This window comes from Onychomys torridus, chromosome 8 (genome assembly GCF_903995425.1).
Source record: "Onychomys torridus chromosome 8, mOncTor1.1, whole genome shotgun sequence".
NCBI classification, from domain to species: Eukaryota; Metazoa; Chordata; class Mammalia; order Rodentia; family Cricetidae; genus Onychomys; species Onychomys torridus.
This window is the reverse complement of record NC_050450.1, coordinates 109,112,843-109,399,343: the sequence shown is the minus strand read 5'-3', so window position 1 is coordinate 109,399,343 and position 286,501 is coordinate 109,112,843. Positions and strand designations below refer to the sequence as shown.

The 286,501-nt window shown below is 44.4% G+C and overlaps 9 protein-coding genes across 22 annotated transcripts; 4 read left to right on the top strand and 5 right to left on the bottom strand.

Moving 5' to 3' along the window:
- Window positions 1-19,411: 19,411 nt before the first annotated feature.
- On the top strand, window positions 19,412-53,865 carry Rab40b (RAB40B, member RAS oncogene family). The gene is made up of 6 exons (XM_036196626.1): window positions 19,412-19,658; window positions 47,115-47,175; window positions 50,063-50,123; window positions 50,740-50,817; window positions 51,595-51,817; window positions 52,663-53,865. Exons 1-6 carry the CDS (start codon window positions 19,514-19,516, stop codon window positions 52,932-52,934), a joined length of 840 nt encoding a protein of 279 aa, XP_036052519.1. The 5' UTR covers window positions 19,412-19,513; the 3' UTR covers window positions 52,935-53,865.
- A 3,204-nt stretch (window positions 53,866-57,069) lies between these two features.
- Wdr45b (WD repeat domain 45B) lies at window positions 57,070-76,950 on the top strand. Of its 2 annotated transcripts, XM_036197506.1 has the most exons (10): window positions 57,072-57,290; window positions 61,467-61,541; window positions 63,599-63,700; window positions 65,890-65,977; window positions 67,537-67,631; window positions 68,590-68,780; window positions 73,744-73,829; window positions 74,671-74,772; window positions 75,476-75,597; window positions 76,124-76,950. In XM_036197506.1, the coding sequence occupies exons 1-10, from the start codon at window positions 57,224-57,226 to the stop codon at window positions 76,228-76,230; spliced, it is 1,035 nt and encodes a 344-aa protein (XP_036053399.1). In that variant the 5' UTR covers window positions 57,072-57,223; the 3' UTR covers window positions 76,231-76,950. The 2 variants fall into 2 exon arrangements, with proteins under 2 accessions (XP_036053400.1, XP_036053399.1); XM_036197507.1 differs by lacking the exon at window positions 63,599-63,700 and having other exon boundaries at window positions 57,070-57,290.
- A 15,586-nt stretch (window positions 76,951-92,536) lies between these two features.
- Window positions 92,537-144,663, bottom strand: Foxk2 (forkhead box K2). 2 transcript variants are annotated; one of them, XM_036195949.1, is made up of 9 exons: window positions 144,130-144,663; window positions 120,027-120,221; window positions 117,283-117,430; window positions 114,022-114,168; window positions 107,411-107,604; window positions 106,588-106,763; window positions 104,852-105,148; window positions 103,850-104,059; window positions 92,537-94,146 (listed from the first exon to the last, which is right to left on the bottom strand). In XM_036195949.1, exons 1-9 carry the CDS (start codon window positions 144,519-144,521, stop codon window positions 93,950-93,952), a joined length of 1,956 nt encoding a protein of 651 aa, XP_036051842.1. In that variant the 5' UTR covers window positions 144,522-144,663; the 3' UTR covers window positions 92,537-93,949. The 2 variants fall into 2 exon arrangements, with proteins under 2 accessions (XP_036051842.1, XP_036051843.1); XM_036195950.1 differs by having other exon boundaries at window positions 92,537-94,143.
- A 7,777-nt stretch (window positions 144,664-152,440) lies between these two features.
- Narf (nuclear prelamin A recognition factor) lies at window positions 152,441-169,735 on the bottom strand. The gene is made up of 11 exons (XM_036198176.1): window positions 169,569-169,735; window positions 168,305-168,385; window positions 164,724-164,867; window positions 162,169-162,301; window positions 160,810-160,944; window positions 160,443-160,561; window positions 159,440-159,569; window positions 157,122-157,185; window positions 155,488-155,625; window positions 154,940-155,097; window positions 152,441-152,970 (listed from the first exon to the last, which is right to left on the bottom strand). Exons 1-11 carry the CDS (start codon window positions 169,593-169,595, stop codon window positions 152,729-152,731), a joined length of 1,371 nt encoding a protein of 456 aa, XP_036054069.1. The 5' UTR covers window positions 169,596-169,735; the 3' UTR covers window positions 152,441-152,728.
- A 6,926-nt stretch (window positions 169,736-176,661) lies between these two features.
- LOC118589194 (cytochrome b-245 chaperone 1) lies at window positions 176,662-183,850 on the top strand. 2 transcript variants are annotated; one of them, XM_036196265.1, is made up of 8 exons: window positions 176,662-176,725; window positions 176,836-176,920; window positions 177,399-177,548; window positions 178,924-178,965; window positions 179,403-179,476; window positions 180,385-180,481; window positions 181,627-181,771; window positions 182,102-183,850. In XM_036196265.1, exons 3-8 carry the CDS (start codon window positions 177,464-177,466, stop codon window positions 182,220-182,222), a joined length of 564 nt encoding a protein of 187 aa, XP_036052158.1. In that variant the 5' UTR covers window positions 176,662-176,725; window positions 176,836-176,920; window positions 177,399-177,463; the 3' UTR covers window positions 182,223-183,850. The 2 variants fall into 2 exon arrangements, with proteins under 2 accessions (XP_036052158.1, XP_036052157.1); XM_036196264.1 differs by having other exon boundaries at window positions 176,663-176,920.
- Hexd (hexosaminidase D) lies at window positions 180,857-200,902 on the bottom strand. 5 transcript variants are annotated; one of them, XM_036196250.1, is made up of 13 exons: window positions 200,534-200,902; window positions 199,417-199,553; window positions 194,044-194,153; window positions 191,504-191,591; window positions 190,092-190,256; window positions 188,371-188,554; window positions 187,458-187,529; window positions 186,856-187,051; window positions 186,446-186,528; window positions 185,246-185,324; window positions 185,067-185,168; window positions 184,833-184,922; window positions 180,857-184,216 (listed from the first exon to the last, which is right to left on the bottom strand). In XM_036196250.1, the coding sequence occupies exons 2-13, from the start codon at window positions 199,498-199,500 to the stop codon at window positions 184,009-184,011; spliced, it is 1,461 nt and encodes a 486-aa protein (XP_036052143.1). In that variant the 5' UTR covers window positions 199,501-199,553; window positions 200,534-200,902; the 3' UTR covers window positions 180,857-184,008. The 5 variants fall into 5 exon arrangements, with proteins under 5 accessions (XP_036052143.1, XP_036052146.1, XP_036052147.1 ...); XM_036196253.1 differs by having other exon boundaries at window positions 185,067-185,141; XM_036196254.1 differs by having other exon boundaries at window positions 188,371-188,464.
- Window positions 200,604-267,802, top strand: Ogfod3 (2-oxoglutarate and iron dependent oxygenase domain containing 3). Of its 7 annotated transcripts, none has more exons than XM_036196257.1 (10): window positions 200,615-200,866; window positions 202,182-202,399; window positions 206,858-206,933; window positions 207,861-207,903; window positions 209,940-210,004; window positions 210,491-210,547; window positions 212,787-212,940; window positions 225,472-225,595; window positions 235,004-235,148; window positions 267,423-267,480. In XM_036196257.1, the coding sequence occupies exons 1-9, from the start codon at window positions 200,793-200,795 to the stop codon at window positions 235,138-235,140; spliced, it is 948 nt and encodes a 315-aa protein (XP_036052150.1). In that variant the 5' UTR covers window positions 200,615-200,792; the 3' UTR covers window positions 235,141-235,148; window positions 267,423-267,480. The 7 variants fall into 7 exon arrangements, with proteins under 7 accessions (XP_036052154.1, XP_036052156.1, XP_036052155.1 ...); XM_036196259.1 differs by lacking the exon at window positions 267,423-267,480 and adding an exon at window positions 251,624-251,645; XM_036196260.1 differs by lacking the exon at window positions 267,423-267,480 and adding an exon at window positions 241,333-241,350.
- Window positions 249,035-256,078, bottom strand: Uts2r (urotensin 2 receptor). Its single transcript, XM_036196255.1, has 2 exons — window positions 255,858-256,078; window positions 249,035-250,784 (listed from the first exon to the last, which is right to left on the bottom strand). Exon 2 carries the CDS (start codon window positions 250,712-250,714, stop codon window positions 249,554-249,556), a length of 1,161 nt encoding a protein of 386 aa, XP_036052148.1. The 5' UTR covers window positions 250,715-250,784; window positions 255,858-256,078; the 3' UTR covers window positions 249,035-249,553.
- A 10,433-nt stretch (window positions 267,803-278,235) lies between the features above and the next one.
- Window positions 278,236-279,201, bottom strand: LOC118588803 (testis-expressed protein 19.2-like). The gene has a single exon (XM_036195342.1). It carries the CDS (start codon window positions 279,199-279,201, stop codon window positions 278,236-278,238), a length of 966 nt encoding a protein of 321 aa, XP_036051235.1.
- Window positions 279,202-286,501: the final 7,300 nt, after the last annotated feature.

The following is a 286,501-nucleotide window of genomic DNA, read 5'->3' as shown; positions in this document are numbered from 1 at the left end:
AAGCTGAGGTGGGCCGGAGTGGCATTTCAGTCTTACAAAGATGGATATTACACAGAGAATCTGGTTAATGTTGTCTTTGGGATTTTTAACTACAAAAAAAGATTTGATCATAAAAGCTATTGAGTTAAACAAATATTTAAATTTTAAAGGTACCTTGACTTCAAAATTTGGATATAAGGATATGTTGCTTTGGAAAAGAGTCTCTGCTTTTGTTTCCACAGAAAGCCAGAGGCTATGGATTTGTTCCAGATTAAGATACATCAGTTTTGATCAGCCAAGACCACCTGAAAGGTCTCCGATGACACCATGGCCCAGATGATCCAACATCCAGAATGGTTTCAAGGCAACTGGCTCAGAGGTTCACCCTAATGGACTACTCCATAATCCTAAAATTTTCTTTGTGTCCCCATAAGATACAGTGCCCCCCTCCAGCAGGAAGTAGCAAGAGAAACTACGCCCAAATTCCCAAAATTATCAAGCTGGCTTTAGAGATGGAACTGGCTCACTCCTTCTCTAAACCCAGGCATATTGCTAAAAGAAAAGGTTAAGAGATTCTTGTGTCCCAAATCAGAAGAGCCCTCTGGTGTGGGACAGAGAAAAATCAATATTTTTGGTTAAATCAGGTTGATTATAAATGTGATCTCTTTCTAAAGAAAAAAAGGGCATATGATACAGATATAATAGGATGAAAGGGAAGATTAATGAACTTACTTTTAAAGAACAACTTGTTTAAAATGTCTTATATTGGTATAGATTTTAGTCTGTTGATACAAACTTAAAGTTAATTTTGTTATACTGTATATATATTTCTACTCTCATCTGAGGTATCATGTTTATGCAACTCATTTAGATTGTAATGGATAATTAAGAAATACAGATCAATAAGTCTTCTATGATAGTCAAACTTATAGTCATGTTAAGTTTTCTAGGTATACACAGAGATATTTCAGATAGACAGGTAATCTTCAAACACTTCAAAGGTCTACAGAATATGGCATTTAAAATATTTTTAAAATTTAGACTTTCTGGACAATGAGACATGTCTGCTCCTGGCAGCACTGATTACTTCAGAGAGGAAGATGGGCATTGAAGACACTTCATATGGAGTTTATCTTTACCTTGGCAAAAATAGCCATTTGGGCAAGAAACTGTACTTGCCTGGACTGCTTGATCGACTGGACATGCAGGACCCATAGAAAGGTGACCACTGAACTTTGCTTGACAAAATGGTTCTTCAGGTTCCTACTTCACAGAGGAAACTGCCAGACATTCTACAGGACACTGAAAAAAGTGACCAAGAGACTAGCCCTGTGGGCTGAAGACAAATGCCCCAACTTTACAAAGGAACATTAGGTGATTGTCCAGGCTGCCAGCTGTCTCTGTCTACCCTACAAGACTCCCAAAAGTTGCTTGCATCCTTCTCCTGGTTCTCAGGTAATATTATATCCTTCTGAGGTCTTTGATGTGGTTGAAGACTAGATAGTTATAATTTCCTCAGTTATGATAAAAGATAAGTTAGATATAAAACTTTAGACTCACAAATATAAGATAGATTGGATATCTTCTTTAGTATTGTAACTGTAATTCTTGCTTGATAATTGTTTTGTTATCTGAAATTTTACTATATAAAAGTTAAAACCTTGCTTTTTGAAAAAAAGAAAAGGGGAAGTGGTGTGGGATGTTCTGCATGTCAAATGTGTTGATCTGATTGGTTAAAATAAATAAAGTGCTGATTGGCCAGTAGCCAGACAGGAAGGATAGGGTAGGCAAAACAAGGAGGAGGAGAATTCTGGAAAGTGAAGGCTGGGGCAGAGAGAGGCTGCCAGCCACCGCTGTGACAAGAAAGAGATAAGGTAATGGTAAGCCACCAGCCACATGGCAAAGTATAGATTAATAGAAATGGTCTAAATATAAGAGTAAGAGCTAGACAATGGTAGGCCTGAGCTAATGGCTAAGCAGTTTAAATAATATGAATGTCTGTGTGTTTATTTCATAAGTGGGTTGTTGGACTAACAGGGCTTGGCAAGGGCTGGAGAGAAGCTCTCCAACTACAGAGGAAGAACAACTTTCCCTTAAATTTAGGACTCCAAAAGGCTACATGAGCAACAAGAAGGTACAGGCACACAAGTCTGGACCTGGCAACTATGAGTCCTTACCCTTGAACAAAGTGGTGGTGGTATTGGTAGAAGTCATTCTTGTCTGATCTTTATTAGATTTGAACCCAAATTCATATTACTTAGATTATTCTATTAAAACACAAGTTTTAAGCAAATGGGGAATGTAGGCATTGAGAGAATGAAACTAGATCTCTCCTGAGTAATACACCTTTCCTTTGCCATCATGGAAATCCTTTACATAATTCAAGGATAATAGAGTCAAAAGTGATGGGGTGACTGGGCATGGTGGTACACTCCTTTAATCTCAATATTTAGGATCTGAAGCAGGGGAATTACAGTAAGTTGAAGGCCAGCTCAAGCCACATAGAAAGAATCTGTCTTATATATATGATCCTCCTGTCCCTCCCTCCCAAGTGCTGGATTACAAGAGAGTGCCAACATGCCCAAATTGGAGTGTTTGTTAGTATTAAGCAGAATATTATATGCTGGTTGCCAGTCCCAGAAGAGGACACTAAACACTTCTGCTCCTTTTTCTTGATATCAGAGTCACGAGGGGCAAGACATCATGGTTGAGCACTAGATGAAACAATGTTTCACCTACACAGAAAACGGAGAGACTTCAACTTCAGGAGCTTGTGTTTGTGCCTGTTAGCCAGCAGGTCCCACCAAAGCAGCAAACTCAGGGCAACTGGCTATATACACCATTCTTGTCCTGCTTTGGTAAACTTGCTCTGTCCCCAGTTTGTAGAAGACAGATGTAAGATTTATGCAAGTGTCATGGAATAAACATGTATAAGCAGAACAAAGGAGCTAACCCTGGGCTTTCCAAAGAGATATTCTGGCACAAAGTGATAAACCCAGAATTATCCCTGTATTCCAGGCCCAGGGTCCATTCCTGCTATGGGATGTCTTTCTGTACGCTGTAAATACTATGTGTTGTTCCCACTGGCTAATAAATAAAGCAGCTTTGGCCTATGGCAAGGCAGCTTAGAGGCAGAGATACAGAGAGAAGGGTGGAGTTGGGGTTGGGGGAGACGTCAACCCACTGTCCAAGGAGCAACATGTAATGGGACACAGGTAAAGCTATGGAACATGTGGTGATACATAGATTAATAGTAATGAATTGAGTTAAGTTATATGAGCTAGCTAGCAAGAAGCCATAGGCCATACAGTTTGTAATTAATAGTAAGCCTCTGAATGATTATTTTATAAGTGGCTCCAGGACCTTGGGGCCAGATGGGATTGGAGAAACTTCCGGCTAAACATTCCTTTTTTATTTTTTCATTTTATGTGTATGGGTGTCTTGTCTACATATATATCTGTGCACTGTGTGCATGCCTGGTGCCCATGGAGGTCAGAAGAGGGTAAGCGCTCCTGGAACTGGAGTTACAGACAGTTGTTAGTCACCATGTGGGTAATAGGAAATAAACTTGGGTCCTCTGGAAGAGTAACCAGTGCTCTTAATCTCTGAGCCATTTCTTCATACCTCCCCCAAAGCCCATTCTTAAATGGCCACGTAGGGGTTGAAAAATCACTCATGGGACTGCCTTGCCCAAGAGCTGTAGACTGAATGCTTTGTGTTCCCTCAGAATTCATAGATAGAGTCACTAACCCTAGCATCACTAGTTTAGGGATGGTGCTTTAAGGATATAATTAAAGTTAAAATAAATCCATGGAGTGGGGCCATAATCCAAGAGGACAACTGAGTGACTCCATAAATAGAGACAAAAGCTTACTCTCACTGTGTCTCAGCATACGTTAGGAACAAGCCATGCAAGACATCAAGAAGTCAGTTCTCTTTGGACCAGAAACAGGACAGCCCTTACCAACACTACTGTCACTCAAACATCCAACCTCAAGAATTATGAAGATAAACTTTCTGTTGTTTAAACCTAGCAGTAGTATGGCATCCCAAGTCAACTAAGACACCAAAGAAGCAAAGATCAAGTGTGTCTTGAGTGTACTAGAAGCAACAGCAGGTGATGGATAAAGACAGGTGCTAGCATTATCAGATGTACATAATGGGACAGTTATGCCTTTAATGTTAAAAAAGGAAAAATCATGGGCTTAAGAGATTGCTCAATTGTTAAGAGCACATATTGTTCTTTCAGAGAACTCAGGTTCAGTTCCCAATACCCATATGACAACTCATAAATGCCTGTAACCCTAATTCCAAGGGATCGACCCCTCTTCTGGCCTCCATGCATGTGGTTCATATACATTCATTAAAGAAAACACTCATACACATAAAATAAATATTTTTAAAGTCAGACTTGAAAATGTCTATAGGGAAGAAGAAAGTGCCAAAGACTTGGAACAAATGATGAAAAAGAAATTTTTTCAGTTAAAAACAATATTTGCCCCAGCCCTCGGGAGGCAGAGGCAGGCAGATCTCTGTGAATTCGAGGCCAGCCTGGGCTACAGAGTGAGGTCCAGGACAAGCTCTAAAGCTACACAAAGAAACCCTGTCTCGAAAAAACAAACAAAAAAAATATTTGCATCAGAAAATATTGAGGTGGGGGCAGACTGTTTAACATTGGGTGGCCTGGAACTCTCCGTGTAGACTAAGCTGGCCTCAAACTCACAGAGATCCACCTGCCTCTGCTTCTGAGTGCTGACATTAAAGGCATGTGCTACCATGCCCAGCTCCAGAGTGAAATCTGTTTGTTTTGATTTTTGGTCTTTTGGGGGTTTTGTTGTTGTTGTTGTTGTTTTTCAATACAAGGTTTCTCTGTATAGCTATCCTCGAATTCATTCTGTAGACCTGGCTGGCCTCAAACTGAGAGATCCTCCTGCCTCTGCCTCCTGAGTGCTAGGATTAAAAGTATAAGCCACCAAGCCGGGCAGTGGTGGTGCACGCCTTTAATCCCAGCACTTGGGAGGCAGAGCCAGGTGGATCTCTGAGTTCCAGGAAAGGCACAAAGCTACACAGAGAAACCCTGTCTTGAAAAACGCCCCCCTAAAAAAGTATATGTCACCACTGCCTAGCTCAAAGTGAATATTAGACCTATATGTAGATTAAACACAGAATGAGGAGAGAATCACTAAATAAGAGGCCAGAAAAATTACTGATACTGTGGCATAGAGAAACTAAAAGGGAATTTGTGGGAGAGGTTAAGAGACATGAAGAACAAGGCCAGAATGGTCTACAGAGCGAGATCCAGGACAGGCACCAAAACTAAACGGAGAAACCCTGTCTCGGAAAACAACAACAACAACAACAACAACAACAACAACAACAACAAAAGAGACATGAAGAACAGAGCAAGAAGTTTTAGTAAAAATTTAAGTGGACTTCCAGAAAAGGGAAGGAAGACACTAAGTGAAAATGACTGACATGGAATGGGAAGTGGGTCAGGCATGTGGAGCCGAGGAAACAGCCCCAAGGCCACGTGTACACCGTTGCCTTAATAACAGGTTAGATGGGTCTGTTTGGAGACGGCCTCAAATGTAACATGACATCCAGTGGCCAGAGAAAAATAATGAGTCCTAAGCCTGAACTTACTAAAGAACAGAAACGGGAAATTGGGAAGCTTTTGGTCTCTTTGATTCTGATGGAACTGGAACTATAGACATCAAGGCTTTAAATCCAAGAAAGAAGAAATCAAGAAAATGACCAGTGAAATTGATAAGGAAGGGACAGGAAAAGTGAACTCTGGTGACTTTTTGACAGTGATGGCTCAGAAAATGTCCCAGGAAGACACAAAAGAAGAAATTTTGAAAGCTCTCAAGTTCTTCAGTGATGATGGAACTGGGAAAATATCATTTAAAAATCTGAAGTGTGTGGCCAAGGAGGTAGGCGAGAACTTACCGATGAGGACCTGCAGGAGATAATTGATGGAGTTGTTGAGGTCAGTGAATGAGAGATCCTGTGCATCAGTAAGAACCCGCCTCTATTGATCAGGGTTTCTTTTTCTACTACTGTAAGCACATGTGACTACATTAGTGTCTGCTATTGTGTGAAATCCAGTTTTGAGAACACCCACCACTACATCCCAGACCTCTGGGGTAACTTTAGCCATGACCTTGAATCTATTTTTGACCTATGGAAATATTCTCTAATATTAAATTCCTTGTGCATTTTCCTGCTGATTAACTCAGGAGGGAGACCAAGAGCACACAGAGTGGGGCAAGGAGTCTGAAGGGACTACTGAGGCCACTCCACCTTCTATTACTTCACACTGCATTTCCACACAGCTGCAAACACACAATGGCTTCTTAAATGTCCATGTAGCCAGGTCACCATAAGCAGTGGGCTTTTCTAAAATGGTTATGTTTTTTAGCTGACACCTGAGTGCAGTTTTTCTTTTATAAAATCCAATGAGCCAGGCAGTGAGTGGCACACACCTTTAACCCCAGCACCTGGGAGGCAGAGGCAGACGGATCTCTGAATTTAAGGCCATCCTGGTCTACAATGGCAGTTTCAGGATAGCCAGGACTGTTACATAGAGAAACTCTGTCTCAAAAAAACAAACAACACTCAATGGATGCTTGCAGTGGTGTTTGCATCTGTGTTAATGCATTTATTTTGTTTTAAAAATAAAATCCCTCTTAGTTTAAGCTCTCAAAAAATAAAAATACTGATATGTTCTAGAACTGATAAAATACACCATCCCTCTAGCGTAAGATCCCAGAAACATTACTGTTGTTTTGACACTGAGTCTTTAAGCAAGGCTGGCCTCCAATTCTTGATCCTCCTTGCCTCAGCCTCCTAGGTGCTGAGATGGTAGACATATGTCAGTATCTGCTGCTGATCTTTTACTCTTTTAAGATGTATTCTCAGCTGGGTGGTGGTGGCACAAGCCTTTAATCCCAGCACCTTTAATCAGGAGGCAGAACCAGGCAGATCTCTGTGAGTTCGAGGCCAGCCTGGTCTATAGAATGAGATTCAGGAAAGGCACAAAGCTACACAGAGAAATCCTGTTTTGAAAAACAAACAAATAAACAACAAAAAAAAACCGATTTATTCTCTTTCTCTCCCTCTCTCTCCACTCTGTGGGTATCTGCATGGGGGTATGTGTACAAGAGTGCCTGTGCCTTTAGAAGCCAGAGGATCTGGACACTCCTGGAGCTAGAATTACAAACCTTCATACACCTTCAGAAGTGGGTACTGAGAAATGAATTGGACTAACTGCTGAGCCCTCTCTCTAGCCCCATAGAAATATTGTAAAGTAAATAAACTAAAAGACGTTCATTCTTAGACAAATAGCAGTGAAGTAATAAAATACCAAAAGCAAAGGAATTCTGTAATATGAATAGCAAAGATGTCAAAAAGGATTAACATCTGTTTTCCCTGGGAGCCAAAAGATAGTGGAATGATTGACTATAGTCGAAAGAAAATAAATTTCCCAGGGAAAATATGTTTCCAAGAATGAAAATGAAATAAAAACATTTTTTTAAGTGGAGAGCTATTTGCCATCATGAAGTTAACTGCTTTTACTTTTAGTAATGTTTCCTACCACGTTAAAGGAAAACATGAAGAATTAGTACTCCCCTTCTGACCCACGGATCCCAGGTCACGAGGCTCAGTGGCAGGTGTCTTTACCCACTGAACCATTTAGCCAGCCCTGGCTTCATATTTATTGGCCTGGAACAATGATTTATAACTCAGTGAGTTTGAGGCCAGCCTGGTTATACAGAGTGAGTTCCAGGACAGCCAAGGCTACACAGAGAGAGACCCTGTCTCAAAACAAAACAAAAAGACATTTCTGTTGTTGTTTTGGTTTTCTTTTCTCTGGAATTAAAAAAAAATTCCCTGTGAACAGCCAGCCTCAAACCTTTGATAGGTTTGGTAGACCCCAAGTGGGACCCCAGAACATTCTCAAATCCTGAGTTGCATGACTTTTCCCAGGAGATGTAAACAAATGTCTGTTCACTCAAGATTAGGCATTAACTTAAAACCAAATAAGTGGTTCCTCACAAGTCTTGCTTAGTGAACCAGAGTTTGTTGCTATTACTAGCAACATGAAGCTAGTGGATGGATGAATGGGAGGCTCAGAGACAGCTGCCTCACTGAAAAGCCCACACCAACTTAGATGTGGCTATGAAACTACATCACTGAAGTTCCCTGCACAGCAGGCAGACAGCACTGCTGAAAAGTCTCTTCTAACCCTAGAAATTGCTAACCACTTAGATAACTTTGGTGAATCTTACCAATTTCGTGAGCTTCCTTACTCTTACAAATCTCTTGAACTTCATGAATCATAGGATCCACCTTCTTTCCTTCCAGGAAGGAATGTTTCAATTAACAATAGCTACACAACACTCTACTGCTTCTTCTGACTCTTAAATTCTGTTTCTTATTCTGTGATGTTCCCTGAACCTTGGAGAATATGGTCTGAAATGGATGATTAATTATTTTTTGCTACTATGCCACAGCAACAGTCAATTTTTCTTAATAGTTTGGCTGGTTATAAGTCTCTACCATACCCACCTCTTGCTAAATAAAAAGAAGTTACTTTAATGACCAAGACTAACAAAAACAGTAATTTATAGACATAAACACAAATGTTCAAAAGACAATTTGACAGGCAATGTATCACATCCATTTAACAAAGCAATAGTAATGGCTTTCCAGTTAGAGCTTATGTATCTCCTGCCACAGGTTTTCTTGCCACAATAGCAAACATATGTTTGTACCAGTGTTGGTGGCTTTAAATACAGTGGGAAAGTGATTGGTTGAATGTGTAACGGTTGTGCTACTATTGCACCAGTTAACACTTCCTGCCTGTCATGGTAATCCAAAACTAAGCAGGAGCCAGGCAGGGGTGGCAAATGTCTTTAATCCCAGCACTCAAGAGGCAGAGAGAGGCAGGTGGATCTCCATGAGTTCAAGGCCAGCCTGGTCTACAAAGTGAGTTCCAGGACAGGGCTACACAGAAAAACCTTGTCTTGAAAAACAAAACAAAACAAGCAATCAAACAAAAGCAGGATTGTTGAAAACAGTTCTTCCCCAGTAGTCTACACAGTGCCTTCCAGTATAATGACAGATGACAAATAGAGAGGATGCTGCTAGTTCAGTCAAGCTTGATTTCTTCATGTCCTGTAACCGAAAGGAAGGAAGGAAGGAAGGAAGGAAGGAAGGAAGGAAGGAAGGAAGGAAGGAAGGAAAGAAGGAAAGAAGGAAAGAAGGAAAGAAGGAAAGAAGGAAAGAAGGAAGGAAAGAGAAAGAGAAAGAAAATGCAGTGTTCTACAGTGTCCTATAACCAAAAATGCATTTAGTTCTAGCGTGCAGCCAAAAGCACTGGAAGTAGCCACTATGATTCTAGGTGACTCAGAAGCCTCCCTGGCCAACAACAATAAGGAAGTAGCCCACATCTGGCACTGGAACTTCCACTCAATCTTATAGCTTTTGGGGAGTGGGATTTGTCTCTCACCCACATAGGAAGACTTCATTCAGACCCTTAAACTATGGTTCCTACTTTCCTTCCAGATGGTCTTCCAAATCTGTAAGGCAATCAAGGGTTGGCGTCATGAAAAAGCAGCTTTTATAGAGGGTAGGTAGGATCTCTGACAGTTCATGTCTATCTGTTCCAAGCAAGTGTCTCTGAGTGGGTCTGTAAGTGGGTTTTATATTTATTTATCTATTGTGGATGTGGGTGAGTGGGTAAGCATGTGTGCCAGTCAGAGGACAATTTTCTGGAATCAGTCCTCTTCTGCCACATGGGTTCTGAGGGTTATCAGCTTGGCAGCAAGCTCCTTTACCATTGTGATGTCTTGCTGGTCCCCTACATGTACTTGCAAGAGAAAACTATCCACTGTATCTGCTTCAGTTAGATTTCAGTGAACTACTGGAGAACACTTGACCAGGATATATAATGGTGTCTGGGGGCAGAGGGTTGCCTGTACTGCAAGTTTCACTTTACATACACACTTGAAGCAGCTTCTTCCCTGCCCATGCAAATCGATAGTTGAGAGAGCTCATCCAGTGTCAGCCTCATTACCATTACTCTGGCCATCTGGGGACATCATGGTGGCTGTAGGGATCCTATAACAGTTCTCTGCTGGGGCTCCAGCCAGTCCTTTACTCATCCCCAAAGTGTCCACAGCAAATGTCAGCAACATTGGGATAGGCGACAGAGGGGCAGCCCCTGAACATGGGGCTGCGATGTCAGTCAGTGGTACATTGGGGCATGAGAGAAGCTTTCAGAGCACTAGGCAATTTTAGCAGGCTCTGGACCCACCTGAGCTGATCTAGTTGGAAGGAGCATGGGTAGAGTGGAGTGAACTGTGGGCAGAAATTGTGTAGGAAAGGCTTAAAGGTAAGTTTTCCAAATGAAGCTGTGGTGTCGTGGTGAGGCAGTGGTTTGGGTGGGCTGCCTAGCAGTCTATGAGGGAAAATGTTGGCAGGGGCAGGCCGGGGATCAGGCGGCAGAGCTCTGATAGCAGCTTCACATTAAAATGGGTTCTGGTACTTCTGAGACATCCACAGGTTAGTTTTGCCTAAAATAGACTTTCTTTCTTTAGCAAGAGAGCAACTGGAATATGGTGATGAATTTCAGTGAGTCACCAGCCAACACACACCCATTCTGTGCTCAGCTGTTAATTTCTATTTACTTCTCCACAGAAGGGAAGAGAAAATAGAGTTAGTTTATTCATACAAGCCCTTGGTTTGAGATAAATACGGTCAATCATGCCTACAGTTCTTCGATCTATTTTTATTTGGGCACCAGAGAAAGTTACAAAAGGGATGCTCTTTTATAGTTGGTAAAGATAAAATCTTGTTTTATGAAAAGGTATTTCTTGCATATGGCCTGGGATTTCCTCTCCACCTTCTACAATAAGGGACCTCTTGCCTGAAATTGTACTCTAGGCCAGAGGAGGGAAATGGAGCAACACACTATTTGCTCTGAAAATTACAGAGCACATTTTCTTCAGAAATACAACCTGTGTCTTGAAGGTCTTCAAACAGCTAAAGAGTTACTGTATGAACTAGAATTCCACCCCTTCCTATACACCCCATGGCAAAAACACATCCATGCAGAAACTTATACAAGATATTCCTAGTAGCTGTATGCATGATAAATGAACAAACATGGTATATTTACATAAGGCAACTCTAACATGTGCATAAACCCTGAGGACATCGTGCTGAGTAAAAAAATATGCCAGATACAGGTCCCTAGAGTGAGCAAACTTGTAAAGGTGAAAAGTTGAATGGGGGCTACCAGAGCTGGAGGAGGAAGATAGTTCAGTTAGTGTCTAGTGGGCAAAAGTTTCGGCTTGGAGATGGACAAGTTCTGGAAACTGGTGATAGTAATGGTCACATAATAGCATGATGTGCTTAGCATAACTAAACAGTGGTTAAATGGGCTGAGGATGTAACTCAGTGGTGAAGCACTTGCCTAGACTATGCAAATTCTTGGGATAGAATCCCCAGCACAGAAAAAATAAGGTTAAGTGGTAAAGTTCAATGTGCATATACAAAGCTACAGTTACCTGGCCATTTATTTAGGCAGTGTTGCACCATATGGCCCTGGCTGGCTGTGAACTTGCTATGTACATCAGGCTGGCCTCAATAAAGTTCTGTCTGCATTTGTCTCCTGAGTGCTGGGGTTAATGTTGTGCATCATCATGTAAGGCAAGGATAATTTGTTATACTGACCAGCTCTAGGGATGGAACCCTGGCAGAACCTCTATCCATGTGGCTTCTCTGAACCATTGTGTCCTCCTGTGTGTCAGTAGGAATTGTCTTTGTAATATTTTGTTTGGTTTTTCAAGACAAGATTTTTTGTTAGCCCTGGCTATCCTGGAATTCACTCTGAAGACCAGGCTGGCCTCGAACTCAGAGATCCTCCCACCTCTGCCTCCCAAGTGCTGGGACTGAAGGCGTGGACCACCACTGCCCAGCAGTCAGTGGGAATTGTTATCTGCCCCTACCCTGAGGGCTGTTTAGAGGTACAAAGGGTGAAACGAGCACACTGAGGTGGACGTCCTGTCCATTAGCCACCTTTATTTTCCACCTCAATCAGCCACTACCACCAACCCTCCAACCCAATATAAACCAAAACAGGAGGTGCCACCAGAATCCCAGCTTTGTTTGATTTTTATCAAACTTGTGCCAAATGTATATAACAGAAAATTTGAGTTTATAATTTTCATGTATGCTTTTCAATAATTTTTAAGTGCATTCACATTCTTTTTCTTTTTGGGGGAGGTTGTTGGTTTTGTTTTGTTTTGAGATAGGGTTTCACTGCATAGTCTTTGCTGTCCTGGAACTCACTCTGTAGACCAGGCTGGCCTCGGACTCACAGAGATCCACCTGCCTCTGCCTCCCAAATGCTGAGATTATAGGTGTTAGACACCACATGCCTGGCAAATTCACATTCTTGAGCAACTATTACCACCATCCAGAACTTTCCCATCTTCCCAAACTGAAACTGTCACCATGAAACATTACCCTCAGGCCAGCAAGAGAGCACAATGGATAAAATGCTTGTTGCACATGCCTAGCAACCTGACTTCCATTCCTGGACTTCATGTAACAGTGGAAGGAGAGACTTGTTATTCAAAATTGTCCTCTGACTTCCACACATACAACATGGTAAGTAAGAGTGTTTCCCAGCCTGTATACATATACACACAATAAAAGAAAAAGAGTAAATATCACTCCTCCCCAGGGTAAAGGCCTACACTTGGAACAAGCCCTGTGCTATGAGGCTAGAATGACCTCTAAAATAAGAGGTAGTCACAAGCAAATCAAACTGCACTCAACCAGTGGTCTTCAACTGCAGCTGCTGCTTGTGGTGCTTTCACTCAACACCTGACCCTTCTACAGATGTTTTTGGTGGTTACCACAGAAGAGAGGGGAGATATGAGCCTCTAATATATGGAGGCCAGGATCAGCTACACAGGATCAGCTCTCCTACCCAGCTAGGATCATCTGCCCCTGTTGTCAATAGGCTAGGATAGAGATAGATGTCCTCTAATCGTCCCAAAGGCCAAAGAAGTGCCCTTGTAAAAGGCTAGCTGAGGGGGCAATGGCACATTCCTCCCAGCCCAGGGTCTCTGGTAGGTTAAACTTCCTACTCCATAACTTTTCTTGATCTCAGTGGAGTTCAGAGTTCCTTACCACCATCCTGATGGACTAAACATCTATGCCTCTTAATCATGTTGAAGCAGCTAGGCGGTGGTGGCACACGCCTTTAATCCCAGCACTCAAAAGAAAGAGGTAGGCAGATCTCTGTGAATTCTAAGACAGTTTGGTCTATAGAGAATTCCAGGCCAGCCAGCACTACATAGAGAGAACCTGTCTCCAAAAAAATCATGTTGAAGCTGTAACCCCAATTCAATAGTATTTGGAGAGAGAGTCTCGGTTGAATTTGGTTATGATAGTGGAGATTTAGCCTATGGGGCTTGACAAGAGGAGGAAGAGAAACTAGGCATGGAGGCAGAATCCTGTGATCCCAGCATTTAGCAAACCAAGTTAGAAGGTTGAGTTTCATGCCAATTTTGACTACATTGTAAGACTGTCTCAAAAACTCTAAACAAGAAAAAGAACAGGAAGTGACAAAGGGGAAAGAGAAGAGGGGAGGGGAAAGAGAGGCCATGTAAAGCAGAAGGACCTCATCTAAAAGACAGGAGGACAGTCTTCAACAGAAACCAAACCTACCTTCATCTTGGCTTCTAGCCTGCAGAACTGTGAGAAATGACAGCTTGCTGTGTGTAGGCCACCCGGCCTGTGTTGTTTAGTCGACAGCCTGAGTTGCTTAAGACAGACTCCTTTCACACCAGGAGTGGCTCTAACAGGCTTCTGGTTCATGTTTTACTCTCAAGTTTGCAAAAGTTGTATATTTACCACAGTTTCATAGGAGCATCGTTGCTTTCCACTGACTTCTGTGGAGCTGTTTTCTCCTCTTGATGGGGAAGCATTGGCATTCTGACTTTGGTATCTGACTTTGGGAGGTTGATGCATTTTATAGGGGTTGGGGTTGGGTTCTCAGTAGCTTGTGGTAGCAGGAGTCTCGACCTTCCCTGGACTGGCTTTAGGGACACCCACTGTGGCTGTGCCAAAACTGGCTAGGGTTGTCCCTAAGAAGACATGCCCTAGGGACTCAGCTCTGGAACTGTGTCAGAAGCAAGGCCTCTAATACAGGAAGTGGCTATGGAAAATTCTTCCAGTCATGTGGAGACAAACTCTTGAGGACATGACCCTCTTTAGCATTTATGAACAGAACTCACTCCTCCATTACAAGTTGCTTACACAGGACATGGTTCCATAAACACCTTTCATCACAAGTAAAAATCCTGCACTTTGCTGGGTGGTGGTGGGGCATGCCTTTAATAACCATCTCCGTGAGTTCGAGGCCAGCTTGGTCTACAGAGTGAGATCCAGGACAGGCACCAAAACTACACAGAGAAATCCTGTCTCAAAAAAACAAAGAAGAAGAAAGGAGGAGGAGGAGGAGGAGGAGGAGGAGGAGGAGGAGGAGGAGGAGGAGAGAGAAAAGATATCCTGAACTTTGAACTTTCTGGGAATGACTGGGTCCGTGGGCCATGCATCTCAATCTGGTGGAATTCGTCTGGGACCTGATACTCTACATTCTGATAGAATCTATCCATTTCAGGAAACATCAACATGAACAATGTTGTGGAATATTGGTACACTGTGTGAAGATGTATTGCCGTGATTGGTGTAATAAAAAACTGAATGGCCAATACCTAGACAGGAGGTATAGGCAGGACTTTTGGGCAGAGAGAGAACTCTGGGAAGGAGAAAAGCGTAGTTGCCAGCCAGACACAGAGAGGAAACAGGAGGTGAAAGATGGAAGAGAGGTAACACCATATGACAGAATGTAAATTAATATAAATTGGTTAATTTAAGGTATAAGAGCTAGTTGAGACAAGCCTAAGATAAAGGCCAAACTTTCATAATTAATAATAAGTCTCTGTGTAATTATTTAGGGAGCTGGTAGTTCCACAAAAGATAGCCTGACAAGAAAGCTGGCTACACAACAACAACAAGTTTGATAAAAATTTCTCTTGGCTTTCCAGAAAATAATGCAAAATTTTCACTCAAAGAGTCAATCACCAGCTATGCAAACAAAACAGACGTAGCACATATTATTGTTACCCCAGCCTAAGGATTGACAGAATGGACAATCACACATTGGAGCAGTGTCAGGGAGTCAGGATAAGATGAATAAATAGTCTTCAGACCCTGTTGGACCCTTTCTATTCTTCAGCTAGGAAAATTCAAGATATCTTCTACCTTCTCCCGGATCTCTAGAGAGACTGAGGCCCAGCTACCCACAGCTGTCTCTAGTCTTGAAAATAAAGGCAAATATACATATTATAGAGGTACCATGGCTAACAGCAAGCAGATGTGTGTGAGCCCCGAGAGAAGACATAGTCCAGTATTCATGACTCCATCCAACTCCCCCAACCCCTTTGCATATTAACCTCCACCCTGCCAGATAATCTCCAACAGGACTGGAGAGCTGCATTCAATGGCAAATAAAACAAAAAGCTGATGCATAACGACAGCTCCCAAGCCAGATGATTCAAGTGGTGTTCTGATATCCCCCTGTGGGATGGTTCCTATGAGAAGGAAAGAGGGATGTCTAAAGAGAAAAAAGACAGTTGCATTGAGGCATGAGCCCACAGAGGTGTGTGTGTGTGTGTGTGTGTGTGTGTGTGTGTGTGTGTGTGTGTATAAAGGGGTGTGATAGGGAAACAGACTCACTAATACAAAGCAAAGTAGATGTGGTGCGGATCCACGGCTGATCCTGCTTCTGTTCTCCTCAAGGCCTATGGGGACCAACTGCAAGCCGCTTTCTATGGCCTGACCCGGTCTCCTCACCCTAAGAGAGAGCTCGACCCACTTTCTCTCTCCTCTTAAGCAGTCAAGTATACAGACAAGAAGCCATGCCCCAAGGCTTATATCCCAAAGCTATTGGCAGAATGAATTCCTACAACATTGCATAAAAAAGGAAGTTTTTGTTTTTGTTTTTTAATTATTTTTTTGTTTTGTTTTGAGACAGGGTTTCTCTGTGTAGTTTTGTGCCTTTCCTGGATCTCACTCTGTAGACCAGGCTGGCCTCGAACTCACAGAGATCTGCCTGCCTCTGCCTCCTGAGTGCTGGGATTAAAGGCATGTGCCAACACCACCTGGCTGCTTTTTAACTTTTCTTGCAAGTATTCCATAGTCTGGGGTCCAATAAATAGAAGCTTAATTATAAAATTTGGGATGTGGGTTGGAGATTTAGCTCAGTGGTAGAACACTTGCCTAGCAAGTGCAAGGCCCTCGGTTGAGTTCTCAGCTCCAGAAGGAAAAAAAATTTTTTTGGGATGTTCTGTGCAGTACTTCTAATGTTTGGGTTCTGATTAGCCTGGGACAATGCTGCTCCCACTTCTCAGAGCCCTTCTGGTTGCATGTTTTTTACCATTACCCAGGAACTCATAACTACAACATAATCCTGTTCCTGGAGTCTTACATAAATAGAAGCCAATACATACTTCATTCAGCTCATGAAGGGTCCAAGAAAGATGAAAGAGCTGGCTTGAAAAGCATCTGAGACCCTGGCTGGATTCATGAGGTATGTGGAGTTTTATACAATTATTAAAATTATGAGGTGGAGAGGGCATCCTTCAGGAAACTCTGAGATTCCTGGGTGGGAACTCTTGCTTTGTGAAATAAGCATCCTTGTTGGATGGGTGTGCTATTTGATGGGCTTCATACTAATTTCAGGGCAGAAAATGGTCATCTATATGTGGTGACAGTGGATGTATGTATGATATTGCCATCCCCCACTGCCATCATACTCTAGCTTCAAACATGAATTGAATACTGGTGGCTCTCTAGGAATCTTCCAGGTCTTCAGCATTAGACTAGGACTGCTGAGGCATCTTGCTTCCTGGGCTGATTAGCTTCTAGGTTCTCAGCCTCTCCATCATGAAGGCTCTATTGTGTAAGTCAATCTAATAAATCACTTTTTGTTACATAAACACATATATACTTTATTGGCTTTGTTTCTTTAGAGAATCCTGCCTAATACAAATCCCAGCACTAAGAAGGCTGAGGCAAGAGGACTGTGCATTTGAGGCTAGCCTGGACTACATAGTGCTTTTGAGGCCAACCATACATACATACACTCAGGACGAAATGAAGGTTGTCAAGTGACATTGCTTTTTCCTTATGTAAGATGCCAGCTACTCAATCTTTGTGTTCCTCCTTCAATCCTCTCTGAAAACACACTCACAGACAGGCCAAGAAGTATGCTTCTTAGTGAAAGAGACCCCCACACAGCCTGGCTTCCTTCCCAAACACCTGTTTTCACAGAGAGATCCTTTATTAAGTGGGAAAGAAAAGTAGTTCCTTTCTGACTCAGGCAGAAAACAGCAGCAAATGGCCTTGCAGGTGTAACTTTTAAGAGGAGGAAAGGGGAGGTCTGTGTTAGAAAGGACTAGGACGCTGTGGTGAAGGAGATAAGGACAAGGGAGAAGGGGAAGGTGACAAGAGAAAGGGGGAGGGGCATTTCCCCCCAGAGGGACAAAGGACTGCCTCTGGATAGAGAGGAGACAGAAGTGGCCCATAGGTAGATGGTGGTTTATAAAGATAAATTGGGCATATTAATTGGCGAACCAAAGGGGGTTTTGGTTGCTGGACTTCAGTAGTCAGCCTCAGGAGGAGGAAGTGGTCAAATAAGGTACTAGACCTTGGTGGCTAGCTTTAGGTATGTAATCTAATGGTTTTTAGCAAGGCAGAGGGAATGGGAGAGAAGGCCAAGGCCTGTCACATGCTCAAATGGGCTAGTGTCCCTTCACTTAGGTGACTTTAGATCCTACCAAGTTGACAAGATTAGCAATCACAGAATTACAAGCAAGCTATCAATCACACCGGCTAAAAATCTGAACTCAAATCTGTCATCTCACAGGAATGACACTGACAGGCTGGTGAGATATGAGTTATGACAGAAGAGGGCAAGGTAGAATTTTTTTGATGCACTGTGATACAAGTTCAGCTGGCAAACAGTGCTGTCTGGGCACAGGCACTCAAACTGGCTCCTTAGGAAGGTTTTTCTGTGTACATAGTCAGACAATGTTGCAATATCATGGTGCTTTGAAATAAGTGCAGCTAGAGTTTACCTTGGTTAACAACAGTGTGGCCTTGAGTCAAAGATAGTCTTGTTCTTAGTCAGAAATGGCTCATCAAGATCATCCATTCTAGCCCTGGGTGTGGTGGCAGTACGTGCCTTAAATACCAGAACTCAGGAGGCAGAGGCAGGCAGATCTTGAGGCCACCCTGGTCTACAGAGCAATTTTTGGACAGCCAGGGCTTCACAGGGAAACCCTGTCTCAAAAAACCCTGTCTCAATTAATTACCCATTCTAAACTGGCAACCATATTTTGTAACTAGGGCTTATTATGATCAACTCTTTTTTAAAGGATAATTAATGGTCCTGCATTCCTCTTAGAATAATGTCCACAAACATTTTCATAATTTTCTTCCACCGCTTTTCTTTTCCACCTGCTCCTGGGAACTGAATGGAAACACCAGTACAATATGCTCCTTAATAAAGCAGAGGGCGGAGTGTAAGAGGCACTTCTGCTTCAGGTTGTATGAAGATGTGCCAGAAATGCTAAACTACAACTACTCTAAGTAACTTTGTGCCTGCTGGTAAGAAGCTCGAGGGCAGGGAGCAGGCTTTGTCCAAAGGTCTACTGCTCCCTAGGGGGTAAGAGAAAGTCAAAGAAGTTGCTGGCAGAGCTCCTCTCTCTGCCAGCATCTTCACAGGCACACGATGCACACACGAGTAGACACACTGACATGCATGGACAGAAACCCACGGAGACCTAGAGGCACTCATGCGCAGACACCTTTAGAGGTGCAAGTGTCCATATGTCCAGTTGTGAACTCACAACTGCCTGTAACTTTTAGTTCCATCTGATGCCCACATGGACACGTGCACATGTACCTAAGCTCTTACCCTAGCATTCGAGGATCTGTGGAGCTGCGGGGTAAATCCTTATTACCAGACGCTTCCCACACTAATCTGGAGCCGGCTCTGTGGAGTAACATTGGCCACGACCCCCCGCCCCCCGCCCTCCATGCCTCTCTTCCATTGGCTGTGGAAGCAGACCTCCCGCCTCCTGTTGCTTCTGGCACGGCCCATTACCGCCTCAGGATCTCCATTGGCTGAGGCAACAAGTCTTCCCAAGAGAGGCGGTGGGCGAGGTGCAGAGGCGTTAAGAACTAGATGGACGAACTTGCTAGCCAATGAGCGTGTGTATCCACCTCAGCAACTGAGGCTCCCCAATGACGAGGTAGGGTGGGCGGGCGCTGCGGCTGTCAAGAGCCCCGGCCGAAAAGCGTTTGCCTTGCCCGCAGGCACTCAGGGACCCGCCGCCGCCTGTGCTCAGCTTGGGGCCGGCATGGGAAGGGTGGCCAGGCCGGCATGATGAGCGCCCTGGGCAGCCCCGTGCGGGCCTACGATTTTTTACTTAAGTTCCTGCTGGTGGGCGACAGCGACGTGGGCAAGGGCGAGATCCTGGCCAGCTTGCAGGACGGAGCAGCCGAGTCTCTTTATGGCCACCCGGCGGGTGAGCGCGGCGGCGGGAGCGCGACCGCAGCACCCGGAGGCGCAGCGCTGGGGTCTCGGTGCGAGCGGTCGCTCCAGAGTGGGTCTAGCCCATGTAGCGGCTGGGCAGGGCTAGGTCCCGCATGCTGGGGTAGACTACACGCTGTGGGCAGAGTCCGCAAAGCAGCTCAGGGTGGGCGTCGTATTTGGGAGAAGTGAGTGGGATTGCGGGAGGCGTGGGCAGAGAGGCAGCAGAGTAGGGAACAGGAGAGACCACAGGCTCCCGGTCCGTGACCTTTTGGTGAGTGGGACTGCAAGCATAGAGTAACAAGACTAGGCTTGAACCTCGGGTTCCAAGCACCTTGCACTGGGGCTCCCTGTCCTAGTGGACAGGACTTCTAGGAGGAGGAGCCTCAGTGACGCTGTGGAGTTGGTTGGGGTGTAGAAAGATGCCCAACTAAGAGGTTCAGGAGACTGGGTGCAGATGAGACCAGAGAGCAGGCTTGAGGGCAGTGAGCAGTGTGTCCTAGTAGAAGCTTGAGGTTTGAGACCCTGCACCCCAGAGGAAGGAAACATTGGGGCAGAAACCTGTGCGGGACATACAAGAATAGTTATGTAGTGACCCCTCTCTCATACTGAGGCTGTGCAAAGACGACTGCCTTTTCGTATAGTTGTGGGGGCTTCAACTCACCTTTCCAGTACAGACCCTGTCCCGAGGCCTGCCACCCTCTGGGCTTGCAGGCTGCTTCCTGCATCTCCAGACCTCTGGCAATGCCACATGGATTAGCAGTGCTCTAAAACTGTGTGATCCAGGGCCAGTAACTGACAGCCTGACAGCACAGATTTAGACCTTTGGGGCAAAGTTCTGTTGGACAGCACTACCCCAAGAGCAGGATGTGTCCACAGTCCTGTCTTCAGGTCTGAATGCTCACTGAAGCACTGGCCTCAGCAGCAGGAAAGAGTAGAACATTTAACAAGCCCCCAAAGGGATATGAGTCCTACAGTAGATGACTGATGTGGGCAGTGAGAAAGATGTTGATGACATATGAGCAGCCTGGTTGGCGTGAGCCAGGCCCACTGAGCTTCTGTTGTATTTTATTGTCAACATGGTCGGAGAAACTTCGAAGAACTGATGCCATAGTTGTAGCCTTTGTGAACTTTTGATTTACTACATATTTTTTCTAGGGATAAGAACAGATTAGGAAGAACAGCCAGGATAGTGGCCCCCACCTGTAATCCCAGCATTCAAGAAATGGGGGTGGGGGAACTGCCATGAATTTGAGACCCTGTGGTGGGGGTGTAAAAAACAGAATGGGCGAGGGAAAAAGAGTGAAGGGAGAAAAAAGGAAACAAGTGAGGGAGAAACAAACGTTAAGATGCTAGGCCATTATTTTGTTATAAGGATGACATTTCACTGTGAGAGTTTGGCAGTGGAAGGGGAATGTTTGCAGCATCACACTCCTCTCTACCCACCCATGTCCTGGTTTTCTAGCACCCTTTGCAATTCTCATACTGCAGAGGTTCATAACACTCAATTCTGTATTGTAGCTATAATGCCAAAGAGTGCTTGGTGTTTGTGCAGTACTTACATGGATTCAACACTGGCCAACTCTTAAGCATAGCTACTCCAGAGTTCTTCATGGTACTGCTTAACCTTGTAACTAGCTGCTTTTCATTACCAGTTATCCAGGACTAAGAGCTTTCTTGAGATGCTTGCACTCAGAACACCATTGTCTGTCTCTGGATGATGCCTTGGCTGTACACAGTGTTCTTAGATGATACTGCTTTTCCCTCAACACCCTGCTAACCTGTTCTTTTGTATTTGATGTTGTCATGGTGAAAGCCTCAAGTCAACTGATTTCTAGATGGGTAATTTGCCTTTTCTTCAGGGATTTTTGAAGGCTGTTTTCTTTGCCTTACAGTTCCTTACTTAACCAATCCATGACTCAGAAGTTTTGACATATTGTATATTCTGAGTTCCTATATAAAAAATATTTTCTTAATTTCAGAGGAATTTGCTTTATGTCCATAAAATATCTTTTATTGGTTTTGTATTTGTTTCTTGTATGTTGTTTCTTATGAAAATGAGTACAAGCTGGCTTAAAACAAGAGAAGTTTATTCTCTCAGTTTCTGGGTCCTGTAATCTACACAGTTTGGCTGAGCTAAAGGCAAGGCGTAAGTAGGGCATTGTTTCTACATGGAGCTCTAGGAGAGACTCTTCTTTCATAACTTCTAGAACCTTCCTACACCACAGGGCTCTGAGCCCCTTTCTTGGTAGCTTTCCCTTGGCTCTGTTTGAATTCTCCTGCCTTGTTTTCTCACTTCAAAGTACATGGTGATAACTTTTTATCCACCTACACTGTCTGGGACAATATCTCTATCCCAATACTCTATTATCAACTTTAATTCCATTTGCACTTTAGCTGCTCTTCACATGTGCCCTGACATATTCACGGGTGAGGCTTGAACAGGCTCATTGATGAGAGGGCTGTTGTTCTGCCCTGCACTTCTATGCTGGGCATCTGTGTGTATTTTCCAAATGTATTCACCTCTTTCCACTTGCTTTAGGTTATTTTTTTGTCTCTTTCATCTGAATTTCTGTGACTATCTTGTCTTTCTTTATTGAGTGTTTGACTTTAGTAAATTGTTCAGGAATGACGTCATTTCAAAATTTTCTTTACTTTTGCTATTTTCCTTTTTTTCAATTCAAACAGTTTTTACATTTCATTAAAAATCTCTTTAGGGGTTGGGGATTTAGCTCAGTGGTAGAGCGCTTGCCTAGCAAGCACAAGGCCCGGGGTTCGCTCCTCAGCTCCAAAAAAAAAAAAAAAAAAAAAATCTCTTTAATGGGCTGTAGAGATAGTTCAGTTAACAGCACTCACTGTTCTTTCAGAGGACCTGAGTTCCATTTCCAACACCCACTTGGTGCTGGAACTCACAACGGCCTGCAACTTTAGTTCCCATGGATCTGATGCCTTCTTCTGGCCTCTGCAGGCACTAGGCATGTACATGCTGTACACACATGCATGCAGGCAAATCATTCATACACAGAAAGTAAAAATAAATGAATCTTACAAAGAAAAACTGTTGCAAAACATCTATTTGAATTCATAGTTTACCTGATTTGCAGTTTTGGTAGCTTGCTGTGTTGTTGAAGCAATAAGAATGGACTTCCTTTTGTCCCTTGGGTCCTTTGCATGTTTTCATTACTCTTAACTTTCTGAAGTGAAATATACGTATAGAATGGTACACATTCTAACATTACATAGCTCAGGGAACTTCCACAAAACTAACGTGCGGTATCACCAGCATCCAGATTAAGACATGATACTGCCAGGCTCCTGAAGCCCACAATTCCCTCTGCCAGTCACAGCATGCCCCTCATCATAACCACAGTCCTGGATTTGACAGAATAGTTCACTCTTGCCTGAATTTACACTGTGGAAAAGAGAACCATGCAGTATTTGCTTCTCTGCGAGTGCTTCTCTTGCTCTTTTATGCATGTGAGGTTCTTGTTTATAAATCCACACTATGGCTGGCTGATCCTGCTGGTTATGGGAATTTGTGTGGTTTCCGGTTACTGATTATAATGGTTTTCTTTTTTTTTTTTTTGTTTTTTGTTTTTTGTTTTTCGAGACAGGGTTTCTCCAAGTAGTTTTGGTGCCTGTCCTGGAACTCACTTGGTAGCCCAGGCTGGCCTCGAACTCACAGAGATCCACCTGGCTCTGCCTCCCGAGTGCTGGGATTAAAGGCGTGCGCCACCACTGCCCAGCTATAATGGTTTTCTTTGCTGTGCACATGTGTAGTACATGTCTTTTTCATTTCTGCTAGCAATGCTGAGTTTGGGACACGTATATGAGTCTGAGTGTGTAGCTTAGTCATACAGCATGTGCTTATCATATGTGTGGCCATGGTTTCAGTTCCCATAACCACACACACAGACACAGACACAGACACAGACACACACACACACACACACACACACACACACACACACACACACACACACACACTAACAGATGTGAATACTTACACATAAATTTAACTTTGGTACATACTCCTAAATGCTTTCTAATTTACATTTCAAACAATAAATTATAAGAGCTGTAGTGGCTCATAATCTCACCAACTCTTATTACTTTCCTTTTACAATTTAACTCTTCTCTTTTGTTTATTTTATTTTATATATTTTTTAATTTTTATGAGTATTTTGCCTTCATGCATATAGGTACACCACATACATGCCTGGTGTCCATGAATATCAGAAGATGTTGGGTCCCCTGGGACTGGAATTATAGAAGGCTGTGAGCTACAAGCGGGTGCTGGGAACCAAACCTAGGTTCTTCGAAAGAGCATCATGTGCTCTTACCTGCTGAGACATCTCTCCAGCCCCTTTTATTGTTTATTTTAATATAAGGGCGGGGAATGCAGCTCATTTGGCAGAGTACTTTTCTAGCATGCATAAAGACCTAGATTTGCTCCTCAACTCCACATTAAAAACAAAACAAAAGAAAAAACTAGATGTAGTGGCATATAGTGGTAATCTCAGTATTTGAGAGGTCAGGTTAAAGAAAGAAAATTAGGAGTTCAAGATCATCCTTGGATATATAGCAAGTTCAAGGCCAGCCTGGGCTACATGACATCTGGCCTCAAAAAACACACAAGAATATTTTAAGCATCTGTTTAGGATTTTTATTTTCTCTGATGGCTAATGAGATTAAACACATTTTTATTTTTATTTCTTCTTTTATAAAATATGCAAATCTTTGTCTTTTTTCGTTTAGTTTGATTATTTTTAGTGATTGGTAGGAGTGTCTAAAAATATATTGTCTATGAGTTTTGTGTCAGGTACTTGCACTGTGCATAGTGACTCTCTTTACATCATTTTGTCAGTCCTTTAGTAGTGATTTTGAACAAACAGAAGACTCAAATTTTTTTGTTGTTGTTTTGTTTTGTTTTTCGAGACAGGGTTTCTCTGTAGGTTTGGAGCCTGTCCTGGACTAGCTCTGTAGATCAGGCTGGCCTTGAACTCACAGAGATCCACCTGCCTCTGCCTCCTGAGTGCTGGGATTACAGGCGTGCACCACCACCACCAGAGACGCCTCTAATTTTAATACAACCAAAATAACCAATGTCTCATGGTAGGGGCTGAGTTTTGTGTAGTAAGTCTTTTCCTATTGGTAGTGAAAAGGTTCCCCTCTAAAAGCTCTGTTGGTCTACCTTTGATGCTGATGGTTGTCTTCCAGTTGAAATATGGTATGAGGAATTGTCTTGTGTTTTTTTTTCCTATTGCCGTGATAAACATCATGACCAAAAGCAATTTAGGAAAGGTTTTACTTCATCTTACAGCTTACAGTCCATCATGAAGCAAAGTCAGGGCAGGAACTCAAAGCAGGAACTAAGGCAGCCACCATAAGGAGTGCTGCTGATTGGCTTGCTCAGTTTACTTTCTATATATAAAGAGGGCCACCTGCAACAGAATGGTACTACCCACAGTGGGCTGGACCCTTCCACATCAATCACCAATCAAGAAAATGCCCCACGGGCTTGCCTACAGGCCAATGTAATGGAAATAATTCTTTCAATTGAGGTTCTCTCTTCTCAATGACTCTAGCTTGTGGTAAGATGACCAACAAACAAACAAACAAATCCAAAAATAATGAACACAGGAATCAACATACGTTTTTAAATTTTTTGACAGTTAACTACCCAGTTGGAGAAATGTCTTCCTTTCTCTGTGCTACATCTTTGACAATGGTGCTTGGGATACCTGTGGGTCTGAGCAGTTGGTCTGTCTGTATGATTGCCAGCTTCCTGTAACAAATATCTGAGGTATTCACTTCATAAAGAAAAAAGGGTTTGTTTAGCTCATAGTTTTGGAGATTTAATCCATGATCAGCTGGCCCTGATGCTTTGGGCCTGGTGCAAGGCAGTAAGTACATTGTGGGGAGAGGAAAGCAAAGAGGCAGCTGAGGTTCCACTGTGACCCAAGACTTCACATCAGCCCCTCAAAGGTTCTACCTTTCCCTAAAGTGTCACTCTAAGAGCAAACCTTAACCATGTAGGTCACTGGGAACATTCATCCTAACCATGGCAGTTGATTTGTCCCCTCTGAGCATGCATCATTCATGCAAGCTCTTCCTGTCTTGTTGCAGGAGGTGTGTTCTCCTTAGCCTAACCATGTGTAGATAAACCTTCCCACGTGTCATCTTGGTCATTTTACTACCCTTTGTCCTGCAGCTGGGCAGAGTCTTGGGTTCTGGGTCCTGCAGCTTATGAGGACCCTTGCTATGGAGCCTGTTTCCTAGGGAGCTGTCTTCTATTCCTGTGGTGACTATGGTGATTCTTCTCCTGCACTGGTCTTTCCAGGGTTCTCACTCCTGTCCAGCAAGCAGGTTTCCAGTTCAACCCTTCTGGAATGTTCTGTTTATTTTTTTTTCCAAGCAGGCACTGAAGAGGGTTGGTAGCCACGCCACCTTTCTTCCCCTGCACACCCCACATCCCCTTTGCCTCAGTGGCCAGTACGTCCCACACCAGCTCTTGACCTTCCTTTCCCTGACTGAGGATGTTTCTGCATTTTGTGAATTTCATTAATGGTAAGGAATGGAAGTGGATTAAACAGTCCTGAAATACCACATTGTTGCTCCCAAATGTCCCCAGCAGAGCAGGCACGCTGTGTTCTCTGACTGCTTCCCTTTTTGGCTATGTCTCCAGCTCCTTTTTATGATTTATTAATTTTTATTTTACGCACATTGGTGTTTGCCTGCATGTATATCCATGTGAGGATGTCAAATCACTTGGAACTGGAATTACAGACAGTTGTTAACTGCCATGTGAGTGCTGGGAATTGAACCCAGTCCTCTGGAAGAGCAGCCAGTGCTATTAACCACTGAACTATCTCTCCAGCCCTTCCAGCTCCTTTTTCTCAGGAAAATCTTTCTATTTTTTTTTTTTTGTTTCATCTTCACCCAGAGGTAATAATAATAATTCCCATGTATTGAGAGTGTGCAAGAATCATTTAGTGGGACAAGTTATATTGTCAGGCCCTGAGAGGGTGAATAATGCCCTTAAGATTGTTTAGTGTGTAGAGGAGCCAGGATGTAGACAGGTAGGCTGGCTCAAGGGACTGCACTAGATCCCCACCACCCTCAGAAGTCTATCTCTAAGAAATAATGCTCAGGGAAGTCCCTGTTTTTAATGTTCCTTCCATACAAGGAGCACTAAGGCTTCTTTATCCAGTGACCCAGTTGTAATCTTTTCTCCTTTCTTTTTGGTTCTGACAAATGTTCCTCCCAGAGCTGTTGTTTCCTCCTCTTTCTGTTCTGCAGGCAACCGTACATTTGCTCCTTTACATAGCTACCCTGCAGGTTTCCCATGGCAACCTCTTTAAGACTTAAAACATGATGTATGAAGTCATTGCTTCCCAATGTGAACTCAAGAGTTCTAACCTGAACCCATGCCCTCTGGGGAAGCACTCTAAAGAGGGTCTGATTTCCTACTGTGTTACAGACCATGGTACCACTTGTGAGCATACAGTCAATTTTTTAAGTGAAATTTTTTTTAACGTTCAGAAATGCTTCTGTGTGCTTGAAAATAAATAAAGCAGCATTTGCATCTATGTGTGTGGTACTGGTATTGAACCTAGGGCGATGCTCAAACATAGCCCTCTTTTTTCATTTGTTTGTTTTTGTTGTTGCTGTTGGTTTTTTGTCTTGTTTGTTTGCTTTTTAATATGAGGTTTTACTATGTACCTCTAGCTGGCCTGGAATCCACAGAGATCTGACTTGCCTCTGCCTCTTAAGTATAAAAGTATTAAAAATATTAAAGGTATGTGCCACGAAGCCTTGCCTTCTTTTGTTACTTTCTGTTTTTGAGATGGGTTCTTACTAGGTTGTTGAGCCTAGCCTTGAATTCACTCTGTAGTCCTGATGAGTCTTGAACTTGCAATCCTTCTGCCTTCAGTGTGAGGACTGCAACTTTGGGCATCTAGAGCAATGGGCCATATCAGCCCACTTGCAGCTGTGGATGCTTTTTGCAGTATAAGATTTTTTAAAACTATGTTTCAAACTTTATTCCCAGATTCAGTATCTAGCTGAATTTAAGTGTGTGTGTGTGTGTGTGTGTGTGTGTGTGTGTGTGTGTGTGCGTGCGTGTGTGTGTGTGTGTGTGTGTGTGTGTGTATACTACAGCTCACATGTTGAGGACAACTTGCAGGAGGCAGTTCTCTCCTTTCACTATGTGAATCCTGGGATGGACTTCAGGTTTTGCAGCAGATTCCTTTACTTGCTGAACCATGACTCCAGCCTCAAAATAATTTTCAGAAGTGTTTATATGGGACTTGGGATGTGGACTGGGTATGTAGATAGAGTGCTTGTCTAACATGCATGAAGTTCTGATTTACACACCTATCATCCTACACTCAGGTGGTAGAGGTGGTTCAGAAGTTCCAGGTCATTGTTGGCTATATGAAGCTCAAAACTAGCCTGAGATTTTTTTTTAATCTCATTTTTAAAAATTAAAAAAAAGTCTCATTTTTTTAATGTTTATGACTTAAAAGCAAAGCTCCTAGGAATTTCTTCACATGTTATGTTGTCTCAAAGTTGGTTCAGTCCAAGGTGGGTAGTGGCAGCCTTTAATCTCAGCACTCTAGGAGGCAGAGGCAGGCAGATCTCTGTGAGGCCAGCCTGGGCTACAGAGCAAGTTTCAGGACAATGAGGGCTGTTACCCAGAGAAACCCTGTCTCAAAACAAACAAACAAACAAACAAACAAACATTGGCTCAGTCCAGTTGGTCTCACCCTTTTTAAATCTTTTTAGAATTTGTGATAAGTTTTGGGCTTCGCCATCAGCCCTTTATTACTTGGAGATGGTGTGGGTGAAGCATCAGCATAGAATATCCAAGAAACAGTCCTCATCTGTCTCCACCTGGCCTACACTGTGGATTGTGTCCATTGTCCATGCTGGTGGATTGTGGGGTTGTTATAGTGAAGCCGTTGCTCATTGGTTTGTAAGCAGCTATGTCTCTCGTACCTGGTATACTATTGACCTCTGTGAAGTGGACACAGGGTTTCTCTTCTTTAAAAAAAAAAATATGAGTGTTTTGCCTGCAGGTATGTCTGTGTACCACATCCATGCAGTGCCCACAGAGATCACAAGAGAACACTGGATGCCCTGGAACTGGGTTTATAGAGAGTCTTTAGCCACCATGTGGGTTCTGGGAACCGAATCTGGGGCCTCTGGGAGAATGACAACTACTCTCTTCAGCCCACCTCGCACTCTTCTTTAAGTTTTGTTGGTGTGTACTGAGGTCCAGAGGTCTGGAACTATTTGTATGATCTTTGGGTAATTTAGATGGTTTTAGTTTTATTTTTCCACAGCATTATTTTTCTTCTTTTAATATTTTATTTATTTATTATGTATGCTATGTATTTAATTAAATGTATGCCATGGCATATGGTTTGGGACAACAGACACATTATGGGAATTGACTCTCTCCCTTCTACCATGTGTATCCCAGGGATGGAATTCAGGTCATCAGATGATGACAAGTATCCTTTCTCCCTGAACCCTTCTTCTCATCATCTCACAGTCCACAGCATTATTTTCTTTTATGAATGAATGTGGCTATACACTTTGCTTTTTCATAAGTGGACTTGGCATTCCGTGATACTAAACTCTTCACAGGGTTAGTTGTTCCTGTTGTTTTAGTTTTGAGACAGAGTTTCACTATGTATTTCTGGTGAGAACTCACTCTGTAGACCAGGCTGGCCTTGAACTCAGATCTGCCTGCCTCTGCCTCCTGAGTGCTGGGATTAAAGGCATGGGCCACCATGGTTGGCATAGGTCTTAAATTCACTGTCTTACCCCACGACTAAAACTTTATTGAAAACTGACACCAAAGCAGGAAACTATTATTGTATACATTATAAAATGAAACATAATTACACTGTCTTGGAAGAGTAACTGAACTTAGGGTAGGATTTTTCTGTGAGAATACACCAATTCAGCAAGTTGCGTGTGTCATTAGTTTCTTTCTTCTAAACGAACAGCTTCCTGTGAATCTGGCTTTTCCTCCTATATGCCGGAACAATTTACACAAAGAACCATTGTTTGAACGTGGCTGAAATGGTATGAATCTTGTGTCATTTTAAACATTTTACATCCATGAAATAAGAATTTGGACTTCGGGGCTGGCTAGATGGCTCAGTGCAGTAAAGGTGCTTGACATCAAATGTATGTCTGTACACCACATGCATACAGTACTTGCTGAGGCCAGAAGGGGGCGTTGAGTCCCCTGAATCTGGAATTACAGATGGTTGTGAGTTGCCATATGGGGATTGAACCCAGGTTGTCTGCAAGAGCAGCCAGTGCTCTTAACCACAGAGCCACATCTCTCCAGTCCACTGATTTTTAAACTCTTAACATATTGTATAGAATTTAGAAACACTGTTGTATAGAATTCCACCAGGTACACAGTCTTGGACCCTTCGCTAATGGGGAAACTGCCATATAATTTTTGTTCCCTAGCCTCAGCTGAGAGAGTGTCAGCAGTACACTTGTACCATCAGGAGCCCCTGTAGGGAGATGCTCCCTTTGTGTGTCAGTGTTAGGGCTTGACAGCCAGGCCAAAGTCCGGGTGCTGTGGTCTCAGCAGGGTCTATCTGGTACTAGATGCTGATGGTCATGTCTTAGAAAGACTCCTATAATGTGGTAAAGAATCACATAGGCCCTCACAAATGCTCCTCAAGTTTTGGGCCTGAGGTAAAATGGGCCTCAAACTGTTGCTATATTGTTTGGGTTGTGTATCCCAACCTCCTGCAATTAATGGTTAATTGTCCTCCTCCAAACATGACATTTGAATTGATGGTGTGTTATTAATATTGTGGCTTGTGGCAGGATTGGTTTGATTGGTTTAATTAAAAATAAAAGCAAAGCAGGTTTATAGAGGAAGAATCATAAATATCCATATTAAACAGCAATTGGCCTTGACATGTAGACTATTAATTATTAATACAAAAGGCTATTATCTTTTTTTTTTTTTTTTGTTTTTTTGAGACAGGGTTTCTCGTTGTAGCTTTGGAGCCTGTCCTAGAACTCACTCTGTAGCCCAGGCTGGCCTCAAACTCACAGAGATCTGCCCGCCTCTGCCTCCTGAGTGCTGGGATTAAAGGCCTGCGCCACCACCACCCGGCAAAAGGTTATTATCTTAACAGGAAAACATGCATTGACTACTGTGAAGAGTATACAGTTCTCTCTTAGATTAATAATACCTATCCATAGATGAAATTGGTTTCTTCCAGTCAGAATGCTATGTGTGTTGGGAGGTCACTGACTATCCGTGGGGCTTAGGTAGAGTCAGTTCGGCATGGTGCTGAAACCAGTCCCATCAAACTTGTCCCTCGGGCTGTTCAAGAGTGGTGCAGTGGGAGAGGGGCTTATCACATGTTTCTAGTGGAGGAAGGCTTCCTGAGCTGCTGTGACAATTGACATAAATGAGGCCTTACAATAGCAGCAATGATTCTTTCATAGAGAGAAAGGTAGCTCCCAGATCAAGGTGTCAGCTGCCCTTGCTCCCTCTGACAACCTGAGACAAGGGCCCTTCCTTGCCACCCCACTTCTTGGTATCATTTATCCTTGGTTCTTTGGCATAAAGCAGGCTGGCTCTAGTCTCTGACTGTGTTGTACATCTCTACATCTCCTTATCCTTATAAGCATATCAGGCACTGGATTTAGGACCAAATTAATTCATTATGGCGCCATCTTGTTTCCATATGAAAAAACCCTATTTTCTATTTCTAAATAAGGTTACATTCTGGGATTCCAGGAAGATATAAAATTTAGAGTAACACTATTCAATCCAACACAGATGGCAATACCCCCCCATTTTAAAGACGATTTTGTAAGGCAGGCCAAGAGCTTGCTATGTAGCCAAGGATGGCCTTGGACTCTTTTGAGAAAAGCCTTACTACATAGCCCTGGCTGGCTTGGAACTCTGCAGATCAGGTTGGCTTTGAACTCATAGATCTGCCCTACTTCTGTCTCCTGAGTGCTGGGATTAAAGTGTGTGGCACCACACCTGCCAACCCTGAACTTCTAACCTTCCTATATCCACTCCATGTGTGCTGGGTCATAGACATATACCACCATGACTGGTTATGCAGGACTGAGCATCAAACCCAAAGCTTTGTGCATGCTAGGACAAGCACGTACTCTACAAGCTGAGTTACAGCCTCAACCTGGTGTTACCCTTCTCATGAAGGCAGTACCAAGAACTTGAGATCCCCCAAAGGACCTCTTCTCCTTGTGACTGAGACCTCTTGCCCATGTTGGTCTCTGTTGGCTAGGACCTTATCAAGGGACCTCCTTCCCCCAGGACCTCCCTCAAAGTAGACCTCATGCTTAGAATCCTCACCACAGGAGTGTTCTTGTTAGGCTTTCATGGTCCCATAGTGACTAGGCCATCCCAGCCCTACAAACTGGCAGGTAGCACAGAGGCGTTGCCCTGGTCATCTGTTTTAGTATCTCCAGTAACATTTTCTGAATCACAAAGGAGAAAAGAAAGTAAATGTCAAAGTAACTTTTAAAAGATTTATTTATTTTTATTTTATGTGAATGGGTGTTTTGCCTGCACATATGTCTATATACTATGTTCACCCAGTGTCCATAGAAATGAGAAGAGGGCATTGGGCCTTCGGAACTGGAGTTATAGTCATTGGTTAGCACTGTGTGTGCTGGGAACTAGACCCAGGTCCTCTGCAAGAGCAGCCAGTGCTCACTGAGTTATTTCTCCAACCTCACTTGAAAGTAATGTTTACCTACTATCTCTAGTAGCCTTTTATTTCTAATTGACATTACTACCCATTTACTATCCTTCACTACATTAGAGGAAATTCAAATTATATATAGAGGAGCTGGAAAGGTGGTTCAGAAATTAAGAGCACTGGATATTCTGTTCTTCTAGAGGTCCTGAGTTCAATTCCAAACAACCACATGGTGACTCACAAACTTCTATAATGGAATCTGATGCCCTCTGCTGGTGGGCATGCATACATGCAGACAAAGCACTCAAAAAAAAGAAACCTTTAAGAAAAGAAAAATAAAACAAAATACAATACATGTAGCACTGAATACACAATCATACATATACATATAAACACATATTGTTAATTAGATTAGAAAGTTTTCCTTGACTTGAAAAATTGAAGAGCCATAAGAACATATATTTTAAGCTAAGTGATGGTGGCCAACATCTTTAATCCCTGCCTTTGGGAGGCAGAAGTAGGTGGCTCTCTGTGAGTTTGAGGCCAGCCTGGTCTACAGAGTGAGTTCCAGGACAGCTAGGGATACCCAGAAAAACCCTATCTCAAATTAAAAAAATAAAATAAAATAAAACAAAAAAGAAAGTATGTTTTAGAACTATATATTATATCAGTTTCATACTAATAATGTTAAAAATTCTATCTATGATAGTATTACTATGTGACAGGGAGACCATGTAGAGAGGTAATGGACTGGAAGTGCAAGAAAGGCCTAGCATGTCACATGGGTTGGTCAGTGAGAAGTGAGATTGTGGGTGGTTTTACTAAGTTTTCAAATATTACTTTGTTTTAAAGTATATATATATATATACTTGGGATCCCCAAAGGACCTCTTCTTGCAGCTGGGACCCCTTGCCCATGTTGGCCTTGGAATATATATACTGGAGACTGAACCAAGGGCTTTATTAATGTTAGGCAAGCATTCTACCACTGAGCTATATCCTCAGCTCTTGGTTTTGTTTTGTTTTGAGACAGGGTCTCACTATATAGACCAGGCTAACCTCAAACTCAAGATCCTTCTGCTTAATCCTCCTAATTACTGTGGTAACAGGTGTGCACCATCATGTTAGTATCCATATTCATATGTTCACCTCCAGAAGATGGCTGTGTGGCTTGAAGTAGCTGCTGGGACTCTCCCCGGCTCCAGTGTCTGGTCAGCTCTGCTTACTGGACAGTCATTTGTAGACATATACAATGAATTGGAGTAAGGGTTGAGCTTAAGTCTGGTCTCCCACATGACCAAACCCTCAGAGCCCATCCCTGAGAAGATAACAGTCAGTGGAAATGAAGTTGCTACTGGATATGGGAGCTAGGGGCCTAGCAGGGACGTGATTATACAGGATCATTTTGCCTTGTCTAGAGGGTGTTTCCCTGATTGTGGTGTACCCTGCAAGAGAATTAGACATAGAGTCTGAGGCCATTGAGGTCCTCATGAGCAGTTAGTCACCCTAGCTCTATAAACTGATTCCTAGATGGCAGAGATGGTGGTCAAGGCTGAGCTCAGATCCTTGTTAAGATTTAGTTGTATGTCCTATAAAGGCCATGTGATAAAGGCTTGTTTGCCAGTTGGTGGACTTTTGGGCGGTGAATGGATTATGAGGGATTGGACTTCATTAATTGATTGACTAATCCATTGATGGGTTCATAATTTGATGGCATTATTAGGAGTTGGTAGAGACTATGGGACCTAGTTGAAGAGAGTAGGTACTTGGGGACATGCTCTTGGGGACTACACATTGCCCTTGGCCCCTTCCTCTCTCTGCTTTCTGGATGCCATAAGGTAAGCAGCCCTGTTCCACCACCTCCGAGTATTGTCTCACTTCAGGGCCAAAGCAAAGGAGTCAGCTGACTGTGGACTGAAACTTCTCAAACTGTGAGGGAAAACAAATCTTTTCTCCTTTATTTTTTTAGGTGTTTCAACAATGGTAGAAAAATTGACCAACTTGAGCTGTGCCAGGCCCTGAGCAGGATAATTCAGCCCATGCCTTTTCTTAGTTCCAGGGAATTGTGGCCACAGAATGTCCATCTCAGCACCCAGACTCAGGATATGCACTGAGCCAGTGTGCCCTAAGGGGCCCACAGAGTACCAGGGAAGGAGGTGGCTCTATGCTCTGTAGAAAACCCTCTTCCCAATAGGATGTCTTTTCCTAGGCTTCTCATGCTAATGTTTGTTCTCTGGACCACACAGCTCTTAGCCCATTAGGGTCAATAGCTCACATACACCAGGACAATGCTTCTATGGGAGCCCAGTTCCTTCATTTTTGCTATTTAGATGCAAGGTAACAGGCCCTCATACTTCCAGTCGCCTGCCCTTCCTAATCCCAGGATAGTTTTGAAGTTTGGTGTCTTGACATCATGAGTCTCTAAAGTCAGGTCCTGGCATCTTCTAGGTTAATGGGGAAGGTGGCTCCCTGTTGAGGCCATTCTAACCTGTCTCCTAGAACAGACAAGTGACTTACTATCCTTGAGCTGAGTGTAGTCACAACCACCACAGCCTCTCTCACATCCTCTGAGCTAGGTTCCAATGAGGCCCTTCCCATTGTACACACATGGTGTGTGTTCTATACAGTGTCTGCTATACCAAAAATGGACCCAAAGAAGGACACAGGATTCCTTCTAAGATGTGCAATAACCACAGTGGTGCTCTCTGTGCATATTTAGAACAGGATACTGCTAAAAATAGAAGTTGGCTTTCCTTACCACACTTGCCCAGATGAGTAAACTAATAAGGTAAATGGTGTGTCCTGGAGAGGAGGTAAAAGGCCAGGCTCTTTCTGATCTGGTAAAAATCATACATTTAAGATCAGAGTGAACCATTTTAGACTGACTTTATTAAAGTAACATTGAGCACATTCAGTGTTGTGCAACCACTACCACTGTCTACTTACAGAACATTCTCCTCACTCCCAAGTCCCCTCCATCCCCAGCAACTAATCTGATAGCTTATATTTCATTCAACCTGATACATTACTCAAAAGTGGGTGCTCAGAAATAAACATGTTATAAATTACATTTAATCAGTATTTGCACCATAAGTGATCTTCCTGTATAAAGGGGCACATTCCTGTCAGCTCACTCCCAGAAATAGAAAGAAGCAGCTGGTGGAGGAATCAAAATAGATTACTAAATCACTTATTCATCTAAGTGTTTGGAGAATAGCTTAGTGTTTGATTTTTTTTTGTGTGTGTGGGGGGGTTAATGTTGAAATTATCTTTCTCTTAATAACCCTGTCATTCTGACTTATTCAATGACCATTCTGATAGGCTTTGTTTTAGAAGCTTCTTCTATTTGAATCATATTCTTTCTCGGTATTTATTGTGTGTGTGTACATACATATTATTGTGTGCCATGTCACACATGTTGAGTCAGAGGAAAACTTTCAGGAGTCAGTTTTCTTCCTCCACCAACTGTGTCCCAGGGATCAAATACGGGTTTGAGCACTTTTACCCACAGGGCCATCTCACTGCCCATCACATCTCATAGGCAGAATGAGTTAGTCACGTTCAATAAACTTTAATTTTTTGTTTTGTTTTGTTTTTTTGAGACAGGGTTTCTCTGTGTAGCTTTGTGCCTTTCCTGGAACTCGCTTTGGAGACCAGGCTGGCTTCTAACTCACGGAGATCCGCCTGCCTCTGCCTCCCGAGTGCCTCCCGAGTGCTGGGATTAAAGGTGTGCTTTAATTGTATTTTTTATGCTAACACTGACAGCATTAGTGTCATATCTTGTGGATCAGAATATAACAAAAAAAATAAATATGATAAGGCAACAAATGAGGAGCTGATATCAAGAAAACATGGGACAGAATAAAGCAAAATATCTCAGAAACTAAGTTTATGAAAGATTCTTGTGTTGTGTGAACTTAAATCCAGCTGTCCGTGCCTTTAACTTCTCTGTGTGCTATGTGGCCATATTAGATAATGGATGGATGGATGGATGGATAGATGGATGGATGGATGGATGGATGGATGGATGGATGGATGAGAGAGAGAGAGAGAGAGAGAGAGAGAGAGAGAGAGAGAGAGAGAGATTTAACAGAGGACTAGTAGCTTCTCCCAGGACCTGACATCCAGACTCTGTGGAAGTGCTGGAGGAGGTGGGCCATAGACCCTGGTCAAGTGCCAGGATCTAAGCAGGCATAGCACCACAGCAAGGCAAAGACCTCATCCAAGCATCTGGAGTCCTGAAAGAGGCAGGTATGTCCAAAACAAAGGGGTTTTTAGTCTCTTTCAGGGACCAGACCTCTGACCCTAGAAGTCTAGAATGCATGTGTGATTGACTCAGGTAATGGATGATTGGACACTTGAAGGCTGGGTTTCCTCTGCCTCTCCCCTGCATGTGAATGAGGCCCAGGGTAGAGGGCTATGGAATGCTGATGGAATCCTCCCAAGCCAGGCCCCAGAGTGCCACAGGTCTACAACATGATAGAGGATCAGGGAAGTTCCAGAGTAGACTAGTTGACCACAGATGGCAGCACCTGAACAGCCCCCATTGGATGCCACAGCTACCTCCAAGGCCTTGGTTAAAGGCCTTTTGCCTTCCAGTTAGTTGGAGTATAACTGGTTTGGGCTCTTTTTGTGAAAAATCTCATCATAATCAACTCAAAAGAGTTAGGTCTATTAACCAAGGCTGGGGCCAAATGCAGAGTCCACTTCACTCCAGGTATTAATTCAAAGACAGTTGGATGTTATTTTTTCCTTTAAAAAAAAAGAAAAGGAAAGGAAAATAGATTCCACAAAGGTTAAAAAAGCATGCCAGAAGACATAGGTGCCAAAATTGGCTATATAAACAATAGGAAGGCAACTTCTGTGTTCAAAATTAAAGTTGTGAATCATTCCTAATGACTTTGCCTTTTAGCACTTCCTAGTCAGAAAAAAAGTTAACTGACATTAATTTTTTAAATTAGAGTGCTTTCAGAGCATTGTAGTGACAAGCCCACAGAGATGATGAGTGAGAACCCCACAGAGCAACCTGGAAGAGACATGGATGCACATAGGATGGCATATTGAAGCCCAAAGGCTGGGTATCCTTATTAGGTGGGACCCAAGGTGCTGAAAAGACATGGCTATACCCACCACAGGCAAGGACCATTGAGTTGTGTCAGGTGTATCCTTACTTCCAGCCAGGAAAACTGAGACCCAGGGGAAGGTGAAGAAGCTGCTGGTGTCAGGGTCTGTGCACATCTGTGCTTTGATCATGAAGGTACTCCAACAGGACCTGCAGACCCCAGTGGGTTGTGCTTACCACTTGCCTGGCTTGAGTGACTACCCTATCCAGTAGATGTGGAGTGAAAGCTCTGTCTCCCCACCCCACATTCGACAAACTGAATGTGTTCCTTCATCCAAATTTATATGTTGATGTGGGGAGATTAGATGATGGTGTGGTGTCTCATTGATGAGTTACAACAGAGCTGAGAAAGCTCCCTGGCCTCCTGTGCTGAGAGACAGCACTATTGGGAACCAGGAAGCCACACTTCCCAGATGTGAATCTGCTGGTGCTTGATTTTATACTCCCTTCTCCAGAGTTGTAGGGAATGGATTTCAGTTGTTTAGAATCAACATTATTTATGGCATTTTTGTTAAGAATAACTTCAATAGTCTGAGAAAGCACCCTACCTAGCCCTGTCCTAAATCCTCATTTACAGGGCTACAAAGAGGTGCTGGGGTAAACAGATAGCACCCAGATTGGAGGCAGAGTGGTCTATGAAGAAAGGTCAAATCACTCACTGCCTTAAAGGAAGTGAAGGCCCCATAGGGACATAGCACAAATGCTGGGAAAGTCGCTCACAGTCCTCAGTGCTCTGGGGCCAAGCCTTCTGGTTCCCACCTTTTGGAACTGGTCATTTGGGAGCAGCTAAACCACTTTAATAATGGAAGTCTAAGTCTAATTAATTAGTAGTTGCTGTTCTAGGTTTTTTCTTTATTTTTTTTAAATTTATTTATTTATTTTTATTTATGTGTATTTTTTTATGTTTATGTTTGTGAGTGCCCACAGAGACCCGAAGAGGTTGTCAGAAACCTGGTGTGGTGATATACTTCTTTAATCACAGCACTCAGGAGTCAGAGACAGGTGGATCATTGTGAGTTCAAGGCCAGCCTTGTCTGCAAGCTCTAGGCCAGACAGAACTACACAGTGTGACCCTGTTTCAAAACCAAACCAAGCCGGGCAGTAGTGGCACATGCCTTTAATCCCAGCACTCGGGAGGCAGAGCCAGGCGGATCTCTGTGAGTTCGAGGCCAGCCTGGTCTCCAAAGCGAGTTCTAGGAAAGGCGCAAAGCTACACAGAGAAACCCTGTCTCAAAAAACAAACAAAAAAACAAAACAAAAAAAAAAACAAACCAAACAACACAAAACAGCCAGGAGATGGTGCCTCACGTCTTTAATCCCAGCACTAGGGAGACAGAGGCAGGTGGATCCCTGTGAGTTCAAGGTCAGCCTTGCCTACAGAGCGAGTTCCAGGACAGGCTTCTGGAACTGCCACTCTCTTCCCCTTCTTTCTCTCTCTGCATATTTTCCTCTTTCTTTTCCTTCCTCCAGGCATTATGCCTTGAACATTTTTGGTGAACAAAAAGATTAACTCAATCGTAGTTTAAGCAGAAAAGATATTCCCACATCATGTGTCTGGCCAGTTAGGGCAGGTCTTATTTCAAGAATGACTGGATCTCAGTGCTGTCCACAGATGACCTCCATGTTCAAGCCTCTGTGTTGGGCTGCTTCTCGGGTTTGCTGTTTTTCACCTTGGGAGGAAGCTAGCATAGGACGTCTAAACTGGGTGAATGTTGTCAGTAATCATGCTACATAGAGCACATAGTGAGCAGTCTGTCCCTCTGTGAAGCCATGTTCCAGCACTCTTAGGTTGCTGGTTTTTCTACGGGGCCCATATTGTTTGCAGGATAGCTGGTCCATGCCAGAGCAGAATCTCAGAAAGGACTAATTCAAGACAGATCTTGGAAACTGAAAATATAGTAGTAACAAAAATGAAGATCTATCTCAAAGAAGGAGTAGAAGATAAAATAGAATTTGAAAAAGACTGAGAGCAAGAGAGAAAAAATAAAAATGAAAAATAAGAAAAGAAAGTTATGGGACAAATTCAGTGTTTAGCATCTTATTGACAATGTTTCAGAAGGAGGAAACATACACAGTTCAATCAAACACAGCACAAACCAGTACTTGGGAGGTAGAGGCAGGAGTATCTGGAGTTCAAGACTATCCTGACTACATTTTGAGTTTGAGTCTATCCAAAGAGACATTAGATCCTGTCTCAAAAAACAATGACTCAAATACAGAATGTTTCTGAGGCAGTGAAGAAAACTGGCTGCTTTCCCAGAGGACATGGGTTATATCCCCAGCACTCACATGGCTGCTCATAACTATCTGGAACTTCAGTTCCAGAGGATCTAATGCCCTCTTCTGGCCTTCATTATGTACTGTGCACACATGCAGGCAAAACACACATATAGAATAAAATAAAATAAAATAAAATAAAATAAAATAAATAAAATAAAATAAATAAAATGATAAAATAAAATAAAATAACCACAATGCTTCTCAAAATGGAAAGATTTGTGGCCTGAGATTAAAAGGGTCCAGAGAACAGTCTGTATGACAAACTTCCATCTAAGCACAAGCATGGAGTTACCAAGTGCTAGAGGAGGAAATAGCTCTGCGCACAGGCTAAGAGGAAATCCAATTGTGTTTGAAGGATGGAGGACCAGTTTGACATCTGTCATCAGAAGAAACATGCTTTTGAAAGAAAAGTATTCCCTACCTAGTTTAAATGCCTACCAAAATCAAAGATGAGTAAGGACAAACTAAGGACACTCCTAACATCTCCACATCTACCTTCCGTGCATCCTTCTCAAGAAAGAACCAAGGAAATTATAAAGACTGGAGGAACTCCATACTGAGGGATGTTCCTGGCCCAGAACAAGCAGGAAGATTCTGAAGGTAGATTTAGATAAACAGGAAGTTGAGTGTGTGTGTGTGTGTGTGTGTGTGTGTGTGTGTGTTCACGGTGCCTACTTTGAGATCAGAGAACAACTTTCAGGATTTCTCTTATCTCTTAAACATGGGGTCCAGAAATCAAACTCAGGGCCTGTGTGACAATCCCTTGCCCAATGAGCCATCTCACTGGTCCAGAGGCAGTGTTTAACAAAAGTTTATGGCTGAGGAGATGACACAGTTAAGAACACTTGGTGTACTTCTGGAAGACTTTTAAAGTACCCATGTTCAGTTCCTACACCCACATTAGTCTGCTCTCAACTGCTTACTTCTTTCTGGCCTCTGCGGGCAACCAGTCACTCATATACACACACACATATAAATTTGAAAAAAGTCAAAAGTTTATCCATGAAGAATATCACAGTATAGTGTGGACTGTTTACCTGGTCATAACAACATTAAAACTGGCCTAGTTAAAATAGCAACATGACTATTCTAGGGGGGACTATTCTGTTTGTCCATGTACAAATGCATGGGAAGAGACAGAATTATAACTGGAGGCATGGAGAGAATTACATTTTTACTTTTTGCGGCGGGAAGTCAGTTAATTCTGCAAACTGAAAACTCAGAAATCAAGAACATATTACTAAAAAATTGGAGAAATATAGCAAAATAATGATTAATAAAGGTTAAAATGTGGGTAGGTATGGTAGCACATGTTTATAATCACAGGAAGAGGGGGCAAGAGTTGCCATAAATTTGAGGCCAGCCTAGGCTACACACTAAGACTCTGTCTCAAAAAAGACAAATGAACAAAAGCCAAAACAATTTTATAGATGTGGTGGGGCACATCTATAATCTCAACACTTGGGAGGCAAAATCGGGAGTTCAAGGCCAGCTAAGGTACTTATCAAGTTCAAGGCTAGTCTGGACTACATGAGATCTTGTCTCAAAAAGCCAAAAAAAAAAAAAAAAGACAAAATAATGACTACTGAAGGGAGCAAAAAACATTAAATAGAGAATGGGACATGGTAGAGCAGGATGGCTTGCAATGTTTCTACTGGATCTCAGAATAATTTGGGAAAGCCAGAGACTCATGACTTCGATGAAAACAAAAGCCAAATCTAGTTCTTTTTTACAAAGCTAGTAAGGTGTGAAGGCTGTAGGTAGGCCAGTGAGATGGCTCAGTGGGTACAGAGGATTGCCACAAAGCTGATGACCTCAGTTCATTTCCAGGACCCACATGGTGGAAGGAAAAAATGGACTGCTGCAAGCTTTTTTTTCCCTGACCCCTACACAGGCTGTGACATATGTGTGTGACCGATACACTGTCTCTCACAAATAATGTAATAAAACTTGCAAGTGCTTAAAAACTTCATCCCATATTGTTATATTTGTCACAGGACAGCCTAGTGCCATGGAGAAGTAATCTTGTGGGTTTTTTTTTTTTTTGTTGTTGTTTTTTTTTTTTCAAGTCAGGGTTTCCCTGTGTAGCTTTGCGCTTTTTCCTGGAGCTCACTTGGTAGCTCAGGCTGGCCTTGAACTCAGAGATCTGCCTGGCTCTGCCTCCCGAGTGCTGGGATTAAAGGCGTGTGCCACCACTGCCTGGCGAGGAGAAGTAATCTTATGGGACCTCCACCATATGTACAGTCAGTCCTTATGATCAAACGTGATTGTAAGTATGATTGAGCAAAAAGATGTTCCAGGGCTGGAAGGGCCAGCCTGCCTAGGCAGAGGTTAGTTTTCTCAAAAACCAAAATGAAATGTCCTCTAGCCTGTGAAGGGTGGGTACTCTGCTTGTGAGATCAAAATTATTATTTCCTCATTCAAAATAGATTTCCAAATGTTTTTATTCATTGCTTCGTGGAAAGAGTGAAAAGTCTTTAGCATTCCAGGAGAAAGAAACATTTTCAAAGTAAACCCTGACAACATTCTATTTGTTGTATGTATGTCAAGTTTTGTATGCCTCAGTGCTGATCACTGCAGAACACCTATGCATTCCATGGATTTGAAGGTCTGTAAGGAGGCTACCGTGCTGGGATGACAGCATGAGTTCCTCCTGGAAAAGAGAGGACTTTTCTTTCTCCTGAAGGGATTCTCTCCTGTTATCACATGAGGAAGCCACCTCGAGAGTCCTCATTTGAGAGAAATAGAGACATGCAATAGCTGTAGCCATTCATTGTGGAAATGAAGTCAGCATATGATGCTGAAAATGTCCCCCACCATCCTTCAGACTAGGAAATAGATAAAGACAAGAGAACACAAAAGTGGAGAGATGGGGGAGGGGGCTGTCAGGGGTGAGACAAGCCAGGTCAAGGAAAGGCCAAAGTCACAGACATGCCAGCATCTTTGCGCGCTCTCACTAATGGGCTAGGAGGTTCCATGCTTCGGACTCCACGTTTCTTAAAAAGAACAGCAGAGGCATTCCTCTCTAAGGACTGGGATTTCATTCTTCCACTGATTTACCTGTCCACTGGCCTGATGGGCTCTCTCCTATGGATAGAATGTCAGCTTAACAGGAGACAGATGGGGATTCAGAACCTTACTCTGAGACATGGACTGTTAGAGAACCAAGAATGCAGGAGTCAGACCAGAAACAGGAGGGAGTGTGTTACAAGACTAGGGAAATGTATGGTGGGGTAGAGGGGACTGACAGGTGAGTTCAGAAAGAGTTCCAGCCCCATGGTGCTGTGTGATCAGGACTGGTTCAATCACTGTTCTGTCCACGTGGAGCCAGAGTATAGAGACCTCAACTGCTGAGGCATCTTCTCTCCCTGCAGACCTGGGGAGGAGCTACCTAGTAGAATGCATATATGGGCTTCTTCCTGCTTTCCTGTGCCCTACACTCTGGAGATGGAGTTGTACCACTTCTCCTGGGAATGGTAACTTGTAGTTGAAACCCAGAACTCTAGATTCTTCCAGGTAACTGAACTGAGCTCCAAGGCTGTTCTTTCAGTGTTGAAGATCAAAAGAAGCATGGCCAAGTTGTACACCTGACTCCTACAAGATCTACTTTTCCGACTGGGCACCGACTGGGCACACTAGGGAGGCAGAAGCAGGCTGATCTCTGTGAGTTTGTGCTCAGCCTGGTGTATATAGCAAGTTCTAGACTAACCAAGGTTACATCGTGAGACTCTATCTTGAAAGAAAGAAAGAAAGAAAGAAAGAAAGAAAGAAGGAAGGAAGGAAGGAAGGAAGGAAGGAAGAAAGAAAGAAAGAAAGAAAGAAAGAAAGAAAGAAAGAAAGAAAGAAAGCCAGGCAGTGGTGTTGAACACCTTTAATCCCAGCACTCCTCTCTGAGTTTGAGACCAGTCTGGTCTACAGAATGAGTTCTAGGATAGCCAGGGCTACACAGAGAAACCCTGTCTCAAAAAAACAAAACAAAAACAAAAACAAACAGACAAAAAACTAGTGTGTCTCACTAGTTGGCAGTTTGGATTCTTTTTTGGTTTTTCGAGACAGGGTTTTTCTGTGTAGCTTTGTGCCTTTCCTGGGTCTCGCTCTGTAGACCAGGCTGGCCTCGAACTCACAGAGATCCACCTGGCTCTGCCTCCCTAGTGCTGGAATTAAAGGCGTGTGCCACCACCACCCGTCAGCAGTTTGGATTCTTAGGGTAACAAAAGTTGTGGCATTTGTGACACAAAGAGTGTGCCCCTTTCAGGTGCCCCTTGCTGGTGTCCTTTACTGGGCTCAGTTTCTGGGTCCTATTCTCATCAGCTCCTAGCACGTTCTAGTATCCAGATGTGGCTATCATCCAGGGGCACCAGAAGTGAATGCACATAGTTTCATTCATTTCATTTTTCATTTTCTTTTTTTTTAATTTATTTATTTATTATGTATACAGTGTTCTGCCTGCATGCCAGAAGAGGGCACCAGATCTCATTACAGAAGGTTGTGAGCCACCATGTGGTTGATGGGAATTGAACTCAGGGCCTCTGGAAGAATAGCCAGTGCTCTGAACCATCTCCCCAGCCCTCATTTTTCATTTTCATTTTTTTTCTTTCTTTACCTTTTTCTTTCTTTCAAAAGAGTATCAGGTAACCCAAGCTAGCATCAAATTTGCTATGTAGGTAAGAATAATCTTGAATTCCTGATCCTCCTGCTTCTACCTCCCTAGTGTTGAGATTATAGGCATGAATCACCACAACACCAGGCTCAGGAGATGTTTTTTTTCTTTTAAAGATTATTTTATTTTATATATATCTGAGTGTTTTGCCTGTATGTGTATCATGTATGTGTCTTGTGCCTACAGAGGCCAGCAGAGGACATAGGATCCCCAGGAACTACAATGACAGATGGTTGTGAACTGCCATGCAGGTCTGAGAGCTGAACTTGGGTACCCTAAAAGAACAGCCAGTGTTTTTAACTACTGAGCCATCTCTCCAGCTTCAGATGGTTCTTATTTATTTTTATTGTATTAGTGTTTTGCCTGAATGTGTATCTGCACCACATGTATGCAGTGTCCATGGAGGCCAGAAGAGAACATCGAGTAGATGGTTGTGATCTGCCAACTGGGTGCTAGGAACTGAAGCTAGGTTTTCTAGAACAGCCAGTGTTCTTGATCCCCGAGTCATCCCTCCAGCCCCACTAAATGGTTTTAATGGTTTAATTAAAAAGCAGAAAAATAAGCCAGGCGGTGGTGGTGCACACCTTTAATCCCAGCACTCAGTGAGTTTGAGGCCAGCCTGGGCTACCAAGTAAGATCCAGGAAAAGGCGCAAAGCTACACAGAGAAACCCTGTCTCGGAAAAGATAAAGAAAAAAAAAAAAAAGCAGAAAAATGGTTTCTGGTGGCATAAAGAAGGATATTATTTGTTTTCAAAAATAGTTTTTGGAGGCTGGGCATGATAGTACATGCCTGTCATCCCAATACATGGGAAGTGGGAAACAAGGAAGGGGAAGGTCTTCTTTAGCTATATAGATAGTTTGAGATCAGCCTAGTCTACATGAGACCTGTCTCAAAAACTAAAACGAAACAAAACTTTGGGGGAATCTGGGATGCAGCCCTTTGGTAGGACACTTACCTAGCATTTGTGAGGCCTTGAGTTCCATCCCCAGCAAAACACACACACACACACACACACACACACACACACACACGTGTGTATGTGTGTGTGTGTGTTCTAGGGGGCTAGTGAGATGGGACAGTGGGTAAAAGCTCTTGCCACTAGGCATAAGAACCTGAACTCAGCTGGGTTTTGGTGGCCAATGCCTTTAACCCCAGCACTCAAGAGGCATGGGCAGACAAATCTCTTTGAGTTTGAGGCCAGCATGGTCTATAGAACGAGTTCCAGGACAGCCAAGCTGCACAGAGAAACCCTGTCTCAAAACGCAACAACAACAAACCTGAATTCAACCCCTGGGACCCACAAGGTGGAAGGAGAGGTTGTGTTCTAAACCTCATAAAGTGCATAAGTGTGTGGCACCTACCCAGGTGCCCATGAATGTAATAAAAATTAAAACACAAGACCTGAGGGGCTGGTGAGATGGCTGTGCTAGGAAGTGCTTGCCATGAGAGCATGATGATCTTAGATCAGACACTACCCCTGACCCTTGGCATCCACATTAGAGCCCAATTCAGAGGCATGTCAGGAACCTTGGAGGGGACAGCTGGTGACAGTGACAACCTGGGTTTGATCCTTGGTACTCATACTAAGGTAAAAGTAGAGAATTGACTCCTGGAAGTTGTCCTCTAACCTCCATGTATACCACAACATATAATGTGTCTGTCTGTCTGTCTGTCTGTCTCTCTCTCTCTCTCTCTCTCTCTCACACACACACACACACACACACACACACACACACACACACACAGACATAATTAAAAATAAAATCTTAAGGTGGAGAGACTGACCCAAGGTTAACCTCTGACCTTCATACATGCTGGGCACACATGTATTCACATCCTCATGTGCACAAACATACACCACACATATGCACACACACATGAACTTGAAAAGAAAGAAAAGCTTAGAAAACTGCCCATAATGTATAGTCTAGAGGTCTTTTAGCTTGAGGCTGTTCCCCCAAGCCTACCTTTCTGTGCATACACAAACTCAGTTGGCATCTTCCTTTCTGATCCCAGACTGCACTGCCTTCAATTCCTAGTGTAATACTCAGGGGACACACTCCTACTGCCAGGCCTGCTATTTTAACTCTGTTCCCTTGGAAACAGCTGGGATTGGCTTTCATGTGCAGTACAGGGTGGCTAGAGCAAAGGGCAGAGGTAAGAAGGGACAGATAAGTGATGGAGAACTCAGCTGGCTATGGTACTACAGCAAATCCACCAGCCACTAGGTCATACATAGCTCTGTGAAGACTTAAGAGTGAGTGGTTCTTGAGAGTAGAAGGTCCAAGTAAGCATCACGGGGTCACTCATCCCCCCCACCCCCAGCTCAGTGCCCATCCTGAAGACAGTGTGTGTGTGTGGGGGGTGACCAAGGCCCAATATATCCAGTTGGGAAGCACCCAGGCACTGAGCTGATGTCAGCCAACATGGATGCCAGAGTGCTTGAATCTGAGTGGCTGTCCATTGGGGGGTCAGTCTGGGGTCTACAGGAATCTTCAGAGATCTCACACCTGCCTGTGAACTTGAAGCTATATGATGAGAAACCTTTTTCTCTTTCAATGCAAGAGTTTCACATACTTCATAGTTCTGTTACTGGTGATGGCTGAGAAAATACATACAGCCCCAGACCTAATATGCCCTCAACCCTTTTTCAGGAATTGATCACAAGACGACCACCATCCTGCTAGATGGCCGAAGGGTGAAACTGCAGCTTTGGTGAGTTCAGGGCTATGCTGGTCAGAATGTTCTGGTCCTGGAACCATGCCCTTTAGTCCTAGCTTGAGCTAGTGGCTCTTCTCAAAAGGTGTTGACCCAGTTGTCTGAGCCCATTGAAGTCTACTACCCCATTATTTAAGGGGCTGTGCTCCTAGGCCTAAACTATGTCCAAAAAGAGCCCTTGTTGGTACACGACAACTTGTCACCTGTTTCCTGTTTCACTTCACCTGGTGCTGCCAGGCGTGGAAGTAGAGTGACCAGGACAGCCCAGTTCTCCCATCCCCAATTCTGAGTGTACAGAACAGAGTGCAGGGTGTCCTGGTTCCAAGGGCAGAAGCCTTGTTGACCACCTGGGCTACAGCTCCCTCTGTCTCCCCTATAGGTACCACACAAGTCTTGAGTTAAGCCAAACAGCCTCTGTCCTCCTCATTCTTCTGACCTAAGCCTGGGAATTTGGGGTTCATTCTCTCTTCTGAGCTCCCGTGGCCTTGGGGAAATACATCTGAGGTTGCACTTCTAGCTCCACTGACTCTGCCTAAAAATGCCAAGTCTATAGAACTGAGCATGGCCTAACTTCACAGTGGAATTGGTCTCTCCTGACTCTCCAGCTCTTGCTGACATTTTTCAGGAAGCCAAACCTCTACTGCACTCCTCCAGAGGCCTCAGGCTCTCACTCTCACCATGCTCAAAAACAATCCCAGTTATTGGAGAGATAGCCCAGTTGTTAAGAGCATTGACTACTCTTACAGAAGACCTGGGTTTGATTTCCAGAACCTACATGGTGGCTCACAACTATCCATAACTTGGGTTTCAAAGGATCTGACACCTTTTTTTGGCCTCCGTGGGCACTATACATGTGTGGTGCACAGACACAACTGCAGGCAAAGTACCCATACACATAAAGTAAAAATAAATAAAATCTCGAACAAAAAATAAAAACTAACCCCAGCCCCTGTACAACCTGAGGCCTCTTTCAGGTGGTGTCAGTTGCTGTGTCCACACTGCCCCCTCTACACAGTCACACAGTTTCCTGATTTCTAAGGCCAGCATATTTCTCCTCCCATGTCTAAAGAGGGGGCTGTGGTTATGTACAGGGCTCTCACCATGGGCCTATGTGATTAACAGCATCACACAAGGCCAGCAGATACAACTCAATCTTACTGTCTTCTTGCTACAGACTTTCTAGTGGCTTTCATGTAAGTTTTGTTGAGGCTGGCCCTTAAATCTTCAGTTACTTTAGATAGTCCTTCCCATGTCTTTGACAAAAGTCAATGCCTCCAGCTCACGCCTTTCCTGAGCACCAGCACTCCTCTCAGGTATTGGGATATTCACCAGTTACAGATGATGTACAGCAAAAACATACCTGTTCCATGGGCATTGTGAAGACACACTTTATGGACATGGCCTTTGGAAAATCTTCATTCCCAAGAGTAATGTTGAAGTGGGTATGTTAACTGAATGTGTAGATGTGTATCTACATAGCTTTTAAAAAGACTAAAGAAGCAGTGCACCCTTTCTGGAGAGTTACCACAGTAAGTGCACAATACCAGGAACTCACCCTGGGAACATCTTCCTCTGTCCTGGTAGTTTCTTGGCATGCTGACCTAGCCTTCTGAGTACCACACTCCTGGTGTGTGTCATCATCTGCAGAGCAGAAGTTCTGTCAGTCCCTTATGTTGATCAACTTGGGGACATATCTGGATGTCAGGGAAGGATCTTGCCTAAACACGGAAAAAAATATTCTGTGTTAGGAATGGAACCCAGTGTCTTGCTTGCGGGAATGAAATATACTGTCACCAAGCTATATCTCCAACTTTAAAATAACTTTTAAAATTATATTAGGTTTACTTAAATGTCTGAGAATAATGCTAAAACCCACTGTTAGGTTTCTAGTCTGACTTTTGTTTTGTTTTGTTGAGATAGAGTTTCCCTATGTAGCCCTGGGTGGTGGGAACTTGCTATATAGAGCAGGCTGGTCTTGAACTCAGAGAGATCAACTCTGTCTCCAAAGTACAGGGATTAAAGGCATGTGCCCCATGCCTGGTTCTGTTTGACTTTTAAAGTACATATTCGGGGCTGGGCAGATATATCAGTATTAAGAGCACTTGCTGCTCTTCCAGAGGACCTGTGTTTGGTCCCTATTACTACACATGGCTCAGGGTTACCAAGTAACTCCAGTTCCAGAGAATCTGACACACTCTTCTGGCCTCTGCAGCATTCACCCAGTGCACAAAATCTCACACAGACACATAGGTACACATTAATGAAAACAAACAATTTTTTTGTAAAACAAATATTAAGGATAGGTTTGGTACCATATGTCCATTATCTCAGCCCTAGTGGTATAAGTTTGAGTCAAGGCTGAGTTACATAAGAAACCCTGTCTCAGAACAACCAGTCAGGTGTGGTGGTGTCCACTTTTAATCTTGGCGCTCAGGAGGCTGAGGCTACAGAGTAATAAGATGGCTCAATGGGTGATGGTGCTTACCACCAAGTCTGATAACCTGGGTTTGATCCTCAGTACTCACAAAGTGGAAGGATAGGTTCCCACAAATTGTCCTCTAACTTTCACATGTGTATCATGGCTTGTGCATGTGCTTGTGCACAGACACAAACTCTTGAATACACACACACACACACACACACACACACACACACACATGCTATAAAAACAACAATGAAAACAAGAATGAGCCCAAAGGGTATGTTGCTGCCAAGATCATTCCAGAAAATTCAGGATGGCTTTGTGTCTTTGTCTTGGATTGGCAGGTAATGGCCACCAACACAAGGACTGTAAAAGGTACTTGGTGTGGCTTCCGAAGTTTGAGAAGTGGTTATCAAGAAGAAACACCACTTTCCTCTTAACAGTCTCCAACATCTTTTCCAGGGACACCTCAGGGCAGGGGAGATTTTGTACCATATTCCGCTCATATTCCAGAGGAGCACAGGTAAACAGCATTCCAAGCCTGGAGATCAAATTGGTTTTGAGAAATGACATTTACAAATTCTTACTTAGCCATCTCTTTTATGGCTAAATTGGAAAACAAAGCAGCTAAGCTTATATATAAACTAATGCAGGTCAGGTGCTATAATCTAGTGGCTTATGTTTTTTCAGCATCGCAGATGCCATGTGTGGGCATGCATTCTCATGAGTGCCTGAATGTGTGTGTACATGCATGTGCATATCTGTATTTGAGCTTCTTATCTATGTGAAAGCATGTCTATGTGTGCACTATATGTTGGGGAGGGACTTGCTTTGCATTAGGTGGCAATGCTGCCACATCGTATGCCCCAGACAAGTTTATGGTTATGAGTTCCAGACTCTAGCTCAACTTTTTATTTAAGCATCTGTCAGTGAGTGCATGAAACATCATTGGAAATAATAATATAACTCTTACAAGAAATAGATTAATCAAAATTATATGCTCTTGTCAAAGTATGTAAGATGATTAGTTAGGGACCAGGCATAGTGGTGTATAACTTATCTCAGCACTTGGCAAGTTTCTGGACCAAGCTTGCCTCTTGTGTTCTTCTCTGTGTTGACCTTTGTGACTTCTCTCCTAGGGTGTGATTCTGGTCTATGACATTGCCAACCGATGGTCATTTGATGGCATCAATCGATGGATTAAAGAGATTGATGAGGTATGATAAATGACATTGGCCAAGGATTGACACATGTGGCTATTGGCCAGAGGTTCAACAACAAGGAGAGTGCTTCACCTCACAGCTGGACCCAACAGTGTGACCAAAGGACCTCAAGGCTCAGGAAACTGGGCTCTGCTGTGCCTCTGCTCAGACATGCAGGTTCTGCTTGCCCCACTCCCAGTTAGTGGGATGAATGGGTGGACAGTGTAGTGGTATTTGCTCCACCCATGACCCGAAGGAGGCGGTGCTTCCTGCCATTGTGCAGCTGGGCGGAGCAAATACCACTACAGGACAGTGATGGGGCTGCTGCTTGTCCAGCTGCTGGTTGAGACCTAGTGGGTGAGCACCAAACTTGCTGTTTAGGATCTTGTGAGTTTCCTAATAAAGGACCATCGGTTGAGTGTTTTAAAACAACATTAATTTTCTCCAAGTTCTGGAGGACATACATTGGTAGGGCCAAGTTCTTCTAAAAGATCCAGGACAAGATTCTTCCTGCCTATCCCAGCTTCTGGTGGTTGCAGCTACTCTTGGTAGTCACTCCGCTTTTATTGTCACAGCATTTCCCTGTGCCCCTCTGTTCTTCTCCTCCCCTTATGAGGACAGCAGTCATTAGAATAGCCCCTGACCCCTGCAATTCAGTAAGACTTCATCTTAAGTTATTACATAAACAAAGACCATATTTCCAAATAAGGCACCATTCTGAGGTTCTGGGTGGATGTGAATCTGTAGGGGCACACCACTCAACCCATTTTCCTTGCCTTTCTCATGCTCTAGCATGCCCCTGGGGTTCCTAAGATCTTGGTGGGAAACCGGCTGCACCTGGCATTCAAGCGGCAGGTGCCCACGGAGCAGGCCCAGGCCTACGCCGAGCGCCTCGGTGTGACCTTCTTTGAGGTCAGCCCTCTGTGCGACTTCAACATCACAGAGTCCTTCACAGAGCTGGCTAGGACCGTGCTGCTGCGGCATGGGATGGACCGCCTCTGGAGGCCGAGCAAGGGTATGCCGAGGGCCCATCTCCTTTAGCCTAGTCAGATGTGAGGTGATTTCATAACCCCTGCACAATTGTCTGCCTCCTAGGACTTATCTCAAGGCTTCTGTGGCCATTCTCAAAAATCAAATTCATTTAGGGACTATGAGATGGCTGAGTGGGTAAAGGTATTTTGCTCCCTGGAACCTTTATGGAAGGCTTTTGGCCTCCACATGTAGGTTGGGTCTTGCACACACATATGCAATATACTCACATACAATAGATAGATAGATAGATAGATAGATAGATAGATAGATAGATAGATAGATAGATATAGATAAATGTTCATTTTTTTAAGGATTTATTTATTGTGTATTATGCATACAGTGTTCTGCCCTCGTGCCAGATCTCATTACAGATGGTTGTGAGCCACCATGTGGTTGCTGGGAATTGAACTCAGGACCTTTGGAAGAGCAGCCAGTGCTCTTAACTGCCGAGCCATCTCTCCAGCCCAAATGTTCATTTTTTTTTTTTTTTCCAGAGCTGAGGACCAAACCCAGGGCCTTGCGTTTGCTAGGCAAGCGCTCTACCACTGAGCTAAATCCCAACCCCCCAAATGTTCATTTTTTAAGCAAATGTATTTGAAAGAAGTAATTATTGCAGCTGTAGAAGAAAGCTCATGAGAAGACTTTTGTGTGGTCTGTACATGAGCAGAGGTAGAGGCAGAACAGAGTATGCTACATTCACCAGTGACACAGCCTCACAGTAGAGGTTCTCAGTTCCCAGAGGGAGGCAATCAGATGTGGGACTTCCTCTTGTAAATATCCCTAACCATGGAAAACATAATGTAAGTGGTTCTCTTTTCTTTTTACAAGTACTGAGTCTGCAAGACCTCTGCTGCCGTGCTGTGGTGTCCTGCACACCTGTGCACCTAGTAGACAAGCTCCCTCTTCCTGTTGCCTTAAGAAGCCATCTTAAGTCATTCTCTATGGCCAATGGCCTGAACACCAGGATGATGCATGGCCGCTCCTACTCCCTAACTGCCAACTCCAGCCACAAGAAGAGCAGCTTCTGCAAAGCCAGGACCAGCCGCCCACCCCAGAGCCCACCCAGAAACTGTACCAGGAATAGTTGCAAAATTTCTTAGGAACTAGAATTGGTGGCACAGGCCTATCATCCCAGCTACTCAAGAGGCTGAAGCAGGATGATCACATGCTCAAGGCTCACCTGGGCTACAGAATGAGTTCAAGCCCAGCCCGGGCAACTAGTGAGAACCTGCCTCAAAATTAAAAAGTAAAAAGAGGGCTGGATCTCTAGGAGAGTCTGGAGGAAAGAGACCATTCTAGACTCAAGAAACATATTCTCCATCTCTTACAGTAATGATGCTACTTCATTTGGAATGCCTATGCCACTGATGTAGTACAAATGCCCAGTGCGCTGTGACTGACACTTCTGTGTGGATGTGTATGAAGCTCTTGTTCTGGACTTGTGTGTACAAAGGGAAAAATTAATACTCTGCACTTTTCTTGATAATATGAAATTATGGATGTTGCTTTTATCATGATTGTGTGCAACTTTTTCTATAACTGCTTTTATATGGCTGATAAAATGTGTGTAGTGAATACATATTCAAGGAAATTTCAGAAACAATGATAATCAGATAGGCTAGCATCACTGATATTACAAGAGGGGCCTTTTGTATACCTCTTTTTAATGTCAAAGTTCCAATTTATAAAAAAAAATGCTGCAGTTGCACATAGAGATTGTGTACAACAGATTTGTCCCATTTGGGTAGGACATGGATTTGGTAAAGTTTTTGCTATGTCATTTACTACATTTTGGGATTAATAAGTAATCTATATTCATATTTTTCTGTAAACTTACATTTTTTTGTACAAAGCATCCTACAAGTTATGAAGCTACAGGAAGAAAATGCCAAAGATATCTCCAATTATGTTGAACATAACCAGCATTGTTTCAACAGATTAGCAAGGAGAGAGATATTTCAGTAAAGAATGAAGTAAAAACAGTATTATTTAGGGAAATATTTCTCAATAAAGTAGATACTTGTTCCTCTCTTTACAGAGTCATGATATCTCTTTCTAGAGCTAGATAAGTAGCAGCCCTTTTCTCCACTTGTCTCCTTGCTTGGTATAGCCAGCAAAGGGTAGTTTTGGTTCATGATGCTTACCACAAAGCTTAGTTTTTGTCCTTTATAACCTTTGGGAAAGATTTCCTTCCCAGATAAGAAATGCAGAGAAAGAAAGTAGTGCTGGGTGTAGTGGCTAATGTCTGTTACCCCAATTCTTGGGAGGTTGAAGCAATATTGCTGTGATGTTTAGAGCAACCTGGAACTACATAGTGAGTTGCAAGGTTAGAGAGTCAGACGATTTCTCAACAAAATAAAGTAAAAGTACTAAAAGACAACACTTATGTGTCTCCTGGCAAATGTCAGAGGTTTATTGTCCCTTATTGGGAGCAGAGAGCTGTGACTAGGCATTTCTCTAGAGATGAAACCCTTGTCATTCTCTTTGCCAAAAACCTACTGGCTCTTCAGAGGCTCAAGTATTGGTCTCTTTTCTGGTCCTGCTGCTTAGGAAGCAGGATGTAATTAGGGATTAAATAACAGGAAAAGTGAACCAAGATAAAGCTCAGATATTCTAAGTTTTTTGTTAGTGATTTACAGATTTAACAACTTACAGGACTCTAGATGCATAGCAATGATGTCCTTAGAAGGTGGAGCATAGCTATCTGTGCCACTGAAGGCTGGAAGCTGCAGAATGGGGTCCAGCTATGTAGAACTGAAATGAACAGATATCCACAGAGAAACAGGTGAGTGTATATAGCCAGTGAAACTTGAAAGAACAAGGCCTTCTTGACAGTGGCCAACCTGTGAGGACATCCTGCCAGGGCCTTTTTTTTTTTTTTTTTTGCTATGCCACTGATGGAGAGAACATCTAGGGCATGGACAGCCATGACTTAGCATCTCTTTCTCAGGTTCTTAACCAGGGAGATGAAAGTACAGGTCAATTAAAGAAAGTTCCTTAAATGTCTTTCCCTCTTCTCTTCAGTGCTGCTGGGATGGATGGTGGGATGTGCAGGATGGATCCCTGGCTAAGCTAGGCCACACAGGTTCTTCTGCCTCAGCTTCCTGAGTACATCAGAAGCATAAAACACCATGTCCAAAACCGTTTTTTCTAAGTTCCTGTGACCTGAAGCCTTTTGGAAATGTGATATTTATGGACTATACAGGCTACCCAGAAGTCTTGGCCTTCCGAAGGAAGTCAATGTTAACTGGAAGAGGCAGAAAGAATTCTTCCCTAGCACCTTTGAGAGTGAATACAGCCCTCCTTGCACTTTGATTTTGGACCTCTGCCTTCCAGGAATGTTGTAGAATAGATACCTTCATTTTTTATAGCAAGTGTCTAACAGTTTATTAAAGCAACCTGATAAAGTAATAGAACCAGCAAGTGCTACAGCAAATCAAATTACATTTCTGTAGAATGAAAGTTACCAAACAGAGCATATTAAGTAAAAGTATTCATGCTTTGGTGGTGAATACACAGAGAGTATAACTGAGGCAGGGCAATGGTGGTGCACGCCTTTAATCCCAGCACTCAGGAGGCAGAGGCAGGTGCATCTCTGTGAGATCAAGGCCAGTGTAGTCTACAGCATGAGTTCCAGGACAGCCAAGACTATATAGAGAAACCCTGTCTCAAAAAAACCAAAAAGAAAAAAACAAAAAAAGAAAGTATACTTGAAATATATTTAAACCCAATGAACCTTTGTCATTTTCTCCTGTGGCACTCATTGGAAAATCTGAGCATGGGTACACACTTTAAGATTTGTGAGCTTCTCTTCAAACATTGAGATTCAAAATATATCACACAAAATTATGTCTTCAGATGCTCCATGAAAATGACTGTTATGTAGAAAATTTCCTACCCTGAAAGCTTTGTGTTTTTTACCTGATATTATTTAGGCACTTGGGCTAGAGAGATTGCTCAATAGTTAAGAGCACCTGCTACTCTTCCAGAGTGCCTGAATTTGGTTCTCAGCATCCACATCTGGTGGCTTATAACCACCTGTAACTCCAGCTCCAGGGGATCCAACTTCCTCTTCTGGCTTCTGAGGTTACCCTCACCCATATGTCATACACTCACATAGACACACACACACACACACACACACACACACACACACACACAATTGAAAAAATAAATCTTTAAAAATTATGTAGACAAAATAAGGGCATCATAGGTGCCATGATGTTTGTTTTGTTTTTGCAAACATTTGTAGATGCCAGGTTTACTTTGCTGGAAAAAAGCTTTATCAAATTAAATGTGGGTTTCATAAGCAAAATCAAAGCTGCTTGTAGTGAGGTAACTGAAATCAGGCTGCAAGGTGGGAAGTGGGCTCACAAGCTCTCCCTGTGCAACTCACTTCCTTCCCAGGTTGTTGGGTGGGGCAGAGAGGAGGATGCGAATACCTTGGGTCATTTGAAAAACTGCCACAAAAATTACCAAGACGGGGTAGTTAAATAATAGAAGTATGATTCTCATAGTTCTGAAGTTCTGGAGGCCAGAATTTCAAGGACAGGACTCCCGCATGATGGCTCTCTGCTTCCAAGATGCTATATGTCTTCACTTGGAAGAAAGAATAGTAAAGTTAGGGAGGGGCCGGTGAGGAAAGAAGGGCTTCCATAGCCATTCAGTTTGACTCTGGTCTAACGAGTCCAAACCTCTATAACCAGGCACCCCAACTAACAGTCCCCCTAGGTTAAGTGCCGGTGGGGACGACTTTCCTATGGGGTCGTGTCCTATGAGGCTCTTGGAGTTAGGGAGATGTCTCTTGGGGAATTTGTGTCAGTGGGAAGACGTGTCAGACTGTTGGAGAGCCCAGAAAGACACAGAGGAAAGTCTGTTTCTTGGGGGGGGGGGGGGGGTTGTCCGCTGAAAAAAGCAGGCGCCATTACAAGGAGGCTGCTTCTGGTGGGACGTGTGTTCCGTGGAAACGTGGCTACGGTTACGGGAGACTGTGGGTTGTGCGCAGGCGTGTCCGACGCGGTCTGCTCGGGAGCAAGTCCTCCACCCGGTCAGTCCTGCCTTGCTGTGAGTGCCTAAGCGCCTCCCTCCCTCCGCAGCAGCTCCTCCGACCTGTCCGCCCCCCCCCCCCCCGTTGTGGACGAGCCTGGCGTTCCCCCGCCAACAACTTCCCTGGGTTGGATGTCTTAGGCACTCGCGCTTGCAGGTTGTGCGCACGCGCATCAACAGGTCCGCGCGCACTGACGACGCATGCACTGACGACACACGCACGACGCAAGCTCCTAGGACACTCGCTTCCGGCCGCGGCGGCCCTAGCGCCGCGCGACTGGATAGATCGTCTGGTTTTGAGCGGTATGCGGTGCTGAGGAACGACGGACCCCGCAACGGCGCCATGAACCTCCTGCCGTGTAACCCCCACGGCAACGGGCTGCTGTATGCCGGCTTCAACCAGGACCATGGTGAGACTCCAGGCCCAGTTCTGTGGCAAAACCCCAGCCCTTCCGGGAGACCCCGACCCGACGCTGTCGCTACTGCAGGGCCCCAGACCTGTCGCGAGTGACCCCCGTACCCTAATGGGAGACCTCGGTTACACCCTGCGACATCAGACTTACTTTGTGGCAAGAGCCCTCCGAACCTTGTAAGGAGACACCCCCACCCCCTGCTTCTCCAGCCAGAGCAACCATAGCCTGGCGAGTTCCCCCCGCGGGCGCGCTGCCGCTGTTTGCGAGCAGCCTCACTTTTTACTGGGTGTCTAGACCACGCAGGCTTACTGCCCGGTGTAAGGGTCTTAAGCGCCTACGTTGCCATCGGTGTGGTCACGGAGAGGCAGTTTGTTATGGTTCTTGTGCTCTGGTACCTTCGCCAAGTGTAGGTTCTCGTCTTGATGCGGATCCCAGCAAGACACCTCGCCCTCCCCTTTAGTATTTTCTTCTGTTCAGTAGAATCAAAGGACTTACGTGATTTGCCTTTCCGGGAACTGCCCTTTGAGTTTGGGATCTTGGGGAAGATGTTCTTGCCTCTGCGTGCTGTGCTCCAAGATGTGGGCGGGAACCCCTCTTGGTGGAGATTGTATCCCCTGCTTCCGATGCCAAGTTCCCCTTTCTTTCTATATATATATATATGTATATGTATATATGTATATATTTTATATGTATATATGTATATATTTTTTTTTCTTGTTTTTTCAAGACATAGTTTCTCTGTGTAACCCTGCCTGTCCTGGTACTCACAGAGATCCGCCTCCCTATACCTCCTTAAAGATGTTCACCACCACACCCGGCTGTTTTTTTCTTTTTTTTTTTTTTCTTCTCTGTGTAGCTTTGCGCCTTTCCTGGAACTCACTTGGTAGACCAGGCTGGCCTTGAACTCACAGAGATCCTCCTGGCTCTGCCTCCCGAGTGCTGGGATTAAAGGCGAGCGCCACCAACACCCGGCTGTTTGTTTCTTGAGAGGGAGTCTCACTAGGTAGACAGTGGCTGGCCTTAAACTATGCTGATACTCCTATTTCATACACCATATTCACACCATCCCTCTCAAGATAATTTTAAATAATTTATTTTGAGGTTCTGGGGTACAAAAAATAAATAATTTTAAGCAGATAGTACTATTGTGTATCTCATCTGTATATATTTACTTGGAGTTCATGTACTAGGCATTTCAGGAGGGTTGAAGGATGCATTCAATATAATCCAAATCTGTAGGATAGCTATAACATTTCTAAAGTAAAACCAAGCTAGGGCATAAAAAATGTGTACATCCTGTGACAGGTGTAGAAAGCTTTCCTTTAAATTGGAGATGGACAAAATTAATATTGACCTTTGAAGGCACTGGCAGTTCTTGGAAGAGAGCAGTTAGACTCAAGTGTGGTGGCCTTGAGCAACATGGGATTCCTGACCTGATGATTGCAGTGTTAGTCCCCTAATTGTGAAGGAGCACAGTTAGCATTAACATGTTAGGGGTGAAATGTACAGTGAGCATCATCTGGCTGAACATTCTGAATTTTTAACAGCAAGAAAAGATTGGCAATTTTTTGAATAAATTTTGGTAATCAAACCTTTTACAGAATTAATATTTATACAGTTCCTTAAGAAATTAGCTTTTAGCCAGGTGTGGTGGTGCATGCCTTTGACCCTAGCACTTGGGAGCAGAAGTAGGCAGATCTCTTGAGTTTCAAGCTTGCTTGGTCTATAGAGTGAGTTCCAAGACAGCTGGGGCTATACAGAGAAACCCTGTCTCCAAAAACCAAAGAAAAGAAGAAAATAGCTTTTGAGCTGGCAAATTGTCTTAGTTACTTTTCTGTTACCCTGATGAGTCACCATAACCAAAGCAACTTATATAAGAGTTTATTGGGAGCTTACTGTTTCAGAGGGTTGGAGTCCATGACCATCATGGCAGGAAACTTGATAGTGGGCAGGCAGGCATGGCACTAGAGCAGTAGCTAAGAGCTTACATCTGATCCACAAGCAAAAAGCAGACAGACTGGGATTGGTATGAGCTTTTGGAACCTCAAAGCCTGCCCCAGTGACACACTTGTCCAACAAGGCCATATCTCCAAATCCTTCCCAAACAGTTTCACCAACTAGGTAACAAGCATTCAAATATATGAACTAATGGGGGCCAACCTTTTTTTTTTTTTTTTTTAATTTTTTTTTATTAAGCATACAGTATTCTGCCTGCATGTATGCCTGCAGGCCAGAAGAGGGGGCCAGATCTCATTACAGATGGTTATTAGCCACCATGTCGTTGCTGGGAATTGAACTCAGGACCTCTGGAAGAACAGTCAGTGCTCTTAACCTCTGAGCCATCTCTCCAGCCCCGGAAGGACATTCTTTTTGTTTGTTTTTCGAGATGGTTTCTCTGCATAGTTTTGGAACCTGTCTTGGAACTCTCTGTAGACCAGGCTGGCCTCAAATTTACAGAAATCTGCCTGCCTCTGCCTCCCAAGTGCTGGGATCAAAGGCATGCACCACCACCGCCTGGCATGGGGGCCATTCTTATTCAGATCTTTCACAGGAATGTAGCTCAGTTAATGGAGTGAATACCTAGCTTTCATGAGGTCATGGGTTTATATTAAACTAGTACTTCCCTTAACTGGGAATAGTGGTACATTCCTGTTATCTCAGCATGGGGGAAGTGGAGGCAAGAGGATCGGGAGTTCCAAGGTTATCTTGGGCTATCTGAGACTGTCTGAAAAAGAAATAGACTTTAATAACAAAGTTTCTGGCTAGAGTTTTAAGCCTTACAGTATGAACTCACATCAAGCAGTTGAGTCAGTCATAATTTGGTTTGGTTTATAGATTTACTTTTTTTTTTCTTCGAGACAGGGTTTCTCTGTGTAGTTTTGGTGCCTATCCTAGATCTTGCTCTGTAGACAAGGCTGGCCTCAAACTCACAGAGATCCACCTGGCTCTGCCTCCTGAGTGCTGGGATTAAAGGTATGCGCCACCACCACCTAGCCTACTTTTGGTATTTGCTGCCCTTTTTTTTTTTTCTTTTTGTCATTATTGTTTTGGGTTTGTGTTAGGTTGGGCTTTTTTTGCTTTTTGTTTTGTTGTTTTTTGAGACAGGGTTTATTTGTGTAACCCTGGCTGTCCTGGAACTCTATAGACCAGGCTGGCCTCAAATTCAGAGATCCTCCTGCCTCTGCCTCCCAAGTGTTGGGAATAAAAGGCGTGTACCATCACTGACTGGCTGTTCTTGCTGGGTTTACAAATCACTTTGTGTGGGGGAGTGGGGGGATGGGGGTAGGTGCCCATGTAAACACATTTATGTGGAGACCAGAGGCAGGCAGCAGGTGTCTTTTTCGGTCTCTAAAGGTGAAGAGGTGAACCAGAGCTGGTAGGATGGCACTCAGAGGACTTTTGTATTCCTTTAGACTCATTACACATTGTACAGCTGCTGCAAGGAACCAGCCTTGCAACATTAAATTGAAAAAAAAAATTGGAGGGTTTGGTTTTCCTTCTCTTAGCTGAAGCTTGATTTGAATAATCGTTGAGCATCATGTTTGAAGTTAATCAATATAGTTCTATGTTGCCATGATTATAGGAATCGCCATATCATCTTGAGACCTGGGTGCTTTTTCAGTTCCTAGCAGTACCTTTTATTTGGACCTTGACAATCTTGAGTATGTGATTTGGAAACAGTGACTGAGATGTCCTAAGTCAGTCACTGCTTGTGGCTGTGACAGGAGTTTGAGGAGTCTGAACAATTCATGGGTAAGAATGAAGTCTTGGGAGACCTCAGTACTGCCTTCTAGGAGGTCTCTCTGGAGGTGGAAAAGAGCAGCTTCCATGACCCCCATCCTGTCTCCTAATACACTGCACAATCCCCTAAGAGTATACCTGATACAAAACTCAAGCACTGTGTTCTAGAAGGGGAGTTGGTGAGAGTTTGACATTAGTGAGAGGTAGTATGCCCAATGTTTAAGCAGAATCCTGGTCCACAGGAAGGGCCCCACAGTGGGGAAACCGCATGTTAAATGGCAACCCAAAGTACATCCCAGGAAATGATACTTCTGAAGAAGCTGTGGCTTAGTACACAGCATATATGATTTGAACATGTAATAGAGGCTTCCTTGGACCCCTTCTGCTGGCAACAGTCATGGGGATTAATATGTCTCATGTTTCTTGCTTTAGGATGTTTTGCATGTGGGATGGAAAATGGATTCCGAGTCTATAATACCGATCCACTCAAAGAAAAAGAGAAACAAGGTAAGGGAATGATGGTCATTTCCTGGGTTTCCCCATTATTAGCCCTCACCTCAGTCTGGAGAAAGGGCCTTAACTGAGAAACAAGCAAGGAGAGTTTGGCCCTTGTAAACTGGGGCAGACGTGTGTCTTTACAAGCGTTACTTGTGCTGGCTGTATTAGGGGACAAGTGTGGCCAAGCTGCATTCTTTAATGAATTATCATGCTTCTCTTCCTCTATACATCTTCAGCCTCTGCTACCTCTGCTTGGGAGAACAAAGTGTATTTAATGTAGGGCACTTTCACACTTTTCTTGATGAATGTAAAACTAGAGGAATCAGATCATGGATTTAATTCCGGTGTATGGGACTCTTAAACTCTTCATATGTCCAATACTTACAAAGTATTTTAATAGTTGGGTATAATGGCATATATCTGTAACCCTGACTTAGCACTCAGGAAGCTGAGGTAGGATTGTGAGTACATTTCAAGGCCAAACAGAACTTTGTAATGAAACAGTGTGGAAAAAGAATTTTGTTTATTATGATAAATTATAATTCTTCTTGCTTATTTCAGTATCTTTTGTTTTGTTTTTGAGACAGGGTTTCTTTGTGTAGTCCTGGCTGTCATGGAACTTGTTGTGTAGACCAGGCTGGCCTCGAACTCACAGAGATCGACATGCCTCTGCCTCCCTAGTGCTGAGATTAAAGGCATGCGCCACCACCAAAGCTATTTCAATGTCTTGATCCATGTTTTGTTTGTTTGGTTTTTAATTTAAAGTTTTTTCTGTGTAATGAGTGTTTTGCCTGCGTGTGTATATGTCTGTGTACATAATGCATGTCTGGTTTACAAGAGGCCAGAAGAGGGCATTGGGTCTCCTGAAACTGGAATTATAGGCACTTATGAACTACATGTGCTAGCAATGAAAGCCGTGGAAGAGCAGCCAGTATTCTTAACTGCTAAGCTTCTTAATCTGTGCTTTCATACAATCAAAATTTTCAAAAGCCGCAACCAGAAATTGTACAGATAAATATTTCATATTTATGATTAGCTTTTATAAATAGAGGGTTTTTCAGCTTAGTTTCTCTTCCTATATATTTTCTTAAACATTTGATAGTTCCTGGTCCTTACCTGCTGGCATAGAAAAGCACTAGCAATAAATGAACAAATTTCAGAAAAACCATTGAAAATGAACAATAATATCCATTTCTCCCCAAAGTTGGGTTTTAAATTTTCTGATTCTAGTAGAACTATCTTAGCTCTGTAAAAAGAAGTTATCATCCAGCTGAAGTCACACATATCTGTAATTCCAGTGCTCTGGAGGCTGAGGCAGAAGAATTTTGAGTTCCAGCTATAAAGTGAGGCCCTGTCTAATAAATTACCAAGCTGGGTATGGTGGTACAAGCTTTTAATCTCAGCACTCTGGAGGCAGAAGCAGGCAGATCTGAGTTTGAGGCAAGCCTGGTCTACATAGTGAGATTCTGTCTCAAATTAAAAAAAAAACAAGCAAACAAAAAACAGACAAACAGACACTGTCTTCTATTCTTTTTTGTTTGTTTTGTTTTTTCCTGAGACAAGGTTTTTCTGTGTAGTTTTGGTGCCTGTCCTGGATCTTGTTCTATAGACCAGGCTGACCTTGAACTCACAGAGATCCACCTGGCTCTACCTCCCAAGTGCTGGGATTAAAGGCATAAAGGCATGTGCCACCACTGCCTGGCTTTTTTTTTTTTTTTTTTTTTTAATTAATTAATTAATTTTTCCTGTCTTCTATTCTTATGATGAAACACCATAACCAGAACAACTTGGAGAGGAAAGGGTTTATTCCACTTACATATCCAAGTCACCTTTCATTGAGAGAAGCCAAGGCAAGAACTCAACAGGCCAGGAACCTAGAGGCAGGAGCTGATACAGAGGCCATGGAGGGTGCTGCTTACTGGATTAATCCCAATGGTTTGCTCAGCCTGCTTTCTTAGAGAACTAAGAATTAAATAGTGGAATGCTGAGTATTGTAGGTTTTCACTTCTTTCCATTTGTTAAATATTTTAACTTACTAAATTATCTTTTTTAAATTATCATTTCAGAATTTTTAGAAGGAGGAGTTGGTCATGTGGAAATGTTATTTCGCTGTAACTATTTAGCTTTAGTTGGTGGTGGAAAAAAGCCGAAATATCCTCCCAACAAAGGTACAGTAGTCCTATCTTTAAAAACTTTGTCACGTATATAGTGGTATCCTGAACTTTGTAGAACATCCTATGTCTGTAACCACATGGGAGACTCTCTAGTAGTCCTCTGAGGTGTTGAAAACCACTGGGAAAGAAATTTCCACAAAGTAGAAGGATAGGAAGGCTGGATATCAACTGTTGATGGGTGGGGTGTACTTCACCTGTAGGTTGGTATAGTGTAAGTCAAGATTCAGGGTAAAGCAAAGTCTAGGGAAGGTTTTTCCCCTGCTGAAAGCCGTGGCCTCAGAGACATTAACTCATTGTACATATAGAACAAGGAGCCAGGTTGGCTGTGGGTGCATAGGTTACAGTATTGGTGTGGACATGTTATTATATATGTTGGAGGATACAGATAAGAGGTATGGCCCTCCGAAAATGAGGGGTGGAGGGCTTTTCTTTTAACTGTAGATAGATATCACACCCTTAGTTGAGCTTAATTTAGCTTTTGTTAGAAGGAGGAAGTAAACATAACTGATCTCACCTGAAGGAAGAAAGCTTGAGAAAAAGACCTAGAAAGAAGGGAAAGCATGGGAAAGATGGAAGGTTGCTTGAAATGGGAGCAGGACTTACCTTGGAGATGGTGGAGACAAAGTGTCCAAAGTTGAGCATGTACTGGGAGGGTAGCTAGTGTCTGGTAGAGAATTGGAATAGCTCAGGTATGAGGCAGGAAAAAAAGGAAAGAATTGTGAGGGTAATAGGGTATCTCAGGGATGTCTTGAGGCCTGGGTTCTATTATCAAGTACCCAGAAAGAAAAGAAATGGGACCATGTACAAAGGCAGAGGTGACTCTGGGTCCCAGGCTTACCATTCCAGTAGAGCTCTGTGAACTTGGGAAATAAGAGTCAGCACTCAGGTCAGCCCTGTGGTTATGCCTTTTTTTTTTTTTTTTTTTTTGTTGTTGTTTGTTTGTTTGTTTGTTTTAATATATTTATTAAATTTTTTTCCATTTTACATACCAACCCCAGTTCCTCCTCCCTCTCCTTCTCCCGCCTCCTCACCTCCCTCCCACTCTACCCCCATCCACTCCTCCCATGGTAGTCAACAAAGTCTGGGTTATGCCTTTGTTTTAGAATCAGGAGCAGAGAAAAGTAGTGTAGTTATGTTGGAAATCTTGTCCTCCCTTTCCTTTGTGCTACTGTGAATTGAACCTAAGTCCTGTATTACCAGCTACCAGCTACCTATCTTTTTTTTTTTTCCAAGACAGGGTTTCTGTGTAGCTTTGCGCCTTTCCTGGAACTCACTCTAGCCCAGACTGGCCTCAAACTCACAGAGATCCGCTTGCCTCTCCCTCCTGAGTGCTGAGATTAAAGGCGTGGGCCATCATCACCTGGCCTATCGTTATTTTTTAAATTATTGTTTATTTATGCATAGGGTGGGGAAGACAGAAGTTTCAGAAATCGGTTCTCTTTCCACCATGTGGATCTCAGATATTGAACTCAGGTTACCAGACTTGGTGCAAAAACCTTTACCAACTGAGCCTTCTCTTTGCCTCCTGTTCTTCCTTCTCCCACTTGGTCCTCTACTCTCCCCTTTTCTTTATGGTGGTAGGAACTGGACCTAGGGCCTCAAAAGGCATGCTAGACAATATTCAACAGTAAGCTATAGTCCCAGCCCATTTTTAAAAATCTATCATGTGCGTTTGAGTGTACACCACATGTTTGTGGGTGCCAGAGGAGGCCAGAAGAAGACATTGGATTCCCTGGAACTGGAGTTGTGATTGTGAACCGCCAAACATGGGTGCTCAGAAGTGAACCCGAGTCCACTGGAAGAGCAGAAAGCACTCCTAACCAACAAGCCATCTCTTCAGCCCATGTTCATTTTTGAAACAAGCTTTTCTCAGCATTTAAACACGGAGTAACTATAGTCAGACTCGCTTTTTAGCTCAAAGAGGTGACACTGTGCTTGAGTGTAAGACAGATTGGTTTCCTGTGGTCTTGGTTGTGCTTGTGACGGTTGCATAGGGATGGGGTGCGAGTGAGTAGAAAGGTGCTGGGGGTTAGCTCCACTTAGCCTTACAAGCCTGGTTGTACCCCACCATTGCCAGGTACAGAGAAGACTCTGGGCATGTTTGGCCTCATGGGTTAGGTGCTATCTACAGTTTGGCACTGTGGGCTACCTGTGACACCACATGCACTCTTCTGGTGTTTCAGTGATGATCTGGGATGACCTGAAGAAGAAGACAGTCATCGAGATAGAGTTCTCCACAGAGGTCAAGGCTGTCAAGTTGCGGAGAGATAGGTGGGTTTGGTGTTACTCTTCTAAGTGAAGTTTGATTTCTTTAAGACCAGATGCAATGATTTTCTGTGGAACAATGTATTAAAATGTCAGTAACTGTAGCTTGTGATCCATAGCAGAAGAGGTTTTTTGTTTTTTGTTTTTCTGCCCTGAGGAAGACTGGAAATTTGATTGGCTTCTAGATTCTTCAGAGGGATGTTCTGGGTAGGCATGGAAATGTTTCCAGGTCTGCATGTCAAGCCACCACCTCAGTGTCAGACAGGTCTTGTCAATTGCTACTTTTACTGGTTGTTCCCATGTTGAAAGTAGAGGAGAATTTGGAAGCTGATCTTGCCATTGACTCTCATTGCTGAAATTAGCAGGCCCTGCCCAGCATTGCCTTACAGAGTTCTCCCTGTTAGCTTGTTGACCAAGAGAAAGAAGAGCTTCATTACTTGGGTTTTAATTTGATGTGATTTATGTATCATCATATTCTTAAGATTTCTCTGTGTAGCCGGGTGGTGATGGTGCACACCTTTAATCCCAGCACTCGGGAGGCAGAGCCAGGTGGATCTCTGAGTTCGAGGCCAGCCTGGTCTACAGAGCAAGATCCAGGACAGGCACCAGAACTACACAGAGAAACCCTGTCTTGAAAAACCAAGGGGGAGGGAAAGATTTCCCTGTATGTCAGTTGCAGAGAAAAAAATTACTGTTCCTGCATCATTCTTAGGTTTGTTACAGCAGTGCTTAGAGGCCTTAATAATGCAAATACTTGACCCAAACTAATAATCTTCTACTTGAAAACTTTTTAGGTGGTGTTTTATTCTGTTTTTGTTTTAGTTTGTTGAAACAGGGTTTTACTAGGTAGCCCAAACTGGCCCTAAAGTCTTGCTATTCTGCCTCAGCTTCCTAAGTGACAGGAAGGACTTTCTCAGGCATGTGCCACTACTCCTGGCACAATTTCCTTAATTATAGAAGTGTTTTAAAAGTATGAGAGTGTAATTCTGTGATACGTCTCATTGCGCTAATGCTCTACTTGAGATGTCTGGTCGTGATGTTTGTCTAAGCGCACAAGTTTCTTTGAGACTGATCTCTGAAAAGTGATGGGCCCACTCAGCTGTGCTCAGCCCTTATGCTTTTGTCTTCTTGGCCACATTGGGACCTGTCTCTAACTGGAGTGTTGGTACACACCTATAATCCCAACATTTGGGAAATGAAGGCAAGAGGATAATGAGTTCAAGGCCACCCTCCAATACATAACAAGGTCAAGGCCAGTTTGGGCTATGTGAGACCCTATCTCAAAAAAACAAAACAAAGCAGGTGTGTTGGTATACATTCACAGTCCCAGCACTCAGGAATCAGAGGCAAGAGGACTACTGCAAATTTGAAGCTGAAGCTAGCTGAGCTACAAAGTGAGACCCTGATCAAAAAACAAAACAAAACAAAACAAAAAAACAATAAAAGTCTAGTCCTTTTTGTATGAGGTACTTCCTGTGTTTCTGAGTTTCAAAATGGGAACAGAAATCACAAAATGCTTATTTTACTTTTGAGAAGAGGAACTCTGATTGCATTTTTCTTTCCAGAATTGTGGTGGTTTTGGACTCCATGATTAAGGTGTTTACATTCACACACAATCCCCATCAGTTGCACGTCTTTGAAACCTGCTATAACCCTAAAGGTGAGAGCTGGAGAGGAAGAGCAGCAATGGGAAGTTGGTCCATGTGGGGATAAAGATGAGGCCTGGGTGCCCTGACCCCAAGTGGGTCCTTATCTGAGTAGTGAAACTGTGGTGGGTCTGACTTGTGCACACTCAGACACTCTGAAGGAGTGTTAGCCTTTGCCTCCCTGCCAGCCTGAGCTCCCTTAGCATCTTGGGTGAAAATTCTGAAGCTACACCCTTACCACAGTCTGGGGGATTCTTTCTCTGCTACCTGCCTCCCCAGCAGTTTTGAGCCACCAGCTCTGGCCTTTTCTTCTTTTCTTTGGAGTAGACTATTTATGACTGACTTGTGTATTCGATTGTCACCCTCATACTGTCACAAAAATTGTAATTTTTTTCCCTTCAATTATGTTGTGCTATAAATTACATTACTCACCTCCCCATATTTCCCTTCATTTTTCTCTTTTCTTTCCTTTTTTCTCTCTTTCTTTTTTCCCTTTTTCCTTTGAATGAAGTATTGCTTGGTTGCTCAGGCCAGTCTTGAACTTTCAGGTTTTCCAATGATCCATATGCCAGTACCATTCTGCCATTATTGCTGGAACTTTAAAGTTAATCTTAAAATTATGTAAGATGAATCTTCCAGTCTTACGTTATACAGTTTTTGGTCATTTAGGACCTTTCTTATACCTCATAACTCTCCCTATCAGCTTGTGTGCTGAGGTTTTAGCTGTGTCTTTTGAAGGCTGTGGATGAGTTATAGTACGTTGTTCAGCAAATGTTCCCTGTTATAAAGCAGGTGTCATGGGCAGCAACTTTGTCAACCCTGATATTCTTTCCAGTGACTATGATTCTGAGGTAAATACACAAATAGTTAACTTGTGACTGCAGACTTGATGGCAGGAAGTAGGTTTGGGTTGTGAAGAAACAGGCTTCAGCCAGTGTCATCTCCCAACCAGTTTTCTCTGTCTCTGCATAGGCCTCTGTGTCCTGTGTCCCAACAGTAACAACTCTCTTCTCGCCTTCCCTGGCACTCACACTGGCCATGTACAGCTTGTGGACCTGGCCAGCACAGAGAAGCCACCAGTGGACATTCCTGCACATGAGGGTGTCCTGAGCTGTATTGCTCTCAACCTGCAGGGAACAAGAATTGCAACCGCATCTGAAAAAGTGAGTACAGGCCATTCATGCCAGTCTGGTCTAGTTATGGAAAGGGATCTAGGCCAGGCCCACACATTGCTTTGTTTCCTGTTCATTACAAACCTAATCTGTTGTTGAAATATGATAAAGATAGAATGCTGACCTGGGTGTGGTGGCACATGTCTGTAATACCAGCCCTCAGAAGGCTGAGACAGAGAGGCTATTAAACTCAAGGCCACTTAGGGCTGCAGAGCGATACCTTATGTCTTGGTTGTCTGATGACACTTCAGAGTGTCTTTCGAACCTGCCTAAGAATATCTCCTCAGTGAACTGCAGTATCTTAAAATTTGGCATATCGACCATTGTATTAGTTATTTGTTGCTGTGATAAAACACCATGGCCAGAAGCAACCATGGAAGAGTTTATTTTGACTCAACACTTCCAGAGGGGGAATCCATAACAACAGGAGAAGCATGGCAGCAGACAGCTAGATTAAGAAGCTGAGAGATCACAGAAAGAACAAACTGTAAATGAGGGTAGGCAATGAATTTCCTTTTTTTTTTTTTTTTTTTGGTTTTTTGGGACGGGGTTTCTCTGTGTAGCTTTGCACCTTTCCTGGAACTTGCTTTGTAAACCAGGTTGACCTCACAAAAGATCTGCCTGCCTCTGCCTCCCGAGTGCTGGGATTAAAGACGTGTGCCACCACTGCCCGGTAGGCGGCAGGCGATGAATTTTCAAAGGCTACCCCCAGTGCTGGACTTTCTCCAACAAGGTTCTATCTCCTAGAGATTCTATAGTCTTCTCAAACAGTAACAATAACTAGTGGCTATATATTGAAATATTTGAGCCTATGGGGGAGCATTGCTTATTCAAAACCCCATAACCATGTTATCCTTTATTTTGTCTTAAGTGAAAACCAAAAATTTATACCTACTTTTAGAGTATTTGAGTATGTGTGGCATGGAGGGATTGGGGGTAGCTTTGTGGAGTTGGTTCTCTTTCTATATTTGTGTGGGTCCCAGGAATTGAACTCTGGTTGCCAGGTTTGTACTGCAAGTACCTTTATCTGCTGACCATTGCACGGGCCTCTGAAAATTCATATCTTTTTACTATGGTTTCTACTTAGGACAGTGAGCTCAGTATCATTAATTAGAGTGAGCCCACAAGCCAGTGGTGTATCAGTTAGTGGATTCAGCCTCCTGGGAGAACAGGTCACAGCTGTGTTCTACCCTGCCTAGTTGTTGCCTGAGCTGTTGGTGAAAGACAGCAGTGGTCAGTATGTATGTGGACATATAGCAGAGAGTAAGCAAGTCCTGTTTCTTCCTGTCCTGGTTACCAGGAGGCCTAGGTATCTGCAATTATTGCTGTTTAGAGTGAAGTTCAGAAACTATAGATAGCCCATGGTGGTTCAGAATTTGTGATTCTTCTGCCTCAGCCTCCTAAATGCTGGGATTACAGGCTGACTAGACAAGTACAGTTTTATGTAAATTTAAAAATAGGATTTTCTCAGCTGAGGATGTAGCTCATTTGATAGAATGCTTGCCTAATCATATACAAATCCCTGAATATGCTCTCCAGAACTACATTAGCCATGAGGCACATGGATTTTAAGAAGCTGAAGGTTGCCAGGCAGTGGTGGTGTACACCTTTAATCCCAGCATTTGGGAGGCAGAGGACAGCCAGGGCTACACAGAGGGACCCTGTCTCAAAAAACAAACGATAACAACAACAACAAAGATGAAGCAGCAGCTTAAGGTCAGCCTGGTCTATGTAGCAAGCTTCAGGCCAGTCAGGGTTACATAGTAAGACCCATGTCTCAAAACAAACAAATAATAAAGGAGACAGAAGAAAAATGCCAAGCATGTCAGTTTACAAACACCATTATTTCTCATCACTCATTTGAAAGGCTGAACCAGTAAGATTATCAAACGTTCTAAGCTAGCCTGGGCTACATAGTGAGATGTCATCTCATAAAAAAAAAAAAAGTCTGGTAGGGTGGTAACACATGCCTTAATCTCAGCACTTGGTGAATCTCTGTGAGTTTGAGGCTAGTCTGGTCTACATAGTGAGTTCCAGGCTAGCCAGTAAGAACTACATAGTGAGACCCTGTTTCAAAACAAAAAAGGTGACACATAATGATGCATACCTGTAATTCCAGTACTTAGGAGGTAGAGGTAAGAGAATGTATTCTTGGCCAGTCTGGTATGTATAAGAGCCTGTCTTTAAAAAATAAATTAATTAATTAAAGCTGGTGTAGGTAGGATGGACTCATCTGGCAAAGGATTTTTTTCAAATCCTTTTACCCTTAGATTCTCCATCTTCAACTTCCTGCACCTTATTCGTGTATATGCAGGTGATTGTGTGCACATGCATGTGTGGAGGAGACTAGAGGTCAACTTTAGGTGTTCTTTAGATAACCTTGTACTGGCCTGGAACTTACCAAGTAAGCTATGCTGACCAGCCAGTGAACACTAGTGATCCCTCTGTCTCTACCTCCCCCCTTTTCTGTATCCTCCCCCCCTTTTCTTTCTTTTTGAGCCAGGGTTTCTCTATGTAACAACCCTGAGTGACCTGGAACTCATTCTATAGACCAGACTGGCCTTGAACCCACAGAAATCCTCCTGCCTCTGCCTCCCAAGTGCTGGGATTAAAGGTGTGCACCTTACACCTGGCAAAATTTTGGTTTAATTATTTGTTTGCTTGCTTGTTTGTTTTAATTTGATTTTTTAAGACAGGCTTGGTTTTTTTGTTGTTTGTTTGTTTTTTGAAACAGGGTTTTTCTGTGTAGCCCTGGCTATCCTGGAACTTACTCTGTAGACCAGGCTAGCCCCACAAAGATCTGCCTGCTCTGCTTCCTAATTTAAGTCATAGAGTATCTTTCTTGTAATGGTGGGTGACAGACAGTAGCAAGCTACCTACCAGGAAAAACAACAGATATTCCACACTAAACCATGCTGCCAATGTTGTTAAGACACGGTGTCACTGTATTCCACACTTTTCTGGAACTCACTATGTAGCCTAAACTTACCTAGGACTCAGTAGTTTGGGGGAGTGTTTTGTTTTATTTTGATTTTGAGAAAGAATCTTATTAAGTACAATGCTGGCAAGCTATGAACTTGATGTCCACTATGTCATCATTCCTTGCTCCAACCTTTTTATGGATACAAATATTCAGTAAGTACAACGCGGTTGTGGTGGTGCACACCTTTAATTCGAGCACTTGAGAGACAGGCTGTAAGCATTCTGTGTGTCATCAGCAGGCGACTGTGTCCCAGCCTAAAAAAACGTACATGCACTCCCATGCACTCTCCCCCCCACGCGGTGTCTCTGTCTGTCTGTCTGTCTATTTCTCTCTCCCTTAATAAAGCTCTAAAAGGTATCACTGGGTCCTGTGGTGACTGTGACCTTTCCACGTGGTAGTTGCGGCCAGCTACAAGCGCCGCTGTATACCCTTACATAGGCAAGTGGATTTCTGTGAGTTTGAGGTAGGCCTGGTCTACAAAGTGAGTTTGGGGACAGCCAGAACTGTTACACCTTGTCTCAAAAAACAAAACAAAACAAAAACTCTAGTATTCAGTAAATGCATGAGATATTCACCTGTTTGTTATAAAATATGCTCTTATGTAAAAGCAATTTTACCCAATGTTAGGCTGTTTCATTTTGTCAATTACAAATCTTTTCATATTCCATCCTGTCACTCATTTAATGTAATATTTATAAAACTATTAACGATAGCCAGGCTTAATGGCTTGCATCTGTAATGCTGGTGTTTGGAAGCTGAAGCAGGAAAGTTGAAGCAGGAGCATGGCCTCAGGGCTATCTGGGGCCATCCTTTGCAGTGTGAGACTCTATCCAAAAAAAAAAAAAAAAGACAAGACAAACAACTACAAGAGTTTTGTTGTTGCTCTGGATTCTGGGTAAGGGTGTGTGTGTGTGGTGGGGGTTGTTGTTTGAGGTTTTTGTTTTGAGGCAAGGGCTCCCTATATAAACCAGGCTGGCCTCAAACTCATAGAAATCTACCTGCCTCTGCCTTCCAAGTATTGCTATTAAAAGCAGTGCACTACCACACCTGGTTTTGTTTGTTTATTTTAACAAGCTAATTTTAATGAATACTGTTATGACACTGGATTCTTCAATAATTAATATTTTCTTCCCCAGAACTTGCTTCAACTTCATCTTGTTAGAATTGGTTCTTACAGCCTTGCCATTGGTTTTTTGTTTTTTCCAAGATAAGGTTTTTATGTGTAGTTTTGGTGCCTGTCCTTGATCTCTCTCTGTAAACCAGTCTGCTGAACTCAGAGATCCACCTGCCTCTGCCTCCTGAGTGCTGAGATTACAGGTGTGCGCCACCGCCTGGCCAGCCTTGCCATTGTTAGGACTGAGCAGTGTTTGGTTGGTTTGATGGATCAAATGCATTTCAGGTTTGTTTAGGACACTATCTGGCAGTTCAGTCAGCTGAGAGCAGGGGTCTTCCTCCCTGTTCTGCACAGGGACCTGCTGCATCTCCAAGAATGGGGCTGGAGATGGGTTTACTATAATACAGAGTTGCCAGGTCATTGTCCACAAAAACTGACCGTTCACCTTTTACTTTTAAGGAAACATTTGTTTGGAGTCTGAGCACAATTCTTCCTCAGGGAGGTTAATGTAGATGGTGTTGATGTTCTCCTTTTATTCTCTGCTGCCTCACTTCCTGAGAGGAGGAATATCTGATCCTCTTGTTGATGCCTGTCGGAGGTGACACTGCTCTAGCAAGTAACAGGTCTTTGAGTGAGGAACTGCAGAGGCAGAGATCAGTCTAGGCCACCCCACAAGGAAATGGTCTTCTGACTCCTCCCATGCTGTGCCTGAGTTAGCAGACAAGAGACATGCTGAATTTTAGGTGATGTGGGTGAGTCAAAAAAGGGGTTTGGGAGCCAGTGGGTGTTAATATAAATCGTTTCAGACTAATGAGTTATAAATTGTTGATAATGAAACACTTCACTGTTTTTCAAAGGGGACCCTTATAAGAATATTTGATACTTCATCAGGGCATTTAATCCAGGAGCTACGAAGAGGATCTCAAGCAGCTAATATCTATTGGTAAGGACTTCATCTTGGGAGTAGTAAAACCAGGGTAGTAGCACAGGTGGGAGGGTATGGCTGAGCTGTTAGGTTCTTGGGTTTCAGCTCTTTTTATTACGGATTTTACGTTTTATTATGAGAAATGTCCACGAAGATGGAACATTGTGGGCCTTCCCTCTCCTGTTGCAGCACGGATATGTTTGTCAGACTCCCTCCATCTCCCCTCTAGTCCAGCTTAATTCCCTGTGGTACTTACTTCCCATTTTATGATCAATAATTATTATAGTTGGTTTTGAGAGTGAATAGTTCATCTGTAAGGTCCCACAATGTATGTATTGCTAAAGCCCAGCCAGGCAGGATTTCATACCATGGCTACAAGAGCCTGGCCACCCTGGCTACCCCTGGCCTTTGGGTATTTGAGCCAAATTTGGGAGATTAACCTGTGTACCCTGGCCCTTGGGTACAGCACACTTTACTGCATGTCTACTGTCTGTATAGAATGCATGTAGCCATTTTGTGCTGCAGCATACTTAGTAGTCACCTCCTCAGGGCAATGTATGCCTTTCTCACCTGAACCTCCTGAAACTGGCATGGAGGTCATCTGAGGAAACCCCACACCCTTCACTGGCACACAGGCATCAGCAGTTGTACCTACTGGGCACTGGTGGACAGATTGTTCCCTGGACTTTTGACTTGGATCCTGGTTCCATGGGGGATGCTTAAAGTCGCTGCTTTTGACTCAGCAATGCTGAGAGATGGGGTGTGGGCTAGTGCATTGTGTGTGTCGAGGGCAAGAGAGTTGGATCTCCCTGGTCCTCTGTATCTGCATAGACCCAAGCCCTGTCTGATTTCTCTGCAGCATCAACTTCAATCAGGACGCTTCTCTCATCTGTGTGTCCAGTGATCATGGCACTGTGCACATTTTTGCAGCTGAAGATCCAAAAAGGAATAAACAGTCTAGGTGGGTTTTAGAAGTGTTGTGGTAGGGAACAGCCCAAAATTAGAGGATCCTCTACAATGTGTTTCCTACAAGGACAAATCCAATGTCAATTTAGATTGAACTCTTTCACATCTCATTAATTTGCTGTTTGTGGGATTTGAAACTGAATGTAGATTGATTCTGCACCGACTATCCCACTCAAGGCCCCATTATTGTCAAGTTCTTTGACACTTGGTTCTGGACAGGTTGGCTCCTGAATGTTGCCATTCTCTTAGCAGGTTAATCTGATGGCAAGAGAGTCCTGTGCCCCTTCCTGTGCTGAGAGCTGTGCTATCTTAATACAAAATCATGAATTTTTATGTAGGAAATGAGATCACTCAGTCCAGGGCTGGAGATGTGGTTCCTCAGTTAGGAGCACTGGCTGCTCCTTCAGGGTGCTCTAGTTCAACTCTCAGCACCCACACGGCAGTTTACAACTCTCTGTAACTCCAGGCCCAGGCCATCTGATGCCCCTTCTGGCCTCTGGGCACCAGGCATCCATGTGGTGTACAGACATGTGTGCAGGCAAAGCACCCATACACATAAAATAAAATTAATTAAAAATAAAGGCAGTCCTAAACTGTAAAAAGATTTTAGAATTTTCAGCAGCTCTCTGGGATTAAGCCTATAACTGTGTCATTATCTTAGTGAATATAAAGCCTCTCTTTTCCTTTTGTCCTTACAGTCTGGCATCAGCCAGTTTCCTTCCAAAGTACTTCAGCTCCAAGTGGAGCTTCTCCAAGTTTCAGGTTCCATCAGGCTCTCCATGCATCTGTGCCTTTGGAACAGAGCCCAACGCAGTCATTGGTAAGTGGTCTGTGTGGGAGGCCTCAGCATGTGGTCTGGGCTGGACCAACTCTCAAAGTTCCCTTCCCTCCTCCTGTGGCTGGGGTGGGTCCTACTCAAAGCCTTTAGCTTTCAGGGTGCTATTAGTACCTTTCCAGGTCCCCATGAATGCTTTGGGGGCAGATCTGAAGATGACCTCAGACTACTTTACTGTAGCCAACCCTCATTGGATGGGTATGTACCTGGCAGGCTATAACTCTTGGCTAGCTGTACTCAGGATTCTTTTTTTTTTAAGATTTATTTATTATGTATACAGTGTTCTGCCTGCATGTGTGCCTGCAGGCCAGAAGAGGGAGCCAGATCTCATTACAGATGGTTGTGAGCCACCATGTGGGTGCTGGGAATCGAACTCAGGACCTCTGAAAGAACAGCTAGTGCTCTTAACGGCTAAGCCATCTCTCCAGCCCTGTACTCAGGATTCTTGAGGCTTATTTGATTTTGATTGTAGGAGGTAACAGTCATGTATTGATGTGGTCTCCTCTCCCAGCTATTTGTGCAGATGGCAGCTACTACAAGTTCCTGTTCAGTCCCAAGGGCGAGTGTGTCCGGGACGTGTGTGCACAGTTCCTGGAGATGACTGATGACAAGCTGTGACTGTCTATGAGTGCAGCTGATGCCACCACCCAACGCCCTGTGGATTCCTGGGGCTGGTGCCAGTGCCCCAGGTCTGTGGGTGAGGGGCTCAAGGATTCCCTCAAGGACCTTGGTCTCGAAGCCATACATGGTTGTCTGCCTTCCTGAGCAAGGCTTCTCATTCCCATATCAAAAGGAATCATCCTCATGGTTCTGCAGACACTCTGTGGCTCTGGGCATCTTGTGCCCTTGCTGGCCACTACCCTTTAGTTCAACTATGCTGTTAGCATTAGTGGCACCACCATACCTTCATGCCAGTAGGCTCCCTGCAGTCCCTGGGGACTGTCCAAGCATGAGTCAGTGGAAGCTTGTAGGAATGAGTGTGTCAGGGCTCACATCCTAGATAATTCCAATAGGGTAATACTAGCAGCTTATCCGGTAGAGTACCTCCTACCACACATGAGGAGCACTGTTCAGAGTACACACTATGGAGTGTTCTGACATTGTTGGGTCATTAGAGTGAGTCACATCCCAGACCTGCCAGAGAACAGAATGCTTGTGGCACCCACTTGAGGCACAGTCCTTAGGCTGCAAGGGAGGCAGGGTTCTCCTGGTTTAGTTTGGGTTAAAACAGAACTTCCCATTACCTTTAGGGAATGAAGTAACACATAGACTTTAAAAATCACTCCCAGAGCCGGGCGGTGGTGGCACACGCCTGTAATCCCAGCACTCGGGAGGCAGAGGCAGGTGGATCTCTGTGAGTTCGAGGCCAGCCTGGTCTACAAATCGAGTTCCAGGACAGGCTCCAAAGCTAGAGAAACCCTGTCTTGAAAGACCAAAAAAAAGAAAAAAAGAAAAAAAAAAGAAAAAAATCACTCCCAGAAGAAAGCATTACTTAACTTAGGGGCCTTCTCAGTGCAGTGTCCATGTGCCTGTAGCAAACCAGTTGTGTGGAGGGAATTGCCTTGGCCTGTGGTGTCTACCCTGTCTCATCTCTCCCAACATCCACAGGAACACACACTAACATTGGGGGTGGCAGGCACATCCTGGTACTGACACAGGTAACAGGTTCCATGTTTCTGTGCCACTTGAGGTATATGTTTAATTTTTTTTACATATCTTCTAAGCAGCTCAGTTTTGCGGTTTTGATTTCAGGTTGCAAACATTTAAATTGTGCTCAGCAGCAGGTTCTCAGTTCTGCCAGTTCCTTCACCACTCCTGTAATCAGCTAACTGTGGATTTGATGTCAAGTATGCATGTTACCTTATGTGTATTTAATCATGAAACTTAATTTTGCACACTTGTTTGTACTGTTTCTTTGAAATAAAAGTGACTAATTTTGTTGTACTCTATCTGTAAAGAGCAAAGCCATGTGTAATGAAACCAAATGTTCTCATCCTGAGTATATAATGGGATTGGGGGTCCTGCCCGACTTGTAGGCTGTTGAGCTGGGAGTGGAGTTCCCTGTTATATGGACACCTACCTCACCAGCACAGCCACTGAAAAGAGAAACTGAGTTTGTATGGTTTAGGGCCAGCCAGAGAGCAGGTACAGAGGGAACAGTTCATAAAAAAACTTTTTGGTATCATTGTCCTGTGCTATACCAGTGTTGACTCCCTGGTTTCAGAGCTGTCAACGTGCTGCCCTATGGGAAGATACTGTGAGAGACCAGTCATCTATATACTTTGAGTAGGTCTTCCCACAGTGTGAATTGGTTCGTCAGAACTGGGGAGGCAAGGAGGTGACAGCAGATGGCACACCAGGATTTGAGGCAGTGTTATGTTTTAGTACCGTGGTATTGGCATGAGACATAATGAGGTGGCACAAAAGGTCCTGCCGTCTACAGTCACCAGGCTGAGGCTGTACCTCATTGGGCACAGTCTTCTTGTGAGTGGCCTCCCTAGTCAGCTTCCCAGCCCACACCATCCTTGGGACTCCCTCAGCATCTGAAGTTGGTGTCAGCTTTGGCACACCATGCAAGGAGTACTCCAGGCTCCTACTTGTTTTGTAGGGACAGTGAGTGCACATGGGCTCCCTGTGGTGGCAGAGCAAGGGTTAGGAGGGGACTCCTAGCACTGTCTGCTCCCCAGATTTTGCTTGCCTCTGGATAAAGACCAAATTGATGGATTGCTAGGCAAAGCTCTGTAGGTTTACAGGGATCAGCAGACCTTTCAAACATCCAGTGCTTTGTCAGTGCCATTTTGGGCCTTGACCCAAAAGGGGATCTGTGAATGCGCACTTCCAGGGATTCCAGAAGCTCCTGGTTGGCTGTTTTTCCTAAGTGTAGCCTTAGCATCTGAGGTCATCCAGGACATGGATATGAAAAACTGCACTTTGTTTCTGCTTTGCCTAGTCTTCTCAGCAAGCTAAATGTTACCTTTTCCTTGCAGCAAGCTAAATGTTACCTTTTGCTTGCGGCAAGAGCTGCCAGGTCCCTACCTTCCTTCACGTTTCTCAAAAACCACACAGGCTTAAATGGTTGAGTGAAACTCTCCATGTGTGAAATAGCCCTGGGTGGACCCTTGGCCATTCCTTCTGGCCTTTTGGCAAACATCACTGTAGGACCACATCTTTGTTTAATGTTTTCTTTCTTCAGGCAAACTATGCCTCTGGGTGCAAGCATGGTCTGTCAATAGCCTAGGGGTCATGGTCCATACCCTCTCTGCAGTTGGCTGTAAGAGGCATTTGATTGACTTTCACATTTTGGAAAGTACTTACGATTTAAAAAAAAAAAAAAAAAATGTCGCTTTTTGTTGTTGTTTTTCCGAGACAGGGTCATCTCAGTGTAGCCTCTGGCTGTCCTGGAATTCACTATGTAGACCATGCTAGTTCCAAACTCAAAGACAATCCACTAGCCTTTGCCTCCCAAGTGCTGGGATTAAAGGTGTACACCACCATTCCTGGCTATATGTCGTTCTTACAAATGAGAAAGGAACATACAGAGAACTACAGTGTTGTGAAATTGTCCCACAAGTCTACCACCAGAAAAGAAAGACCCAAGCCCTTGATGAAAAAATTTTAATTTCAAACAGCATTAGGTGCTGAGTTTTGTTTTGTTTTGTTTTTGAGACAAGGTTTCTCTGTTTAACAGCCCTAGCTGGCCTGGAACTCACTTTGTAGACCAGGCTGGCCACCATGCCTGGCCTTAGGTGCTAATTTTTAGTTTTTCTAAAAATGTTTGTTTAGTTAGTTGGTTTTTTGAGAACAGAGTCTTCTGTGGCCCAGGTTGGGCTTAAACGCTTATGTGACTGAAGATGGCCTTGAATTCCTGGAGCATCCATATTACAAGTGCTGCTTTAAAAAAGAAAACAAGTTCTAACGTTAGAAATACTGTGATTGCCCAAAGATATTTGCACTTTTTGCTAGCACAATCAATGTTAAAATGGAAATAATTGTGCACAAAGATTTGCAAGCTTGGCTATGTCTTTTTGTAATAAAGGAGCTGTAATTGCTGGGTCTGAAGGTTTTCAATTTTTATTTACTTGTTTATTTGAGACAGGCTGTCCTGGAACTTGCTGTGTAGACAGGCTGGCATCCAACTCAGAACCTGCTGCCTCTGCCTCTGGAGTGTTGGGATTAATAGGATGAAAGGTCTGGATACCACAGAGGGCTCCAGAGAGTTCTCAGTTTTGATGTTCATTCACTTGTTTGTTTAAACCTCAACGCTAGGACCAGACTGGGCCCATTCTTTTCAAATTTATTTATTGAAACAGTCCTGTTATGTTTCCAGCCTCAACCAATATCCCCTCTTGCCTCTCCTGGGAACACAAGCTCTGCCCTTAGCCCTGCCCATTACGAGTCGTTGAAGAATAAGATCTTCATATGTAGATAGGTTGGATCGTCTGAACATGGATGACAGTCATCTATGAATTTTTCTTGTGTGTTCCTGGTCTCTTGCATGTTAGGTAAGTGCTCTCACATGAGCCAAGCCCTAACTGCTTTTCTTTTGTAAGAGCTTATTGCCATCTGTCCCTAATTATGAGACTTTGCACTGACTCTCTCTGATACACTCTGCTCTGTGTTAAATAGATTTGGATGTCTTTTCTTAACTGTACAGCTTTTAATTTTTACGGTTCTGCTTTATTGTTTGTCTCATATATAGCCCAGGCTGTTGTACAGCAGAGGATGACCTTGAATTCCTGATTTCTTGCCTCCAACTCCCAAGTGCTGGAATTACAGGCATGCACCATGCCCACTTTCCTCTCCTCCAGTTTTTTTTTTTTTTTTAAATCTCCAGTTCAAACTGGCCTTGGACTTTCAGCTATCCTGCCTAAGTTTCCAGAATACTGAGATCACAAAAGTACACTACTACTGGGCTCACTTCCTTAACTCTTAAAAGTTCTGGTATGAGGGCTGGAGAGATGGCTCAGAGGTTAATGGCACTGGTTGTTCTAAGTTCAATTCCTGGCAACTACCATGATGTCTCAACAACCATCCTTAATGAGATCCGGTACCCTCTTCTGGCGTGCAAGCAGAACACTGCTGCATAAATGGTTTGGGAGTACCCTGGATTACAGGCATATTACACCTGTGTAATCGTGGAGAATAAAAGAGAATCAGAAGTTCAAGGCCAGGCTAGGCCATGAAACCCTGTCTGAAAAAAAAAAATCAAAATACGGGCCTGGAATGATAAGTGTGCAGTTGCCGTTCATCATCTCACTTTCCTGCTGACCTGAAACAGAGAACAACCGATGCTGAATTTTCACCTGTGTGAATCCAGGCTGGCCTCAAACTCACAGAGATCCGCCTGCCTCTGCCTCCCAAGTGCTGGGATTAACTGCTACCACTGCCAGGCTCATCTGTATGAATTTTAATATGGACTAATAGCTTAAAATGATGAGAGTAGAATTTGAAACAACCATCATTGGCTCTGGGCAGCAGCACTGTAAGAGGCGCCAGCCTGGCTGGTTGGTATGTTATGTATGACAGGAACATTAAAACGAGCTCTGGGGCTAGAGAGATGGCTCAGTGGTTAAGAGCACTGGCTGCTCTTCCAGAGGTCCTGAGTTCAATTCCCAGCAACCACATGGTGGCTCACAACCATCTGCAATGAGATCTGGTGCCTTCTCTGGTATACAGTCATACTATATATGTGGTAAATAAATAAATCTTTAAAAAACAAACAAACAAAAAACAGGGAGCTCTGTAGCTCATGTAGCATGAAGTCACAGCTTAGTATGCTTCCCAGGTTCTTGTTTTTTCAAAACTATTTCACAAAGTTACAATTTGGAAAGCTGATAAGATAAGGTCTTTGTATTTCTGATGTGGGGTTTCCTGATTGGGAATTTAAAATTGATAGGTTTTATTTGCTTTTTTTTTTTTCGAGACAGGGTTTTTCTGTGTAGCTTTGCGCCTTTCCTGGATCTCCCTCTGTAGCCCAGGCTGGCCTCGAACTCACAGAGATCCACCTGCCTCTGCCTCCCGAGTGCTGGGATTGAAGGTGTGCGCCACCACCGCCCGGCATTGATAGGTTTTATTGAGTCTGAAAATTTAGTTGTTTTTCAGCCAGTTCTTTTAGGAAGTCAAATTCATAAAATAACACTTTTTTTCCCCCACAGAGCTGAGGACTGAACCCAGGGCCTTGTGCTTGCTAGGCAAGCACTCTACCACTGAGCTAAATCCCCAACCTCAAATATTTTGGTTTTTTGTTGTTGTTGTTTGTTTGGGTGTTTTTGTTTTGTTTTGTTTTTTTGATACAGGGTTTCTCTGTGTAGCTTTTCCTGGAACTCACTCTGTAGACCAGGCTAGCCTCGAACTCACAGAGATCTGCCTGCCTCTGCCTCCTGAGTGCTGGGATTAAAGGTGTGCACCACCACTGCCCAAATAACACTTTTTATATTGTCCTACTGTTCATTGAAGCAAGTCATATGTTAAAATATTTTCTGCCTCTTTCAAGGTATGTACTTTGCATTGGTCATTGTCTCAGAGATGTCACTAGTGTGGTTTAGTCAATGTCCTGCCCATTCTGTGCAAGCACATCTGTCACTCTTTTTTTGTTTTTTCTTCTTTCCTTTTTTTTTTTTTTTTGTAATTCAGAGTTTTGCTGTGGCCTGGGTGCCCTCAAAACTCACTGTACAATACAACTCACTGTACAATACAGGCTATCCTTGAAATTGGAATCTTCTGCCAGTTTCCCAGATGCTGGGATTACAGGGATATCTGACTTGTGGCATATATTTATAACTTCAGGTGGGTTTATCAGTTCCAAGTTAGTTTCTTGTTCTTAACTAATGAGTTTAATTTGCTCATTCAAATATTTCTTTATTTCTTGTGCTTATTACTAGTACACATATTAAAGCTGTTACCTGCTAGTTTCCACATCTGAGGCTTGGAGTAAATCCAGCTAGTTCTCTTCTGCTCTGAGGGAGGCTCACATTTGCTGTCCCTAGCATCTGTATTAGATTGTAGACACTGCAGATGGCCCATTGTGAACGTTACAAATTCTGTTACAGTCACTGTTTGAACTCACACTGTGGTGGGATCAGGTAGCATGGAAGAAAACTGAGATATACTTGGCTGTGAGCTCAAAGGATTTAGAGGCCTCAAGGGCACATGCATGACACTAGGAGTTTAGTTTTGTCAAATAGTATTTTGCATTTATAGAAAGATCACAACTATCTTTTCCTCTTTTTAAAAGATTTATTTAAAATTATGTGTTTTGTCTTCATACATGTATGTACATTTGTGTACAGTGTTTGCAGAGTCCAGAAGGCACTGGATCCCCTGGAACTGGAGTTACAGGTGGTTGTTAGCCACCATGTAGGTACTGAGAATTGAACCTGGGTCCTCTGGAAGAATAGCAAGTGCTCTTAACTGCTAATAAACTGTCGTTCCAGCCCCTTCCCTGTAGCTAGAGTTTTCCTGTCTGGCCCAGTCAGAATAAATCTCTCTCACCCGCCAGACCCATAGACGCTCAGACCCAACCAAATAAACACACAGAAACTTATATTGTTTACAAACTGTATGGTCATGGCAGGCTTCTTGTTATGTACTTCTATCTTAAATTAACCCATTTCTTTTAGTCTATAAGTTGCCACATGGCTCGTGGCTTACCGGTAGCTCACATCTCCCTTGTCATGGCAGCTGGCAGTGTCTCACCTCCCCAGCCTTCACTTCCCAGAATTCTCTTCTCTGCTTGTCCCGCCTATACTTCCTGCCTTGCTACTGGCCAATCAGCATTTTATTTATACAGAGCGATATCCACAGCACTTCCCCCCCCCCCCTTTTTTTTTTTAAAGGAAGGTTTTAACTTTTAAGATTCTTTTTTTTTTAAACTGAGGATTGAACCCAGGGCTTTGCGCTTGCTAGGCAAGTGCTCTACCACTGAGCTAAATCCCCAACCCTTAACTTTTACATAGAAAAATTACATTTAACAAAGCAATTATCAAGCAAGAGTTACAGTTATAATATCTAGTCTATTTGTTTTGGCAAAATTAAACAAAATATTCTATCTATCCTATATTTATGAGTCTAAAGGTTTTATATCTAACTTATCTTTGGCAAAATTAAACAAAATATTCTATCTATCCTATATTTATGAGTCTAAAGGTTTTATATCTAACTTATCTTTTATCATAACTAAGGAAAATTATACCTATCTAGTCTTCAACTACATCAAAGACCGCAGAAGGATATAATATTACCTGAGAAACAGGAGGAGGATGCAAGCAACTCCCGGGAGTCTTGTGACAATAGACAGAGACAGCTGGCAACCTGGATAGTCATCCAATGTTCCTTTGTAAAGTTGGGGCATTTGTCTTCAGCCCACAGGGCTAGAGTCTCTCAGTCATTTCTCTCTGTGTCCTGTAGAATGTCTGGCAGTTTCCTCTGCGAAGCAGGAACCTAAAAGACCATTTTGTCAAGCAAAGTTCAGCAGTCACCTTTCTATGGGTCCTGCATGTCCAGTTGACCAAGCAGTCCAGGCAAGAACAGTTTCTTGCCCAAATGGCTATTTTTGCCAAAGTGAAGATAAACTCCATATGAAGTGTCTTCAATGCCCATCCTCCTCTCTGAAGTACATAGGTGTTGCCAGGAGCAGACATGTCTCACTGTCCAGAAAGTCTAAATTTTAAAAATATTTTAAATGCCATATTCTGTAGATCTTTGAAGTGTTTGAAGATTACCTGTCTCTCTGAAATCTATGTATACCTAGAAAACTTAACATGACTATAAGTTTGACTATCACAGAAGACTAATTGATCTGTATTTCTTAATTATCCATTACAATCTAAATGAGTTACATAAACATAATACCTTAAACGAGAGTAGAAATATATACAGTATAACAAAATTAAGTTTAAACTTGTATCAATAAACTAAAATGTATACCAATGTAAAACATTTAAAAAAAAACAAAAACAAAAAGCTGGGCAGTGGTGGCGCATGCCTTTAATCCCAGCACTCGGGAGGCAGAGGCAGGCAGATCTCTGTGCGTTTGAGGCCAGCCTGGGCTACCAAGTTAGTTCCAGGAAAAAGGCGCAAAGCTACACAGAGAAACCCTGTCTCGAAGAAAAAAAAAGGAAAAAAAAACTATTTCAAACAAGTTGTTGCTCTTTAAAAGTAGGTTCATTAATCTACCCTTTCATCCTATCATATCTATATCATATCCCCTTTTCTTCTTTAGAAAGAGATTGCATTTATAATCAACCTGCTTTAAAGAAAAAATATTGGTTTTTCTCTGTCCCACACCAGAGGGCTTTTTTGATTTGGGACACAAGAATCTCTTAACCTTTTCTTTTAGCAATATGTCTGGGTTTAGAGAAGGAGTGAGCCAATTCCATCTCCAAAGCCAGCTTGATATATTTGGGAATTTGGGCGTAGTTTCTCTTACTACTTCCTGTTGGAGGGGGGCACTGTATCTTATGGGGACACAAAGAAAATTTTAGGATTATGGAGTAGTCCGTGAGGGTATATTGTTTGAGCCAGTTGCCTTGAAACTGCTTTGGATGTTGGATCATCTGGGCCATGGTCTCACTGGAGACCATTCAGGAGGTCTTGGCTGGTCAAACCTGATGTATCTTAATCTGGAACAAATCCATAGTCTCTGGCTTTTTGTGGAAACAAAAGCAAAGACTTTTCCAAAGCAACATATCCTTATATCTAAATTTTGAAGTCAAGATAAAGATTTTATTTGAAGTCATGTGCATGAATACGTTTACTCTCAGCACTGAGGAGGCAGAGGTAAGTGGAGCTTTGTGACTTTGAGGCTAACCTGGTCTACATAGAGAGCTTCAGGGCAACCAGGGCTACACAGACCCTGTCTCAAAAAACAAAACAAAATTATGTGCATGGTGTGGGTGTGGCAAGTCAGCTCAGAGCCCATGAAACCAGAAATGGACACTGAATCCTAGGAAGCTGGAGTTATAAGCAATTGTGAGTCGCCCACATAGTTGCTGGGAATCCAGCCTCAGTCCTTGTACTGGAGCAGTAGCTGAGTGCTCACATCCATAAGCAAGAGGCAGGGGGCAGGATGAGGGTAGTGGATGACTCAATAACAGACAAACAAAAATAAAAAACAACCAACAAAGGGCTAGTAGGATGTTTCAGTAAGTAAAGGCACTTGCTGCTAAACATGATGACTGAAGTTCAATCCTTAGAACCCAGTGATAGACCTAATCTTTGCCAAGCAGTTCCACCAACTGGAGACCAAGCATCCAAATGTGTATGCCAGTGGGGGCCATTCTCATTTAAACCACCAGAGGCAGGATAGGCATTTTTTAAAAATCAAGACAGTGTTTGGCACATGTGAGGAGGTTACAGGTCAACTTGCAGGCAATGACTCTCCCCTTTCCACCATATGGTCTTGGGAATTGAATTCCTGTAGTTTGGCAGTAATCCCCTTTACTTGCTAAGCCATCTCGGTAGCAGAGTTTATTTATTTGAGCTCTATAGCTCAGCTGGCTTCAAATGTACTAGCTTCCTGTACTAGGATTATGAGTATATGCCACTTAAAATAGCAACCAACTATGTACTACCATGTCCTCTGCATTTTGACATTTTGTGCTGGGAATTCAATCCAAGGCCTCTTTCATTCCAGCCAAGCACTCTGCCACTGAACTATATCCCAGATCAAAAATGTTTAAAACTGGCCGGTGGTGGCACACGCCTTTAAACCCAGCACTCAAGAGGCAGAGCCAGGCAGATCTCTGTGAGTTCGAGGACAGTCTGGGCTACCAAGTGAGTTAAAGTTAAGGCACAAAACTACACACAGAAACCTTGTCTCGAAAAGCCAAAAAAAAAAAAAAAAAGTTTAGTTTTTGTGGTGCTGGGGATTGAACCTGGGTCTTTAACCTGGGTCTTTGCATGTATAGGAAAGTATTGTGTCAGTAAGCTGTGTCACCAGCCTGGTAAATGTCTTTAGCTGGTGTTTAAGACTACGTATATTAACTATTGATGTTTCTACTACATACAGTGTTTGTTTCCCTCCCTACTTTTATTTCCTACATTCTTCTGAATTATTTAAGGGGGAAAAAAATCAAAATTTACTTGTGGACTTTTCAACTATTTTTACTAGGTGTTATTAGTGGTTAGAAAGTACAGTATAAAAAGCTATCTTTTTGGTACGAGTTTTACCACTTCAAAGCTCTGCTTCCTTCATAACTTAGTAAGTGTTCTAATTAAGTTTTGTTTTGAATATTTTAATAGAGGCAAATTAAAAGGATCACATATTTTTTAAATGAGAGAAATTCTCAGCTTACCTGTTATAACCAGTTAAATGAAAACACAAAGACTCCTCAGCCCTTGTAAGCTGCTCCACTGGTTAGCTTGTTCTTTCTGTTTTTATTTTCCAGGGGCGTTTTGTTTTGCTTGTTCTATTTCTGATCAGTACAGTGGACTTTAACCCTTTAAATTCTCCAGTTTCACTTAGTGTCCCTCCATGGACCTAAGATGACCACAGTTTCTCTCCATTGACCACAATGACTGTGCAAGTCCCTATCCATGACCTAAGATAACTTTGGTCTCCCATGGCACTAAGTTGAGTATAGTCTCCACCCATGGACATTAGCACATCCAATTCCTTTTGTTTGGTTTTGGTTTTTTGAGCCAGGGTTTCTCTGTGTAACTACCCTGGCTGTCCTGGAACTTGCTCTGTAGGCCAGGCTGGCCTTGAACTCACAGAGACCTGCCTGCCTCTTCCTCCCAAGTGGTGGGACTAAAGGTGTGGGCCACCATGGCCTGGCTTGTTTTTTTGTTTCTTTGTTTTGTTTTTGTTTTTTAAAGCTAACCCCATCTTCTTTTGCTGGAAACTCAGGGGCATATATGTTCCTGAAGCTTATTTTCATTTCTAAATGCTTTATCAACTGAATCATTTATCATGTCCAAGTTCTATACTTGATTTATTTCAAGAGCATTTGCTCTATTTTAGGAAGCATGGCTAATTATTCTCTAATGGTTATCTCTTTTTACTTACATTTGGGTGATTGGAGTTGATAGCTCTTCTCTTTAGGTTGAGCTTTCTTTGGCCATTTGCTTACTTAGCAAACACAGGCAGTGACGAGGAGGTCATGCGGTTGGGTTTACAACCAATGAGAAGGCAGAACAGAAAGTCAATAAAAAGACAGATATACAGGAAGTAGGTCTCTCTCTGAGGGGAAGGACGAAGGACGACAGCAGCAGCAAAGGGTAAGAAAGCTTTTTTAGTATCAGCTCTTAGCTACTGCTCTGACCTCTTGGCTTTTAACTCTGCATGTGGCTCTGTGTTTCTTATTTTGTAAGACTGTTACATCTACATATGAGTGCTAAGATACAAGTTAAAACAGATCATAGAGACAGACCTCTACAGGAATTTAAGGGAGAACCAATCTCAGTGTTGCATCATAAGGTTAGAGAGGAACAGCCTAAGGTTTTCAAACAACCAACCTTAATTTATCCAGTAACTTTACCAGGACTGTGAAATGATAGATACCCCCAAGCCTGTGTAAGAGCTGAATGGACTCCTGTACAAATGTTAGATTTGAGGAGATTCAAGGAAGTGATAGTCTCATATGGCACGCATTCACCTTTTGTGAAGCAGGTATTAAATTTGTGGTCAACTTGTAATGGAATTATCCCTCAAGACTGGAGAGATTTAGTTACAGTAGTCTTGGAGGCTGGTCCTCAATTACAATGAAGGACCTGATAGAAAGATGAGGCTAAGACCACAGAACACCAAAGTAGGGCTAGAGGTATGGAAATATCCCAAGGCCAGCTTCTTAGAGAGGAGATTTTTTCTTAAGAATTTTTTTTTTTTTTTTTTTTTGGCTTTTCAAGACAGGGTTTCTTTGTGTAGCTTTGGTACCTGCCCTGGATCTTGCTCTGTAGACCGACTAGGCTGGCCTCAAACTCACAGAGATCCACCTGGCTCTGCCTCCCGAGTGCTGGGATTAAAGGCGTGCACCATCACTGCCTGGCTGAGAGGGTGATTATTACTATACTGTAGAAAGGCAATCTCTATATGATGACCACACTTTGGCTTTATGCCATGCAGCAACCTTGAATGCTTGGGACAGAATTAAGTAGGAACAAAAACTGAGTCATTTACTAAAGTGATACAGGGCCCAAAAGAAACCTTCACCGATTTCTTACAAAGATTGACTTCAGCTATAAATACAATGATACCAAATTCAGAAGCTAGACAGATAATAATTTAATCTCTGGCTTTCAAAAATGCTAATGCACAATGCAAAAGGGTAATTAGGTTGTTAAAGGCAAGAGCAGCACCCTAGGAGGAATGGATCCAAGATATAATCAATATTGAATCTTATAACCATGATGATGCTTGAATAGGAGAGGTGATTTCCAGAGGTTTGAAGAAAAACTGAAATATCAAGTGTTTCAATTGTGGTAAACAAGGTCACCTAAAAAGAGACTGTAAGCAGGGCGTTCGAAGAAATAATGTATTTTCCTAAGAATAATCCCAACAGAACGCCCCTCCCTTCTGGATTATGCAGAAGGCTTGGCAAAGGCAGACACTGGACTAATGAATGTAGATCAAGGGACAGTCAAGCCTTGAGGGGCCTCTCACAGGTCCCAATGTCAAATTCAGTTCAGTTGTTTCCTGTCATTGTGGAGGAAACTCCTTCCCAGAGCAATTAAAGAACCTAATGCCTATTGTAAGAAACCATACTGCTTTGGATGATAGCACAGCTATAGAAGAGAGAACAAAAAATTCAGGAGAAACCATAAAGTGACTATTTTGGTAAACTTCTATAAATGAACAAAGACCAAAATTAAAAATACAAGTAAATGATGTCATCTTTGAAGGTCTTGTAGACACAGGTGTGGACCTAACAACTGCACCAGAATCTTGGCATCCAAATTGGCCTCTTCAGGATGTAAATGTTCATCTTTTAGGGACTGGAACTTTATCTTATGTAAAATAACACACAAGATGGGTCGAACGTATAGGGCCAGAAGGACAGAAAGGAAGTGATAAGGTGGGGTGGAGACAGGAGCTTGGGCCTTTTGGTCTGAGAATTCATTTCTCAGTGGCTGGCTGTGCTGTTTCTGATTTTTCAACTTTCACCCTGGTATCTGACTCCAGGTTTTTATTATTAAGACCAATTAGAATTCGAGTTACAGTGCTGACTTCATGTCCACATACCTTGTGTAGCCACACCCATCTTTGTGTGTGTGAGGACTTCTCCAGCCTGTTCTGAGCGCTGTTCAGGCAATACACTGCATGCACTGTTTGGACAATTCACAGATCCTGCAGGTCAGTTTTGCCACGATGGCTGCAGATGAATGTGGGGTGCAGTATTACAGGGAATTTCTAACTCCCTCTGCATGCTAGTATCCCCAAATTCTGTCTCCCAGGCACCCTCTTTCTGCTGTTAGTTAAAAGGTTCAGATTTTGGCTTCCCTATACCCTACAACTGGCTCAGCTTGGAGCCAGAATGCAAAGAATTGGGCAATGGGAAAGATTATTGGGCCCACCAGCCGGTGTACCCTTTACCCCTTTGAGCAGGTCTCATGTAGCCCAGACTGGCTTCAAACTTGCTATGGAGTCAAGGATGACCTTGGATTTCTGATTCTCCTGCCTTTACCTTCTGAGGGCTAGGATTACAGGATTATCACATCTATGTAAGAAGTTCTGGGAATCGAATTCAGACTTGTACATGCAAGGCAAACATTTTACCAACCAATCCTCCCAATTCCTTGCCAAGGTCCTTCTAAGTCCTCAGTGTCCCCAATGCCACTACTTGCCAGCTCTATGGGCTTCTACTGTCACCTGTATGGGAGCACTTTCTTAGGATGCTGTCCACATGTAAGGGTTTCTAGTACTTACACTCATTGCCCAAGTTCGGGCTGCCTCAAGTGTAGGTTAGGCCACTGTGTCGCCTGTAAGTTCTCCTGGATTTGATCATGCACCCCTAACCTATACTTTTCATATATTCAGCCTTGGGACAGCAGCTGGGAAATCAGTGTTACCACCTGGGAATCTCAGCACCTGTATACCTTTTTGGTAAACATTTTGTTTCACTATCTCTTGTTGTTTTCAGTGATCTTGATCCTTAGGTCAAAGGGCAAGCATGGGGGGGGGCACACACACCAATAACCACAACTTAAACTCTAACATAACAAAACTCCAACAATGGATGCCACCCAGCTGCCTGTACACCTGTAGCTATCATGCCCTGTGCTCTCACCCCAATGAAGCCTGAGCTGCTGCCCATCTGTGTTCCTGGTAAAGTATCCCCAGCACAGGCTAAGAAGATAGATGTATCTGCTTATCAAAAGACAATGATACTCTGTATTCAATTAAAATTAATAAAAATATTTTATTGAATTTCAGGAACTTGGTACTTTTTAAAAATTCCAAATCTTTGCACACAGATCACCACCACTCTGCTTACTCTAGTAACAGCAGATGTCTGGACTTCACGATTGTCACTTCTCTCCTTGTGTCACGTAGCGTAGAAAACCCAAGTCCTGATACTGCCCAACCCCTTCTGAACTACTTCAGCTACTCTGTGACCACCCTACCCCCCACCCCCCACCCCCACCCCGCAGCAGAGGACAAGGAAGTGAGGTGGGGTATTTATGGAGACCTGCTGCTGTCTGTGAACACGTTCTGCGGTGTGAAGAATCCATTTATACAAAGTATGCCACACACATTCCGGAATGCACTGTACCCAGGACACAGGTTAAGTTTCCCTTTGTGTTCTGTGTGGTTCAAGCCAAAGCTACTGAAGTTATCTAGTCCCTGAGGGAGCTCAGAAGTTTGGTAAAGGTCAAAGAGAGATTCCTTAAGCATTCAACACTGAGGTGGACCTGGGAATTGCGGCAAGCTACTTGTGGTATCAGAGTCTTATGTCCCCACATCAGACATCTGTTGGGGGGTAAAGCACATGAGCCCAGCCCTGGTGTGTGGAGGGGCATCTGGGAACTCAGATGAACATAAACTAAAGCAGTGCCTTCAAAACTGGGAAGAAAACCTGGGTTCAGTACTTTGTGAATCTACAGCTTAGCTTCTGCCCTCTCCTTGACAGCTTTACATTCCTATATTCCAAAGCAGCAGCAAGGCCGATACAGCAGCAAGGGTTAAAGATGAGTGCGTGCCTGTGGCTGCATAGCAACACTTCACTCACTTGAGACTGAGAATGTGGCCTTAAAGAAAAAAAACCCTCCTTCCATCTTCACAATTTTTCTATGATCCCCTCAAAGAAACCCCTGCAGACTCCTAAGGTCTGTTTGGAGCTCAGAGGTAACGAGTCTGCAGACTTCACTCACATAGGGAACATCTACCCAAGTCCTGGTCAAGCATGCTACACACAGATGTCTCCAGACACAGTATGTTCAGTTGGTGGTGCCGGAGCCCACCTCACTAGGGTGGCCTCCTGCTAGAGCACTACATTAACTGAGGCCCATTGTCTGGACCCACATGCTGGGCACAATACAACCCAAAGTACTTTGCAAACTGCAAACCTTTAAGAAATACACATTCCAAGGTTACCTGCAAAATGGTAGAGGAGGCAGACTGCCGCTTGGAGGGGCTCCAGTCCCCCAGGCTGCAGCCCAAAGGCAGACTGCTGTGGGAACACACATGTTCTCACTCACATGGTCACTCACATGATGTCTCACCTTTATTGTTTAAGCGGCTAAGTTATATAAATCCAGCTTGTTAACTCCATTAACGTCAACACGCATCATCTGCAGTAACATTGTGACAGCTCCATACTGTGGGTGAAGCAGACTAAGAACAGACTTCTTATATTTGGTCTTTATGTAAATAATGTTTTAAATTGCCTAAATATACCATTCTGAGCCATTTCATTCTACCAGGAAAATACAGGGTTCCCCCCCTCTCTTAAAAAAAAAATTAAATACCAAAATAACTACATTTAAATAAATAACGTTATGATGATATTAAAAAAAAAACAAAAACAAAAAAACTCACAATGAGACTAACGCCCTCTGCCTGCTGCTCAGCTCTAAGTCCAGAACGCTCTGGAAAGATGAGTGGTGATCCTGAGTGTGGGCTAGGATGCTGGCCTCCCACCTTTCCTCACCCTTCCCTCTTAAATTTTACTTATATGACATAAGTCAGACTTAGTGTGGTACTTCATTCTGAAAAGCCAGAGAAACCTCTTTAGAATCAGAAAATGGCCTGGATGCTTGATACTTGGCCACTGGGTCTTACTTCCAAGACCCTCAAGTTAACTGGCAACATTCTCTCCAACAGCTCTTGTCGTGAGTGTGCCATGCAGATAACCAGTCAGATGCCAGAAGCCAGAGCTGACCCCTAAGACTCCCCAGGTTCTGGGAGAGATCTATGACCTCGGTCTGCAAAGGTGTAAAAAAAGCCTGGATCTGTTTCCCAAGGGAAGGAGGGAGGGGTCTGTTGCTTTAAGCATACACAATATGTAGGAGACTCGTTTTACTAGAGTGGAAATTACGCCACAGACTAAGTCAACATAAAGAAACAGACAACAAAACCCGCAAGAGCAGGTACGTGGAGCCCGAAGGCTAGAATACTCCCAGGGTCCCTTGCCCCATGCCCCCTGGCCTCATGGGTCCATGCAGCCTCAGTCCACCCACCCTCTACAATGGCACAGGGTAGGTCAAATTCATCAGGTAACTGCTCTGAACGGAAATGGGCAAGTAGGTATCCTAAGGGAGTGCAACCCAAACACAGGCAGGACAGACTAGAGCAAACCATCCCAAGGGCTGAAAACAAACCACAGAAACAAACAGAGTGACGTTCTGTCCCCCAAATGAATCTCAAATTTCCAGAGTAGAAATGGAGTGGTATGAAATGTCAAAGACCCCATTATTTAGTAAAGAAAGGACATTTCCAAGTATTCTAATCCCACATGTAGTCAACAAAATACTGTCTTGTCTCTCGGCCGCAGCCATCAGGTCCTATGAGGGCAGCAGATGGCTGTGGCTCTGTCCCTTAAAGGACAGTCAGAGAGATCCACATGCAGCATGTGCTGCATCCGCACAAGAGACTCAGTCCTTCATGACCTGGAGTTCTTGCTTGTAGTAAAAGCTGAGCCCACAGATGACAGGCCAGCGAGTGCTCTGTAGGAGACACCACCTCTGGAACCAGGGTTGCTGTTGTGGGTCTGTTCAAGTGTAACTTGTCTTTAAATTAAGGAGTTTTAAGGCCACCTGGGTTCATGTTTTCAGTGCTAAGAGGTGTGAAGTCCAACCGCAGGCCCTTTACCCACTGAGGATGCGCTCCCTGCTTCAGGAAGAGGCAGCCTCTCCTTTTGGCACCACAAAGTTGATGTCTGAAGAAAAGGTCTCCCAGCAGCTAGTTCTGGATCCCCTTTTCTCTCATAGCTGCTGGTGGCGCATCCACACTCAGGGCAATGACAATGCTTTCGCCATCTTCTGCTTTAATTCGCTTGAGCTCTGGCTGTTCTGCCTGGTCACCATTCTGGCGCTTTGTGGGCAGGGATGCTGATGCTGATGCATGGGTTGCCAACATATGGAGAGGACTCGCCACTGCTGAAGAGAGACAGTGAGTCAGAACCCCGTGCTATTACATAAAACCTTGACCACAAAGCCCACCCTGGCACTCCAAATCTATGGAACCTTGCATAGATCTCCAGGGATGGCCCTGTAGGGTCAAAGGCAGAGGATCCTAAACAGGAAATCAGGAAAGCTGCAGCAGTCAAAGCCTGGCTAGTGGGTATTTCCATCAACAGGATAAATTTTGTTGCTTCTAAAGACACACAAGCTACTTGAGCTCAGTGTTGTCAAGATGAGGTGGCTTGTGTTCACCTGGAAGACAGAAAGCTACTTCCAACCAAGGAAGAAGTAAGGCTATTCTGGTTTCAAAGACAGCCATATCTCACCTGTTCAAACCATTACCTAAAGCATTTGTCTATAAAGTAGACACACTTATACTAGCAAGTTAACTCAGAATTTGCCACCAAGCCTGAGAACTTGACTTAGAACACACATGGTGGAAGGAGAAAGCTGATCCCCACAGTTGCCCTCTGACCTTCATGTGTACCCTCTCTCCTCAAGTGCAATCAATGACTTTTTGGGGGACACATCCAGGAGATACCCTTAGGTCCTCCATTCCCCTCCTTTTTTTCTTTTTTGATAGTCTCACTAAGTAGCTTTGGCTGACCTGGAACTCATAGAGATCTGTCTCCCTCTGGCCCTAGTGCAACAGCAACCCAGCCCTAACTGTTTTAAAGGCTAAACTTCCAGCTGAGGCAGCAAGCAGTCAGGCAATGCCAACTTGTCTAAGTGAGCCACAGTACCTATGTGTCATCAGAATGATCTTGAGGAGTTCTACTGAAGTAACTGCTTACATGAGATAAATACTGAGCAAAGTACATTACCCGCCAACCTGGGTCTCGCAACATTAACTGAAGAACAAGACTGAGGATTCTCAGTGAAAGAAGAGCTTTGTTCCACGTTCAGCCTTCACACTGTAGCAATCCTCTTTTCTGTCTGGAAGGTCTGACTTAACTGGCCTCTAGACTCCTTAAAGTCGATTTTCCTCAAGTTGTGATCCTCCTGTCATAGCATCCTGAATATCTTAGCAGCATGTGCCACCATAACCTGCAAGGTCTCTTTTCTCATACACGCGTACACTCGTGTACAGTAGTCCTGCTGGCTGTTTCTCTAAATAGCTCCAATGTGCCAATGGGAGGTTGCCACTGTTCTTTCAAGTTTAAGCTCTCCTTGTCACAGGCGGTGGCATTCCTGAGACATGTAAGTCACCAAGTCACCAGGGAACAGGAAGGAAGCTACACAATCTAGAAAGAGCACACTGGCTGCCTAGCTTCAGACTAGCCACTGTCTATGGAGAGAAAGGACCCTGCCCTCCAGCCCAGGTCCAGACAAAGCCTCTTTGAGTTGCCAGACACTTTAGAGCAGAGCCTTATAGCTCCACAGGCACCAGTTAAACAGGATCACAGCATGAACACTGCTGTAAAGGAAGTGAAGACCCTGCTCCTGTCCTACACAAAGCCTGCTGGTTTTTATTATTTTTGTAAGGCTAGGAATGGAACCCAGAGTCTTATGCATGCTAGACAAGCTCTATCATATCCCTACCCCATTGTACATGCTGCCATGAGAACTGGGGAAACATGTTAAAGTCTGGGAAGGGCATATCCAACTCTAAGTGTCAGTCATGTCATCAAGCTGCTATGGAGGAGGCACCAACCACCCATCTCAGCTCTTCCTGATGTGTTGGTGATGAGCCTGGCCAGCTGCCTAATCATCCCTAAAGTGTGTAGGACAAAAGTGCTGAGGGCCTGGGCACGTGGCCTAGGCATCCTCAAGCCAGAGGTGTTTCTTCCTCAGCGCTAGCCAGTGTACTTCTACAAACAGCTCCCACAGGTTCTGCCCGCCCACGTCCTGAGCCGAGAGGGAGAAGACTTGAGTCCAGCCTAAGCAGGAGAGCCCCCCCCCCCCCCAAGCCAAGACTGTGAGCTGGGAGCTACAAGGGTTTGTAGACAGGTAAGACCACAGAGGTTTGACTGGAAAAAGATGTATACCCGTCACATACATGTATCTGGGAAGTGTAGGTGGAACATCAACACAGGATACAATGTCATTGCTGTGACTTCAGGTCACAGCCACAGCAACAGCACAAGGCAGGACTTTGGCATGAAGACTTCCTCCCGGCAGATCAGAGACATTATGAGAGACTTCATACATTATTAAATAACCAGGCTGGGCAGTGGTGCACGCCTTTAATCCCAGCGTTTGGGAGGCAGAGGCAGGCAGATCTCTGAGTTCAAGGTCAGCCTGGTCTACAGAGTACCAGGACAGTCAGGGCTACAGAGAAAACCTGTCTCAAGAAACCCAATGAACAAGCAAAAAAACCCTGCAACCTTGCCTTCTGCCACATGTCAGTAGGAAGGTCTTCAGGTTCCAGGACTGCCTCCAAAGCTACAGAGAAACCCTGTCTCGAAAAAAAAAACAACAACAACAACAACAACAACAACAACAACAACAACCATGGCTCCCATCCAGACCAGAGGTGAGTGACTGGGGTCATACCCAGGGAGGCCTGTCTCTGGGCCCCAGCCGTTGCGAGGGAAGACCCACCCAACTCGGCCCCAGTTGCCACCAGTGGGCAGGGCTCCCGGGGGAAGGTTCCCCTTCTCTAAGACCCCCCAGCGGACCCTGCAATCTACATGCCCTGCCCCTACACCCATCCGCTGAGACCCCCCCCCCCCCCCCCCGCGCCACTTCCTGAGATTTTAAAGACCAGCCCCCAGCTCCCATCTGGCCCAGAGAAAGGGAGAGCTCTCATTGGACAGAGAGCCGTCATTGGACCAAGAGTAAACTCGGGAGACAGGGAATCTGCCAGCCCCGATTACATCAAGAATGGCTTTCTGAGAAGCAGAATCTGCTACCTCTCATTGGACCAAGAGAGGCTTCCTGAAATGCCAAATCTGTCAGCTCTGACAGGACCAAGAGCCCTGATAAGACCAAGAACAAATCCATGGAGGACATGGGCAGATATCGAGGCAGAAGTACATACAACAACATAAAGAGCAATACAGCATCACCAGAACCTAGCCCTCCTCCAAAAGCTAGACCTGACCTGAACATCACAAAGTGGAAGAAGCAGAAAGCAACCTTAAGAATAGCATCAAGAAGATGCTAGAAGCCTTTAAAGAAAAAAAAAATCAAAAATCAAACAAAAAATGGGAAGAACTTATAGATTAAAAAAAAAAAAAAAAAAACTAGCGGAAAAGTCAAATAAAGCAGAAGAAAACAATAAATCCCTTAAAGAAAACCATGAAAAAGCAATGAAACAGGTGAGGGAAACAGTCCAAGACCTGAAAAGGGAGACAGAAACAATGAAGAAGACACAAACAGAGGGAATGCTGGAAATAAAAAATCTTGAGTAAATGAACAGGAAACACAGATGCACGCATAACCAACAGAATACAAGAGATGGAAGAGAGCATCTCTGGTGTAGAAGATACAATAGAGGAAATGGATTTGTCAGTCAAAGAAAATACCGAAGCCCAAAAAAATTATAACACAAAATGTCCAAGTAATCTGGGACACCATGAAAAGACCAAACCTACAAATAATAGGAATAGAGGAAGGAAAAGAACACCAACTCAAAGGCATAGAAAATATATTCAACAAGATCATAGAAGAAAACTTTTCAATTTAAAGAAGGAAATACCTATGAAGATACAAGACGCCTATAGAATACCAAACAGACTATACCCCCCAAAAAAGTCCTCTTGCCACATAATAATAAACAACTAAACATACAGAATAAAGAAAGAATATTAAGAGCAGCAAAGGAAAAAGGCCAAGTGACTTATAAAGGCAAACCCATCAGAATAACACCCGATTTCTAAGCCAGAAGGACCTAGACAGATGTAATGCAGATACTAAGATGCCAGCCTAGACTAATATACCCAGCAAAACTTTCAATCATCATAGATGGAGTGAACAAGACATTCCAAGAAAAAGCCAGATTTAAACAATACTTATCCACAAACCCAGCCCTACAAAAAGCACTAGAAGGAAAATACCAACTTAAGGAAGTCAGATATACCTATGAAAACACAGGCAATAGATAACACCACAGCATTAAACCCCAAAGTACACACACACTACCACCAAAAAATAACAGGAATGAACAATCACTGGTCATTAATATCTCTTAATATCAATGGACTTAATTCACCCATAAAATGACACAGGCTAACAGACTGGATACGAAAGCATGACCCATCTTTCTGCTGAATACAAGAAACACCTCAAATTCAAAGATAGACACTACCTAAGAATAAAAGGCTGGGAAAAGTCATTTCCAATCAAATGGTCTTAAGGAGCAAGCGGGCATAGCCCATCCTAATATCCAGCAAAATAGACTTCAAACTAAAATCAATCAAAAGAGATCAAGAAGGGCATTACATACTAATCATAGGAAAGATCCACCAAGATGAAGTTTCAATTCTGAACATTTATGCCACAAATACAAGGGCACCCACATATTTAAAAGAAACATTACTAAAGCTTAAATCACATACAAAACTCCACACATTAATAGTGGGAGACTTCAACAACCCACTCCCACCACTGGACATATCTACCACATCGAAACTTAACAGAGAAATAAAGGACTTAACTGATGTTATGACTCAAATGGACTTAATCGATATCTACAGAGCATTCTATCCTAACAAAAAAGAACATACCTTCTTCTCAGCACCCCATGGAACCTTCTCTAATCGACCATATACTTGGCCACAAAGCCAATCTCAACAGGTACAAAACAACTGGAATAACCTCCTGTGTTCTATCAGACCACCGTGGTTTAAAGTTAGATTTCAACAACAACAAAAACTACAGAAAGCCTACAATCTCATAGAAACTGAATAATGCTCAACTGAATCACCAGTGGGTTAAGGAAGAAATAAAGAAAGAAATTAAAGACTTCCTAGAGATCAATGAAAATGAATATACCACATACCCAAACTTACGGGACACTATGAAAGCAGTGCTAAGAGGGAAATTCATAGCATTAAATCCCCACATAAATAAGTTGGAGAAATCTCACACTAGTGACTTAAGAGCACACCTGAAAGCTCTAGAACAAGAAGAAGCAAAGTCAAGCAGGAGGAACAGAAGCCAGGAAATAAGAGAGCTGAAATCAATAAAATAAAAACAAAGAGAACAATGCAAAGAATTAATGAACTGAAGAGTTGGTTCATTGAGAAAATCAACAAGTCTAAGCCCTTTTCCAAACTAACCAAAAGGCAGAGAGAGAGCATCCAAATTAACAAAATCAGAAATGAAAAGGGGAGCCAGGCAGTGGTGGTGCACACCTTTAATCCCAGCGCTCGGGAGGCAAGAAGCAGGCGGATCTCTGTGAGTTCGAGGCCAGACTGGTCTACAGAGTGAGATCCAGAAAAGGCTCCAAAGCTACAGAGAAACCCTGTCTCAGCTTAAAAAAAAGAAAGAAAGAAAGAAAGGAAGGAAGGAAGGAAGGAAGGAAGGAAGGAAGGAAGGAAGGAAGAAAGAAGCAAAGAAAGAAGGAAAGGAAGAAAGAAAGAAAAGGGAGACATAACAACTAACACTAAGGAAATCCAGAAAATCATCAGGTCATACTTCAAAAACCTCTACTCCACAAAACTGGAAAATTTAAAAGAAACGGATAATTTTCTGGATAGGTACCACATACCTAAGTTAAATCAAGACCAGATAAACTATTTAAATAGTCCAATAACCCCTAAGGAAATAGAAATGGTCATTAAAAGTCTCTCAACCAAAAAAAGCCCAGGACCAGATGGTTTTAGCACAGAATTCTACCAGATCTTCAAAGAAGAGTTAATACCAATACTCTTTAAATTGTTCTACACAATAGAAACAGAAGGAATGTTACCAAACTCCTTCTATGAGGCTACAATTACCCTGATTCCCAAGCCAAACAAAGATGCAACAAAGAAAGAGAACTACAGACCGATCTCCCTCATGAACATTGATGCAAAAATACTCAATAAAATATTGGCAAACAGACTCCAAGAACACATCAAAACAATTATCCACCATGATAGGCTTCATCCCAGGGATGCAAGGGTGGTTCAACATACAAAAGTCCGTCAATGTAATACAACATATAAACAAACTGAAAGAGAAAAACCACATGATCATCTCACTTGACGCTGAAAAGGCATTCGACAAAATCCAACACCCCTTCATGATAAAGGTCTTGGAGAGATCAGGAATACAGGGAACATACCTAAACATAATAAAGGCAATTTACAGCAAGCCAATAGCCAACATCAAATTAAATGGAGAGAAACTCAAAGCAATACCACTAAAATCAGGAACAAGGCAAGGCTGCCCGCTCTCCCCATACTTACTCAATATAGTACTTGAAGTTCTAGCCAGAGCAATAAGATAACATAAGGAGATTAAGGGGATATAAATTGGAAAGGAAGAAGTCAAGCTTTCGCTATCTGCAGATAACATGACAGAATACATGAGTGACCCCAAAAATTCGACCAAGGAACTCATACAGCTTATAAACACCTTTAGCAATGTAGCAGGATACAAGATCAACTCAAAAAAATCATTAGCCCTCCTATATACAACTGACAAACAGGCTGAGAAGGAAATCAGAGAAACATCACCCTTTACAACAGCCATAAATGATATAAAATACCTTGGAGTAACTCTAAGCAAGTTAAGGACCTGTATGACAAGAACTTTAAGTCCCTGAAAAAAAAAGAAATTGAAGAAGATGTCAGAAAATGGAAAGATCTCCCATGCTCATGGATAGGCAGGATTAACATAGTAAAAATGGCAATCTTACCAAAAGCAATCTACAGATGCAATGCAATCCCCATCAAAATACCAACACAATTCTTCACAGACCTGGAAAGAACAACTTCATATGGAAAAAACAAAAAACCCAGGATAGCCAAAAGAATCCTGTACAACAAAACAACCTCTGGAGACATCACGATCCCTGACTTCAAGCTCTACTATAGAGCTACAGTAATAAAAACAGCTTGGCACTGGCATAAAAACCAACATGTGGACCAATGGAATCAAACTGAATCCGCACACCTATGAACACATGATTTTTGACAAAGAAGCCAAAAATGTTCAATGGAAAAAAGAAAGCATCTTCAACAAATGGTACTGGTATAACTGGATGTCAACATGTAGAAGGCTGCAAATAGATCCATATCTGTCACTGTGCACAAAACTTAAGTCCAAGTGGATCAAAGACCTCAACATAAATCCAGTTACACTGAACCTGATAGAGGAGAAAGTAGGAAGTACTCTTGAACGCATTGGCACTGGAGATCACTTCCTAAATATAACACCAGGAGCACAGACACTGAGAGAAACAATTAATCAATGGGACCTCTTGAAACTGAGAAGCTTTTGTAGAGCAAAGGACACGGTCAACAAGACCAAGCAACAGCCTACAGAATGGGAAAAGGTCTTCACCAACCCCATTATCTGACAGTGGGCTGATATCCAGAAAGACATTTAAGGAACTGCTCAACATCCCTAATCATCAGGGAAATGCAAATCAAAATGACTCTGAGATGCCACCTTAAACCCATCAAAATGGTTAAGATCAAAAACACTGAAAACAGCTTATGTTAGAGAGGATGTGGAGCAAGGGGAACACTCCTCCACTGTTGGTGGGAATGCAAGCTTGTACAGCCACTTTGGAAATCAATATGGCGCTTTCTTAGAAAATTGGAAATCCATCTCCCCCAAGACCCATCTATACCACTCTTGGGCATATTCCCAAGGAATGCTCAATCATACTACAAGGGCACATGCTCAGCTATGTTTATAGAAGCATTGTTGGTAATAGCCAGAACCTGGAAACCTAGATGCCCTTCAACTGAAGAATGGAGAAAGAAAATATGGTACATATACATGATGGAGTACTACTCAGCGGAGAAAAACAGTGACTTCATGAGGTTTGCAGGCAAATGGATGGATCTAGAAAAAAATCATCCTGAGTGAGGTAACCCAGACTCAGAAGGACAAACATGGTATGTACTCACTCATAGGTGGATACTTGATGTAAAACAAAGGATGAATAGACTGTTACTCACAACTCCAGGGAGGCTACTTAGTAAAGAGGACCCTAAGAAAGACACAGGGATTGCCCAACGACAGAGAAATGGATGAGATCTACATGAGTAAACTAGACATGACAGGTGGGTAATGGAGGGCAAGGGTTGGGGGAAAGAGTACTTAGAGAAGCGGGAGATCCCAGCTGGATCAAGAACAAAGGGAGAACAAGGAAAGAGAGACCATGATAAATGAAGACCCTATGGAAATAGGAAGAAGCAAAGTGCTAGAGAGGTCCCCAGAAATCCACAAAGATACCTCCACAATAAACTACTGGCAATGGTCGAGAGAAAGCCTGAACTGACCTACTCTGGTGATCGGATGGCCAAACACCCTAACTGTCATGGTAGAACTCTCATCCAATGACTGATGGAAGCAGATGCAGAGATCCACGCCAGGGCCATTTTGGCGAGAAAGAGGAAGGATTGTATGAACGAGAGATGTTGAGACCATGATTGGAAAAAGCCAAATAGTGGAAACACATGAACTATGAACCAATAGCTGAGGAGCTCTCAACTGGATCAAGCCATCTGGATAAGTGAGACAGTCAATTAGCTTGAACTGTTTGGAATGCCCCCAGGCAGTGGGACCAGGACCTGTTCTTAGTGCATGAGCTGGCTGTTTGGAGCTGGGGGCCTATGCTGGGACACTTTACTCAGCCTGGGTGAAGGGAGAAGGGGACTGGACCTGCCTCGACTGAATTTATCAGGCTGATCTGAATCCCCAGGGAAGTGCTTGCCCTGGAGGAGATGGGAATGGGTGGTGGATTGGGGGGAGGAGGGAGGACAGGGGAATCCACGGCTGATATGTAAAATGTATTTAAATTATAAAATTAAAATAATAATAAAAAATCATTCAATAAAATTTGTACAACTCACCCAGTTTATATTCCCACTGAACACTAGAGTTCATCTTTTTCTGCTTGCTAACAGCAGACACAATGTAACCAGTTGCCTCAAGCTCCATGATAAGACTATATTCTTAAACTCTAAGCCCAAACAAACCCTTGTTACATTAAATTAAATTGTTAGGTATTTGTCCCAGAGACAAAGAGATACTATTTGCATACCTATATATCTAGGTTTCTATATATCTAGGATGTTGTAAAAATTTCTGGGGAGAGATTGGAAAAATAGCTCAGTGGTTAAGAACACTGACTACTCTTACAGAGAAACCATGTTCAATTCCCAACAGCCACAAGGCAGCTAACAACTGTCTGCAACTCTAGTTCCAGGGGGATCTGACACCTTCTTCTGGCCTACATGGGCACTGAATGCATGTGTTACACAGACGTACATATAGGCAAAGCACCCATACACACAAAATATAAAAATATAAATAAGTAAATGAATAAATGAAAATAAAAATCTTTCTAGGGACAAAGAGGCTGTAGTTACTCTAATGTGAGCCCCCATGGTCAACTCCCACAGCATCACTTGCACTTCCCATGGCTTCAAAACTCAAACATTTCTACAGACAAAAACACGAAGTCAAATCAGAACCAAACATGGAATGCTTCTGTCCATTAGTTAAAAACCTCTGCTCCCAGTTGAAACTCCTAGAGAGCCAGTAAGAGACACGAACAAATGCTTCTTACCATTGTTCACCTGGCTGTGCACTGCTGTAGGCATTGGTACCACATGAGTTCCATTTTGCGTTACAGTTTTTATTGGAAGCTGGTGTTGACCTAAAGGCGCCTGTTGTACTATGGTCACTGTCTGAACAGGGGTGCCCTGTGATGTCTGGATGATTCGGCTAGCAGCGCCTAGTGTGGCTGGGCTAATTGCAGGGACAGGCTCTACTTTCACTGAAATCAGAAGAAAAGGAAAGGAGATGATATATTGTTGCAAAGCCAAGATTTCAACAGTTTAAAAACAAGTCATGATGGTGCTAATTCCAACATGGGTATTACAGGACTGCTACCCCAGCTACTGTCAAGGATAAGACAAGAAGGTAGCAAGTTAAGGCCAGTCTGGGTACTGGCCCACAAAGTAAGTTCAAGACACGTTAGGGCATCTTGAAACTGTGTCTTAAAAATTAAAAAAAAAAAAAAAAAAAAAAAGCCCCTCCCCCCCAATTCAAAAAAGCTGGGGACATACCTCAGCCACGGAGCACTTGCCTGACATGTACAGGGTTTGACACCTAGTATTGTAAAAATGTTTAAAACCAAGTAATGGGATGGAGAGATGGCTTGATGGCTAAGAGGACAGACTACTCTCATAGAGGACCTGGCTTTGATTCCCAGCACCTATGTTGGTCAATAACTCTAGGTCCAAGAGGACCCATCACCCATCCAAGGGTGCCTGGCTTTGCGCGCGCGTACACACACACACACACACACACACACACACACACACACACACACCCAAAAAATAAAAGTACAATCTTTAAAACCAAGTAGGTGGGTTAGGGGTGTTGCTTTGTGATATGAGGTTTATCTAGGATGTATGTGGACCCTATTTCCAGCACTGCTACCCGGAAAAGGAAGAAACAAATAATCACACAAAAACTAAGGAACATTAAAACAGGCCACGACAACTGAGCCTGTGGATTTACATGGGAATAAAAAGCCAACAGGAGATGCCATCTCCTTGCTCACCTTTGACTTCTCTGTGGTCGCCATTCTCTTGTGGTTCTGCCTTAGGAGGAGCCAGCACCGCAGCCTGAGTGACCACAGCTTGTCCAGCAACTGTGTATGTGTTTGCCGGGGCCAGTCCAGCCACACTGGTGACTGACACTGCTGGTATCTGATGGACAACATGTACCGTCTGCACAACAGGTGGCTGAGAGGTGGATGTGGTCACTGGAGTTGCAACAGTGTAGGTGACAGGCTTAATGGCCGGGGGTAGCTGCCGTTGGACAGTGATTAAGACAGGCTGACTAGAGAGAGGTGACCCTGTTGGGAGGAAACATGAGCAGGGTTAAGGCTTGTATGGCCGTTGGTCTTACAGTTTTTCACACTAAGCTCTTTTAACATGAACACTACACTTTAAAATACAGAACATTACTAATGAGAGATATGTAGTATATTTTTATTAAATTTTTTCAAGATTTATTTTTGTTTACCCATTTGAGTGTTTTGCTTGTTTTTATGTCTGTGCACCATATGTGTGCCTGGTGCCCACAGAGGTTAGAAGAGGGCACTAAATACTCTGGAACTGGAGTTATGGATAGTTGCGAACCACAATGTGGATACTAGAAACCAAACCTGAACCCAGGTCCTCTGCAGGAGCAGAGAATGCTCTCAACCACAGAGTCATCTCTTCTGCTGAAAATGTAGTATCTTAACAGGGACATTTAGTTTCCATATCTAATTATTAAAAACTGGCCGGGCAGTGGTGGCACACGCCTTTAATCCCAGCACTCATGAGGCAGAGCCAGGCGGATCTCTGTGAGTTCGAGGCCAGCCTGGTCTACAGAGCGAGATCCAGGAAAGGCACCAAAACTACAGAGAAACCCTGTCTTGAAACCCCCTCCCTCAAAAAAAAAGAAAAACAAACAAACAAACAAAAAACTGCAAATTTTGCTTTGATTTCTCACAAAACCTTCCAATGGTTACTCCTTTAAGAATATACCCTATAGACACGAGCCATCCTCACCCTGGTAGGACAGAAGCACAAAGCTCAGAAGCAGACCTAGACTTTCAGAGCCATTCCCTTTGGCTTTCAGCAAGTGGACATCAGCAGCTGCAGACAGGTGGCAGCCTAGGGTTTCTCTGGACCATCCATCATGCTTAGTGGTAAAAATGCTCATCTTCCAACCTTACCCAGGCACACATTTTATTCTATATTATGGTTTTACAAATAAAGTGGTAATATTCATCTACTCATTAAATGGATGTTTTTATTCCAATCAGTGCCTAGTTTGTGTACCTTCTTTTAGTGGGAGGAGGATTTATTTATTTTCTTTTTTAATGAAGTAATTGAGAAATAGTCTTTTGAATTTTGTTTTTAGAAACAGGGTTTTACTATCCCAAGATGGCCCTAACCTCACAGCCTCAGCCTCTTGGTTGGGGTACTATCACTACCAAAGCTGGACTCTGATTAAAAAAAAAAGAGGGGGGGAAGGGAGAAGAGGGAAGGAGAGGAAAGGGAGAGAGAGAGAGGAGGGGAGAGGAGGGGAGAGGAGAGGAGGGGAGAGGAGAGGAGAGGAGAGGAGAGGAGAGGAGAGGAAAACTTCCCAGTGCCACTGGGTTTTCCAAAACATCCCACATAAAAAAACCAGGCACAAGGTACAAAGCTTCCTAAGGATTCTACTACTGCTCTATGCCAAATGCAGGCATTTTTGTCTGGCCCCACTGCTTAACCATCACCACCTCTCCTCCTGTGGTCTCACCTGGTGCACTTTGGGCAAACCGCGCCTCCTGGATGACGGCAAGTTTGGGCTGTGAGGCGCCAGGCTCAGGCTCCAAGGGGGCCGGGGAGCCCTCCCTCGACAGGCTCTCAGGGGTCTGGGCGCCACTGGAGTGAGCAGACAACACTCCCGCATGGTTGGGAGAGGCTGGGGCACTCCTGGGTCACCAAAAGAAGACAGTGGGTTTTCACAGTGATGCTCTAGAGAGGACTTGTCCATTCAATCTCATTTTGTAAAGGGGAGCCTTCTGTTTCCTGCCAATTGAGTGTAGTTCTGTGTTCTGACTTTCTCTCCCATGCATGTCAGAGGCCGCTCAGTTCCATGAAAAGGCTGGTACCCTCCCTGAGCAGTTCCTGTGCAGCCAGCCAGCAGGACTCAGCTGTGAGCAGATTGTGAGGCCTTAAGGCTTCTCATAAGCTCATTTCTTTTCCATTAAAAACAATGTCAGTAAGTTAAAGTGTTTGGTTTTAAAATCAGGCAAATGAGAAATCTTGAGTTTATAGAACTGAAGGTAATTTAAAGGATTTTTCCCATGCCAAAAGGAAGGAAAAACACCATGTGGTCCCATGACCTTGCCTACTAGGGTCTAATTACTTTAAGATGTGCATCAAGTTCAAGGAAACAGCTAACAATACAGGTGGAACACGTGGCAGTAAGAAACTGAAACATAACCAACCTTTTCCCCAACTCCCACCCCAATGCCAGTAAGGGCATCCGCAGGCCTTTATTTCTGGAAAGAAGCTCACCGGCACACCAAGGTGATATTACCAACTGTGGGTGCGGTCTCTGGTTCCTGTGTCCTTACCTAGAGGAGAGCGGTCCCAGGGGGGTTCTAAAGCAAGGCACGCCCCTAGGCCGTCTCTTCCTAAAAGCCTGCTCTACCAGCTTGCTCTCGGAGGCTGGATCTATCCTCCAGAAGGAGCCTTTGCCTGGTTCTTCCTGGGAACGTGGCACTTTGATGAAATAACGGTTCAGAGAGAGATTGTGGCGAATTGAATTCTATGAAACATAAAAAAATACGTAGAATTCATATAATTCTTTGTTGAGAAATGAAAATGTGCCCAAGCCTTAGTGTCCTGTAAAACAGAAACCTAGATGCTCAATGCAGACACACGAGTGAGGCTTCAAGGCCCAGCATTCCCTGGCTGAATGAGATTGCTCTGGGTTGGAGCCTTTGTGGCCACAACTCAGGAATCTCAGGCAGAGAGGGGGAACCTGGGCATGGGAAGGATGAGAGCTCTGCCATCTCCCATGTCTACCTCCTTTCAAGGCAGGACACAGGCCTGTCACTTCCTCCTTGACTTTTGCCAGGTGGAATCAAGACTAAATTGCCAACTCTTTCTGTTTAAAAACCAACAGCTGACAGAAGTCACTCCTTTTAAAATGTTTATTTCATGTTTTTGCACATAATTATCTGAGTCTGTCATGCCATATAAAGTATACTAACTAGTATAGTATAAAGTATTTAATTTGCAAGTCAGCAAAGACCAGAAGTTATAACTGACTACACCTTCCAGTCAAGTACTTGGCTCTGTATTTGAAAGAACATCCATGTGTTTATTTGAGCTTTGTCAATAACTCCATTAGGGAAGCCAAGAAAAACCAACTCCTAAGCCGTCACTCTTCTTCAGAAAGTTCAGCTTTAAGTTTTCCAGGAGTCTGAGATAGTGCCTGTTGTGACCTGAATGTGACCACACCATTGAAGTACATGTAGGATGAAAAGTCATGAATTAACAGCTATTATCTCATATTCTTACAACTTTGAGTACATTTAAAATCAAAATTTCAAATTGGTAATAACTCAAAATAAAATGTCCAAAAAATCCCTAATTTTCTCAATTTCCCAATATAACCTTCTAATAAAACTAGCCATGGCCTGAAGTTCTGACTTGTCACAGGCAGCTAAGAAATCTAACAAATTGAACATCATTCAGCATTACTTTATAATCAATCCCAGGGACTGTTCCAGAAGCAACTAGTCACAGGCAGGAAACAAGGCCTCTGACTATTCTGTGGACCTGAGTTACATTGTGAGCAGTGTGAGGGGCCTGGTTGTGTCTGACTCGTTGAGATTTAGAATACTATAATAAACCAAGATACATGCTACGATGTTTTGTTATCAGGTATTGCTGACAACCAACCTTTCTTCCAATTCCAGAAAATCAAAGGGACTGTTCTTGGTGCCCATCATACACAGAAAGCAAGCCTTCACCAGCTGCATTCAGACCTTCCAGGTTTGGAGGAGAGGCAGAGTCAAAGGCTGTATGTTAAGAGAAGCAACCCAGACAAAGAGGACACAGGCTCAACACCCCTAATTCAAAACCCCCAAATCACTGGACAGTGGTGGTGCACGCCTTTAATCCCAGAACTCGGGAGGCAGAGGCAGGTGGATCTCTGTGAATTCGAGGCCAGACTGGTCTACAGAGTGAGTTCCAGGACAGTCAGGGCAGTCACACAGAGAAACCCTGTCTCAAAAAAGCAAAAAACAAATGAAAAGAAAATAAAAACCCAAATTCAAAACTTTGAGGGCAACATGATGCTCCAGTAGAAAATCTGTACTTGCCTTTATGTGCCAAACTGCCATCAAACATGGGCACGCTAGAAGCATTAGACTCTAGTCCTACACTCAGAGCACAAAGCCACAGTATAAAAGATATTCCATAGACCCCAGCTACACTAGCCCATGGGAACAACTTAGTTGCATGTTATTAACATAGTGGGAAAATGGCAGCGGTGACTAGGCTTTCCATCCACCATGAGCCATGAAAGTTATTCCTCTGCTACCACTCATGTGCTTACAAGACTCATGTAGTAGGGATCAAGGAACTGATACTTTCAGTTCTGAATATTAACAGAATCCAACTAACCACCCCCTTCCAGAAATCTGTATACAGTATGAGGTCAAATTCATAAATGGTCATTTTCAATTTCCTAACTGACACTCTTTTTTGGTTTTTTTTTTGGAGCTGAGGATCGAACCCAGGGCCTGCGCTTGCTAGGCAAGCGCTCTACCACTGAGCTAAATCCCCCCCACCCCCACACACACTCTTAAAACAGGAGGAAGTGGCAAGATACTTAGTTTAGAAAAGCACACATTTTCCATATGATTTTAGGTCTATATACTATGGTCAAGCCTAAGATTGATGCGCTTTCAATCTGCTCTTAAAAGTATGAAAATCCTGGGTTGGGGATTTAGCTCAGTAGTAGAGCGCTTGCCTAGCAAGCACAAGGCCCTGGGTTCGATCCTCAGCTCAAAAAAAAAAGTATGAAAATCGCAATTGATACTCTGGTGACCTATATAAATTAATGTAATCTTAAGAGTAATTTTTGGTGATATTTTGTGTATGCTCTTAACAAATAAAGCTGGCCTTGAGATCAGAAGTCAAAGACAGACAAGAGGCCAGGCAATGGGGGCATACACCTTTAATCCCAGCACTTGGGATCTTATGCTTTGCTCCCAGTAATTGGGAGGCTCATGCACCTTTATCCCAGCACTAGGGAGGTTGAAACAGGAAGTGATATGGGTGGACAAAGAAAGGAAAATAAGATGGGAAAAAACAGGAGCTCAGTCCTTTCGGCTGAGGAGTTGGTGAGGTGAGAGGTGGCTGTGACTTGTTCCTTTCTCTCTCTCTGCTCTTTTAGCACTTACCCTGACACCTGGCTCCACATTTTTATTAAGACCAATTAGGATTCGTGCTACAGTAATTCTTTGTCTTTCTTCAGAGACACAAAGAAGGCTGCAGTTCTTCGATGCTAAATATAGAGAGCATCTAAAGCAAGCGATCCTCAGCTCTGAGCATTCCTAGTAGGCTACCATCCCAGCTTAGGGCCTGAACTCTAGCTCCTATCACTCAGTGCATTCTCATCGGATGCTCTGGACTCTTCACAGGATGACAGCCCAGTCTTTTCATACTTTTTTGTTTTGTTTTTGTTTTTCCAAAGCTGAGGACAGAACCCAGAGCCTTGGGCTTGCTAAGCAAGTGCTCTACCACTGAGCTAAATGCACAACCCCTTCATACTTTTTTCTAGGCACAGTAAACATCTCACTCCAGGCTGGGTACAATTATAAAATTTTAAGTAATCATTTTGGAAGCAGGTATTACAGTGCATTTGTAACCCCAGCTATTTAGGAGGCTGAGGCAGGAATATCACAAGTTTTAGGCCAGCCTAAGCAACACAGGGAGACTTGATAGGCAAGGGGTGAGAGGGGGAGGTACTATGACAGAAAATATAAACAGAAATATTCTTTCTATAACAATCACTCAGACTGCACCATTTTATGGTAAAATTTCCTTTGTAAATTAACAAAAAAAGCTGTTCAATGAAAAGCAATCCTGGGGACAGAAGCTTTTGAGATGGGGAGGGGACACTCATGTCCTCCAAACACACTGCTAGGGAAGAGGACTCAGGTGGAAACCCACCTCTGTGCCTGTGTGTGCCTGTGTGTATAGGCCAGAAAACAGCTTCGAGGTTCATTCGTTAGGAGCCAAACATATTGGTATTTTGTGAGACAGGGTCTCTAACAGGCCTAAAGCTTGCCAAAAAGGCCAGGCTGTCTGGCCAGTGAGTCCAAGGGAGATGACCGTATTCAACCTCCCCAGCAGCTAGATTTTTACATGGATTCTGTGGATGGAACTCAAGTCCTTGTGCACAAGTTGTAACTGTTAATTTTTTTTTTTTAAACCAATTGATATATTTCTCCAGCCCTGGAAATCTAATTTTCTTAAATAACCTGTTCTACTGAGAGGTTTTTTCCCCCTTCCCCTCCCCCAAAAGAAATGTCAGAATAAATAAGGTCTGATATACGGAGATTTAAGTTATAGTTTTTGGAAAGGTAGCTGAGCTCTCATGGCAGTAAAAGACCTAATAAATATCAATATCCCAAAGGCAAGGATAGGAACAAGTTAAAAATGTATGCCCATGAGTTAAAAGAGATTCTGGAGCAGGCAATCCCTCTACCACTAAATTATGTGGAGCCAGAAGGCATGAAGCATTCCTGGAGCAGCCAATCAGGTGAGAGGCGCAGTCATCTTATGAACCTTGATCTGTACAGAGAAGAATATATCTGGGTAAAAAGAAGAGTTAACAGCCATTCAACAGCAATGGATCTTCTTGCAGTTGCATGGTGCTTCCTTGCCCTAAGTGCTTGTAAAGTCATTCCCAGTTGCTGGCAGGGTCATGTGCCCTTACCCTTCCAAGCTCTTCTGCAAGAAAGCTCAGGATCCCTCGGGGAAGCATATACCACAAACACACAGACATAACCAACCACACCGAAGTCTTACTCAAGCTTTCAGAAACACCTCATGAAGGCCCCTGGAAACAGGTATTTCAAATCATCAGAATTCTGAATGTTAAAAAACAGTAACAAACAACAGGCAGGGCAGTGGTGGTACACGCCTTTCATCCCAGCACTCAGGAGGCAGAGCCAGGCGGATTTCTGTGAGGTTGAGGCCAGCCTGGTCTATAGAGCAAGATTCAGGACAGGCACCAAACTATGCAGAGAAACCCTGTCTCGAAAACAACAAACAAACAAACAAACAAACACAAACAAAAAACAAAAAAACCTTAGATCTTAAGGGCCTTCACATGCTCACACTGACTGTATTCCATGGTCTCCGTGGTCACCTGAGCAGAGTAGATTGAAGTCAGTATTCTTTGAGACTTTAAAAAATCATCATAGTGTTTTAAGAAAAACTTCACACTGTGGGGGTAGGGAAGTGCTGAGAGTCAAACCTAGGACAAGCTGGTCAGTTAATCTACTTGAACTCAACAGCCTATTCCCACAGATTAAAAAGTCAATACAGGGCTGGAGAGATGGCTCTGGGGTTAAGAGCACTGTCTGCTCAATACAGCTGGAATTTAATATGTACTGTATTAAGGCTCTTCACACAGAACAGAATATGGGAATGTTCTCCTAATCCTGTGACTCCGTGGGGATTAAGAAGCACAGCTTGTGCACATCAGGAAAGGAAGGCAGGGAGGGAGATAAAGGTCTTACTTTTCACCTTCTATGATTAAAGATCCCTTAAAATTCCACAGCAAGGATCTAGTTTTAACATGTTTATATATCTGCAAGTAAAAACAGCTTTTAGAACTAAGCATGGTAGCACACACCTTTAATCCCAGCACCCAGCAGGCAAAGGCAGACACATCTCTGTGAATTCAAAGCCAGGTTGATTAACAATGTTCTAGAGCAAAATAATTTTTAAAGTGTTTTTTTTTTCTTTCAATAAACAGAAAACATTACCCCCCTACACACCCATGTTACAATCTCAACTGAACATTTTTTAAAAATTATCTTTATTCATCAAACCAAAGCCTCAAAATAATGCTGTTGTAATTCCAGGTTATTTAATGAATTACAAAAAAATTCATAATACATCTCTTTTATTGTTTTTTGTTTAACATTCTGTATTCCAAACCTATCCTTTCCCAAATCACCTCAATTTCTGAAGTTTTCTACACATCCAGTAAATGGCAACACAGAACTGATACACAGAGAAAAGCCTGTGCAATGTATCATTTAAAACTTACAGAGAGGCCAGGTGTGATGCATACCTTTCATTTTTGCACTTGTAAGGCAGAGCCAGGCAGATCTCTGTGAGTTCAAGGCTACCCTGGTCTACATTGTGAGTTCTGGGACAGCCAGAGCTGCATAGTAAGACCATTTCTCAAAAAGCAAACAAACAAACAAATAAAAACAAACCCAAAAATCAAAAACTAAACCTAAACAAACAAAAACAAAACCTTCTGGGGAACCTCAGCCCCCGGGAAAGCAGCACTATGTAGAGGCCGGAGGTGCAGGTTCTTTAGATGTAGAGAACTCTGCAAAGTAACTGTATATAATACAGGCCAAGTATAAAAACTATTCTAGCCGACAGTGGTGGTGCACGCCTTTAATTCCAGCACTCAGGAGGCAGAGGCAGGCGGATCTCTGAGTTTGAGGCCAGCTTGGTTTACAGAGAGAGATCCAGGACAGGCTCCATAGAAACCCTGTCTTGAAAACAACCAAAAACCAAACCAAAACAACCAAAAAAAACCCCCCTCAATTCTAAAAAAGAGGGATAACACCAGTAAAACTATTTATAAAACTGTCTTTGTGAAATATAAAGTTCCTGTATTTCTGAAGCAGAGGTGAATGAGTAAGAATGGACTTCAGTTTACTATCCCAGGCTTTATACATCCCAGGGAAAACCTGATTTCCCAGATAGTAAAAGCATCCGTTGCAGTTTTCTTCAGAACTGCTGCTCCTTCTATGTAGAAGAGCAGGGAACTATCAGGCCTAACACTCTCTCAGTGGGAGACTCCCTCCTCTAATGACTTCTAGTATATAAAAAAAAAGCAGTATTTTAATATCTTCCCTGGACAAGCAGCATCTTCAATGCACAGGATGAGAGCACGCTGAAATGGACTTACCTGCCAGCCCTTGTCTGCAGTCCTGTAGTACGGATAGTTTTTAGTGATGTGTGTATAAATTCCATTGAGGGTGAGCTGCTTATCAGGAGCCATTGTAATTGCTTGTACTATCAACTGTGCATAGGAGTAAGGTGGCTTTGAGTCATCCTGTGTTAGGGGAAAAAAAAACACCTAAGAGTCAAGAGTATTCTTTTAGGTATTCTTGCAACAGTGCTGGTTTTTTTTGTTGTTGTTGTTGCTATTGTTTTCCAAGACAGGGTTTCTTTGTGTAGCCTTAGCTGTCCTGGAACTCTGTAAACCAGGCTGACCTCAAACTCAGAGATCTGACTGCCTCTGCCTCTCAAGTGCTGAGATGAAAGGTGTGTGTCACCATTACCTGGCAACAATGGTGTTGCTATTATAAAAGTAATATAATTGGGAAGATTTGGGAAAAAAATTAAGTAGAAAAATTGTAGAACACCATAGAAAGATTAAAAATCATATAAGGAACCAGGAGTGGTGGTACATGTCTTTAATCCCAGTACCCAGGAGGAGAAGGAGGTGGATCTCTGAGTTTGAGGCCAGCCTGGTATACAAAGAGTTTCAGGACAGCCAGGACTATTACACAGAGAAATGCTATGGGGTGGGGGTAATCACATAGGAGGAAATTTAAGAGACAAAAACAAAAAATAAAACTGATCAAGGCCACCGGACTTGAGTGAAATCCAAAACAATTCATATCAAGAAGCACCCTGTAACATAGAGAGGAACTGGTAAGTCCAGGTGTGATGCAGAGCAAGCAGCAGCCCAATCGTGGTACTGATGGGGATATTTCCATACACCAGAAATCACAAGAACACTTGAGACAGAAGTGTCCAAATGCCCATCTACTGCCAAGGTTCTACATGTAAAATCATGCCTATGAAGAACTCAGAGTCATTGCTCATTCTAGTCTGCTGTTAGTTCCATTTTTCCAACATATTAAAATCCCACATGTATCAGCATAAGCCTCTGAGAAGAGAGTTCCCAGTTCCTGTATGAACTTCTGGAAAATAGCAAAACAATATAAATTAAAAGAAGCAATCTGCAGGCTGGAGAGATAGCTCAGAGGTTAAGAGCACTGGCTACTTTCCCAGAGATCCTGAGTTCAATTCCCAGCAAGCACATGGTGGCTCACAACCATCTATAATGACATCTGGTGCCCTCTTCTGGTGTGCAGGCATACATGCAGACAGAACTCTGTATATATAATAAATAAGAAAATCTTTAAAAAAGAAAAGGAGGTTGGGGATTTAGCTCAGTGGTGGAGCGCTTGCCTAGCAAGCACAAGGCCCTGGGTTTGATCCTCAGCTCAAAAAAAAAAAAAAGGAAGCAATCTGTAAAAGAGTATATTCAAATGATATCACTTATTCAAAGCACATTCAGAATAAGGACTGGATTTGATCACAAGCATTGCTGAGCTACATCTCCAGACTCTTCCCCAACCCTGACTTTTATTTTTAGATTTTACAGTTTTAAAACAAACCATTATTGTGCTATATAGTGAATTTAAGGCCAGCCTACAGAATAAGACCCTATCTCAAAAAACGAAACAAGAACACCATCTCACTAGAGATGCACTTAGGGATAAAGGCAAAATCAGAAGGCATAAAAGAACAGAAATGATGAAAGACGAGACAGTTTTGTCTTGTAAGTTGATGGTACAGAAATGTTTGGCAATTCTCCATATGGAAAATCTTAACCATCCAACTAATGCCGGAATCCAGAAGACTACCACAGCCCACTTTAAACGGCTAACCTTATTTTGCTATCACTTAGACTACAAAAGGCTCTGCCTAAGCACCCACAAGAGCACATTCCAGGTTTCTAGGAAAAGAACCAGGGATAACAAGAGCCTGAGTCTGAGCTGTGGCTGAGAAGCTGTCCTTACACCATGTGCTCGACTCCATCCCTGCTCAAATGGCCAATGTTTTCCTAGGGCTTTTTTTCTTATATGTTTCTAAGGATGTTTTCATTTGTTCCGGGAGTCAGTTCTCTTCTAATATGTGGATCCCAGGAATCAAACTCAGACCTTCAGTCTTGGTGACAAGTGCCTTTATCTGCTAATCTATTTTGTTGGCCTTTAAAATGCTGTTTTTGAGTTTTTAGAAACAATGTCTCACTAACTACCTCCAATGGTCTGAAACTTGCTATGTAGACCAGAATGGCTTTGAACTCGGAGATCCTCCCACCTCTCCTTCCCAAGTGCTGAAATTAAAGACATACTATACTGAGCCTAAAAATACTTTTTATTTTTAAGTAATCTAATATGGAAAATGCTCAGAATATACCCAAATGGGTGGAACAAATTTTACAAAGTGAGCATCAGTATAGCCAGTACCCAGCAGCTCCTGCATGGCCCTTAGTCTACAACTCATAAGGACCATTATTAGCTCTGGCAGCATAGCCACTCCCTTCTACTGTGATGTTTCACTAGACCACCGAAGAATGCCTCTGTATGCACAAGGTGCACAGCTACTTGCTCACTCCATGGCTCTGTTGTGTTCTGTGTGAATATGTCATTATTTTTCAAATATATAATGGAAGTAACAACATGTACAGACTGTTCTTTGCTTAACACTACAACAACAGCCTTTCTGTTACTAACAATCTCATACATATTCAGCTATCAGCACTGTGCCTTACAGTTGCCCTAGGGTCTTCACATGGGTGTTGAAGGATTTAAAAAAAATGCACTACAAACCCTCGGACTTATGGCATATTCAGTTACACCAGAATCAAATCCATATAGATGCCTATTTCACTGATGTGGTGTGCTGGTTAGCTTTTGTCCACTTGACATAAACGAGGATCAATAGGGAAGAGCTCAACTAAGGAATTACCTCTATCAAAGTAGCCTACAGGAATTTGTGTGGTGCATTTTCTTGATTAATTATTGATGTGAATGGGGCTAAGCCACTGTCAGCAGTGCCACCATTGGGCAAGGGATTCTGGAGGCATAAGCAAGCAAAAGGCCAGTAAGCAGTGGCATTCCTCACGTGGTCTCTGCTTCAGTCCCTGATTCTGGATCCCTGCCCTGACTGTCCTCAGGAATGAACCATTATGTGGATGGATGTGTGAGACAAACCAACCCTTTCCTCCCCCAAGCTGCTTTTGGTCAGGGTTTTATCACAACAGAGAAACTGAACTAAAACAACATGGTGTTCCTAAAAAGATGTCACACAGATGACCGATGTTTACATAATGTTCCCCAGGCCCAGGTACAAGACTATAGACATTTACCTTTGGGCTGTCTCCACCTGAAGCTTCCTTTTCATTTTCTGGCTGTGAAGTGTCAGCCATTAAATTGAGGTCAGATGGTATCACACGGCCCATTTTGTACCCTGAAGATCCTGCTCCCCGGGGACTGGATGGGCAGGAGTTTGCAGCACTGTGAAAGAGGGGTGGGGGGTGGGAAAGTCTACTTTAAAGCAAACATAGTACTGTTTTTCAATAAATATCTCAAGATCAGGGAAAATAAACATTTCTTTCTTTCTTTCTTTTTTTTAAAAGATGTATTTATTTATTATGTATACAGCATGTCTGACTGCAGGCCAGAAGAGGGTACCAGAGCTCATTACAGATGGTTGTGAGCCACCATGTGGTAGCTGGGAATTGAACTCAGGACCTCTGAAAGAGGAGTCAGTGTTCTTAACTTCTGAGCCATCTCTCCAGCCCAAAACATTTCTTTTTTAAGATGTATTTATTTAATTTTTTTTTCCCAAATTTCTTTCTTTCTTTCTTTCTTCCTTTTTTTTTTGTTTTTTGAGACAGGGTTTACTCTGTAGTGCGCCATTACCGTCTGGCTGTCTCTGCTTCTTTTGTTTTCTTTCTTTCTTTCTTTCTTTCTTTCTTTCTTTCTTTCTTTCTTCCTTCCTTCCTTCCTTCCTTCCTTTCTCTCTCTCTCTCTTTAAAAAAAAAAAAGATTTATTTATTTATTTATGTACACAGTGTTCTGCATGCATGTATGTCTGCAGGCCAGAAGAGGGCACCAGGTCTCATTGCAAATCATTGTGAGCCACCATATGGTTGCTGGGAATTGAACTCAGGACCTCTGGGAGAGCAGTCAGTGCTCTTAACCTCTGAGCCATCTCTCCAGCCCTAATTTTTTTTTTAATGTGTTTTCCTTCATGTATACTATGTGAGTGCCTAAAGGAGGCCAGGATAGGGTGTTGGATCTCCTGGAATTGGAGTTACATTTCTCCAGCGCCATTTACTTTTCCTAAAACAGTCCTTCATTCTGTACTGCAGGCTGGTCTTAAACATGTAGCAATTTTCTGGCCTTATTTCTGAAGCACTGGAATTGTATGTGCTACCATGTCTAGCTAAACTGAAAAAAAGAAAAATGAGACTAGCAGTATTTCTTAAGAAAAAAATGTACTCCTAGGAATTCTTTGTGGTATTTAAGATTTCTTCATGTAGCGATGTGTCAGGAAAAGCAACTGTCAAGACAGACTGTGAGAAGGCAGTGTTCCGTTTACTCTACTAGAGAAAGTAAGCCATCACAGTCAACAGCAATTTACATTTTTTAAAAAAAATTTTATGTGCATTTGTGTTTTGCTGTATGTATGTCTGTGTGAGGGTATCAGATCCTCTGAAGCTGGAGTTATAGATGGCTGTGAGCTACCATGTAGATGCTGGGAAGTAAACCTGGGTCCTCTGGAAAAGCAGCCAGTTCTCTTAACTTCTGAGACATTTCTCCAGCACCAAACTTAATTTTTTTTTTAAAGATTTATGGGCCAGGCAGTAGTGGTGCACGCCTTGGGAGGCAGAGGCAGGTGGATCTTTATGAGTTCGAGGCCAGCCTGGGCTACAGAGCGAGATCCAGGAAAGGCACAAAGCTACACAGAGAAACCCTGTCTCGAAAAAAACCAAAAAAAAAAAAAAAAAAAAAAAAAATTATGTTACATGTTTAAAGTGTTTACCTATGTATACATGTACCATATGCATGCCTGGTGTGTGTGGAGGCCAGAAGAGGGTGTTGGATTTCCTGGAAGTGGAATTAGATGTTTGTGAGCTGCTATGCTTATGCTGTGCTGGGAACTGAACCTGGGTCCCACTATAAAAGCAGGAAGTGCTCTTAAAGACTGAGCCATTTCTCTGGCCCCTTAAAATTTTATATTTCAGCTTCTGAGTATGGTACCTAAAGACTCAGTCACTCTCAGTCCATGAGAAGTTTTAGGAGAAATATAATTAGATAATCTGTCAACTCTTTGATGAAAATATATATTTTAAAAAATGGAAACAGGACTAGACTTAGAGCTGGGATCCAAAAGCAGGGGCAGAGACAAGAGGAGCTCTGTGAGTTGGGGGAGGGAGAGGACAGAAGGAGGAGCCCCAGTCATAAGGGTTAGAGACCCCAAAGACCCCAGCTCCACCCCTACTGCCACCACAGCTTCCCTCAACGCTTTTCTCTGCCACTAGCACGTGAAGGAACACATGAATACCCACAATTCTGAGAATAAATGATGGACGAGAGCTCAGTCAGAAATAAGCCATTTATACTATCCCCTCTAAGGCTCAGGGAATGAACTGGAAGACAGAGACAAGGACAGTGAAATCACCTCTAGACAAGACAATCAACATTATCATAAACTCACACCAGATCTGCACAAGGCAAGCCCTCTTAACCATCAGTTATGGATGGTGCAAGGGATCATGGGACCTTAGCCCTTACCTCTGGGTAGCAGTAACTCGGGAGACTTGGGAAGAGTGCAATTGCCTTCAGTTATATAACCACTGGTGTGCTCACCAGACTCCAAAGGGTAATTCCAAGGCCACAGAAATGGCTCTGGTAAAAAAACAAAACAAAAAACCCAAAAGGGATACAAACAAACAGTAATCCTACAACCTACCAACATGTGAGAACTACAACTGACAACACTGAAACCTGATAGCCAGTTACAGTGGAAATAGATAGGGTCACTTTGGGTACACCTATGTGACTAAAAAACCTGTGAATGTGCCACCTTCAACCTCTGCTCTACCTGATGGTCCCCGTTGGGGAGGGAAGGGGGCTGATGAGGTGGGCCATGGTGTCTGGAATGCTGATGGTCAGGGGTGAGATGTGTGGCTGCACAGGCTTCACCGGAGACGCTGGGGCTTCTTGCTTCTCTCTCTTCTCGCTGGACAGGGCTGTGAATGTTATCTTGATATTTGTGCTCGGAAACCTGAAAGTGCACCTGGAAATAAAAATCAATGGTCAGTTCCTGTCTGCTGTCCACCAAAAGCCTGGGCTTCAACACTTCAAAACCCACCCACAATGTACCAGTCATCTAATGAGTGAAACCACAAATAAGACACAATGACAACCACCTGTGACTCCAGCACTTGGGAGGTAGGAGTAAGAGTTCTAGACCAACTCTAGCTAAACAAAGGTAGAGGGCAACCTAGGCTACATGAGTGAGACATGCCCTTCACCTCAAAAAGACAGACAAGAGGTCCAGACAGAAAGAGTGTGAGACAGACAGACAGACAGACAGACAGACAGACACACACACACACAGAGAGAGAGAGAGAGAGAGAGAGAGAGAGAGAGAGAGAACTCAGACCAGCATAAGAAAATAAGAAGTCTAGACCAAAAATAGAAAAGTAAAAAGGAAATCAAATGTCTGCCAGGTGTAGTCCCCAGCAATAGCTAAGTTCCATTTACATGTTTATTAGGGTACACAATATATCACCTCACTGAACACTGGGATTAAAGATGTGTCTGTACACTGTGTGAGTTCCTGGTACCCATGGAGGTCAGAAGAGGGCATCAGATCCCCTATAACTGGAGTCACAGAGAGCTTGAAGGCCACCATGTGGTAACTGAATCTGGGTCCTCTGCAAGAGCAGCCAGTGAGAAAACTGTTGAGCCATCTCTCCAACTTCTTTTCTTTTTTTTTCTTTCTTTCTTTCTTTTTTTTTTTTTTTTGGGGGGGGGGTTTTCGAGACAGGTTTTCTCTGTGTAGCTTTGTGCCTTTCCTGGGACTCGCTTTGGAGACCAGGCTGGCCTCGAACTCACAGAGATCCACCTGCCTCTGCCTCCTGGGTGCTGGGATTACAGGCGTGCGCCACCACCGCCTGGCGCTCTCTCCAACTTCTTAAAACAGTTCCTTAAATTTCAATTCTGAAGCTGATGTCATGGTACACACCTGTAATCCCAGCACATCAGACGTGGAGGCAGGAGGACCAGTCAAAGTCAGCCTTAGCCACACGAGCCCTGTATCAAAAAAGAAAAACATAAATTTTTAAAGAAAAAAATTTCATCTTTCTAGGCTAGAGGAGTTTGGAAGAAGAAAGAAAAAAAGAGCACTTCCAATGAGTCCAATTGTTTAAGTGTCTGTCCTCTCAGGAATCAAATAAACATTGAAACTTGGTAACATTAGTGGCCCTTAGTTAACCATAGTGGGTGGTACATTTCCACAGATGGACTTGCTTCTGAGCACACCTACCAGTGAACCTTGATTCCAAAGACTCTCATGACCTGGTGCAGTGTCCTAGTGGCTTGTGATGAGCAGTTTGGGTGGCTCATCTGACTTTCCTTATACAACCAATTTTGTCTCAACAAATCTGTCCCCTAATTCTACTAACAAAGACTCTGAAAAGAGCTCTACACCCACTGTTCTGTCTGACAATGTTGTTGGAACAGCTGGCTCAATTGTGGTATAGGCCTGGCATGCCAGCTACTGAGAAAGCAGAGGCAAGGGTCACAAGCTCAAGACCTGCCTGGGCTACAGAGTGAGACCCCATCTTAAAATAAAAAGTAAAAAGGTAATGATTAGCTCAGTGATAAGAGTGTGTGTCTAGCATGTATGCGGCTCTAGCTTCAAACCAGTAAGTAGAGAGAAGGAACGAAACAGAGCAACAGGAGAACAAATGGAGCAGGTAGGAGCTAATGACACCAGGACACAGACACTGAGCAAATGGAGAATGGATCCACAAATGGTTCTCCCATGCAACAGAATGCCACTCAACCACTGCAAAGGAAAACCACTCATGGAAGTAACACAGATGCATCTCAAAAACATCATTCAAAGAAAGCTAACACAAGAGTTTGCTCCACCTGATTGTATTTAATGAAATCCTGAAAATCATACGGCTGATCCAGGGGAACACAGCAATGACTACCAGGGCTCCCGCAGGAAGGTGATGCCTGCAATTTTGAGGGTAAATGTGGTGCTCTATTCTCCAGACTGGGATGGACACTGTCAGGATGTATACGAGCATCAATCAACTCTTTGAAAGGCTCCCTCGGACTAGGTTTGTTCTGTTCTATATAAAGCACACTTCAGGGTTGGGGATTTAGCTCAGTGGTAGAGTGCTTGCCTAGCAAGCACAAGGCCCTGGGTTCGGTCCTCAGCTTCAATCAATCAATCAATCAATCAATCAATCAAGTACACTTCAAAGAAAGCTTACTGAAAATAGCAACCAACCAAGTCAGGATAGCTTAGTTGGTAAAAGTGCCTGCTGTGTGGGCCTGATCACCTGAGTTTGAACCCCAGAACCCAGGGTGAAAGTAAAGAACAAACTCCTGAAAAATGTCCTGTGAAAAGTGTGCATACTCACAGACATACAACAATAATTAATTTAAAAACAAACAAGCTGAGCGGTGGTGGCACTCACCTTTAATCTCAGCGTTTGGGAGGCAGAGGCAAGAGGATCTCTGTGAGTTCAAGGCCAGCCTGGTCTACAAAGCAAGTTCCAGGAAAGGCGCAAAGCTACACTAAGAAACCCTGTCTTGAAAAGCAAACAAAACAAAACAAAACAAAACAAACCACAGTGGTGTCCTTTCCCTAAAAACAGCTCTGACCACACTTTGGGGTGCACACACTAACTCTGAAGTGTTACTGTTGCTTTATCTAGAAGGGTCTGAGCAAAATGAGTATAAAGTCTAGAAGTACTTTTTTCTAATCACTAATGAAGTTGATAATCACATAGCAGTAAAGAGTTTTTACATGTTTGACTCTGGGTAAAGTATTTCATTATCAGAACTCTTGATAACAAGATTATCCTCCACCACACTCAGGCACCTGTGGTGACAAATGCCACAAGCCCACCTAAATATGCCCCACATCCCAACACTTCACATCACACCTGCACTCAAGAGGAGTCTTAAAAAATGTCATTAGAATGGCTAATTAGCACATGAAAAGATCCTCAAAGTTATCAGCTAGCAGGGAAACACAAATTCAAGCTACAATACCTGCTAAAGTACCAGAAATGAAAAGAAGAGAAAAATGTCAAGACTGATGAAGCAGAGCACTCTGAGCTACAGTTCACAGTATCTTTTATATGGCTATAGGCATGAAAGGTAAATGCAAGCACCACCCCTCAGCCAGGCAAGAGAAAGCTAAGAAGCAAACCCAGCAGAAACACATATGAGCTCACCAAAAAAATATACACTAGAATATTCTCAGAAGGCAGAGGCAGGTGGATCTCTGTGAGTTCAAGGCCAACTTGGTCTACACAGCAAGTACAAGGACTACATAAAGATACCCTGTTTCAAACAAACAAGCATCCAACAAAACAACAATTTCTATTTTAAAACATCCTTTTGGCTGGGAGGTGGTGGTACACGCCTTTAGTCCCAGCACTCAGGAGGCAGAGAGAGGCAGATCTCTGTGAGTTCCAGTCCAGCCTGGGCTACAGAGTAAGATCCAGGACAGGTACCAAAACTACAGAGAAACCCCGCCCCATAAAAACAAACAAACAAACAAACAAACAAACAAACAAACAAACATCCTTTTGGAGGCTGGAGAGATGGCTCAATGATTAAGAGCACTTGCTCTTGTAGAGGACCTGGGCTCAGTTCCCAAAACCCACATAGCAGTTCACAACTATCTAACTCTAGTTGCAGGGGATTTGATGCTATCTTCTGACCTCCATGGGTACCGGGCACACGTGCACAGGCATACATGTAGGCAAGACACTCATATACATTAAAGTAAAATAAAATAAAATAAATAAAAATATCCTTTATCTAGGTGTGGTGGTGTATTCCTTTAATACTAGAACGTGGAAGGCCAGGATAGAGGCTAGCCTGGTCTACATAGCAAGTTTTAGGCCAGCCAAGGCTACACAGTGAGACGCTGTCTCAAAATAAGCAAAACAAAAATTCTTTCTTGGAGGCTGAGGCAGGACATAGTGAGACCCTGTTTCAAAGGAACAAAGCCAGCCAGGCATAGCTGCAGTTTCACACACTTGTAATCTCAGTATTGGAAAGCTGAGGCAGGCCTACCAAGAATTCAAGCCAGCTTGAACTATATGATGTTCCAAGATGGTCTGAGCCACAGAATGGTACTTAATCTCAATAAACAAATGCTAAAATAATAAACAAACAAATAAATAAATAATAAATAAAAGTTTTTAAGAAAGCCTCCTAACTTAAAATCTATCCAAAGAGCTAGATATGGTGGAATGTTCCTATAACCGTGAAAGTCCTGAAAGCGAAGCAGGCAAAACACTTGGAATATTCATAACAGCATTATCCATAGTAGCTCCAAATAAAATTATTTTATGTGTTCATCTGTAGTAGAATAAATTTTACTAAATTTACATTCTTAAAAGCTTTACAGAGGGCTGGAGACAGCTTAGAGGTTAGGAGCACTGGCTGCTCTTCCTAGAGGTCCTGAGTTCAATTCCCAACATCCACATGGTGGCTCACAACCATCTGTAATGAGATCTGGTGCCCTCTTCTGGCATCCAAGCAAGCATACATGCAGGCAGAACACCATATACATAATAAATAAAGATTTATTAAAAGAAAAAAAAAAAAGCTTTACAGAAATGAAGCTGGGCAGTAGTGTCGCACCCCTTTAATCCCAACACTCAGGAGGCAGAGGCAAGCAGATCTCTGTGAGTTTGAAGCCAGCCTGGTCTGCAGAGGAAGTTCCAGGACAGTCAGGGTTACACACAGAAACCCTGTCTCAAAAAACCAGACCAAAAGCCTTACAGAAATGAAATGAACCATAGTTATGTTAAAGACATAGACTAATTTCATAAGCATACTACCCAAATCCCTTCACCTCAGAGTCTATTCTTTATTCCATATACATTCAAAAGCAAAGATATCTGATATATGTTTTAGAATTCAGGACAGTGGTTCCAGAGCCAAGGAGGAGGCACAGTGTGGGAGGGGTAACAGTCAAGATGGACACTAATGATATGCATCCTAACTTTGACAGGCCACAGAAGTGGCTTTCATTAAGTTTTACCTGGGTCAGGATACTTCTGCATTTGTATTACAGTAAAGAAGCAATGATGATGATGATAAAAATTCTATCTATCTCTTGGTGACTCAGCAGGGATTAGAGGAATGCTCAAGTGAGAAGGAGGCACAGGTAAGCAGTTCTGTGTATTCAGAGAAATGGGTAGGCAGGGTGACGATGAACCCACAGGCTACGAAAAGACTACAACTAAGGAAAAAACCTGGAAGAGAGAAACAGAGCTGCAAGAGCTACCCTTAGCATTGTATTCTTCCTTCCCTTCCCCGTGACTTGTCTTTTATCTTATACAGGTCTACAGTCCCTTGTCCAAATTCCAAAAGCAAAGGTTCTGAAAATCTAACCTCAAATCCCCTGACAGCTCATTCTGACCTGCATTGAAGAACGGTTATTTATAGCCTTCAATTGCCCCACTTTGTGAGAACATCCTTGTGTTTTTGCCTCAGAAGTCTAACAGTGTGGATCACAAGGTGCTGGGAGTGTGAAATCACACACATATAGTGTCCACTTTTCTTAAGTCCACCAGACCTGTAGGTTTCCAGTGAGACCCCTACAAGTACTGTATCTAACACAGTACCACTTCTCACAGAATTTCTCTAAAATATCCTGATTTGTTGAAGAGGCAAATTAGATGATTATAAGGAAAGGAATAAGTCCACTAAGCTGCTGTCCTAGACCACTAGTTAGTTTTTTTTTTGTTTTTTTTTTTTTTTAAGATTTATTTATTTATTATGTATACAGCATGTATGACTGCAAGCCAGAAGAGGGCACCAGATCTCATAACAGATGGTTGTGAGCTACCATGTGGTTGCTGGGAATTGAACTCAGGACCTCTGGAAGAGCAGTCAGTGCTCTTAACCTCTGAGCCATTTCTCCAGCCCCACTAACTAGTATTTCTATTGTTACTCATAGGTAATAAATGTTCCCAGCATACTTATCAGTACTTCTGATCACTCTCACAACAAAATTATCCAGAGAAACAAGCGAAGAAGCAAGCTGGTAACTCTTGCCCTCTATTGGGCATATTTTAGAGCCCAACATGGCTGCAAGGAGCAGAGGTTCACACACTACTAGACAAAAGTATTCAGCTGCTGCCTAGTGGGTTAAGCAAAATTTTGACTCATAGTTTACATGATCCTTAGTCACTGGGCAGAGAGTATTAAAGGAAATCTCTTTACACACTGAACCTGTAACTGCTCAAAATACAATTAAAAAAAATGACCATTTTGAAACCAGCCGGTGGTGGTGCGCGCCTTTAATCCCAGCACTCAGGAAGCAGGTGGATCTCTGTGAGTTTGAGGCCAGCCTGGGCTACAGAGTGAGTTCCAGGACAGTAACTAAAACTACACAGAGAAACCCTGTCTCAAACAAAAAAACAAAACAAAACAAAAAGACATTTTGAGCTGGGCATAGTGGCAGAAGCCTTTAATCCCAGCACTCAAGAGGCAAAGGCAGGCAGATCTCTGAGTTTGAGGCCAGCCTGGTCTAAGTTCCAGGACAGCCAGGGCTATACCAAGAAACCCTGTCTCCAAAAATAAAACAAAACACAATTCCATTCTGGGGCTAAAATGGCTCAGTTGGTATAATGTTTGCCTGGGATCTATGAGGACCTAAGTTCAATCCCTTCCCCTAGTACCACAAAATGAACAAACAAAATTTCACTCTAAAAGGAAGTTCACCAGTTATCCTTTTATGTATTAACTTGACAACAGGAAATGGCATTTCATTTTCCTTAGATTCCCTATTTCCCAAGATTCAACTGTTCCTACTACATGCCAACTTTAGCCTTAGGAACAGACTCTACATAGGAGGTTTGCTTAGCACAGAAAATCTACAAGGGCATGACGCAAATAGAACACAGTAAACCAGGCTATAAGATAAGAATCATTTTCCAGCCGGTGGTGGTGGTGGGGCACGCCTTTAATCCCAGCACTTGGGAGGCAGAGCCAGGCGGATCTCTTTGAGTTTGAGGCCAGACGGGGTTACCAGGAAAAGGCGCAAAGCAACACTCGAAAAACCAAAAAAAAAAAAAGCAAAATCTATCTAAGCTATGAGGACTCCAAACAATCTTTTTAATATTTATTTTAATTTTCTACTTTATCTTTGTGAATATTTTGAATATATTCTGTGCCTTCACTTCACGTGCACACAGGGCCAGAAGAGGTACATAGAGAAACAGGAAAGGGTGACTCACCAAAGGAGCAAAAAAGATTTATGTATATTGTTTGGTGCTAGACCATATGTTAGACCCTCGGCTCAATCTTTAATGTACATACCCACACAAACAGAACAGAACAGAAAGAAACCATCCCTGAAGTAAGACCAGATGCTGAACTTACTACACAAAAACTGTAAAATAATTTCCTCAGTCAAGCATGGTGGCTTATGCCTGCAGTCCCAGGGGTTGGGAAGCTAAGGTTCAAGGCTGGCTTAGGCTAAACAGCGAGTTCCTGTCTCAAAAAACAAACAAATAAAATCTGGGGGCTAGAGAGCTGGCTCAGTGGTTAAGTGAGTGTACTAATTGCAAGGATCAGAGTTCATGTCCCAGCAATGAAACTGTGATAGTTCACAATCACCTACATCTCCAGCTCCAGGGTATCTGATACTTCTGGCCTCCCTGGTCACTGCTGTGGATATCGCTCTGTGTAAATAAAGTTCTGATTGGCCAGTGGCCAGGCAGGAAGTATAGGCGGGACAAGAGAGAAGAGAATTCTGGGAAGTAGAAGGCTGGAGGGGACACCGCCAGCCGCTGCCATGAAAAGTAACATGTAAAGACACTGGTAAGCCACAAGCCATGTGGCAAAGTATAGACTAACAGAAATGGGTTAATTTAAGATAGAAGAAGCAGATAACAAGAAGCCTGCCACGGCCATACAGTTTCTAAACAATGTAAGTTTCTGTGTGCTTTCTTGGTCGGGTCTGAGCGACTGTGGGACTGGCGGGTAACAGAGATTTGTCCTGACTGGGCCAGGCAGGAAAACTCTAACTACAGGTCACCTGCACTCACAAGCACATATAGACACACATACATATAATTAAAAACAAAATAAATCTTTAAAAAAGAAAGCTGGGTGTGGTAACTCACCCCTTTAATCCCAGCACTCAGGAGACAGAAGCAACTGGATCTGAGTTCAGGGCCAGCCTTGAACTAGAGGAATGTTCCAGAACAGCCAGGGCCAGGGCTGTATAGAGAGAGCCTGTCTCAAACAAAAAAAAAAAAAAAAATGCACACAGAGAAAAAAACTTCTACAAGAGAATAGGATAAGTTTGTTAGTCCTATCACTCAGGAGGCAGAGGCAGGAGGATGGCAGCAAGTGTGAAGACAGCTTGGTCTTCAGAGGTCCAGATCAGCTGTTTAAAAACAAACTGAAAAAAGATTAAAAGAAAAAAATCTTTGAGAAGCTAATTTCAACTAGTTTGACAGTATTCTGTAAGAAACAGGGAAGGAAATGGAGGGGAGACAAGGGGAGGAAGTGAAAGTTGTTGAGCTACTGAGTCACTAAACTCAGGCTGGCCCAGTCAGGATAGTACAACTGGAAAAGGCCTGGTTTGGAAGAAGGATATGCTCCAGTTTGGACACTCAATCACCAGAATGAATAAGGAAATAAAGACCACCACACCCTACTCCCAGCCCAAGACATGAAGACAGGAATCTAGGTCAGATGAGAGTCAAGAGTCACAGATGGTCTGTGGGAGAAGCAAAAATAAGCAATAATGGCAGGAATATAGGGAAGACCAGGTCCTTCTGTCTAGCACCAAGACCAACAGCAGGTCTGCCTTGTTCCTCTAACAAACTAATAATGGTTTCAATTACCACCATGAGTTCTATATATTGATACACATTTTTACTTAAAGAAACCATATGTGTATGTACCTAGGCTTCCACAAGTTGCCTCTCCACGTATCAGCCATATTTATCTTTAAAACACACAGTACAAAAACAAAAGCCACTTTGGATAGTCCATCATCAACCAAATCAGGAATAGATGGCTGGGCATGTCAGCCCATATCATTATCTCAACACAAGGGAGGCACAGGCAGGCAAATCTCAAGTTTGAGGCCAGCATGGTCTACATAATGAGACCCCGTCTAAGGGGACTGGGGAGTGGGTTTGACTGAGGGTTTAGATCAAAAGTAGAACATTTATACAACATGTATAAAGGCAGGGGTTTGACTCCCCAGATTTCCCCAAAGTAGAGAAGTAATTATAGAACCAAGGGTAAATTGCCTCTAACATTCCTGACTTGTTCTGCAGCATTCATCAAACACCAAAGTTTTCTGATTTTGTTTTGTTTGGGGATTTACTTTTATCGTTTTTTTTTTTTTCTTTTTTTCTTTTTTTTTGCCAGAGCTGAGGACCGAACCCAGGACCTTACCACTGGGCTAAATCCCCAACCCCTCACTTTTATCTTTATATATAAGGTCTTTTGCTTGTATGTTTGTGTACTATGTGCATGCCTGGTGCCCTGAGGCCAGAAGAGGAACTGGAATTAGTCTGCTGTGGGTGCTGTAACAGAAAACGGGTCCCCTGCAAGAGCAGCAAGTGCTCATAACTGCTGAGCCATTTCTCTAGCCACCTCCCAGGTTTTACTGCTCTAAGATTTTTGGTTTTTTTGAGACAGCGTCTCACTGTCTGGCCCGTGACTTACAGACCAGGCTGGCTTTCAACTCACAGAGATCTATGTTTGCCTCTACTGCACCATGACATCTGACCCTAAAATTTACTTTTATTTTTGTGTCTGCGTGTGTATATGCAGTGTGTGTGGGGGAGTGCTAGGAACCAAACCAGGTCCTCTGTAAGAGCAGTCAGTGCTCTTAACTGCTGAGCCATCTCTGCATGCCCCAAAAGTAAAGTTTTAAAAGCTTACATTTGATGGTGGCAAAGGCCTTTAATTTCAACATTCAGGTGGCAGAGGCAGGCTGATCTCCAAGTTAGAGGCCGGCCTTGTCTGGAGAGCGAGTCCCAAGACAGCCAGGGTTACACACAGAAACTCTGTCTCAAAGACAAAAATAAAATAAAAAGCCTATATCAAGGGCCAGTGAGATGGCTCAACAAGTGAAGGCACTGGCTGCCAAGCCTGCCAACCTGAATCCTATCTCTGGAACTCACACAGTAGAGAGAACCAACTGTGTGTATGTCCTCTGATCTACATACAGCATTGTGTATATACCCATACATTCCTTTATTTTAGTCTACATTGAACAATTCACTAGCAAACACCTGAGTCCCACTAAGTCTTTTGACATAGCAGAGGTCACAGGTTATAACTCCAGGAAGAGAACTTGAAGAAGAGTCATCCAGATCCACAAAACACATACTCAGGACCTGAAAGGTTATTTAGGCTATGCTCCAATAGGAAAGTGGGCACAGTAGACAAAGACTCATTAAAAAGCCAGGATGGAGTTGGGGATTTAGCTCAGTGGTAGAGCGCTTGCATAACAAGCGCAAGGCCTTGGGTTCGATCCTCAGCTCAAGAATAAAATAAAATAAAATAAAAATAAAAAGCCAGGATGGAGGCTGGAGAGATAGCTTAGCAGTTAAAAGGACTGGCTGCTCTTCCTGAGGACCTGGGTTCAAATTCCCAGCACCCATATGGCAGCTCACCACTGTCTGTAACTCCAGCTCCAGGAGTTCCAACACATTCACACAGATACACATGCAGGCAAAACACCAACGCACAGCTAATCTTTAAGCCACATATTTCTGCACCAAACTCAGATGGCCATGAAAATGACCCCTCTAACAGTTTAGAAATGGCAAAACAGCATTTTTACAACTCTTCTGTCTCTAACAAACCTGAGTTTTGCTACTGCAGCTGTGTCTCAGAATCTTGGGTAGCTATCACTTAGTTTAGGTTAGGTGTACCTAACCAGTCCACCTTCCCTCCAGTAAACTAGGGTGGCAGAAGTAAAACAAAAAATAAAACAAAACAGCTGGGCAGTGGTGGTGCACTCCTTCAATCCCAGCACTTAGGAGGCAGAGGCAAGTGCATCTCTGTGAGTTCGAGGCCAGTCTGATCTACAGAGCTTGTCCAGGACAGCCAGAACTGCGTGAAACCCTGTCTCAAAAAAGCAAAGCAAAACAAAACACAAAACAAACCCCAATCAGTGTTGACCCAACCCTCATTAACCATAAATGTGTCCAAGAAGACTATGTCAAACTCAAGTCAACTGGACAGAAGCACAAATGTCTAGTGGAAGAACTATGTAAGTACCACTACCTTGGAACAGAGCTTCTGTGCCAATCAGAGTGTTATATTCTGAAAATCTGGCTAGTGGTCGCACACAGGGCCTAGACTTAGACCCTCTCAGGCTCCTTCTCCAGGGTTAGAAAAGGCATGCTTTGTTGAAAGCAGTCAGGGTTCTAGCTGGGTAACACCAACACAGAAACCCTGGAGTTTGGAATTTTAGGTTTTTTCAGAACTACAATTTTTTTTTCCAAGCTACTGTGGAACCACCTTTTGAGGCTTCACTATAAACATTACAAATGTTTAATTCAATTTTGACCCTGGAGTCTTTTCAGATTTTCTACAAAGAAAATCCTCCCCCGCCCCCCCCCCCCCCCAAAAAAAAAGATTCAGCAGGTTCTCATTCAGTCTGCTTAGAATCATTAACAAAGGACTCATCTCCAGGACTCAATTTTCAGCTCTAGAACTAAGGTCCTTCCCTCTACCACAAGGCCACCTCAAGTGTCAGACAGAAATGAGAAGACCTAAGAGCCCAGAGCACCTTTTGTTATGGGCAGAAGTCAGACACTATTGTGAGGGCAAAACTGAGATGTCGCTCATAAGTTATAGGCTATCCATCTTTAAAGAGAACTATGGTCTCAAAGGAGTTTGCAGTAAAGCGAGTATGTCCCTAAAATGAGTCCACAGTCATTTTGACTATGTGAATGGAGTCACTCTGAAAATACAATGGAATGGTTATGAAAGTCAGTTTAGAAGTAAATTTTATTTTATTTCATTCTTTCTTGCTGGCTAGTTAACATGGGTGAACTGTGCTAGGACAGATAGTACAATAATTTGGGGTAATTTATGCAAATGAAGACTTCTAAGCTGTTTTTCTTTTTACATTCATTTTCTATACTATTTTTGGATATGAAGAATCTTCTGCTAGTTTAATGCATGTAATTTTTAAGAAATATCCGGGATCTGAACATAGATCAGTGACATCAATAACATGTTCACCGTTTTAATTCACCCAAGAAATACCAACAGGTCTCAGGAAATCTAGTCTCTGAGATAAAACTCATTAAAGAGAATATTGGGAGCCAGGCATCATGATGCATGTCTTTATACCCAATAATAGGAAGCAGAGGCCTAAAGATCTCTGAGTCGGAGGTTAGCATGGTCTATACACAGAGTTACAGGCCAGCCAAGAATACATAGTGAGACCCTATCTCAAAAGAGGAGGGGAGGGAAGGGCAGGCAGAGGGGGTAGAGGGAGAGAGAGAGAGAAAAATGAATGAATGAATACTGGAGAGTATGAGCAGTTGTTATAATTAGGGTGGAAAATTAAGATTTTATGGAGTCTTAGTTAGGGTTACTATTGCTGTGGTGAAACACCATGAACAAAACAATTTGGGGAGGAAAACAGTTTATTTGGCTTATGCTTCCATACCACACTTCATCATCACAGGAAGTTGGGACAGGAACTCAAGCAGAGCAGAAACCTGGAGGCCATGGAGGACTTACTGACTTGCTCCCCATGGCTCACTCAGCCTGCTTTCTTAAAGAACCCAGGACCACCAGCCCAAGGATGTCCCTCCACCACAATGGGCTGGGCCCTCCCCAACTAATCACTAATTAAGAAAATGCCCTACAGGCTTGCCTACAGCCTGAGCATATAGAGTCATTTTCTAAATTGCGATCTCTTCCTCTAAGATGGCATAAAAACTATGCAGTACATATGACTTCCAAAAATTGGAGTTGAAAGGAAAAAAAATTGAGGCACTGGGAAGTTAGCTCAGGAAAAGATCTGCTGCCCAAGCACGATGGCCTGAGTCTGACCCACTAGAACCCATGTAAAAAGCCAGATGTAATGGCAAGCACTTTTAATTCCAGCACTAGGGAGGCATAGAGGGTACCAGTGAGAGGTCCTGTCTAAAACCCAACTGCAGCATCTGAGCAACAATGCCCGAGGGTGACCTCCAGCCTCCATGTGCATGCACATACACCCACACACAAAGGAAATACTGGTGTTCTCATCTGCAGTAGAAATGTGTGTGTTAGTTTCACAAAACAAAGTAATAGTGCTGGGAAGGTGGCTCTGTGGGTAAAACTTGCCTTGTAAGCATATAGGTCTGAGGGCAGATGTCCAGAACTCTCATAAAAACCAGATGTGATTTGTAATACAACCTCAAGGTGGGAGGCAGACAGTAGACTCTTCAGGAGCTTTTAGGCCAACTAATCTACCTTATATGGCAGCAAAACAAGAAACCCAGTCTCAAGGTAAAAGGCAAGGACAGACACCTAAGGTTATTCTGACCTCCACACATGTACCATGACACACATTAACTCCCCACAAATCATACACATGTATTTTTTTTAATCTGCCAAGGGAAAAAAAGGATGTCTCAGGGTTGGGGATTTAGCTCAGTGGTAGAGCGCTTGCCTAGCAAGGCCCTGGGTTCGATCCTCAGCTAAAAAAAACAAAAAACAAAAAACAAGGATGACTCAGTGATAAATGCATTTGCCTTAAGCCCTCAGGGAGCGCGCACACACACACACACACACACACACAAATATTTTGAAAAGCCTAACAAAACTCACCATTTGAAAGACTAAGAATGGCCGGGCAGTGGTGGCGCACACCTTTAATCCCAGCACTCGGGAGGTAGAGGCAGGTGGATCTCTGTGAGTTGAAGTCAGCCTGGTCTACAAAGCTAGTCCAGGACAGGCTCCAAAGCTACAGAGAAACCCTGTCTCAAAAAGAAAGACTAAGAGTGGTATAAAACTGTCATTCTTAACACCTGGGACTGTCACCTTGTAGGGGTCTGTCCTAAGTACTGTGGGATTAACATCTCTGGCCTTAAGTCTCTGGGAACCAATATACCAAACATGTCCACATTGCCTAATGTCTTGAGAAGAGAGACATTGGAACCATTTCTTTTATGTATTTATTTAATATGTCTTCCCCGCCCCCTCCCCAGCTGAGGATCGAACCCAGGGCCTTGTGCTCTACCACTGAGCTAAATCCCCAACCCCTATTTATTTATTATGTATACAGTGTTCTGCCTGCATGCCAGATCTCATTACAGATGGTTGTGAGCCACCATGTGGTTGCTGGGAATTGAACTCGGGACCTCTAGAATAGCAGCCAGTGCTCTTAACCACTGAGCCATCTCTCCAGCCTGGAACCACTTCTTGTACTACTATAGCTTTCACTGTATAAGGAAGGCATATAAGCTTTGTCAAATGGTCAACTGGAGCAAAAAGCACATACTGTCTAAAGAATTCCTGGAATCCTCTTCAAAGTAGCTACAATGTAGAAAGCCCACACATACTCCAAATGCATGTGGAGGGAAAGTAGTACCTCTCAATTAAGCTGAGATCTCAGGAATAATCCTTACACCTTCCTGTTCCACCACTCCTGGGATAAGAGAGGTAACAACTTGATAAGCTGCTAGACACTTGCTTTGAATGACAGAATGGCAACGTGTACTAGTGTGCCAGATTGTCGTCTGCTTTAATCAAATTAGTAAATTAAAAAGACTCATTTCTAAGTAGGACCAGAAGCATGAAAGCTGACTTAAACATATTGTCATTATTTAAGATGTTATAAATTGCTTTGAGAAACAAACATAAGCAGGGCTGGAGAGACGGCTCAGTAGTTAAAAGACTGGCTGCTCTTCCAGAGGACCTGGGTTCAACTCCCAGCACCCACATGGCCACTCACAGCCATCTGTAACTTCAGTTCCAGGGCATGCAACACCCTTACACAGACACACACACAGGCAAAACACCAATGACATAAAATAAAAAAGAAAATTTTAAAATTAAAAAAAAAATCAAACATAAGCCAGGTGGTGGTGGAACACACTTTTAATCGCAGCACTTGGCATTTGGGAGGCAGAGGCAGGAGGATCTCTGTGAGGTCCAAGGCCAGCCTGGTTACGAGTGAGTCCTAATAAGACAACCAGGACTACACAGAGAAACCCTGTCTTGAAAAACAAAAACAAAACAAACAAAAAAGAATATTATCCAAAATACTAATTGTTTTCCTTAGAAATTAACTTGTTTTAGAAACCCTCTTTCTCTTTCTTGTTTAAAAATAAAACAAGTCTTTCACAAAACAAAAATAGTTGCATTTTCACAATGGAGAAATTTGTTACTTACTACAGCATCCTCTCCTGGAATATTTCCAATAGAGCACAAAGCTGTCCTGTGCTTCTGCAACTGGGTATCCAGAGCGACCTTCTAAAACATGGGGAGGAGAGCAGATGAGGGAGCCACATCCAGCTAGAATCTCATCCTATGATATCAGCACCTGAACATGTTTGCTTAAGAGTAGCATATTAAGCCAGGCGGTGGTGGTGCATGCCTGTAATCCCGGCACTCAGGAAGCAGAGGCAGGTGGATGGATCTCTGTGAGTTTGAGGCCAGCCTGGTCTACAAAGTGAGTTCCAGGACAGCCTCCAAAGCTACAGAGAAACCCTGTCTCCAAAAAACAAACAAACAAACAAACGAAGAGTAGCATGTCAAACCAGCAAATACCGACTGATTCCAGGCAGCTATGCTGTGCCATTTCTAGGGATGGCACATCTTTTGGGATTTGGTACTGACTCTGGAAGACTAGCAGGGGAAAAGCTGTGTAAGAAGAGGAATTAGAACTCAAGACGATAAAGACAGCAGATCACAAAGTGCTGTGGAGAGCAAGGAAGCCCTCTTGCCTCTCTAACTAGGCAACACAAGAGGCTACTGCCAGGCTGTTCTTAAGAAGTGTGTTACTAACCACTTCCAGGGTACCTTAAGCTGCTGTGCCACCTGGAAGGCAACAGAAGACTTTCAAAGCTTATAAAGCTCCACTTCAAATGCCCATTTCTCCCAGAAAAAGGTATGTCCTAGGTCTCATATATAAATATATGAATTTAAAAAATATAAATAAAAAGCAATTTAGAGACTGACAGAAACCAAGAGGGACAATCACAGCATCAACTTTCCATACTCCAGACTCTGATGGGATCCCATAAGAAGAATGAGTGCTGACTCTCCACCTACTGTGAAACAGAAGGTGGTTCACAAGTCAAAATGGAGAAAGCAGCACCTTACACTGGAAACTGAAGAACACCCAGGCACTAAATGAAGGGGAAAGAAACCAGGGACTTAGCCCCCAAGCCAGTAAGAGACAAAAAAAGAGAACCCTCATTTTATCCTTATGGGAAGAGTCCACAGGATCCAAAGGTTACATACAGATCTAAAGATAATGACAGCTCTATGACCATCCTACTATCTCCCACTTCCTTTGCACTTCCAACCTCCAACAAACCAATCCCAGAATTAAGATATCCCCATTCACCCTGGAGAGCAATAGTGGGCCTCCTCGACAATGGTCATCCTGGAAGATTGTCTGGCATCAGGGTGGGAGCCCTGAAACAGGATTCCTCCACTGGCAGTCCCACATCTATCTACTTCCTGCCATTGTCCCAGGGGCCCCAACCTCTAAGGAAGCAGTGGTCAGACTCTTATGACCATTCCCATCCTCTATGAGGACAATCAGAACCAGGCAAGATGGCACATGTCTGTAATCCCAGCATTCAAGAGGTAGATCTAGAAGAAACACCACAAATTCAAAGCCAACCTGAGCTACAGAGACTTGTAGCTCAAAAAACAAAACAACTGACCAAAAAGACAAGTAGAAACTGCTGTTTTATCTCTGAAGAATGGAACAATGCAATTTCAAAGTTAATAGCTCCTTTCTCCCCCTAACAGGAAAGTAAATTGTAAAATTAAATGAAAATTAAAAGCTTAAAAAGAAAAACAGGATCAGGAGGTGATTGCACATGCCTTTAGTTCCAGAACTCAAAAGGCTGAGGCAGGAGGATCTCTGAGTTTGAGGCCAGCCTGGTCTGCAGAGCTAGTTCCAGGACAACCAGGGCTACAGAAGGAAGAAAGTCAGACAGACAGACAGAGATGGGCTGGAGAGATGAATCAGCAGTTAAGAGTACTGGTTGCTCTTCCAAAGGACCTAGACTCAATTCCTAGCACCCACACAATAGTTCAAACTCCAGTCCCTGGGAATTCAATGCCCCTTTTCTAGCCTCTGTGGGCATGAGGCAGTCATGTGGTGTACATACACATATGTACGCAAAACACCCTATACATGAAAAATAAGGTTTAAAAAGAAAAGAGAAAAACAGTACCAAAGGTATAAGGCTAATGAGCAAGCAGGCCTTATGCTACACACAAACCAGTCCTCCATTTTCCTTCTCACTGGATCCTTGGTGCTGCAAGATGAAAGATGGGGTAGACAGAGCAGAAGGCTGCCAGGGACAAGATGGTGCTCAGCTGTGTACTAGCACCTCATGGCCCTCAGGACCAGGTTCCAAGCACCATGCTAAGGATCATGATGGATAAAACAAATGTGGCCTCAGATGTCCTGCAGAGACACAAACATGGTACAACTGTGCTGTGATGTAGACACTTATCCCCATCATGAAGGAGGGACTAGAACCCAGCAAGGCTGAGTGGCAGGCTGAAATGCAGCTACTGTTTATTAAGAAATCTATCTCTGCTGTCAGCAGGAGGTATGCAAATAACTATCCTAAGTAACAAACAAGACACAAGCTTGTTTCTCAAAACATGTCAAAAGCTGGCTGGGGCCCAGGAGTGGTAGTACACGCCTTTAATCCCAGTGCTTGGGAGCAGAGGCAGGTGGATCTCTGTGAGTTCCAGGCCAGCCTGGTCTACAAAGGGAGTTCCAGGAAAGCTAGGACTGTTATACAGAGAAACCTTGTTTCTGGGAAAGGGAAAAAACAAAAAACAAAAAACAAAAAACCCTGGCTGGTCATGGTGGCACAGAGCTTTAATTCCAGCACTCGGGAGACAGAGCCAGGAAGATCTGTGAGTTCAAGACCAACCTAGTTTACCAAGTGAGTTCCAGGATAGCCAGCAGCCAAGGCTATGTAAAGAGACCCTGTTTCAAAGTTCAAAATTGATGGCTCAGCAGGAAAAGGCAATTGACATCAAGTCTATTGACCTGAGTTCCATCTCCAGAACCCACATGGTAGGAGGGACTTCCACAAGTTGTCTTGACTGCTTGTGCTCTGGACAAGGACACACACACACAGAGAGATGAATGTTTCTTTTAAAATCTGGGCCAGGAAAAAAATAGATAGACAGATAGATAAATAAATAAATAAATAAATAAATAAATAAATAAATAAATGTTTTTTGAAAGGGGGGAAGTGGGCTGGAGAGATGGGTTAGCAGTTAAGAGCACTGACTGCTCTTCCAGAGGTCCTGAGTTCAATTCCTATCAACTACAATCAATTACATGGTGGCTCACAACCATCTATAGTGAGATCTGATGCCCTTTTCTGGCATAAAGGCATGTGTGCAGATGGAGCACTCATTTATAAAATAAATAAATAAACCTAAAAAAGAGAGAGAGAGAGAGAGAGAGAGAGAGAGAGAGAGAGAAAGGAAGGAAGAAAGAAAGAAAGAAAGAAAGAAAGAAAGAAAGAAAGAAAGAAAGAAAGAAAGAGCTGGGCCAGACTGGGCTGTGGTGGCACATCTTTAATCTCAGCACTCAGGTGGCAGAGGCAGGTTGCCATTGTAGCAAACTAAGTACTACATCAAAATAAGCAACTTTTAAAAATCTGTTCTTTAAAATATATGTAAGTATATGGATGTCGGATCCTTCAGAGTTGGAGTTAAGGTGGCTTCAAACTGACATGGGCACTGGGAACCAAACGTGGATCTTCTCTAAGAGCAGTAAATTCTCTTAACCACTGAACTATCATTCTAGCCCCACCCCATCCCCCAAATAAGCAAAAAAAAAATTTTTTTTTTTTTTTTTTTGAGACAGGATCTTTCTACATTGTCCTGGAACTCACTTTGTAGACCAGGCTGGCCCTGAATTTAGAGATCCACCTGCCTCTGCCTCCAAGTGTGGGGATTAAAGGCTTGGTCCACCACCTCCTGGCTACCCACTGATTTCTTAAAACTTTAGTCTTAGGCACTGGGCAGCAAAAGGACCCTGTCTTCTAAGGACTTTCTTCACTGACTGTACTATTGTTATGATGAAATACCATAACCAAGGCAACTTAGGGAAGAAAAAGTTTATTTTGGCATATTCTTATCTAAAGGGATAAAAACCCATTATAGGAAGGCATAGTAGCAGGCAGCTAAGAGATCAGATCCTGAACCACTAGCTTGAAACAGAAAAACAAAACTAGGAGATTTGTATTTGAAAAGCCTATCCTCAGCTGGGCATGGTGGCACACGCCTTTAATCCCAGCACTCTAGAGGCAGAGGCGGCCATATCTTGAGTTCAAGGCCAGCCTGGTCTTCAAACTAATTTCCAAGACAGCCAGAGCTAAAAAGGGAAACCCTGTCTCGAAGAAGAAGGGGAAAAAAAAAAAAAAAAAAGCCTAGCCTCAGTGACATATCCCTGCAGGGCATTCTTCTTAAATCTTCCCAAACAGTTCCCAACTGGGGGCCACATATTCAAATATCTGAGCCTGTGGGGGGACAGGACAGACACTAAAGTGGAAGCACTGTCCCACCAGGTCCAGACAAACCCACACTCGGGCTGCTGCATATCTTTCCCCCTAGGTCACATCCAGCTTGGATTCCATCTACTCTAGTGCCAGGTTATAGGCTCACTCAAAGTGGGAGGCTACCTCCACCTGCCATCTCAGGAGCTCCCACAGATCCTAGTCCAGAGCACCAGTGCGTCCAGTGAGTCACAGGGTCTCAAAATGAAAACGTCACATTTCCCTTATATATGGTCTTGCATATTTGCATACATGACTGAAAAGCAAGGTCTTCAGAATCACATGGGGTTCTGTTTTCAGAAAAACACATGTCCCTGTTGTTGTCAAGCATACTGAGTCCCAAGTACCCATCCACAGTGGGCACAGGGCTCCCCAATCACTGCAGAGACACCTGCACTATCCAAACCAGTTACTAAAGATATTCACCAAAGCCAAGATAGTCCTTTACAAATATGTATGCCAAATACACACAGAATATACTATTTCAAAGAAATCAATCACACTTTAAACCTAAACTATTGTACTTCATTATTCTTCCAAATTATCTTTGAATTTTGTTTTATTAGGCAGGGTGGCACTTATAGCCCTGGTTAGCCTGGAACTCAGAGGTTCTTCTGCCTCTTCCTCCCAAGTGTTGGGTAGCATGCACTAAGATGCCAGGGCACCTCTCTGAATTTTTAAAGTAAACTACAAAATGCAAACATATAAAAGTTGGAATAAGAATAAAAATCATGGTGGTTTAAATAAGAGATCAACCATGGACTGCTTTTCCCCAGTGTACTGTGCTTTTCAACAGGAAAACCAAACAAACATTAAGAATATTTCCAAGCAGAGTCAGTCATAGTAGTTCATAGATCCTGGCACTCAGGGTTGGTAGAGGCCAGGCGGTGGTGGCGCACACCTTTAATCCCAGCACTTGGGAGGCAGAGGCAGGCAGAGCTCTGAGTTCGAGACCAGCCTGGTCTACAGAGTTCCAGGACAGCCAGGGCTACTCAGAGAAACCATGTGTAGAAAAACAAAGAAAAAGAAAAAGGCTGGGTTGGATGACTCACTAGGAGTTCAAGGCCAGCCTAACACCATAATAAATTCCAAGTCTGCCTAGCCTATAGAGGAAGAACATGTCTGAAAACAAAATAAAACAAGTATTTACACCAGGTGTAGTAGTGCACTGTGCAATCCAAGTCCTAGATGGCAACAGGAAGATTTCCAGGGCAAGGTCACCTTGGTCTCCAATCAGACTGTCTCAAAAATATAAAAATAAAAAATATTTCAGCCTCAGCATAATTATTCTTGTACACACATGCACGTACGTGTATTTGTTTAAATTTAAAATTAATTTGGGCGGTTAGTCTTGGCACAGTGGTTAAGAGCACTGGCTATTCTTTCAAAGGACCCAGGTTCAATTCTCAGGACAAACATGGCAGCTTAAAACTGTGTAACTCCAGCTCCAGGGAATCCAAAGCCCTCTTCTGGCCTGTGAAGGCACCAGGCACACATGTGGTACACAGACATACATTTGCAGGTAAAACATCTATACACATGAAATAAAAATAAAATTTAAAAAAAGATTTAAAAAATAAGTTGGGGCTGGAGAGATGGTTCATCAGTTAAGAACATGTACTGCTCCTTCAGAAGACCTGAGTTTAGTTCCCAGCACCTCTGTCAGATGGTTTGTGGCGATATTTTATTTGTACTGAAATGTGATTTTATTTGTATATTAATAAAGTTGCCTTGGGGTCAGAACAAGCCTTAGCAGAAGCTGGGCGGTGGTGGTGCACGCCTTTAATCCCAGCATCTGGGAGGCAGAGCTAGACGATCTCTGTGTGTTCAAGGATACAGGCAGCATGGAGACACATGCCTTTAATCTCAATACCAACCATAGAAGACCTGGAGGTCTGTACAGACAGGCAGTGATGAGGAGTCATGTGGCTGGGAAAATGAAAAAGCACAACAGAAAGTCTATATAAAAGACAGGACACAGGAAGTAGGTCTCTTGCAGAGAGGAAAGACAGAGCAGCAGTGAAGGGTTAAGGTTTTCAGCTCTCAGCTATTGCTCTGACCGCTTGGCTTTTAACTCTGCAATTGGCTCTGTGTTTCTTATTTAACAAGACGATTACATCTACAATGGTTCATAACCACCTTTAACTCCAGCTACAGAGGATCCTCTGATGCTTCTGAGGACACCTACCCTCACATACCAACACACAGACACATAAGTTTTTTTTAATCTAGAATTTTTAAATTTAATTTGAAATAAAAAAAAAAAAAAAAAACAATAAAAAAGAACTTGTAGGCCAGCAAGATGGCTCACTGGTAAGGGCCCATGCTGCCACACTTGATAATCTGAGTCTGATACCCAGGACCACACAGTTGAGAGACCTGACTGGGGAAACTGTTGTCCTCTGGCCTCCGTGTGTGCTGTGGCAGATGTAAACAAGGCACACACATAAACAAATGTGATTTTACTTATTTATTTATTTGTAGACAGAGTCTCTATTAGCCCTGGCTGTCCTGGTACTCTCTATGTAGACCAGGCTGACCTTGAACTCAGAGATCCACCTGCCTCTTAGCAACAAATGTAATTTAAACTAATTTTATTTTATGTGTATGTGTATTTGCCTGCATGTATGTCTGCTCACTATGTGCATGCCTGGTTATCAGAGCCTTCAGAAGAGGGCATCTGATGCCTAAACTAGAGTTACAAATGGTTGGAGTTATAATCTGGATGCTGCAAATTGAAGCTAGGTCGTGTCTTCAAGAGCAACAAGTGCTCTTAACCTGAGACTGTTAATTTTTTTTAAAAGTAAGTGAACTTTGTAGCCAAGCAGTGGCCTGTGCTAGAACACCCTTTCAAGGCTATAAAATACAGCATACACACATATCAATCAAGTAAAAAGCACAGCTCTTATCAGTATCTCCAAAAACTGAAAGCAGTTAAAAACTTCAGTCTGTGGTAAAAGCTACACTAGCAATGATTGAGAAAGGAATCCCTGGGGAATAATTAGCATTTCCTGGAGAGCAAAGTTGTTTTTCAAGCACAGTAAATGATAACTTTATCCAACCACAGAAGTAAATGAAATTGTTTTGTACCACAACTGACAGTCCCTATGAGGCTCACTTGTCACTGTATGTGACCTTGTAATTTCTTAAAAACCGAACATCTTTTGTTCTGTTTTTCGTTTTATGAGACAGTGTCTCTCCATGCAATCCAAACTGGTTTAGAGTTTACTACAGTCTAACTGAGCCTGGAACTCAAATTTCTACCTAGTGTCTTAGCCCCTAGAGTGCTGGGATTACAGGTTGTAGCCACCACACCTGGCTAAAGATGCTTTTTAAAAAATATTGTGTTGAAGGTATCCAGTTTCCCCAGATTTCTAAGGTTCTGGACAGTTTCTAAATCCTTCATGTTTGGAGTTTTCCATTTTTAGGCTACAAAAATACTGGGAAAAGAATACTGATAGGCTTAAGACAGTACCCTCAAAACTTTTTGGCACTAAAAAACGTGAACAACAACAAAAACTAACAGACATCTATTCTTCATTTAAGATGGGTATTTCAGTTCAGGCCAGTTTTTCTACCACACACAGCTTAAGCTCTCCCTTGGGTGCAAACTCCCCGATGATTATGAACAACTTATGCAAACTCCCAGAAGGCACAGAGCCCATAAAACTTCCACCCACCAACACAGGTGGTGATGGTAGGGAGAGCCGAAGGTTGATGACTGAAATGACGGTCTGTGTCCTGGGAGTCCCATGTCAAACTGGACAAAGGGTTGTGGGGTCGGAATACCAGTGCACGGGATCTGACAGTATGAAGGCAGGCATGGGTGGGCCAGCAGGTTAAATATCTCTGGTGGAGTTTGCGGATGTGGTCCAGTTCTGGTAGTGGGTATTAAACTAGGGTGGGTCCCTAAGTCTAGGTTCTGGCTGTAGGTCTTGGCTATGGATAGTGAATGGGTACTGGTGGTGAGTCTAGCCTTGCTCCTGCATAGCGGTCAGGATCCTTCCCTGATGGTGACCAAAGGTCTGGTTCAGGGTCTGATCCGGCTCGGAGGTAGCTGACGTGGGTCTGAGTCCTGCCTGCTCCCGGGTAGTGGGTCCCTCCCTCCTTACGGGTGGCTAGTGTGGGTCAGGTCCAGGCCGCAGCCCCCGCCCCGCCACTCACACGCGCGGCAGCTGCAGCGGCGGCGCCCCGCGCCGCTGGAACACCCCGTCCACGAACACGCCGTTCTTGCCGAGACAGCGCAGGTAGAAGTCGCCGCCCGCGTCCGGCCGGGGCTGCGCGGGTTCCGGGGAGGCAGCGCTATGGCCGCCACCCGGGGGCGTGAAGATCTCCAGGTGGCGCCGCGAGATGAAGCTCGAATGACCCATGCTCACATCTACCGAGCCCTGCGACGAGTTGCGCCCGATGGTCACCGAACGCTTCTTCATGAGGTACTCGAACTCCCGGCCTTCGAGCCGCGCCACGGCCCAGCCGCCCGGCGGGGATCCGCCGCCCCCGGCCCCGCCGCCCGCGGGAGGGGCGCCCGCGCCCGAGAGCGCCGCCGCGGCCGCCATCGCCTGCGAGGCCCGGCCGATCCGCGCGGGCGCCCTAGCGGGCCGAGGCCCGGGCGCGGTCGTGGGCCGCGCGAGCCGAGCACGGTCGCCTAGACCGCCGGCCGGCGAGGAGAGCTGCGAGGGCGGGAGCTCGCACGGCCGCGCGCCGGGCCCTACGACGGACGGGCACGCTGGCCAATAGGCACGGCGCACGCAGTGGGGCTACCAAGCCCGGCCAATGGTGAGCTGCGCCGCCGAGCGCCCGCACGTCCGGCGGCGTCGCGCGACGCAGGTTGGCCGCGGCGTCGCGGAAAACCCGGGACGGATAAGGAGCTGGCGTGGGGCCGCGCGCGTTCGGGGGATGAGCTGGGGGTCCAAGGTCACGACGGGCGCGGGTGCGCCCCGAGTGCGGGTGGCCACTCTTTTACTCCACCCTCGGCTGCGTAGAGCCACGCACGCTGCTCGGGAACCCGCCGAATTGACTGGCGTGCCACCGCTCACGGCTGTACTTCAAAACTACCCTAGTATACTATTTCTGCACTCGGTAATTCATACCAATGACTGCAGAAATCTTAGCATTTTGCCAGTTCGTGTGTGTGAGACCCCATCTTTCCCATTAAACAAGAAACCACTACGGGGGCACGTGAGAACAGCAGGGCCGTGCCGATTGAGCAGGCTGTGAGGGGCTCATGAAGCCAGTGCCAATACAGAGGTGAAGCTTAGGCCCCAGTGTCTTTTCCAGAACCGAAGGGCAGTCGGTGCACCTGCTTTGGCTCTGCTGAGGGAGGCACGTGGTCATGAAGAACGTCACACCAATATGGTGGCCCCAAGGTGCAGGCGATGGGATGCAGTGTTCTCTGAGGCACAAAAGGAGTTCAGGTCAGGGATAGTGTAGTGGAAAGGTTGAGAACAGGCTGGACTTAATCTGCACAGGATAAAACCGACATTCTCGGCAAGAGCTTCTAGAGGCCCCAGAACATTTTGCATTTTAATTCATTCTCTGTGTCTTTCGATGAATGTAATGGAAATCAACGTCTCTATAACATTTACACATCTTATTTGACATATATGTCTGTAATTACAGTGTAAATTCCTAAAGGTTCAAACTGCTTTGTACTATAAATATGGAGGAAGATAATTCATTATTCATTTAGGGATTATAGATGATGTAGAGATAACCATGGGAATGATAACTAGGTAAGAGTCTAGAGATAAAACACAGTCAAAGGAAAAGGCATAGTCAAGAGCAAGAAATGATTTGCCATCACTGTTGACACCGTTTTAAGGTTTTGCAGCATGCTTCAAACATCTATCTGTAACAGGGCTAAATCTCTTTCCACTCTCCACCAATTTTTGTCCAATAACTTTTCACAGGACCCTGGCTATTACTGGCATATAAAATAAACATGCAACCAATTATGTTGCTTTGTTTGGCTTTTGTGGTTGGTTTTGGTACTTTTTGTGGGGAGAGAAAGACAGAGTCTTATTCTATAGCCCTACTTACTATGTAGGCCAGGATCACCTAGAACCCAGGGATCCACCCATTTCTACTTCCCAAGTGTCAGGATTAAAGGCATATTCCACTATATCTGGCCAAATCAAACACTTATAATAATTCATAGATATTTATTTTCAGGCAATTATTCAATGTAAATATGAGTTTATATTTTATTAGATTAAAACAAATCTGCATACTAATAGGATGCATGTGCTTGTCTATTTATGTGTATGTATTGTATAAGAGTGAATGCTTCCCAGTGCGGACGTGTGGACACAGGGACTGATGTCAGGATGTCTTCTTCTATGGCTTTTCTCCCTTGTCTTTTTGAGACAAGATCTCTCAATGAACTTGGAGTTCACCATTTTGGCAAGGCTGGCTGACCAGTGAGTTCCCAGGATCTGCCTGCATGTACTTATTCCTGTGCCCCACTCCCTCCTGTGCCCCATTCCCACCCAGCTGAATATTGGATCCTGCAGGACATAGAACATCCTTGATGATTTTCAGAGTTAATCCGTATGCTTTGTTTGTTGGAGATAGGGTGTCACTATGTAGCCCTGACTGGCTTGGAATTCAGTCACCTTTTTCTGCACCCCAAGTACTGAGATTTAATGTATACTCCAGCAAATTTTGATTTTCTGATTATCACTACTAAGAACACTGCTACAAAATGGCAGAAGTATTTTTTTGTTTGTTTGTTTGGTTGGTTTTTCGAGACAGGGTTTCTCTGTGTAGCTTTGCACCTTTCCTGGAACTCGCTCAGTAGGCCAGGCTGGCCTCGAACTCACAAAGATCCGCCTGGCTCTGCCTCCCAAGTGCTGGGATTAAAGGCATGCGCCACCACTGCCTGGCAATGTTTAAGATCAATTCAATAGTTGGAAATACTTTCTCCAAAAACAAATGTAAAACAAAATTCCTGATACCTATTTGAGGGGTTAAAATTGACTGACATAAAGACCAGGCAATGATGTGAAGCAACTGAGAAATTTGTGAGACACTATGGGAGCTGGTTGGCTTCCTTTTCTTCCTTTCAAACTACTTTTTTGAAACAAGGTATCATGTACCCCAGGCTGTCCAAAGACACTGTTTGAGGATGACCTTGAACTTCTGGTTCTAACTCCACCTCCCAAAACCTGGGATAAAAAGCACTTATTGTGCCTGTTTATGTGGTGCTCAGGATGGACCTAGGACATTATGCATGCTAGGCAAGGAAAATACCTTTTTAAAATAAACTTCACAGATGAATAATATCATTCCAAATTGAATTTTAAAAATAGTCTAGGTTTTGCCTTCCTTTTTTTTTTTTTTTTTTTTTTAGCCGAGGATTGAACCCAGGGCCTTGCGCTTGCTGGGTAAGCACTCTACCACTAAGCTAAATCCCCAGCCTTCCTTTTTGTTTTTTTAAGACAGTGTTTCTGTGTCACCCTGGCTGTCCTGGAACTCGCTCTGTCAACCAGGCTGGCCTCAAACTGAGAGATTTATCTGCCTCTGCCTCCTGAGTGCTTAGATTAAAGGAATGCATTATCACTGCCCAGTTTATTTCTTGTTTGTTTATGAGATAGTCTCACTGTGTAGCCCTGGCAGGACTGGAACTTGCTATGTGGACCAAGTTAGCCTGGAACCACAAAGATCCACTTGCCTCTGCCTCCAGTGCTGGTATTAAAGGTTTAAGATTTTTTTTATTGGTGTGCCAGGTACATTACAGAGGACAGAAGAGGATATCAGATCCTCTGGAGCCACAGTTAAAAAGTGGTTAAGTCACCAGGCATTGGTGGTGCATGCCTTTAATCGGGGCAATCAGGAGGCAGAGGCAGGTGGATCTCTGTGAGTTTGAGGCCAGCCTGATCTACAAAGCAAGTTCCAGGAAAAGCTCCAAAGCTACACAGAGAAACCCTGTTTCAAAAAGGCTAAAAATAATTAAATAAGAGTGGTTAAGTCACCTGATGTGGGTCCTGGGAACCAAACTTGGGTCCTCTAAAAAAGCAGCATTACCTGCTGAGCAATCTCTCCAACCACCGCTATTCCTAAATTTACTGTCAGGGTTTGAAAGAGAATGTTACTGGGCATGGTGGCTCATGCCTGTAGCCCCAGCACTTAGGGGATGATAGACGCAGGAGAATCAGTTCAAAGCAAGCCTTCACTAAATATGACTGTATCTCAAAGCAAAACAGGAGAGAGGGAGTTGGAGGGAAGGAAATGGGGTGGTGGAGGGAGATGGGAATGTGGCTGGGCATAGTGGTACATGCCTGTCTCAAAAACACAGAAGGTGGAAGAAAAGAAGCAGGAAGGAAGGCTGAAGGAAAGGGGATTTGGGGATTTTTTTGTTTTGTTTTGTTTTTTGAGATAGCATCTCTACTATTTAGTTCTAGCTAGTCTGAGACTATGTAGACTAGAACAGCCTCCAACTCAGAGATCCAGCCACCTTTACCTTATAAATGCTGTGATCAAAGGTGTATGCCCCATATCTGGATGAAAAGGCATGATTCTGAGACTTCCTCTATAAAAATTTCTCCAGCAGTGATGTGAGCCTGTAGTCACATCTACTTGGTTGGCTGAGTGGATCTCTTGAGCCAGAATTCAAGGCCAACCTGGCACCAGGTTGTTTCAGGGGGTTGGAGGTGTAGTGAAAGGAAAGGAGAAAGGGAAAGGGGAGAGGAAGAAAGAGAAAAAGCAGAGAGGGAGGCAGGAAAAGAAGAGAGAAACAGAGCTGGGGGACATAGCTCAGCTATCAGAGCCTGCTTAGTATAGTCCAGACTCTGGACTCAGCCCCAACACTATACACAGGGTACGGTAGTGTGAATCTATAATCCTAGCACTTGGGAAGTAGAGGCATGAAGATCAAAATGAAAACCTCAAGGCCAGCCCAGGCTACAAGGTGAGCTCAAAGCTAGCTTGGGTGACTTAGTGAGACCTTGTCTCAAAATAGAGTATAAGAGAAGGCTTTTGTGTGTATTAGAGATGTAGCTCAGTGGTAGCTTTTGCCTAGCACATGATATACCTGAGTTCCATTCCCAGCACTAGACAGACAGACAGATAGAAACACACACACACACACACACACACACACACACACACACACACACACACACACTTACACACTTAAGCAAGACTGACCCAGGGATCTAGAAAGATGGCTCAGCAGTTAGCTCTTGCTGTTCTTCCAAAGGACCAAAAGTTTAATTCCCACCTTACAAGTGCCTGTTAACTCCATCTCCAGGACATCCAACACCCTCTTCTGACCTCTGTGGATACCCATACACACCTGACTTTCACTCACATAGACACACATACACACACATAAATAAAAGTCATAATAAATCTTTTAAAAACTGCATTCAGTTTACATCCATTTCAACTTAGTATTTACAAGACACATTCTCAGGTAATACTGTGCTTCATGAAAGGTGAGATGTGAGGCATTTTCTCTGCCATAATGGACTGCACCCTTTCAAATAGTAAGCCAAAGTAAATTCTTCAGGCAATTTCCAATCTGTAGATGCAGAAGGGAACCCACATGTAGTACGCCACGTGCATTACCCTTACAGCTAGCTGTACCACTCAGATGAGTGCTGCACCCACTCAGCACCTGCAACTCAGCTGCCAGCTGCAATGCCAACTTCTGTGGTTGGCTCACTTGAAATGCACCTGGTAAGCCCAAGTGTCAACCAGTGAGTAGGGCACATACTGAGTCAAATCTTGTAGCAATCCCAAGTGTACATTACAAGGAAGAATGCAGTGAATCTTTGCCCCCCAATTTCTCCTTTTGTGGTTTTAGAGATGAACTCGGTGCCCAGGTTCAACAGGCACACATTCTGCTCCTGAACTATGGCCCCCACCCTGACAGAACCATTTCTAAATTTCCTGTAAAAGAAACCCAATTTGTTGTTTTTGTGACAGAATTCCATCGTGTATAAGCATGGTTATCCACAGTGGCGTAAACCAATACATCTCAGGCCAGGTAGGAAACAAACTAAGAAATTGGTCCTCTGCCAAGCTAGACCATAGGCACTGTAAAAGAGAGTACTGGCTAAATAAGAATCTGGGATTGTGTTGTCTTCTCGTGTTAGATCCAGTCACTCATCAGGAGACACTGTCTACTCTGACTACAGTTGTCATGCTGCTTTAACCAGGTCTTGTCTGTCAAAGCCTTGCTCACTTTGTGCTTAAACTGTTTTTGTTTTTGTTTTGGGTTTTTTCAAGACAGGGTTTCTTTGTGTAGCCCTGGCTGTCCTGGAACATGCTCTTTAGACCAGGCTGGCCTTGAACTTAAGAGATTCACCTGCCTTTGCCTTCCAAATGCTGAGGTCACAGGCATGTGCCACCACCACCCTGTTCATGCTTCCACTGTGATGGATGAACAGAAAGACACTTGCAGTCTTGAAAAGCTCACAGGGCCATAACCTAGCATCAGCAAAACAGAAGGCCCTACATCTCATATCTTAGCACCTAGCCTCAGCTGCTGTCATGAATAGTGCCATGAAGTTTTTAGGAAGTCAATCCCTTTCTACATTGACTCTCAGTGCCCTGAGCCTGCTGGGCATCCTCCTGACCTATCAGGAAGGGACTAGAAACAAGGTAATATCATTCAGGCTAGGGTATGGTAAGGGGGGCAAATTGCAGGGTGTAGTCTAGGATAGGCAGAACAGCATCTGGGTCCTTCAACTCTACATTCAGACCCTGTTGCATTGTTTATTTCAAAATCAGTTACTTTGGGGGATAGACACCAAGGCATATGGACTGAAAGCAAAAAATAGTAATTTACAACAGTGGTTCTCAACTTTCCTAATGCTGCAACCCTTTAATACAGTTCCTCATGTTGTCCTGACCCCCAACCATAAAATTCTTTCCATTGGTACTTCATAACTGTAATATTGCTACTATTATGAATCATAATGTTCATATCTGATGCTCAGGATATCTGATATGCAACCCCTATGGGAGAGTTAAGACCCACAGGTTAAAAACTGCTGGTTTACAACATACCCAGCTATGCTCTTAGACAGACTCACGGGAGTAATAAAACATAAACCAAAGCTGACAACACTGAGGAGTCAAGGTAATCACATACATGAGCAAAATTCAAGTGCTTTAAAAAAAAACCACCTCTGCTTCTTCAGGCATTATCTCCTGGATGAACTCTAGTATGTGGCACATGATTGTGTAGATTTTGTCATTGGGCAGCTATTTCTGTGTGTGGATACACCAGTTCCCTTTCTAAGGCATGTTCACAGCAGCAGTAGTGAGGGCTGAAGGGATGATGCCACAGAGCAGTTTGCTTTGTGGAGCTGAGGGGGCAAGCCAGGCCCATTTGTATGAAAAGACAGCCTTGCCGGGTGGTGGCGGCGCATGCCTGTAATCCCAGCACTCGGGAGGCAGAGCCAGGTGAATCTCTGTGAGTTCGAGGCCAGCCTGGTCTACCAAGTGAGTTCCAGGAAAGGCGCAAAGCTACACAGAGAAACCCTGTCTAAAAAAACCAAACCAACCCCCCCCCCAAAAAAAAAAAAAAAAAAAAAAGACAGTCTTGTTTATGCCAAAAGGCTCTGGGGAGGAGTTTAGAGGAGGCTGGACATTAGAAAGCAGTTTCATCCATTCCAGGGTTCATGGAACCTCAGCTCTATCTTCCTGCCCCATGAAGGTAACTGATGAGCTGGACCTCCTTAGAACCCCAAAACCTAAGTGGGCTATCCTCTTAATTTTCCACTCTACTCATTTATTTTTAAATATACATTGGATCAAATCAGGTCCTCATATATGCTAAGTTAGTGTTCCACTCCGTGGATAGCTGAAACTCTTCATCCACCTTTCCCCTGCTGTGAGATGAGTTCAATGCAAAGCTGAATGCACAGGTCAAGTAGAACCTGACTCACCCACCAATGATTCAGCTTGCCAAGAGTTGTAGTAGCTGCTGACCTTTGGTGACTACGAAGAGCATGGCTCACTGTTACTACAACTTAAAATTAGTAGAATTTTCTTTAAAATTACTTTTTGGGGGGTGGCACAAATGCTACCATGGTGCCTGTGGATAATTTATGGGAGTTGGTCTCTTCTTCCACCAAGTGGGCTCCACAGATCAAACTAAGGTTCGTACCATCTTACTGGCCCTAGAATTCAAAATTATTTTAAAAATGTACAAGTAAAAGAGCCAAACTGGGCAGGAAGACTGGGCCTGTGCAGAAGCCATAGTTAGCTACCTTACAGCAGTCTGCTCCTTCCTGATATCCTCATTTCTGCAGCAACAATCTGAGGCTCATGGATCACAACTCCAGGGGCCTGAGTGTTTAAGAACACATTTTGAGATGGGCGGTGGTGGCACACGTCTTTAGTCCTAGCACGGAGGCAAAGGCAGGCGGATCTCTGTGAGTTCAAAGCCATCCTGATCTACAGAGAGAGATCCAGGACAGCTAAGGCTACACAGAGAAACCCTGTCTAAAAAAAAAAAAAAAAGAACACATTTTGGATTAAAAACAAAAACAAAAACGAAAGACAGGGTTATTATGTCCCTGGCCTCACTCTTTGGGATCTTTCTTATAATTTTGGATTAAAAGAATACTCAGAGAGGAAAAATACTTCTCCTATGTGAAAACATTCCACTCCCTCACACACTATAAAGACAGCACCACGTGAAACTGCATGTTGCGGAGGAGTGCTGCCAAAACTGGAGCGACCCATTGTTGTTGAGGCGTCCACCACTCTCCACTCAGAGCTGTCCCCTCCTGCCCTCCTGGTTTTGTCACCACTTGATATCCAAGCTGTCTGTGCAGGCCTCCAAGCTCTGGTATGTGGTGTGCAGCACCTCCTGGACTTTGGGGGACTCAGTACCCTCCAGCCACTCCTGGTACAACTCCTGCACACGTGCACTGCTCTCGGGGGGCCGCACAGGGATGCTGGAGTAGGTCCCTTCCATTTGCCGCAGTAGTGCACGATCTGTGTGGCCGTCCTCTCTCTGTGCTTGGCCTCTGCCATTTAAGCATCCTGAAAGATACACATAGGTGGACCTCTTCTTCCCAGTTACAAGGGAACTGCACATCAAGGGACACAGTTGGTAGCAACAGAAGCATGAAACAGGTAGTACCATGTGACTTAAGCTTGTTTCTGGGGCTCATAGTATTCTCTGAGGTTATCATGGAGCCTGCCCAGGAGGAGAGCCCTGGATGTTCTTTAATTTTACCATATACATTACCCATAAACTGTTTTTCTTTTTAATAATTTATTTATTTTTATTTTATGTACATTGGTGTTTTGCCTGTATATCTGTGTAAAGGTGTCAGATCCCCTGGAACTGGAACCACAGACAGTTGTATGCTGCCATGTGGGAGCTGGGAATTAAACCTGGATCCTCTGGAAGAGCTGTCACTGCTCTTAACCTCTGAGCCATCTCTCCAACCCCACCATAAACTGGTTTTACCTAAAAGTCTTTAGAAGTGGGCAGCTTTCTCCTATCGGGATTCCTGGCATCTTCTGATAATTACCAAAGAGCATGGAATGGCTGAAAAGCTATGAACACAACTACTTGCACACAGTGTTGTCAGTGTGCAGGCCCAACAAGGCTGCATTAGGGCTGAATGAGCTATGAGCTCTCCATGAGTATCCCAGCCATGTAGTCTAAGTAAGTATGTGTCTCCTACTGTCAGTACTACCCACTCTTAAACCCGAAGATCACACACTCACACACACACACACACACACACACACACACACACACACACACATACACACACATACACATATACACACACACATACACACACACCAAAATGCATTAAGTACTTAGGAGTGGGAATAGCTTGGAGGTAGAGTGTGTGTCTAGAAGGCTCAAGTTCCTAGTTTCCACTCCTAGCATCAAGACTTTCATTTAAAAGAACCAGGAGATAGGCTGGGAATGCAAAGCTCAGTGGAAAGCTATATGAAAACACTTACCTACCAGATACAATGCTTTGAGTTCAGACTGCAGCACCAGTGGGGAAAAAACAGGAACAAATTCCCACCTGGTTAAACTTCACTCTCCACTGATCCAAGCCACATGACAGCTGGACTTTTGATGTCCACTTTTTCAGTGGGCATGTACCCACTTCCTCTTCTTTCCAGGCCTATGCACAGTTTTCCCCAGAAAACAAGATGGGCCCTCCCAGAGGCTCTACCCACCAGCCATCTTGTCTCTGCTCACTGCAGCACAGGGTTCCAACAGGAAAAGTAGCTGCTCCTGCTCTCATCCCCCTCTCAAATGCTGGCCACTGGCAGCTTCCCTCCTATAGAAGATCCTGTAGGACACAGACTAGAAATATAGGCCTCTCCTTTGTTTCACTCTTTACAGATCCTTTCTTCATTTCTGATGGTACACCTCGCCTGGCTCCCTCTGGGCCTTTGAGAACTCTAGTGTTCCTACTTGAGTACCTTTTATCACCCCAAACTCAGGATGACCCAGGCATTCCTGGTCTTGAGACAGCTCCTTCACACCCAGAGCACTTCAGATCGGAGGCTCCCCTCATTCTCCAATACCTATACCTTCTCTATCAGCAAAAGATTCCAGGCACTACATCCTATCTTAGCTCTGGCCTGCTCTCATTTCTCTCCACCCTAGATGAGAACTTTCCTCACCTGCCTGGGTCTTTACACCTGGATGGTTAATTTCCCTTTGCAGCAGGGAACACTCAGAGAGCAAATACCATCTGTGCTTTCCTACTGCCACTTTTCACAGGGTCAGCTTCTACTCATAGTCCCTATGTACCAACTCCATGTTAGTGACCTTAGGAGCTGGTTCCCATCTGGTACCACGTGGGGGTCCCATATGGCACTTACAAGGGAGTGTCTAAGGATACAACTTTCCACTTTTCACACTACAATTGAGGGAAGGGAACCTTCATGGCTGAGGATGGCATGCCATGGCATGAGGAAGCAACCTGCCCTGCAGTAGTGGCCATTAGTGGACCTCTGCACCCCTTACCTCTGGGACATGCGAGGACCTCCACGAAGTGGTATGGGAATTTGCCCTTCTTGAGCTTCAGGATCATGTTCTGGATATTGCGAAAGCCGTATGCTGCAGCAAAGCGCAGTAACACCTCCCCATTCTTCTCAAGGGTAACCTCATGGAAGTCTTTGTTTCTATAAACCAATACAATGAATTTTAATGGTCAGTGACCTAAAGACCACTCCTGTTCGTTTGAGGTACAGTCTTACTATGTGGACCAGGCTGACCTTGAACTCACTCACAATTCTTCCTCAGTTTCCCCAGTGCTATGTTTACCTTACCCACCCATTCAATTTAAGTTTTGAATGTTACCAAGATAATTTCAACAGGAAGAAACACAAAAGGCCTTTTCTGTCCAGTGCTGCTTTACCATAAGAGCAGCCACTGGGAGAATAGCCGTGCATACCACCTCTGTCAGGCACACTGCACATGCTGCACAGAGGCCACAGACATCACACCCTGGGGAGGGCTCATCTGTCAGCACCACTCCTGGGTACACCAGCCGTAGATATGCTGGCTCAAACCTTAGTGCACGGTAGGTGATCTCCTCTACGTGCTCGCCAAACAGCTCTTTGGCTGCATGTCTGAAGACGTGGGCCAGATGCCCATCCGAGCTCACTCCATCGTGACGCCGTACTGCCACCTCCTTCACATCTCCAAACCTCAAACAGATAGGATAAAATCATTAGTGCTGATAAAGAGGCAACATGTATGTACTTTTGTGTGTCAACCTGGCATGCAAGCTAGAGTAATCAGAGAGGAAGAAGCATCAGTTGAGGAAATGCCACCAGCTGTAAGGCATTTTCTCAATTAGTGATCAATGGGGGAGGGCCCAGCACATTTGTGGGTGGTGCTATCCCTGGGCTGGTGGTCATGGGTTCTATAAGAAAGCAAGCTGAACAAGCCAGGGGAAGCCTGTAAGTAGCACTCCTGCATGCTTCTGCATCAGCTCCTGCCTCCAGGATCCTGCCCTGTTTGAGTTCCTGTCCTGACCTCCTTCAGTGGAAGTGTAAGCCAAATAAACCCTTTCCTCCCCAACTTGCTTTTTGGTCATGGTATTTCATTACAGCAATAGAAACCCTGACTAAGACAAAGTACTAACTCAGTTTTTATAGGAACAGGATCCAGGGAGCCACTAAAGATTAGTCCTTTACAGGTATTTAAACTTTGGGGAGCCACCATGTGGGTGCTAAGAACCAAACTTGGATCCTCTGAAAGAGCAGTAAATGCTCTTAACCCACTGAGTCACCTCTAAATGTCTCCAAAAGCATGTTTTCTTCTTTCTTTCTTTCTTTTCTTTCTTTCTTTCTTTCCTTTCTTTCTTTCTCTCTCTCTCTCCCTCCCTTTCTCCCTTTCTCCCTTCCTTCCTTCCTATTTATTTATTTATTCATTTATTTATTTTGGTTTTGGTTTTTCAAGACAGGTTTTCTCTGTAGCTTTGGAGCCTGTCCTGGAACTCGCTTTGTAGACCAGGCTGGCCTCGAACTCACAGAGATCCGCCTGCCTCTGCCTCCCAAGTACTGGGATTACAGGCGTGCGCCACCACCGCCCAGCAACATACTCTTAATAAGGTCTAATGATCAACATGAAATGTCATCTTACATCTAGCCCAAGATTGCAAGTGGGGCTATCTCATGGGGTTCACTCATTTGCTTCTTTGTACAGCTACATATGCATTCAGGGCAGGACAGTGGTGTGGTGACTTAAGCATGTCCAAGCAGAATGAGGACCCTGGTCACCCTGGGTCATCAGGTACTCCAGCTGTTGTAATTCTACAAACTTCTACCTCACCTCCCATAAAAGGGGACACAAACGTGGTACCCAGGCCAAAGGTTGTTCACTTGGTCTTTGCATTATACTTTGTATGGGACCCAAGGATGCAGCAAAAGCCAGTCCTAGCTGGGCATCAGGGTCAAGATGGGAAACAGAAACCTAGCAGCTGTGTTCTTGTTGCAAAGAGATCAGAGGGGAGCCACAGTGTTAGATGTGTGGCTCTGCTCCACACAGCTTATATGATTGCCTTTCTTCCTGAAGGATAGAGTAAGCTCCCAAATCCCCTGGCAGTACTAGAGAATAGTGTCCCAGTCCAGGATCCTGCCTGAATCCATTTCAAACCACTGTCCTGCCCTGAATGCATATGTAGCATATGGCAACTTACAAAGAATCCACAGCAGTGTCTTTCACAGAGAGGTCACTTTGCTCCATTATCTGAGCAATTTCACCTGGAGAGAAACAAGAGGCATGAGTTACTGAAAGGAAGACATGTGGCCCAGAATTCTGGGCCAGGCTTTGCTTCTCTAAGAGAAAGTCTACATTAGAAACCTAGGACCCATCCTTACTGTATAACCTATTATTTTATTTATCAGCAGCCCCTTGCCAGGAAAAAGTAATGCTAACATCAGAAAAGCACTTAAAAAAAAAAGTGAAAACAGAATGCTCTTTTGGACCCTGAACTGAGGTAATTCTGTAGTTGCTTCACACTGCCTCAAACTGGAAGCCTGTGTGTGCACACCACACTGCTATGTTGTGACACATGGAAACTGTGCATCAAAAGCTGCTCAGAACCAGAAGCACTTTGTATACCACCTTCTTTCTACATAAGGATTCCCAAGAAAAACCCCTGGTAAAGTCCCCTAGACACCATCAACATACAGCACAGGTTGAGTTCTCAGTGTGGTTCTAAGTCAGTCCCCTGAAGGTTCTTACTCCATCAATGTAAGCAGAGACACTGGGCCCCTGCTCAGGAAGTATAGGACAGCACCACTGAACACCCTGCCCTCCCTGTCACACTCTTTCACCTTGGTCAAAGCTAGAATCTCGGAGAGGTTCGGAGGAAGAGGACTCCTGATTTCAAGGTCATCCTGAGAGAAAACCAGGCCACTTGACCCTGGTCTAAACACCTTCAAGGATCAGTTTTCAGAGTCTGATTCAAGTGGAGAAGCCTGGATCCTAACACGCTCCCCATAAGTGCTCTTGGCCTTCTTTCTTCTGAAAAGCTCCCAGGACACCAGTGGATAATTTTCATCCCCAACCAAATTTGCCAGTCTCTAAAGCAGTGGTTCTCAACTTTCCTAATGCTTTTATAAAATTCCTCATGTTGTGGTGAACCCCCCCCAACATAAAATTATTCTCCTTGCTACTTCATAACTATAATTGTTCTACTGTTATGAACCATAATGTAAATATCTGATAAGTGACCCCTGTTGGGGTTGCAACCCACAGACTGAGAACCACTGCCCTGGCTTGGCGGTGGTAGCGCACACCTGTAATCCCAGCACTCAGGAGGCAGAGGCAGGTGGATCTCTGTGAGTTCGAGGCCAGCCTGGTCTACAGAGCTAGTCCAGGACAGGCTCCAAAGCTACAGAGAAACCTTGTTTCGAAAAACCAAAAAAAAAAAAAAAGAGAGAACCACTGCCCTAAAGCATAGCATCTGAAAAGTGCTACCAACAGGGCCACTAAGTGCAGCATTACTAGAGTATAAATGAATTTCCCACCTCATTCAATGTAAGACATTCTTTGTGTCCTATAGTATATTGGTTTCCTCACATGTGGGAAAGTATGGAGGGGTCTTTGCAGGTTTTACAAGCAGGCATCCATAAGGAGACAAGAATGAAAATTCAGCCTGATTTTTGGTACTGGTGCTGGGCCAAGACTTTGAGAGCCTGACCACCAGTTCATTTACTTCAGCCATATTTAAGCACAGCACAATTTTGGAAACACGTTTTCTGATATCAATTAACTTGGCCCTGTGATTACAACAAAGCTTAAAATGTATTTACATTGAAGCTCTTTACAAAATACATATGGCTTCATCCCTAAGATAAGGTTTCTTGTTGACTTAGAAGTAGTGCTCAAGCTAAAGGTCTAGGGAGAATGACTGAAGTAAATGCCATGGGAGTCAGGATTGGTCCGAACCTGAGATGACATAGAAGTCACTTGGGCTGTTGTAAAGCACAAAAGACATCATTCATAAGGACGGTTTTATGGCCTAGAAACAATGCTCAAGATTTATGGGGAAAGGATCTGGAATAAGTAAAACCTAAATTCTGGAGGATATGGGCAAAGCCTGGCTCAACAGATAGTAAAGGATCACCAGGTTGTAAACTCCACCCACTACCAGAATTCCCGGAAGAGGACAGGTTAAGCATTTCTTTCCTCTGAAGGATGCTTACATGTTTAACCTTCCTGGCTTCTCCAGTGCACAAGCACTTTTTGCCCTCTACAGGAAAGAATGTTGATGGGCTGTGATGTAAAAACACATCACCTCAGAGCCATGTTGCCAATATCGTTCTCCCACAGACCTGACTCATCCGGAGGAAGACTGAGAAGAGGCAAGATGCAGAACCTTCCGCTTCACTTTAGGCCACTGAGCCCTCAAGAATCCTTAGCTATTAGTGCCATCAGACAGCTTCGCCAGACAAGCCTGTCAGAGACATGCTCACTTTCTGAGTCCAAGAACAGCTGTCCACTTCTCACCTGATGTCAGCACACAGTCAGTGCCCCTGGCACCATTCAGAACAGTGGAAAGTCCCTCTCGAAGAGCTTCCAACTTCTTATCATAGCAAGGAGCCACGACAACATGGAAAATTTTCTCTGGAGACAGATTCTGTGGAGGACAGCACTCAGCTTAGAGCTTCAGGGAAGCAAAGAGGGCAACTAGAGCATGGGGGAGTCCCAAATGCTGCTCCCACCCTACCCCATGTATGGTACTGTCTCATGAGCTCTGCACAGGTAAGAACAGGTCTGTGTTCCACTTGTTTACTGGAAGACTTTCTGAAGCTGATCAAGTAACAACATCTAGGCCACTCCTCTCCCGAGACAAACCAAGAGCCAGTTGCCCAGTGACTTTTACATTTAGGCCAGAGTAGAACAGCCATACTCAGGGTAGGGGTAGAGTCCAAGAGGAAACGTACCTTGATCCTAGCCCTCTAGAGGTTAAGCCAAGAGGCTGCTACAGCCCAGAACTCTAGGCCCAGTTGTTCCTACTAGCAGCTGCAATCAGATCTGTAACTTTGGGCTCCACTCAGACAGCACAGGGTCCTGAGAAGACTAAGAAACACCAGGACTCTCACAGCAGGTATAAGAGGACAAGTGGGGGGGGGGCTGAGGGGGGCTGAAGAGATGGCTCAGAGGTTAAGAGCACTGGCTGCTCTTCCCAATTCCCAGCATACAACCATCTACAATTCGATTTGGTGCCCTCTTCTGGCATCTAAGCAGAACACTGTATACATAATAAGTAAATAAATCTTAAAAAAAAAAGGCAGGCTGGGAGGGAGAGGGGGGCATCTGTGGACTGGAGCAAAAAGCCAGGATAGAGGTGAGGCTTAGCTTCCTGAGGTACCCAGAACAGAAGCAATCAGGCAATGTCTCCATAGATGAGGTCCAGGGACACCCTGTCATGGAATGTCCAGTGATCCCCTCAGGCCTTACTGACCTTGAGTCCACCCTCTGCTGCTGTTCTCTGGAGAGGCTGGCTTACCTGCTGTCTAGCAAAGTAATCCTTCACCAAGGAGCCCATGACTTGCTGGGGGGACTTAGCAGTGCAGAGATGTGGGATGACTGGGCGGCCTAGCACACGCTCAGCATATCTGACCCAACCTAGAGAGAGAGAGAAATAGAAAGATGGAGAGAAAGAACACATGTGGTCCGTTCCCTCTGCTTCCTCCTGCCCTCTGACTAAGACTGTCATCCCAGGATGAGCCAAGACACCTCTTCTACATTGTCCCTATTCATAAGGTGACCTGCTCTACAAGGTTGAGTGAGATAGGCCTGCCCACTTCCAACCAAATCCAGGGCCACATTTTTCTACAGTTGTGGTGAAATGATACCAGCAGGTTTGTGCTCACCAGGACAGGCAGAGGTCAACATGGGCAGTTCACGCTGCTCCTCACTATGCTGGTGATACCTGCGTACAAATTCCTTCTGACTTTCCAAGATGCTGAAATCTGCAGCGATTGTGGTGTCAAATACATAGTGCACCCCTACAGGAAAGAGAGACATGGAGGTTTCTCTCAGACCAAGTATGGATCCAGATCACATCTGATTTCAAGTACTCTCTATCTTTCATTTTACATTAAGGCAAGGTCTTACTACGCAGCCCTCACTGGTCCAGAGCTCATTAGGTCATGTAGACTAGGCTAGCCTTGAACTTGTGATGATCTATCCGATTCCTGAGTGCCATGATTAGAAGCATGGACCACAACACTTGGCTTTTTGTTGTTATTTTTGACAAGGTCTTTCTATGTAGCCCAGGTGGAATGTGAGCATTATAGGTAAACACAACCATCCCCAGCTTTTGAGCACCCTACTTCTTCCTCAACTGTTTCAGACATAAACACAGATCACAGATTTGATGACACCTGTCTCTCCTTACCACCTGACCAAAGTTAGTCTTGATACTTGTCTTAAACAGTAGCCTGGTTCAGACTGGGCATTTTACTTGTTTGTTGTTTGAAACAAAGTCTTGTTATATAGTTCTGGCCAGCCTGGAACTCACTATGGTCACCAGGCTGGCCTTGAACTCATGGATGATCCACCTGCCTCTGCCTCCTGAGTGCCGGGATTAAAGCTATGTGCACCACTGGAGCAAATTACCTTTCATTCCTCACATAAAAAACACATGCCTGGGGCTAGAGATGTAGGTAAGGGCTACAGCTTACCTAGCTAGAAAAGGTTCTTAGGAAAATGGACATTAGTCATTGAAGAAATAATTATCAAATAATCATTCTGTGAGCTAGAGGCAAGTATAGGAACCTCCTAGTAATCATTGTCTACCTGTCAGCAGGGGATCACCTCTTACTACAGACCAGTCAATCTCACTGTAACAAAACATCTATCTGCACACAACACAGGGTATGTGACACCCCCACCTACCACTGGTAAGAAGCTGGATTCCTGACACAGGGATGGGGTCCTTTGACATTCTAGGAGTTTCTCCCAAGTTTTTCTATCCTATGCCCTTGAAAATTGAACTTGAAAAATAAAAAATGACCTTTCATAAACTGAAAGTATATACCTACAGTATTATAAAAAAGTAACTGGCCAGGGAGTGGTGGCACACACCTTTAAGCCCAGTATGGAGGAGGCAGAGGTAGATAAAGCTCTGTGAATTTGAGGCCAGCCTGGTTTACAAATTGAGTCCCAGGACAGCCAGGGCTACACAGAAAAAAAATCTGTCTCAAAAACCAAAAAAGGGATTAACTCACCAAGGCCTTTGAGGAAGCCACAGAGTCTTCTGGATGCATCGGTGACACTGAGGTTGAATTTAGCAGCAAAATAAGGCAGAGACTGAGGACACACAGACACAACCAGCACTCTGTGCTTTGAGGTGTCGCATTTCTAGAAGGAAAAACAATAATGTCACATGTGTATTGATTGCATCAGAAGCAAAGTAAGACACCTTAATGGAAAATTCATAGTAAATGAAATTTTTGTTTGTTTGTTTGTTTTGAGACAGGGTTTCTCTTCTTTGTATGGCCCTGGCTATCCTGGAATTCACTCTGTAGACCAGGCTGGCCTTGAACTCAGATTCACCTGCTTCTGCCTCCAAAGGCATGCACCATCATAGCCCAGCAAAACATAAAAGTTTTAAAACACATTTTAAAAAGAAAGAAAGAAAAGAAAAAGATGTAGGCTACAGAGCAAGTTCTAGGGCAGCCAGGACTAACACAAAGAAGAAAAACCCTGTCTCGAAAAGCAAACAAAAAAGATGAATAGGATCTTGGTGTGGTGGTGAGTAGTTGACCTGTAATCTTATCACTCAGGAGATAGGAGGCAGGAGGATCAGCAGCACATCTATATACCTAGGCCTCTAGTATTGTCTATGAGGCTCCAGATGGGGCTTATTATCTGCAGGTGAAATGCAGGATGACAGGGACATCGACAACAAATTACTAACAAAATCCAATTTAGAAGTAAACTTAAAAGTATTTCTACTAATGTCCAAAGGAAGGTTTCAACCAGTACTACTTATTACCATTGTTACTTTGTACCAGTTTATCCAAAAACAAGATGTACAAAACTTCTGTCATGGCAGCACATGCCTATACTCCTAGCACTGTAGAGGTTGAGACAGGGGAATAGAAAATTTGAGACCAGCCTCAGGTATATATTAGACACTGTCACACAACACAAAAAGGTAATGATTACAAAATTGAATTTTTTCATCTAATAATCTTATAAAACTAAAATACTTTGGCAAATCAGTCATATACTAAGTTTATAAAATGCCATACATTATGACACATTAACCATAGAATTCCAACACACCTATAAAAATGAACATTGTGGAATGTAGCAATAGAATGTAATATGTTTTACAAAGCATCAGTGAACCCCATCACATCAAGAACAAGTTTCAGATACAAAGAATCAAGTAGCAGTGACACACACTGATGGGGCCAGATCCTCAGGCCATGGCTGGTTGGCAAGTACCCTGGGTGTTTTTCTTTATCTAATCATCTATCTATCTAGCTATCTGTCTATCTATCTGCCATCTATCTACCATCAATTTATGCTGGCTAGTTTTATGTGAACTTGACACAAGCTGGAGTTATCTGAAAGGAGGAAAACTCAATTGAGAAAATGTCTCCAAAGATACAGCTGCAGCAGGGCTGGAGAGATGGCTCCAAGGTTAAGAATACTGGCCTAAGTTCAATTCCCAGCAACAGCATTGTGGCTCACAACCATCTATAATGAGATCTGGTGTAGCTGGAGAGTTTTCTCCGGGTCCCACCAAGCCCTGGCAGTCTGACAGCCCACTTATAAAATAATCACTCAGACACTTATATTATTTAAACTGTTTGGCCTAATGGCTCAGGCTTCTTGTTATCTACTTCTTCTATCTTAAATAAACCCATTTCTATAATCTATAGTTTACCATGTGGCTTGTGGCTTACCAATACCTTACATCTCCCTTGTCATGGCAGTAGCTGGCAGTGTCTCTCTGCCTCAGCCTTCCACTTCCCAGAATTCTCTCTCCTTGTCCCGCCTATACTTCCTGCCTGACTATTGGCCAATTGGTGTTTTATTTATTAACCAATCAGAGCAACACAGCAATCTAGTGCCCTCTTCTGGCTTGCAGGCATGCATGCAAGCAGAACACTGTAAGAAAAAAAAAAATCCAGCTGCAGGGCATTTTCTTAATTAGTGATTGATGGGAGAGGGCCTATTGTGAGTGGTGCCTTCCCAGGCTGGTGGTCCTGGGTTCTATGAGAAAGCAGGCTGAGCAAGCCATGATGAACAAGCCAGTAAGCAGCTCTCTTTTATGGTTTCTGCATCAGCTCCTGCCTCCTGGTTCCTGCCCTGTTTGAGTTCCTAACCTGACTTTCTCTTCAATGATGCAATAAGATGTGGAAGTATAAGCCAAATAAACCCTTTCCTCCCAAACTTTGGTTTTGGTCATAGTGTTTCATCACAGTAATAGTAACCCTAACTAGAACTTTATCATCTCTACCTATCTATCTATCTATCTATCTATCTATCTACCTATCTACCTATCTACCTACCTCTCTACCTATCTACCTACCTCTCTACCTATCTACCTCTCTACCTCTCTACCTCTCTACCTCTCTACCTATCTACCTATCTGTATTGAACCTAGTACAAGTGTTCTATCAATGAGCTATTCATTCATTCACTCATTCATAGACAAGGTCTTGTTAAGTTGCCCAGGGTGGTCTTGAACTTGCAATTCTCCTACCTCAGTTTCCCAGTAGTTGGAATTACAGGCTTGCACCATCAGTTCCAGCAGACACCATACCTTATTAAGATTCAAGACATGGAAGAAGTCCTTGGCACTCTGCTGGGAAAGCTGGACTCCTTCCTCCACGGTCACACAGCTGTCACAGGCCAGGCAGTCACTCAGAAATATCTTCGCATCTGCCAACTTATGGAATTCTCCCTTCTAGGAAAGAAAATGGTGTTAGCACTGTTTCTTTTCCTTTCAGTTTTTTTTTCCCCTTCAGTTTATTTTTTGGTTTTTCGAGACAGGGTTTCTCTGTAGCTTTGGAGCCTGTCCTGGACTAGCTCTATAGACCAGGCTGGCCTCGAACTCACAGAGATCCACCTGCCTCTGCCTCCTGAGTGCTAGGATTACAGGCGTGCACCACTACCGCCCGGTCCCTTCAGTTTTTTGAGACAGAGTTTCTCTGTGTAGCCCCGGCTGTCCTAGAACTCTATCTGTAGACCAGGCTGGCCTTGAACTCAAAGATCCACCTGTTTGTTTGGTTTCTTGTTTTGTTTTGGTAGCATCATTTCTTTAGGGAAGGTAACTGCATAAGCACAATAAAGAAAAGAATCTACACTTAACACAGAGACAAAGTCAGGCCTGAAGTGTCAGGAGGAGCTACTGGGCAATGGTCTCTGTTCTGAACAGTTCACGGCAGTGGAGGCACAAGTTACCACTTAGGATCATGCAGATGACAAGCAAGGGTAAACTAGCCCCAGTGTTATCGTGTAGAAAGATGATACTCCTGCCTGCTGCAAACTGGCCTAAAGGCTATCTCCCCATCCTCTTCTTCTGCCCTTCTTCTCCAGTGCCTGTGAACAAGCCTCAGGTTTCCCTGCCTAGCTCTTCCAGCTCCACACTTCTGAGCAGACTTTCCATACAGTCAGGACTTGCTCACTGAGGTTTCCCCCTGTATGCAACACAGACCTCAGCTCCCAGCTCTGAACTGCTGGTGCTCATTTCTGCCCCACCTTATCTCAATAGAGGGGGACTGATCACCTGGATGCTGGAACTCTATGACCTTGGTCCCTTTAACCCCATTTTGTATTCACTCCTGTGCCCCACTCTGGCCCTTTTTGGTCCCCAGAGAAATCTACTAAAGCACAAGTCACATTTCCACTGCTCAAAGCCCCTGACAGCACTCTCTCAGAACAGGGTCCACAGCACTGCTTCTGCCTGCCCTGCCCTGCCCATGGGCTCACATTCAGCCACACTGGCTCTGTTCTTGAGCTCTTCCACAGGGAATATTCCAAATGAGCTCTCACTCACCTATTGGCCCTAACAGAGCTGGCATCCTGAAATTTATTTTCAGTGCCCACTAGCACAGTGTCAACTCGCTTGTCCCTTCCTAATGACCTCACAGAGGTTGGCATTTTATGTTCCTTATGCTCCCCAGCCCCTCTAAGAGCCTAGAAGGTGCTTAGGGTGCTAGAGGTGTAGGTAACTGACACACCTCTTCTAGCAAGTGCAAGGTTCTAGGTTCAAATTGTATTAGTAAAAAAATAAAATAAGCCAGGTGATGAGGCACATGCCTTTAAACTCAGGACTCCTGAGGCAGAGAAAGAATCATTGAGCTTAAGGCCAGCATGGTTCCAAGCCATAGGGATACATAGTGTGACCTTGTCTCAAAAAGAAAAATAAATAGAAGCTGGGGATGGCTCAGCAGTTAAGAGCACTGGCTGCTCTTTAGATGACCCAGGTTCAATTGCCAGCATCCATATAGTGGTTAACAACTATTTGTAATTCTAGTTCCAGGGGTTCAAACATCCTCTTCTGACATCAATGAACACCAAGCATTTATATGGTGTAGACATCCATCAGATATTCCATCTTATTTTGAATTCTAACCTTCAGGGCCCAGTCTACCAACTCCTCCCCCACACCCTTCAGCCTTTTAAATAGTATGTCCAGCCAGATGGTGGTGGCGCACGCCTTTAATCCCAGCACTCGTGAGGCAGAGGGAGGCGGATCTCTGTGAGTTTGAGGCCAGCCTGATCTACAGAGCAAGATCCTGGACAGGAGGACAGGCACCAAAACTACACAGAGAAACCTTGTCTCGAAAAAGAAAGAAAGAAAGGAAGGAAGGAAGGAAGGAAGGAAGGAAGGAAGGAAGGAGAGAAAGAAAAGAAAGAAAGAATGGAGAGAAAGAAAGAAAGGAGAGAAAGAAAAAAAAAAAAAAAGTATGTCCACACTAAACTACCAAGGTGCTGGTTAGACTGTGTTCAAACTTATCTCATCCTTACCAGAACCCTGGGAGAGAAGAAACCCAACTCCCCACAACACTGATAAGAAATAGGGCCACAAAGTATTGTGGGTTTATTTCATTTTTTTGGAGACAGAATTTTGCTGTGTAGTCTAGGCAGGCTTCAAACTCATGACACTCTGCCTCTACTTCTGAAGTATGTACTAGCATGCCAATGGGATTAGATTTCTTTCCAAAGTCATACAATAGTGCAGACATTAGGCAGCAGTCCTGCTGTCTAAAGCACTGGCCCAAACTGACACAAGACTCCAGAGGCCACTACTCTTGGTGCACTGCTGTTCCCCAAAGGCTTAGTCTCCAAAGCACAATAATGCACACAGGAGAGCCAGAACTATGCCCATCAGATTAAACAGCACATCAGAACTACTAAATCCAAGAGGAAAATCCTAGAAACCTATTTCTCCCATGTTATTAATTCTCCACTTATATTAAAAAAAATAAGCTGTTTTTTGTTTGTTTGTTTGTTTTTTACACTGACTGCTTGCTTGCTTGCTCAATAGTGGGATGGGGAAGAGGGGGTCGAGTCACGGCATATGTGTTGGTATAAAGGTAGAAAGGCAACTTGTGAAAGCTGGTTGTCTCCTGTCACCTATGTGTTCATATGTCACATATAGGTCTTGGGAGTCAAGTTGGCATCCTGAGGCTTGGTGGCAAGTGTCTTTACTAGCTGAACTATCTAACTAGCTCTAAAATCAATTTGTTTGTTTGTGATTGAGCTTAGGGCCTCAGGATAGCTAGCCAAGCTAAGAGTTGACTTAAATCCTTAGTTATTGTTTTTTAGACAAGGTTTCATTGTATAGCTTAGATTAGACTCAAACTGAGACTCCAGAGGTATGCCACGATGCATGACTAATCCTAATATTTTCTAAGAGAACAGTGACTGTAACTTTCTCTGTGAATCCAGAACATAGTAAGACACATGCAGAGGCAAATGCCCCTCAGAGCATAAAGTAGGTCTAAAATCCATCTCAGAGTGTAATACAATAAGTACAAATAAGCATCATTACTAGTTAAAATAAGAACTGAACTAAAGAAACAGCCATTTAAACACCAAGCTTAAAGAATCATGAAACTTGAGTTATGTCTTTTCACATGTTACAGAATCTAAATTCCTTTCATTTTATAGAATACAGCTTTCAACAGTGCACCAGGATGATGCTATTTCTCATGAAATACCTGGCCTGGTATGTTTGAGATGACTCAAGACTGTCCTATACATGGGCCTTACCACTTTTTACTTCAATCTTTCTTAGAGCAGTGAAGTGCAAGGTGATATGAATATCTAGTGGGAGAAAACAAGCAGCAGCTACTCCACTCACATTAGGCTGACACAACTGAAATGTGTACTTACCTCTTCATTCTCCTGGGCTGGACTTGATACATCAGTGGATATATTCTCCTGGTCATCGGTTTTTGATTTTTTACTACATTCCTTCAAAAAAAAAGTGGGGGAAATGACAAGGAAATGTTATAAGGGGGAAAAATTCTTCTTCTTTATTTTATTTCAGCTTTCTTTGAGATCAGGTCTTTCTATATAGCCCTGGAACTCACTATGTAGAGCAGGCTGACCTCAAACTACTCACAGAGATCCTCCTACCTCTGCCTCCTGAGTGCTAGAATTAAGGTGTGTGCTACTATACCAGACTTTTTAAAAAATGAGATAGGTTTTTGATAAATTGCACGGTCTAACTTTGAGTACATGATCTCCTGGGTCAATCCCTCAATCACAGGTATGTACCACCAAGCTCAGCCAAGAATAATTTAGTGTGATTCTCTTCATTACCAAAAAACAAAACATACCCTGAGCTGAGCAGTTAATCTTACCTCTAGAAACCATTTCTATAGAAATAAAATCATTCCTATTTAAGGATGGATGCACATAAGCACGCACACATACACGTGTACACACACACACACACACACACACACACACACACACACACACACAAAACCTCCATCTGCATTGTTTTTGATAACTAAGAACAGAAGCGATATAACCTCAATGAGTACAAGAACACTTAGATGTGGCTATTACCCAAGAATACAGGTGATTCCCTTAAAGATGTTTACTTACCACTTATGGTGGTAACTAAAAAAGAACAACTTATGGGGTGTTTGTATATGATACAATCCCTGAAAAAAAAAAAAAAAAAAAAGATTCCTGCACAGGCATCCCATGGCTATCACCATGTGGAAGCAAGTGTGGTGGTTGTCAGTCACTTCAATCACCTAGTGGAGCAGGACAGGAGGGCCTGCGCTTAATTCCTTCTCCACCTGTTTTCACTGATACTGTAAGTATGCAAGTTTGTTGTCCTTGTTTTAACGTAAGAGCCTCTCAATGCTTTTCTTATCACTTCATTAATCGTTTACTTCCACAACAGGGTGCCAGGACTAGGATCGGGCACTGGCCGCAGAACAGTAGCTTCCACGACTAGTCCGGCGTGCACTCGCCTGCAGTGGCCGGCAGCCAGCTTGCCGCCCGGTCGGCGGCAGCCAGGTGACCGCTATCAGAGAATGACAGAACAGAAAGGAGGGTGCACACCGGTTGAGCCCGACGCTCAGCACAATTTGCAGTCTTGGCTTTCGGACCCAGTCCCACCGGACGCCGCACTCACCTTTCGTGTGCAGTGCTCACACTTCATCTGGAGCAGGACGGAGGCCCACGCACCTCAGCTGAGTAGAATAAGGAAGACTGGAAGACAGTGGCCTGCCACTGGCTAGCGACCCGCGACCCTTTGTTGTCTTCATCGGCGGTGGCCCCACCCCCAGAACTGAGGTAGACCAATGAGAGAGTGGAGACAAGTTGAGCCACACCCCTGGACCAATGAGAAGAGTACGAGGGCGATATCCGCCTAGGCCAATGAGAGTGCCTGGAAGTGGTAAGCCTCTCCCTAAAGCCAATCAGAAAATGGGGGAGGAGCTTATCATTCGGGCGGAAGTTGAAGGGCCTGGACATAATCTCCAGTTTTTTTCTGGCGGTGAAAGCGGTAATGGTAGGTGTACGAGGCAGAAAGAATGCGCTGACCGAGTGGAACAGGCTGTCCGCAGCGACTGCAGAGCGCCTTGCGCCGAGGCGCAGCCTGGCCAGCTCAGTGAAGTCAGTGTCCTAAGCTCAGTTCTACTGCAGCTCCTCGAGGGCGGGGTAGGCGCCGCCCTCTATCACCGCCATGACCATCCAGCAAACTCTCACGTAGGCTGGTGCAGCAACAGTGCACATGCGCAGTAGGCTTGCGTTGCTTTGCGAGCTTGGCTGAGTGAATGTGGAGGGAAGACTTTTTAGTAGGCTGACCTTGAAGTTTGGCATGGTATTGTACCATATATCACTTACAATTAAAAAAGTACTAAAATTTTGCACTCGGGAGGCAGACGGATCTCTAGTTTACAGAGCGAGTTCCAGGACAGCCAGCCCTGTATAAAACAAAGTCAGGTAGGATAAGCAAGCATGTTGGCGAAGATTTGTAATCCCAGTACTCAGGCGGTTGAGGCAAGAGAATGGTAAAATCAAAGCCAACCAATCCTACACTGCTACACAGTAAGACCTGTCTCAAAGGCAGACCAAATGCCGCATTCTTTTGTTGTGGCGTTGGAATCCAGTGGGAAAGACCAAAGACTTAAACTCAATTCAAATTTAGATTAAATGAATTTATTCTTACTGTTACCAGAGGGATGGCAGCCTTAGAGCCAAACAGCATGCCAGAAGGAGGCTAAAGGGAGGGTTTGTAAAGGTGGATATCAAAGGTGTAGATTATCATTATCTAGGGAATCCACAGCTGGGCAAGAAAATTGTTTTACTCCCCTCATTACAAAAGCAAAATGCAAGCAGTTAATCCCTCACAGCAGGAAAACACTATTATCTTCACTCCCTCCCCCTGCCCTTTCTTCCCCCAGCATCCATATGACTGGCAAGAAAAAAAAAAATCCCTAGCTTCACTTTTGGCCTATAGAGGGTATCTTCTGGCCTCTGCTGGAGGCCAAAACGCACAGTGCATTTGCACACATAAACAAAACACTCATAAAACAAAAAGAAATACGTTTATGAATTTAAGGTCCAGTGAAATGGTTTAGCAGGTCAAGGCACTTGTCAACAACCTAACAATTTGAGTTCCATCTCCAGCCTACCTCTGCTGCCAAAGCAGTTATGTCGTCACCTGTCGCCAGGTGCCTTTCCACTGCTCTTGTCTCTTGTCTCTCTTGCCTCTCTCATGTCCCCACTCAAACACGGACTTTTGCTTTCTCTCTCACCCAATAAACCTCTTGCACTAACTCTGCGTGTGGCGCGTTTGCTTATGCATACCTTGGCAGGGCCCACCAAAAGGTACCCACTTTGGGCTGGAGAGATGGATCAGAGGTTAAGAGCACTGGCTGTTCTTCCAGAGGTCCTGAGTTCAATTCCCAGCACCCACATGGTGGCTCACAACCATCTGCAATGAGATCTGGCGCCCTCTTCTGGCCTGCATTTATCATTACACCCAGAACTCACAGTGAAATGGTGACAGGAGTCCTGCAAGTTGTCCTCTCTTCCACTTACCACTATGAATACGACATAAATCAATAAAAAATTAAATATATTGTAGATTTAAGTACCCGATTTCTAAATTATTCTTAGTGATGTATGGGTATGGGCAGTAACCCGAGAAGCTTGAGATTTCATCACCAGAACCAAAACCTGTTCTCTCTTCCTCTCTTCTGTATCTTTGGTACTTCTCTCCTCTCTCTCTCTCTCTCTCTCTCTCTCTCTCTCTCTCTCTCTCTCTCTCTCTCTCTCTCTCTCTCTCTCTCTCTCTCTCTCTCTCTCTGTATAGATGCACATGGGTATGAGTTAGTTCTCTACCATCTTGGTTCCAAGAATCAAGCTCAGATCAGATCAACTTCGGCAGCTTAGCAATTTCACTGATCCTCTTGATTAATTGCAGGCTTAGGTACGCCTGGGAAAAGGAATTCCCTAAAGATGTCTTCACCCCCAGAAATCAGGAAGTAATTTTAAGAACACAAAGCCCATATTCCCAAGAGGTGGGGTGGGTGTGTTTTGGTCGTTTAATGAGTTATGGATATTGTCATTGTTTACAATGGTTGGTTACAAGTTGTTAATTGTTAATGGTCAAAAGAAAAAAAGCTAAACAAAGGAGAGCAGATACAAGGTTCTTGTTTAAAAAAAAAAGAAAAAAGAAGTTATAGAAAAGGGTAGATCATTGATTCTACTCTGAAAAAAGGGAAGATATAGAAATGATAAGATAAAAGGTAGATCTTTGGATCTACTCAGAAAAGAAAAAAAAGAATATGTATATGATAAGATAAAAAGGGAGATTATTGAATCTACTTTTAAAAAGGAACTAATTCTTTTAAAGAAGATAAGTAATGAATTTTTTGTCTGGATTTGTCAAATCTTAATGGACTAGACATTGTTAATATAATTCTTGACTATATATATTGCATGTACTTATTGGATATAGTATTTCTTTTTAAATTTTAGACAAAAAGGGAAATGTGGTGATATTGTGTTCCCCAGTATTTTGTGAACACTAATAAACTTATCTGGGGTCAGAGAACAGAACAGACACTAGATATAAAGGCCAGAAAATGGTGGCACACACATCTTTAATCCTATCACTTGGGAAGCAGAGATCCATCCGGATCTCTCTGAGTTTAAAGCCACACTGGAAACAGCCAGGCATGGTGACACATGTCTTTAATCTCAGGAAGTGATGGCAAAAAGCAAAAAGGTATATAGGTGTGAGAAACAGGAACTAAAACCTGGTTAAGCTTTTAGGCTTTTAGCAGCAGTTCAGCTGAGATCCATTCGGATGAAGACTCAGAGGCTTCCAGTCTGAGGAAACAGGATCAGCTGAGGAACTGCTGAGATGAGGTAGCTGTGGCTTGTTCTGTCTCTCTGATCTTCCAGTATTCACCCCAATACCCTGGCTTCAGGTTTGATTTTATTAATAAGACCTTTTAAGATTCATGCTACAATTTATATTGTCCTTTGTTGTCATTATAGCTCTGCAAGTGGCTAATTACAAACTTTACATAGCCACCATCAATTATTCAGTTTCATTAAGCATAGAGGCTGGATAAACAATAAAACTACCTACACTGAACCAATACCATGGTCAGTTGTTTTCAATCTATCCTCCAGATTTTCACACTCAGAAGGCAACTAGAGTTTCTGCATGCAAATGCTTTATCACTAAGCTCTACACCACAGAACAATTTTAGCTTACTACATAAGTACTTTATTTATTTATTTATTGTTTTTTTGACGCAGGGTTTCTCTGTGTAGTTTTCCACCTTTTCTGGAACTCACTTTGGAGACCAGGCTGGCCTTGAACTCACAGAGATCTGCCTGGCTCTGCCGCCCGAGTGCTGGAATTAAAGTTGTGTGCCACCGCCACCCTGGGTTCAATCCTTAGTTCCAAAAAAAAAAAAAAAAAAAGTTACAGCTCTAAAGGGAAAGCTTTGAAGGGACACTAGCCCACTGGAGCATGTGGTACTGGCAGGCCTTGGCCTGTAGTTGGAAGGTTTCTCTGGTCCGGCCCAGCTGCAGCCACTTATAAAATAATCACTCAGAGGCTTAATATTATTTACAAACTGTATGGTCTATGGCAGGCTTCTTGCTAGCTAGCTCCTATAACTTAACCCATTTCTATTTATCTGTAAGTTGTCGTGTGGCCATGGCTTACCGGGACTTTCACACCTGCTTCTCCTGGCGGTGCTGGCATCTCTCTAGACTCCGCCTTTCTCTTTCCCGTCTCCCTCCTTGGATTTCCTGCCTGCCTCTAAGCTGCCTTGCCATAGGCCAAAGCAGCTTATTTAATAACCTATGGGAACAACATATATCCATAGTGTACAGAAAGACATCCCCCAGCATTGGCCTTCTCCCCCATTCCCTCTGCTTTGCTAAAAAAAAAACAAAAAAACTTTAGATTACATTCCTAAAGCTATTCCCTTATTTGACCACTTCCTCCTCTTGATGCTGACTATCAAAGTCCAACAATCAAAAGCCCCTTTTGGCTCACCTAATTAACGTGCTCAATTAAAATTAACACCTCATCCTAACACAGGGTTTCCCCCTTTACCTTTATAAACCACCATTTGCCTATGGGTCACATCTGTCTCCTCTCTTATCCAGAGGCGGTCCTTTGTTCCTCTGGGACAAATACCCCTGCTCCCTTTCCCTGACTCCTTCCCCTTCTCACCTATCTCCTTTATCACTGCATCCTAGCCCATGCTAACACAGACCTCCCCTTCTTATCCTCTTAAAAATGACACCTGCGAGGCCATTTGCTGCTGTTTTCTGCTTGAGTCAGAAGCAGCCACTTTGACTTTTCTCTCCCATTTAATAGAGGATCGCTCTGTGAAAACAGGTGTTTGGGGGTGGTTTGTGCCTAATCCAGGGTCTGGGAGGAGGCCCCCACTGTTGGGGGTGGGGAGTCTCCTTCAGGCTTCCCCAATGGAGGTGTTGTGGCTCTGAGGAAAGAAAGAAGTCCTCACTATGAATTGCTGCAGCTCTGAAGGGAAAAGTATCTTGGCAGTTTCAAGCCAAGAAATACCACAAAGTCACCACAGATCTCACACACAGGATTTATTGGGAGAAACACAAGAGGGTTATTGTCCCTGCTCAGGTGAGAAGCAGCAGGGACCCAAGCAGGAGACAGGCTTATATAGGGTTTCTTGAGGGAGGAGATTTCCAGGGTGAGGATTGGTGAGATTTAAAGTCAAGCCCAGGGGTAGACATAGTGGAATGTCTAGCTAAGGGATTGATGGGTTTTCCTGCTCAGGAATTGGTGGGTTTTGGCAGTTTTTCAAACCAGGAAGTGGGCTCAGATCTTTTACCCTACAGGTACAGGCAGAGAGGTGTCACCTACAGCAAACCTACTAGGAGAAATAATTTATTATTAATCTGTGTGACCTCCAAAGTTAGTGACTTAAAAAAAATTAACTAAAAGCAACTGAGTGTGATGGCACATGCCTTTAATACCAGCACTTGAGAGGAAGAGGCAGGAGGATCTCTGTGAATTTTGTTTTATGAGTATTTTACCCACATGAATGTATGCAGGCCAGGCCACATGCTTGCCTGGTACCTGGGGACATCGTAAGAGGGTTGAGAGTTGTCATATAAGTGCTGGAAACCAAACCAGGTCTTCTGCAAAAGCAACAAATGTTCTTAACTACTGTGCCCACTCTCCAACCCTAGTGTGTGTGTGTGTGTGTGTGTGTGTGTGTGTGTGTGTGTGTGTGTTTCCAGCTGGCTTAGAATTCTGGGTTCTAATACCTCTGCCTCCTGAGTAGTGTGCTGGAATTAAAGGGGTGTGCCATCACCAACTTGCCAAAGCTGGATTTTAAAAGGAGACAAAGCAGAAAGAATTTATCGACTGATTGGTACTGAGGATTGAATGTAGGTCATTGTGCATTCTACCATTGAGCTATACCTCCAGCTCTCTTTTTATTTATTTTGAGATAGGTCTCACTAGATTGCCCGTACTGGCCTTGAACTCACTATATCCCAAGCTGGCTTAGAATTTGTGGAGCAATTCTCCTCAGCCTTCCAATACTGGGGTTAGAAGCCTATATCAAAATATCTCACTCTCCCTCTGCTCCTCTCTCTTTCCTCTCATGGCTCAGTCAATTCTGGTGGCCCTGTTCATTCTGGCCTCTTCTAGATGCCTCTGGTTGTGCTTTGTCTCATATCTATAACAAAAAACTCCTCAAATTTCATTTATTTCACATCTTTTGTTAGACTGACTCCAGGTAGTCCATGTTTCCCATGTTGTCCTAGTGTAATCTCTTTATCATTTCCTTAAAATTCCAGATCCAACCAGGTGGTGGTGGTCCATGCCTTTAGTCCCAGCACTCCAAAGGCAGAGGCAGAGGCAGGAGAATTTCTCTGAGTTCGAAGCCAGCCTGGTCTACAGAGGACTTCCAGGGCAGCCAGGGCTACACAGAGAAACCCTGTCTCGACAAACAAACAAACAAATTGAAGGGAGCAGGCAAAAGCATCTTGGCCTGATTTACTGCCATTTTCACTCAGACTCCATTTTACCCGTTGGGTGAAACGAAGTTCAAGTTTTCAAACCCTAGGGGAGCTGGGAACCTTCTAATAGCTGACCTACCTCCTCCTTAAACCATAGAAATAGCCACTATGCATCTTTACTTCTCTAGAAACATTATGGCTGTTCCTAACAACAGAAAGAACAAATAAATTTGATTGGTTGGACTGAAAAGCTCACATTGTATGTTGGTTGACAATGAAACATTCAAGGAAGCTCCTGACTGGTGGAAATTAGAACTGTAACTTGGCAACACGTTTGTGATTTTGTGCTTAAATACTTGTTTCAATTGGCATTTGGGGTGCTCCCGAGTCTATTCTGTGGCCCTGATCCATCAGTCCTCTTCCCTTCTTTTGTGCTTCCCTACTTTAAACCTTGCCTTGAGGTAACCTCTGTGTCTGCTTGGGTTGATTCGGAGCCTCGGACCACAACAAAATAAGAAATTCCGATCCACTTCTCAGGCTCCTAAACCACGCCCACATGCTGCACAGTAGCGTACCGCCTCGAGTGATGACATTCTTGGCTGGCCGGAGGTTAAATTCTGGTGCCCTAAGGACCGTGCCCGCCCTCTAGTACCAAGCCCCGCCCCAGTGAGGCACAACTCGGGAATGCGTAATCACTCAGTCTCCACCCCTGGGAAGTCCCTACCCTGTCCTTAGCCCGGAAGTCTGTGGGACAGAAGTCCGGAAGTTCGAGCGGCTGTTCCCCAGTTCGCTCTGGCTAATACGGTACGCTTTCCTCTGTCCGGGCACAAGCGTGTGTCCCGAAGCTTTTCTGGTTCCGACCCGCTGTGCTTTCCGTTCTCATGTTCTTGCCCTGTGTGGGTCATCGCTTGCAGACCTGGATCGGGCTCACGGCAGATTGAGCAGACTGCACTCCGGAGGATCGAGCAGAACAGAAGGGGCCGCTGGTGGAGCCTGTTGGTAACTGAGGCCAGAGGGAGGCAAATTGTGCACTTTAACTAGGATTCTTGATGTAGGTTACGAAGCTTGAATGCACCTGGGTATCCAAGGAGCCACTCAAAACTCAACTTTGGGTGTTGTTTCCAGGGGTCTTGCCGAAGTGTCCCATAATTCGGATACATTTGGGCCATAGTATGACTGTAGAAACTCAAGACATAGTGGCACTTTCAGTTCCCTTTCTTGGTAGAAAGAGGAGTTTTTGGAAGATTTGGTTAAGGTACCGGAAGCCCGAGAATTGCTGGGGGCTAATAGAACAACTTCAAGACGAGGGTTCGGTCACGGAAAGGGTTCCCAGATATGACTGTGGAAGTGAGACCAGGCCTAACTTTCTGGGCTGTGCAGTCCCTGTGCCCATACATAGTTGTAAGTTGAGAAGGTCTCATGGAGAAAGGAGTTCAGAGTCGCCTGTCTAGACTGATAAGGTGCTCCCTGTGTGCAGTGGTTGCAGGCTTCAGCTGTCTTTCCCAGCCTGGTCTGCTGTGAAGTGAAGCCCAGGTTCCAGGGATGTACATGCAGGTGGAGACACGAACCAGTACCCGCCTACATCTGAAGAGGGCTCCAGGCATCCGGTCTTGGTCCCTGCTGGTCGGTAAGGCTTCCCAATTTTGCCATCTTAAATCTTAAAAGTGAACAGTTTCTTTGTATTCTATTAGAGGTCCCTCAATACAAGAACTTGATAAAGCATGTTTTATTAATCTTAGTGTGCCTTTTCTTTCAGATGATATGCAGGGTCCTCTTGCATACTGGGCAAGCTCTCTTAACACTGATATGCACTCCCAGCCTATCTGCTTTCTTGAGGTCACTAGTGTTTCTTCCATGTGACAGGTGATCACAGGTTCACATTTCTCCTCTTCCCTGTCTCTTTCCCCTTCATAAGTGCACTTAGCCTCCTGGACTCTCTCCCCCATCACTGCCTATCAGAAGTCTCTTGCATCTCAGGGACAGCTGCACTTGTGTTGGCTAGGCTGTACAGTCTGAGGTGAGGCACTGGCTGTGACTTCAGCAGCAGCGTCTCTGTAGTCTGTCCTTATGATTTGTGAAGGTCCTCATGATGTTCTGCATGTTATGCTGTGTTGTGTTATAATTCTCTATGTAGTCTTGTCTTCATTCCTCATCACATGTAGGCAATATTTACACCTGGTCATTTGCATTTTTCATTTAGTTGCAGACAATTCTGGTGAATGCCACAGATAGCATATCCTGTTTTTTATTTATATTTTTTTAATTATATGTGTATCTATGTATGGGTCTATGCAGGTGCACATAGGTGCCCATGGAATCCAAAAGAGCATTAGTTCCCTGGAGCTCAAGTTACATGAGGTTTGAATGGCCTGACATGAGTACAGGAACCAAATGTTTGATGGACTTTTCTTTGGGCCGCCAGCTCATAAATAACGAAATGGAAACTTATTAATTATGAAAGTTTGGCCTTTAGCTTAGGCTTGTCTCCAGCTTGCTTTTATAACTTAAGTTAACCTGCTTCTATTAATCTACGTTCTGCCATGTGGCTTTTTTTTACCTTTCCTCCATTCTATGTATCTGACTAGGGCTGTTGCTGGCATCTGAGTACCTAGATTCATTCCGATTTCCTTTTGCTGCCCACAAGTCCTGCCTAGCTATTCTCTCCTACCTACCTATTGGCTATTCAGCTCTTTATTAAACCAATCACAGTGACACATCTTCACATGGTGTGATAAAATATCCCACAACAGTACTGAGAACTGAACTGGGGTCCTCTGCAAAATTAGTATATATTCTTAGCCAATAAGCTATCTTTCCAGTCCCCTTGTCTCTTATTTTTAAACAAACTTCTGGGCTGTGTCACCAACCACGCACTATGTAGCCTCTACCTGCTGCCCCTGAACATGTCCTGCCAAGAGACAGGCCTGCTTGCTGGGGCTATAGCACTATGAAGAAGTGGGGCTCCCCTTAGCTATTTAACAAGATAATCCCTCTCTTTACAGGAATATTATCCACTGGCCTGGCTGCTGCCTATTACAGTGGAGGTAAAGTATGCTATTTGGAAATGAACAAAACAGTCACCTGTGAGTAGTTCTGGTGTGTGTGGCCTTTGGGGTGGCCTCTGCCTTGCCTTGTGAGAGATGACCACAACCAATGTCTTGCATCTTAAATTTCTTCCTGTTATAAAATACTATTAGAAAGAAGTTCTTTAGCATTTATTTGCCTGCTGCCTTGCTATAGGAAGGAATCATGTGTCCCACCTTCCATGACAAGGCTGTATAGATCTACCTATCTCCTAGGTGGACTTAGGCAGAGTTTTGGATGCACATTTCACCAGTGACCCAGGCAGGTACAGAAGCACAGTTGACTATGCCTCTAATTTGAGCTGAAGGAAGGAAAGGCTGGGCTGGTGGGACCCTCATATGGACATATCACCTTGGCTTCTTTAGCTAATGGGCTGATGTACTATGTCTACTTGCAGATAGTCTGGGCTGGAAGCTCTTCTATGTCACAGGCTGCCTGTTTGTGGCTGTACAGAACTTGGAGGACTGGGAGGTAAGATGGTACAGTAGCACCCTTCCCATTTGGAAGCATCTGTCCCAGTCCAGAGGCACTAGATACCTGGAGTCAGCCCTTGACTTTGCTTGTAACATCCCTAGACTCTGCTAGAAGCTACTCATAGCTTTTCACCAAGGTTCTGTGTTGTGTGTTGTTTTTTTGCAGGCTTGCCTCAATCTCAAAAGTAAACTTACTGCTTCAGCCTTCTGATAGGCATAAAGTACCACACACAACTCACAGAAGTTCTTTTTTCCTGGGGTTATACCACAAGTCTGCATTGTCCCTTGGCTGGACTGGCTGCATAGGGCAGGGACCTGTGAGAACATTCTGCTAACTCACAGTTGGACCAGCTCCCAGGTCCTGAAGTTCAAGGTTGGGGCTTCCTCTGACCATGTAGGACCTTACTGTAGGCCTAAAATAGTTGAAAGGAATCAGCAGAACCTGAGCCTGGAAAAAGTCAGCCTTTGGGGAAGTCCCCTGCCCTTAGCTTTGGCCCTCTTAGAATCCTTGAAGCTGCCCGGCCCAGGCTTCTGCTTTTTGCTTAATGGCCTCATTGCCAACCTGTCCTTTTGTCCTTTCATTTACCCAGTACTGAGGGATGAACTTTAGGCTTCATACCTGCTGGGTAAGTACTCTACCACTGAGCTAGATAGCCAGCCTGGTCTTGTTTTCATGCAAAAAGAAAAGGGAACCTATTCCAACTGCTCTCTTTCCTGTGCTCCTTACCCACAGGAGTACAAGAGGTCAGACACAGAAGTTGGTTCTGGAAGAGAGCCCTGGAGTCTTTGGGGGTTGGTTTTCCACTGGGCATCTTGAGTATTTGTGCTAGTGTGAGTGGGGATGATGTCTCAGCATAGCTTGGCCCTCTTCCTGGAGTTGTGTGGTTAGCATACATTGGTTTGCAGGAAGCCATTTTCAACAAGAGCACTGGGAAGGTCATCTTAAAAACGTTCAGCCTCTACAAGAAGCTGCTGACTCTTCTCAGAGCAGGCCATGACCAAGGTAAGATGTGGGTAAAGGCTTGGGGAGGCCTGGATGGGTCATCTACTCAAGGAATGAGGGTCCCCCAGACATATCGTGGCTTGAAGGGTGGGATCCAGGCAGATATCTCATCCCAGGTCTCAGCCTATCAGGAAGGATGGAAGCTCCTCATCAGCTCTCTGAGGTTAGGTGAGGGTAGTAGGAGTCAGTCACTCTGTCAGGTAGACTAGCAGGGAGTCATCCTGTTCCTCAGGAACCACTTTGCCTTTTACAGACCCAAGTCCTATGTCTGATTCCTGTCAGCTGTGTTAGCCCTGCAGCGAGAGGACGGTCAGAGGAAGTCCCTAACCCTTGAACTTTTGGGCTTGTAAGCTAGCCTAACTGAAGTAACAGAAGGCTCTCACAGGTCTATTCTCTATGTATTCAGCCCAGGCATTGTGCATTACAAACATGCAAGTAACTGTGTGTGCATCCCACAGGTTCTTCAGTAGGCTTTTAACATAAAGAGTTAGGCCCCAAGGACTGTACGGAGTGCTGGCAGTATATAGCCAAATGTGGCATTCAAATGTGGTAGTATACAGCCAATGAAGACCAGAGCAGGTTTGTGGGGATGTGCATTAGTGCACTGGCTGAACTACCCCAGGCTGCTTGTTGGGAGCCCTGACACACCTGAGAACCAGTCCCCACAGGCAGCAAGCCACAGGGTTAGCCCCATGTCACTAGCAGTGGAATGATCTCCTAGCTTTCCCAGTGGCTCTTGGTAAAGCAGTATCAGCCATGCATTAGTTAGCAATGGTTTTCCTGTGCAAGGAAATAGCAGGGCTACTCCACTGGAACCAGATAAGTTTTCCAGCCTTACGTAAAATTAGGCAAAAAAGGTAGCTTGAAGATGGCAGCTTGGGCTTAGTGATCCCTGCTGTAGGATTGCTCAGGCCAGCCAGCTTCTTTCTGCCTAAAACTGCTACAGTTTAGTGATGAGACTCCTGGGGGTATTCTTATCCAGAAGTTATTCTGGAGCCACAGTCCAGAATGTGGAATAGCAAATATCTTTGTCATTAATGCCACTTTTCTGTTCAGCAGAGCTGGACATCCTGAAACAGGATGTCCTACAGCCTGGGGTGAGGGCATAGGGATGACTGTTCATCTGCAAACCCTTCTGTCCCCAGTGGTGGTCCTGTTAAAAGACATCCAGGATGTGAATGTGGAGGAAGAAAAGGTCCGTTACTTTGGGAAGGGCTACACTGTGGTACTCCGGTTTGCAACAGGCTTCTCCCATCCCCTTACTCAGAGTGCAGTCATGGGCCGACGCAGGTAAGGGCAGAATAGAGCAAGACTGGGCTATCCTTTTGGGTTTCTCAGGGCAGCAGAGGAGAAGCTGAATGTCTGTAGACAGGAATATGGGGCTGTAGGAAGGATGGATGTACTTAGGAGCAGCTTTGCCAAGGGTATCTATAGGGGAGGCAGCAGAACAAGGTTGGGTTCTGTTAAGAGTAGGACTGAGGCCAGAGATCCTGGGCCCATTTGGGACCCCTGGGGTTGTTGTAGGTATATGGTAGGAGATGAGACAGTGTGGGTCTTTTGTGGTGTGTTATGGAACTGCACCCTTTGCCACGGTGACCTGCTTTCTTGATGCTGGCCTAGTGATGTGGAAGCCATTGCCAAACTCATCACTAGCTTCTTGGACCTGCATCGCCTGGAGAGCCCCTCAGAACGGTCACAAAGCAGCGACAGTGAAGCTGATGGCCTGGGTGACCAGAGCTGACATTGTGGAATGACTGCTGGTAAATGTCACCCATTTCTGACATGTCTCCAACTGACTTGCCAATTATAAGGGTGCAGGCAGATCTTGGGCAACTGCCTATAGCACCTTGAGCAGTTCTTGTGTGAACCACCTGCCTTTTGCTTGTTTACGCTTCTATGCTTTGCAGAACCATGGGCTGGACATCTTCCACAACCCAGAAAAGCTGCATCTCTCAGGATGCAGGAAGTTGGTGCTATCCAGAGGAGGGCAGGATCTCAGAAATCAGTGCTTTCTCCAGTTAGATTGCAGCTCTGGCTTAGGCAGCACAGTCTGGTTTGGATAAGCTCACCCAAGCGCATCTAAGGTATAAGATGCCAGTCTTCCTTCAGCATAGGCCTAGTGCCTGCCTTCAAGAGGCCTTGCCACCCCAGGCTATTGTAGTCAAAACTCCACTTCACAGTGAGACACCCACATGCACGTAAGGAGGACCCACTCCTTCTGTGCATAGTGGTTTGGACTTGTTGCTATAAATCCTGATGTCTCCTCTCCCTGACCATCTCTTCTCAAGATGGACATTCTTGGTGGTTAGGGACTTCCCTGAAGGCAGCTCTGAATGCTGGATGTCCCGGGGCCTGCCTGGCTGCAGAACTCTCAGAGAAATCAGAGTGCTGCTGCTGCCCTGTTCCTGCCTAGACCACTTGACTGAGATCCCAGCAGTGTTGCAGCATAGCTGTTAGGAAGGGAAGGCTCTCTTAACCCAATCTGGGAAGAAGTTGCTAGTGGAGGAAAGACCACCTCTTCTGGCATCCTGTAGCCTTTAAGACCTGGGAGTTCCTTTACAGAAATTGAGTCTTAGTCTCTCAGGCCTTGAAAAGACCTAAAGAAGATAGGCATGTGATACACACCCCTATAAATCTCAGCCTTAGGAAGTGGGGCAGGAAGAAAGTTCAAGGCCAGTCTGGGCCACTGCCTCTTCTGACGGAAGTTGGTACCAGCCACTGGTGGTTCTTTTCTGTTCTTCTAGTCTTCTTCTGAGTGGACTCAAGTCTCTCAAAAGTACATTGTCCACTAAGTTCCCAGCTTGGCTCCTAGGTCTGAAAGTTGTGGACCTCTGGTCTACACACAGCCCCCCTCAAAAGCTGTATACCCATGACTGGCCAGGGAGAACTTGGAAATTGAGGAGTTATATAGACAAAGAGGTCAAGGCAGCCCTGAGGCCACTGTACTTGGGCTAAGCAGGAATAGTTAGGCCAGAACCCTTAACAGGTTTTCTTTGAAGTGATTGTTACCATTTCTGACTTGGGAACATGGTCCCTTAAACATGCCAAAGTGAGCTTTTTAAATGGTCAAGTTGGAGAATTTTTTTTCCCCACAAATGAAAAGTGTGAAATTATAGCTGTTGCCTACAGACTCTTAAGGTACTTTAGACAACAGAAAAGGATTCTGTTTCTTGGGTGATGTCATATCCCCTTCCTGTGTTTCCCAGTATTGGGACTCATTCCTTGGTGAAGGAATGAAGCCCTCTATAAGCCAGGGTGGTGGTAAAACACTGATCCAAGTTTCTGTTAATGGGACTTCTGCTTCTACTGTTTTTATTTTTTTATTTTTTTTATTTCATCATTAAAAAAGCTCTACATGCAGATTGCAAATGAGTCTCCATGTACCTTTTTCAGTTTTCAGCTTTGCCCAAGGTTATTGTTTATACAGTTTGGGAGCCTGTCTGCATATGTGTCCAGGCCCCACATTGGCTGGGCACTGAGGCAGGAATCTTGGTATTGTCCAGGCTGATAAACAAAGCCCCAGCCCTTTAGGGGTTCTGACCTGTGTCCCAGCCTGAGCTGGTGGGTGGTGGCAGTGGGGCAGCTGCCTCACCCAGGTCCTGCAGCAGACCCTGCAGTTGCTGCATACTCGGGAGCACATTCTCCTCTAGCCACTCCTCTATGGTGTCCGGGTAGAAGGCCAGCTGCAGGGCCACCTCCAACTGCTGCACAAGGTTGCTCCACCTACTCAGAAGGCTGAGGGCAACAGCATGAGCTTGACTTAATGAGAATTCCTATTAAGGCTCAAGTTTACATAGCTAAACTCATGTCCTCAGCGCCTAGAGCCAGTATTGTTCCATGCCTCAGTTTACCACTGGGATAAAATAAATGAATGACTGGTCACATTTTAACAATCAAAACCACTATTTGGCTTGAATGGGTCATGCTGTTGGCAGCATGTTGCACGCAGTGCAAGTGTATTCTTATTAGCCCAGCTTAGAGTCCCGAACCAGGGGAGGACACAGGCTGCCTGGGGCTCCAGCCACAAGGGCACTCAGCTATGTTGCACCAGGGAGTTACAGTGCCAGCATGGACTCTAGGTAGCCTGATTCCAAAGATGAGCCTTGGGTCAGGCTGGGCATGTGGTTGATGATCTGTCTCAGAACAGGAAGCACTTAGCTGCTTGATAATATTAGGGGCAGTGTTATTGAACAGTGGCCTATCAATTGATCCAAGATCTACAACTGCAGTACCTGGAGAACTTGTCTTGCCTTAACACTGATAACCATAATCATTGCTACTGTGTGTGTTCATAAAGGGACAGGGTGTTTCAGAGGCTGAACACTTAGGAGGATGAGATGATGATGGCTACCTGAGTGCCTCTGGCTGTATGTGCTGGATCATAACTGGGTGAATAAGCTTCCGCCTGCGATGGTAGGAGCTGAACCAGCCAGTGACATACCTGGAGCAAATCCAGACAGTGTTAGTTGGCCAGTAGTGGCTAGGCATTAACTGTGGGGGAAACTTAAGAATCTGACAGAAATTTTTAGAAGTCTTTCCAGAAAAACTTTGTAAACAATGCCAGGAGAGATATGGGGTTGCTTACCTGTTCCTTTCCAGAAGTGTATCCACAGAGCTGCGCAGGTGAAGACTAATTTGTGTGACGAGGGCATGGATGTCACTGCCAGGGAAGGAACCAGCTCCCTCACTGCCAGAGAGTCACACTGAGAACAGTGCTCCCCAGAGAAGGGAGGGGTGGGGGAATGTCAGGTAGGATGAGATTACCTCATAGTATCCATTATTTCCAGGCTTGATACCCCAAGGAAGTGTTCCACTCTCAGCTTAACATCCTCAGCAAAGCCTCCTGAAACCATCCACAGGCAGAAGTGGTTAGAGAGGCCTCCTGACCTTTGGGTGTTATGGGCAAAAGGCATAGCATCTCAAGGGGAACCCCAGCCAGGCTAGCTGGCTGCTTTTTATTGAGCATGTGAAAGATATTTGTGAAAGATCAGGGAGTGGAAATAAGAATGGTTTTGTAGGTAGCATCACTATATGGATGAGCCCTTGACCTCACTACATAGTCCATGTGCACGTGTCCAGGCTCAATCATGGGTGGAGTACTCTACAACACCTGGAACAAACTGCCGGGGTGTGTGAGACAGGGCAGACACACCTCCAGGTCAGCACAAAAGGCTGTCACAGGAAGCCATTGACAGACGGTTCCTAGCTCTGTGTTGGGAGGCCTAGGTCCCAGTACAATCCCTTCTCAAAAACAGGAAGAGCTAAAGCCAACACCACTAACACCAATGTCTCTTCAGTACTGGTGTGCTTATTATTTCTTTGTCTTTCTGCACAATCTAGACAGTTGACAATGAACAACTGCCAGAAACAAAGTAAAATAAGACCACCTCTACATCCTTCCTCTACTCCATAGCTGTTAAATGTTTTTTGGGGGCCCTTCTTTCCATGTGGACATCCTTTGAGCATTGTAAATTCCTATATAGTCTTATAGTTTAAATGGCCATGGTTTATTTCACCAAGGCCCCACTGCCTACACATGCTCTGAGCAGTGCCCATGCCTGTCTTCTGCAGTCAGTTGTCCCTATAGGTCATCTGGGTAGAGGAACACTGGATAAGGGGCTCCTGCAGCAGTGGAAGCAGAGTCTGCCTCACAACTCTCAGGATACTTGGGCAGCAAAGAGAACCTACATCTGCATCTGAGGCATCAATTTCTTATGTAGGGTCTCTGCATCTGTGGGGCATGTCCGTACTTCCCAATCTAACCGAGGCTCAGGCTGAGGATCTAGGTATAGGCAATCCTGGACCAGACAAGCAAGTGGACAAACTAGAAACATGAGCCTTCTTCCCCTGTAAAGGACTACAGTCCAGAGCAGGGCAATGATCAAGGGAAAACAGCACTTGGCCTCCTTTCTTCCTGTCTGGCTAGGGGTAGGTAGGAGGCTAAAACTGTTGGCTGGGACATACCATGTACAAGTAACTGTAGACAGGCAGCCAGGGATGGGATTCCCACAGGGAGCAGCTCACACAGCACAGAGAAGTGGTCATACCTATGTCCAGAAGAAGAGTATTCAGCTCCACAGCCCTCATTCATCTCAGCATGATGATGATGCCCTGATCTGGGGTACTCCTGTTTTGAGAGGTCCCTAGGCTGAGAACTACTGTGGGCAGCCTGATGTATCCCAGTACTTGACTCAGGGTTTTTGGTTGTTTTTTTTTTCCTTCTTGTATGTGGAGCTGAGGATCGAACCCAGGGCCTTGCACTTGCTAGGCAAGTGCTCTACCACTGAGCTAAATCCCCAACCCCGACTCAGGGTTTTTTAAGTAGGTTCCATGGGAACTGTTTCCCACTCCCCACACCCAGCCTGAGAGCTTACCTCTGCCAGCCAGTCAGGATGATTCCTTGCAGAGTATCCACTGGACTACTGACTGCCACCTGTAGCCACTGCTCATGGTTTTTAATATGGTGCTCAACAGGGGGCAGGGCCTGATTAGCCCCTGTGGCCCCCTTGAAGGCACTGGCAGCCCACAGCCTCTGGAAGCCACACTCCTGGTACTTTCCCATGAGGAAGACTAGGCAAGAAAACAAGCAGATGAGCAGCTCTCACAGAGAGGCCCTGGATACACAGCCTAACCAGAGCATCCAAGAGCCGCAACTATCCTAGCAGAGAGGAGACTCCAACCATTCCCATATGGCCTATGGTTTATCACTCATAAATAGGATAAATACTATAAATACATAGGAATAAATACTTCAGGAAGAGCTGGAAAGAACCTGGGATGATCTGGAGCCAGCAGGGGATCCTATGCCAGGACAGGAGGCTTTGCATGGCCTTTCTGTTCCATGCCGGTCAGCCAAGCTAATGGGTGCCTGTATTCCCAAGCTGAACAGTTTAGGTTACAGGGTCACGGAGGACTGGGAAACAATCATGCAGGCACATGCACCACGAGGAATGTAGCATGAGCAACCTGTACTGACTTTTGCTGTGGACATCCAGGTCAGCTCCATAGTCCCAGAGCACAGGCTCCACCAGTTGAGGCACCCCAGATGCTGTCAACAGAGCAAGGCAATGAGTGTGGGACAGATCACTCAGGTCACACACCCCTGCTCCTTAGACACATGTGTTTTATATAAGGGTCTCACTTTGCTGCCCAGGCTGGCCTCGAACTCTAATCCTCCTGTTGCATCCTCCTAAGTACTGAGATTATAGTCATATGCCACCACATTTACCTCTGGCACATTCATTTAATGTTAAAGTGGGAACATAAACCATTATCTCAAGTCTAATGGGTTTTAAGTATAGTTTGCAGCTATGCTAGGCTTTTGGCCATGAACACCAGAGCTACAAATGATGTTTCTAGCTACCTGCCTTAGTGAGGAAGGACTCCTAAGCTCTTGTCCAAACTGCTGGCTTTGCAGCCTCAGGAACTCAAACACATCTTTAATAGGAGCTGATTCTGATTCATTAATGTAAAACATACACTAGTCTCACAGAGTATAGGCACAGCTGGCCCTGGATCTCAGGCATTAAACCTCAGGGTTCAGTGGAGCTAGGTGATACGTTTAAGTGCTATCTCCCAGGCTGGGGAAGGTACTCTTCAGCTTTCATCTCCAAGCTTTGGGACAGTGTGAACTTTTGGCCCTGGCATCTACAAGGCTGGCCACAGAGTGCACATGGGGCTAAAGCTATCAGAAGCACTGGACACTCCCATGGCCTCTCTGGGCCTGCCAGCAGCCACACCAATTTCTGGCCCACATTCCTGCAAGGCTGTACAGTGACTTGAAAGGAAGGATTAAACTCAACATTTTCACTGGAGCACACATTAAGCTTCTGGAACTTGAGGTCCTGGGCAGCCACATGTAAGCCCCCATCCATACAGGCCCTGCCAACCTTTTAGCTGTTCTTGGGGGATGTCTCGTAGCATGTCATCCCACACCAAGGGTGTTGTGCCAGGGTGCTGTGCCAGCACATGGCTGGCTACTGCCTGCATGTGGGACAAACACAATTTCGCGTGGCTGTTCTGTTCCTGCTGTAGCCACTGTTTTGAGGTCTCCCCCTCGCCCAAGTAGTAGACCTAGGAGGAAGAAATAGGATAGGATTGCACCTGTTGCCATCCTTACATCCAGGTTCACAATTGTCCTGAATCTTGGGGTAGCTGCAAGTACAGAGGAGACTAATTGAACTCAGGTTCTCTGGAAGAGCAGCCAGTGCTCGTAACCGCTGAGCCATCTCTCCAGTCCTCCATCCTCTTCTTTTTGGAGGCAGGATTTCACATAGCCTAGGCTGGTTTGTAATTTCCTTAAGCTGTAAAGGTTGCTAGGTTACAAGTGTGTATCATCATACCTTACTTTCAGATTTTCTTATTTTGAGATACCACAGCCCAAGCTGACCTAGAACTCATTTTATAACCCAGGGTGGTCTCAAATTTGTGGCAATTCTTTTGCCTTAACCTCCAAGTGCTAGGATTACAGGTGTTACCCACAGTGTCCAGCTCCTTTTAAAAATGGAAACCTCAGGGCTGAATGCCTACAAATCCAGGCAGTGGCCTTTGTCTCAGACTCTCAAGTCCTGCCCCCACACATCTGGAATCTAGCCAGATAAGCAGAGGGGTTGAGGCTAGCCACTGGGTAGGCTAGGTAGGAGGACATACCACAGATACCCCAGGGGAACACTTTTCCCAAATAGTGCTTCAAGATCCAGACAACACTTTCTTCCTCTCAACACATCAAATGCGTTTCTTTGGCTAGAACAGTCTGAAAAAGCATGAATTTGCTCATGGCTGGGACTGGCTCTGTCCCTGCAAGAGGAGGAAAAGACGCCTGTCCCTCTGGATGGCAGTAACATCTGGTTTACAGGGTACCTTACCTGGGCTCTGTAGGGCTGCCCTATGCCAGGTGACACTCCTCTCCAGAGACGTCATCTAGAATGGTTCCATAAATAGGACTATCTCCTTGGCAATCCCTGCCTTTATTCTTTAGTGTATGGACTATTTCTCTATTCAAAAGAATCCATGGTGGTACATGCCTATAATTCTGTTTGGTAGGTTGAGGCAGAAGAATCAAAAGTTCAAACCAATAAAACTGTATCCTCCAAAAATTTTTTTTTCTTTTTTCTTTCTTTCTTTCTTTTTCTTTTTTTTTTTTTTTGCTAGAGCTGAGGACCGAATCCAGGGCCTTGCACTTGCTAGGCAAGCGCTCTACCAAATCCCCAACCCCTCAAAAAAATTTTTAATTAAATTAAGCCAAACCAAACCAAACCAAACTAAAAGAAAACACAGAGGGGGCTAGAGAGATTGCACTGGAAACTCTTGCAGAGGATCCAGCTTTGATTCCCAGCACCCACAAGGTGACTCACAACCATCTGTAATTCCAGTCCCAGGTGATCCTGACACCTTCTTCTGGCCCCTGTGGGCACCAGGCACCACATGGTACACAGACATACATGCAGGCAAAAATATCCATACACATAAAATAAATAAGTAAATAAACACAAGAGAGAGAGAGAGAGAGAGAGAGAGAGAGAGAGAGAGAGAGAGAGAGGAGAAGCCTTGACATGGGACTGGGTAGCTTTGAAAAGAGGAGGCTACAGACTTTGAGATCAAAGGTACTCACCTCATCACAGCCAATGTGGAGCCACCGGACACCCCTATGTAGCTCCAGAATCTGGTCAATCATATCTTTTACCAATGCCAGAGACTCAGCCTCATGAGGGTTCAGGGTGTTGGGGAAGAGAGCCACTTCACGGAGATGTGCAAATGCTGTATGCTTTAGCACAAACTATAGAGAGACAAGGACAGAAGGAAGCTGGTGCTTAAGGACCTTGGTCCCCTGTGTGTCCTTGACAAGAGTTCCAAGCTTATGTTGCTTAACTTGACAGTGTGCCTGAGGGCCAGCTGGATGGCCTCAAAGATTACTCGTCTCTTCCAGATATCTGCAGGTGAGAAAAGCTTCAGAGCCCACAGGGCAGTAGCTTCTGACTCTACCTGAGCTGAGCTCTAAACCCTCTAGCTGGTTCCTCAGAAGCCTTCTTCCCTTCTCCCTTCCGTTTCCCTCTCCTCCTTCCTTCCTTTCTTCCTCCTCCTCCTTCTCTTCTTCTTCTTCTTCTTCTTCTTCTTCTTCTTCTTCTTCTTCTTCTTCTTCTTCTCCTCCTCCTCCTCCTCCTCCTCCTCCTTCTCTCTCTCTCTCTCTCTCTCTCTCTCTCTCTCTCTCTCTCTCTCTCTTTCTTTCTGAGACAGGGTTTCTCTGTAGCTTTGGAGCCTGTCCTGGACTATCTCTGTAGACCAGGCTGGCCTCGAACTCACAGAGATCCACCTAGCTCTGCCTCCCGAGTGCTGGGATTACAGGCAAGCGCCACCACCGCCCAGCACTCTTCTCTCTCTCCCTCTCTCTCTCTCTGGTGTTGAGACTTTAACTCAAGGCCTTGTGTGAGCTAAGTAATTTATTTTCCACTGTGCTATATCTCTAGCTTCTTCTTTTGACTTATATGGGTTTTTGCTTGTTAGGGTTAAGGATCTGTGTACCATATGTGTCTAGTGCCCATGAGGCCAGAAAGAGGGCATTAGATCCCTTGGAACTGGAGTTACAGGTGGTTTTGAGCTGCCTCATGGGTACTGGGAATCAAATTTGGGTTCTCTAGAAGAGCAGCCAGTGCTCTGAACAGTTCCAGCCTCTCCAGTCCTTTTTTTTTTTTAATTTATTTTAGAGGAGTGAATGCAGCTGCATCCTACAAGCCATCAAATCAACACCATGTTTGCTTCTCAGTTGTCTTACATGAGAAATAATTTTGAATACTGGTAAAAAGACATAAGCAGAAAATGGAAGGCATTCTTCCTTCCTGGCATAGCTGCCCTGACCAAGAGTTGTGCTCTCTGGCTGCTTACAGGCTAGTGCTTCTAGAATGGGGTTCCGGCAGCATTGCAATGATGCTGCCTATGCCCTGTCAGGCCCTGCTGCCTCACATTGGAGCCCAAGCCCAGTCTCTGAACCCCACACCCATACCAGTAATTTTCATTCCTCTCACTCACCTCCATGTGTCCGAATGTCTGCACCAAGGGAACAACTTCCAGCTTACTGAGTCTGGCTAGGTGCAGGATCTCTGTAACTTCAGAGGGGCTGGAGTGATTAGAGCACACAGGGGCTTGTGTCGGTCCAGTCCAGTCCCTTCTTACCCCTTTGCATCTTACATGAACTGGCCATAGAATCACCCTGCACAACAGGGGTTGGCAGACTGGCCCAAGAGCAAAATTTATCGCTCAGCTACTTTTATACAGCCCTTAACCTAAGAAAGGGTCCCTTCACCAGGGTCCCTTCACCACCATCCCCCTCTTTTTTTTTTTTTTTTTAACTTTGAAAGACAAACAGATACTCACTGTTTGGAAAGCAGCAGTGCACAGAGAGCAGGCAAACCTACAGCAGGTACAGATGCACTGGAGAAACGTGATACCCAGAGCCATACTGCCCTCTAGCATAGGGGTCACTTCACACTCCACCAGTAGGAGGCTGCTTTTCCTCTCCCCCCACCACAGAAGGCTGCCTTTAGTCTGTTTGGGATTTTTTGAAACAGGATGGCAGCCCATACTCCTGCCTGAGCCATCCAAGACTAGTATTATAGGCAGTTATCACACCTAACTAAAGAATCAGCAATGACCACATCTACACTCCCCTGACCTTCGGCTTGGGATCAAACCCAATACCTTGTGTTTGCTAGGCAAGCACTTGACCACTGACCTACAACCCCAGCCTCACCATTCAGTAGCTAAAATGACATTGCAAAGTTGTTTTAATCTTGATTTCTATGAGAGGCTTAGTATTTTGCTTATGCATTCCAAGTTTAAAATCGAACTGTGAGAAGCTGGGGAGATCATTCAGTGATGGAAATGCCTGTTGCATAAGCAAGAGAATTAGAGTTCAGATTCCCAGACCCCCAGGTAAATTCTGGATAAGCACAGTGGCCCATCTGTAATTCCAGTGCTCAGAAGGCACAGACAGGGGATCCCAGAGCAAGCTGGCTTCCTGGACTAGCCAAAATGGTATATTCTGGACTAAAGGAAGTGGAGAGTGATAAAGACTTGGGATGTCAGCTTCAGGCCTCCACATGTACTTGCATGTATGCACCCACACACATGGTGAATGTAAACACACACGCACGCACGCACGCACGCACGCACGCACGCACAAAAAAAATCCAATTGTGGCCTTAAATGAAACTCAGTCCTAGCTGCCCCATGACTTCTTATTCTTCCCTGTAGGGTCAGAGTAGGTATTTATTTTCTCTTTTAAATGTTTCCTAATTACCTTTAATGTACATGTATTACTTAAAAAAATTTCTGCATGTGTGTGCATGCTAAGTGTATGTATGTACACCATGTGCTTGCAGGAACCTGAGGTTAGGAGAGAGCATTGGATCCCCTGGAGTTCAAGTGGTTATAAGCCACTACATGAGTACTGGGAACCAAACCCAGATTTTCTGTAAAAACAGTAAGTGCTTTTTAAACGCAAACACATCTCTCCAGCCTCTATGTGTTTTACTTAAATAAATTTTTTTTTTTTTTGGTCTGAGTGTTTTGCCTGCATTTGTCTGTATACTACCTTTTTTCTTTGTGTTTTTGTTTCTCTGTGTAACAGCCCTGGCTCTCCTGGAACTTGATTTGTAGACTGGGCTGGTGATGAACTCAAAGGGCTCTTCCTGACTCTGCCTCCAAGTGCTGGGATTAAACGTATGTGTCACCACACCCAGCTTGTACACCACTTTTTTTTTTAATGTGTGAGAAGGTCAGAAGAGGGTACTGGACCCCCATGGAACTAGAATTATAGGTGATTGTAAACTACCATGTTGGGGCTGTGTACTGAACCCAGGTCTCCTGGCAGAGCATTCAGTGCTCTTAACACATGAGCCTTATCTCCAGCCCCAATGTTTATAAAGTGTTTGTTTTTTATACAGTTTCTCTATGTAGCCCTGGCTGTCCTGGAATTCACTATGTAGACCAGGCTGGCCTCCAACTCAGAGATCCGCCTGCCTCTGCCTCCCAAGAGCTGGGACTAAAGGCTGCACCATCACCACCCTGCCAGTTTTGTTTTTGAGATGGGATTTCATTCTTCAGCCCAAAGTGAACCTTTAACTTTCAACAATCATCCTGTCTCAGCCTCCCAAACTGTGGGATTACAGATGTGAGCCACCACACCAGGGTACATTGTTTTAGTGTTTTGTTTTTTTTTTTTTTTAAACTGAGGATCGAACCCAGGGCCTTGTGCTTGCTAGGCAAGCACTCTACCACTGAGCTAAATCCCCAACCCCCCCTTTTTTTTTCTTTTTCTTTTCTTTTGGTGGAACTAAGGAGCGAACCCAGGGCCTGCGCTTGCTAGGCAAGCACTCTACCACTGAGCTAAATCCCCAACCCCTTTGTTTTAGTTTGTAACCAAATTATATAAATAAACACATACACTTAGAAAGACAGAAAATGAATGTACAATTTTAGATTTCAATTATCCCACCCATAGTTCTGCACATGCCTTCCTTCTTGGAGGCCCTCGCCCTCCACTTGGCATCCTCTGCTAGCTTTGATACCTGTATGCATGCTTGGCCCTCAGCAGCTTCAGGCGGCCCTCATAGGGAAACATGTCTTCATACTCAATGAGGAGGCCATTTGCACCGAGTGCATGGAACAGGGGAAAAACCTGGAGGGAAACAGGGTGTTGAAAAAAATGGCAATCTGAACAACAAAGGACTTAGATAAAGTATGTACCTTTTTCCTTACTAAGTTTTGGAGAGGGATCGGAACTGACACTCATATTTCTCTTACAAACTTTCAATCTGGAAATGTGTGTTTGATATTTGATGAACAAATTCTTGGTTAATAACATACTTATTTAGCACAGGAGTGTAATGTGCCATGAAATAGCTGTTACCAAAGAACAATGAATTTTGGTGGATCAGCTGAGGGAGGACTTATGCCACCTGGGAGAGTCATCCTGGAGCCAGGCCAGAATGGTCTAACACACAAGAACCTGTGTGCCATAGCAGCAGGGAACACCAGGAACAGCTCTGGAGATGAGTTCAGCTTCTGGGAAGGAAAAGCAGGTGGTGTGTGTGTGTGTGTGTGTGTGTGTGTGTGTGTGTGTGTGCGCGAGCGCGCGTGCACACACAGAGGTTGGGTTCAAAGTCTTAAAGCTCGTCCTCTCATTCTCTCACCGCTTCCTCCCCTATCTTTATGTCAAGGGTAGGAATTTCCTTATCTTCAGGAGTTTTAGAACCTATTCATGCCTACTATACGGAATAATTGGTATATATGTATATGTGTGTGTGTGTGTGTGTGTGTGTGTGTGTGTGTGTGTATACACACACACACCCCAATTATATATTCCCCCCGCCCTCTGAGATCAAAGACGGATTTAAAAATAAAACAAAACACACAAAGTAGGCACTAATGAGGAAGCCTCCATCTATATTTAAAACAGCCATCAATCTCCAAATAAGGATTCAAATGTTTTCTGTGACATGTAACATGTTTTCTTTCTTAAAGTACAGGAAAGTTCTGAAGCATGCTCAATCAAAGAAATCAGATCAGGACTGAAATTAGCAGTAGATGATTCACAAAATGGGTATTAAGTGAGTATGAATTACAGAGGCAGTCTGACCATCGAGAGAAGTAAGCTAACTCAATTATTCACACTGAGATAAAGTCAATGATGGTGATGGTATCTTAATTTCCCCAGTGTTCTTGCCTCTTGTTTCCTCTTTAGCTTCCCATGGCCTCTTGATATCTGTGTAGACCACCTGGGCACCTCTGTTTTATGGGCTGGGAAAGACCACTTGTACAGATGTTTGAAAGGTTGAGACTAGGGAGGCTAGGCCCTCACAGACACATGAGCCTCTGGGCTTTCATGTATTAGATGGTAGCAGAGGTTTTTATTGTTAAGCTGTATAAACATACATCATAAGCTAATGTTTACTTTTGTTTGAAATACTTTTTTGTTGTTGTTTCAAGACAGGGTTTCTCTGTGTAACAGCTCTGGCTGTCCTGGAACTTACTTTGTAGACTAGACTGACCTCAAACTCACAGAGATCTGCTAGCCTCTGACTCCTGAGTGCTGGGATTAAAGGCATGTACTACCACTGCCCGGCTGTCTGGAATACTTTAAAGCAATACCCAGACATTCTTTCACTCGTAAATACTTCAATTTATATTTCAAACTATTTTTTAAGGACTTAAAAGACAATAACCATAACCCTTATCCTACCAAATCAGTTATTAATAATCCCTTAATACTCCTCATTCCCAAATTTTCCTGTTTAAAAAAGCTGTGGCTTGGGTCAGATATATACATTTTTAAAAATTTTGTTTATTTATTTAATGTGCATTGGTGTTTTGCTTACATGTATGTCTGTGTGAGGGTGTCAGATCTTCTGGAACTGGAGTTAGATAGTTGTGAATTGCCATGTAGGTGCTGGGAACTGAACCTGGGTCCTCTGGAAGAACAGCCAGAGCTCTTAACCACTGAGCCATCTCTCCAGCCTCCAGATTTATACATTTTTAAGTAGATTTTCTGTTTGTTTCTGTGTATGTGTTAATATACGATTATGTGTGAGAAGGCCAGAGATCTAACTCATAAGGGCTGAGATTATATGTATAGGCCATAACCCCAGCCCCTTAGGCAGATTAAAAGAATTTTTTTAATATTTATTTATGGGGTGGGGGAGCTACAGTGCCTATGTGAAGATCAATGATTTGGGAAGTGGTGCTCTTCTTCCTTTATAAAGGATCCAGGGATCAAACTCATGTCATCAGGCTGGTAGGAAGTACCTTTATCCAATGACTCATCATCTCAGTAGCCCCTTAAGATTTTTGGTTTTTTGAGATAGGATTTCTCTGTGAAACAGTCTTGGCTGTTCTGGAACTCACAGAGATTTGTGTGCCTCTGCCTCTCGAGTGCTGGGATTAAAGGCATGCACCACTACCCGGCCCTTGAGCAGATTTTTAAAGCTGTATCTATGCTAATTTTGAGACAGGGTCTCACTATGTAGCTCTGGCTGGCCTGATACTTGCAGAGATCTGATTATCTTTGCTCCCTGGCTATATAATGTTTTTTTGAGACAGGGTAAAACACTGCATTCCAGGCTGGCCTAGAGCTAACTATGTTGCCCACACTTGCCTCTTCATGTATCAGCTTCTCACTGATAACACTGTTTTTAATTATTTGCTAAAATTATTTGCTAAAATTTATTTGCTAAAAATCAATATTTGTTCTGTGTGGGTCTCAAAATTATGGTTCTGATTGCATTTTCAAATGTCCCTGAGCATATCTATTTTCCATTTTCCTGCAGCTAGTCGTTAGCTACAAAAATGTTACAGTCAAGTTAAAAATATTACACTTGTGGGGCTGGAGAGATGGTTGAGCAGTTAAGAGCACTGGCAGTTCTTACAGAGGACCCAGGTTCAATTCCCAGTACCTACATGGCAGCTCAAACCTGTCTGTAACTCCAGTTCCAGGGCTTCTGATACCCTCACAGAGACATACATGCAGGCAAAACACCAATGAATATAAAATAAATAAAAGTTAAAAAAAATAAAGAAAAATATTACACTTTTTTTTTGTTTTGTTTTGTTTTGGTTTTTGGTTTTTGGTTTTTCCCCAAAACAGGGTTTCTCTATAGTTAGTTTTTGGTACCTGTCCTGGATCTTGCTCTGCAGACCAGGCTGGCCTCAAACTCACAGAGATCCACCTGGCTCTGCCTCCTGAGTGCTACGATTAAAGGCGTGTGCCACCGCTGCATAGCTTAAAATATTACAATTGTATATATGTGTATATGTGTGTGTGGCACATATGCACAACAAACCATGTGTGCAGTCAGAGCATAACTTGCAGGAATCAGTTCTCTCCTTCCACCTGTGGGGCCTAGGGATCAAATTCAGGTTCTTAGGTTTAGTAGCAAGGGACTTTATCCACTGAGCCATGTCACTGATCATGTCTTTAGAAGCCATGTTTCATTCTTTGGGTAAGAATATTTCCAAAATGGCAATGGAGGTGCATATCTGATAGGAGTTCCAACGGCACTGGCCAGAGCCCCCCATGGACGTTTTCCAACGTTGTACTGCCCTGAGTTACTGCAGCTAGCATGTCATTAGGATTACTAAGTGAGAGATTGGCCTTCCTGTCTTCACCTTCTAAGTGCTAGGATCTGGTCTAAGTCACCAACCAGCTTTTTTATGTATTTTTTTTTTTATTATTTTGTTTTTATCTCGATATATGCTTTTGCCTCTTCAGTTTCTTTGGGACTCTGTAACTAGGCTGTACATCTCAAGTACTTTGCTCACTTGGATATATTCAATGACTACAGAGTAATTCTAAACCCTTAAGTTCATCAATGCTCTGCATTTTTTTTTTTTTGTTTGTTTGTTTTTTTTTGAGATAGGGTCTCATGTAGCCCAGGCTAACCCCGAATTTGGTATATAGCTGAAGATGACCTTGAACTCCTGACTCTCCTGCTTCCACTTCCCAAATATTGACTATATGCATTGCTCACCTCTTGTTCTGCTGGCCATCTGGAACTTGTTCTGTAGACCAGGCTAGCCTCAAACTCAGAGATTAAAGGAGTGCACCATCACTGCCTGGTATTTGTTCTGCATTTTGTTTTGTTTTTCGAAACAGGGTTTCTCTGTGTTTATCCTGGCACTCACTCTGTAGACCAGGCTGGCCTCAAACTCAGAGATCTGCCGGTCTCTACTCCTGAGTGCTGGGATTAAAGGTGTGCCACCGCCACCACCTGCTACTACTGAGCTGTCTTACCAGCTCCCCATCACCACCTCTTTTGTTTCTGAGACAGGGTTTCTCTGTGTAACAGCCCTGGGTGTCCTGGAACTCACTCTGCAGACCAGTCTGGGCCTCGAAATCATGAAGATCTGCCTGCCTCTGCCTCCCCAGTGTTGGAATTAAAGGCCTGTCCCACCATTGCTCCGCACTACCGCTTTTTTGAGACAATGTCTCATGTAGTTCAGGATGGTCTTGAATTTGCTAGGGGATCAATGCTGGCCTTGATCTCCTAAACCTCCTGCCTCTACTTCCTAAGTACTGGGGTTACAGATGAGTGCTACTATGTTCATGTTGAAGAATGTATCAGTATTCTAGGGTTGTTGTAAGAAATGACTACAAATGAAATAGCTTCAAATAACAGAAATTTTCTGATAGATCTGGAAGCCAGGAGTCCCAAATCCAGGACTTGGCAGGGCATGCTTTCTCCGAAGGCTTCATGGGAGAGTCCTTCCTGCCTCTTCCAGCTTCTGGAGGTTCTAACTATCCTTCCTGTTCACTGACTGTATCATCCCAGCCTCTGCTTCTGTTGTCACAGGGTGTACTTCTCATGTGTCTTCTCCTCTTCTGCTGGGTTTAGATCCTCAACACTCATGCATAATCCACCTTTTTAAAAAAGTAATTCTTATTTATTTATTTATTGAATGTTTATGTGTGTTGTTATTTGGCCTGTGTGTACGTCTGTGTAAGGGAGTCAGATCCACTAGAACTCTTAACCACTGAACCATCTCTCCAGCCCCTTAATCTACCTTTCTTATTCAAACTCACAGAAACCCAGTGTAACCTCATCTTAGCTGGTCAGTTCTCCACAGACTATTTTCAGGTCATATGTACAGGTACTAAGTGTTAAGACTTGAACTTATCTTTTTGGTGGATACAATTGAGCCACAACAAAAATGTCGTGGTTTCTTCTTCTTCTTCTTTTTCTTCTTCTTCTTCTTTTTTTTTTTTTTTTTTTTTTTTTTTTGGTGCCATCCTGGTTGTTCTGTCTGGTTTTGAGAGGAACTGGGAGAAAAGGAAACATTTATGCTCTGTCATGACCCTGCCTGATCCATGGTCCTCAAGGTTGTATCCCCAGTGCCCACTTCCACAGAGTAAAAGGTGATTATTGAGATGTGAAGAGAGACCTTACCTCAGAGAGATATGAAACCTTTGGTGGTGCTCCCTTGAGGTCCAAATGAACTAATCTCATCTTAAATGGCATGGAACATGACATGTTGGTATTTTTTTGTGAACTCCTATAACAAGATTTTTGTCTCGGACTTCTTCCTGGTGGAGAGAACTCAAGTTACAAACGGGAGCAGAGGGAGCCCTCCCCTTTCTTTTTCAGTTCTGATACCAGCCAGTTTTGCTCAACTAAACAAGAGGAAACTCATTTTACTAATATGAAAATAAACAAAAAAAAGTTTATTTCCACGTTCAAATATAGTATTTGTGAATTGCCCCCGAAATAGAAAACCATTTATTTCCTTGGGAAATTATTATGATTTATGGCAACAAAAAACTCTGCAAGCATGGCAGTGGCACACACCTGTAACACCTTTCCTACCCGACCCCCACCTGAGGAAGGAGGATTGAAAGTTTAAGGCTTGCCTGGGCTATTAAGAAAGTTCAAGGCTAGCCTCGACAACTTAACGAGTCCCTGTATCCATATTAATAAGTAAAACAAGCCTGGGGAAATAGTTTAGTGGTACAGCATTTGTCTACAATTCCTAGTACTGAAAAAACAATTAAGGCAATGATAATGGGGTGGGTGGGTGGGAGTGATGCTAGTCTCATGATACAGCACTTACTAACTATGCCAGAAGCCCTGGGATCCACACTCAGCACTGCAAATAATAATCTGCAAAGGGAATAAGCTCTACATATATCGGAGCTAAATGTAATTTGCATTAAAATTAATTTCTGGATGATGCTGAAGCTGCCAGGAAATTAAAGAAACCGTTTTCTACCTTTTATAAAACCACAAAGGATTATTTAGGAAAGGAGTTACTGAGTCGTGCGTCCAATTCCATGGTTTCACCTGCTCATCCTGTGCAAGGACGCAAAGTCCTAGCCTTAGGGACTATCCCTCAACTCCAACCCCGACCGGCCCACACGCAGGCAGGTAATACTTGTCCAAGAGGCTGGTCGGGAAGCTCAAAGTCCCTGACAGGATTCTCAGGGCAGCTTTCAGGGGAAGAGGGTGGCGGCCGTGGGAGATAGGTCATCTTGGTCCAGCCCACCGAATGTCTGTGGGCTTGACTCACCCAGGCAGTCGCCTCAGCACTGCTACAGAGACAGCTGAACTCCGAAGGAGCCCTAGGGGAGCGGCGCCAAGGGCCAAGAAGACCCCGCCTCCGAGAAGACTCGGCCTCCGATTGCTCACGTCTGGCCGCGAGTCGGCTGAGGGCCGAGCGTGTCGCTCCTGCGTCCCCACACCGAGCCCGCCTCGCGTTCGCTGTTGCGGCTGTTGCCCCGGGTTTAGCGGCTCTCGTGGCCCTCCTGGGTCCGCGGCGGCCTGGCCCAATGGCGCCTCAACGGAGGGGACCACCTAGAGTTCCCGAGGGAAGTAGTGCAGCTGAGCGCCGGCGCACGAACAGGTAGCGAGGACTATAGGAGGCCGCGCGCAATAGAGGGCGGTGCCTGACTGGTGTGTGGGTGTGACCATTCCGGGGGCGGAGTCTGACGGGGGTGGGGCGTGGCCACGACCCTAGTGTCTGGTGGTAGAGTGGGGCGTGCTCATGACAAGACGGGGTCTGACCGGACGTATAGTTGTGACTGTGACTGGGTCAGCTCCTGGCAGAGGTGTGGGATGGGACTTGCCCTATTGCGATGTGATCAGGCGTGACTTGGAGAGAGAGCGTGGAAGTAATGTAGGCGTGGTGTGTCTGGGGGCGTGGCTTGGAGTATTTTGCTGCAAACTTCCCAAGGTGAAATGTCCATGTGGCTGCCCACCAAGGAACTCTGCACAGATGTCCTGCCCACAGGGAGCTTTTTCCTTGGAGTCGGTGTGCATTCAGTTACCTGAGCAGGTTTTTCTTACTGGGGGCATTTCTACGCCTTTATGGCTCCGCTCTGCTGTGTATGACCTACCTCCCTGCTGGTTACCTCATCCCAGCCTTTCAAACCTCACCTGTCCAAAACTGGCCTTGTTGATCTCTGTCAAACCCACACCTGAATCTGAAGGATGGCATCTTTGGGGACAGGGACCTAGCTCTTGACAATTCTGCGTGTATTTCAAGACCTATGGCTCATGAGACCTTTCCTGGACAGCAGAACTCAGATATCCCAGTTATACATACAGCTATGTAGAGTCACAGACACAGCTTTATCAGGACCACACAGACCTGGGTCATAGAGACATCTTAAATCATGCATCATTTCTGACATGCCTCTGTACTCTTTCTGGCCTCAGATTTATGATTTAAGTGTATTTGATTCATGTAAGTTGGTTAAGTACACGTGAATTCTTGTAGGGACACATGCTTGGAGTGGGGCAATCATATATGGATGCATAAGTGTGATTAGAGACTCACATTCCATGGCAATCCTCCAAATAGAAACCCTGTGGGCTCGACAGGAAGTGCCTGTAGTCAACTCATGTTTTTTGTCCATTGAGGCACATGTTCAGCCCTGTCCGATCAGAGAAGACAGGGTCACATACTGCCTGGGAAGCTCCTCTGAGGGATGGTGCATGATAGGCATCCTGATAAGTTGGGTGGGTTGTGGATCAAGTTTCCCATCAGCCCATGAGTACCTGCAATATCTCAAGATTGATGGGGGTCCATCCACCTTGATCAGAGGTCAATATAGGCACAGCCCAAGGCTGGTGGCATCCAGTGTGAACATTTTGTGGTTTTGATTGGCATGCTTAGTATGATAGCTGTATCCAGTGGTTATGTTTTCTATTCTCAGCACCAAGAAGGACTGGCTGCCTCAGGAGGCACAGAGGACATGGCTAAGGACTGTGGTCTTTGGAGTTGGCCTTGCCCTGATCACATTCTTGCTCTGGAGTAGTCTGGAGATGGATGATGATGTTGCTGAAGTCTTGGCCCATCATGGTGAGGTCCTGGAAGGCAGGTTCATTGAGGTTCCCTGCTCTGAGGACTATGATGGTCACCGGAGATTTGAAGGTATGTGCCACAGGCTTCTCAAGAAAGAGAAACTGGTAGGAACAAAACAAAACAAAACACACACACACACACACACACACACACACACACACACACACACACAAACTGTTGGGTGGTGGTGGAGCACACCTTGAATCCCAGCACTCGGGAGGCAGAGGCAGGCAGCTACTGTGAGCTCAAGGCCAGCTTAGTCTACAAAGCTAGTTCTAGGACAGCCAGGGCTGTTACACAGAGAAACCCTGTCTTGAAAAATCAATCAAACAAACAAACAAAAGAATGAATGGTAGGGGGCTGGAGAGATGGCTCAGCATTTAAGAAAACTTGTTGCTTTTCCAGAGGACCTGAGTTCAGTTCCTAGCACCCTTGACAGGCAGCTCACAACTACCTGTAACTCCACCCTCAGGAGATCCAACTCCTCTTTCTTCTACAGGCACCTGCAATCACATACACATACATACACACAGATACATATTAGTGAAATTATTAAGGCCACTCCACGTAGTTAAAAGGGAGGTTTATTTTGTGGGGTAACTTACAAATGAAGGGGTAGGTTGTAGGGTCTGGCAAAGGTATGGCACAGTCCGGCAGTGTTCTCTGGAGAACTCTGCTCGGTCTACCTCCAGCATCCAGGGTCCCGGAACCAAGAGAGAGACCTCCTCTCGATCCTCAGTCTTCCGCTTCCTCCTCCGCCCCGCTTTGTGGGTGTGACCATTACCGAAGCCTCAATTGGGGTTGGAACTTCCAGGCCAAGGCTGGGATGGCTATCCACTACAGATACACACAACGCGACAGAAATGAAATTCAACATTGCTTTTTGCTACAACTAGAATAAGTTGAAAATGGTATGTTTGGGCAGAGACAAACTTTCCCATCTAGCTAGGCAAGCCCACACTGGTTCGGAGAGTAAAGATGTTTCAGGGTAAGTCTCCAATTCCACTCCGATATAGACAGCATCTTAGCATGCTGTGTTTAGAGGCTGCATGCAGCGAAGTAACAGGGTTAGGAAGGTGAGAAAGGGTCAGCAAGATGGCTTGGCAGATAAAAATATATAATACCAACCAGATGACCTGAGTTCACTATCCTGAACCCATGTGGTAGAAGAGAATCAGCTCCCATAAGTAGTTGAGTAAGTAGAACCAACTCTGACCTTTACACACATGTCATGTGTCCACACACATAAAATAATAAATGTAAAAGAAAGTTCTAGGAAGATGAGGTTGATATTAAGTAAGAAATCAAAAAGGTGATGATAAGGAATGCCCAGAAAATGTGATGAGAAGAATGTTATCCCAAGTCACAGCTCTGCCGCTCCACTGCTGGCACTGGTTGAGGCAGGAAGGAACAGCCAGGTTGGAGGCTTGGGGAAATAGAGGAGGAGCCACAGGGTGCTGAGGATAGTCAGAACCCTGGAGAGCATGCACCCCTGGGCTGGGTGGATGGGGTGGGGGGCAGGCCTCCTTGGGCTGCTGTTTTCCTGAACATTCCGTACCACCCAGATACATTCTATTTCTCATTTGGCATTTGGGCATTGTAGGCAGGACTTTTCTTTCCTATCTGCCAGTTTCCAAATAACCAACACAGAGATTTAATATTAAATATATATGCTTAGGCTTGTTACCAGCTAACTCTTATAAGTTAAATTAACCCATTTCTATTAATCTACATATAGCCACACAGCTCGTGGCTTTACCTGTCCTCCAGCATGCCTTGCTCCTTCTGCCTCTCCTGGTGACTCCCCTGACTATACCCTTCTTCTTCCCAGGGTCCTTAGTCTGGTTTTCCCTTCTAACCTTATCCTGTCCAGCTATTGACCAGTCAGTTTCTTTATTAAACCAATCACAGTGTAATTTACACAGTATACAGAGGATTATTCCACAGTAGGGCCTGGCTCTAAATAAACCAAAAGGATGGTGTAGTTCGTTTTTGTTTTTGTTTTTTAACTCTTTGCTTTTTGGGAGACTGCCACCCAGCTCCAAATAAAAACATGGAGACTTATTCTTATTTTTGAATGCCTGGCCTTAGCTTGGCTTATTTCTAACCATTTTTTTTTTCTTTCTTTCTTCTTTTTTTCTTTTGAGCTGAGGATCAAACCCAGGGCCTTGCGCTTGCTAGGCTAGCACTCTACCACTAAATCCCCAACCCACTTTCTTCTTCTTCTTCTTCTTTTTTTTTTTTTTTTTCTGGTTTTTCGAGACAGGGTTTCTCTGTGTAGCTTTGCGCCTTTCCTGGATCTCACTCTGTAGACCAGGCTGGCCTCAAACTCACAAAGATTCGCCTGGCTCTGCCTCCCGAGTGCTGGGCTTTAAAGGTGTGCGCCACCACCGCCCGGCTTCTTTTTTTTAAAATAATTTATTTATTTGTATTTTACGTGTGTTGGTGTTTTGCTTGAATATATGCTTGAATATATGTGTGGGATCCCCTGAAACAAGAGTTAGACAGTTGTGAGCTGCCATGTGGGTTCTGGGAATTGAATCTGGGTTCTCTGGAAGAGCAGTCAGTGCTCTTAACCACTGATCCATCTCTCCAGCCCCCTAACCATTTTTCTTAACACTTAACATGTTTCTCTTCTGCATTTTGCCTCTGGGCTTTCACCTTTCTCCATTTTATATACCTTTCTTTCCTTCTTACTCCATGGCTGACCGTGTGCTGGGTGACTGGCCCCTGGTGTCCTCCTCAACTCCTTCTCTCTCTCTCTCCCCTCTTCCTTTCTTTTCTTTCTTTCTTTCTTTCTTTCTTTCTTTCTTTCTTTCTTTCTTTCTTTCTTTTTTTTTCCCCCGAGACAGGGTTTCTTTGTGTAGCTTTGGAGCCTGTCCTGCATCTCACTCTGTAGACCAGGCTGGCCTCAAACTCACAGAGATCTGCCTGACTCTGCCTCCCCAGTGCTGGGATTAAAGGTGTGCGCCACTGCCGCCCGACCTTCTCTTCATTTTTTATTTATTCTCTCTGCCTGCCAGCCCTGCCTATCCCTATTCTGGCTAGCTGTTGGCTATTCAGCTCTTTATTAGACCAATTAGGTGTTTTAGGAAGGCAAATTAACACAGTTTTATAGAATTAAACAAATGCAATGTAAAAGAATGCAACACGGGGGTTGGGGATTTAGCTCAGTGGTAGAGCGCTTGCCTAGCAAGCGCAAGGCCCTGGGTTTGGTCCTCAGCTCTGGAAAAAAAAATGCAACACATCTTTGCGTCATTAAACAAATATTCCACAGCATAAACAAATGTAACACATCTTAAACTAATATTCCACAACAGGATGGTTTACTTTTTATTCAAAATAATGTTTTGGACTCCAATGATGAAAAGAGTCTATATTCTTCCACAAAGGGGCACTGTTGTTATGCGCAAGACTCAGCACTTAGCCACATGGGAGACAGCAGGGAAGCACTTTGTGGCCTGGGTGGCCAAGGACAAAGGTTCATCATTATTTCCCCCTTCAGCAGTCAGTAAAATAAACATGTTTCTGGTGTGTTGGATGATCTGACCTAGGACTTTTTCCTTCAAACATCTTAATTTATAAAACACACACACACACACACACACACACACACACACACACACACACACACACAAACTATAAATGGCAGTTTCCCAGCCAGAGTTTGCATATCTTGCAGGAAGATTCCCCAGAGTTTAAAATCCCATCTCATCAGTAAGAGCATTACACAGCTCACTTGGGGCAAGGGAACAGACCACCCTTTGCTGCCAGAATACAGGAACTGGTTGTTTGCTAAGCTTGCCGCTGATGCTCTACTCCATTCTGGCCATCTCTCCCATAACCCTGAACTCCATTGCACTCACCCTCTCCCCATCTAAGCTGCTTCTGACTTCCTTCCTCTCAGTGTCTGCATGACACCAAGGTGGAAGGAGGTACAGAGATGAGTATGGCAGGCAGGTGCTGTGGTCCTGGAGAGGGATAGTGACCAGAATAACAGGTTCAGCTTGGGGTATGCCAGAACTTTCCAATGAGTATTTAAAAGTGTTCAAACCAGCAAGCAAGATAAGGAGTGTTGCCAATTGTTAATATGCTAGCATAGGCCTGTAATTTCAGAACTACGAGACTGAGGTATGAAGTTCTCAAATTTTGAGGCAGCCTCAACTACATAGTGAGACAATATATCCCACAAACAAGACAAAGCAAAACCAAAATGTCAATGCAGTGTCTGGAGGCTTCCTTCTTTTCCTAGGGTTTGGGAACAATGACTGGTGTCAGAATCAGCCTATCCAGTGTGAATATGTGGGAAACCCAGGACATCTGGGGAGGAGGAGGTGTGAGCTCTGAGGTTGTGCACAGGGCACAGTTCTGGTGAAAAGTTACCATTGTTTATCTGAAGTTGACTTTTAACTAGGTGTACTAGCCAAAGTGGCCCCCTAGTCATGGTGGACGGCTTTGCCAGCTCAACCATGATCTTGGGGCAGTGGCTTTGGTAGTCAGCATTTCCCATTGACTCTCACCCTCCAGGCTGTACTCCCAGGAAGTGTGGCAGAGGTGTCACTGACATGGTGATTACCAGGGAGGAGGCGGAGCAGATTCGCAGGTACTCATGCATCTCTGTACTTTGCCTAGGGCATATACGGTTATAGCAGTGAATGGGGAGTGAGCCAGGGCAGCAACAGAGTGGAGAGAACTCTTATAGTTCTGTGGATCATCCCCAAGGCTTTTGGGAACCGGAGGGCAGGCTTCCGGTTTCCTGCTTCATTTGAGGAAATGCTGTGACCTTAGCAATGTTTTTTGCTGATTGAGTAGTCTAGAGCCCAGCTTCCCCTCCAGGAAGCTTGTATGCTATGGAAACAAGGCCTCCAGCCTCAGCTGACAACCACTAGATAATATTTTACCTCTCTGTGGTTCATGAATGCTAGCTCAGAAGCAGCTGGTGCTGGAGTTTTCTTTGTGAGGATTTTAAAAACAAGATCTTAAAAAGAAGGATTTAGTTTTCTGACTAGCTGTTCAGACTCAACATGTGGCCCTTCATTTGGCCTTTGAGTCCCATTCTCCTCCATCCTCATGCTGGTCCTGCTCCAGTGCCCAGCAGGGAGTCTATTCTCTGTCTCCTCCCTACCCTCATCCTGTATCTCTGCCAAACCTGAGTATTATTAAAGCTTTACTGAGAGGTGAGTGTTCCTGTCAAAGCTCTTCAGTAAGGTAGCCCTCTTACTGGGGTGGTTCTTTTACAGTCTGAACTGTGATTACCAAAATTTCCATCAACCTGGGAACTGTCAGGTCACAGACAAACTAAGATGCACCTTTGCTGTGGTCAGAAATTAGGCCAATGGTTTCCAAGCAGGCCACGTGTCAGTAGCAAGAGGATGATGTATCCTCAGCTTTGAAAGTTACAGTTTTGAGTTTCCATCATAAATGTTAAACTAGCAGAACCTATAAACAAGGCACTATGACACTGATTGATATACTTTATGGATAATGCTGTCAACCAAATTCTGACTTAAAGGTGTTTTCTCACCTACAGAATAGCAGAGAAGGGACTCTCTCTAGGTGGATCTGATGGAGGGGTGAGTTGACATGGTTCCTGTTCCCATTTTCTTGATACACTTTAAGTTTGTTCTCCTTGGAAGGGAAGAAGAAAGTGTTGGACACACAGGGTCCCCTCTGTTCCTCACCACAGGCATGGGCTGATATGTCCATGGTGTTTCTCAGACAGTGGCTGGTGTTCCTTCTGCCTACTGAGCATAAAATATATCCCTCTTGGGAAGAGTGTATGTTAAGTCACACATGGCCCCCTCTTCAGGCTGTCTTCAGGTCACACTGGCACTTTAGACACTCTGGATAGGGACAGGGAGGGTGGGGGAAGGGTGAGAGAAGGGGAGAGGGAACTGACAAAGGAGTCAGAAGCCTGGTAGGCAGGTGGCTACTGGGAAAGGCAAAGCCCCTCAAGATGCTTAGATGGATCTCACTGCAAGAGTCCAGCAGAGGCCTGTCACCCTTTGCCCAAGGGTAGATCATACAAAGAATAGGATGGTGTGTCCATGTGGAACCTATGATATAATTTGGAAATGGGATTTTTGTAGTTGTAATTGAGGAAAAGTCCTTATCAGGAGCCCCAAGTCCAAGCACAGGTGTCTGTCTAAGAGAGAGCCAAAGGAAAACTTAAAGAGAGGAGAAAGCCTATGTGAGGATGGATGGAGGTAGAAAGTGGGGTGATGTGGCTACAAACCAAAGAAAGCCAGGGGCCACAGATGCTGAAGGACAAGAAAGGACCATGCCCGAGAGCTTAGGCCACAAACCAAGGAGTGTCCCTGAGCCACCTTGATTCTAGACTTCTCAGAGGTGGGAGAATGAACTTGTACAGCTGGAAGTCCCCATTCTGTGTTAGTGCGGCCACAGGAATAAACTGGGCTAGCCACACCTCTGCAAATGGACAGGTGGATGGTGGTCACTGGGACCTTGGTATTGGTGTGGATTCTCACTTGATTTCTAATTAGTATGAGAAAATATCTGAGGATGGGTTTCTCTCTCTCTGTAGTTTGTCAATTGCTTTGCATTGTAGTCTGTGGTAAGTGCAAATCAAGTCTGCAGAGCTAATGTCTTTGGGAAAGGGGCCTGGAGTCTGTTACTTCTGGCTATGCATGGGGTAAAATGGTCCATGTTGGTGGCTGCTTTCCTCTTGGGATGCAGGGAAAGACTCAAAGGTGGGAGGTGAGGATCAGAAAACATTTCTTAAATGTTACCGATGTGTAGTTCCATATAGACTGTTTAACTGGGAGCCCCAAGAACATGCCCACATGCATCTGTGGCCAACATACACAGAAAAACCCAAAACCATCACAGGGATAGGCCAGCAGGTTTGGTACATCCATGCAGTGGGATAGCCTCAGTGCTTAGCTGGGATAAACAATGTGAGTTATGCTAAAGGAAAAAGCATATCACAGGATCTACCTGCCATTCCTCCACCTCAACAGGACACAGCCAGCTTCCTAAGAAAGTAGATCTTCGCCAGGCGGTAGTGGCACACGCCTTTAATCCCAGCACTCAGGAGGCAGAGGCAGGCGGATCTCTGTGAGTTTGAGGCCAGCTTGGGCTACCAAGTTCCAGGAAAGGCGCAAAGCTACACAGAGAAACCCTGTCTCGGAAAAAAAAAAAAAAAGAAAGAAAGTAGATCTTCAGTTGTCCAGAATGGGCTGGTAGAGAGCAGAGATCACAAAAGGGTGTAGTTGGTGTACATGCAGAAATGTACACTTATGCAGAAACTAGTCACATTGCACACTTCACACATAGACAGAATTGTGTGGTAATTTTTTTACCTTGACAGACCTAGTGGAGGGAAGGAAAGCGGGAGTCAACAGGGTAGACTGTGACTCACCATAATTCCCAGATGTGTCTAGGGACTGTTTCTGAAAGTGTTAGGGCAAAAAGTTTGGTTTCCTTCTTTGGCCAGCAGAAAGAGACACCTCTGTCCAGGCAGACAGTGAACAAGGCAGGGTTTTAAGGTGCCAGAAGTAAAGTGTTTGTACAGTGGATTGTGGTACCTGGGGCTCAACTTTGGCTGGTGAAGCAACCATCACTTGTTTCACACATATGTCTTTTTCAGGCATCTATCCTGGACTTGCACTCGGGGGCCCTGTCTGTTGGGAAGCATTTTGTGAACCTGTACAGGTGAGAGGCTGGAGGAAGTGGAAGAGGCAGGATGCAGGTGGGCGCCTGGCAGCTGCATGGATGTTCTTCAAGGGCTAGAGAGAGATCTAAGAGAGTTCTCATCCTCATTGTCATTGTTCTGTCAACTGCCAGTATCTCTTCCTCCCTCGATCTTCCTTTCTTCTCCATCCTTCTCACTTTCTGTCCCTTTCCTTCTCTGTAACATAGTTATTATTGTAGAAATGGATAACTCTCATGATATGACAGCTCTGCTTTTAGAGACTTGCTGGTTAGCTTGAGGAAAGACTGATTAAAGGGAACAAGGAAGCTGGATGTGGTGGGTTATGCCTGTCATCTGAAGTAGGAGGATTATCCCAAGTTGAAGATCAGTCTGAGCTATAGAGTGAGACCCTGGTTTTTTGGTTGTTTTTTTTTTTTTTTTTTTTTTAAGGCAAGGAAAAGATTAGTAACATGCTATATCTGCTAATGTTATTTATTATTTCACAGATATTTTGGTGATAAAGTACAAAATATCTTCTCTGAGGAGGACTTCCAGTTATATAGGTAAGGAAGATAAAGACTGGCTCTCTGATGTCCTGTCATTATCAGACCAGGGTAATGGCTCCTGTATGAGGGATTGAGACCTATGAATGTAGACGAAGCTCAGCTTGTCTCTGGGTAGATGGGCAGCTCCCTTAATACTTCTAAGCCCTCTTGGTCCCGTAGCAGACATATTCTGCTACTGGTCACAGCCCAGCACTTGTCACATGATTCTTGCTCAGTCCTCTCCCAGAGGCATCTTGCCTATCTGGGGAATTTTTTTAATTAAAGCTTTTATTTAAAGGTTATTAAGATGTGTATTACAGGAGGCTAGAGAGATGGCTTAGCCATGAAGAGAACTGGTTGCTCTTCCAGAGAACTCTGTAGATGGACTTTTCTTTTCCTGCTAGTTTCCAAATAACTGACACTTAATATTAATTATAAGGCTTGGCCAGTAGCTCAGGCTTATGACTAACTAGCTCTTACAATTTAAATGAACCCATTTCTATTAATCTACATATTGCCACGTGGCATGTGGCTTTACCTGTCCTCCAGCATGTCTTGCTCCCTCTGTCTCCTCTGATTCCGCCCTTGTTCTTCCATAATTCTCCTAGTCTGGCTCTCCTGTCCAGCTATAAGCCAGTTAACTCTTTATTAGCCAATAAGAGTAATACATATTTACAGTGTACAAAGATTATTCCACAGCAGGACCCAGGTTCAATTCTCAGACCCCACATAACAGCTCACGACTGTCTGTAACTCCAGTTCCAGAGGATCTGATACCTTCACACAGACATGCATGCAGGCAAGACACTGGTGCACATACATAAAAATAAAATTATCAAAAAAGAATAAGTATTATAGCATAGGAAATAGTCCAGGGAGATTATATACAGTATCTGTTTAGTTAGTCTTGTTACTAATGTTGCCTAACTGCAGTATGATATCACTCACCAGAAAGGGCACTAGTACAGCACTCTGATCTTGTTCAGAATTTCAGGCTTTACCTGTAACCATGTGTGAGCATGTGTGTGTTGAATTTTATCACCTACTAGTTTGTGTTGAAGCAGCCAAGACACTGAACATGGCATCAAGTTCCTATTGCCCTTTGTAGCCTTGTGCCTACCCATCTCTGATGATCAGAAATCATCTCATCAGCCATGTTGCCTGGAAACATGGCTGATACTTCACCCTTGTTATGTTCCCAGGGAAACAGCTGCTGAACAAAGCCTATGTTCTGGTCCAGAGAGCAGGTGAAGGGTTTGACTAACACTGCATACCTGGTAGTGGTAACAGCAAGTCACAATACATTTATCATCCTTTAAGTTCACTGTTGCAGGTGGAATGGAGCCATCAGGAGCTTTGCAGCAACTTTGAGGGTCCTACCTTGCATGTAGCTCCACTCCATGGTACTCTCAAGACGTGGGACCTAGCCCATAACTGTCCCCAGCTGACCAGTTGTGCTCCTAGCCCTCACTAGTTTATGTTTATTCCTACTATGTACACACTGGCTTAAATAGAAAGGGTCTGTGATATTTTAACATTGTAAGTTCCACAATTTATAAGATTAAAAAAAATGCTAGGTGGTGGTAGACCATGCCTTTAATCCCAACACTCAGGAGGCAGCAACAGACAGACCTCTGAGTTCAAGGCCAGCCTGGTCTACAGAACAAGTTCTAGGATGGCCAGGGCTGCACAGTGAAACCTTGTCACAAAAAAACCAAACCAAACCAATACAACAACAAAACCAATCCTTCCAAAAAAACAAAACACAACCCAAAAGATATCTAATGCGACAGGAAAACAAAAGTGAGCTTTATGTTCTTCTTGAGCATCAACACTTCCTTGAACTACAGAGAGCAGAGAGTACTTTCTGCACGGTCTTCCCTCCACACATGGAATCTAGACAAGTGTGGACTCCTGGACAACCGGAAGCCAGCACAGTGGAACACAAAACTTGTGTTTCTGGGTGACAGTCAAGGTGACTGTCACAACAGCAAGCATGAAGATCATTGCAGCCACAGGAATGCTCCTTACAGATGTTGCTACCTGCAGATGGTATACAAGAGAATTAAAGGTGGAAAACACTAACTACTTATTTTATCCAAAGATCTGCTATTTTCTGTTCAGTTTAGGAGTTAAGTGGAGATTTGCAGTTATGAGGAAAAGTGAAATGAATATCCCAATCAGTTTCAGTTTAATAAACATTTAAAATAATTAAAATTTCCAAAAATATCAGATTGATCCACTGTGTCCTCTTCAGGGATGTGCGGCAGAAGGTCCAGGTCACCATTGCTGAAGCCTTTGGCATCAGCGCATCCTCGTTGTATCTGACAAAGCCCACATTCTTCTCCCGAATAAATAGCACAGAAGCCCAGACAGCTCATGATGAGTATTGGCATGCACACGTGGACAAGGTAAGCATTTGGTAAGTGGGTTCTTTCTCTTGTCTGTGACTAGAATTCTATGCATCTGCTCTGCAACATCTCTCTGCACTATTTTAGACTTCTTCCTGGGGTTCTAGGGTGCACTCTAAATTAGTTGATGCACTTAAGGAAATAGGATTAGTTTTGTAGGTGTCAAGGGTTTGAATAAAAGGTTTGGTGGCTGCTGGGGAGCACCATGGACCTTGTGGTGTCCTTTGTTCTTCTCTTGTTCCCAAATTCGTGTACAGTCTTTCTGATTGGACTGTGTAAGCCCAGGGTCTCTTTTGTTACTTCTCTGGCCCAGGTCTCTGCATCCCCACAGGATGTCCTCCTTCCATCACAGTGTTTTTCCTTTTTTTTTTTTTTTATTTTTTTTTATTTTTCCTTTGTCTCTTCCCTGAGACCTTGTCACTAGCAGCAGCAAGAAGCCCTGGAGGTTCACTTGTGTTCTTGACCTCTGTCACAGAAGAGAATTCAGGATGAGTAAGAGGGAAACAAAGTTAGAAAGTTTATTGATGAAGTCTGAAGACAAGATGCACTTGAGGAGAGTTGGTGTCAGGAGCCTCAGTAGTCACTGTGAATGTGATGTGGGAGCTTTGAAGCTGCTTGATCTGCAGCCATGTTCAGACATTAGGGAAAGTTTATACTGGCATACTTCTCCTTTCTTCTTTTCTTTTCTCTTTCTCTCTTTTTATTTTTTTTCAAGACAGGGTTTCTCTGTGTAGCCGTGGCTGTCCTGGAACTCACTCTGTAGACCAGGCTGGCCTCAAACTCAAAGATCCACCTATCTCGGCCTCTCGCGTGCTGGAATTAAAGGCATGTGCCACAGCTGCCTGGCTTCTTATCCACAGAATTTTGTTCTTGAAGAAGAGTCCATTTTAGGTACACTGGACAGACTTGCTGCTGGAGAAGGTAGTACTACTAGCGATTAAAATGTTCATGCAGGGATGTGACCCAGTTGATAGAATACTTGTCTAGCAAGAATGAGGCCCAGGATTCAGTCCCCAGCATCATGTAAACTGGACAAGATGATGCAAACCTGTAACCCTAGCACCTGGGAGGTAGAAAAGCAGAGTACCAGGAATTCAGGATTACTTTCAGCCGCATAGAGATTTTTTTAAAATTATATTTGTGTTTTAATTTTACATATCAGCCATGGGTTTCCCTGTCCTCCTCCCTCCCACCACCACCTTCCCCCCATCCCCTCCCCTCCATTCCCATCTCCTACAGGGCCAAGACTCCCCTGGGGATTCATTTAAACTTGGTGGACTCAGTACAGGCAGGTCGAGTCCCCTCTTTCCAGGCTGAGCAAAGTGTCCCTGTGTAAGCCCAAGGTTCCAAACAGCCAGCTCAGGCACTAAGGACAGGTCTGGGTCCCACAGTCTGGATGCCTCCCAAACAGTCCAAGCCACTCAACTGTCTCACTTATCCAGAGGGCCTGATCCAGCTGGGGGCTCCACAGCCGTTGGTTCATAATTCATGTGCTTCCATTCGTTTGGCTATTTGTCCCTGTGCCTCTCCAATCCTGGTCTCAACAATTCACACTCCTGCAGTCCCTCCTCTTTCTCGACAACTGGACTCCTGGAGCTCCACCTGGGGCCTGGCCGAGGATCTCTGCATCCACTTCCATCAGTTATTGGATGAGAGTTCCAGCACGACCATTAGGGTGCTTGGCCATGTGATCACCAGACTAGGTCAGATCAGGCTTTCTCTCTACCATTGCCAGCAGTCTACAGAGGATGCATCATTGTGGATTTCTGGGGACCTCTCTAGCACTCTGCCTATTCCTGTTCTCATGTGGTCATCATTTACCATGGTCTGTTATTCCTCGTTCTCCCTTTCTGTTCTTGATCCAGCTGGGATCTCCTGCTCCCCTAAGCTTTCTTCCCTCAAACCTTGCCCTTCATTACTCCCACTGTCGTCCAGGTTGTTCATGTAGATCTCATCCATTTCTCTGTCACTGGGCAATCCTTGTGTCTTTCCTAGGGTCCCATTTTCTAGGTAGCCTCCCTGGAGTTGTGTAGCAGTCTAGTCATCTTTGTTTTACATCTAGTATCCTCCTATGAGTGAGTACATACCATGTTTGTCCTTCTGAGTCTGGGTTACCTCACTCAGAATGATGTTTTTCTAGATCCATCCATTTGCCTGCAAACCTCATGATGTCATTGTTTTTCTCTGCTGAGTAGTACTCCATTGTGTATATGTACCATATTTTCCTTATCCATTCTTCAGTTGAAGGGCATCTAGGTTGTTTCCAGGTTCTGGCTATTACAAACAATGCTGCTATGAACATAGCTGAGCAAATGCCCTTGTGGTATGATTGAGCATTCCTTGGGTATATGCCCAAGAGTGCTACAGCTGGGTCTTGGGGGAGATTGATTCCCAATTTTCTAAGGAAGCACCATATTGATTTCCAAAGTGGCTGTACAAGCTTGCTTTCCCACCAGCAGTGGAGGAGAGTTCCCCTTGCTCCACATCCTCTCCAGCATAAGCTGTCTTCTGTGTTTTTGATCTTAGCCATTCTGACAGGTGTAAGGTAGTATCTCAGAGTCATTTTGATTTGCATTTCCTGGATAATTAGGGATGTTGCGCAATTCCTTAAATGTCTTTCAGCCATTTGAACTTCCTCTGTTGAGAATTCTCTGTTTAGTTTTCCCATGCTCATGGATAGGTAGGATTGACATAGTAAAAATGGCGATCTTACCAAAAGCAATCTACAGATTCAATGCAATCCCCATCAAATACCAACACAATTCTTCACCGATCTGGAAAGAATAATACTCAACTTCATATGGAAAAACGAAAAACCCAGGATAGCCAAAAGAATCCTGTACAATAAAACAACCTCTGGAGGCATCACAATCCCCAACCTCAAGCTCTACTATAGAGCTACCATAATAAAAACAGCTTGGTAAACTGGCATAAAACCCGACATGTGGACCAATGGAATCGAATTGAAGACCCTGACATTAATCTGCACACCTATGAATATATAATTTTTGACAAAGAAGCCAAAAAATGTACAATGGAAAAAAGAAAGCATCTTCAACAAATGGTGCTGGCATAACTGGATGTCAATGTGTAGAAGGCTGCAAATAGATCCATATCTGTCACCGTGCACAAAACTTAAGTCCAAGTGGATCAAAGACCTCAACATAAATCCAGTTACTCTGAACCTGATAGAAGAGAAAGTAGGAAGTAATCTTGAACGCATTGGCACCAGAGATCACTTTCTAAATATAACACCAGTAGCACAGACACTGAGAGAAACAATCAATCAATGGGACCTGTTGAAACTGAGAAGCTTTTGTAGAGCAAAGGACACGGTCAACAAGACAAAGCGACAGCCTATAGAATGGAAAAAGGTCTTTACCAACCCCATATCTGACAGAGGGCTGATATCCAGAATATATAAAGAACTCAAGAAATTAGACATCAAAATGCCCAACAGTCCAATTAAGAAATGGACTATAGAACTAAACACAGAGATTTTGAGTCCAGTCTGGGCTACATGATACTATCACAAAATAACACAAAGACAACAACACCATTTATTAAAGCGCTCCTTATTACTATGTAGATCACATGTAGGCAGGTCTTCTAGGGCATACTTCATTAGCCATTTTAATAATCGTAATGATGTTTCTCATAAAGTGGGTACTATTATTTTGCAGGTGGTCAAATGAAAATTCCTGGGGTGTCAGTCTTTGAGAAATGGAAATCAGAGCAAAAGAGAATGAAGAGTCCTCTCACTTCTCATCTCCTATTTCCTCACTTGTTATCTGCCTTGGTTAGTTCAGCCCTGCTGAGATTTCTCAGCTCCTGTAGGCCAGTTATCTCCAGTCACTGACATTAACCTTCTCTATGAAAGTGTCTTCCCTCTGTACTGTGGACAGCTGGTGAGGACTCACTCCTATCCAGCATGCAGATCTCCTAACAGTGCCAGGTGGCCACCAAGATATTATGAGAAAGTGAAATGTCATCCCTTCCATGCCACAATCTGCCCCCACTTTTCCCTTTGAGTGTGGTAACTGGTAACTATGTGGTTTAGGAGGGTCCTTTGCAGTATGTGAGGGTAGGTTGAAGTTTTTAAGGAGTCAGAACAGGGCAGGGATCCTGTATCCTCTCATGCTTTCTGGTGCTGTTTGCTCTGCTTGGGTCTTTTGATGCTTGTTGTGGTTCATCTTTGCTTTTTCAAGACAGGGTTTCTCTCTATGTAGCCCTGGCTGTCCATGAACTTGCTCTGTAGAACAGGCTGGTTTTGAAATCACACTTCTCTGCTTCCAGAGTCCTGGGATCAAAGGCATGTACCACTACCACCAGCTCATCTTTGCTTTCTTTAACTTGAGTTTCACTGCTGAAGCTACTGGAGTCAGTGCCCTGTTTGCTTACAGGGTACATGTTACCTTGGTATTAGCCTAGGGGGCTGATGCTGGATTGGGGAACACTCAGCTCACGACATCAAGCTAGATCCACCAACAGAGACTGATACCCACAGACAAGTCTTGCATCATGTCCTGTTGAGTTTCAGGTATATTTTTTCCACACCTCACTGGCCTGCTCACATTTGAGGGCTTGCTGCTCACTCCTGGACATTTCTACCCCTGTTAGGAGATAACCATTGTTATGGTGACTGGTTGGGTCACAGAAGCAGCAGGGGAGAGCAGGGTTTGGACTTGCTCAGGAGGTGTTGGCCTTGTGTCTTCCTTAGGCTCTTGTTCTCATAGTGCCGACAGTGCTGATCAATTACTTGATTCTGTCCTTAAACTCAGGATGCAGACAGTGGGAAATTGAGGATGGTGTGGGAGGGAGGTGGGTCCTTGGAGTCTCATTATTCTTATCTCTTACCACAGACTTGCTAATTGAATGACTCATCAGACTGGAAAGTATTCTAATGTGATTGAAATTCTGTACACGTCTTATATCACTGTCTTCGTGGCATATCTCACTAGTTACCTTTATTAACTAGATGCTGATTTGTGAGTATTCTCTCTGACATCACTTGGAAACAGCTCTGCATGTGGCAGGTGCTTGCCTACAATACAGGGCACTGGAAACTCCTTGTAGCACCTGCCACATGCAATATGTTCTGAGGATCCTCCAAGTAGCTACTCAGAAATGGTGGTCATACCTGGCTTCTGGTCTCTGAAGGAACTCTGAAGCTCTGTCATAGCTCCTTTGTATAGACCCAGCAGCAATGGTCAGAGCCCAGAGCTTTCCAAGACCCCATGCATTCTCCCAAAATCACATCTGTATGAGGAGGTCGCTGGTGTGCTTCTTGTAGGAGCTTGAACATACTTCTTATTTCATGAAATATGGACTGAGGGGCCTCTTGAGTGAGTGTAGGTTTGCGGGCACCAGTATAGAGATGACAAACTGAGGAGACTTCTGGCCCTGCAGTGAAGTCTGCCCTTTTAGAAGCTTAGCTGCCAAAATCATACCTCTCACCTATCTCTCCTGGTGTGTTCTTCCAGCCTGGGGATGGTCCTGGCTACTGTGGTACTGTTTGCTTCTCTGTCACCTGTAACCCCCTCCGGTGAGAGTTGCTGATTTCCCACCTACAGTGTCTTGCCTTGCTCATCTGCTACACATCTTTTTCTCCTTTTTTGTTTCGTTTTGTTTTGAGACAGGGTTTCTTAGTATATCAGCTCTGACTGTCCTGAAACTCAGCTTTGTAGACCAGGCTGGCCTCAAACTCACGAAGACTGGCCTGTCTCTGCTTCCTGAGTGCTGGGATTAAAGGTGTGCACCTCCACCACCCAGCTTCTCCTTTTTTTTTTTTTTTTTTTTTTTTTTTTTTTTTAGTCAGGGACTCATTGTGTATGCTTGGCTAGCCTGGAACTCATTATATAGACCAAGCTGGTCTTGAACTCACAGAGATCTTCCTGTATCTGTTTCACAAGTGCTGGAACTAAAGACATTCATCACCATACCTGGCCAGCTTTTTCTTATTTCCTTATTTTCTTTTTTGATGCTTGGGATGGAATCCAGGACCTAAAGCATTCTAGGAAAGCTCTGATTCAGCGAGAACACCCCAGCCTCTCAGTGATGTTTCGCTGTATGCATTTTTGTGTGTTTTGTTATTGTTTTTTATGTATATGAGTGTTTTGCTTACATGTGTGTATATGTACCACATATATGCCTCATGCCCATGAAGGTTAGAAAAAGGCATTAGCTCCCCGGAACTGGACATACAGATGGTTATGAGCTTCTATGTGGGTTCTGGAAGAGCAGCCAGCGTTCTTAACTGCTGAGCCATCTCTCCAGCCCCTGTGTGCAGTGTTTTTTATTGTTATTTTTAAGTGTGTGTGTGTGTGTGTGTGTGTGTGTGTGTGTGTGTGTGTAAATGTGTGTATACATGAAAGATTACAGGTGCCTGTGGAGGCTGGAAGAGGACTTAGATCCCCTAGGATTATAGTTACTCGCACTTGTAAGTGACTGATGTGCATGCTGCTAGAAACCAAACTCAGGTCTTCAACGAGAGCAGCAAGCACATTTAACCACTGAGCCATCTCTCAGACCCCTCCATGTACAGTTTTAAGTGCTTTTGAGCTTTAAAATGGTTTTTCTGATGCTTGGTTACTGTTCAATGGTATCATGAGCATAGTTACTACATTTGGAGAGTCTTTAAATAGATTTTTCCTCACTAACCTTTCTCTTCTTTTCATGGGACTCGGTAACAGACTATCAGTACTTTAGATATGTTCCCAAGGCTCCACTTCCCTAGTTCTCTGTCCTCCAGATGTACTCTATTCCTCTGTCCAAGGCTTTTATGTACCTCCTTCTCCATCAGCTGAGATCCAATCCAATGTGGTTTTCAGATTGAAGAATTCTGTTTGCTTGTTTTGAGATTATGTCTTTGGGTAGTCCAGCCTAGCCTTAAACTTCCTGTAAAACTGAGACTGACATTGAATTCTCAGTGGTGCTTACCCCACCTTTGGAGTGAAATCACAGGCTAGCACCAGCATGCCTCCTTTCTTCAGTTTCTGTTTCTGCCTGGTAGATTGTGGCGACTGCAGTGATTAAATTAAAGCCTTCCAAGATCCCTGTGGCCCATGACTAAATTCTACCTGTCTGTTTGGGAACCAAAGCAGCATCTGAAGCTTGTGCTTCCTAATTAGATGTTTGCTTTGCCCAGCCTGGTGTATAGTGGGTTCCAGGACAGTCAGAGCCACATAGCAAGACACTGTATTGGGGGAAAAATGATTCAGTGAACCAGAACGAGGTGGATTTTTGGCTGACTGCTACAGTGTTCTGCAGAGTGCCATGCCGCATGACTTCTAGCCAGTGTACTTCATTTTAAGTTTGGTTATTTGAATAGTAATGTATCCTACAAGGTTCAAAAGTAAAAAGAATATAAGAAGACACTTGCCCAAATTAACACAATGGCCATTGCCAGATTTTAGGATCTCTTCTCCAACTACCTTCTTTTTGTTGTTTTGTTTTTTGTTTTTCGAGAAAGGGTTTCTCTGTGTAGCCTGGAACTTGCTTTGTAGACCAACCAAGCTGACTTTGAACTCAGAGATTCACCTACCTTTGCTTCCTGAGGGCTGAGGGTAAAGGCCTGTGCCACCACCACCTGACTCTCCAACTACTTTTATGCAAAAACAAATGCATAAAATAGAAGGTTTTGTCATTTATAGAGAATCACATTTTTTTCTAAGTTGTTTCCTTTTCTGTTAAGCAGTTGGTGGCAAATTTGATCTTGAAGCTAGTGGTCTCATTCACAGAACCCTGCGATCAGTCTGTAATGCTCTCTTTTTTAAAACGTAATTTAATTTATTATTATGGGGCTTAGTCTACCAGGGTGAATGTGCAGAATTCAGAAGACAACTTTGTAGAGTTGGTTCTTTCCAGGGATTGAACTCAACCTACCCACTGAATCATTGTATGTTTTTGTTTGTTTGTTTTTTGTTTTTTGTTTTTTGAGACAGGGTTTCTCTGTGTAGCCCTGCTGTCCTAGAACTCATTCTGTTGCTCAGGCTGGCCTTGAACTCACAGAGATCCGCTTGCCTCTGCCTCCTGAGTGCTGGGATTAAAGGTGTGCACCATTGCAGCCCAGCCTTTTTGTTGTTTTTAATGAAACTAGATAGCAGATACTGAAATATCCTTTAAATAATGTTTTAAAAATACTTATTATCATTATTGTTCATGCATGTATGTGTGCATGTACATGTGGGCATATATGTGGAGGTCAGAGGACAACGTTCTGAAGTTGATATTTTTTCTGTGCTTCTTCATGGGCTCGAGATTGAGCCCAGCACCAGCCCTTGAGCATCTTCACCCACTGAGCCATCTAGCTGGCCCCAAAGTGTCTAACTACTGTGCTTCCCAGCACTCTTTGTACTAGCAGCAGTCACTTTTGGGTTAATATACAAATTTTTTTAAAGGTTTTATTTATTTATTTATTATGTATACAGTGTCTGGCCTGGATATATGCCTGCAGGCCAGAAGGGGGCACCAGATCTCATTACAGATGGTTGGGAGCCACCATGTGGTTGCTGGGAATTGAACTCAGGACCTCTGGAAGAGCAGTCAGTGCTCTTAACCTCTGAGCCACCTCTCCAGCCCTAATATACAAATATACAAATCTGTTATATTTAACAGTAAAGAATATTCTACTTATGACTGTGTCACGTTTCATTCATAGTCACCAAATGTTTGTGTCCAGTTTTTGCTACTGGGAACAGAAGGGCATGTGACTCCCTCTGTAGGGATTAGTCTCTTGGGTATATGTGGATGTACTAATGAATAAGGGATTGTTCTGAAATCTAGATTAGAAATTCTACTGACCCAAGGAGGTTTTCAAGACAGGGTTTCTCTGTGTAGTTTTGGTGCCTGCCCTGGATCTCGCTCTGTAGACCAGTGCTGGGATTAAAGGCGTGTACCACCACGGCCGGCCCAAGGAAGTTTTAAAAACATTTCCCTATAAGCTTCTCTGTTTTCTCTCTCTCACTACCACTTTTCTTCCCTCCCTCTCTATTTCTCAGGCAGACTCTCACTTTGTAGTCTACGCTGGCCTTAAACTCACTGTGTAGCCCAGGCTGTCCTTGAACTTACAATGATCCTTCTCCTATGTGCTGGGGTTACAAAGTTTTAATATTGCTAAATTTTTCTTTTTATATTCTTGATGTCCATACATTTGGAATTATAAGAAATAAATGTCATGTCTGATGATGGCAAAGGTCTATTACTTTTCCATATAAAGAGTCAATTGCTCTGAGGCCATTTTTAAAGTTACCTGTGGTTTTCCCACCAATCTGGGGGTACCGCTCATACGATTAGCAGTTACCCATAAATTCATGTGAACTTCTAAATTCTCTCTTCTCTTCTAATTTAAGTTTTCTTTTTAAAAATTAATTTATTTTCTTGTGTGTATATGTATGTTTTGTCTGAATGTATGTCTGTGTACTGCATGTGTGTCTGGTGCCTACAGAAGCCAGGAGATAGTGCACCAGAGTTTCGGTTGGCTGTGAACCACCATGTGGGTGCTGGAAATTGAACCCAGGTTCTCTGGAAGAGCAGCCAGCATTCTTAACTGCTGTAGATGTCTTTCTGTACACTGTGAATATGTGTTGCTCTGATTGGTTGATAAATAAAGCCATTTGGCCTATGGCAAGGCAGCTTAGAGGCAGATGGGAAATCCAAACAGACAGGAAGAGAAAGGAGAGGCAAGGCAGACGCTGCGAGCTGCTGCCAGGAAAAGCAAGATGTAAAGGTATTGGTAAGCCACAAGCCATGTGGCAAAGTATAGATTTATAGAAATGGGTTAATTTAAGATATAAGAGCTAGCTAGCAAGAGGCCTGCCATAGACTATACAGTTTGTAAGTAATATAAGCCTCTGTGTGTTTACTTGGGTCTGAGCAGCTGTGGGACCAGGCAGGACACAGGAAAACTTTGGACTACACCTAACTACTGAGATATCTCTCCATTTCCCAGTTTTCTTTTCTGTTTATTTTATTTTTTTGAGTTGAGGATCAAACCCAGGGCCTTGTGCTTGCTAGGCAAGCACTCTACCACTGAGCTAAATCCCCAACCCCTCTGTTTAAAAGTTGTATTATATTTTAATTATTTGGTGCGTGTGTGCTTGTGTCTCGTGGTGTATGTGTAGGTCAGACAACAACTTGCAGGAATTAGTTCTTTCCTTCTACCATGTGGGTTCTAGTATCAGGCCTGGTGGAAAGTATCTTTATTTACGAAGCCGTCTTGTCAGCCCCCAGTCTCAGTTTTCTACAATTGCATCAACAACAAGTGACTTTAACTCTCATTCTGTGAATTATTTAAGTCAGAACGCATATAATAAGCTAATTTTGTCTGATTTCAAAGCCTTGCATCTCTGGCAGTGCTGTCTCAGTGCATCTGGTAGGCCTTCCAGGAATGTCCTAACATGATGGATCTTGCTTCAGTGGCCATTCTCCTGAGAATCAGTATCAGGAGCATTTGTTGTGGGACTCCTGGGGGTATAGTATACTTTAATACTTTATGTGAGTGTGTGTGTGTAGTGTGTGTAGTGTACACTCATGTGTGAAGGGCAAAGGAGGATATTGGGTGCCCTGTTCTATCACTCTCCACTTTATTATTTTGAGACAGGGTCTCTCACTGAAACTGAAGCAAGGCTGGTAGTCAGCAAGCCCCAGAAGTCCTCTTATTCCTACCCAACAGTGCTGTGGTTGCAGATATGTGCACAGCTATGCCCAACATTTTATGTGAGTGCTAGGGATTCAAATTCAGATCCTCATACTGGCATAGCCAGTGTTGTTACTCCATGAACCTTTCTCCTAAACCCCCCTTTGTGTATGTTTTTGTTTTGTTAGAGGTAGCAACAGGCTGGCTAGAGACTCAATATGTATCTGAGGATGACTTTGAATTCTTTTTTTTTTTAAACCTTTACTATACAGTCAGATTTTTAAAAAACATTTATTTATTTATTATGTACACTGAAGAGGTTGCCAGATCTTATTACAGATGGTTGTGAGCCGCCATGTGGGTACTGGGAATTGAACTCAGGACCTCTGGAAGAGCAGTCGGTGCTCTTAACCTCTGAGCCATCTCTCCAGCCCGACATTGAATTCTTGATCTTTCTGCCTCTGCCTCCCAAGAGCTGTGGTTACAGGCATGTATCACCATGCCCAGCTTACTCTGTGCTTCTTGTTAAATATATTTCTATTTTATGTTTTGAGTTGCTGTAGCAGGGCTTCCCATGCTCATGTCACTTTGATGTAAGACAAATTTTCTGATGCATTATTAAATATAGATTCTGCTGAAGTTTTCCTATATTCAATTGCTCTGTTCTAGTGATATCTGTCTTAATTTGGGCTCCCCAGAGCAAAGCCTGGGTAATAACTGGTGTGGGAACTCTTGTAGGGGTATATACAGGAGCAGTAGGGTGGGAGGAAGTGACCAGTTGTACTGAATCAGCACAGGAACTCCAGGGGTACAGCTCTTCCCATGATCTACTGGCTCCAGATTGGTCTCTGTCCAATGGTGCAGTAGAACTGTATGGGACAGAAAGGAGGCTCCTCCTGCCCTCAGCACTGGCTCTGTGGGGATCCTGGGTACAAGCCTCCATATTCTGGGGTTGGTGTCACCTTCTGTGGATAAAGCTACAGGCCTCAGGAAATTCATCAGCTCATCATACCTAAACTGGAGCCCAGCGTTAATGAGTGATGGAGCAGGCTCCTCTCTGCCCATTGTCCTGCTCAGTCAGCATTGCCACCTCTTCCTCAAGACCCACAGTCATGGCCCCCAGGGTGATGTTATGTGCTGTATGTGTTCCAGGAATGTGAGGGTCTGAAGCATAGATGAGCATGAGCAGGCTTGCTCCTGCACCCAGTGGTCACACACTGACAATTGTCTGAGCCTCTAATAAGGTTCCAAGAGATGCCACATTCCCAAAGAGACCACAGAATGGTGGGTGCCAGGGACCAGGTTGGGAATTAGGGTCAGTGTGACAGATGTCCAATTTGGGAAGATGCAGAGGCTAGGGTAAAAGGTAGGGATGGCGTACAGCAAGGTGAGTATGCTCAGTGCTGCTAATAGTGCTTGGAAAAAAATGGCTAAAAGTAGATTTCATAGTATGTATATTTTATCTTCATTTACAGAAAGTTTTGGACTGCCCCATAGTTGGCCATAATTGACATGCTTTTTTCTATAGACAATACACTGTCCATATTGCTATGCCAGTTTACACCAGCTTCTATTCTGTGCTCATCACCCCTTCATGCAGCTTTGCTGGAGCATAACTGGCTCCAAAGCCTCATTTCTGGGGCTGGAGAGATGACTCAAAGGTTAAGAGCACTTGCTGATCTTGTAGAGGGAATCCACATTGCATGGCTCACAACAGTCTATAACTAAATCTCCAAGGGAATCCAATACCCTCTTCTGGCCTCCTTGGACACCTTAACACACATGGTATACACATACACATACACATACACATAAGTAATAATACAATTTTTAAAAAGCCTGATTCCCCATAAGAATTGAGAAGTCTGACCCACTCCCTTATGCTTCCCCCACAGGTGACCTACGGCTCTTTTGACTACACTTCACTGCTTTACCTATCGGATTACTTAGAGGACTTTGGTGGAGGGCGCTTTGTGTTCATGGAGGAAGGGTCCAACAAGACAGTGGAGCCCAGAGCTGGTAGGACACAGCCTGGTGGGTTGTCCTAGGGTATGGGATACAGGCCTGTAGTCAGCTAGATGGCATTTGTGCATGTTCACAAGCATGCATGTACACACGCATGCACGCACACACATACTGTGAGTGAGGTGGACTTCACTCCAGGCAATACTACATTTATACAACACCTACTCTACATCTTTGGTCTTAGTTCTAGGTTTGTCCAAGTCTACCTGCTAGTCACAGCACCCAGAGGCCAGCTTTGTTACTCAGTTGCCCAATGTCACTGCAAGTGACTGGCAGGGCCAGGCTTCTAGGAGTATCACATTGGAGTTGGAGTGCAGGGTCTCACCAGGTTCTGTTGCATGCTCCTGTTCAATACCTTTTTTTTTTTCTTTTTCTTTCTTTCTTTTTTTTTTTTTAGACAGTGTTTCTCTGTGTAACAGCCCTGGCTATCCTGGCTGGCCTTGAATGCACAGAGATCCACCTGCCTCTACCTCATGAGTGCTAGGATTAAAGGTGTGTGATACCATGCCTGACTTCTCCAAGACCTTTTTTGAAGGGACTTAACAACTTAAGATTAAGTGATATTGGCTGGGGAGAATCACAGTAGTGAGTGCTTATGCATGAGGCCCTGGAATCCCTAGCTCCACAAAATAAAGACAATAAAAATAAGAAAGACTAAATGATAGTTCTAATGCAATGTTAGACATCGTGTGCTGCATTCTACTGTGTCCTACATAGCATTGTTGGGCCTGTCTCAGAGCTCATCTCCCTGGTAGCCTGAAGACCCGGAGTCCCCATGCTGCATTGTTCTCCCCAGGAGCAGATAAATGTCCCTTCCTGCCTAACCTCTGGAGAGATTGAGCTCAGGTCCTAGTGGGGAGGTAGAAACTAAGCCTAGGTCTGAGTAGGAGGTGGAAATTGTGTCCAGATCCTGGTAGACAGGTGATAGCTTTGGGGACCCAGGTCCTATGTGGGAAAATACAGGAATGGATAGTCCACCTTCCTGAGATGTGGTCTCTGCCCCTGGCCAAGACCCAGCTGACATGCAAACACACATACACACACTGGCCGTTGCACCAGCGTGTCTTCTGTACCATGTTCCACCTGTCTACTACAGCGTCACCCTCACCAGCTAAGTGGTCCTGTTGTTACTTCTCTGGCTATTAACAGCTCCATCAGAGCAGCAAGGCTGTCCACACAAGATGATTCAGAAAATCCTTTTGGACTATGGATCCAGCAACTCCTTGCAGTTGTGTTTGCTGTGACCTGCACAGCCTGGATTGACTAACAAGTGATGAGGCATGAAGAAATGACAGGCACACATACAGAAAAGCTGGGATTGAGTGGCCCATGTGCTCTGATGGAAACACACCAGCAGCCCAGAAACTCAGTGTGTTTATTATATGCTACTGAGCAAGGTGGTGTGTTATTTTATACAACTAAACAAAGAGACAGGCTTATATACAACTAATCTCAGTAAGGGAGGGTGCTGTCGGGGAGCAGTCATCAGGAAAGAGGAAGCTGTGGTTGATAGTCTCTGCATACACCAGTTTAAGCTGAAAGTCAGTTGTTGGTAACATCTGTATTTGCACCAGAGAAAGGTTTTGCCATTCCAGTAGGCCTAAGGCATTAGGGTCCTAGATATGGCCATGCTCATGCCAGTAATACATATTCAGGCTGGCATATTGGCACACACCTTTAATCCCAGAACTCAAGAAGCAGAAGTAGGCAGATCTCTGTAAGTTTGAGACCAGCCTGACTTGCAAAATGAGTTCCAGAACATTCAGAGCTACAAAGAGAGACTCGGTTTCAACAAACAAAACAGAAATAATACATATTCATTCAGGACTTCATCCACTTCCCATAAGTGTTGAACATGAAAACAGCTTTTAAAAATGTGTTTAATGTGTGTATGTCTGAGTGTGGGTTTGTGCACATGAGTGCAGTGCCTGTAGAGGCCAAAAGAGGGCATCAGATTTTCTGAACTAGAGTAAAAGGCAGTTGTCAGCTGCCTGACCTTGGTGCTGGGCACTGAACTTGGGTTCTCTGTTCTCTGCAAGAACAATATATGCTCATGACTGATGTGCCATCTCTCTAGCCTTTGAAAATGGCTTTTAAATCGAAAGATAGAATGGGATATTAAAGGGTACTGTCTCTCCTTTGGTTGGCATTGATCATGGGACAGGCCATGTCTACATCTTATAGGCAGCTGGGACTCAGGGACTCATTCAGTGTAGTGTGAGCCTCTATTGATGGGTTTAGGAGTTAAGAACAGAGTGGCTACACCAGGCCAGGCCCCAGACTGCGTGAAGGGTGGTCCAGGAAACAGTACTGCTTTCCGGATGGTACAGGAGTACCCACCATGGTGGCTGAACAGGATGGGTATGGCATTGCCATGATTTCCCTGCTGATCGGAACTGTAGAGACTGACATGAGAGCTGGCTGCTACATGGGAACTGATATGAGTTGTGGGGACATGTCCTAGTCACTGTTCTGTTGCTATGAAGAGACCCCCATGACCATAGCAACTTTTAGAAAGGAAAGCATATAATTGGGACTTGCTTACAGTTTCAGAGGTGTCGTCCACTGTCATCATGGCAGGGAATGTGGCAGCATATAGGCAGACATATTGCTGGAGAAGAAGCTGAGAGTTCTATATCCGGATCTCCAGGCAGCAGGAAGAGAGAGCCACTAGGCCTGGCTTGGGCTCTTGAAACATCAAGGCCTACCCTCAGTGACACACTTCCTCCAGCAAGGCCACATCTACTCCCCAAAGGCCACATCTCCTAATCCTTTCAAACAGTGCCACTTCCTGGTGACCAGGCATTCAAATCTATGAGCCTATGGGGGCCATTCTCACTCAGACCTCCACAAGACATCACCATTTACCACTTAGGGCTCCTGAGGGGGAACAGGGATCTCTCCTGAGATAAGAGGGACCTGTTTTGGAGCCCTGGGGACCTGTCTAGAGCTGTTTGGTGGTCAGGACCCAGCCTGCTCTCTAGATGAAGGTAAAAGCTAATGGAATATGTCAACTTCTGGCTTCACCTACTAAGGTAAGGTAAGGTATTAAGCACACTACCAGTAAGTCACTCCTGTGAGAAGTATACCCAGTACCTCCTTCTAAAAGCCATGTTAAAACTTAAAATATAGAAAGAACAAATATTTAATTTCATAAAAATTCCCTAGAATCATGACAGTGGGCTGTATCTGTGCAATGTTCCTCTTCCTGGGCTCGTGGCAGCCTCTCTGGCCATCTCTGGGTGCATTGTTCCTCTCCTTGTATCTGTTTCCGCCACTGCCCAGCCTGGTGTTCAGGATTCAGCAAAGCCATTGACACTCACCCGGAAGTTCATTATGAAATTTATTATGAATTATAATTCTCCAAGGGAAGAAGCTGAAAGGTAGGGTCCTGGTAAGCCAAGCAAGTTTCCTGCCATTCACCACAAATCCCAGCTCTGGCCATCCATGGGACACACATAGGGTCCTTCTGACCAGGTGCTCATTGAGCCTTAGTGACCAGGGTTTTTATTGGATGTTGGTAAAGAGAGCATGGCTGACACCCCCCAACACATGCAACTCTCTGGCCCTCAGAGGTTGGGCTTATTCCATATGGCCCTGGGCCCTGCTGTAAATCATGAGTCTGACTGGACTATGTGGTGGGGCTCACAACCCAGGTCAGCAAAGACTGTGATCAATCCTTTCTCTGAAATAGATAAGGTGTGGTCAGTCAACTGTTTATTTGCTCCCACCCTGTGCTGTAACCCCCAGTCACCCTTTAGGGGTCCCAAGCACTTTATGGACTGAAAGCCTACAAAACTTTGGAGTTAGCTGTCACTCAGGGACTATGATTACATGAGGAGACATGCAGGATTCTAGAAACTTGGTCATGTTGTGATTTGGTTTTTCAGTTGTCAAGTTCAGTCCTACTTTAAGGAAGTAGGTGGCCATCAGACAGTGCTTCCTAGGGATAGGGGATGTCATACAATCCCCTGTTCTGAGAACTGGGTGTCCTTGTTCATCATTGTGCTTGGCTGTCCTTGTCTGTCTTTGTCTCTGCCCTGGGGCTGATGTTTTGATTCCATTATAAGGGTCCTACCATTTTGTGACTCCAAGGCCTCTCTGACATATCTGTCATTTCAAAAACATGGACTTTTGAGCTGTCAGAGTTAAGTAGAGTTCATTAAAAGTAAATGGAGTCTGAAGCCTGCACTAGCCTATGTCAGCATTACCACCGTCGTTTAGGGTGTGAGAGTCTGCAAGCAGTGAGGAAAGTGATAACATGACTATTCTTCCCTTACAAAGCGTACTGTAGTCTGCAGCCGTGGAGGTATCCGATTGCTGTGCGAGGTTGAGCTTCTTTATATCAGTGGACTATTCCCAAGTCCCCTGGTCACAGGAGAGGCTTCAACTAGAGTGCAGGAGTCACAGGAGTGTAGAAAGGTGATGCTGTAGCCATGCACCCTGCAGCTATGTGCTTGCCATGAGCTGTCTCCCTGGCTTATACTCTCTTTTTCTGTGTCTCTGTCTCTCTCCTCTCCTTCCCACCCTTCTCTGTTTTGTTTGTTTGTTTGTTTTTGTTTGTTTGTTTTGTTTTGAGACAGTCTCATGAGGCTGATCTTGAATTCTTGATCCTCTGCCATCATTTGCCAAGTGCTGGGATTATAGTTGTATGCTGCCACACCTGGCTTTATTTCCTCAACTCTGGAAGGAAATCAAAGCTCAAGCTCTTAAGAAGTCCAACTTATTGGGGTTGGAGATTTAGCTCAGTGGTAGAGCACTTGCCTAGCAAGTTCAAGGCCCTGGGTTTAGTCCTCAGCTCTGAGAAAGAAAAAAAAAAAGAAGTCCAACTTATTGATCTTTTCCTTCTAGTATTCATTCTTTTTTTTTTTTTTTTTTTTTTTGAGACAGGATTTCTCTGTATAGCTTTGGAGCCTGTCCTGGAACTTGCTCTGTATATAGTATTCATTCTTTAAGATAACGCCTAAGAAATATGTGCCACCCTAACATTATAGGGATTTTTCTTGTGTTTATTTGTAGAGACTTTATGACTTTTATATTAATGCTTCTGATCCTTGTTGAAATAATATTGATGTGTGGTGTGAGGTAGGGGCCATTGTTCACTTGTTAAAATTATATATGGGTTTCCAGATGTTTCTATATCATTTGTTGAAGAGACTATCTCATCCATCAAGTGATCCTTGAACCTTTTGTCATAGATCCATAGACCGTGTCCATATGCTTCTGGCTCTGTGTTCTGTCCACTGACCGACATGCCATAGTGTCTCTACCACTATAGCTTTATAATCTGGAACATAGGTGGCATTAGTCCTTATTCTTCATTTTAAAAGTTGTTTTTGCTGCCAAAATTTTTTTGTCTTCATTTCTAAACAAATTTTAGAGTCTACTTGCTAATTTCTGCAAAAACTTTGTTTTGAGTTGCATTGAATCTGTGGAGTAATTAAAGCAAAATACCAAGGTTTTTGGCTGGCCCACTTCCACCTACAAGTGCTCCCACAGCTTTTGGGTTTTCATTTTCCTGTCTTTTACCCAAATACGTGATAAATCAACACCATAGTATGTTACTAAGTTATCCTCCCCCTCTTTAAATGATTGATCCCTTCTCTTGGGAATTAGCAGGAGAGTGTCCCCCTCCTGCCCCCCCCCCCCACCTGCTCATCCCTTCTAATATTTCCCACCCCTTTCTGGATCCAGATTTCTAGCTGGGAGTATCTCCCTTCAGCCTGTGGCAAGGAGTTTCTTGCAGTGATTTTTCTGAATGTGTCCTCATTTTACCTTTTATCCCCCTCAGTGGTGCTGGGGATGAGCCCAGGTCCTCATGAATGCAGTGCAGGCATTGTACTGTAAGCTGCACCCCTGGATCTCACTGTTTATTGTTTTGTTTTGATTTGAGACAGGGTTTTACTCTGTAGCCCAGGCTGACTGGGCACTTCAGATCCTCTGTCTCAGCCTGTCAACTCCTGAGAATATACATGAATATCACACTGCCTGGTGCCCCTCATTGCTTTTTTTTTTAAATAATTTTATTTTCATTGAATGTTAAATTCTGAGTTGATAGGGGTCCTATGTGCTTGCCCTTCCTGATTCCCTCCCCCCAACTCTTTCTGTCTGTCTGTCTTTCTTTCTTTCTTTCTTTCTTTCTTTCTTTCTTTCTTTCTTTCTCTCTCTCTCTCTCTCTCTCTCTCTCTCTCTCTCTCTCTCTTTCTTTTTTCTTTTTGGTTTTTCAAGACAGGGTTTCTCTGTAGCTTTGGAGCCTGTCCTGGACCAGCTCTGTAGACCAGGCTGGCCTCGAACTCACAGAGATCCGTCTGCCTCTGCCTCCCGAGTACTGGGATTACAGGCGTGAGCCACCACTGCCTGGCTTCTTTCTTTTCTTTTCTTTTCTTTTCTTTTCTTTTCTTTTCTTTTCTTTTCTTTTCTTTTTCTTTTTCTTTTCTTTTCTTTTTCTTTTTCTTTTTTTTTGAGACTGGTCAAACTTTTCTTGAACTTAATGATCCTTTTGCCTCAATCGCTAAGGTACTGGGATTCTACATGAGCCACCATTTGTTTTTATTTTATGTGTGTGTTAGCCTTCATGTTGTATGTGCCCTGTGTTCTTGAAGTGTTCACAGATGCCAGAAGAGGACACCAGATCCCCTGGAGGTACAGATGGTTGTGAACTGCCATGTGGGTGCTGGAAATTGCACCTAGGTCTTCTGCAAAAGCAGCAAGTGCTATTAACTGCTGCACTGTCTCTCAGATATAGACTCTCATATATCTCAGAATACCTCAGGCTAGCCTTGAATTCACTCTGTGGCCAAGGGTGACTTTGAACTGATTCTCCTGACTCTGCTTCTCTCTCAAGTGCTAGGATTGAAGATGTACACCATCATGCTCAGTTAATGCAGTACACAGGATCAAACCTAGGACTTCATGCATGCCAGGCAAGCACTCTCCTAGCTGAGCTATATCCCCAGTGAAATGTTTGTTTTGTTTTGTTTTGTTTTGTTTTGTTTTGTTTTTAAGCAGTGTGAAGGGATTTAACCAGCAAATAAAGGGGCTAGTGACCTCACGTTCATCTTTGGGGTATTTACATAAGCTTTGGTTTAAACAGGGTAAGAGGTGTTCATAATGAAGCAGTCTTGGACTAGGTTAGGTATGGTTAATCATTGTCTCCATTTTGGTTCCCCTGAGTGGTAGGAAGTTGTTTTAGCCATCATCTCTGCTCCACAGTGCACTCTCACCTACATAGACAATTACCTTCATCTGGAAGGATGGTCTGTCCTACAAGACTCTAGCAATAAAAGGTGACTGCAGGTTTAGGATAATGACATTTTTGTGCTGTTAGCCTAAAAGGGGGTGAGATGGTCAGGAGGTAGTCCTCAGTCATTAGCATGCCTACAGAATCAAGCAGGAGTCTAACACAACATAAAGGAGACGGACACAAAATGGAGGCAGAGATGTCAGGCTTTCATCCTACTTTTAGTTGCCCATGGGTCCAAGTGTGGAGTATGAGCTTTTTAGCAAAACACGCCCCAAAGTATCTGTTATACTACTGTATCTTGGTAAAGGATATCACATAGCCAAGAAGCATGAAAGAGACAGAGGGTGGGAACAAGTTAAAATATCTTATTCATTTTTCTTTCTTTTTTTAAAGATAAGGTCTCACTATGTAGCCATAGCTGGCCTAGAATTCTGTATGTGGACCAGATTGGCCTCAAACTCAAAGAGGTCTGCCTGCCCTTGTCCCTAAGTGCTGGGATTAAAGTCATGGGGCAACCCAGAAAATACCATTTTTCAAAAATTTCAGTTCCTACTGCTCCTGAGGAGAAGCCAGCCACTGTCTCTTGTATATGTTCCCCCTCCCCTGCTGCTTTCAAGGTTTTCAGTAATTTTGTTTCATCAGCTTGATAGTGGTGTGCAGAGGTACTGATTTATTTATTTGCATTTTTCATCCCCTTGGGGGAACATTTGGTCACTGATTCTTTTAGCCTTTTTTATTATTATTTTTTAAATCCCAATGTGAATCTCTTCTAAACCTGCTAGTTGGTGTATGGTTTCCTGTCTTTCCAAGCTCAAGAGACACTGTTGTCTTCCATTGTTTTTCCTGTGTACTCTGGCTGTGTGAAGGACATACAGGACTGTCTGGGTCTGTGGGAACTCCTCTCTGAACTGAACGTTGCTGCACAGAAGTGTGTCTGTCATTGTGGAGGAGCAGAAAGGGTAAACAGCAAGGGGACCAAGTATCTCAGGTACTCCCTCCATGGGGCTCTCTGTGCATTGAGGTTAGGCTGCCTGTTTCCACATCTCAGGTTTAGTTGACAAAGGAAGAAGCAAGGACAAAATGTCTTTAAAAACACATGAGCTCAGAAAGTGGTAACTCCACACACCCTGGGAAGCCTGGCCCTTCATACACAGTACTTGATGGGTACAGGAGGAAGGAAGGGCCACCAAGGCTCTTCACACTTGGTTTCCTTGCTCTACATTCTCTGGGTTGTGTTAGCCTCCCATTAGGATGTGGTGCAGGTCACATGTACTTTTCTCCCTTTTTGAGGGTTTAGAGTCAAGTCCCAATAGGAAGAAATGCAGTGGCCTGAAGGGAAACAACATTGTCATGGAGCACGTGAAGGCCAGTTGCGTGTCAGATGCGGCACTTTCTGAATCTCAGTGTTGTTCAGAAGTTTGCAAAGCTGAGCTCAGCATTTAGCAGTAAGCACTTACAGTAAAAGTATGTACAGGCCATTTAGATACTCAAACAGATAAACACTCTCAGAATAGAAGTTTGGAAGGACTCCCAAGACCAGGGCATGTCACCCTGAGTAGCCCTGATGCTGCGTGGAAGGGGCTGTTTCTGTTTTCACAGGTCATCTATTTTGACATGCTTCTCTGGGTTGCTAGGATAATGATTATCCTCCATGACTGATTTTTTAAAAATTCTTATTTCTGTTTTACATGTATGGATGTTTTGTCTGCATGTGTCTGTAAACCATGTGCAGTGCCTATGGAAGTCACTAGAGGCATCAGATTCCCTAGTGCTGGAGTTAGAGCCCACTGTGAGCTGCCCTGTGGATTCTGGTAATCATACCCAGAGGACTCTGGAAGAGCAACCAGTGCTCTGAACTGCTGAACCATCTCTCCAGCCCCTGTGATTAGTTTTTATTTCCCACCTGTCAGACCTGGAAAGCTACTAGCAAGCATCTGTCTCCCTACAATAGAAAGTCCCCATAGCCAGGAAGACCGGGGGTCTCCTGTGCCCCCCTTGATGCACCCAGCACTGCTGGTTCAGTTCTCTCAGTCCTCTGGCTTTTGTCACAGCAGTTGGGGGTCAGGGTTTCTCCTCCTTGTCCACTGCTATTCTGTTCATTGCTGTGTTCATCCTGCAAGTGTGGCCTAGAGGTAACCTCTCTTTTTCTCTCCCTCCAGGTCGAGTCTCATTCTTTACCTCAGGCTCTGAGAACCTGCACCGGGTGGAGAAGGTCCTCTGGGGCACCCGCTATGCCATCACCATTGCTTTTACTTGCAACCCTGACCATGGCATCAAGGATCCAGTACTCACGTAATGAGCAAGGTTGGGTCCTGAGGACCATGTCTAGAAGCCTGTTGGTGGCACCCTAGTGTTGGGACACAGCCCTGTCAGTGAAGGCACTCCTAGGCCAGGTTGAATGTGTGCTCACCCTCCCATTTCAGCCCATTGCTGTTGCACAGAGTGCCTTATGAATTAGCCTGAATTTTGATTTGCTGATGTTTTAATCTTTTCATCTGTGAGTAAATCAAGGAAGGAGCCTCTCACCTGATAGCTCTGAGTGTGTGGGATGCCTGCCATGGCTGGCAGGCCTCATTCTTCAGGAGGGATTCCCATGTAGGGAAGAAACACCCATCTGTTAGTGGAGCTAGACATCTTGCCCTAGTTCACATAGCCCACTGAAGGTATTCAGTTCTAGTGTTGTGCCCAGATCATGACCCCCAGAAAGACCACCAAAGATGAGCATGCCGGAATGCAAAAGCAAGGTTTATTTCTGTTGTAAGTCATGACAGGGGACTCATCTCAAGCACTCACTGGCCACAGTGCAGTGAGGCAGGGAGGAGTAACTCTTTCTTGGGGAAGTTAGTTTTTATAGGCAAAAACCATAAAATTTCTTAGAGGGGAGGGGGTTAGTACAGGTCCACCCTTGATTGATCCAGTTTTTCCTGGGCCTGGACTTTGTCTTATTTCAGCTTATCTGTTTGCCCTGTCAGGAGTTTTATAGCCCATCTCTGGGGTGCAGTCATGTTATCTCCAGAGAGGGGCATCTCCCGTGGTTAATCAGTCACTACCAGACATCCTGACTTTGTTCTTTTGGAAACTCCTGACTTTATCTTCTCCAGGAAGGGGGAACTGACTCAGTTCTGTTTGTTTTTAAGATATCTCTTCCCTCAGCTCTTTTGGGTTTTGGGGGGAACTGTGTCTGGGCCTTTGGTGGGGGGGTCTTTCACTAGAATAGACCAGACGAAAAGGAGGGGACATAGGAACAGAAATGGTGCCACTTTGGAGAAGGCTCCAGTAGTTGGTATCTCTGGGAACCTGAGAAATTTCATGGGTGAAGGATAATTCTGTGCATTTAAGGAGGAGATGGACATTGTGTGACCGAGTGACTAAGGCTGTACCTGAGAACCATCCTGAAGTCAGTCTTCTGGGCTGGGCCCTGTCTGTCGTCAGCATTATCCCCAGTAGTACAAGTCCAAGGATGTCCCTGTACCATCATCCCTGTACCCAGCATGAGGCACAGTGTGTTTGTCTCCTTATTCTGGTGCCATTTCTTCCCATCAGCAACAGAAAAACTAATAATAAAAGTGCCAAGGAGGAGGCCTGGGCCCAGGGGCACCTCCAGCGTGTCAACCCAGTTTCTGCCAGGTCAAGCATGGGCCACAGTTGCTCCCTGAAACCACATCCCCAGGAGAAGGGCTGACCCCTTCCCCATGCACTCATGTAAATAGAGTCCCAAGAATGTCCCCAAGAAACAGACTCATCAGGCCATCTTGATATAACATCCTGGGAAGAGCAGCGGGGCATCCCTCTTCTGTCCAGGAAGCATGGCACATGGCCATGCACCCCTGAGGCAGGTGTCCTGATGTTGAAATTACCCCCACAGCCCATATGCCTCCAGTGGTGGTTCAAGACAGCTTAGGCATCTCAGGTCTTTGAGCTGACCTGTAGCATGATTTTAAAAAAGTGTGTGTGTGTGTGTGTGTGTGTGTTGGGGGGGTGCTCCTAGACCTGGGAATGAGTAGACGTGATGCTAGTGAAGGTAAAGGAGATCTCAGATAGAGGAGCCTAGATCTGCATTGTACCACCTGTCTCAGCAAGATGCCTCATCTCCACATGCAGAGGATCATGCCTTTGTTCTAGCAGGTTGTACCATGGACAAGAAAGTGCTCTGAGTGCTGAGGCCTCTGCTGCCCCCTATTGGTCCTCCTGAGTAGATCATGGGAACAACCAATCTCTGGCTGATGGATGAGGCTGATTTTGCAGGGCTCCTGCTTCCTGGACCTGTCCAGTGAGGGCAGTGGTACCAGGCCTCCCTACAGATGTCATCTTGTGGCTCTGACCCTTGACTTTCTGGTTGTAGTTAAGACAGGCATGTCATAGGCTGCATGGCAAGGCTGCATGGCACTTCCTCCAAAATCATAGCCCTGATAATCCTCTGAGGCCTTTAAATACTAGGCAGTACTTACCCCAAGCCAGCTAGACATGGCATGAAAAGCAGTACTTGAGTGGGAATAGGTCATGGGTCTTAATGAAGCTCCAGAAGCTTCTGGAAAGGTCACATGGCCAAGAACACTCCTCCACAGCTGGGACCAAAGCTGGGATCAGGTGTCAGCAATGGGCAGGGCTTTGGGACTGGAACAAGGGTGGTCCTGCAGGTCCTAGTAGTTAAGGATAGCCATGGGCCTTTGAGCAAGCATCACCTGGCAGCCAGTATAAGGTGACTCTCAAGACATGGGTCCAGCCTGTGTTATACTACAACCTGACAGGTTTCTTCAGAGCAGTGCAAAGCCAGTGCAGTTTCCTCCCTCAGACTCACAGCCAAGTCTATGTGAACCCCTTCTAGACAATGCCAAGGAGGCCCCATAATCCTTTTCCTTTAGCTCTATGGTTGTCATTGAAACATTGCCAAAGATATGTCACATGGAAGCCAGGGAGTGGAGATCATAAAGGACCTTCATTCACTACTTCTGGGCCAGCACCTTCTTATAGTGTCATGCCTGGACAGACCTAGTGAGTAAGAGTTGAGAAGTCCTGTGGATGTGACAAGAGCTGACCATCCTGTATGATACCTACATAGTACTATCAGCTTCAGCTGAGACTGTCCCCACAGCCACAAGACTCCCCACTTGTTGCCTGTCCTGGGGGTCTAGCTCATGTGGACAGAATGAAAGACACTTTTGCTTGTCACTGAAATGGAGATCAAAGACTGCATGGGTCCCACCATGCAAATCTCCAGGGAAAACACTGGGTTTCTGGAAAGGAAGCCAGGTCTAGGAGGCAGGGACTTTGGGTTCATGGCTACCCTGCAGGCTCAGGTATGGGCAGGTCTAAATATTCTGTGAGCCCCATCCATGGTTTCCCATACCCAATGCTTGCAGTGGAACCCTGGAGAGATCTAAGAATCGTCCCCTTACCTATCCAGCCTCCACACAGCCTTAATCTAGGTACCATCAACCTCTATGGAACTCCTTCCAAGCCTCCATGCAATGTCCCACCTCTTAAATGCTCTTAACTCTGAGGCAGGAGGTAAGCAAAGCAACAGCCAGAGTTTATTTATGTTTCATGTGCTCAATTGACACATTACTTTCAAGATAACCTGGGGAAACATCACCTAAAGTTCAAAGCAGCAAGATAAACACATTAGAAATAGTGGGTTGAAATCAAACAGAAAGGAAACCTGGATACAATTCCCCAGAGGCTCTCTGATAAATTGCAATCCAGTCCCATCTCAGCAGTCTCTCCTGGGACACCTGACACTGTAAATATCAGGGTTTCATCCATTTCTTGAGTATCTGTTTTCATTCCTGTGAGTTGTCTTGTGCCAGGCCTTCAGCTTTCTCCATGGATCTCTGTCTTTCTGTCTGTGTCTGTGTCTCTGTCTCTCATAGTGTCTCATTGTGTAGCTCTGACTGGTTTGGAACTTGGTATGTAAACGAGGCTGTCCTCTAACTTACAAAAGTCTGCCTGTCTCTGCCTCCCAAGTGCTGGAAATAAAGGCGTGCACCACCATGCCTGGCTTTCCATGGGTCTTAACCTGAGCGTCTTTTCTGTGCTTTTATTTCCTTCCTGCTAGCACCAACTGGAGGACAGCAGTTCTTGGCCATTAGAAGTTAAGGCACATCCCTTTGTTCTTGCTGGGGCTCTTAGCTGCCCTTTTGTACCATGATTGCCCTTGGTATCTGCACCCGTATGTGCACATCACAGCACACACATGCAGGGAAGGGTCCGCGGCCTGTGGATTACTTCTGAAGAGGAAATTGCTCCAACTCAGCCCCATCTGGCTTTCTATCTATTAGTCCTTCTTGAGGCCTAGATTAGGCAGAACAAGGGGTGCTCAGGGCTGTATCCCTATTCTTGAGAAGGCAGGCAGGGGCTCACAGAATTCTTTCTAGCTGTGCCATGTTGGAAAATCACACAATGCCTCTCCTGTGACCTTTTATAAGAACAGAGCACACCTTTAATCCCAGCACTCAGGAGCCAGAGGCAGGTGGGTCTCTGTGAGTTCTAGGCCAGCCTGGTCTATAGAACAAGTTCCAGGACAGGCTCCTAAAGCTACACAGAGAAACCCTGTCTCAAAAAACAAACAGAAAGAACAGGTAGCACTAGTTGATGGGCTCTTTAAAAGGCCTGAGAAGGATAAGGGGATGGATACCCTAGGGTCTCCACACACCTTAGCTTCTTGAACTTCATGCATCTTGCCTCACTCTCTTGTCTTTCCCCAGTGTGCCCAGGCCCTCGGCTCAGGCCTGCCTAGCTTTCACTCCCTGTGGTAAAGCACCCTTTTAACCTCAGGGAAGGCTAAAAGTACTCAAAGTGTGTGTGTGTGTGTGTGTGTGTGTGTGTGTGTGTGTGTGTGTGTGTGTTTATGGGGGGGGGCGCTCTTGGCAACACATAGGTCCAGACCAATGAGCCATCCCCATCTTTGTCTTTTTAATTTTTGGTTTTTTTGTTTGTTTGTTTGTTTGTTTTTCGAGACAGGGTTTCTCTGTGTAGCTTTGTGCCTTTCCTGGATCTCACTCTGTAGCCCAGGCTGGCTTCAAACTCACAAAGATCCACCTGGCTCTGCCTCCCGAGTGCTGGGATTAAAGGCGTGCGCCACCACAGCCCAGCCCATCTTTGTCTTTTAATGAGGTTTGGGAGGGATAACCACCAGTGTGTTATCCCTTTTCCCCATGCATCAGTGCCCCTCTCAGAGACCTTCAGCTCAGACAGTCCTAATATGTGTCTACACTTCAGGCTTTATGTGCATGTTGATTCACCCACCAGGCCACAAGCCCAATCCTGTTCAGGGTCTCAGTCCTACAAGGATTCTTGGCATAGACTAGCCAACACTGACTGCCAGTGTACAGGGCACCACCCTGGGAACCTGTGGTACCTCTGATTCCACATTGATGCATACTTATCCAGTGAGACACAGGATCTGGACTTTCGATCATGCTATGAGTTGCCAGAAGCTGTGAAAGGCTCACTGTGTCCCTGCTGGCCAGCTAAACTAGCTGTGTTCCAGGCTCATGGCCACTGGGCAGATGGAAGCCCCAGCAGCACAGCCTCTGGGCAGTGTCTTTGCTAAATCCTCTTCCTTGCTCTCAGTCTGCAAAGCCTGGGTACCCCTTCAACCCCTAGTTCCTTATCTAAGAGGACTTGATAGAAAAATGACCAAGCGTCAGGACAGCTGAGGCCACTGTCATACCTGAAAGACAGATGGCCAGCCAATCTGTGCAGTCTGAGAACACCACAGGTGAAAAGAGCTGGATAGGGAGGAAGGGACGTCTCCAGAAGGTGACCCTTGGGCTGAACGGAGATCATGTGTTGGTAGGGAAGGGTGGGCAGAGAGGTGTGATGTGCTAGATAGAGGCCTGGCTGCTTTCCTGCACTTCCTTACCATTGACCCCACCCTGCCTCAGCATCTGTGGTTCCAGGAAGACAAAGCTGCAGTTTACCACTGCTCAGTCATAGGCCACTGCTAGCCTGTGCATCTGCCTCTGACAGTTTAGGGGACAGGGATCGTGATCCTTTGGAGTCAGATCAGTCCTGAGGGATTTGGCCTTCCTGACTCCACATGGACAGGGTTCTCACTGGTCTAGAAATGGCCTCAGTCTGGAGGTGCCTAATATTGGCTCCAGCAACTGGCTTCTGTCTATCCATCATCTGTCTGGAATTTGAATGGAAAAACTTGCATATGGTGAGGAGAGGTGCCAGGACAGGCTTGACTAGTTCCCCAGAAACTTCCTAAGGTTATTTGAGAGCCTAGCTCCTAGCTACCCCTCCCCTAATGGCCCTTCTCGAGGCCTGGCAAGAGCAACAATCCCACCCCCTCCTGCTGGGTACAAGTTCTGGGCAGGAAGAGGTTAGGCCTTCACAAACCAGTGACAGTCATTTGCTCCTGCTGTCCTTGCAGGTAAGGGCTTTCTCATGTTGTAGCACTGGCAGTATCACCCCCATAGTCCAGGTGTGGGCCCCTGTGGTTCCCTTTAATTGAGGTAATTAATATCCACTCTGCTTGTAGGTGACACTTGCCAAAGGACTTCATTCCTGGAAAGATTATGAATGCAGGACACCTTGGTGTGTGTGCTTTTCCATTGATGAATGACTTACATGGGTGTAGGAGTCCTCTGGGCCATGATATCATCCTGTACACCTCCACTGGTGTACCCCATGCAGTCAGCTGGGCACCTCCTACCTTTTCCAATTTGGAGCTGTAAAAACATCTAGCCTGAGAGACGTGGCATTAACCGTGAGCTGAGGCAAGGTGCTCTGAAGCCAAATTCAAGCAATAATAGAGCTGCTTGAAGACAGATCAGACTTCTGGCTGGAGAATGGGATTGTGCCTGGTAAACTATTTATCTACCAAGTTTGCTAGCTGAGGAACTTTCTTCCTTCATTCACTCAGTCCATTCATCTACTAGATGCCAGGTCTCTACTGTCTTGCTTATGGGGTGCATAGCTTGTCAGGATACCATCACTGTTGCCTGGTTTTGCTCTGGACCGAGACAGCTGAATAAAGGTTTGGATAAGGACAGATATGTCTTCTCCCTGTGGCCCTCTCATGAGGCGCAGGGGCACTCAGTCTAGCCAGGCCATCTGGCTGCTGGGCTTGCTGAGGTCTTCCCATATTTGGCAAAGTCTTCTGCTCCTGGCACTCTCAACACTTAACTTTGCTTTTGACAAAACAACTCCAGTTTAGCCAGTGTCTTTCAGTGGAGCACCCACCATCATTCTACGAGAAGAACTTTCTTCTCAAACACACTGAAATACCTTGGATCAGTGGTGAAGGCCAAGAACAGGAAAGCTCTAGCCTCTCCATGAGTGGTCATGGCCCAGCCACTAGGACAGTAACTTGGCTTTTACTCTAGACAAATAGTGGCCATGTGGCTGCACCACTGTTGGTTTTTCAAGTATCATGGTGCACCTGACAATCTGTTGATATCTGTACTGTATAAATCCATATGTCTACCTGTAGATTGTGGTTCATCCATCAGCAGATTCCTTAAAGCCACAGAAAGTGAGTTATGCCTACTGTACAGCATGTACTTGTCTGAAAACCAAGAGGGTGCAGACACACAAGGTTACAGATGCGAGATCTTGCCATAAAGTTTTAGAATAGTTGTTCCCAACCTGTCGGTCACAACCCCTTTGGGGTTGTATATCAGATTTTTATATTATGGTTCATAACAGTATCAAAATTACAGTTATGAAGTAGCAATGAAATAATTTTATGGCTGGGGTTCACCACAACATGAGTGTAGCTAGATGGTTTCCTGTGTCCCACCCAATCTGTAGCCGCTCAGACCCAAGTAAACACACAGAAGCTTATCTTAGTTAAAACTGCTTGGCCATTAGCTCAGGCATTCCACTGACTAGCTTTTACATTTAAACTCAGCCCATTTCTGTTAATCTATGTATTGCCATGTGTTCCATGGATTTATCTGTGTGTCATTACATGCTGCTTCCTGGATGGCAGGCTGGCATCTCCTGACTCAGTCTTCCTCTTCCCAGAGGAATTCTCCATGTCTGTTTATCCCACCTGTACTTCCTGCCTGGCTACTGGCCAATCAGCTTTTTATTTATCAACCAGAGCAGCACATTCACAGCATACAGAACTCCCCACAGCACACAAAGAACTTTATTAAAAGGTCACAGCATTAGGACGGTTGAGAACTACTGATTTAGCAAAACCTAACAGAGCAGCAGAAACAATCTTTGAGAGACTGGGGTTGGCCGGGCCTTTGGGACAAGGTAGCTGGAGATGCTTGTAGGACATGTTCAGGTCCTGTCTTGTGGACATTATCAGCATGACCAGGTTAGAATCAGGTGCTTATTGTGGGCAGAAAAGCCTCTTGCTGGAATCTTCTGATTGGGGTAGACAGGTTTCAGCAGCTGCTTGGGACCTCCATTTTCCTCACCCACATCCTCTTACTGTGTGTACACTTCACAGGGTAGAGCCAGTGGCCGTGAGAGTCACGAAGCAAAGGAGCCCAGGACCCAGTGTATAGGGCCAGAAGGGAGCTGGACCAGACCTAAATAATGGAGTAGACACTGGAGAAAGGAAAAGCTTAGCAAAGTGGGGCCTTCAAAGACAGGGGACCTCTGGTGGTTGGGCAACATGAGCCTGGACCCTAGTTCTGACTTCTTCAGTTCCCAGGCTCTTGCACTTACTCCATTTCCTTCTCCCTATGGCATAACCGATGATGGCCCAGTGTGCAAGGTTGTTAATCTAGGGAACCTGGGAGGCAAGGGATCCTTGTTAGTCTGGAAATGCTCTGGTCCAGCTAAGCTTGGAGTAATGGTGGAGGTCTCTGACACTGCTATATTTAAATAACATTCTCAAATTTAAAGCTGCAAGTATCCTTTGGGAGAAATTTTGGAAAGTGTAAGATTAAAAAAAATAAAGTTTTCCTACCATCAGCTAACATTGTTGATATTGAAGGCACTTCTATGAAGCATTTTTTGCATATGTGTGTGTTTATTTACACACCATGCAATCATACACACAGGCATACTTGTACACACACATGCATGTCCAAATACAACCACACACCAGACTCCTGTGCACACAATCACAAATGCATTTCTGTTCGTTTTAAATGAAATGAGATTGTGCTATATAATTTTATGTTCTGGTCTCTCTCCATGACCACCATGCCTCAGGTTCATCCCTTTCTGACTCCACAGAACATTCTTTGAAGATGCCATGCTATGACCTAGTTAACAGCTGTGAGACATTCCATGACAGTGTTGAAAGCAGCTCCTTGCTGCATAAATCCTTATTAACATCTGATATTTGTATTTCAGGATAAAATTCCCTTTCTCTTAGGTAAGAGTCATAAACATTGGTGTGGCTCAATTTATTTATTTATTTATTTGAATTTTAAAATAGACTATGTTTTATTTATTCTTTGACAGTTTCATACATGTAAACAATGTATCTTGATCATATCCATTTTGTGTATATATATATATATATATATATAGTGCTGCTGGGCATGGAACCCAATCCCTCATACCTCTTGGACAAATATTCTATCAACCAGTCCCACAGGGCTCTTGATGAGAAAGGTCAATTTTTGGTTTGGTTTTGTTATTTTTTTTTTTTTTTTAAACCACAGACTCTATTTTGGCTTGTAGCATTTTTCCCCCCATCAAATTCTAAATGGCTTATATAACCAGAGTTTTCCTTCTTCTGGAGAGCTCTGGGTTCTGGGTCAGACATTCTTCCTTCCTTCCTTTCTTTTTTAATTAGGGTCTCACTATGTAGCCCGGGCTGCCTGGAATTTGCTGTGTAGACCAGGCTGGCCTTGAACTGCCTCTGCCTCCCAAGTGCTAGGATTAAAGGTGTGCACCACCACCATCCACTGGGTCAGACTTGCAGTCATCTTTCTTTTCCTCATTTTAGAAATATAGGCACTCATTTTTCTCCTTCATTCTTTCATGATTTTATATTTCACATTGTCTTAATTAGGGTTTCTATTGCTATGAAGAGATACTATGGCCACAGCAACTCTCATAAAGGAAAACATTTAATTGGGGCTGGCTTACAGTTTCAGAGGTTTAGTCCATTATCATCATGGTGAAACATGGTGGTGTGCAGGCAGACATGATGCTGGAGAAGGAGCTGAAAGCTCCACATCTTGATACACAAGCAGCAAAAAGAGAGACTGTGTCCCACACTGGGTATAGCTTGAGCATAAGAGACCTTAAAGCCTGTCCTCCCCTCCCCCACAGTGACACACTTCCTCCAACAAGGCCACACCTCTTAATAGTGCCACTCCCTATGAGCCTATGGGGCCATTTTCTTTCAAACCACCACACAAAAATGTTTAAAATGCCACCGGAGTTTTGCTTTGCCTGAAGGACACAGTCACCTGCCTGGTAGAGTGTCTCATCCACTTAAGGCAAATCTCTTGTCTCCAGGGTCAGCCTGGTTCAGATCTGAGCCATTTCTGAGCTAGGTTACCTCACTGGAAGGTTATAGTATTGGGGTATTTAGCACCTTGGAGGAAAGTGGCACAAAGGCCTTGGAGCCTCTGCTCTCCTGGCTGTGGTCCACACTGTGCCTAGATCAGAAGCAGGTGCTTCTGACCCTCTGCCCAAATCCCATGGCCTTAGACAGGCATCCATAACCAGGCTGAACTGTGATGAGTGGCCTCGAACCTCCTGCCCAGGCAACACCGTCCAGCAGCTCCTACCCAGGTCTAATGCAGGATAAAGCAAGAGCCCTAGGCAGCGTGGGTAGACCTCACACCCTAAGGGCATGTGAGTCTGGAACCCTGTCCTGGAACATAGGTGTCTCAAGAAGCCAACTCATCCTGGGACAGTCAGAGGCCTGGGGCAGCAGTCAAAGGCCAGCTCCACCTTTCTTTAACACTCTTGACACAAAGTACAGGTTGTATCACACGGACATTTCAGCTTGTTTTCTTCTTTGCTACAGTTTAGGTGTTGGGTGGATGACTTTTAAAAGCTAAAGAACTTGATCTATCATCCTATGCCCCTCAGCCTCAGTGGGCTTATCCATCACACAGGTCCAGTTTTCCCTCCCTAGCCACTGGCTATCACTGCCCAGGAGGCTACACCTGGATTCAGATGGGGATCCCATCAGCTCATTAACAGCCAGATCAAGCCTAGGAGTGTGGCCACTGCACCTCTGTCTCCCTCCCACTTCTCATGACCCCTTCCCTTCCCTCCTATCATGGAGTCTCCTCCCCTTCTCTCCTGGCTGGCCAGAGCAGCACAGGGCTCTCTCCATCATAACTTTCCCCGAATTTATTCCAAGACCCAGACCTGACTGTCTTGTCCTTGCCCAGGCTTGGGTCCTCAGGCCACCTTTTCCTGTCTTTTCTGTTTTGACAGCTTAGAGGCTACTCTAGAAAGGCTCATGTCCTAGGGAGCCCCTGGGTAACAATCAGCAGGACTGCTGGTCACCCCAGGTTCAGACTCCTGCCGGCACTTTCTATTTGGAACAGGAGGCTAAAAGTTCTCTAAGGACCTGAGAAGTGAAGAGGGAAAATTGCCACGTTAGCTGGCAATCATGGGTCCAGGAGGACATTGTCCCCAAAACATGGTGGGTGAGCAGGGCCCAGGTCAGTGATGGGCAAGCTGGCAGGACAGTAAAGTCCCACATGCTCCAGTAGGAGTTCGCTAGCAGGGCTTTCAGTTTGTGCTGGATATGACAGGAAGGTCTCAGTGGAGGGCAGCTCCAGCTCCCAGCTCAACTTGAGGGCAGGCAGGCCATAGATAGGCCTGCCACTGAAGCTATGGGCCAAAGAAGGACAGAGCCAAGGTGACTCTGTGATGGTGGCTATGCCCAACTTCACTACCCAGAGAAGTAGAAAGACTTGGAAGCTATGCTTGGGATCACTCATATTGGAAGCTGACATGTTACCTCCACTGTCAGCTTGTCATAGGCAGAATCTCTAGGGGGTGGCAGAGTGTGCTGTGTGTGTTTAGTATGTGTTTGCATATGTGGTGGGTTTTGTGTGCATTATATGTTATGTCTGTGGTATGTACATATATGCATGTGTTAAGTTTGATGGATGTTGTATATGATATGGTATGTGTATTGGGATGAATGTGTGAGGTAAATGTTTTATGCATTTGTGTGTATGATGTGGAATGTGTGGTGGGATACATGTTTGGGTGTGTACTTGGTGCATTTGTTATATGTAGTGTGTTTGGTGTGTGTGTGTGCGCACGCATATACATGTATTATCATTGTTCTGCACCAAACTGTCAGTGCAAGTCCAAAGAGTCTCTAAGGCCAGATCTGGCAGGTGCCAAGACTCTACGGTAGTGACTGTTGCAGAGATGCTGGTTATTCATCCAAGGTTTTCCAGGACAGTGGTTCTTATTACAAGTGGCCTTTTGGAAGCTCCGGCCTTAGGACTTTGTTCCTGTCAGGCTGGTAGGGATATCTAGGATATATCAGGTCCCTCTGGGTAATGACACATGTTCCCACAGACCTCACTAGGTTACCTCCCTGATGTTGGCTCTAGGGATGAAACTACACTCCACATCACTCAGGCTTTTCCAGTTCATGGCCACCCCATCCTGTACTCTAGAATAGCCTCTGAGGGGAGGAGGGTATGGTCCTCTCCAGGGATGGTACCCACCTCTTCAGTTGTATGCTGACTCTGGATCACAGTGCCCTAAGTGGGCATATAGTGTTGCAGAAACTCCCTTCTCTGGGTCATCTGAGCTCTGGAGCATGAGGAAGCCTCCCAGAGAAGTGGGCCTGGAATAAGGGCCACCCCTGGCCAGGACTGAGCCCACAACAGGAGTGAGTATCAAGTAAGGTGGTACAAACTTGGACCCAGCCCTGAGTTCTTAGAGACAAGACCAGGAATTGGACTTTGTCAAGAAAGAAGGGGCTTTCTAATGCCAAAGTCCAGCATCAGAGACACAGTGGGGTTTGGGACAAAGGAACAGGGCAGCCAGGGGCAGGGGTTTCCAGCCTGGGTTAGGATGCTCTGTCCCACCACCCACATACTCTTCAAGTGAATTCACTAGCCAGTTGCTGGTTTTGTTTTGCAGAAGTGGTGGTGAAACGTAGGGCCTCTCACATGCTAAGCAAGTGTTGACACTGAGCTATATTCCCAGCCCTTTTAAAATTTTAATTTAGAATTAGGCATGGTGGCACATGCCTTTAATCCCAGGTGGATCTTTGTGAGTTCAAGGCCAGTCTTGTCTACATAGTGAGTTTGAGGCCAGCCAGGGCTTCATAGTGAGACACCATCTCAAAAAAAAAAAAAAAGAAAGAAAGAAAAAAAAGTTTTTTGTTTATTTTTTTAAATTTAGAGACAAAGTCTTTGATATTTAGCACAGGCTGACCTCAAGCCTCCTCAATTCCTGGGATTACAGGTCCAACCCCTTCGTGTGTTCATGTATGTGCCCATGCGTATTCCTTTTTTTTTTTTTTTTTGAGCTGAGGATGGAACCCAGGGCCTTGCACCGAGCTAAATCTTTCTTTCTTTTCTTTTTTTTTCTGGAGACAGAGTTTCTCTGTGGAGCCTGTCCTGGAACTAACTCTGTAGCCCAGGCTGGCCTTGAACTCACAGAGATCCTCCTGTCTCTGCCTCCCAAGTGCTGGGATTAAAGGCGTGTACCACCAATGCCTGGCTCCTCTTATTTTGCTATTAAAAAGCAAAATAAATCTACTATCTTAGTCATAGTGAAGCACAAGGTACTGTGGCCAGCCACAGAATCTACTTCTGGAGCATTGTATCACTCCAGAGACCTGAACTTCATATCCTGCCACAGGGGTGTACCTGCCACAGCAAGAGTACTAATAGGACCAAGATGCTGTCCCAGCCTCTGATGATCACCCTAAAGGGATTGACAGGTGTTGTCTGGCCATGTAGGAGGAATGGACAGCCAAAGAAAGGATGTCCTGAGGATGGTACTTGGGACAGAGAAACAGTCTGTCCAGGAACAGTGAAGCCAAGGCCTCATTGCTGCCACTATGAGCCACGTGTGGGTGTTGACTGCCTCATCTAAGAGCTGCAGGGCCTCCTTCCTGCACTTGAGCTTTACTACTAGCCGGGCAGCTCCTCCTCCCAGTCTGTCCATCCCACCCCAGCTTCTCACACCTCTCAGTTATCTGCCCTCTTTCCCACCCTAACTAAAGGGAGGGCTCCCATGTAGGGACATCCACCGGCAAAGGCTTGGAAAGCAGACATGCCCTCACCGAACACTCAGGTGCCTCATGAGTCCAGGACCACCCCCTCCCGCCTTCCATTCCCCAGCACCAAGGCAGGACAGACTGCAGAGCACAGGGTTTATTGTTCTGTGTGCATATGGAAACAAGAAGCTACCATGGGTTGGGGTTAGGAGAGGGAGAGGGTAGAGATTGGCTACAGACCCCTTACCCACCAGTGGGGGCAGGTCCTCAAGGCTGGAAGGGCTAACATCTCCAGATCAGGTTCCCAGCCTGGCACAGCTACTCTGAGTAAGTAGGCTTTAGATGACTCAACTCACTAGGGTCTTCAGAAGAGGGTCTGGGCCACAGCTTCTTAAGGTTCTGAGAGATAGGTTCAAAGGAGAAGTGTGTTGGCATTGCAGGAAAGGTGCTGATAGAGTTGAAGTGAGCAACAATGAAAGAAGAACAGGGAACGTTCCAGAAGAGAGTTGAGGAAGACAGACAAGATGGTTAGGTTTGAATAGGGAGTTCCGGGAATGGGCTCCTGAGTGGCCTGGCTTTGGCCTTTCCTACCCCCAGGCTCAAACAGGGACTTTCAGACAAAGGCCCCACTAGGGGGAACTGGGGACAGCATGAGGGTCTCTGTGGTCTGCTGGCTGCTGGAGGACAGTGAGCAGCCTGAGTTCTGCTGCAGGTGGACTCTGCTGGGCAGGAAGCTGCCTGCACTCCCTGGGCCACGGCAGCTACTACCCAGTGACCGCTGGCGGCCACGAAGGTACTCACGATAGTTCTTGGTGAGCAGTGTGTAGAGGAAGGGATTGATGCAACTGTTGCCATAAGTGAGGCAAGTGGTCAGGTAGTTGACAATGCGTGCAGTCTGGGGTGCCAGTGGCATGGCCTCGTGGTACTGGGCCATCAATTGCCATAGCCAGAAGGGTAGGAAGCAGGCCCAGAAGAGAAGGACAATGCCAAAGATGAGGTAGAGCACCCTGGGGTTGGGCAGCCGGCGCGTCTGCTTGAAAGAGACTTGCTGAGATAGCCAGTAAGCCCTGGCCAGGCGAACATAGAGAAGCCCAATGACCAGGCCAGGCCCCACAATACTGGTACCGAAGAGCAGTGTCAGGTAGATACGGTGGGCATGAGGGCTCCAGGCTGGCAGGCAGAGGCTCTTGGGGCCCCTATGAACCAGTTGGATGGCAAGCATCATGGGTAAGGTCAGCAGCAGTGCCAGCAACCAGGTGCCCAGTGCCAGCAGCTTACGGTAACCCTTGGAGCGCTGTACCGTATCCAGAGGCCTTAGTACTGCTGCATAGCGCTCGCTGCTCATTATGGTCAGAGTGAAGATGCTGGCATGCATGGTCAGAAAGTCCAGGCTAAAGAGAACACGGCAGCCCACATCTCCAAAGTGCCAGTCCTTAGTGACATATGTGGCCACAATGAAGGGAATGCTCAACAGGTACAGCAGGTCAGCCAGTGCTAGGTTGACCACATAAACATACATGGAGGCTGAGGCATGCAGGAATCGGCACATGACTACCAGAGTGTATACATTTCCCACCATGCCCACCATGCCCATGGTTGAGAGCACTGCCCCAATAGCACTTGTGACCACCAGGTCTTGCAGGGAGCTACGATCTGTTAGGCCAGTCCAGGAATTGTTGAGGGACACATTGGGGCCACCAGGCAACTCAGACACAGTGTCTCCTGACATGGCCAGCATGGGAAAGCTGGTTGTAGACTCCAGGCTCAGCGCCATCTCTGTCCTCACACTGGGCTTCTGGTGGGAGTTCTACTGCTCAATGAGGAGGGCCTGTAGGAAACTTGTCCTGTGGGAGAAGATTAGTGTCAAAGGTGCAAAACAGCCACCTACTTCCATGCCCTAGCAGCCTCTACAATGGACAAAGTCACTGTCCTGTGAAGAGACAAGGGCTCACCAAATCCTGTTCCCTGTTGGAACCCTCAAAAGAACCCCTTTTTTGTCATCTCTCAGCTACACAGAGGGACCCACTGCCCCCCCTGGATACTCCCCAGCAGGAACCCAGTCCCACTCCAATGCAAATGTAAGGCCTTTGCTTTTCTGAAAAACTGGTCACAGCATGGCAGAGGTCAGCACTGGGCAGAGATGATAGTCCTAAGATCTAGCTCTGCAACCTAAGAGTCCCGTTTCCCGATTATGTCACTTGTATACTTTTAAAAGGCAATTTCTTTTTTTATTATTATTATATTTGTGCTTTAATTTTACACATCAGCCATGGGTTCCCCCCTCCCGCCCCCATCTCCACCTTCCCCCGATCCCCTCCCCTCCATTCCCATCTCCTCCAGGGCCAAGACTCCCCTGGGGATTCATTTAAACCTGGTGGATTCAGTACAGGCAGGTCCAGTCCCCTCCTTCCAGGCTGAGCAAAGTGTCCCCAGCAAGCTCAAGGCTCCAAACAGCCAGCTCATGCACTAAGGACAGGTCCTGGTCCCACAGCCTGGATGCCTCCCAAACAGTTCAAGCTATTCAGTTGTCTCACTTATCCAGAGGGCCTGATCCAGCTGGGGGTTCCACAGCCGTTGGTTCATAATTCATGTGCTTCCATTCGTTTGGCTATTTGTCCCTGTGCTTTTTGCAATCTTGGTCTCAACAATTCACACTCTTACAGTCCCTCCTCTTTCTCGACAGTTGGACACCTGGAGCTCCACCTGGGGCCTGGCCGAGGATCTCTGCATCCACTTCCATCAGTAATTGGATGAGAGTTCCAGTACGACTCTTAGGGTGTTTGGCCATCTGATCACCACACTAGGTCAGATCAGGCTTTCTCTCGACCTTTGCCAGCAGTCTATAGAGGATGTATCATTGTGGATTTCTGGGGACTTCTCCAGCACTCTGCCTATTCCTGTTCTCATGTGGTCTTCATTTATCATGGTCTGTTATTCCTCATTCTCCCTTTCTGTTCTTGATCCAGCTGGGATCTCCTGCTCCCCTAAGCTTTCTTCCCTCAAACCTTGCCCTTCATTACTCCCACTGTCGTCCAGGTTGTTCATGTAGATCTCATCCATTTCTCTGTCATTGGGCAATCCCTGTGTCTTTCCTAGGGTCCCGTTTTCTAGGTAGCCTCCCTGGAGTTGTGTAGCAGTCTAGTCATCTTTGTTTTACATCTAGTATCCTCCTATGAGTGAGTACATACCATGTTTGTCCTTCTGAGTCTGGGTTACCTCACTCAGGATGATGTTTTTCTAGATCCATCCATTTGCCTGCACACCTCATGATGTCATTGTTTTTCTCTGCTGAGTAGTATACCATTGTGTATATGTACCATATTTTCCTTATCCATTCTTCAGTTGAAGGGCATCTAGGTTGTTTCCAGGTTCTGGCTATTACAAACAATGCTGATATGAACATAGCTGAGCAAATGCCCTTTAAAAGGCAATTTCACGGGCAGTGGTGGTGCATGCCTGAAATCCCAGCACTCGGAAGGCAGAGGCAGGTGGATCTCTGTGAGTTCGAGACCAACCTCAAAAGCTACAGAGAAACCCTGTCTCAAAAACAGCCCCCCCCCAAAAAAAGGCAATTTCTTCCAGTCACAAAGTAATAGCAACCGAGCTTAAAAGTTCCAATAGAAAAATAGGTAAAGGCCTTTGAATTTTCATTTATCATACCCAAAAATGAGCCTGGATCCCTTGCCTTACATTACATACATAGTGATGGAGGGCAGTCAAAAAACCTTTGGAAGAAATCATTATGAGCCATGGCAGGAAAATACTTCTTTTTCCTAAATAATTGTTTAACTTACATTCTTATTTGGTGTGCATGTGTGAGTGCGTGTGTACATATGTGAATGCTACAGTGTTCATGTGGAGGTTAGGACAACCTTTGGGATTGATTTTTTCCTTTTTTTTTAATGTAGATCTCCAGGCTCTAAAGTTATCAGTCTTGGAGGCAAGCACTCTTACCCACTGAGCTATCTCACCATCTTCCAGAAAATTACTATTTTTTAAAAAAACAAAGGCTTAGTATGCAGCCATGGCTGGCCTGGAACTCTATGTAGATCAGAATGGCCTTGAACTCACAAAAGATCCACCTGCTTCTGCCTCCTAAGTGTGCCACTATGCCTGACATTTTTATTTTTTAAAGAACAGCCCTCTCCTCTCTCTCTCTCTCTCTCTCTCTCTCTCTCTCTCTCTCTCTCTCTCAGATTTGTTTTATATGTATGAGTGTTTTGACTTCACAAATGTATGTTTACCAGGTACATGTCAGGGTATCTTCAGGGGCCAGAAGAGCATATCAGATACCTTGAAACTGGAGTTGCAGATGGTTGTGAACCACCTCGTGGTTGCAAACCAAACTCAGGTCCTCTGCAAGAGCAGCAAGTGCTCTCAATCACTGAGTAATCTCTAGCTCAGGAAAACTTAAAAACAAACTTAATTGGGGCTGGAGAGATCACTTGCTGCTCTTGCAGAAGAATTGGGTTGGATTCCCAGCACCCACATGGCAGCTGTTTTAGGGTTCTATTGCTGTGAAGAGACACCATGACCATGGCAGCAACTCTTATAAAGGAAAACATTTAATTGGGGCTGGATTAAACAGTTCAGAGGTTTAGTCCATTATCATCATGGCAGGAACCATGGTAGCAGCAGGCAGACATGGTGCTGGAAGGATAGCTGAGAATTCTACATCTGGATCCGCAGGCAGCAGGAAGAGAATGAAAAACTAGGCCAGGCTTGAGCTTCTGAGACCTCAAAGCCCACCCCCAGTGACACACTTCCTCCAACAAGCCACACTCTCCAATAGTACCAGTCCCTATGAGCTAATGGGGCCATTTAATTCAAACAACCACAGCAGCTAATAACCATCTGTAACTCCAGCTCCAGGAATTGGACACTCTTCTGAACTCCTTGGGCACCAGGCACACATGTGGAGTACATACATATATGCAAACAACATTCATACACATAAATAAAAATAAAAAGTCTTTAAAAAAAATGAAACCCCAAGCTTCATCAAAATCAAGAACTTCATTAAACAAGTTAAAGCGAGATGAGAAAATATACATCAGATCAATGGACAAGTGAACAATGTACATGCAAGAACTGTAAACCATAAAGGAAAGAATGATTGGCTGTTTGTGGGCGGGGGAGGGGATGCAAACTGAACAGGAATGTCTGAAAGAAAATACCCAAAAGGCCACAAACTAATGAAAAGATGTTCTGCACAGCTTGTTACCACAGAGAAATGCAAATCAGAATCACAGACTCTAAAGCATGCACGAGTGCTCACAGGCACACACAGACCATGCCTATATTGTGGAATATTTGTACACTGTGTCAAGGTGTATAGCTGTGATTGGTATAATAAAAAGCTGAACAGCCAATAGCCAATAGCAGGATTTCTGGGGAGAGAGAGGAATAGGAGGAGGGATCTAGGCACACAGAGTAGCCAGGAGACATGGAAGAAACAGGAGGTACAAGATGGGAGAGAGGTAACGCCATGCAATAGAACATAGTAAGAACTAGTAAGGAACAAACCTAAGCTAAGGCCAAGCTTTCATAACAATAAGTTCCTGTATCATTGTTTGGGAGCTGGTTGGCAGGACAGAAAAAGACTTCTTACATGCCTATAACCAGAAAGATCAATGTACCTGTTCTTGAGTTATGGGAGTTATAACTAGAATTTTCAATGACTGCAGCCTTGGAAAAGTTTGGCACTTCAATGAAGCAAAACAGGTGTATACTGTCACCAGTGATCCCACTTATACTCCAAAGAACAGCAGCTTTGTGTCTAATGAGTCTGAAACAACCCAATTGGCCATAAATAGCAGCAGCAATCGTATAAAGCAAAAGTTCCATAAAAATGACCCGCAAAAATGAAAAGACATGGTGCTGCAGTATGGGTGAATCACGGTTCTAAAGGACAGCAGCAGGTAGGGGTTCAAATGTGACTCCCTCAGAGATGAGTTCATTAACTCACAAGGTCATGGTTACAGGAGGTCAAAGCAGTGGTGTGGGTGCGTGCGTGCGGGCGTGAGCGTGTGAGTGTGAGCGTGTGTGTGTGTGTGTGTGTGTGTGTGTGTGTGTGTGTTCTCTCACTGTGGAACACTGGAAATCCCTCATGGCTAGGTATGCACATTCCCTGCCCTCAGTGGTACTCACACGTTAAAAACAAAACAACCTGTAAACTTCAGCCAAGGGTGGCAGCGCACTCCTTTAATCCCAGGCTGAGGCAGGCAAGATCCCTGAATTCGAGGTCAGCCTGGTCTACATCAGAGTTCGAGTTCTAGGACAGCCAGGGCTGTCTCAAAGAAGCCTGTCTCAAAAAACCAAACCAAACAAAAAACCCCTCTAAGCTTTGTATACTTCAGACTCTTGATGACTTGATTAGGTTAGCCTCACAAGAAAAAGAAAGGCCTGAAGGGTGGACCTAAAGAGTGAGCTTTCTTAGAGAGAGTAGTTAGAGTAGATAGAGAAGACCCGGAGTTGCACAGGCCTCTCCAACATCCAGGCCTAGAAATGCCTGTAGAAGTGCTCTTTCTCCTCAGCAAAATCAGAAGAATCAGGCAGATCTAGGGTGAGATGTCGTCCCCGCACCAGCAGCTCCTAGTTTCATCTGCTCTGAAGTCCTCTTCCCCATTGCTGTCTCACCTCACTGATCAGCACCAGAGACACTGGGGTCCTCCTGCCCGGCAGAACGCAGAAATGACAACTGACCCTCTAGTCACCAGTCCAGGGATGGTGAAAGTTTCCAGTGCATAGTCTGCGGTGAAACCGACCAAACCCCCACGTAGCGCATAGGTGTTCCCAGGCACTCGCCAGCCGTGCCCTCCGGGACTGGGAGGTGCACACTGGGTTCGGGTAGGCAGTCGCAGGGCGCGCCAGGGTCCATGCGCCTTAGGTTATGCAGCCCATGACTGTATGCTCACCTCAGTCACGAAGCCATCAGTTGGTTGCCTCCCAGCCCAGGGCTTAAGAGAGGCGCCTGCGTCCTGTCACTCAGATACTCCAGACCCAGGGGCCATCACCGCTCTCAGGCTGGCTAATGTGGTGCGGAAAGCCGTGTCGCCAGAACGTCCCTGAGCGCTCTCCCAGGCGGGGCGCGGGGTTCTGAGCCCGCTCCACTCGGGGCACACGGTGTGGTGCGGGTCTCCCGCCTCCCTAGAGTTCCACGCCACGCCCGCTGCTGAGCTGCTGCAGCCACCTGTCCCGCTGCCAGCTGGGAATGTGCTGGTCTGGGTATTAATAACCGGCCCTCGCAAGAGCTCCTCAGCGGAGATGGTCGCGGCCACAGAGGGGTTTGCCCCGCCACTCTTCAGATCCCAGAAAAGCAACCCGCCGCCATTCTGCTTCCAGACTTTGCCTTTCTGCTACACCGAAGGACCTCTGTGTATGCTGGGGGCTCATCCCCTCCATACCTCATGTAATCACTAGTGTCAGATTGAGGCTCAAACATTTATGACTTACTGTAAAGGTGAGCCGTGAGTGTGAATAGGGGAAGAACCTTGGGACCATGATAAATCATTCTCGAAGTAAACAGGAGCCTAGGTCTGAGTAGCAACCCTGAAGTCTTCCTGTTGTTGACATCAAACCATGTGGCTGCTTCCACAATCTCAGGTGGCTCAGCCTTCTAGGAGAGACCATGTAGGCTAATTTGGGATATATGGATCCCCTCTCCACTCTGCCCTTATTTGTGGCAGAGGTCCTGCTGTTAAAGGCATCCTGTGAGTGGCTAATCCCAGCTGACTTGTTGATGCATGCATGGGTAATGCATCAGAAGGACTGGTCCATGTGGGTTATCTGCTGGACAAAAATGAATCCCTCATGGCTCTGGGACCAGGAACCAGACCATCACAGAAAACAATGCAGAGAGATTACCCTATGGGATTCCACTTCCTAAGTGGAGCTCAGATGTGGGGTTTGAAGGGAGGCTTTGACTGAAAAGGTTTGAATGAGATCTCAGTGTGGTCCTTCAGCCTCATCCCCTCTGCTCAGACTCCTCTGCTTCAGGTCTTGCCTCTGTTTGTAGCAGGAATCTTAACAGGTCTTATTAATAAAAACAAACCCGGAGCCAGGTATTGGGGTGAATACTGGAAGATCAGAGAAACAGAACAAGCCACAGCTACCTCACCTCGTCATTTCCTCAGCTGATCTGGTTTCCTCAGACTGGAAGCCTCTGAGTCCTTATCCAAATGGATCTCAGCTGAACTGTGCTGCTCAAAGCCTAAATGCTTAACCAGCCCAAAAGCTTAACCAGCTCTAGTTCCTGGTCCCCATCCTTATATACCTTTCTGCTTTCTGACATCACTTCCTGGGATTAAAGGCTTACTTCTTGGGATTAAAGGTGTGAGTCACCATGCTTGGCTATTTCCAGTGTGGCCTTGAACTCATAGAGATCCATGCCTCCAGAAGGCTAGGATTAAAGGTGTGAGTGCCACCATTTTCTAGCCTCTGTATCTAGTGGCTGTTCTGTTCTCTGACCCCAGATAAGTTTATTAGGGTGCACAATATTTGAGGAACACAATACTACCACATCTGTTAGAGTTGTATTCCTCTTCTGTGCCACCTTGTACACAAAGCAGTCTGGGGCTGGAGAGATGGCTCAGAGGTTAAGAGCACTGCTTGCTCTTCCAAAGGTCCTGAGTTCAATTCCCAGCAACCACATGGAGGCTCACAACCATCTGTAATGAGATCTGGCACCCTCTTCTGGCCTCCAGGGATACATGCAGACAGAACACTATGCATAATAAATATAAATAAATAAATAAATAAATAAATAAATAAATAAATAAATAAATCTTTAAAAGAAGAAGAAGAAAAAAGAAGTACACAAAGCAGTCTGATTTCTACATTCCTTTAAGTCCTGGTTCCCATTTCAGGCTCTGTACTTTTTTTTTTTAGCCAGGAGAGGTAGAAAGCCTTCTGGTGGGCATCTCTTCTAGGGTATAGAGTCGCTGAGCCCCACTTTCAACCATGTCTGTGTCATAGGTAGAGAGGGACCCCTGGAAGGTGGGAAGGTCTCACATAATGGGCTGGTGAGCAGTCACATCTGGACTCTCTTTGCAGCAGAACCAGAGCCTCATTCTAGTCAGCCAATTCTCAGGCTTGATGAGAGCCCAGACTACAGAGGAAGGCCTCTAGAAGCCAATGGTCTACCTAGGGGAAGCTGTCTGGGTCACTGAGCCCACATGTATGGATGGCTACAGGCCAGATATATGGATGACCAAGAATGGTCATATTGTTCCTTGGTTCTCTGCACTTCTAGCAGCAGCTTTGAACCCTTGTCTTTTGATATCATTTCCCCTTCTAGTACAGCTAGGCAAGCACTCCACCACTGAACTGAATCCCAGCCCAGCCCCTCAACTCTTGATCCTGCAGAGCCCCAAGCCACATGGCAACACCATTTTCTAAAGGACACATGCCTATCTAATGTGGATGTACTGGACAAAATCTGTGGACAGTAGAGCTGCTGAGGCATCCCAAGGATGGTTAGCAGGGGCGAGAACACAAGGAGGGGTTCAAAGAAGAAGTTCAGAGCCGGAAATGGGAGGTCATCTGAGAACCCTTCTCAGCCTTGGCCTGGTAAAGGAGGAACCCGAGTGTCCACAGATGCTCAAACGCTCACAGAGACCTGGTCTGTCCAAAGGCAAATGCTCCCTACAGTCCCCCACATCTATTATGCTCTTCGAAGAAGCACCCACCTATTGGTGAGTCACTTCGGGGACCATTAAATCATGCACTCTGCTCACACCACTTGAACTTTCCCTAAATGTGAATTTAAAGCTCTGCTCTGCACATAATGGCTTCATTATGTTTGAGAATGATAATTTCTCTGAAAAAAACTCATTTCTAATTGTCTTACCATGTTCTGGAAAAAAAAAAAAAAGAGGCTCTGTGGGTAGAGCCCACATAGCGGGGCTCTTCAACTTATTAAAGAAGACCAATGCTTTATAAGTATATCACTAGGTGCTCAAAGACCGGGGTCCTTCTCTCTGCCATTCTGGTCTATAGAGCAGCAATTCGTTATGGAAAAGAGTGGGGAAGGTAAGGGGAGGCTGAAAGTGGGGCACCTAGGTTTCAATGCACCCCTGACATTCTGGGCAGGCCCAGGGAACCAAACCTTTTCAGTGCAGAGATGGCTCTTGAAGCCCACCAATGTCAGTGGCTGGGATACTTCCTCGGGTACTGTGGGTATAACATACAGCCTACAGCTGGGATTCATTCACACCCCCACTGCACAGGCACTCCGTAGCTTGCAACCATGCCATATCTCTAGGAGGTGTGTCATTTTGTACAGAGACTATTCCCCCTACTTCCAGTACCAGGCACTGCAGTTTACTGCCTCCAGGTCTAATGACCCTCAGATCTGAGACACAGCTGGAGAGATGATGACCACAATGAAATCAATTAAAACCTGTACCAGTGCGCAGCTGGGGAGAGGGGCAGCTGATTAATAAACAGACTCAGACATCTCAGTAATCCCAAGTGATGGAAGCTCTGAAGCTGGCAGGTGGGCTGAATGCAGACACTGTTCTTGACTGGAAATGCCCAAGCTATTGAAAGCTGAAACACAGAGGCAAAGAGAAATTATCTAACACCCTAGGTTCCCCGAGAATTAACCTCAGGGGCCTCCTGCTGCAGAGAGAGATTATAAGGTCCCAACACTGCAGTCTTCTAGTTCCATAATGCTGAGTGAACTTTGGGAAAAGGTCCCAGTTCAGGATCCATAAATACCTTATATCCTGGGTGAGGAGACTGCACACAGAGCCATGGGGAGCCTTTCTGGGGACTGCAAAGGCAGAGTAAGGGCAGAAGCTCAAATTTTCTTGCAAGAAGTTCACCAAAGCCATGTGTCCTTACAATACCCAGGAGAAACCTGATCTTGTGTCCATATCACTTCAGAAACTCCTCTCTTCTCAGTATGGCCATTCCCTCCTTCCTGCTCCCTGAGTGGCAAGCAGGCCAGAAGCATCAGCTCATCCATGTCTAACAGCAGTAGGAGTACCTTGACCTTGAAACCATAGAGAAACCTCTGTGACAGCTGGAATCTAAGAGGTGGGGCCTCCTAGCAGCTTTCTCCACCATCCTTACTATTATCACAACTGCTACCATTACCACCATGATCATCGCCACCACCATCACCACCATTATCAGCATCATTATCTCTTTTACCACCACCATTATCAGTATGATTGCTGTAGTTTTTCATTCATATAGTGAGTAAAAGATACCTTCTCCACCTAGATCATACAATGACAGTGCTTCCCAATAGTTATTTCAGATTGATATTTAAGTGAGAACACCTCTCTCTCCTCCATATTCTTCTTCCTCCCCAGAGGCACTGGAATGTCTCCCAAGGTTTTTTGGTCTTTGACCACATGTGACTTTTCCAGTTAATAATGTATTTAAAGATTGTCATAAATGACCCCTCAACTGACAAGAGTTGATGTGTCACTCTGACCAGCTCTACACCCTCCCTGGAACACCTCAGCTGTTTTCCAGGATTCCTCCATCCCATTCCCAGGAACACATGCCCACCAGAGGCAGGGTTTGGATTAGATATTCAAATGATCAGAGTAGCCAGGGCTGCAGCGGCTGCATCTCTCAACAACCCAGTTTCCTCATCTATGAAAAGCAACTAGAGGCAGAGCCAACTTTTCAGGGTATTGTAGGAGTCCAGTGAGTTCCTATCATGAAGTGCTGGTACAAGACTGGGGCTGTGGGTGATGTATGGCAATCATAGTGGTTTGGGAAAGAAAGGTGACATCACAGTATTACCCTTCAAGGAGTTCATGGTCTGTGGGAGAAGAGCCACCATGGTTTGTATAGCCATCCAGGATATCTGGATGTACTTCTGGCCAGCGTTTGGCTTTGGCTGAGTGTAGGGAGGGCATTTCGTGGGCTGTGTAGGGGTATCTTGGAGGAAGGAAAAAACTCAATTAAATTTGAATTTTAAGTCATCAACAAAACATTTTTCAATGTTTAGAACAACAGTCTTTAGGGGACTGGCAAGCTGTGACTGCAAGTGAGGGTGACGATGGTCGGGCTTCGAATGCAGGAGTCCAACAGGGATTGTGGCAGCAAAGAAGCCAGCATTTCCATAGGCAGTAGACATGGTTTTCCACACAGGTGCTCTGGGAAAAGGGTGGTGATCCCTTCTCTGAGCCAGTTCCTTAGAACTGCAACATTTGATTAAGTTGAGGTGACATTCACACAACAAAATTATTTGATATGAAAAATTCAATGGCACTTAATGAGTTCATAGCATGCACAGCCACCCCCACCCCCCACCTGATTCCAGAACATTTCTATCACCTTAGTGTGGTGGTATTGTGTTCCCTGAAATAAACTTATCTGGGGTCAGAGAACAGGACGGCCACAAAATTAAACATGAGGATAGGCAGTGGTAGCATACGCCTTTAATCCCAGCATTTGGGAGGCAGAGCCAGGGGAATCTCTGTGAGTTCAAGGCCACATTAGAAACAGCCAGGCATGGTGACACCTTTAATCCTAGAAAGAGAGCCTTTAATCCCAGGGAGTGGGGGCAGAAAGAGAAAGATTATATAAGGCATGAAGACCAGAAACTAGAAGCATTTGGCTGGTTAAGCTTTCAGGCTTTGGAGCAGCACAGTTCAGCTGAGAGCCATTGGGATGAGGGACACAGAAGCTTGCAGTCTGAGGAACTGGTGAAGTGAGGTAGCTGTGGCTTGTTCTGCTTCTCTGATCTTCCAGCATTCACCTCAATAACTGGCCTCGGGTTTGTTCTTATTAATAAGACCTGTTAAGATTCCTGCTACACCCTAGAACAACTCCTTTACCAATTCAGCCCTTCCTCCCAGACCCCAGTGGCCTGTCCTGCTGTCCTGAAGGTCTTATATAAACACAGCAGCACAGTATGCGCTCTTTTGACAGTCCTTTTTCACTTAGCATGACACTTTTGAGGTCTGTCCATGCTGCAAGAATGCACCCATGCTGCTTTTTGTCATAGAATGACATTCCTATGTATGGATTGCCACAATTTATTTGTTCATGGCTTGCTGGAATTCTAATTTTTACTATTGTGAGCAATGCTGCTAAGAGCATCAATATATCTGTAATTCTTTTGGAGTTTGCTGTGGCTATCGCTCTGTGTAAATAAAGTTCTGATTGGCCAGTGGCTAGACAGGAAGTATAGGCGGGACAAGAGAGAAGAGAATTCTGGGAAGTAGAAGGCTGGAGAGAGACACCGCCAGCCACCACCATGAAAAGCAACATGTAAAGACACTGGTAAGCCACAAGCCATGTGGCAAAGTATAGATAAGCAGAAATGGGTTAATTTAAGATAGAAAAAGTAGATAACAAGAAGCCTGCCACAGCCATACAGTTTGTAAACAATGTAAGTTTCTGTGTGCTTTCTTGTTTGGGTTTGAGTGACTGTGGGACTGGCGGGTAAGAGAGATTTGTCCTGACTGGGCCAGGCAGGAAAACTCTAACTACAAATGGCGCCCAACGTGTTGGCAAGAGTTTCCACCTAAAACCTGAGAAAAAAGATTCTAAGACGGAGCTAAAAACAGCTTCCTAGTTGTCTCCCTCAAGTTAGCAGCAGCCTGCCGGTTTGAGCTACTATGGCGGGTTCCTGGCGTGATTGTCTGACCTGCAGTGCGGCGGGAATGAGGAGTCTACAAGCAGCACTTTACTCTGCTGCGTGGTGGATTTAGTCTTTGCTAGTTAAAAAAAAAAAAAAGATTTCTGGGCTATGTGCTGCTTTGATAGAACTGCTTCTGGTAGTTGATGGTACACATGGCTCCAGACTCAGATATGGTGGTAAACTGAACCACCACCATGTTGGGAAGCTGAGGTGGGCGGAGCCAGCAGCCACAGAGGTGTTTCAATCTTACAAAGATGGATATTACACAGAGAATCTGGTTTGTCTTGTCTTTGGGACTTTTAACTGCAGAAAAAGATTTGATCGTAAAAGCTGTTGAGTTAAACAATTATGTAAATTTTAAAGGTACCTTGACTTCAAAATTTGGATGTAAGGATATGTTGCTTTGGAAAAGAGTCTCTGCTTTTGTTTCCACAAAAAGCCAGAGGCTGTGGATTTGTTCCAGATTAAGATACATCAGGTTTGATCAGCCAAGACCACCTGAAAGGTCTCTGATGACACCATGGCCCAAATGATCCAACATCCAGAATGCTTTCAAGGCAACTGGCTCAGTGATTCACCCTAATGGACTACTCCATAATCCTAAAATTTTCATTGTGTCCCCATAAGATACAGCGCCCCCCTCCAGCAGGAAGTAGTAAGAGAAACTACGCCCACATTCCCAAAATTATCAAGCTGGCTTTGGAGATGGAATTGACTCACTCCTTCTCTAAACCCAGACATATTGCTAAAAGAAAAGGTTAAGAGATTCTTATGTCCCAAATCAAAAGAGCCCTCTGGTGTGGAACAAAAAAAACCCCAATATTTTTATTTAAAGCAGTTTGATTATAAATGAGATCTCTTTCTAAAGAAGAAAAGGGGATATGATACAGATATAATAGGATGAAAGGGTAGATTAAGGAACTTACTTCTAAAGAGCAACAACTTGTTTAAAATGTTTTACATTGGTATAGATTTTAGTCTATTGATACAAACTTAAAGTTAATTTTGTTATACTGTGTGTATATTTCTAATCGTGTTTAAGGTATTATGTTTATAGCTCATTTTAAATTGAAATGGATAATTAAAAATAGATTAATAATTAGTCATCTATGATAATCATACTCGTAGCCATGTTAGTTAAGTCTTCTAGATATACATAGACGTATTTCAGATAGATAGGTAATCTTCAAATACTTCAAAGACCTACAGAATATGGCATTTAAAATACTTTTAAAATTTAGACTTTCTGGACAGTGAGACATGTCTGCTCCTGGCAGCACCAATTTACTTCAGAGAGGAGGATGGGCATTGAAGACACTTCATATGGAGTTTATCTTCACCTTGGCAAAAATAGCCATTTGGGCAAGAAACTGTTCTTGTATGGACTGCTTGATCGACTGGACGTGCAGGACCCATAGAAAGGTGACCACTAAACTTTGCTTGACAAAATGGTCCTTCAGGTTCCTGCTTTGCAGAGGAAATGGCCAGACATTCTACAGGACACTGAGAGAAGTGACCAAGAGACTCTAGCCCTGTGGGCTGAAGACAGATGCCCCAACTTTACAAAGGAACATTAGGTGACTGTCCAGGCTGCCAGCTGTCTCTGTCTACTCTTACAAGACTCCTGAAAAATGCTTACATCCTTCTCCCAGTTCTCAGGTAATATTATATCCTTCTGAGGTCTTTGATGTGGTTGAAGACTAGATAGTTATAATTTCCTCAGTTATGATAAAAGATAAGTTAGATATAAAACCTTAGACTCACAAATATAAGATAGATAGGATATCTTCTTTAATATTGTAATTGTAATTCTTGCTTGATAATTATTTTGTTATATGTAATTGTAGTATGTAAAAGTTAAAACCTTCCTTAAAAAAAGAAAAGGGGAAGTGCTGTGGCTATCGCTCTGTGTAAATAAAGTTCTGATTGGCCAGTGGCTAGACAGGAAGTATAGGCGGGACAAGAGAGAAGAGAATTCTGGGAAGTAGAAGGCTGGAGAGAGACACCGCCAGCCGCCACCATGAAAAGCAACATGTAAAGACACTGGTAAGCCACAAGCCATGTGGCAAAGTATAGATAAGCAGAAATGGGTTAATTTAAGATAGAAAAAGTAGATAACAAGAAGCCTGCCACAGCCATACAGTTTGTAAACAATGTAAGTTTCTGTGTGCTTTCTTGGTTGGGTTTGAGTGACTGTGGGACTGGCAGGTAAGAGAGATTTGTCCTGACTGGGCCAGGCAGGAAAACTCTAACTACAGAGTTTATGCTGGGTCAGATGTTTTTTCTCTTTATTTTTAGATGAGAACTGAGGAGTCAGTACAGGTTCACTGAACAGAGATGGAGAGCTCCTGGTACTGCCTCTCCACATGATGCACCCCACTCCCCAGAATATCACACTGTGGTGAGATTAAAAAAAGAAGTCTGGAAGGGCCAGTGAAATGGCTCAGTGGGGAAAGGCATTTGTTGCCAAGACTGATGGCCTGAGGTCAATCCCATAGACCCATGTGATGGAAGGAGAGAATAATTCTACATGTTAAGTGCCATTGGATTTTTCATATCAAATAATTTTGTTGTGTGATGTTACCTCAACTTAATGTATGCTGTGGTTTGGCACACTCACACCCATACCCCTATAAACCCCCACAATAAATAAATGTACTCAATTTTTTTAAAAGCCTGGGCACTGGAGAGATAGCTCAGCTTACTGTGCAATCATAAGGGCTGGAGTTTGAATCCTAGCACCCATGCAACAAGCCAGGTATTTACAGCCTGGCAACAATGCCAGCTCTGAGGGAAGGAGGTGGATACAGGAAGATACCTGGGACTTGCTAGCTTCCAGCCTAGTTGAGAAAAACATAAGATGCAGGTACTAGAGATCCTTCCTCAGGGATAGGCAGAGTGATATAAGACAACTGGTGCCTTCTTCTGGACTTTGTGCACACGCAGGCAGGCATAGACACAGTTCAATCAGCAAATACATTTCTTTTTTATTTAAAAAAGGCCTGTACATAAAAAAGGTTTAAGGACCAATGAGATGGCTTGATAGGTAAAATCTCTTGCTGATGACCTGAGTGATCATTCCTGGAAGAAGATAGTTGACTGTTATAGAATATTATTTCAAGGTGTGTTACTTTTGTTTATGCTCTGGAATGTTTAATTATGTAAAGATGTTATCTTAGAGTGGATATTTTTACCACACAGAGTAAAAAAATTAAAGACACATGTGGGACAGGTTTCTGAGTTGATTTTTAAAAGGAAAATTAAGACTTTGTCAATTGACAGAAATGAAACCAGCAGAAATTGTAGTACCTATTACTAATGCTGAAATTGCTTCACTATGGGCAGAAAATGAAAACTGGCAAAGAGCTTGCAGTGATTTTTTTGGGAGAGATAAGTAACAAATATCCAAAAGTAAGAGATTTTAGTTTATAAAAAAGACTAATTGGATTTACCTCATATAATAAAAGGCACCCCAATTTCTGAAGCCCCTACATTTTATACTGGTGCAAATAGATCAAGAAAGGCAGGTTATAAGTCAGGACAAATAAGTAAAGTGGTTCAAAGCCCTTATGATTCAGTTCAGAAATCAGAGTTCTATGCTATTCTCAAGGTATTAGATTTTTCAGAACCTCTTACTATAATTACTGATTCTCAATATGCAGAAAGAGTTGTCTTCCATATTGAAACTGCTGAACTTATTCCTGATAAGTTAAAATTAACTTCATTATTTATACAACTACAGGAAATAATCAGGAATAGGAATCATCCCATATATATAACACATATCAGATCCCATATGGGTCTGCCAGATCCTCTAGCACAAAATAATGATGAAAATGATCAGTTCTTAGTAGGATATGTGCTGGAGGCCTCAGAATTTCATTTTAAAAAACCACCATATCAATAGCAAGGGTTTAAAAAGAATTTTTTTCCATCAGTTGGCAACAAGCCAAGGAAATTATAAGACAATGTCCTACTTGTTCCTTATAAACCAAACTCCACTCCCTGCAGGATGTAACCCAAAGGGTACACAAAGAAATGAAATTTGGCAAATGGATATGTTTCATTTTGCAGAATTTGGAAGTTTTAAAATACATATACCATACCATTGATACATATCCAGGATTTCAATAGGCTACTGCTTTGAGTTCTGAAAAGGCTGCTTCTGTAATTACACATCTATTAGAAGTCATAGCCATTACAGGAATACCTGTGCAAATTAAGATTGACAATGCTCCAGCATGTGTCTATTAAAATGAAACAGTTTTTTGCATATTATAACATAAAACATATTATAGGTATACCACACAACCCTACAAGACAAGCAGTTATAAAAAGGTCAAATCTAACTTTAAAAGAAAGGATTAATAAACAGAAGGGACTAACCAAGTTCCCCAGAGATAGACTGCATAATACTTTATTAACTTTAAAATTTCTAAATGCTAATGAGAAAGGAATGACAGCTTATATAGAAAAAAAACCTACAGAATTAAATCAGCCTGTGTAGTTTAAAGATGTATTGACCTCAGAATAGAAACCAGGATATGTGCTGCATTGGGGAAGGAAGGGGTTTTGCTTTTGTTTCTACAGAAGAAAAGCTATGGATACCATCAAAATTAATAAAGATTCAATTTGAACAGGAGAGACCTCTTGATCAGGAGAAGTGATAGTTCATCCACCGAGGAGGCGATTTAACATGTCAAAAGGAAAAACTCAACAAATTAGGGTCAGGCAGAGTTTTTTGTTGTTATTGTTGTTTTTGTTTGTGCCAGCGCTGAGGACTGAACCCAGGGCCTTGTGCTTGCTAGGCAAGCACTCTACCACTGAGCTAAATCCCCAACCCAGGGTTTTGTTTTTGTCTTTACAGGAAATAAAAATATCCATCTTGAAGACTTTAAGGACCATTGGACATCTAAAGAAGAAGGGAGAACTCTCTGGAAAAAATTACCAAGAAAAGAATTAATCTAGTATGATGGTATAATTACTTTCTATAGGATAAAAATCTCTTTAGCTCTTGAAATATTTGTTGTCCCAACTCAATTATAAACCAAAGCTGACTTTGGAGTTGGAGCATGGCTCTCCACTTTGCCAAACCCAAGCATGTTGTTAAAAGAAAATTCAGAGTCTCTGTCTCATCAGAAGAGCCATGGTATGGTACAGAAAAAAAGCAAAATCTAGGGACTACTATTGCCACAAATTTCTTTCTCCAAAAATTTATTTTGACTTTTTAAAGTTTTCCTTTAGGTGTATTACTATCTTAAAATTTAAACTTTCCATTTTGATATTAATAAAGTTTATGTTTTCCACAGTAAACAATAAATTTTCTTAACAGTCATCTTGGAAGTCTTTAAAAGGATAATGGGGCCCCATAACAATGTTTCTATCTTGATCACAATATTTTCTCAGAAGTTGGTCAACATTTCAGTTTTTTTAGGGTATCATCATCTCCAGATAACAGGAAGAAAATTTAGGTATGACGTCCATATTCCTAAGAGGTGGGAAGAATGATATTTGGTCATTTGGTGGGTTATGGATGCTTGTCATCACTTATTGGGGTTGTTTACTAATTTGTTACTAGTATTGGCAAGGTAGGAAATTATGCAAATGATATTATATTCAGGGATCTCTGAAAAAAAAAGAGGGGGGATATAGGAATTATAGGATGGAAGGGTAGATTGTTGAATCTACTTCAAATAATAGATTGTTGAATCTACTATAAGCTAAGGGAAAACTATTGATCTCAAGTATTTTGTTGTAGAGAGCTGCGTGTAGCCGCACCCTAAAGATGGCGCTGGCTTCCACCCTCTGCCTTCCCGATGGCAAGCACTCTTTGTGGTAAACAGCTCCTTATTTGGCTATGGCTGGATTTGTGTGCCGCTGGCATATGCATGGACCTGTGGATAGTGCCCACGTGGCTGTCTGGGGTTGGTAGCCCAGACCTACTTAGGGGCTGGGAGAGGCTTGCCCCGGGGAGAGACATTACAACTAACAAAGGTCCTGAATAAACTGTTTTAAGAAGAGCCCCGTTGTTGCGTCATCCTTGCTGGTCGAGGCGGGCGCGACAAGTGGTGGCCCGTACGGGGGGGGGGGGGGAATCGAACGTACGGGGACACTCCCACGTCTCTCCATGGGGCTCAGAACTTTTTACAGTCAGGCAGTATACCGGTAAGTCCTCAGAAAATACTGAGGATCCGCGACAAAAGCGGGTTTTTACGCTCACCTGTAGACAAAGGGGGAGCGGGACAGTAGAGCCACGACCAAAGCGGACGGGTAATACAGTAGAGCCGCGACCAAAGCGGACGGGTAATTAGAATAACAAAATAAGCAAGTGAAACCTGTTCTGCGACTATAGTGGACGGGTAATTTGAATAACAAAACAAGCAGGTGAAACCAGAGGGCTGGGGCTGTTCTGTAAAGGCTCCGAGAAACCTCCGAGAAACTTCTCAAATTGAGAAACAAAGGATATACTAACATGGGCGCTTCCTCCTCGCACCCAATTTTTCTGGCTCTTAATGAGCTGCTTCTCTCTAAGAAATTGAAAATAAAAAAACACACCCTAGAACGGTTTCTGGAACAGTGTGATGTAGTTGCTCCTTGGTTTGCAATTTCAGGAAGCCTCACAGTGCCTTCCTGGGAGAAATTGGGAAGAGACCTAGATTTGGATCGCAGGAGCAGATTGCAGTATCATAGCTAGCAAAGATTGGCCTCGAGGTTGGCCTATACAGGCTTCCTCACAAACATTACAGGGATTGGGTTATGCCAGTGTTCCTAATATTAGTGCAAATTTGTTGAATTGGCAAGATTCAGAAGGTCACTCTGGCGTTATGCAACCCTATGTTCTTGAACTTCCAGTGTCCCTCTGGGGGAGGGATCTTATGAAATCCATGGGCTTTCAGTTGAGTAATGAATATTCCAAAGAATCTAAAAATATTATGAAAAACATGGGGTGTCATCCTGATTTTGGCTTGGGAAAATTTTTACAAGGCCGAAAGGAGCCAATACAAGCAGTACCTAGGAAACCCAAACAAGGGTTGGGTTTTTCCTAGGGGCTGCTGAGGAGGGCATTCCCATATCCTGGATAACAGAGGAGCCAGTGTGGGTTCCTCAGTGGCCACTCTCCTCTGAGAAATTACATGCTGCATATCAATTAGTGAAAGAGCAATTGGAGGAAGGGCACATTAAACCCTCCCTTTCTCCCTGGAATACACCCATATTTGTCATCAAGAAGAAATCAGGAAAATGGAGATTGTTACATGATCTTAGAGCTATAAATGAGCAAATGAGAATTATGGGACCCGTACAGCATGGTCTTCCATTGCTGTCAGCCTTGCCTGAAAATTGGCCTATTATTGTGGTAGATATTAAGGACTGCTTCTTTTCCATTCCACTGAATAGCAAAGACAGTGAGAGATTCGCTTTCACTTTACCGTCCACTAATCATGAGGAACCTGATAAAAGATATCAATGGGTTGCATTGCCACAAGGCATGGCCAACAGTCCTACTATGTGTCAATTGTTTGTAGCTACTGCTTTAGAACCCTTGAGAGCACGTTTTCCTGGCCTGAGATGCCTCCATTATATGGATGATATACTGTTAGCAGCTAAAGAGGAGAGCATTCTTCAACAAGCATATAGCTCACTTGTAGAACTGCTAAAGCAAAAGGGACTCTGTATTGCCCCTGAGAAGGTGCAACAGAGCAAAGTTGTCAATTATCTTGGCTCTAAAATAACTAATCATCATATCATGCCACAAAAGGTAGAGTTAAGGAAGGATCATCTTTGCACATTGAATGATTTTCAGAAATTATTAGGAGATATAAATTGGATAAGAGGAAGTTTAGGAATGGCCAATTATGAATTAAAACCATTATATGATATTCTAATTGGAGATGCAGCCTTGGATTCACCGAGGCAACTAACCAATGCAGCCCGAGAAGCCTCAACAAAATTAGAGGATAGGCTACAAAGGGCTTTTCTTCAAAGAGTGCAAAATAATGATGATATTACCCTGTGCATTCTGCCTACCCAGTTGCAACCTACGGGGATTTTATGGCAAAAAGGACCCTTGTTATGGATTTATACTAAAATCTCACCTGCAAAATCAATTGAGTATTATCCTACTGCTGTAGCATTACTTGCGCAACAGGGTATTCAGCAATGTTTACAATATTTTGGAACATCACCACAAACGCTAGTTGTTCCTTATGATTCTACTCAAGTCAAGGTATTATGTGCTGCCATAGATGATTGGGCAATACTGCGTTGTACCTATCCAGGACACATAGATTGCCATTATCCTAAACATCCACTATTAACTTTCTTTAAAGAACATCCTGTAGTTTTCCCTAAGCCCACTCCAGGAGGAAGTGTTATATTTACAGATGGGTCTAAAACAGGTGCTTATATGGTGGATTCTACTGAACCTGTAAAGCATCAATTCCTGCCAGGTGCACCCCAACAGGTGGAGCTTTCAATAGTTCTTGAAGTTTTCAAGGCTTGTCCATTTGCATTTAATTTAGTGTCAGATTCTAGTTATGTTGTTAATGCCTTGAAAAGCCTTGAATGTGCGGGGCCCATCAAATCTTCTAGCCCTGTTAGCTCATTGTTTGGCCAATTGCAGAAACTGATCTGGCAACGTAAGAATCCCTTTTTTGTGCAACATATCCGCACACATACCAGTCTGCCAGGTCCATTGGCTAAAGGCAATGATATAGTGGACCAGTGTACTAGACAGGAATGGATGTTTGTGGCTTCTGCCATACAACGAGCACATGCTTTCCACAAAGAATTTCATGTTAATGCAAGGACATTACAACAAAAGTTTTCTATCTCACGTGCGGATGCACGAAAGGTGGTACTAGATTGTCCCCAATGTGTCATTTTTCATCATCCTTCTAGATTAGGAGTTAACCCTCGTGGTCTGCTCCCCCTAAAAATATGGCAAATGGATGTTACACACATCTCTGAATTTGGACGTGTCAAATATGTACATGTATCTGTTGATACCTGCTCTGGAATCATTCATGCCACCCCAATGGCAGGAGAGAAAGCCTCTCATGTTATTGCTCATTGCTTAGAAGCTTGGGCAGTATGGGGTAAGCCTCAACAGTTAAAAACAGACAATGGTCCTGCATATACCGGACAGAAGTTCGCTTCCTTCTGTCAACAGATGAATGTGCAACTTGTACATGGCCTACCATATAATCCACAAGGTCAAGGCATTGTGGAGCATGCTCATCGCTCCTTAAAGGAGTTGCTTCAAAAACAAAAAGGGGGAATAGGCTATGGCCGTACCCCTAAGGACAGACTCTCTCTTACATTATTTACCCTGAATTTTTTGAATTTGGATGCTTGCAATTGTTCTGCTGCAGACAGGCATCATTGTCAGCACAGTCCTTCTAAAGGAATGGTGAAATGGAAAGATGCCTTGACAGGTGTTTGGCACGGACCTGATCCCGTGCTGACATGGGCATGAGGTTCTGTTTGTGTTTTCCCACAGGATCAGCAAGACCCAGTGTGGGTTCCTGAGTGCCTCGTGAGAAGAGTCCAGTGCCAGAAAGAACATGTCTGCGAGGACAGTGATCTCCCTGTTCGCGCTAATGATGATCAGCTGGGAATGACAGACCTAAGATGGGGGATACTGTCAGTGTTCCCGAGACCAATGCCAGTCCGTCATGATGCAATATTATTCCCACGGCTATTTGGTAGTAATAAAAGTATGGATGTTCCATACCTCCCTATGGACCCAGAGGAAGCTCCTATAGGAGAAAATAGGTCTTTTGATTTAAACGGAATTCTTTGTTTCCAAATTGTCAGAAACAGATCAAATGTTTCCCCATGTGTCTTGATATATAACCAGACGGCTGGATGGTTTGATTTGCCTGGACCAGGCCCTTGTTTTTCAGCCAATGCCTCTTGGGTGTCTGGATGGTGGCCTGCTAAAGCGTTGGGAAATGATAAACCTGGTCAACCAAAATGGGCCCCATTTGTTGGGGTCAAGATGGAGGGAACGTCTGGCCCTGGACAGGTTGTCAGTCTCGTATTGTGATCTGGGCCAATCAAGGAAAGAGTTTCACCTTTTCTCCTGGAATAAGCACAGACTTTAATCAGACTTTTGTAGGTAGTAATTATAGTGAGCAAAATCCCTCTCAGTTGTATATTTCTAATCCTTTTGATAATTGGCTATTGTGTGGCATTAATGGAAGTTGCATGAATTTAGAGCCCCTAGTTATGATTGCTGGGGGAGTGCATGGGATTAGTCAGTTTTCATGGAGTAGCTCCAAGCCTTGGGGCTCCTGGGATTCTGTGCCTGGCCCGTTATCCACAGGCATCACTGCCAAAACTGATACAGGCTGTGCGTATGACGGAGTTAAGCCACTGGCTAATATTACTTATAATCCTACTCCAGTTTGTGTGTATCCTCCATTCTTGTTTATAGTGAGCAAAGAGAGGCCTGTATCTTGCCATAATAATACCTGTTTTTATACTCAATGCTGGAATGCTTCTAAATACGATTATGCCATAATTACCCGTATGCCTCGCTGGGTGCCTATGCCAGTTGATGCTCCTAATGCTATGACCCTGTTTAGACAAAAAAGAGATTTTGGCATTACTGCAGCCATTGTTACAGCTATTTCCTTGGCTGCTGTTGGAGCTGCTATAGCCGCCATTGCCATGAGTCATACTGTACAGACGCCACAGACCTTGAATAATCTTTCTGCCAATGTGGCACATGTTCTGGATGTGCAAAAGGGTGTCAATGCTCAAATAAGAGGAGGATTGATGGTGGTCAACCAGAGAATTGACCTGGTTCAAGAGCAAATTGATACCCTCTGGCAGATTGCCCAACTTGGCTGCCAATGGAAGTATGAAGGGTTATGTGTGACTAGTGTCCCATATAATAATTTTACCCATGCTGCAGATTTATCTAAAAGGTTGTCTAGTTATCTTTTAGGCAATTGGACCAGAGAGTTTGATAACCTGATGGACCAGCTGAGGGTGGCTATTGTCACGGTGAATTCGACCCAAGTGGATACCGGACTGGCGGAGGGTTTATCTTCCTGGATTGCTACAGCCATGGATCACATGAAGGAGTGGGCGGGAATAGGAGCCCTAGTAGGCTTACTGGTGCTCACCTCCCTAGTATGCTTGTGGTGCATTTGTCGCATTAGGATCTCACAGCGTCGCCATGCAGCCATGATTATCCAAGCCTTTATGGCCATTGATGCAGGACAGTCCCCCCAAGCCTGGTTGGCTACTTTAAAAGATATTTAGGCACAGGATGCGAGGCCTGCACACTGCACTTGAGGTTATGCTACACTGACCTCAAGAAGAGCAAGTATGATTGCATGTGGGTTGGTACCCTAACTCCCACCTCTGTGAAAAGGGTATCGGACGGGTCTAGTGTTCTCTGGGTGGACGACGCCTGGACAAACATTAGTACATGTTCCATTTTAGCAGAGATCAGACTTCTACTCTTGCCTGTTGCTCTGTAAAACAAAAAGGAGGAACTGTAGAGAGCTGCGAAGTGCCGCGCCCTAAAGATGGCGCTGGCTTTCACCCTCTGCCTTCCCGATGGCAAGCACTCTTTGTGGTAAACAGCTCCTTATTTGGCTATGGCTGGATTTGTGTGCCGCTGGCATATGCGTGGACCTGTGGATAGTGCCCACGTGGCTGTCTGGGGTTGGTAGCCCAGACCTACTTAGGGGCTGGGAGAGGCTTGCCCCGGGGAGAGACATTGCAACTAACAAAGGTCCTGAATAAACTGTTTTAAGAAGAGCCCCGTTGTTGCGTCATCCTTGCTGGTCGAGGCGGGTGCGACATTTTGTATTTGTAAGGACTTTTGTATATTGATATAAACTCAACATACTGTATATATATATACTTTTGGCTAAAGGATTTTTGTATGTTGACATAAATTTAAGTCACTTTTGTTACACTGTATATGCTTCTACTCTTGTCTAAAGGTTTTTATATTGATGCAAATTTAAAGTTTTTGTTACCACATATTGTATATGTGTTTCTACTCTTGGTTAAGATATTGTACCTATGCAGTTTATTTAAAAATGTAAGGTAAAGTTCTGATTTTTGAAAGCTATTATTATAAACTATATAGGACAATCAAGAAACATAGGTCAGTAGTCATTCATAATAATCAAATTTGTTGATATGTTAGGTATGTATTCTAGGTTAAATAGATATTTTAGTTAGATAGATGGTCTTCAAACCTTTCAAAGACCTATAGAACATGACATTTAAAATATTTTGTAAACTTAAAGTTTTTCATGACAATGAGACATATCTGCTCCTGGCAGCACCAAATTACCTCAGAGAAAATGATGGGCATCGAAGAAACTCCTTACGGAGTTTGCTTTCATTGTGGCAAGATTAGCCACTGGGCAAAGAAACTGTCCTTGCCTTTGACTGCTGACAATGTGTTGTGCAGGCTGGATATGCACGACACACAGGAAAAAGACTGTTGAACTTTGCCCAAACAAGACAGGACAGTCCTTCAAAATTCCTGCTTCAGGACACTGAGACAAGTGACTGTTGAACTTTGCCAATACAAGGCAGGACAGTCCTTCAGATTTCCTGCTTATCTGATAATTCTGCAAAATACTATGGGCCTGTAGGCTGAAGATGGATGCCCCAGTGTTGCAGAAGGAACTTTGGGTGACTGTCCAGGCAGTCAGATGTCTCTGTCATTGCTAGAGCTTTGGAAGTTGTTTGCTATGCACCTTTTGATTACTTTAAATAATATTATGCTTCTGGGGTCTTTGATGGAGTTGAAGACTAGATAGTTATAGTTGCAGTTTTCCTTAGTTAAGGTAGAGAGTAAATTAGGTATAAAACTTTAGATTCATTAAGATAGGATAGATAATGGAGTATTTTCTTTTAAGTTGCCAAACACAAATGAACTAGCATTCATTACATTGTGAATGCAATCTTTACTTGATAATTGTTCTTACTGTGTACAGTCTTATTATGTTAAAGTTAAAACCTTTTTTGTTGTTGTTTAGACAAAAAGGGGGAAATGTAGTAGAATATTATTTCCAGGTGTGTTACTTTTGTTTATGCTCTGGAACATTTAATGATGCAAAAATGTGTTTTGATTAAAATTCACCTGCGGTCAGGAGGTTGAGTCAGCGACTAGCTGACAAGAAGTGATAGGGAGGAGCTAGGTGAGAAAGGGTTTATAAGGAGGGGCTAGGGAAAGCACAGGGGCTTTTTAGAGGATGCAAACGAGGGGAGGGGAACTACTTGTTATTCAGCCTCTGAAGAGCAGAATTCCACCTTAACTGTCATGACCGCCTCTACCAGCAAGGAAGACGCAACACCGAGCTCTTCTTTCTGCAGTTTATCCAGGAACCTTGAACAATCTTCTGACCCCGGGGGGGAGCCCTGTGGGCATCGCAGACAGGCCCAGGTATACAGAAGCAAGCCAGATCCTAAAGCCAAGCTGAATATGGAGTTGTTTACCACCAAGAGCGCTCACCATCGGGAAGGTGGGAGGCGGAAGCCAGCGCCATCTCTAGGGTGTGGCATGCAGCTCTCTACACTTAACCTTTGCATCTTGAGTTCTTTAGAGGAAGAGAGGTTTAGTTAAGTTTCCTTTCATAGCTTTGCTAGAGTTGGAGCCAGACGTAACAGATTTCCCTCCAGCTATGGCCTTTGCAGCCTAGGCCTAACCGCGGCTGGTAGCAGCATAGTTGCAGTTGCTGATTCAGACAGCTGTGGCTTAAAAGGCAGCAACCATTTAAATAAAGAACAACAGTTGACTCCTGAGAGTTGTCCTCTAATCTCCACATGTGTACCATGTCATATGTGTACCCAAACTCCTAAACATACACAATAAAGTAAAATTAAACAATGAAGACAAAACAACAACAAAGTGTTTGATGTGATTGACTACTTAACTAGAAGAGGGAGAGAGGAGGGAACATAGGGAGACAAACCCAGTTTGTTAGGGAGGAGAGTTAGGTACACACTGGACCACAGGCTCCAGGCCACTGAAGGCAGCAACGCCTCCTACTGTGTTCTTTATACAGTGTGGTGCCATCTCTCCAGGAATGAGCATCAGAACCCTGTGTGACAACAATTAAGATACTTCTGGAAGACATGAAAGAAAAATGACACACAAGTTAGGTAAAAAAGCAATGTTTGAGGCAGGGTTATGGCAAACACCTGTAATCCCCGTACTCAGGAGCCTGATGCAGGATCATAAGTTTGAGGCTAGCTGCCTGAACTACATAGTAAGACCTTGTTTCAAAAAGAAAAACAAAACAAAACAAAATGAAGAAAACCCATAATTGGATCCTTCTGTGATTAACTGAACAGTAAAATGGCCCCAGGATTGAACCACTTAAATCACCAGGTGATGCCAGCCAGACACCCACAGAACTGCAGAAATTTCTAGATGGGTCACTCACAGGAAGACAGCAATGGTCACTCAGTGTCCCTTGATGAGGTACATGGGTGTCTTATCCTGTTTTGTTCCCTTTGTGCAGAGCATGCAGGTGCTGAGGTGTGACACTCTAACCCTAGCAGATCAGACATATGGAAGGTACATGGATCCCTTTCAATTGCCAGGGCATTGTGTCAATCAGATAGCATACAACTATCCTACACAGGGTTCTTTCTTATTTAAAACCCTGTGCCCTTGCACAAGGGTTATAAAGACTGTGACTGGAGACACATGTGACTGTGACCATGTGACTCAGAAAGAACAAAAGCCACTGTGCCCCATTCCCATTTTTGTGGGAAGCCAGAAGTGGGTGAGAAGGTTGCTCTTTCAAGACCCACTGAGGAAAATTGCACAGGGTCTCCATTAAACACTGACAACGGGGGCTAGAAAGATGGCTTAAGCAGTGGGAATGCTGCTTACTCTTCTAGAGGACCTGCGTTCAATTCCCAGCATTCACATGGTTCAAAACTATCAGTAACTCCAGCTTCAGGAGATCTGATGCTCTCTTCTGGCTGCTGCAAGTATTAGGCATGAGGACAGTATATGGAGGGAAAATCATACACATAAAATAATAAAAACTAAAAGCCAGGCGGTGGTGGCACACACCTGTAATCCCAGCACTCGGGAAGCAGAGGCAGGTGGATCTCTGTGAGTTTGAGGACAGCCTAGTCTACAAAGCTAGTCCAGGACAGGCTCCAAAGCTACAGAGAAACCCTGTCTCAAAAAACAAAAAACAAAAAACAAAAAACAAACAAAAATTAAAATACCAACTTTATTCAACAGAAACATTCAAAAGGAGCATGAATAAAAACAAAGAACATAAACACTCTGTGAAACCCTGAAACCAGGTCTCAGGACCCCAAAGACAGGATCTAACTACATAACATGCCAGGTCAAACAGTGCCTCAGAGTCCATGCACATACTAATACAAAATCTGTGACCTGTCCCCCACAACACCCAATACACAACACTGCTACACACACAGCTAGGCCTCACCTTCCAAACACTGGTCAGCTGAGGACAACTAAACACCTGATGTAAATAAAATATGCCAGACTTCCCTCTGAGGTCCCTAAGCCCCTAGGCTGTTCTAGATGCTCCCCTCAAATCCTAGACCAACAGTTCCCCTGCTACTCGGAACAGGTAACCTCTGGCTCTTCATATTCCCTGGGGCAATAGGGGCTGCCTAAGCATCAATGCCTTGGTTATTTGAGATCAAGGATATCTAAGTGACTGAAGTCGGAAATGAGGTGGAACTTCTATGACAGGCAGCCTCTCCCCTGGTTCCCTGTTCCAGACCTCTGGGGTGTTATTGTGCCAGGGCAGGTAGGAGTGCACCTTGAAGCCTACCTTCCGCAGGCTGCAGTCAGCGGGCACCAGCTCCAACCCCAGCTCCGAGGACTCCAGGATGCTCAGCTTCCAGCGGTTCAAGTCCTGCTGTTCAGGTGCATTCTGTAGCTGGACCACCTTCACATTGCAAGGGTCCAGCAACACCTGCCAGCGCTTGATCCTGGTCCTCACAGCCCAGAGAGGACTCATTGACAGCAGGTAGCAGATGGCATCGAAGCTATTCAACAGGAAGAAGAACTTCAGGTTTACCAGCCAGGCTTCTGCTTCCAATGGATCCATGGGCCAGATGGGGCTCAACTCCAACAATACAGGTTGCCCAGGAGATGGGCTTACATTGAAAATATCCCACCAGGACATAGGAGGGATGATGAGCTCATGGGGGCAGTTATGAAAGATATCTAACCTCCAGTGAAAGGCCTGGGTCCACTCAGTATCCTCGGGGTCCAGGTCCAGGGGTACAGCTTCCTGAGGCCCCAGCTCAGTGGACATAGGCTGGGGTTCCATTGCTACAGGGCTTGGTATCAGGGCCCCAAACCTTCCATGTTCAGAGACAGTCTGTGGACAACATTCATGGCTCTGTAGCAAAGAAGGTTCCAACTCCATGCACTCCTCTGGCTCAGGTTCTTCATCCAAGAATTCCATGGGCTCAGTACCCCACTCTTCCTCTTCCCAGTGCCCTATCTCAAGCATGTTTTCAACTAACAGAAAACCTGCCTTGAAGCAAGCAAAGCAGATCTTCATCTGGTCTTCGTGGACAAGCTGGTAGAGCCAGGCCTCACAGAGCTGGGACATGCCCTTGTCCGCATGGTAAACGTTGACTGGGGGACACATGGCCCAGGAGCCTGCCTGTAGCTGATTGGACAGAGAGAAGAAGACTTGCTTGACAGTCTCAGGAGGTCAGGTCTACAGGATCTGGGGACCATGTGATGTTAGGGACATGCGGGAAAAGCCGAGAATGGGAGAAACAGGAGAAAATGGGGTGCAAGGGGAGGCCTAGGGTGTTTGGGGCTCCAGGACACAGGGTGGTGCAAGAACTGGGTGCCCATTCAATGATACCTCCTTGGAAGGTGGACGGACTTGAGATTCCAGAAACCTGTCCAGCGGCGCACTGGCTCCAGTGTCTGGGGAGCTAGAAAGGCAAAGAAAATGAGGCGTGGCGCCCCCTGCTGGGCAGCTGCTGAGCCCAGAGGAGGGGAGTGTTGGGGCTCCCTGCTCACCGCACCCCAGCTTCAGCAGCTTCCTCGGCGCTCACTGCCCCGGCCTCACACGTGGGCCTGGCTACCAACCGAAGGAGGCCGGGAAGCGAGGCCAGGACCTCGCCCCTGCCCAGCGCCCTCCCACCCACACCCAGCCGCCCAGGGCAGGCGTCCACCCAACCAGTCCCAGACGCCCCCCAGGCCTTCTTCCTCACCCTCACCTTCCCGGCTGAGCTCCCCGCAAGGCGGCTAGTGGACGCCAAACCAAGGCGGCCTCAGCACAGCACCACCGCCTCGCACAGGGCCATCACCCATGATGCTCCAGCTCATTTGCATATCTCCCATGAGCCCCAACGCAGCCCGCTAAGGCGCTGAGTCACCCTGGCGCCCCAGGGCACGCATGCGCTGCTCCCCGCCTGCACCTAAGCGTCCTGTCCCTGGGTCACTGTCACTTCAAGGGACACGAAGGCCTGGGCCTGGGCCTGCGGCTTGTCTTGTTTGGAAAGAGCATTCGTCCCTGCCTCTTTAGTAACAGTTCTTTACAACTCGTGAAACCGCCCACTCGGCCCTCAACTGCGTTTTGAACACATCTCCCTCTCTCCGGGTCTTTTCGTTCTTAAAGAATTCTCTGTAGTGTGTCTAGAGGGGTTGAGACTCCCGGGAAAACCAAGCAGAAGATACAGGTTTCCAGGGGCCTCTCCCCGGAGCTCAGCCTTCACTGCAGAGACCTGCTTGTTAGCATCTGCAAGCCGCGCTGCTGGTGTCACCTCCTCGAGGAGGAGCTCGCAGTCCATTCCCGACATCCCACAGGTCTGCACCCGGGTACGATGATGTGCCATCACAGGGACACGGGGAGCAGTTTCTCGCTCTACAGATGCCTTTGGCCCCTGTCCTCCCCAGGCCCTCCAGTCACCGACATGATCTCTGCACCTATTCTGTCCAGAATGTCACAAGGCTGACTGGCCTTGAGCAGCAAGAAATTATCTCAGTTTCCTTCCTTGGGAACACATGGCTAGGTTCCCTAGGTGCCTGGGGCAGCAGGAAGCAAGTTTGCCCTCAGGGGTCAGTAATTCCCCATTAACTGGGTATACCTCTGTTGATCCACTCACCTCCTGAAAAATATCTTGTCGCTGTCTGGGATTTTCACAAGTAAAGCTGCTGTGTTCGGTTGTGAGCTTGACAGTTACCTGGAACTCTTCACTGGCTCTGTGTAGTCCTCTCTCCTTACCCTCTCCTCTCTACCCTGTGGACCTTGTGTCTGTGGGCTCTTGAACTGCTCAGCTGTGTCCTCTTCAGCTCTAACTAGCCAGCTGTCTTTCCTTGCTCTCGCCTTTTAGCCTTACTGTTCAACGGTCAACACCTGTGGGGTTGCATTCAACAGTCAACACATGTGGGGTTGCATTCAACGGTCAACACATGTGGGGTTGCATGAGCTATGCCCCCCCCCATAGGATGGGGTATCTGAACACTTGATTCCCAGTTGGTGGGGCTGCTTTGGGGACTTTTAGGTAGCGCAGGCTTACTGGAGGAAGTGTGTCACTGGCAGTGGCCTTTGAGAGTGTTGGGCCCCACAAGGCCTGGGAGTGAGGCTCAGTGTAATTTTGTGAGACCAAAATGAGCCATCTTAGAAATAAGACCAAAATGCTTTTAACCCTAAAACTAAGGCCTAAGATTTCTCCTTTTAGGTACAGGCCATGAGTTACTAGAATAGGCCATGAGTTACTGAAGCCAGTCAGTCCAGATTCCAGAAACCAGGAAGTGTAAAAGTACAGAGTCACAAGGTAGTCACAAGGTAGTCATGAGGTAATGACTGCCGGACTATGGGATGTCCTCTCCCTCGTTTCCAGGGTAACTGACCATAGAAATGTCTGCACCTGAGGGCAGCCAATGAGAGATGGTGGTGGGTAACTACTCCCTTAGAAGTAAGATTAAGCCATGATTTCTAGAAAGCCCCTAGAAGCAAGCCAATCATAATTGTACCTGTACTAGCACCCCTAAATGATGTAACCTTGTGGGTTTTGCCTTTAAAACTGAGCTTGCACAGAGGCGGGCACTTCCTCCAGCCTCTACTGTGTTGGATGTATTGGACGAAGTCCCTGCCTAGGCTTGTATTGCTTTTGGATATCCCAAATTAAACCTTGCTTTTGCATTCCAGCATGCTCGTCTTCGGTGGTCTTTCTGGAGGTCACAATCTGGGCACAACAACTTCCCGAGCCTAGCTCGAGTTTGGCGACCTGTCCTGGGACATGACTTCCCAGTGAGTGACTCAGCACTACCTGACCTAGACTCAGCCTCTGCCTAGTAACTGCTGAGATGGCATCATCTCATTGTCCTGCTATCCTCAGCCCCTCCAGCCCCCATCACCACAACCTATATAAGTTCACTCCTGATACAATAGAGCGAGTTCCTGCTTCGACAAGACTCCTGATCCGGTGTCCTTCTTTCCGGTTAGGCAGGGGATGGGGGCGGGCAGCGTTCGACACTCATCATCCTGCTCAGCCTCAGGGAGAGACTGGCTGGCCCAGTCCTGCCTCCACCCTACTTGTCGGTCAGACCAACAGACAGTTCATAGCTCCACCTGCTTCCAGTTTGTGTTCTCCTCTTCATGTTTGTGGTTGGAGATGTGATCTCTCACCTACCTGTCCTGGCCACTGCTGCCATGCCTCTTCTGTCATTATGGTCTATCCCTTGGGAACCATAAACCAAAATCATTGGTTTTTTTTCTTCTGCAGATGACTTTGGCCATGATATTTAATCACAGCAACCAAAAAGAAGTTAACATACCACTGCTGCCATTCCCCTGCCTCTGTGCTGCTTTCGTGCTACCAATTCAGCCTGCACTACTAAAAGAAAGGACCACTTACAGGAGGCTTTGAAAAGCTGGGAATTGGCTTAGTTATTAAAACACTTGCTTTGCAAGCATCAGTCCCCAGAACCCATGCCAAAATCTGTGGTGGCAAGTGCTTTAATCCCAACACTGTGGGGTGGATGGCAAAGACAGAGGATCTCTGGGGCTCATGTCTGCCTCAGTCAGCAATCTCCATATTCAAATAGAGACCCTGTCTCCAAACAGAACACAAAGAATGATGAAAACACCTGATGTTGGCTTCTGTCTTCCCTAATGTAGGGTCCTTAGATCGTTCCAAATGACCAGAAGACACATGATACACAATTGCAGAGGGCAGCTTTATTCCTGAGAAAAGACCAGTATGCTGGGGCTGCCCAAAATGGTTTTGACCCTGGGGTCAGGGTAAGGCAGCCCCTTTTAAGCCTGCTTAGGGGAATTCCAGCTGTGGTTAGGTGTACTTTGAAGTGATTGGGTATAGACCCTTACTGATACAGGAATCATTTTATGATTGGCTCATGACATCTGGTCAGCAACTGTGGTTGTGGTGTCAGGGGTCTGTCTGCTGTGTCAGGGGTCTGTCTGACTGAAAGAACAGTTCCTGCTTGTGGCCAGGTAGGACTCTGATTGGCCACCAGATTGGACGTACTTTCTGAGGGTCTGGTTGAAGCCACACATGGGTCAGCATAGGATGGTGGGGGAATATGGGGCGGAGATCTTAGCTAACTGGCCCCTAGGGAAAAAACAACTGGCCCTGGTCCCTTCACCTACATATATATGAACACACACACATGGAGATGCAAACATACATACACAAATCAAATAAAAAATTTTTAAAGCAGAATGTAGCATTATATGCCTTTAGTTCCAGCATTTGGGAGTCATATCTGGGACTCTGTTACTTTGAGACAAGTCTGGTCTACATTGCAAGTTCCAGGTCAACCAGGGCTCGATAGTGAGACTCTATCTCAGAAAGAGAGAGAGAGAGAGAGAGAGAGAGAGAGAGAGAGAGAGAGAGAGAGAGTTAGTTCACCCCAATACTGTAATATCAAAAGAGGCACAAAGCAGGGTATCACCCCATCTAACACTTTAAGTAAGCCTGAACAGCCTGTTTATATAGCCAGAGAAGATGTGTTTGGACTAATCCCAGCTCATCTCATATGCTAATGAAAGTTTATATTTCAACCAATCATAGTACACCTCACATACAAATGAACCTCACATACAAATGAAGGTTTGTGTTTTCACCAATCAGATCCTTGTCTTTTTTTTTTTTAAGATTTAATTTATTTATTATGTATAGTGTTTTGCCTTCAGACCAGAAGAGGGCGCCAGATCTCATTACAGATGGTTGTGAGCCACCATGTGGATGCTGGGAATTGAACTCAGGACCTCTGGAAGAGCAGCCAGTGCTCTTAACCACTGAGCCATCCCTCCAGCCCTCAGATCCTTGTCTTTTGGCACCAATCCCAGCAGCCCCTCTGCTGGACCATCCAAGGAAGTGCTTCTCCACTGCCTTGAGCAGAATGGTTACAGTCATATGTAGAGTTCACCAAGGCTTGTGAGAGCAAAAAGTGCTTTCTCCAAGCAGTTTAAATTGCTAAGAGCAGCAGACATTTAGAGCCCTCCCTTGGGCATAGCAGGCTTGATTGGGCCCTTACTAGAAACCTGACTGGACCACTCTCCTGTCAGCCTGGCTGTTTTAGACATAGTCTCTCTGAGGACAGACCAGCAGCTGTAGAGGACTACCACAATACCAGCCGAAGACGTGCTCTGGTCACAGTATCTCCAGACAGCCTGCACTAGTCTGTGAAAGCAACACCTCAGCTAGAAAAGCTCGTGTCCAATCCATGCTCCTGAAGCTGTTTTCACTTTGGAGGGTGAGAGAAACACCACAACTTCATTTGATGATCCCAGAGCAGGCATGGAGCTTGTAAAGACCAGCGTCCTTTATTTAACGCCTTTGCCATATCCCTCCTTCCCATATAACCAGGCTGCGTTACTTACTTTTAAAGTCAGGTAGGAGACACTTCCTGTGCTTTCCCTGATGGCTCAACACAAATGTAAGTGTACAGCTCTGAAGAGAAAGATTTCACCAGTTGAAGTGTTGTGGCTCTGAGAGCAAAGTAAGTGGAGACCCACAGAAGCTTCCTAGTGAGAACTGACTCAGGGTCCAAGAGTCTGAGCTTGATTTACCCATCAGGGCTGCATGAGGGGATGATTAGATCACGGGTGTGGTAACCAGGTGTTTGGAAAGGTCTACACTTGACTCTGTGGTGTGCTTTGCTAGCAAGGGGGAGGTCGTTTGCTCTGCCCCTTGGCATTGTTATAAAAAAGCCCTTTTGAATAATCAGAAAAGGTTGTTGGGTTCTCCTGAAGCTATCCTGTGTTTCTGTCTTTCTCCTCTTCACTATCTTTCCATCTAATATTTTCTTATCCCTCTTCCTCATAAGAACCCTTGAAACACCAGGTAGTGGTAGCATACCCCTTTAATCCCAGCACTCCGGGAGGCAGAGCCAGGCGGATCTCTGAGTTTGAGGCCAGCCTGGGCTATGGAGTGAGATCCAGGACAGGCACCAAAACTACACAGAGAAACCCTGTGGAAAAACCAAAACCAAACCAAACCAAAAAACAAACAAAACCCCCAAAACAACAACAAAAAAACCTTGAAAAGGTGGGAGCTGGCCTCCCACTAAAGTGTCCTGGCAGTCAGGAGCCAAGGAATACCACGAAGTCACACTGAACAACAAAACCTTACACAAAAGGTTTTGGAGAGACACAAAAGAGCAAGAAGCATCAGGGAAGTGAGCAGGCGGCAAGTTTGATATAGGGTTTCTTGGGAGCAGAGTTTTCCAGGGTGGAGATTTCCAAGGTGGGGGTTGGTGGGAGTTGGTAGTTTTTCAAACCTGGAAGTGGGTTGGACCTTTCATCCCACAACAGGGTCTAACAAAATGTTTCTCTTCAGTGATATTTGTGAGTGTTCATGTCACTCAGTCTTTTCTTGCTCTCTTCTGAACTTTGTCAAGTCAAGCTTTCACAAGGGAAATCCTCTGGCGTGCTGATTAGCCTCTTTGCTATGCTCACGTGGTTTGACAGGGAGGGCATTTGATCTTCATTTCTATGGCTGTGATAAAATATCCTGACAGAAGGCAATTTTGGTTCACAATTCCAGGTCACAGTCCATAGTATTTTTTTTAGAAATAAAGGCAGGAACTCAATCAGCTAGTCACATTACATCCCTAGTCGAAAGCAAAGAGAATAAATGTGGAGTTCCTTGCGTGTAGCTAGCTTTCTCCACTTTTGTACAGTTTGAGGCTCCCTGCCTAGGAGGCAATACTGTTATGGGTTTGGGGTAGTTCAGAGATTCACCAGTCTGATTATTAATACATTTTAAGAAAGAAGAGGATTTTCTTCATATACTGGCTCCAGGTCTATACCCAAATGTAGCGCTAGCCCCATTTATTATAAAGGCAAAGAACATAGTTACCTTGTGTTTACAGGCAAGCAGAAGGTCATCTTGAGCAAAACAAGATTTTGTTTACATAAGCAAAAACAGCAGTTAACCCGATGATCTATAGTACCTTACATAAACAAGTTTTGTTAAAATTGTATAAGACCAGGCAATTATGAAAACAATACTTAACAGCCCTTAACATTTGAAAGTACAATTTTGCTTTATAGTTCTCTTAAGCACAGTAATTTTTAAACTTTTTGAAGGGATTCTGGCCACCTCCAATGTGGCAGGCTCTGGCAGGCCTTGCCCTTCTCCCCTTTCCCTCTGCTTTGCTAAACAAACAAACAAACAAACAAGAAAACCTGTTAGATTACATCTCTAAAGCTAGTCACCAAAGTCTGTCCCAGTATTTGAACACTTTCCTATGCCACAGTCCTTCCTGAGGCTGACTACCAAAGTCCAGCCATCAAAAGCCCCTTTTAGTTCACCTAATTAACATGCCCAATCAAAATATACCACCGCATCCTAGCCCAGGCTAACACAGATCTCCCCTTCTTATCCTCTTAAAAAAGATACCTGCGAGGCCATTTGCTGCTCTTTTCTGCCTGATTCAGAAAGCAGCCACTTTGACTTTTC

Bases quoted from the DNA above. Each gene is read 5' to 3' on its own strand.
- Rab40b (XM_036196626.1), top strand. From the start codon at position 19,514: ATGATGAGCGCCCTGGGCAGCCCCGTGCGGGCCTACGATTTTTTACTT. The intron at 47,176-50,062 runs GTGAGTTCAGGG...CATCTTTTCCAG, and splicing joins AGGGTGAAACTGCAGCTTTG to GGACACCTCAGGGCAGGGGA. The intron at 50,124-50,739 runs GTAAACAGCATT...CTTCTCTCCTAG, and splicing joins CATATTCCAGAGGAGCACAG to GGTGTGATTCTGGTCTATGA.
- Wdr45b (XM_036197506.1), top strand. From the start codon at position 57,224: ATGAACCTCCTGCCGTGTAACCCCCACGGCAACGGGCTGCTGTATGCC. The intron at 57,291-61,466 runs GTGAGACTCCAG...TTCTTGCTTTAG, and splicing joins CGGCTTCAACCAGGACCATG to GATGTTTTGCATGTGGGATG. The intron at 63,701-65,889 runs GTACAGTAGTCC...CTGGTGTTTCAG, and splicing joins GAAATATCCTCCCAACAAAG to TGATGATCTGGGATGACCTG.
- Foxk2 (XM_036195949.1), bottom strand. From the start codon at position 144,521: ATGGCGGCCGCGGCGGCGCTCTCGGGCGCGGGCGCCCCTCCCGCGGGC. The intron at 107,605-114,021 runs GTAAGTCCATTT...TATGTTTCATAG, and splicing joins CTGCAGACAAGGGCTGGCAG to AATTCAATTCGCCACAATCT. The intron at 105,149-106,587 runs GTGAGACCACAG...TCCTCCCAACAG, and splicing joins GTTTGCCCAAAGTGCACCAG to GGTCACCTCTCTCTAGTCAG.
- Narf (XM_036198176.1), bottom strand. From the start codon at position 169,595: ATGAAGTGTGAGCACTGCACACGAAAG. The intron at 157,186-159,439 runs GTGAGAAGTGGA...GTTTCTCTCCAG, and splicing joins TGACTGTGTGCTGACATCAG to GTGAAATTGCTCAGATAATG. The intron at 152,971-154,939 runs GTAAGGGGTGCA...TGTATCTTTCAG, and splicing joins GGTCCTCGCATGTCCCAGAG to GATGCTTAAATGGCAGAGGC.
- LOC118589194 (XM_036196265.1), top strand. From the start codon at position 177,464: ATGTACATGCAGGTGGAGACACGAACCAGTACCCGCCTACATCTGAAG. The intron at 177,549-178,923 runs GTAAGGCTTCCC...CTCTCTTTACAG, and splicing joins GTCTTGGTCCCTGCTGGTCG to GAATATTATCCACTGGCCTG. The intron at 178,966-179,402 runs GTAAAGTATGCT...GTCTACTTGCAG, and splicing joins TGCTGCCTATTACAGTGGAG to ATAGTCTGGGCTGGAAGCTC.
- Hexd (XM_036196250.1), bottom strand. From the start codon at position 199,500: ATGTCATGTTCCATGCCATTTAAGATGAGATTAGTTCATTTGGACCTC. The intron at 194,154-199,416 runs GTAAGGTCTCTC...GTTTCCCTCCAG, and splicing joins AGGTTTCATATCTCTCTGAG to GTTTTTCCCCTGTTCCATGC. The intron at 187,530-188,370 runs GTTGGCAGGGCC...CTCTGTTGACAG, and splicing joins CCCCCAAGAACAGCTAAAAG to CATCTGGGGTGCCTCAACTG.
- Ogfod3 (XM_036196257.1), top strand. From the start codon at position 200,793: ATGGCGCCTCAACGGAGGGGACCACCTAGAGTTCCCGAGGGAAGTAGT. The intron at 200,867-202,181 runs GTAGCGAGGACT...TTCTATTCTCAG, and splicing joins GAGCGCCGGCGCACGAACAG to CACCAAGAAGGACTGGCTGC. The intron at 212,941-225,471 runs GTAAGCATTTGG...CTTCCCCCACAG, and splicing joins GGCATGCACACGTGGACAAG to GTGACCTACGGCTCTTTTGA.
- Uts2r (XM_036196255.1), bottom strand. From the start codon at position 250,714: ATGGCGCTGAGCCTGGAGTCTACAACCAGCTTTCCCATGCTGGCCATG.
- LOC118588803 (XM_036195342.1), bottom strand. From the start codon at position 279,201: ATGTGTCCCCCAGTCAACGTTTACCATGCGGACAAGGGCATGTCCCAG.